Genomic DNA, 229,578 nt, shown 5'->3' on the forward strand with positions numbered 1-229,578 from the left:
GCACAGGAGGGGGGCAGAGGGTTTCCAGGGCAGGCTCACTCCTGCTCTCTGTGTAGCTCTTGCGTTAATTAAACCCCAGGGTACAGCCTGGCTTTGGGCCCCGAAGGGGGAAAATTCTCAAGTGGGCCCCGAAGGGGGAAAATTCTCAAGTGGGCCCCATGATGTGGGGTACCCAACCTGACGCAGATGGCACCCGCTGTTCAAAAGGGCTGAGCCTCCTACTGACTTCCACAGGAATTTGGGGTTCTCAGACCCTCTGAAAACCAGGCTCAAGCTGTCTCAAGTTGGGCAACCCAAAATCACGAGCGACTCACCCAAGGTCACACAGCATGATAGTAGCACAGCCAGGAGTCCTGACGCCTATCCGCCATCTCTAGCCCCTACACCCAGTCCCCTCTCCCCAGCCAACATGCAGACTTAGGATGTGACCGCGACTGCAGGAGGCTGGGGCTAGCACCGGTGAGTCGAGGGAAAACGGTCGATTTTATGAGCAATGTATGCAAAGTGGGTAACGATCACACACTGTACAAATCCCTTCAAAAGCACAGGCCTCCGTACAGCCGGAGAGCCAATGAGCCAGTCCTCAGCTGGCGTACATCCGCACAGCACCGCCGATTTCAAGGCACAACACCCAGTGCAATATACAGGATAGAGTGAGAGGGGCCGTGCATCACCAGGTCTAGCATCATTGCACACCATGGCACGTGCCAAAGACAAGCTGCCCAGGTCACTGCTTGGAAGAGTCCAGTACACCGGCCAGGCCAGTCTCTCTGGGCCCCTGCTTGCAGGGGTTAGCAGGAAGGGAAGGGAGGCATCCTGCACAGATCAGAGAAAAGGACATGGGGGTTGGGGATGGGCCCTTCCCTGGGAGAGGGAATGATTCTTGGCTGAGGCTTTAAAGGGAATTTGACACTTGGAAAAGTACTGATTCACGCTGAGAGGAATGTAGGATCTTTTCCCCAGATGGACTTAGGAGAATTAAGGATCTAAATGAGCTGTTACCACTCAAGAAAGATCTTGGAGCCATTGCGGATCATTGTCTGAAAACATCCGCTCAATGTACAATGGCAGTCCAAAAAGCTAAACAGTGTTAGGAACCATTAGGAAAGGGATAGATAATCAGAAAGAAAATATCATAATGCCACCATATAAATCCATGGTACAGCCACACCTTGAATACTGCTTGCAGTTCTGGTCGCCCCATCTCAAAAAAGATATATTGAAATTGGAAAAGGTACAGAGAAGGGCAACAAAAATGATTAGGGGCATGGAACAGCTTGCATAGGAGGAGAGATTGAAAAGACGGACTTTTCAGCTTGAAAAAGAGACAACTAAAGGATATGATAGAAGGAAGTGTTATTTACCTCTTCACATAACACAATAACCAGGGGTCACCCGATGAAATTAATAGGCATCTGGTTTAAAGCAAACAAAAGGAAGTATTTCTTCGCACAACATGCAGTCAACCTGTGGAACTCCTTGCCAGGGGATGTTAAAGTATAACTGGGTTCAAAAAGGAATTAGATCCATTCATGGAGAGCAGGCCCATCAATGGTGATTAGCCAAGATGGTCAAGGATGCAATGCCATAATCTGGGTGGCTGTAGCCTCTGACTGCCAGAGCTGGGACTGGATCACTCAATAACAACCCTGTTCTGTTCATTCCCTCTGAAGCATCAGGCACTGGCCCCTGTTGGCAGAGAGGACACTGGGCTAGATGGACCATTGGTCTGACCCAGTCTGGCTGTTCTGATTGATGAGTGTAGACATGGGGGAGGGACTGAGGAGCTCCCTGGATAGAGTCCTAGGTAGTGTTGGCAGGGGCCATGAGACCTTCCCGCACACCACCCTGCCAGCACACCCAGTTCCAAACTGGAGCTCTCTGCTGTACCAGCCCTGGGCCCCACTCCCAGCTCGGCCAGGGCCCTCAGATCCAGCCAAGGGGCTGTCCCGAGGCCCACCTCTGTCAATGCACCCCACTTCAGGACTGCCCTGGGCTCCCCCTACATACAGCTTTGCTGATGCCCCCCAACCCTAACCTGCAGCCCCCCTGCTATTCTAGCCCTGGGATGCCCCCTGGCCAGCCCTGCCACTGCCCCTCAATTCTAGCTTCCAGCCCCACTGGCATTCCAGGCACCGGTGTGCCCCTCAGCTCTGCCTTTGGTTTACCCCGCACTGTGAAACACCCCAAAGCAGACTGGGCATAGGAAGGCAACACCCATCTCCCCTGCCTCTTAAGCCTGATCCGCAGCAGGCAAAGGGCCTGGTCTAGGCAATCGAGTCCAAGAACAGCACACAACCCGAGGCTCCCTCCCTGCTCTGGTGTTACCCGCAGAGACCCCCTTGCTCTGCAGCAGGGCCAGTCGCAGCCTGCCGGGATCTGGATTAGCTTCCTCTCTGGTGGCAAGGACACACGGCTGCACCCAGATCCACCCATGGGGCATCGTTCCCTCCCTTTGGCACTTGCTGCTTGTCCAGGCATGTGGCACCCACAGATCACATCCCACTGGGCTTAGGGGCAGCCACTCTGAGCCACAGAAAGGGAACAGCCAGGGCCCAGCGCGAAGTGGCAGCCTTGCCCCTAGAAAAACCACTGAAGGGACCAGAGCTAAGGCTATCTCAGCCGGGGGGGGTGCTGCACTGGGTCAGGCAGCAGTTGGGCAAAGGGTGCTGGGAGCCCCACAAACCAGTGTCTCACAGTCCTGGGAAAGGGCCAGAGAAGAAGGGCCGGGCCCTGGGTACGTGATCAACGCTGCACAAGGGTCAGGAGAGGTTTGGGGCCAAGGTTTTGTTCCCCGAGAGGATTGGAACCCTGTGTTCCCAGCAGAACCCTCCTCGCCCGCCAGGCCATCCGTGCAGGGCAGCGGGTCAGTTCTCTAGGTTGGCTCTTCGTTCCCGTAGCTTCCGCGCCAGCTCCTCTGATATGTCTACGGGGAGAGAGAAGGTGGGTACAGAACCCTTCCAGAGCCGGGACTAGAACCCAGAGGTCCTGACTTGCCGTCATCAGCGCTAGCCACTAGTCCCCACCACCTACCAAAGCTGGGACCACAACCCAGGAGTCCTGGCTCCCAGACCCCCTGCTCTGGCCACACAATAACCAGTAGCGCTACAGTCAACTGAAAGCCAAGGGCAATGGCCACACGCAGCCCCGCCTTTCGTGCCAGGGGGGCCCCCCCCCTTACCTGCGGGGAGGTCTCCGACCCATGACGTAGCCTGGCAGGAGGAGCTGCCACCGTGTTGCCGTAGGATGAGGGCACTGTTGGATGTCTTCATACACTGGCCTTTAGCGGCTGGGTATGAAGAGTGCAGAGCTGGTCATCAGAGCACAGGAGCCCACGTCCTCTCCTCCTGCCCATCCCGCTCCACCTCCCAGGCCAGAGAGTCTTCCCATCACTCGGCCCAGAGGGTAGCCAGGGATCTGCTTGCATGGGTAGCCCTGGGGAAATCCTGCAGTGCATTGTGGGGGATGGGAGGGGGTGGCGAACCAGAGTGCTACGCCTGATGCCCTGGGCAAGTCACGTCCCTTTTCCGTGCCTCAGTTTCCCCCTCTGTACCACGTGGCTGTGTTTGTGGAGCTCTACAGATAGGAAGTGCCAGAGAAGCACTTGGGGTTATTACCCACACTGCTGGAGGTAAGGTCACAGTCCAGACAGCATTGCCCAACCTGCAGTTGTATGGGGCTCCTGGACGCTAGGGTCCCAACCCAACAGGGTCAAATGAAAACACCTTAGGGACTTGGGACAGCTCCCCCTTTATGTCCTTTCTGGCTGAGGCACATCCCCCCCACCCCCTCACTGGAGTCACACACCCTCTGCTGCGCCCACCCTGCTCCCCACGGGGCTGAGCTTCCCCAGCCCCACTGACCTGGCCAAGCAGGGCAGAGGGAGATGGTGGCAGAATGGGCTTTGCAATGGGGCCAGCGGGGCTCAGGGTTGCTTAGACCCTGAGGTGTAATAGCCAGCCCCACAGGCAGCCTGGGGGGGGGGGGGGTTTCTCTGCTCCTGCATGGGCCAGTGGGGCTGGGGGAGGGAGCAAGTCGAGTGGCTCCCGGGGCCTGAGCAGTGCCAGGTCAGGCCCCAAGTGACTGTGGGACAAACTGGGCTTATCCCATTGGAACCTGCACCCCTTACTGCCCCAGGGGCGTCCTCAGCGGCCAGCCGAGGGCTCGGGCACGAGCTCTGGCAATCGCGATGGGAAAGGGAGGCAGTTAGAGCAGAGAGCCCTGGGGGGAGAACGGGGACAGGCACCAAATCAGCCGGCAATGGCTGTACCTGGCTTGCCGGTTGGTACAGGCTGCGCCTTGGTCTGGCCGTCCCTTTCCCAAATCACCTTCACGGCACCCACTGTGGCTGAAAACAGAAGGGAAGACGCTCAGTCTGGCTCCTCCCAGCACATCCCCCCACCCTAACCCCCCACCCCAGGGCTTGTCCCTGCAGCCAGATGGGGAACCCACATCTGCCCCGTCACTTCTGAGCACTGGGAGCATTTGGAGCTGGAGTCAAACTCTGGGGTGGCCCTGGGCCGCTCAACGCCGGGCTACGGGGTCAGCATCCTTGGCAGGATGGGGGCCACCCACCCAGCTCCTCTCCCTCATCGGCCCATCCCAACCCAGCCACCCTCCCGATCTGTGCCCTCCCACTGTGACATCCACCGAACTCCCAGTCCAGCAACTGATTTCAGCGGGAATCAGGCACCTAAAGGCCTTTGTGGCTCTGGGCCTGGGCAGCTAGGATGCGGTTTCCAGCAGTCCTGGGTCATGAAGCATCGCTGCTCCCGTCCAGTCCCCAGCCAGGCTGGGGAGGGATCCAGAGGACTAGAACCCAGCTCAGCTGCCAGCCACGCTGAGCTGCATCCTCGCACTCTGAACCCTGGGGGACTGACCACCCCACCCAGGGGAGACCCGATTGGCAGGCCCCCCCAGAACCTCGGACTGGCCCAGGCATGCTAGGTCAGCATGGAGGACATTCCAGGAAGCGGCTTGTGCCAGCCGGCAGCACCCGGCCTGTCGCCGCCACCAACCCGCTCTCGTTCCCTGCTTCAGGCTCCGACTCGGATTTCTGGCTTTCCCCAGGCTCCGCCCCGAGGTCCGATTCCTGGTTTCCAGCTCTGGCTCCACTCTCTAGCCTGACCCTGGCTCCCGCACCAACCACCAGGCCCTGCTTCTGCTCCAACCACTAGGCCTGACTCCTGGTCCTACCCGCTAGGCCGAACCACCCACGCCCTGCTTGTGCCAGGCTGCCTCTGCTGGTCCTTTCACCTCTCCCTTTGTGCCCTGCAGGTTTCCCTCCTCCCTTTTCACTGGGATCCCTCCCCCTTCACCAATGACCGTCAGAGAGCCGCTCCTTCTCCTACACTAGCCCCCTGGGAGACTGGTCCCCAGGTGAAGTGATGGGAGCACTAGACATGACCCATCCCACTTTGGCAGCCATGGACTGGTGGGTCCAAAAGCCTTTTCTGTCCCTGATCTCTGGGAGGCCACTTAGATCCACTGCTCTGCCCCAACAGCCCCCAGCATCCCCCAGTGGGGCTGGCTCCTTTCACCCTCCTCTGGGCTCCCAGGAGTGCTGCATCTCCCAGTTGTATTGCTGGTCTGGGGTAGCAGATTCCGCATGTGGCCGGAGCATTTTCCTGCCCCAAGGGCAGCCGTGGGGAAAAGGGGAGCGCAAAACCCAGGCGTGGAGTGGGGGTGGGGCAGGGGATAGATCTTCTGTAGCAACATAGCCTCTTGTGTTCGACACACTATCTCCATTCTGAAAGGTCTGGCTATTGTGCGTTTACTCACAGCAGGCTGGCTTTGGCTTTGTTCCCGTGATGGCTGCCACATCTGAAAAAAAACCCACAATCGCATGAGAGAAGGGGAGGGAGGAGAGAGCCTGAGCTGGGATTGCAGTCTGGGGTTTCCCCCGGAGACTTTTCTCCAGTACCAGGTCCCATTCCCGCTCCCCGCAGCCAGCCTGTCCCTCCTCGGGCGGGATCGTGCCCTTCCACGCGGCACCAGAGATTGCCCTGAAGAACCGCGGCAGCCAGACTCAGCGATGAGGCCAGTGTTATTTTATTCACAGGTCAGGAGCGGGAGCAAGATTTTACCCAGCTGTGCCAGCACAAGGCTAGGACCCAATCTCCCCAGACTCCAGCTCACCTTCATCATTCACGTAGGTCTGTTCTTCATCCTCCTCGAACGCTGGGGGGGTGGGAAGGGGCTTCGACAGAGGACTTTGTCTGGAGGTGGGTGGAATCATTGCCTCCACTTTGGCACCGGCTGGGGAACCAGATGGGCACAGGGTAAGGTAAGGGGCACTGGCACACAGTGGGGAAATGCAGATCCTAAAATACAGGGCTCTGGGAGAGCAGGCCAGGCCGGAGCACTCCAATTCAGCCGGGGCGGGGGGCAGGGTATCGTGGGGGATGCGATCATGTGTGATGAGCACACCGGACATGTCAAATGCAACATCAAAATGGTGCCACTAAACATCAGGACACTGCTGTGGGAGGAAGCTCGCAGCGCTGGAGTCCCAGCTGGTAGGGGCAGGGCACTGCTGTGGGGGGAAGCTTGCAGCTGCCCTGTGCCAGCTCTCCAGAGCTGTGTTGGGGCCAGGCCATGGGAGATCTGTGGTGCCCGGCGTGCACATTCTTCACAATCCAACAGCCCCGAGTCCTGGAGGAACAAGCCAGGGCCCCTGAGCTGCAGCCAGTAGCAGGCGCCTGGAGCAGGCTGGGCACATTCACCTTTGGGGGGCTTTGGGCAGGGGGGCATGGATGCTTCCCAGACGCTCTCTCCATTCTCCTTATTGGTCTCCACAAACTCTGCAAAACACACCACAAAGAGAGGGGTCAGAGCTGGAGGGATTGGCAGGGGAGGGAGTCTGGCCATGGGGGAGCATGAGGCTGGTGGGGGACGCTGGGCAGCCCTGTAAGGGCAGGGGGCAGAAGGGACCGGGTGGAGAGGTGTCTGGGGGGGACAGGAAGGGAATCCCCAGGAGTGAGGTCCTCTCCCCCCTGCCCTACCACCCCATGTGCCCTCTCCCCACCCCCCCAAGTCCGGGCACCCTCTCCCAGACACACACTGTCAATGCATGTGCCCCCCTGGGCCCACCCTGCCCCGCCCCCTTCACCCAGGCCCCATTGCCCACCCCCACTTAGCCATCTAATGTAAATGCATCCTCCCCCATGTGCGCCCTGCCCCCCCACATGCACCAGGTGCCCCTCCCTAGAGGTATCTGCCACACACCCATACCTGTGCCCCCAGCATGCACTGGCGCCTGGCTCACCCACCCATGCAAACCCAGCCCCCCTGCCCAGAATTCACACCCAGAGCCCTTGAAACAGGGGAACCCACCTAACTTCTCTGCGTAATCCTCATCCAGGCTCAAGGGCACCAGGGTCTTCTTGGTGTTGGAGACAAAGTACTCCACCACGTCGGCCAGGGAGGAGCAGTGGTGCTGGGGGGGGGGGAAGGAAATCCTGTCAACCTCAGCCTTTGGCCACCCTCAGGCCCCTGCCACTGAGAGGCTGACCAGGCTTTGCACAATTTCCTCAGGGCTCCTGCTCCCAGCCTAGCAGCCTGCGGATGGCGCTCCCAGCCTGCAGGGCTCTCTGCTCCTAGCTGACACCCCCAGTCACTGCCGGGAGGGGGCAAAGGCCCCAGAAGAGCCCGTGAGCTGCAGACAGTCATGCCCTGCCGCAGAGAGCACCTAGCCCATTGGAGCAGATTGTGCATCCAAGCCAGAACGCCACCTCTGCCGGTGACAAGCACAAGCCCACCATAATGCACTTACCTGTGAATATCCCCATGGGGAGATATTCCTTCCTGACCCCCAGCTGGCAGTCAACATGTGCCCTGCAGCATGAGGGTTGCCAGCCCCTGGTACTGTTATCCCAGCTGGTGTAACAGTCGAGGTTATTCTTATTTCTACAGCTGTGGCTTTTTGGCCACATTATTGGTTCATATTACAGGGATGAATGGGAGAGCACAGCTGGGCACTGCTGCCTGGAACTGCTTAGCTCTCTCTCTCTGTGTGTGTGTGTGTGTGTGTGTGTGTGTGTGTGTGTCCTAGGCCCTATAGAGCTTACAAAGATTCTCCTGTAGCGTAAGTGATACAGGCCTGGCTTCTATGCCTGCTATCACCATGACGTTCCTTGGTGGCTGTGCTTCCAGGAGCCATTTGATCCCCCTGGGGCCCAGACCCAGGTCCCAGTCTCTGCATAAGGTGGGGATGCAGAACTGGCCCACTCACCGGCTGCTCAATGTCGATAACATATTGCTGTCCCACGCGGCTCACTCTGTAGTGCTTCACAACTGGGGTGCTGCAAGAGAAGGATGGGGAGATTGCACAACCCTACCCTCTCACTGCTTGTGATCACAGCCCGTGCACTGGGATTCCCCTCTCAACACTAGTGCCAGGATTCACACTCCCAATCCCACGTGCACTGGGATTCCCCCTCACACACACACACACACACTTGTGCCAGGATTTACATTCCGCCCAACGTGCAGGCTAGTGTCAGACCTGCCCCCTTCCAGCCCTGGGCCTGTCCCCCCAGCAGGAAGCCCCCAAACATCCCCCGCCTTCTCACCCGTTCAGCATCTGACGCGTGGTCACCGAGATGCTCTTCCCGTCGCCCCCCGGCCGTAGCAGCAGGTTGCCACAGTCCGGGTTCCTATCCAGCAGGACCTGGGCCTCTGTCCTGGAGACCTTGAAATAGCAGCTGGGAAATGCAGGAGCAAGGACAGGACCCAGTTACCGCGCCAGGCCCTCCCTGGGTGACCCAGGACTCTCCAACCCCCAGAGCCGCTGGCCTGTGGCCCAGAGTCTCTGGGCTATTGCAGCTCTGCGACCATCAGGACGGGGGAGACCGTGAGCTGCAAGCCCCCCCACACCCCACCCCCGCTCAGTTCCCCTCCGTGGGCTGGCACCAGCGTGGGCGGCTACGGTAACAGGGGCCAGGCGGCTCTCCTGCTCCAGAGCACAGACAGAGGGCGGGAGGCCCTGGGCACGGAGGCCGTCGGTTGGCATGGGCCGGGGCGAAGGGCTCGCTTCCGGGGCACGCGCCAGGGGCTGGCCACTTGCAAGGCAGGATGCTGAACCAGACTGACCATCAGCGGGATACCGGGTACGGATGGGTCAGTGATGCGGCAGGAGGGGAAGATGCCAGACAGGCTGGACTAGCGGCCTGAGCTGGCCCGACACGGGCGGGGGACGCCAGACAGGCTGGACCAGTGGCCTGGCCTGACACGGCAGGATGGAGAATGCCAGTGACACGCCCATGGCACCGGTCCACCACGCACTAGGCTCTCCCTCCGGCCCAGGCCCCACTCACGCCGGCATCTCCTCCTCCACCAACTCGTAGTGGAGGGAGCTCGTGGTGCGGCGCTGGCTCAGCTGGGCCCGTCGCTCCTGCTCTTTGGAGAGGGCTTCGGACATCATGTAGATGTGGCCGGGCAGCAACATCAGGTTGGAGGGGACTTGCATCTGCAGGGACAGGGATGACACACTGAGTCTCCCCTGCAACGGGCTACAGACCAGACAGGGGCTTCCACCGACGCCTCCCTCTCAGGACCTCAGTGCTGCTCCCATCTCTGGCCCGGGAGGCCTCACACCCACCCTCTGTGCGGCCCACGAATCAGCCAACAGGAGGCGCCAGCGCGGCTCCCCCCTCCCAGCCCTGGACTCTGACCAGCCAGGGGCAGGCTCCACACGAAGCGCCTCCCGGGGCTGAATCCAACATGGGACAACAGGGCTGGGAACCGCTGGAGGGGAGCCCAGGGTGGGCTCAGAGCACCTGAGGGAGACCTGCCCTGACAGGGTTGTCAAGAAACACGGACTCAAGCCTGGACAAGGGCTCTAGGGTCCCTCAAAGATGAGCTCTCGCCGCACTGGATACCTGGGGGAGTGACGGGGGGCAGGAGAGAGGGCAGGGCTGTGTCTGCACGCGCAGGGTTGGCGGGAGGCGGGCACAGGTGAGTGTATCTAGGGTGGGCAGGGGCGGACAGGAGCAAGCGTGGGGGGGTAGTACACAGTGAGCGGGGGTGTGGGGTGGGTTGTGTGGGGCGGGTTGTGTGGGGCGGGGGTGAGCACATGGGGGTGCAAGGGCCGGGTCGGGCAGGGGGGGCCAAGGGGAGGGCAGGCAAGGGGGGCAGATTTCTCATTCTAACATCAGCCAGGTGCGTTACCTCCACCATGGTGATGATGAAACCCTTCCACAACTCCCGAGCCTCCAGGCTCTCGGCCTGCAAGGGAAACACACGTTACTGGCGTAAAACCCAGAGCACGGGGGTGAGGGAGGCAGAGGCCATGCAGGGCAAACGTACCTTTAACTTCACTTCCTGCCCCCTCAGCTTCAGGCTGAGCCCCACCCCCTCGTCGCTGGCCTGGGGGAAGCTCCGAAGGTAGCTATCGGTCAGGGACACGAAGTTGTCCAGGTTGATCTTCTCCACGTACTGTGGAGGGCGAAGCACAGATCAGTGCGGGGGAAAAAATCAGCCAGCCCCACTCCTGCAACCCAGAGTAGGGCCCTAAGGAATCGGGGCAGAGAGGTGCCCACTAGGGAGCCCTGCCTGGCTGGCTGCCCCCCACCTCTTCTCTGGGATGTGGGTGTGTGAACACTTCTGGGTTGCTGGTTCAAATCCAGCCCTGCTCAGAAGCATGGCTGACAGGAGTCGGCTGGGTCTCAGTGGGCTGGTGCCCATGTCACCAAACCCACCCCTGCAGTGGGCACCAATTGGCTCCCCAGCCACCAGGCCCATGGCCTCTCACCCTTAATGGTGGCTCTAGGGAACGGCTGTCCCCATGGGTGGGTGGGGGAGGGAGGGAAGAGAAGGGACTCTTTCCCAGGTCAGAGGGATCGAGGCCCTTGCCACCCGGATGGGCATGGCAGACCCTAGCAAGCCGAGCCTCCCCAGGAGGGATGTCCCCCAGCCAGGGCTGGAGGCCACCAGGAGACTTGAGATAGGAGGGCCTGATCTAGAGAGGTGCTGAGCACCCTCAGCTCCCAGTGGCTGTGCACCTGCCAGGATCAGGCTTTGAGGAGACAGAGCCCCCCATGAGGCTTTCCCAGGTCTGGTCAGGGAGTGCCACAGAGCAGCTCCTCCGTGGGGCGGCTTTTGCGTACCTGCACATCTCGGCTGGTGTTGTAGAAATACAGCATGAGCCCCCGTAGGCCTGTCCAATACTTCTTATACCCCTACAAGGACAGAGCAAAGGGGCATTGGAGGCTGGGACCAGAGGGGACCAGCCCAGGGGAGGGAGGCGGGAGGAAGGCACCTAGTGAGCATGCACTATGCAGATACCTGCCCCCCAACAATGCCCTAGCCCTGTGCTAAACCTGGCATGGCCAGAAACCTGCCATGGAATGTTCCCGGGACGTTACGTAGGGGGGACGGCAAATCAGCTCTTGGGGGGGGGGGGTCTATGGAATGACAGTGCCCACCCCCTCTCCCTGCAGGCTGGTTCCATCTCTGCATGGTGGACCCTGCCCTGCCGGGGCAGTTAGTCCAGCCAGACCAGCATTCCTACGCCGGAGCAGAGGATTGGTCTCGGAGGGGGCTGCTTTGGCTTCCCTCAGCCTCCGGACGATGCGTTGTCATGTGTTTTCTCCAGCCATATGGGAGCCCCAGAACAGGGGCAGCCTGGTGGGGTCCCGTTGCCACCAGTGGGGGCAGAGCCTAGGAGAAAGGGCTGATTCTTGGCACAGGCTGATGCTGGCCTGGCCTGACGTGGCAGCCCCCCCCAGCCCCAAGTTGGAATCAGCTGCCAAAGGCCCGTGGGGGAGGGCAGAGCCCAGACATCATCATGCGTGGGCTGGTTGGGAGGGCTCAGGAATCAAAGGCCGTCACCGTTCACTGTTTGCCATCAACAGCGAAGTGTTGTGACCCAAAATAAAGGTTCTGCTACCTCTGCCCGCACTGCCCGCCACCGCCAACAGCGCTGCACTGGCCCCGACGGGCTCCAAGGTGCCAAATTCACCCATGGCTGTGGGCATGCACTTGCCAAGATCATGCCCCTTTGGGCCGTCAGTGTCACAGAAGGGTGCCAGCATCTCACACTCACCAGGTAGAGCAGCCCCACACATAGGTGGGTACATGTCAAGGCCACACATACATCAGCATCACACAAGTGCAGCCATGTCACGGTCACACGAATGGGGGATGGCACACTCACGTGTGGCTGTGCACAAGTGGAAGTTGTGCTTGACGTGAGTTTGAAGTCCGGTGTTTAAACAGCAAGAGGACAGGCCTGGGAGTCAGGCGATCTGGGTTCTGATCCTGGCTCTGCCACTGACTCACTGGTGACCTTGGGCAAGTCGGTGCCCTGCTCTGTGCCTCAGTTTCCCCATCTCTAATATGGAGCTGATGCTCCTCACCCACCTTTGTAAACCACCCTGAGATGTAGGGCTGGAAAGGAGCCGAGCGAATGCAGTGTATAGTTCGAAAGTTATTCCGATGGGTCGCCTATAGGATCACTACCCATCCCCAGACTAACGGGACAATGCCGCTCGTCGCATTTCACTCCCACACTCTGAGGGCCTAGAATTCTCCAGGCTTCTAAAGAGACCCCAGATCTTCTCAGCCATCCCGAGAGGATTACACTGCCTGCCGAGATGTCCTTATCCCATGCCAGCAAGCTGGTGAAAGTCGCCATCTGGGACAAACAGCCTGCATGTCACATGGCGTGGTGTCTGTCCCCTGCCTGGAGGAGCGCCTCCCTTCCCATTAGGTATAGGGTGCGAATGCGACAGCGTCTTATCTCCATGCCAGAAACAGCTGTGCTCAGAAATCCAGACGGCAGGAATGTTTAGGGGCCACAAATGCAACCAGGTTAACAAATGGAGCCCAGGCAAGTGTGTTTAAACGTCCAAGTGTGGTTCAGCGGCGGACTGTTTGCAGTGTTCAGAAAGAGAATTGCCACCTCTCGGGCTGTCAGACTGGTGCCCAGCACTAAGGGCCCGGTTACATCAATCAGCATCTCGAGGATCAGGCTCGTACTTCGTCCAACGACCGTCAGAAAGAATGACCCAGGCAAACCACGCGGTAGAAAGCGACAGGGGACTCAGCTTTGGCAAGAGGAGGGTTTGCGATGGAACAGACACCTGAGAGCACAGGAAACCTTCACCAGGCAGACCAGACAACGCACTTCCACAGAGCTGGAGGAAGTATCACCTGTCCAGCACCCCATTCCCCCGCCACTGGACCCTGCGCTCCCTTTTACGCACGTACTCCAGGATTTCCCAGCCATTGCCGCTTGGATTACCCTAACACTGGGGCTAGCTGCACCGCTCAGGGGCTGCTGTTTCTAAGAGCTGGTCTTCGTGAGAAAGCTGCATTGGTTTAACTCAAAGAGTGAATTTAAACTGGGGCCAGGGGCTGTGTGGATGCCCTGAGTGCCGGTTAAACCAAGCAGATTTCGGTTTAGCAAAAGCCGATTAGAAACCGGCTTGAGTTAAACTGAAATAAGTGGGTTCATGCTATGCAGTGCACTGGTTTAAAGCCACACCTTAGGTTAAAGCAGTGCAACTTTCTTGTCTAGACAAGTGAAACAGGCTCAAGTCCAATCAGGATTTCAAGTACCCCAAAGCCTGACACTGGGCCTTGTTAGGAAAATGGGGGCTGCCAGTAACATCTGGCTTTGCAAGTTTGCATTTGGATTCTGCCCATCTATCATTTACACCTGAAAGTGAATTCAGATTAAGGTAGGAAGTGGATTTAAAGTGTAATCCTTATGCTGAAACCACGGTGTGCCTAGGCAAACCCGATCCAGCCACGGCAGGCGATTCTAGGAGGCCCGTCCCCATGGTATCTGAGCACCCAGAGCTTGTGGGGAGGCACCTGGCAGATCCAGTCCGGCCTGCAAAGTTCAGCCCTGGCTTGAGGTTTAGAGTCTGACTCGCTGCAAAGTCCTGAAGAGCCTGATCCTGGGCTTTGGGATCGGGGCCACTTCTAGGAGGGGGGGGCTCTAGCTTCTTTCCCCCCGAGCTGGCTCCTTGCCCGGATCTCTCCGCGCCAGGGCGCTGGTGTGGCAGAGCGGGCCAGGGGTTGGGGTGGGGGGGGGGAAAGACGACACCAGAGGCTTCAGGGCCATGGCTCAGCCCTTGGCAACTCAGAGCCTGACCCTGCCCGGCCGACCACAGCCCCGGAGGGGGGGTGATGGGGCCCTACCTTGTCCTGGGGCCCCTTCTTCTCCAGGAAGCCCTCGTAGTAGTGGGGGGGCCGGCTGGGCTTGGCGCCCCGCAGCGGGGGCCGCAGGGCCATCTCGCCCCCGACTCGGGGCCCGGGCCGGGCAGAGGGCGCAGGGGCGGCTCCCGCACGGCGCCCGGAGTCCCGGAGCGGAAAACGAGCCAGGCGTCGTGGGGGTTTTGCAGCCCGGGCCGGGCCCTCCCATGCGCGCACCTGATTGGGCGCCCGGCTCCCGGCAGGTGAGCGGGCCAGGGAGCGCAGGCAACTCCCAGCCTCGGCCCCGGGAGGAGGCGCCGCGCCGCGCACCTGCCCGAGCGGGGCTATTACGGGCGGTGCTGCCCCCCCCCCGGCTTGGCCTGGGAAAGCAGAGTCGTCCCCCCCCACTGCTCCCCCTTCGCCCTGGCCTGGGAAAACAGAACCCCCCCTCACTATTTCCCCCCTGGCTTGGGAAAGCAGAGCCCCCCCCCACTGCTCCCCCCTGGCATGGGAAAGCAGAGCCCCCCCCCACTGCTCCCCCTTCGCCTTGGCCTGGGAAAGCAGAACCCCCCCACCGCTCCCCCCTGGCATGGGAAAGCAGAGCCCCCCCCACTGCTCCCCCTTCGCCCTGGCCTGGGAAAACAGAACCCCCTCACTATTGCCCCCCTGGCCTGGGAAAGCAGAGGCCCCCCCCACTGCTCCCCCCTGGCATGGGAAAGCAGAGCCCCCCCCCACTGCTCCCCCTTCGCCCTGGCCTGGGAAAACAGAACCCCCTCACTATTGCCCCCCTGGCCTGGGAAAGCAGAGCCCCCCTCACTATTGCCCCCCTGGCCTGGGAAAGCAGAGCCGGCCCCCCCCCACTGCTCCCCCTTCACCCTGGCCTGGGAAAGCAAACCCCCCCCACTGCTCCCCCTCGCCCCGGCCTGGGAAAACAGAATCCCCCCTCACTATTGCCCCCCTGGCCTGGGAAAGCAGAGCCCCCCCACTGCTCCCCCTTCGCCCTGGCCTGGGAAAGCAGAACCCCCCACTGCTCCCCCCGGCCTGGGAAAGCAAAGCCCCCCCCACTGCTCCCCCTCGCCCCGACCTGGGAAAACAGAACCCCCCCCACTACTGCCCCGCTGGCATGGGAAAGCAGAGCCCCCCCACTGCTGCCCTTTGCCCCGGCCTGGGAAAACAGAACCCCCCTCACTATTGCCCCCCTGGCCTGGGAAAGCAGAACCCCCCCACTGCTCCCTCGTCCTCCTTGAACTGGTTTGGCCCGAGACTCCCCTCCTTTAGTCTGCTTGAACCAACTGTCCAGCACAGCTCCCCGCGGCTCTGTGCACCGCTCCAGGCAGGGGGAATTCAGCCCCCTGATCCAATGTCCCCCGCACAAAAAGCCCGGGGGGCTGGAGTCAGGCCCCCTGCCACCAGGGAAGTGATTTGCTATGATCGGGTGATTTGGGTTTTCATGCAAGAGCCGTCAAGCCAGCATTGTTATGAGTAGGGTTATTATCTGTACTGCGGTCTCCTAGCGCCTCCCCCGCCCCCACACACACACAGAACAGAGAGAGTCCCTGCCCCAGAGAGCTTCCAGTGTCAGTAGAAGATCAGAGCCAAGAGGTGGACAAAGAGCTCAAGGGAACAGCGAGACAAGCCTGAGCACAGGCAGGTTACATTAGAACCAGTAGCTGCTGCTTCGACCCAATTGGAGCCGGAAGCCACAGGCTCTAGGATCGGCCTGCGGTTTAGGAGGGAGGGCGGACGGCTGCTAAACCCAGCCCTCTCTCCTCCACTAAACCAGGGCCTGTTTCGACATGTGGTCATGCTGGGGTTAGCTGGCAAGTTTCCTGTTCCCAACTATTGCCTGGGCCTGGAGGTTGCAGTTCGTCTGTACAGCCTGGTGCCCATCCCAGTCGGTGTCACAGCTGCTATTCTGAACAGTGGGGCAGCAGTCATGTTAACGTCCCATTCCTGGGAGAGGACCCCACCCCACAGATAAAGGGGGCTGAGGGAGAGCAGGAGTATAGTCCCCCACTTCCCCCCCCTCCAAGAAGCGAGAGTGCTAGGAGCCGACCCCAACAATCAGGAGGCTGGTGGGCTGGGCAGAGAGCGAGACGTGTTCTTCCAGCTAGAAAGTGCAGCCGGAGGGGTGCTGAGAGCTTCCAGGTACCCACCCGTAGTAGCCGGAGCCTGAGGCGATGGCATCACTCAGATACTGCCCTGCTCAATGCTGGCTGCCCTGAGATTCCCTGAACAGAGTCTAGGACTCACACAGCCCCAGCTACCTGGCCTGCAGATGGGGACTGTGAAAGTGCGGGTATTTGGGGATGCTCCCTGGACTCCTGACACTTCCTATTTCCCTGGCCCCATGCCACAGAGCCTGGACTTTCCCCCCTGCAGCCTCTGCCTCTTGCACAGAAGCTGCCAGCTCCCCCCAGCTCCCTAAGACAAGCTGCCAGCTTTTGAGCCACCCCACCATCTAACCCTGCTCAGAGCAGAGTGCTGGTTAAAAGGCCAGCAGCCTGTCCCCATTGGGAGAGATTTTAGGGGGGGATCTCAGCGTAAGCAAAGCCCAGCAAAGTTAACAGCGCAGGTTGGAACCCTGCAGGAGTAACTAAACAACTAAAGGAAATCCCCAGAAAAATACGGACTAAACTCGTCTGAACCTTGCAGCGGAATGAGGAACTTGGCAGAGCTGAAAACAGGAATTGTGGAATCCCCAACCATGAGAAGGTCAAAATTCAGATCCTCCCCAGCCTGTGTTACTGGGGGCTATGCCGTTAAGGGCTGAGCTTCCCAGAAGGAGAGGCTGGGCGGTGCATTGTGCCACTCTTGTTATGCACAGGCCCTTGGACAGACACCCGTAAAGTGATCTCTTGCAAGCACTGAGTGATGACCGAACACCATGCTCCCCAGTAAACACCAGGAGAACCCCAGTTCATAATAATGATCATAAATCGGCCAGGAAACATTAGATTGTTTCGTTTTTAATTAACTCGTTCACTGTCATTTCCAACTCTTTGTACATCTTATGAACTCCAGTTTCAATTTAGTCATTTCTTTTTGCACCAGCAGGATCATTTCTTTTTTTTAAAAAGCCTCAGATCCTATTTTGAATTTTCTCAGAAGAAAGGTCAGATTGGGGCTGCAAGGACGGTAAAAGGGGAGAGCCAGAAATAGAATAAAATACTATCATTGCATTTCCAATTAGTTTCTCAAATGACTGACAGAGCCTAATCTGGCAACAAAACGGGGCATTTGACATCTGCAAATTGTACACAGTTTGGGCCCAGTCCTGCAGTTGGATCCAGGCAGATGCAAGCCTGGCCAAATCCAGTTGTAGGAACGGATCCATATGATTCTAACCTGGCGAATTGCGAGTTTGTTTCCAGTGGCTTTTGGCTGCAAAAAGACAAAGAGGATAATGGACTATTACTGCTTACAGTCAAACCCTTCTGGCCTTAACTCCATATATCGATCCCTGGAATTCCTCCCAAACCCTTAAGGAAAACAAATCTTAGCAGAAAAATGGTTTAAAGGGTACTGGACTTAAGGAACCAAAAGATGAAGGCTGAAATCAATGGAAGTGTTATCAATTTATCCTGCTTGTCGTACCTGTGGGGCTTCAGCCTGTTTGATGTTCCCACTAAGCTAGGTGCTGCATAAACATATAATAAGTCTCTGCTCCAAAGCATTTGCAATAAGATTTGGATCTAATCCAAGATCAGTTAATTCTTGAGTTTTCAGGGGAGGGAAACATGAGCATTAGCCTGCTAAACCCAGGGTTGTGAGTTCAATCCTTGAGGGGGCCATTGAGGGATCTGGGGCAAAAATTGGAGATTGGTCCTGCTTTGTGCAGGGGGTTGGACTAGATGACCTCCTGAGGTCTCTTCTATGATCCTGCTTTTATTGCTTGTGTCCCTTGCCCCACATTTCATGCACCAGTGGGGTCAAAAATCAATTGGCTGCAAAATTGGCATGGGCCACTGGTCAGAGCTTCTTGCATTTCTTGGAACTGCCGCTGGTTGGCTTGTGCCAGTTAGATGAATAGTTTCAGAGATTAGAATGATTAGAACTGCAGAGGGGCCAATGTCCACTTGGAAATCAATCTTGCGCATCTCATCACCTGTTCGTTACCTCCTGGTGTGACTAGCAAGTGCCAAAGGTGGCATGGCCTGAAAGAGATGAAAGGAGAAAACCCGTTTTCTTGTCTGTTTTCCTCTCGCTTTGTGGTGTTGACAGGGCGCTGCCCGCAGCCAGTGTCGCCGCTGGCCCTGCTCCCTGTGTGGGTCTTTCACACACACCCGGGAGAGAGGAAAAATACATTAAAACCACAGCAAAGTGGCGGCTACACACTCCTGCTATGAAACTGAAACCATTTCAAGGTGGCGCCTGCCCTTTACGGCCCAGTCTTGGGTGGCTGGCTCCTGGAGAGTGAATTGTCTGCATTATCTGTGGCTGGGGTTGGATTTTACCCCCTTGAGCCCTGCGTGCACCTGACAGGAAGACAGCGCATCCGGATCCTGTTGCAAGAGAAAATATTTATTTATTTTCTTCTGCCCTTCTGAGGAACAATGCCCAAGACGCAAAGAGCAGGCGCCCTCTGGCGGCAGAATGGCGGTATCACGCTGTCAGCCGCCTTTCCATCGCAGCCCCACAGTGGGGGGGCCGCCCCCCTGGCTTATGCATAATTGAGGTTACAAATAAATATCGCTCCTTTCACCTTCAGAGGTTAACTTATCCGCACAGCGCGCTGGTGGGAGAGGTTAATAGTCTCCCCCACCCTGATGTACAAAGGGGGGGGAAACTGAGGCACGGAGTGAGTGAGCCAGAGTCAGGGACAGTGCTGGGAATAGAACCCAGGACCCTGACAATAGTAACTGCTGGTCAAATGAGTTGATTCTAACTGAATAAGGGAGGGGAGTGGGATCTAATGGTTACAACAGGGGGAGCCAGGACTCCTGGGTCCTATTCCCAGCTCTGGGAGGGGAGTGGGAGTTAGTGGCGAGAGTGGGGCAAATGGGAGCTAGGGACCTGCAGCTGATTGGCTCCGGTGTTTGCAAAGTGGGAGGGGGCTCCATGCACCGCTCCCCCAACTGCACCCCCCAGGAGCTCCGTACACCCCCACCTTCCCCATCTCTCCCTCCAGGCTCCATGCACCCCCCCACTGCCCCCCCCAAGGGCTCCACAGACCCCGCCACGCCCGATCTTCCCTCCATGCCCCCGCCCCACCTCCACCCGCCAGGAGCTCCCTGCCCCCCTCCATTCCCGGCCCCCGCGCGGGGCTCCCCGGGGCTGGGTGTCCCCGGCCGGCCGGCTGGGGAGCGGGAGGCGGAGACAAGCGGGGCCGCATCATCACGTGCTGGGAAGAAGCCGCCGCCGGAGCCCCAGTGTCTGATTCATCCTGCGCCGAGGGGAGGAACAACAGGAACCGGGGCTGAGCGGAGCCATGGCAGGTACCGGCCCGGGGGGCCCGATCTCCCCTCCTGCTCCCGCCCCTCTCCCTATCTGGGCTGGGTCCCCCCCCAGCTACCGGCCCCCTACCCTCGCAACCCGCCCTTGCTGCAGACCCCCGAGCGCGGCCGCCCCCCTCTCCCCCAGTCCTCTCTCTGCGTGCCCCGAGCTGCCCACTCCCCGCTGCCTGCCCCCCATCGCGCCCCCCAGTCCTTCCCCGGCATCCCTCGAGCTGCAGGTCCCTTTCCAAGGTCCTGTTCCTGCTTGGAAAGATCCTCCCGGCTTCATCCACCTGCCTCGGGTGTCCCCTAGCTCCGTTGGAGGGTGAGGGTGGCAGGGGGGTTGCCCCCCGCGTCTGACATCAATTCCTGGGAGAGGCTGGCCTGGACCGGCCCTTCCTGAGCCATGGGGGCTTCCTGGCCGGAGTGTGGGAATAGAGCCCCCAGTCCTGCGGGGGGGGGGGGGGGTTGCACAGAGCCCCCAGTCCTGGGAGAGATAGAGGGGGGACTTGGATCTCCCAGCCCCAGAATCACCACTTCTGTTTGGGAGGGGGGCAGCCACCTGCTCAGCAAGATGAGTGAGAGCTACATGAACTCTCCCCCCCGCCCCCCCCCCACACATACACTCATTCCAGCCCCATGTGCCTCATGGCAAGGGAGCTATAGAATAATGCCCCCCCCCCGCATCAGAGTTTAGGGGAGTGGCCTCTTCCCCCCCACCCGGTGGAACAGGGCTGGGAGTTAAGGCCCTGCTCAGATTGTTACAAAGCTTTTCTCTTGCTCTGGCCAAACTGGCAACCTGGGGGGAGCACCGGCCGTCAGCAGGGACTAGCGGGAGGTTTGTCCCTGTGGCTTGACGGCTCCTCTGGGCCGCAGCTGCTAGGTGGCCGGGGGGAGACGCGGGCACTGGGCAAGAGCAGGGACGGGCACAGAGTGCAGCAGGCCGGCCCGAGGAACACTCCATTTTGAATTGACACTAACATCCCCGGGCCGCCCCCCCCGGGGGCCTTTCACCTGACGTGTTAGGAATCTGCCCCACTGCTGTGGGGAGGCAGAGGGGGCCCTGCCTCCCCAGCTACCTCCCTTCCCCTTGCCCTGCAGCCCCAGGAGCAGCTGCTGTCCCATCCCTGTGGCAGCAGCTCGGTAGCACCCCCCAAAGGTAACCTGGGATAGTTTGGGCGGCTCTGTTGTCTGCCGGGATGGGGCAGCCCTAGCCAGGGTGGGAGCTCCACCCGCCTGGAGCCTCGGCAAATAGGTCAAATATTGACCATGGCCTCTGGACCACTTTGAGATAATGTGGCAAGGCTGGAGCGCCCCCCCCCCCGGGCTAGTGAAGAAGGCGGGCGGATCAGAGCCAGAAATTGGGGCTGAATGCTGACCCGAGCAGATGCTGCCCCCTTTCCCCAGCTTGCGAATTGTCTGTGAAATTCTCCGATTTGTTGCATATTGAAAATTCTTCGTGGATCTCCCCCTCCCTCGCCCAGCACGTGCCCGATAGCCCCCATTCATGCCCATTCATGCGCGATTAGCTGGGTCACATGGTAGCGTTGCTGGTCCTTGATTGGGCGGTTTAGGTGATGAGCGCCGGCTGGAAATTTTATTCTCGAACGGGCCATTTGGGATTTGGTCTTGGTGGACATCCAGGCTCCAAACTGGCTTCTGGAGGGATTGGCCCTGGGGACGCTCTGGCACTTGGCAGCCCTCGTGTGTGACCGGGAAAGGGACTGAAGGCGACGGCATCAGAACTCCCCTTCGAATTCAAACCAGGGTTCTCAGGCAGTTTGAACTCGCCTCTAAGAGGGAGGCTGGGCTGTTGGGCCAGGCAAACCCAGCGGGCAAGCGGTTCAAGCAAAGGGCTCTGCACAGCCACGAGCTGTGATGGTTTCTGTGCCGATCCCTGCCTTGCGTGAGTTGGACGACCAGGACACACCTGTCTGGCAGGGCCCTGCCCACACACGCACGCCTGCTCTCTGTGCTTGGGCATCTCTGGCTGGGAGCCAGGGGCCACGTAGCCAACTCCCTGGGGGGTGGGGGGAGGATTCTTCCTAGCTAACCCACACAATACACCTGCCAGCCATTCAGAAAAGCAGGTGGTAGGTGCCTTTGGCTGGTGAGTTATCCAGCTCCATCTCCTCCTCAAGGGATCTGAGCAGGGAGACTTGGGTAGGGTGTGGGAGGATGACAAGGGTTGGATTGGCATAAGCAGGACTCTGGGGTATGGGGTGGTGGGGGTTGCATGGCAGTCCGAACAGCGGGTACCTGGTTTTCTTTTTTCCTTCTAAAAGAGGCTTGTCCTGGTATGAGTGAAACTGTCCCAGGAAGTTTAGGAAGTAGCTGCAACCTGCCGCTAAAGTGCTGTATATTGACCAGCTGAAAATTTAGGCCTTTAAATTTCTTTTTTTTAAGCCTGGCTTTCCATCTCCTTGGGCTAGATGCTCCCAGAGAACTAAACTAGAGGGGACCAGATCCTTGGGGAGGAAAATCAGCAGCGCTCCATCCAAGTCACGGGAGGGTAGGAGCTAGCATCAAGCACTGGGCTGGGTCCTAGAAACCTAGGTTCAATTCCTGGCCCACCCACAAACTCCTTGAGCGAGTCACTTAAGGTGGCACTAAAATAGCCTGTTGGTTTTATGATAAAGATAATAATTATCATCCCTAGCTCCTCTCTGGGCCTTTCCATCTGTTGACCTTAAAAGCAATTTACAAAGGAGGGTAGCAGCATTATCCCTATTGTACAGATGGGGAAACTGAGACACGGGGGCAGTGTCTTACCCAAGGTCCCCCAGCAGGCGTTTGCAGAGCCAGGGGGCTGCCTAACCCCCTCCTCCTTTTTTGGGGGACTTAATAGTGAAGAGCAGTTTTAGGGGCCAAATTTTCAAAGGCAACAAGGGTTTTTGGGGACCTGATTTGAGACCCTTCAGAGGGGGCCGATTTCCAGGAGGTGCTGCATGCCCACCCCTCTACCCCTCAGCCCCCTGTAAGGTGCCTGAAGATGGGCACGCAAAATCACTAGTCCCTGCTGAAAATTTAGGCCTTAAAATTTCTTTTTTAGTTTTAAAAATCGCCCAGGTTGTTAAGATCTCGGGTAAAGCCATGATATGTTTGGGGTTTTTAACAGTTACCCTTTAATAGACTCATTGGTTTAGTCTCATGAGCTATTATACTGATCCTGTATCCTTCCATACCCTACCTATCTGAGGATCTCAAAGCACTTTGCAAGCTTGAGTGAGTTCAGACTCCACAGCCCCTTGTTAAGTAGATCAGCATTACTATCTTCAGTTTAGATGGGGAAACTGAGGCACAAAATGGGGAAACGGCTCATCCGACATCACACAAGTGGTGAACTCTGGAGTGAGACTAGGGCTCTGTGGCCCACAGGTCCTTGCTCTAACCACTAGATATGATACTTAGAGATGGGATGTTAGTGGATAGATCTCACGCCTTTCTCAGAGCCAGGAACAAAACTCAGGACTCCTGACTCCTCGTCACCAGCTCTGATCCATAGACCGTGCTCTTTTCTGGAGCTGAGGATGGAACCCAGGAGTCCTGACTCCCACTTCCCCAGGTCAGGCTGTGGTGTTTGTTTCCCAGCTCTGGATGCCGATTCTCCCGGGGCAGAAGAGTGTCTGGAAGAGGATGAGGAGGAGCTGGAGACGAGCTTGGAAGACCCTGAGAATGAAAGCGCCGGGAAGCCGGCCCCAGGGGGGCGTAGCTGCATCCTCACCCGGCGCGGCATCACCCTGCGCGTGCTGCTCAAGGACGGCCTGATCGAGCCGGGGGAGGGTGTGCTCTCCATCTACTACCTGGTGAGGGCAGAGTGCACCGGGCTGGTGCTCCTTCACCGCTGGTGGGTGCCGGTGCAGGCCTGGTGCTCCCTGGGGGTGCCCACGGCTCCAGAACTGCTGCCCTTTGTTCCAACAGCCTCTTTAATGGTGACTTAGATGCTGGGGCCCAGCCTCAGAGGTGGACTAGCCCCAGAGGTGGACTCGCCCCAAGCAGGAAGCACCACAACCTGGGGGGGGGCTCTCTGATCTGCCTCCTGCTTCTCGGAGAGACTCCTTGCCTCGCCATCCCTTCCCCGTCCCCTTGACTCCAGCTTCTTCCCCACATGCAGGCTCCTGGTTGCCCACCACTGCACTGAGCCCCCTTCACACCCCCAGGCCTGGGTCTTGCCTGGATCCGCTTCAGGGGCCAGAGTGGGTTTTTGGTGCTGGTGAATTTGGCCCGGGAGCCATTTGCTCCTGTACCAAGCCCGGTGAGTGGAGGGGAGGGGAGCACCTGCTGTTCTCCAAGTCGTGTCTGAGAGTCAGTGGAGAGCAGGGCTCCTTGGTTGGTGGCTGCACATCCTCTTGAGGGACAACCCTCGGGGCACCTCTAGTGACAGGTGAATCCCCTGCCCTCCTCCTTGCTCAGCCTTCCCCAGCGGGTTCCTCCCCGTGCCAGTGTGTTAACGGAGCCTGCTGCTTCCCTCCTGCTCTCCCAGGGGAAGAAGTTCCTAGGGGACTTGCTGCCTGATGGGAAGATCACCTGGCAGGAGACGGGGCAGGTGTTCAATTCACCCAGCGCCTGGGCCACGTACTGCAAGAAGCTGGTGAACCCGGCGAAGAAATCAGGCTGCGGCTGGGCCTCGGTGAGGTACAAGGGGCAGAAGCTGGACCAGTGCAAGGCGGCCTGGCTGAAGAAGCACCAGCCCAATGCCCCCACGGCCGAGGAGGTGAGCCCCCTGGGGAGCTGAGTCAGCAGGAACTCCTCGAATATGATGACCCCCCCCCGTGAGGCTGTTATACCCTGTTGCTGCAAAGAGGGGCACTCGCCTTAGCTTTTCAAGTGTATTGGAGACAAGGTGGGGGAGGTAACATCTGTCGTGGGACCAGCTCCTCATGGAGAAAGAGAGCCAGGCTTGGAGGAGAGCTCTGTGGGTCGAAAGCTGGTCTCTTTCACCCAGAGAAGTTGGGCCAATAAAAGATGTGACCTCCCCCCACCGTGTTTTTTAAAGGGGCTTCGGCAGTTAGTACCTATAGGAACTTACCTGGGGAACAAATATTTAATAACGGACTCTTCCATCTCACTGAGAAAGGGCTGACCCAGCGCCTGGCTGGAAGTTGAAGCTGGACACATTGAGACTGGAAATAAGGTGTACATTTTTGCCAGGGAGGGTGATTAACCCGTGGAAGGATTTTTGTGCGAGTAGCTGAGCTCTGAACCCCAGGAGAGCAGGAGGGAGGCTGGGAGTCTCCCAGCTGGACCTTAGTTGCCCAAGATGGGCCCTAGACTGGCAGGCATTTGGATGCCTGAGGGAATGGGCAGCGCAGCGGCCGTGGGGCACTGCCGGCTGAGATCAGACCCCATAGGGGTGCTGGGGGGAGTTGCTTCTTGGTGTCATTGTGCCAGCAGAGGGTGCCCAGGGGAGGCTCTGCCCCTGCAAAATGTCCGTTTGCAGGGGCAGAGAGTTGGACCCAGGAGCGTAGGCGTCCTTGGGGGTCTGGGATGGGTGGTGAGTAAGAAGCACCAGTTCCATGCTGAGGTTGGGGTGGGGGGAGGCTGTTTGTCCTGCCACGTCCCCTCCTCTCTCCCTCCCTGCCCTGCAGAGTTTGGTGAGCGAAGGGGAGGAGGAGGAACTGGCCGAGGAGGAGGACGACGAGACCAGGGAAGGTAAAATCGCCATCTCAGAGCCTGCGCTTGGCAAGAAACTGGAGGAGAAAAGCAGGAAGCACCAAAGCAAGAGCCTGGTGGAGCAACACAACGCTGGTAATGCTGGGTCAAAGGCTCAGAACAGTCTACTCCATGCTGGGGCTGGGGGGTTCTGGTCTGCTCCGATCCATGGCAGGAGTCTAAGGGGTGGGATTTGGACTGACCATGGTAATTCTTGGACCTTGCAGCTCGCGTCTCCCTTTCCCCGATTCCTCTGCCCATCTAGCCCCGCAGTCCCTGCCTCGGCATTGGGTGAGAGAGCCTTCCCCTCTGCAGTCCCTGCCTCCCGAAGCTGCCACCCTGCATTTCTCTGCCTCCTTGCTGCGGAAAACAGATGGTTCGAACATGGCCTTGGCGAGCTCCAAGTCTAGCAGAGATGAGGTGCAGGTGGTTTTTACCTCGCTGGCACTGGTCCGGGCCAACCCTAAGCCCCTCTCCCTGGGGTTGGCTTCCACCAGCTACATGGAGGTGAAAAACGGCGGAGTCTTGTCTCCAGGAGGATTTTCGGGTCTGTCTGTACTGCAGGCGGGAGGTCAGATTGCAGCCTGTGTAGACCCACCTGCCCTAGTGTTGGTGGAGCTAGCTCGAATAACAATAGCAATGAAACCCTGGCAGCTGCACGGGCTAGCCCCGCCCACCTAGGATCCTGGTTCTGAAATGGAGTGGCCCCGGTTGGTGCGGCTGCAGGTTTGCGGCAATTGTTAACGTGAACTAGCTTGGATCTAGCTAACGCAAAGCTAGTGGAGTACATCTACACCAGGGGTGGGCAAACTACGGCCCGCTGGCCGGATCCGGCCCCTCAGGGCTTTGGATTCGGCCCACAGGATTGCCACCCTTGTGGCGACGTGGGCCGCGGGCCCCACACCACTCCCAGAAGTGGCTGGCACCACATCCCTGTGGCCCCTGTGGGAGCAGGGGCAGATGGCTCCGTGTGCTGCTCGTGCCTGTGGGTACCTCCCCCAAAGCTCCCATGGGCCAGGAGCTCGAGGGCCGGCTTAAAACAGCTGGCGGGCCAGATCCAGCCCGCGGGCCATAGTTTGCCCACCCCTGCTCTAGGCGGAGAGAACTGCAGAAGATAAACAATCAGCACCAATAGCGAGGCGCCAACTGGATTTTTAAAGCTTCTTCAGGAGCGTAGGAATTGCTGTCCTGGGTCGGACTGGTGACTCCAAAAAGTCCGGTGTCCTGCCTCTTTTTCAACTGAATTGTCAGGAGTTACCAAGACCAGGGCTCCACTGTGCTACGCACCGCCCAGACACAGAGCAGTAGACAGTCCCTGCCTTGGACGGCTTGCAGTGTACACAGGCAGAAAAAGGGTAGGGGGGATAGGGAAACACGTTTGTACAGCACCTAGCACAGTAGTCCATGATTGGGGCACCTAGGCGCTACCACAATGCAAATCAAATAACACTGCACAAGCAGAGTAAACGTGCTGGCAGCAAATGGGACAGTGGCAGCACCAGATGCTTCAAAGGAAGAGGTGAGGAATGCTGCAAAGGGCAGTTATGGGAGAACCTGCCCTTAGGGGATGTTTCTTTCTGACCCCAGGCAGGCAGTGGTTCACTTATGCCCTGAAGCATGAAAGTTATATACAATTTTATCCTGTCTAATGGGCTGTTTGTCCTGTTGTAGCGATCTCAGGTGGTCACAGAGAGGAGGAAATGGGTTATTTGTTGTTAATAATAACCCCTAGCTCTTACCTATCATTTCTCATCGGTCAATCTCGAAGCACTTTAAAAAGGATCATAATTCCCATTTTACAGATGGAGAACCTGAGGCACAGAGAGGGGACGTGACATGTCCAAGGTCATGCACAGGCTAGTGGCAGAACCAGAATCAGACCCCAGGTCCCCTGAGTCCCAGTCCCCTGCTGTGTCTACTAGGCCACACTGCCTCTCTGGTTTGATTTTTAACCTGACAGCATCCCCTTCAGCTGGAGATCAGCAAATCAGGAAAGCAGATATAAAAGAACGGTTAATTTTGTCTGGAGATTTGCACAGGAAGTGAGATGAATCCCTGAGAACTTGTCTCCATAAACCCTCTCTCCCCGCCTTCCCTTCCCTCGGTGTGTCCTAAAGGGACCAGGGTGCGAATCAGACTGCATGGGGACTGGTCTCTTTGTCTCTGCAGATAACGGGCCCTATGGGAAGAGACCGGAGAGCAAGAACCGCACCCCCGTCCGTTACTGCACGTTGGGAAGCCGGGACTCTGCCAGGTAGCGCCCCACTGCAGCTCCCTTCCCAGCGTCCTCTGGCCAGTGTTGGCAAAGTTTTCGGGAGAGCGAGTTGTTCTGTCAATGCCAACGTGCCCCTCCCATCCTGACCTGCAGCGCCCCCTGCTGCTCCGCTCCTCAAGCTCTGCCCTTCCATGGTATCGCCCCCTGCCCTTCTGCTTCTGAGGTGGCTGCGCGGCTTCCCTCCGCCCTGTCCCGCAGCACCCCTGCTAGTCCAGTCCTGGGATTGCCCCCCCAGCATCAATGCTCCGTGGGAGAGGAAAGGGGCTATCTGCCCAAATCCAGCCTGGTCCCCACCTGTCACTCCCCTGACAATTCAGCTCCAGTATCGTCCCCTTCTCCCTGTCTGTCCCGGTGAGCCCAGCCCCGGGGAGGGAGCCTCACTCTCCCACAGCACAAAAGGCTACCCCCCCCACACTTTCCTGGATTCTTGGCCCATTATGCTGGGGTTCAGAAGAGACAGACCCTGGAGGGTGTCAGGTCAGCGCAGGCTGGGATTTGGGGATGCATGTTGGAGAATGGGGGGTCTTCTGTTCCAGGAACCCACACACCCTAGTGGAAGCGACGTCCTTCACGGCAATCAACAAGTTCCAGCCGTTCAACGTGGCCATCTCCAGTAATGTGCTGCTGCTCCTGGTACGTACCAGCCCCCCTCCCTTGCCCCCCATCCCTGGAGCACGCCCTCCAGCGTGGACCGGTTAGGCTAGGCGAGGCTCGTGCAATTGCCTGCATCCCTGTGTCTGGTGGCACCCACAGCGAGACGGGCCCCACCAGCTGACAAACTCCCCCTGGCCTCTGCCGAGAGCATCCCCACTGTTGCCCAGGGTGGAACAGCTGCTGCACATAGTCCAATCGCTAACAGTAGTAGGGGCAGTTTGAGGGAGGGGGCGGATGATGGGTGAATAATGGGCCCCGATGAAGGATTTGCTGGTTGCTAGGAGACATGGGGCAAAAAAATCTGAGCTAGGGTGGCGAAGGCAGGCAGCCCCGTGCCAGTGACCGAGAGACCTTGCAGACTGGGAACTTCGTCAGAGACTACAGAAAACGATCGCCCCTCAAAGGGGGCCAGCCTTTGTGCACCCCATCTCCTGCAGGCCACATCAACTTGTAGACTATTAGCAGGGGCCCAAGAGTCCTTCAGGATCAAAGCAAGATCCTGGGACTGCAACATGTTATATTAATGTTGCCTCAGCCGGAAGGGCAGCTCCCAAGGAACGTGTGTGTGGCGGAGGGGGTGGGAATCACGGATCCGCATGGCCCAGGGAGACGGGTTAAACTGAGGGTGACACCCACAGAATGCAGAAGACTCAGGGCGGGGATGTCACCCAGACACCTCCTAGTAGAGGCTCCCGGGAAAGAGGTGTGCAATGCCTTTGGCTGCAGGGTGGTGGGAACCGAGGGGAAGGGTGCGCGGGAGAGGGATACAGAGGGGTGATACTGGAGGGAGGGCAGGTAGGAACTGCCCTGGGTTTAAAAACTCTTCCCCCCCCCCGTTCCCTCTCTAGGACTTTCACAGCCACCTAACGAGGAGCGAGGTGGTTGGCTACCTAGGAGGCAGGTGGGACACCAGCAGCCAGGGTAGGTACAGGCAGAGGTTTGGAGTTCAGTTCCCGGCCGCACCAGGCCCTTCCGAGGCTGCCTCAGGCCTAAGGGGCGAGGCCCCAGGCTGGGCATGGGGTTCAGCCCCCCGAGGCTCCCAGGCTGGGGGCGTTGGCTCTAACCAGCTTTTCTCGGCTGGGCTGAGCTGACGCCTGGCGTTTCTTGCAGTGCTGACAGTGCTGCGAGCGTTCCCCTGCCGGACGCGCCTCGGAGACGCCGAATCGGCAGCCACCGTCGAGGAGGAGGTAACGGATGGGGGTGGGGGGCATTAGCTGACCGCGGCCTGCACCATCCTCCTGGTGCATGCTCCAGGCCCGAGCAGGGCTTGCCTTGGGCAGCTGATCCCAGAAGACCTCTAATGGCTCCTCCCTTGTCTCTGTGCCCGTGCCTCAGATCTGCCAGAACCTCTTCCTGCGGGGGCTGGCGCTGGTGGGCTGGTACCACAGCCACCCCTTCAGCCATGCCCTCCCCTCGCTGCAGGACATTGACGCCCAGATGGATTACCAGCTCAAGCTGCAGGGGAGCAACAACAGCTTCCAGCCCTGCCTGGCTCTCATCTGCGGTAAGGGCCGGGCTGTGCGGGGGGAGCCGGATGTGGGGCTGGGGACCCTGCCCTTCACCCCGGCCAGCTGGGAACCCAGCTCCCCACTCCGGGGCACCGTCCGGCACCTTGGGACCTGCTAGGGCTCAGCCGCTGGGCAGCCCCCAAACCTCAGTCTGGCGCCCCGTGGTACAGGGAGTCGGGATGCCCCCCACCATCATGTCAGGGTGGGGGATGGACTGCAATCCCATGCTCCTCGCTCTACTTCAAACCCCCTTCCGGGGCTCCGGGGAGCTGCAGTTCAGGCCCTGGGCAGGCAGGCTGGGCTGCGGAGGGTGGTAGCCCGGCCCTCAATCCAACTCCTGGTGCTCTCTCCCCACAGCACCATACTATCCCGGCAACCAAGGCATGGAGTCCAAAATCTCGCCCTTCTGGGTCATGCCACCTCCTGAGGTGAGTTCTACACGGTGCCATGGCCAGGCCTGGAGCCTCCGCCCCTGCTCCCCCGGCTCTCTGGACCATGCAGCCTGCTGCCGGCTCTCGGGGGTTGGGGGGGGTTCCTGGCGATAGCAGACATTGCCCTCTGCTGGTTCCCACGGCGCAGGGACGTTGGCCGAAGGGGCAACCCCTGGACTGCTGGGGGTATTGGAGCGGGGCCCCTGCTGGGGCGTGGGGGAGGACACAGTCTCTCCAGCTGGAGAAGCAGTCGGACCCCTCTCTGCCCTGGATAAACATCCTGGACACCTCAGGGAGCCGTGGCTAGGAAAAGGCCTTTTTCTGACACTTGGGCCGTGACTCAGCCCCAAACTGGCCCTTGCCCGAGGCTAGGCTGAGTTAACGCTAGTGCACCAGCCTGGCCTGGGAAGCTCCCGGCTCAGCCTGCGTAACCCAAGGCTGCGCCCGGCTGGAAACCACTGTGCTTCCTTTTCTCTCGCAGCAAAGGCCCAACGATTACGGCATCCCCATGGAAGTGGAGCTCACCTACGTGCAGGATGGGTTTCTCACCAATGACGTCCTCCACGAGATGGTGAGATCCCTACTTGGGGGGGAGGGGAACCTGAGCAGGGGCTGCGTGGAAGACCTCTCCCCCTGGCCCTGGGACTATCTAACAGCGCCGTACACATCTCCTCGCAGTCCTAGGCTGGTCTCCGTAACTTCATGCTGTGTGTGGATAGCGCCTCTCCACCATAGGACCTTCATGTCTCCTTCCCCATCACACCAGTGGGTGCGTTGCTTCACTGGCTCGTGAAATGCAGCCATCCTGGGTTTGAGAGTCGCCTCGGGTAGTGAACGAAGCCTCGTCTCCACAGATGGGTGTGGTGAGGGTGTCTCAGGAAAAGGGCTGTGATCATTAGCGTCAGTGCAGCTCAGATTGAACAGCTGCTAAAGGTCTAGGGTGACACACACATACCCATGGTGCTCTGTCTGTTGGCTTTAGCCAGACGAAGCAGCTCCACCAGGCTCTCCCCATACCTCTCAAACCTGTTGTTCGGAGTCCTTTCAGAGAACGAAAATCCCACAGCTTGGAGCGGGGCGAAACATGCAGACAAAGAGCCCGGCCAGAGGTGTGGGGTGTAGCCACCCTGTGGGTGAGCAGCGAGAATCAGATCCATTACCTGTCAACGGTTCCAAACAGCACCCTGGGCCCCAGCCCAAACCAAGTCCCATCTACTCCTGTTAGCAATAAGGAGGAGCTGGAGAGGGGGATAAGCAAAGACCATCACTAGAACCAGATGGTCAGAAGCCTAACGTCCCTCCAAGTATTTCTAGGTTCCAATCCTAGTCTTGACCAATCCCCTTCTACATGGGACAAGAAAGCTCGGGGTTTCTTGGGGCTGACAGACCGATCCTCTCCTCTGAGCTCTTCCCCCACTGCTGCAAAACTGCAGGGCGCAGGTCCCGCTTTCAGTGGGACTTGAGCAATTGTTTGGCTTCCACTGACTCCCCTTTCCCTTTGCGGCTCCAGATGCTGCTGGTTGAGTTTTACAAAGGGGCTCCGGACCTGGTGAAGTTTCAAGATATATGGAGCCAGGAGCAGACCTACTTGGATAAACTAAAGGTGAGAAAATGGGGTTGAAATGGGAAAAAAGCCGACCCATTATATGCCACCTGCAGAGAAGATGGTGGAGAGGATGCTGGGGTGGCTTTTTCTGCCTGTTTTCTAGGCTTGCTCTGAGGTGTTTTTACTACCTCCACATTAGCACTTCCATGGCTTCCATTGGATCAGTTTTCTCTCATTGTAGCCGTTCTCTCTGTGACTTGCACTGAGGTATTAAGCTGTACTGAAACAACTCAAGCAACGTGGATGGAGCATGGGGGGGGTCTAATAGCTTATACCAGCCCCACTTCTGCGGTCCTTACTCAAGCAGTCACTGTAGAACAGTTCTAGTGGCCGGGGGCAGATAACTGAGCTCGCTTGTCCATGGTGAAGATCCGCTGCATTGGGTAGAACTCTCTTCCCTTACCTTTTAGGGGTAGACCAGGTGCTTGGCCTAGGAGGATGGGTAGCTCTGTACTGCTAGGCCCCTCCCTGAGATGGAAAATAAACAAAGCTGTTTCCATTTCAGGGCTCCCTCGCCTCCAGGACTCCCAAAGATCAGGGCTTCGCCCACGTCCTGGATCAGATTTACAGCCTCCTCAAGCACAGCAGCTGAGGCAAGGCTGGAGCCTGAATTACAATGAACTCATACCCAGGTGCCTTTACACCAGGTGAGGCTCAGCCTGGCAGCCCCACCCTTGGGGAGACTTGAGTCTGAGCCCCGTTCGGAGTGGGCTTATCAATGCGCGTTAGCAGGGACATTGGATCTACAAGCCTTGAGCAGCTGTTATACAGCCCCGAAAGCCTGCGATCTTGAGTCATCCTGCAGACAGGATCAGCGCTGGAGCTCGGGTTCGTTTGCCGCTGGTGGAGACGGGGACTGGCTAGCCGAGTGCTACTCCTGCAATACAACTTGGTTGTGTAGCGCGTAGGTCCGAATGAGAGGGGATGGTGGCGGCCTCTCTCTGGGTGTAAGTTATTTGTGCAAGTGGTAGTTCTGATTAAAATATGTTGCTGACCCCCCTGTATCTGTGGGAGACTCCCAGAAGGGAATCTGTGCGTAGAACACTCCTACGGGGCTTGAGTGATGATAAATCCGCCCCCTCTAGGGGAAAAGGAGCAGCTGGAGTCAAAGCGAAGAGGCTTGACTGCTCTTTCCTGGAACAAGCCATCCCAGGTGGTTTTAAAGGCACAGCCTGCTGCGAGAGTGACTTCCCGTCCCCAGGAGAGGCTCTCTTAAACAGAAGAGTGAAGTCAGTGCTGGAAGCAGCAGCCTTGTTGAGCCAGAGGTGGCAAGTGCAAGATTTCCCTCCCGCACCACCCTTAAGGGGGTAGGTGGAAGGGTCAGCCTGGCTGGTCCACTCACTCTGTGGCTCCTTTGGGGGGGCGGATCTCCACCCCAGGGACCAAGCAGTGCCACCCACAAGAAGAAGTGGTGACACACTAACTCGTGAACAGATAACGTGGTCGTTAGCCAAGGGGGTTTGCCTGAGTGACTGAGAGGTTCTATTTCCATATTCCATTCCCAGCTGCCCTACCCCTTAGGCAGTTTGCTAATTCCACAGCGGTAGGGGAAGGAGCCCCCGCCTTACCCCCGAAAGAGAAGGCACACGCTTTAGAAAGAAAACATTTAATACTTTTATATAGAGAGATTACAAGTCAAGATTTGTGGGTGTTCCCCCCCTAAAACCAGGAGGAACCATAACAAAAGTTCTATTAAATTGTCCCAACTAAAAGACTTATTTCAATCCAACTGAATGTTCGCTAAACCATATCAAAGACACGACTCAGCCAGGCCACAGGTTTGAAAGGAGAAAGTTAGAAGCTACAACCTCAAAAAATACTAACCAGCTCTTATGGCAGGTCCGCCCTAACAGATAGGGGACCTGCGTCTGCCCAGCAGACTCAAGCCTGAGCCTGGTCCCTACTCCTGTTGGCTTCCTGGAAGCAGGATTGGGCCCCTGAAGGCTACCAGCTGCACAAACAGGGAGCCTCGGTGGCTGTATGAGCCAGCTCTGAACAAAGCGCCTGCAAGTCTTGGCCTCTGCTGGGAGTTGGGTCAGTGACAGTATTGATGAGAGTAATAAACGTATATCAACATGCATGGTTAAAAAAGTTAAAAAAGGTTCCGTGTGTATATGTAACAGGACACCGAATCTGGCGAGCGAAAAAGGTAGAGGAAAGCACTGCGACATGAGACGATTACATAGCGACAGGCCAAAACCCCCCACCTGCCGGCAGAGATGTGTTTGCTATTAAAAAAATACAGATACTGAAGCAATGCTGGGGCTGACGTCAGAAGAACCAAAGGGCCAGTGGTACAGGTGTGTTGTGCTGGGCCTTGCTGAGGGCAGGAAGACACCAAGCACTGGTTTGAGGGTGATGTGGTGGGCACAGCATGCCCTGGCTGCTACATGCTGGCTGTACCAGTGGCACTGTGGGAGCACCCGTCACCAGCTTCAGTCCCTTATGCTTCAGCTCCCTCTCAGCAAAGGTGGGGCTAAGGAAAGCAGGGGAGGTACGTTCTGCAACATGTGGCTGTAGATGCCCCCTGCGGGTTGCCCTTGAAAACAGCATTTCTCTTGTGCTGCGGTTCAGAGAAAGTGCAGTAAACCCCAGAGCAGCTCCACGGGTGAGATGGGCTCAAAGCCAAGAGAAGCTCTGCCTAGAGAGAACCATCTATGCTGGACACAGCTGGGAGAAGTAGGGCAAGTACAGGAGCCACTGATGCCCCTCAGGGGTTGCGCTTTGTCCCATTGCCAGCAACAGGATGGGTGCTGAGATGGAAGCATATTTACATATTATGGGGCAGAAGAGAGTTCCCGCGTGATTCCACCTAAACAGATGTCAGACCCCAGTAGATACCACCTCACGTTCTGCCTAAATACCAGGTCCCCCTGCCAAGCGGCTGCTTCTCGCCACCACAACACTGCTCAGGGAATGGAGTATCATCCCTGCTGGAACAGAGCTGCAGGGCATCAGGCAGGAAAGAAGTATTGCAAGGACCTGTCCTAATAAAAGGCATGAAAAGAGGCATGCCCACAGCTTCCCACTGGACCTCCTTTCTGGGTAAGGAAACAACAGGACCTGAGTTAGAAGGTCTATGAACACAGCAAGGCCTTCTCCCATCACACCAAGACAAGCAGCTCCTAAGGTTCCAAAGAGCCAAGGTGAAGGGAGCTGGGGAAGGCACATAAGGATTAGACGAGATCAAGCCAAGCAGTTTCACCTTGGACTCAGCCTTTCATGGGATGGGAAAAAACACTTGAACATGGAGCAGGAGCGGAGATAATGCATTATGGGCTAAGTAGCTGCCTTCCCATGATCTCTCTCATCTATAGGCAATAGCGCCTTAGCCGTAATTTGACTATGGCATTATCCCATGTCCAACGCCATACAAGAGCTGCAGGTACACTACCCCCTGGCCAAACCAGCCTCTTCCAAGGGGAAGCAGCAGAACCAATTGATCTCTCCCAGTTCAAACCACTCTTCTGTGGGCAGAGGGAGCGGTTGCAGCAGGTGGAGGAGGCTCAAGATCTGTGGCCATGAAACAGAGCAGAGGCCAGAGACACTATGGGCTGACACCGGCCCTGGAGGACAGGAGGCGGCAAACAATCCAGCACAAAGCTGAGTGCACAGAAAGCAGGAGGTGGAAGCTAGGGGTGACAACAAGGGGGCTATTTAGTGTTTTCAAGCTGTTTTGTAGTGTTACCCTGAAATACAATCCCCCAGCTAAGCCCTGTCCTTACACAGGAGCAGAATGGGTGAGTGGGAGAGGCCCATCAAGGCAGCAGGACAGGAAGCAGCCATGCTTCTGCCTCCCACAGCAGCAGAGAGAACTTTGATCCATCACGGTCCCCCTGGCCCCCAGCGTCAGTGTTAGAATAGGTCTGAACTGTGGACAAACAGGAAGGACGGGTCAGCGTCTGACCTTCACCCTCACCGCTTCGCCCTTATCCTACAAGGAGAGCACGGTTGCTGGTCGGGTTCAGTAGAAGCCAATCCACCTAAGCTAAGCTCTGGAGGTATTTTCCTTGCACAGTTTAATGTCTAGAGCCCCTCCTAGAACAGGCTGTGGGTCTTGTTTCTCTCCCCCTCCCAACACACACAGGTGGTTGTCACTGGACTTGCCCCGTGCTTGGCCCTGCATGTGCTCCCTTGAGCTTGCCCGCAGGTAGGACACATGCACTCTGCTCCCTAGGTGCACCCACGTTCCCAGGATCTCCAGCATGGCTGACCCGCTTTGCGTGCTTTCCCCAAAAAAGACACATGACAAACCAGAAGATGCTCGACTTGGCTTATTGTACAAAGTGGGAGGAGCCTGGTGGGGCTGAAAGTACCTAGTTCAAAGCCCAGAAGGGAAAACTTGAATGGGGCTGCCCAGCCCTTGCGGCTTGTTCCCTGCTGCCACCCTTACACCAACCCAGCAGACGTGCAGAGTGAACGCCATCACGTTCTCTCCGCCCTGCCCCACAGAAGAAGCCTAGTGTTGAGTTACAAAATGGAATGCAGAAGAGCACGGCTTGCCCCACCCTGAGTTTGTATCCGGTGGGGGAGGAGGAAGGGAAGGGCCGGGGGGGGAGGGGGAAGATGCAGTTTCACTGCGGTAGCGGGACCAGCACTTCCACGTAGTTGAGTGGGAAGAAGCCAGACTGGCCGTTGATCATGCCCTCGTACCAGTTTTCGTCAATCTGATTGGTCAGCGTGATGATGTCACCCTCTCTAAAGCCCAGCTCGCCGTCGTTTTCGGGTTCAAAGTCATAGAGCGCCTTGCAGCAGGGCTGGTCCAGGTGAGCTGGAAAGAGACAGGCAGAGCCAAGGTGAGCCCAGCCCGCAGACCAAGGGAGCGCAGACAAATCAGGCCTCACTGTGCAGCCTCACCCCCTGGGACTCCCTTACCCCAGGGCAATCCAGTCACCACAGATGGCCTTTGCGGGGTTTCCTATGCACTGCAGCACTGAACTTTTGGGCAGAAGTTAGATCCAAGAGCCATACTAGGCTCCCACCTCCCTGCCAGGGCCAACTGTTCGCTCCTGCATGTTTTTAGTTATAAGAATGCCAAGGGGGGGGGGCTCCCACCCTCCCCCTGGAGGCTAATTCACAGCATAGCAGGGAATTTCCAGCTCAAGCTTTTCTTTTCCTCCTGCTATCCCATGCACCACGCTAAGTTACTTCTCCCTCCTTGAAGGGAGTTAACAACAAGCTGTAGACTCATGAACCTCTCTTAGCCTTTCTGCCTTCCTAATCTATCCCTTCTTAGTCAGTCCCTCCAGCGCCCTGAGCCTGCTTGTTGCTTTTTTTCAACTATTTCCAGTTAGTCAATGAAGACGGTTAAACTCCAGCCAGAATGATCCCTGCTAGAAAAGTGAGAGAAGTACAGTATTTTCCTTAAAGTCAGAAGTGAGAGTGTTACTACTTTAATGATCACCGTGGGGAAACCAACGGTCAATTAATCTGTTAGTTGGTGACTGGGTTAGACTCAATACTGGATGGTAATGGAGAGAACATGGAGCCTATGGCCAAGATGGACTAGTGATTTTGGGTGCCTCTATGATTTTCCACCAAATGCATCCGATGAAGTGAGCTGTAGCTCACGAAAGCTTATGCTCTAATAAATTTGTTAGGCTCTAAGGTGCCACAAGTCCTCCTTTTCTTTCTATGATTCAGTGCTCATCTGGAAACATCGTCAAGAGGCCTGATCTGCAGAAAGGGCCAAGCACTTGCCCCTCTGAAAATCAGGCTCCTTTAAAGGTGTGTCAAGTGGGGCACCCAAACATCACTAGTGATTCTTCAAATCTTGGCCTGTGAAGCCAGATCATGGAGCAGCTTCGGTGCTAAACTAACCCCTTCCCCTTGTCCCACAGACCAATTTTCCACCCTAATTTTAAGGTGGACTGTGAATTTTAGTGCCCAAGTGGACAGCCCTTGGAGAGCACAATCCTCTGTTTAATTGAACAGCTCCAGTATGGATGACAGTTAAAGCATCCCCTATATCCTGCTCCACCCTATCTATATGCATCAATTCCGAGGCAGAGACCCTCCTCCAGGTGAGAGGGGAGTTTCGTCTCCGCAACCCTGTCAGTCCTTGGTGTCTGTGCTGAGGCTACAGACAGACAAGCAGAGGGCAGGGGAAGCTGCAGTTTCAAATACAGGTGAAATGTGTCCCCATTACCATCCTATTCAGTTCCCAGAGCCTTTTCCTTCCCACGCTTCGGCTAGAGTAAATACACAACCCAGGGCAGTTTGGGTTGGATGGACAAACCCCTCTGCTGCCCCCCAGAGGAGCAGCCTCTCCGAGAGGCTTCACGTTTGTGCAGCACTTCTTATCGGGTTTTCAAAAGCAGCAGATGGGAAGATTGAGGCATAAGGGACTTGCCCAAGGCCACAAAAGTTTCTTTGGCAGACTTGCGAGTAGAGCCCAGATCCCCTGATTTTCAGTCATGTGCTTCAGCCACAAGCCCATCCTTCCCCATACACAGGAAATGGGAATCTGGGGCATTTGGCAAAGGGGGATTTTGACCAAACTCACTAAGGCCAGGAGGAAAAACGAGAAGGCTTTCAGAATCCATGCCTCAAATGCATTTGCCTCATCACCTGGAGTCCAGCTTTTACCAGTGGGACCCTTTCCAGGAGCGGGCTGCGTGAGATGCATTGTTGTAGGATCCCATACACTGGCCCAGACTCCCACTGCACTACAAGAGGCCAAGTAACCCAGCAAGTGGAATCCAAGAGAGAAGAACACAACATCTCCGTAGCCCCACTTCCCACTCAATACTTGGGAACTTCCAGCTGTTCAACGGATTTTCTAAATGGATGGGGTGACCGAGGCCACCCCAGGTAGTTGGATATTAAAGCCAGGAACAACCAGACACTGGGAGAGGAGGCAGGAAACACCACAAGCTACAGCAGGTTAATTTTTCAGAAGAGACTTTCCAAATTAATTCGGCATTTCCCAGCTGCAAAGGTTTCCCACAGGCAAAACAGCTCAGCCCTATACTGAAGCAAATGGCATGGGTCAGGCCACGCAACACAATCCTTTCCCGAATGCTCAGTACCCTGTCCTCTCCTCCACAACACAGGGCTCTGAACTGACAATCAGCATGCAAGGCTACTCCCCATCAGCATTTCGATGCTGGCCCACTCTTTTTTCCCCAGTAACCCAGACCACCTCTTCCAAAAGCAGAGGCCCTCCATCCCCACTCTCCTGCATATCTGAACTGTGCGCCCAAGTTCAAGAACCACTCCAGCACCTCTCCAAACAGATCTGCTTTAACCTTCCCCTCCCCAAAAGGAAATGCAAGACCTGATTTTCTCCCCTTTCTCTCTCTTGCTCAATATCACCACTTCCTGCCTGGACCTCCCATCACCCAGGAAAGTAACTGCAGAAACATGTCAACAGAGCCATGCTGAGGCCCCCAGTTCTCCCTTACCCTACAAAACTTTCACAGCATGCCCAAGTGCTCCTTGCTTTCTAACTGGCCTCTGGCTGTGTTGGCGTGACCGCGACAGCTCCAGGAGGAGTGAAAGAAGGAGACAGAGTACTTGCTGGATGGGCCATATGTAACAGCAACTTGTTTTCAAACACATATGTAAGATTTCCTTTATGGCCAGAAACATTTCTATGGACAAAATGGGGTGGGTGCACTGGCAGAGGAAGAGAGGAAAGAGGCCACAAAATAAATGTTTCCTTCCAATGCATCGGGGGAGGAATGGGGGGGCAGACACTCCAGGCATTTTGTCCATAAAAATGAAATAGACAAGGGCCCAAATCTTTCCTTCAGTTACAACCCAAGTCACTTGGATGTGCAGGAGTCAGCAAGGGCAGAATTAGATCAACGATTTTTAGTGGACAGACTAAAATCAGAATGAGTTATTTGGCGGACAAAGTGTTAGTGGCGCCAAGTGGCAGCTTATGTGAGAGCAGAAGTGAGGAGAGAGGAAGAGCAAGGGAGGGCACACTTCATGCAGCATGGGGGAGGGGAACTCACAAATACTCCTGCTGGGGGTCCGGGATGGCTTGTCGGATCGAAAAGAGGAGGAAGCTGCTTCCAAATAAAGAGAGACATGCTTAAAACCAATATATAAAAAAAGAATCCCTTGGTACAGCCCAAAAGGGAGGGGTCTGTTAGTGGGGAGGGATATGGTATCCTACAGCCTGAGTTAGGTCAATTACAGGGGCTGGAGCGTGCAGGGGGCAGGAGGGAAGGATGACACTTGATTTCTCCTATCCACCACTCACAGACTGCGATAAGATGACACCCCAGGGCACTAAGTGAGGTGGGCCACTGCAAAGTCAGAACAAAGAGAGGCAGTCAGCCAGCACTGGCTGAAAATGGTCCCACTCGCACCAGAGCCAAAGCCAAGAATAGGGAGGAGGCCAGGATAGCAAAGGGCCCCTGCTTCTAAACATTTCTGCCACCTCCTGGGCCGTCTGTGGCACATCCAGCACAGGAACATTCTTGTCTCCTCCAAGAGGGCAAATCCCCTCCATTCCCAATGCTGCTTGCTATGCCAGTGCCTACAAAGCCTGTGACAACAGGCACCGCACACCGGTGACGTCTTTACCTGAGACTTTGGGGGTGGGGTTGCAAGAAAAGCCTCCGTTGGACTGGTCGGCATCTCCAAAGTCATACGTCTCTCTGGGCTTAGGTTTGTACTCCCGCTTGGGGCGTGAAGAGGCGTCCTTCATTCTGAAGAGGCAACAGAGACACGGTGAAGTCAGAGCAAAGCTGCATCTGCATTTACAGTGAGAGACTTGAGCAGCAACAGCCAACTCATCCCGCTCCCATGGCTGTGTTTCCATTGGTCAGTGGGAACTGGCTCAGGCCCCAACTATGGTAAGGGGCCTGGCCAGGGACTGTGATGCCCTCACCCTGATTTCAAAGGTAATACCACATTAGGACCCACCTTGTATGATAAACTCTTCAGAGCAGGAACCTTATCTCACCTAGAACACTGCTGAGGTTAACACACACACAACCATCTCTCCTGCCCAGTTCGCACATCATCCCCTGGAGAGGTGGGATGGAAGCTCAATATCCCCTACCACAGTTGTGCCCATGCAGATGGAAGAGTCAGACTGACGGTCACCATTTCAGACCCAGATCTGTCTACATCCTACACAGATCCTGGGAGGTTAGACAACATCGCTCACGCCACAGAAATTAACACATGAAACTCTGAAGGTTCTTCCCGTCACCCACACCTTAGCCACGGCAGTTCAAGGGGCAGGGCAATAGCTCAAGAAACAAGGCATTAGGAATCAACGTAACAGACGCCAATATCCTCGAGCATCTGATTCAGCAGTTCTGTAAGGGATAAAGGGTTTGAACTATGCTGCAGAATTTCATACCAAGAAGGAAAAGGTCCCATCCTGGGAGAGATTTATTGAAAGGGGTGGGGTAGAAGGAGGCATCAGTCATTTTGCACCGGGATAAAAGTTAAACTCACAAGTCTCCATATCCCCCCCACTTTTGGAGGCTGTGCCATGTGTGGGATCACTGTCCGAGAGAGAACGGTCCCTTCCTTCGGGAAGAGGTTACAGAGCTACCTTCTCCACCCAAGGGTTCAGAGAGGCTGAGGTTTGTGTGCAGGTCTCTACTAACCACAAAGATTCACAAAGAGTCTGTGTACTAGTTGGGGGAAGAGAGGGGTCATATCCTACACAACAAGGCCTTGCAACCCCTGAAGCATCTAGATGAGTTACACGTAATTCAGTTCTCTCCCATCTGCCTTGCTCCTACCTCAGCCTCACCTGGCCAGACCAGATTGGTTTTGGAATCCAGTTCCCTGGAGTGATCGGCATGAAATCTGCCAATTGAGTCCCACAGCATGACTGGCTGGTTTTATTTTCACCCTTCCCCCCATGCAGAGATCCGCTTTTGCCCTGGAAAAGGGTCCCCGGCTACCTCTCTCAGGCAGCGAGGGCAAATTCCCACCACTCTTGCTTTAAAGAGAATCTGCTTTCGGAGCATTATTTCTCTTTGGCCAGCAGAGGCCACTGTTCCAGTAATTTGCATTCTCTAACTTTCCAGGATACTCCCAACTCCTGCCAATATTAATTTAAACCAGAGACTACTTGGCGCGCATCAATTCTCATGCATGGAGGAGGAACTCAAACACAAGGTAGTAATAGATGGAGAATAGTCTAACTACTTTGCAGGATTTCTGGGGAACATGGCTTGGGGGAGATACCCTAGCAGGCAGCTCAACGCAAGCCCCCAGCTCTTATCTAGCGCGTTCCATCAACAGATCTCCAAGTGCTTTACAACGGAGGTAAGTATCATTACTGCCATTTTACAGATGGGAAAACTGAGGCACGGGGGAGTGACTTGCCCAAGACAATGCAGCACAGTGGCAGCAGAGCCAGGAACTGAACCCAGGTCTCCCGAGACTTTGTCCGGAGGCTCTAACCTCTAGACCACACTGCATCCCAGTGGGGCAAAACTACACATACTTAGTTCTTTCAGGCTCTTTTTGTGACTCGGCCCCTCCAGCAGAGCAGCCTAACCAGTATGCCGAGGAACCCAAACACATTTGACCACCACACCGGGACAGAACCTTTTAACACCTTGTTTGAAAAGAATGTGCATGTGACTGGAGTGTGAATAAAGTTACATGAGGGTTAAGGGAAAAAACGGGGAACAGCAGGGGGATTGCAGAATTAGCTCCCTGCACGAAGATCCTTATGGCTGGCTGATATTAATCCTAGAGCCTCTTGCTTTTAACAGCCACAGTAAAGGTTCCACAGCCCAGGCCAGGATTCCTCTGAGCTGCAGTGCAGAGTCACTTGGGGAATGCATTTCCTCCTGCTCCTCCACACCAGACACTAATCTGTATTCCATTCACAAGCGTGTGCTCCAGGATTCCATCTGCAATATTCCAGGGGGCACAAGGAAGTCATATGTTTGCAGCACAGGTTACTGAGACACACTAATGTATACTGAGGATAGAGCAAGACTTTGTTGAAAAACAAGGAGTCACCCAAGCAGGCACCGAGATCCATCATCTCTGCTTTGCGGAATTGTGCTTGATTTTAGTGGCTGTCACCAGCCTGTAACTACTGTTATCCTCCTTCTCTCCGCCTTTCCGCTGCCTGCTTGTGTCCCATCTTTAAATAGATCACAAAGTCTTTAGGGCAGTCTTGTCTTGTCAAAGTCTTGTCCAACCATGTGGGCCAGCACATAGGACAATGGGGCCCTGATCCAGATTAGAGCCTTTGGACACTACTGTAATAAATCAGACACAGAGCCAGACATTCAGATGACAAGGGAAGCCAGAGGGGGCTAATTCAAAGGTATTTGCATAATGCTAGTTCATCTTCTTGATAATGGAGGCGGCAGGGGCTACTGAGTTGAAACAGAATCAAAGCAGAAATGCCAACAGCGTTCTGGCCACAACTCCCACATCCAACACCAGTGGCCTGTTAAGGAGCTGCAATCGTTTTCATGAACACAGGATTTGGTGTGTGCTCTGCCCTGCTCCCCAGCCTTTCCCCCTACCCCACCCCCAGCTCAAGAAGGAATCAACTTGCATCTTCAATTTCCTTGGGAGCATTTATGTTTTGATCCAGAAATGGCCAAAAGCAGCAAGAAACTATTTAACCCAGGGAGTATGCAGAGAGGTTTCACACCAGATGCTAGAAAGCATCTTTTGTAGAAAACTGATCAGACAGACACAATCACTCACCATGAAAGCCTAAGAGATGCAGTGATAAAGCTACCCTCAAAGGTTCCTACAGCTTCTAATGCCAGGGAATAAACTGCAGAGGAAGGAACCAGATATTTTCTGGCCCCTAGCTCCCAAGTTACAGTGTCCACCATGCTTCTTTCCTCCCACAGGATCAACAGTGGCCCTAGGAAGCCTCACCTGCGTTTGAGTTTCTCTGCGAGGTCATCCAGGATCTGCACTGCTTGTCTGTGGTAATCTACCTGGGCATCCACCAGGGCTGAGAGTTGGCTCACTTGCTCAATCTGCAAGGGTCAAACTGCAATGAGTGGCTTTCACATGTTACTAAAGGAGACTTCCATTGCTCTACTGGGGGCTTACACACACACACACACACACACACACACACACACACACTGGGAAACGTACAAAAAGCAGCTTGAAATTTACATGCAGAGAGAAGTCTTAAGAGATAGGGACCTTAAAATTCAGTCATTCGTTAAGGTTCAGCGAGACAGTGGCCGACAGCTTGGCACCTCGGAGGACATGGGTTTAGCGGACATTTTGCATCATGACTGAATGAGCTGTGTCAGCCATGTCCTGACCAAACACATGTACACAGAAGAGTCTCCACACTGCCTCAGTCGTAGAATTATCAGTCTCAGCCCTGGACTGGGGAGCTACAGGGTCAGGACTGAAGGGCATTTGCAAAGGAAATATCAGGGGAAGGGGGTGCAGGATCACAATAGGGGCCCATTGGAAGGAGCATGACAGGAGATTCGGTGTCATTTTTTATGAGCATTAGAGCACCAGACACTCTCCCCAGCCCCCTGCTGCTCCAGACGCACGTACAGGAGTGCTGCCGCTCAGGTAGTGCCCCAGCAGTGCACAGACGAGCGAAGAGCGCAGTGATCTTTAGGGGATACTCACGTCAGTCTCCAGGAGGTTGTGCATACTAGTCTCAGCTATTTCCTTGGACTCTTGAAATTTCTCCAGGGCCTGGCGGAGCTCCTCGTCCGGGATCTTTCCCTGACGTTTTTTCTTGTAGTCAAAGTCCAGGCGCCTGCCCTCCAGCTTCTTAAGATGGTGCTTGGGAGAGACGGGTTATGAGCGGTTAAACTAAAACCACGGGCCAGGGCACCCAAACTTTTCCCAATGAACCCAGCCTCCCACCACCCAGAATAGGCAACTGCTGGCATCACTTTCAGACAGGCTCCCTGCAGGCTACAGATCTCAGTGCGCAATGCTCCACAGAGGATGCTGAAGGTCAGGAATGAAGAGCAGTGCAGGGGTGAGGGAACTACTTGGATCCAGTTCAGCAGAGGATTTATGATTGCTGTGACTATGGTTTCTCTTTTTCATTGTTTGGAAACAGCCATAAAGTTAGCAAGAAAGTACATTCCCCCTCCCCGCCCTTCTGTTCATAAACTAGAGGGGATCCAAACTGTCCCAGTTCAGCATGGGTCTGCTTGCCGTAAATCACTTTTAAAGGAGAATTGCACCGCTGGCCCTTTGCCTTCGGTTCTCCGCCGGGCAGTCAAGAGTCTTTAGATGCAACACTTCAGTTACAAGCCCTGGGCTAGTCACCTCTCTTCTGAGGCTGAAAGCAGACAGGGATCACGGTCTGTCTTAATTTGTCTGTATGGCACCTGACAAGTTTGCAGGAGCTCAGTAAATCTGTTATATAGCTAGTTTGAGAGTCAGTTCATATAGGTCACATTGTAAGCGAGAACCTGTTCTCAGGCGATTTTGACTGGTTTGATATAGGTTTCCACGGTTCCCACTGCAAAACCTTGTGTTGTTCAAGAGTCTTGTCTCTTGTGAATGCGAGGAAGGTGCGGGCTAGCTATGAGCAGACCTCATCAGCGGGGACAGGTGCTGTGATAAAGCATCCTTGTGGGGTTGTTTCTGGGCTTCTCATGATACGTATGTGAGCAAGAAAAAGACACATGCAGCCCTAGATCTATATTTCAGGATACTGGGACACTGGAACTGAAAGCTGATTAACGGCTTATAAAATGCACGCAAGGCAATGTCCCCGTTTGTCAATTTCAGGAATCCACAATGCAAACAATCCAAGTACCTGTAGCTACACAACGTAAGTCAGGAGATCTAAAGTATGTTATGAAGGTAGCTTACAGTGTGAGTGAATAAATCTGGAAACTGTTGCAAGAAACATCCCCTGTCATGGGCTGGTCAAGGAACAGCAGCGGCTATTAAACACACCAGAGGAAAATGCGAGTGGATCCAAGGAAAACACAGAGAAAGCATGCAAAATGCAGGGTAACAAAACCAGATGCTGTGCAAGTCTACTTTGGGTCCTGCAGCGATCCTGGACATTACAGCAGGTGCTAAAAACCTGAAGAGGCCAGAGTCTGAAAGGGGGGTGGGGGGAGAGAAAGGAGAAAAATCTTCCGAGTTACCTGGATCTCTTTCAGGTCTTTGTCGCACAGGTTTTGGAGAGGATCGATAAAGTTCTGTTTGACTTCAATATCCAGCGAGTCTTTCACTTCAGCCAATCGTTTCATAGCTTCACCAGCATCAAGAAGCGCGTCACCTTCACATGAGAGAAGAAAGGAAAGAGCGGGTGAGAGAGGGGAAAAAAAAAAAAAAAAATAGAGCCAGCCAGTTAAAACCGGAGTCTGTGGCAGCTGCATGCAGAGCCACTATGCCGAGACACTCAGCATGCATGAGCCCCAGTCACATATCAGACACCCACAAGTTCTCATTTGGATCAACTGGAGTAGCACAGGGAGGGAGCACGACCTAGTGGTTAGAGCGGGTGGCGTGGCATTGGGACTCCTAGCTTCTATTTCCAGTTCTGACACAGATTGTGTGATCTCTGGCAACTCATTTCACTTTTCTGTGCCCCACGGTTCTCACCTGTAAAATATGGAAAATGCCTATCTTTTTCCACAGGGGTCTGAGACATTCTGAAGGCGTCTCTATATAAAATGGTTGGAACTCTCTGATGCAAGGTGCTACAGGAAGGGCAAATGCTACAGTGGCCCCAGCTAAGTCTTTGGATTAGTCTCAAGGCATTTTGATCCATTTTTAAAATAAAATTTCCAGATGTTGGCAGCAACCCAAGATATTTTTCTTTTTTTCATTCATGCTTAGATAGTTAACTCAAATCTATTACTGTTAGGTTCAATTTACACCCAAAATTAAAGATCTTATAAAATATGTTGGTACAAAACCCTTCTATTTTCAGTTTTTCCTATGGTCCTTCCCCTGCCAGGGTGTCTAAAGTCTGACAAGCTAATAATGTCAGATGAACAGAAATATTTCTGTGATTTATTTTTTAAAATTCCAATGGAAACAATTATGTACTAATAAACTCTCTCCTGCAGTGTTTGCAACCCAAACATTTCAGCACTGGGTTAGGGCAAGATAATATGAAAGTGAAATTTACTGTAAATAAATTTAATCTATTTTCATCGCCCCAGCTAAAACAAAAATGTGCAAAAAGTCCATTTTTAAAAAGTTCTTTCAGTATTAATAACCCAAGATACCGCAACACAGGGAAGGCTGCATTATTAAAACATACATTTTTAAACCTGATGGTGTCCCTATAAAGGAGAGGCTGTTTAAGGTAGCCATGTTTTGTAGGGTCCTCTTAAAACTTACTTCCCCCTACTACTTTTCAGATCCTGTATTGCAGCAATGTTTTCTCCAGCCAAGGAAAAAACTAGCCAGGGAATCACTGGAGTACAGCCACTCCCCAAAAAAACCTAACTGTTTAATCTTCTAGATCAGGGAATGTTCCGCCCCATGCTATGAAGTGATCACACAGCTGTGAGCCGTCCTGAACCCAGCCACATGGAAAGGCTGCAATGTTTCAGTGGATTAATGCTGTTGTCATCAAATGGCTTCATTCCTCCGCCCCCACATCCCCACAAGTCACGCATGGTTTGTTTCATGGGAATGAGGCAATACCACACGGAAAGATTTTTGGCTGTGACTCCCTCGGAGTCCAGTTGCAGTTAAAATTGCATTGTAGGGCTCTTGTTCTCTTCCCTTGCTACTTTCCATGTCAAATTTGCTCAGTTTGAGTCAGCAGGAGAACTCTGCATCTTGAGGTTTTAAAAACCAAAGATGGTTCAGCAGATGAGGCAGTTGACTGGGACTTCAAAGTTCTGGGTTCTAGTCTCTGCTCTGCCAGATTCCCTGCCTGACCTTGGGCAAGTCAGTTAGATGCTCTGTGCCCCTCTTGTAAAATGGGGATGGCGCTTATAGGGGTGTGGAGAGGATTGTGACTGAATGCAAGGCACTCGTTACAATGGGGGGAGATGCAGAAGTGGCTACAGTGAGTTATATCAGTATTATTAAGGATTCTACACATTTCTGAGACATGCACCACCCATCGCACCAGGGAGCCCTAGAAATACAAACTTGGTCTGATCCTGCATGGTGCTGAGCATTTCCCAGGAGGTGTTGGGAGCAGAGGGTGCTCAGCATTTCCTAGAAGATGCTCAGCTCCGTGCAAGGTCAGGGCCAAACCTCAGATCATCCACAGAACTGTCGGCTGTGAGACAGTCTAGACTCCAGCTCATTTTTCTGTAGATGCATCCAACTCCACAGCACTGACCAATGGCTGGTTTGGGTCACTAGAGGCGGCAGTGGCTAGGACTTTAAAAGACACTTGAAAAGCAGATTAAAGCAGCAGAAAGATGGCTGGGGGCAGGGTTACGAGTCTAACAAGGCATATCAGGAGCTCGGTTTGCATACACTACTTCTTTAAGAGGTGTTTTTGCCATCCCCTAAATCCCACTCCTGAACCCAGTGAAATGTCATTTCCCTATCTGCATGGTCAATTTCCTTTTTTTCTCTCCACTTGACTCATGTGACCAGGTCAGTGATTTGCAGTAAGATTTAAGGAAACCCAGTGACAGGAATTTACTTCCTATCAGCCCACTTAGGGGCTGGCCGGCCCAACGGAGCACTTACCGAAATTGGATTCATCGCCCAACTCCTTCCCATACCGGATCATGCTCTCCCCCAGGAGCCCTTCTGACTGTGGATAGCCAGGGTTTTTCACCTGCCCGCGGATCTTTGACATCGTGTTGAGCATCGTTAGCTTGGCTCTGGAGGCTGGCACAAAGAGACAGCCACATCTGTGTTTGCAATTAGTGGACTTGGCCAGCAAGCAGTGACTGTTTGCCAGCTTTTTTTTTTTTTTTTTTTTTTTTTTAAAGTTACTCCACTGGCCAAGAAAGCTTATTGTTTTAGTCTCCCAGAAATATTGCTGGCTCTAAAAAACGGCCCCTTCCAAGACAGCAAGCAGAAAACAGTTCAGAGTGCTCCAACAAGGTCTAAAGAGAAGTTCACCGGCCCTCCTGTAGTTCTAGTTAATCCCTGGTGTGCTGGAGTCAATGACACTGACTGGACTGTAACAGGAAGGCAGTCAGGCTCCAGGAATGACTGACATACTCGCCTTCCACCTCATAGGAGACAACTCTGTTCCTAAACATCCCGGAGTCAGTAGCCAGTCTGCTGCATCTTGAACCCAGAGGACATGGGTGACTATTTGGACAGTCAATCCGATTTTCTGGGCTCAGAGAAAACATCACAAGGACGTAGGCTGCCCTTGAATGAGTGAAACAAAGCTGGACGGGGGTGTAATTTCCAAGCGCCAGCTGTAATAGTCTAGAGAGGTTACACGGGTGGCATCAATATTTAAATTCAGGTTCACATGGGCCCCAAAGCCTGAATGAGCTCTGCTAGAAGCAGAAACTCCACTTGCTCAGGGAAGGGGAGGACACGGCTGTCACACAAGCTGGGCCAGCATATTTCCAGTAGAAGGCAGCAATGCTTATAACCCAGTAGCCCACTGGGAAGGGGCCACCCCAAAGCCAAATAGGCCGGCGTTTCTGACCTTTCTCCACTCTGCGTGATAATGGCCTCTCTCCCCTTGTGCAATGGGAGGAGCACCTGAAGAATGCTGGCAGAGCAGGGCTGGCTATTGGCACTTACCTGGGTTGGGTTGCAGGTATTCTGTAGTTCTGGTTAATACTTCTGTGACTGCCTTGCTGGTAACGTCCACTTTCTGCAGGGAGAAGATGACCCAAACAGCAGTGCAATCCAATAAGTACTCGCCTCGGAAACACGCAGAGAGGCACACAGAGCCGTCTGTTACCCTACTCACCTTTTCCATTTCTTTGAAGTCATCATCGAGCTTGGTCCCTTCAGCTCCACCGACCTTCTCGCTGACCAGCTGTAGAGACACAGTGAACAAGGGAGGGACGTGTCAGTCACGATAGGGGCCATTTTGTTACAGCTCTGACTGTGCTATTCCACTCCAGAATGAGGCAGACCCCAAAAGCAGCCTACTCCAACTTTACAAGTTATAGGTCTGATCCTGCACTGCTTATTGCCACTGAACCTCAGTGGCAGTTAGTGGCCCAATAGCATCAGGCAGCTGTAAGGAAACACCACAAAGAGATGTGGTTCCTTGAAGCTGCAAAAGCTGGTGGTTAGAGTCAGTGCTTCCATGAGAATCTCTCATGGGTTTCTTTTCTTTTCTTTTTTAGCTGATCTTGTATGCAAAGCGATAGCTTTCGAACACTCCCAGAGAGTTGGAATTGATTGGCTGGAATGTCCCTGGCAATGGTCATGACCCCACTGATTTTGGTGAACATGCAGAACCCCTACCATCTGGTTAGTTGAGCCACATCTTCAAGACCCAATGGTCTTTAGATTAAGGAACTGGTTGGTGGCATTGTTAACACCTCTAATCCATCTCTGCCCCTTCGCCCAACAGAATTTAACCTGTCAACAATGCAAACATCTTATCTCCCTGACAGAAGAGAAACAATCAGGGTGGGGGAAGGAAGTAATGGAGCACAGGATTCTGGAGCGAAGGGAAGAGAAGCACAAACTCCTGGCATACGTGTGCAGAGTTCCTGGCATGGTGGGAGAATGAGAGGCACACAGAGCCCCTGAAAAGAGGGAAAGGGTCTGGGTAGCACCGAGCCTCTGAAATAGAAGGAAGCTCGTGGGGGAAGAATGGAGGCACCTTGTGTGTGCGATGAGGTTGGCCTAAATGAACAGCGTTGCCACCCCCTAGTAATGCTGCTTCAAGGTTCCATTACAGGGTGCATGACAGAACCTCAAGACAGACAGCTGCTAATGTGCCAGCAGCACCTTCAAATGCACCTTCAAAACTGCAGCCACACAGGAAAGTCAAGTCATTCAGATCAGCGGACAAACTGCATTTTCCTAGCCTTGGAGAAGCCACAATACAGCTTCCGAAATTACAACAATCAACCGTTTCAAGTCAGCTGTTTGGGAAGGGTGGGTGCAAGATTTAATCAAGTTTTGTTTAAACATTAAGCAGGATACAATGCTGCTGCCACCTCGCTTTGGAACATCAGTTCTCCTGATTACAGCAAAGGGGAACCTCAGCAGCAAACGGACCACACATAAGGAGAAGTGCAGAAGGATTCTCTCCTGGTGGTTAGGTGTAGGTTGCAGTTTATCCCTTCTCATGTTGTACAGATGCCAAACCTTAAAGGGTGTAGGTAGGGCATTTCATGGTGCATCTGCAAAGCAGTTACATACAGAGAAGAACTACAGCTGCGCAGTCACTGGCAGAGTCTAGTGCTGAGTATTTAAACAGTTATTTTGTGACAGTGAAATCTGTGCTAATGGTCACCTAATAGTCAGGAAAATTCCAGTCTCCCTATATTAAGCAGCACAGCATGGTAACCGGAGGTTGCATAACAGGAAAAAAAAAATAGTAGCCCTTTGATGGCCTCTAACAGGTTTCACTTTAGTAAATATTTAGAGCTGGGTAAGCATGCAGGGCACTGTACAAACACTGGGGCAGGACCCTTGGAGACGCACCGTACACAAAGAAATATTAAAATACAAAGGGTCACTGGCGATCAGAGTTTTTTTGAGCTTCAAAAGCAAAACAAAAACGTTTTCAAAAGACCTGCAACAAAGGGGAGAGGGTGACAAATTGAGCTTGTGCCTCTTTCTAATGTAAAGGGGGGCTGGAAGGTTTGTGTTTAAAAAACAAAAAAAAAACAAAAAACCCCACTTTTCTTTTGCATTTCTTATGTTAAAAAAAAGAAAAAAGCAAGTCTCCACAGGGCTCTGGCTTACCAGTAAACTAGGAAGGCAACGCCATGAGGAGTGAAGCCTGATTGAGAGGAAAGTGGTTTTGATTCAGATAATAAAATCAAGCAGCTTTTAAAACCAACATTCATGTAAAACTTAAACACTGAGGGAAGGTGAAGGGACAGGATCTTAGTCCCCTTCTTTCCTCAATGCAGGGCACTGGGAGCGCTCGCAATTCATGCCAGATCTCCAGTGAGTCCTCCAGCAAAATAAGGGGAAGACCAGATCTAGCATATGTATTTTTCTAGGCCTTCTTTAAATATCGGAAAGCAGAGAAAAAAAGTGCACAACCCCATTAAAAACTTACAGGGGTGGCAGTTCTGTAAATTGCTATGTTCACTGAGGGTTCCGCCATGTACCAGATTTGCAATTAAAATGAAAAACCTTCTGCATTCAGGTTAGAAAGGGCCTATGCTTGTGTGCTGTTCTTTCACTTCCTCAGAGGGGAAAAAATAATCCCCTGTGAAGGTTTCCCTAGCATACTTTTGCTTTAGAAGACACAGAAATAATATTTTGTGCTTCTATCAGTCTTTCATTCAAGAATCTCAGAGTTCTTAAGCTGCCCTGTTTTGCGGCAGGTATTATCCCCCTCTAACAGATGGGAAACTGAGGCACAGAGGAGTATGTAAATTACTAACTAAAGACTACACAGCAAATCAGAATAACTGGGCATAGAACAGAGGCCTCTTGATAGAGCCCTACTCTAATCCCGAGACCACAATCCCTTGCCACACTAATTGGAGGATTCACCAATAAGCGTTGCTGTAGGAAGTTAAAAAACCAAAAACCAAACCAACCCTAGTTTCTAAGCAAAGGACACCAAGATCTGTAAGAAGCTACAGCAAAACCTAAATCCATTTATCAAGGTGTCTTTGGAGCCCATGTCAAGATGGGTGACCAGGTGAGGTGTTTGAGTAAAAGAGAAAGCTCCCATTTGCTTGTCCAGACTAGGATGATCAGATGCCCTGATTTTATAGGGGCAGTCCCAACATTCAGGGCTTTGTCTTATATAGGCGCCTATTCTCCCCCCCCGCCCCCCCAACCCTACCCCATACATACTCCCCATCCTGATTTTTCACACTTGCCATCTGCTCACCCTAGTCCAGATAGAAAGACCTTGCAAAAAGTGTATTAAATCCACCTAAAATAATATTCTTCCCTGCAGTCCAAATATAAGGAACATTTTCCTCCCAATGCCATTTGGATTCTGAGCTGATGGCAGTGGAAAACACTAAGGAGACAATACACATTGCCTTAATAGCAAAGGGGGTCAAGTGATTTCTTTAGATCAATGGTTCTCAAACTATGAGGCAGGCCTCCCAAGGGAGGCACAGGAATGTGTCAAGGGAGGAGCAAGCTGTGGTTTGTCTGTCTGTGGGTTTTTTGTCTTTTTTTTCCGTTTTTTTTTTTTTTTTTTTTTTTTTTTAAAGAGCTCTGGCTGTCAGCCCCAAGTGGCCGGGGCTCCTGCAGAAGGGCCATGCACACCCATGAGGAGGAAATAAAGGGGACAGCCAGAGCCCCGCCATCCGGGCTGAGGCTCTCCTCCTCTCTGCCCCTAATCTCTCACCGGGAAGCAGTGGGGCTCTAGCCGTCAGCCCTGGGGCAGCAGAAGCAGCGCAGAAATAGGTGGCAATGGGGAGCTACGTCTGCTGTGAAAAGCAATATTGGCGAATATCACTTTTCACATTGCCACTCTTACTTCTGATCTGTGTTGGCACCACACCATCTTCACAGCTGGGCACCCAGCCAGCAGCTGCTGCTGCTCTCCGCTCTGCCTTCAGACATAAAAAAGGGGGCCCGATCAAATAATTTTGAGAACCACTGCTTCAGAAGATTTAGCAGTGCTAGGCTCCAGAGGGAATGGTGCCCCAGGGTGCTTAGCAAAAAGAGACTTGTAGGAGGAATGATTGTTATAGTAGCAAGGGGAAGGGACCTTCAGAGTTCCAAAGAACCCCCAGACCTCAGAACCAGGGCTAGCAGGAAGGAGAAAGGAAACTGGATACTGCACAGTTCAAATGGTTCTTAGTATCAGCCCGCAGGGGTATAGATAAGGAACCTGGATACTAAAGGTTTGTGATCAGAGGACAACCAGGATCAAGAGCAGCAAAGTACTAGAAGCAAGAGATGCATCTCCCTCTTTCCTTGATATTTACAATTTTGGAAGTGTCATCGGGCCATTCATAGCTGCAGAGGGCAGTACAGATCTCTCCAGGGAAGAAATGCTTGGAGACCAAACAGAACCTTTGTACCAAAAGGATACAATGCTGATCAACAGCAGCAGGATAAATCCTTACAAGGATACAACAGTTCAGTGACACTGACAAACAAGGGAACCTCACTTGGTTCCGTTACTGGAAGCTCGGGTTCTTTTTGGAGGAAGGGAAGCTGTGGTTCCGAAGAAGGCTGGAGACACTAGGAGGACAATAGTTGCTGCATTTAACCCACAGACATTCCAAACACTGGGGGAGTGGCTCAGGCTTCTGCTATCCAGTCCACCCAGTATGATTCTCAACTGGAAATTACACTTGCCAGGTGAGATTCCTGTGTACCTGTAAATCATGTTGGTCCAGATCGTGAAGGGAAATCTCACCAGACTATCCAGCCCCACAAAGTGTGTGCAGGCTATTTTGAGCAATTGTCATCTAATGCAATCAAGCTTTTCCCCGTTTACTTTGCTTCCATTCTCATAGAGGTTTCAGAGTAGCAGCCGTGTTAGTCTGTATTCGCAAAAAGAAAAGGAGGACTTGTGGCACCTTAGAGACTAACAAATTTATTTGAGCATAAGCTTTCGTGAGCTACAGTGGGTATTATCACTGTATAACAATGGGTATTACCATACACACTGTAATCACTCTGGTTACAGTGTGTATGGTAATACCCATTGTTTCATGTTCTCTGTGTATATAAATCTCCCCACTGTATTTTCCACTGAATGCATCTGATGAAGTGAGCCGTAGCTCACAAAAGCTTATGCTCAAATAAATTTGTTAATCTCTAAGGTGCCATAAGTCCTCCTTTTCTTTTTACTCTCAGAGAAAAGTCAAAAATAGCGAAGATGGTGGAATCAACTTGCCTGGGATATTGACAGGTGGTGAGAAGGTACACCTAGGAAGGGGCTCTGACCAAGCCCATCATACTCCAAACAGAGCCAAATCATTTACCTGGAAAACATTCTACCTGCCACCAACCCAGACTGGGGTGTCTGCATGGAGGTGTCCTCCCTGATCTACTTGCTAGCAGCAAACAAAGGGCGCTTGACTTTTTGCTGCCTTTTGAGGAGGGCTTTTTTGCACAGCCACAGCTCAGAACCCCAGCACACACTTCCACAGGGCAACTACTAAATCAGGAAAAAAGATGAAGACATTCCTTACTAGCAAGACTAAAGGTTTATCTCCGAAGCAGGGAAAACAAGAATCTCTGCCTTCCATTCCCCCACCACAAAGGGCAATCTAGGATGGGTCTCTGAACTGGCGGAGCCAAGATGTACATTTCCAGCAGCCAGGTTGCCTTTCCTGCACCTCTCACACTCGCCAAATTGGAATGGATAAGGCAATTATATTGTAATCATTACAGCCAAACAGCCCTCATAAGAAACCTGTAACAATGCACATGCAGGCTGCAGTTGTAGAAGTAGAAACACCTTTATTATTGTTTAATGCATTTGAGAAGGTGTGACTAGCTCTATGCAGTTCCATTCCCGAGTCTCCCCCCTACCCATCCACCCACTCAGACTTTCTGCCCAAGAAGCTGCAATAGCCCCAATGAGGTTAGCTCCTATTGTATTCAAGAAGGCAGTGCATGCCATACAAAATACACAGTTCACCACAGTGATTCTGGAGGTTTTAAAACCCTCCAAGAGCAGAGAGTTTTTTCCTCACTCACAGATTAAATTAATCCTCCTTTTAACATTCACAAAATCCTACTGGTGTTCCTGCTGGGTGGGAAGAATGAAATGGAGACTGCCTCCCTGATGACTCTAATTAAAATGGGGGGCTTCCTTAAGGGAGGGATGAGGGAACATACTGTAAAGAGCTATTTCTTCCCAAAAAGAAAAGGAGTACTTGTGGCATCTTAGAGACTAACAAATTTATTAGAGCATAAGCTTTCGTGAGCTACAGCTCACTTCATCGGAGCTCACAAAAGCTTATGCTCTAATAAATTTGTTAGTCTCTAAGATGCCACAAGTTCTCCTTTTCTTTTTGAGAATACAGACTAACACGGCTGCTACTCTGATTCCTTCCCAAGGAAGGAACAAGTCAGGCTGCATGCCTGGAAGCGAGACACTAACTCCCGTCCCCCCAAATGGAGCTGTGATAGACTCAAGAAGAAAACAAGCTTCTGAATCTGCAGCAGCCTTAACTCAGAGTCTAACTTGAAACCAAATTTATAAGCCCCACATTGTCTTTCCAGCCAGGCTACCTGGAGGGACTCTGCAAAGTCTAGCAGGGAGAAGGTTTCTCCCCCCCCTCGGAAGTGACAGGGAGAAGAGTAGCACAATCTTGGCCAGAGTATTCTCTCTTTGCTTGTGGAGGAGACAGAGGAAAGGGTCCACAAATGATCCTTTTACACTCTGGTTTGGCTGAGCTGAACTGCAAGGGTGGCGCTCACTGATGCTTGGAGGCATCTACATCAGATCAATTAATGTCTGATATGGAATGGGCATGACAGCAATCCTTGTTGAGAAAGAGAAGTCAAAGATGAAACAGGGAACTGCTAAGTCTCAAGATACTGACCAAAGATGTAATGGAAGTTGGCTCTCGTCTACCCTCTATGCCAGTGGTTCTCAACCTATTTACCATTGTGGGCCACACCGTGGCCCACAACGTGTTACCTGTGCCTCAGGTTGAGAGCCACAGCGCACCCCCAACTCCTCCCCACAGACCCACAGCAAGCCCTCTACAAAGTGGGGCCGACTGGCAGGGCAGCAGCCCAGACCCCGACCCCTGGGGCAGGCTGGCAGCCCCGATGCCAACTCCGCCACGTGGGACCAGCCAGGCAGGCAGCCCTGGACTTCGCCACGTGGGGCCTGCCAGACCCCGTGGCGCTAGACAGTCAGGCAGCTGGTAACCTGGACCTGCACAGCGCGTGGCCTTTAGCACACAGCTGGGCCGCAGCTGTGTACTAACTGGGCCACATGCAGCCCGCGGGTTGAAAACTGCTGCTCTATGCATTATGGGAGAGAGGCCAAATGAAATGCAGTACCCAAGACTTTATGCCTTCTCTGATGCCCAGAGATCTAGCTGTCCCAAGTGTATCCCTCGAGGGCTGGCTGAACAGAAGCCTTACAATCTGTTCGCATTTTCTATCCTTCCTATTTACTTCATAAAATTTTGAAATGGAACAAATGACAGCAAAATAGAGGTCAGACAGATTCTGAGCTGCAGAGAGAGAAGCCAACAGAGGTTGGAAGGTCCTGAAATTGCCCATTCTTTGTCAGTTGCTGGAACCTGATAGACACCATCATGAGGCAGGTGGATCCTTCTGTCTAGGAAGTGGTAGACTCAAGAGAGCAGATGCAGAAATCATCAGCATTGCTCAGGTCAGCAGATGGGAAAGAGGAGTGAGCAAGACCGTAAAATTCACACTTATGGCTGCTTTTCTTTACCCCATCCCAGGAGGGCTGGGAGACCTGCTAAAATGTTCCCCTGCTCCCAGGTCCCTGAAGCAAGTGCTGGACTATTACGGAGAGCAAGATCAAGGCAGGGCAGAAACACAAAGACAAAGCCCTCATCTGCCACCCAACCTTCCTGTAGCAGCAGCGGTGGAATGTTTCTTACAGCAAGTATTTACACAAGGCGATAAAGTTGCGTACCATGAACCAGCACAAGATAGGCAATTTCCCTGAAGGACTGTGAAACTCACATCAGGAAGAAGTGCAAATCAAAAGGAAGGGAGAAAAGAGACCAGACATGCTCAATTATAAAAGGTTGGAAATAAACCTCACACAGCATATCCTTTTAGATAAAGATTTAACAATTAAAAAATGACCGAGATAGCTACGAGCTTTGATTACAAATGACAGGTGGGTGTAGTGTAACACCCTGTCTAGCTCCTGCAGCTCCCCACCTCCAGAGAGGGACATGAGCACCACTGTTCAAAACCCATTTTCACCCCGGTCCCTAGGTATCAAAGATGGAAGAGACTCATTTGGTCACAACTAATCTATCCCCTACCAGTGATGGGCTGTTCCTGGCAGTATGTTTCCTATTGCTTTGTCCAGCCTTCTTTTAAATGCACCAAGTCATGGGGTCTTTCACTACTTTCCTTATGGAGCAGGGTGGGAATCAGAACGGTCAAGGTCTTCTTCTGCCATTTAAAAGGAATGGAAGGACTGTGTGTGGGGGAAGATGTTCAGAAATGGGCAGTCTACATCTGACACGGATTACTGCAATAGGATCTTGGACTAAGTCAAAGGAGTAAGAGGGGGTGGGTAGGCAGGTCTGGAGTTAAAGAATCATGGGAACATCTACAAATATATCTATGTGAGGTAAGACATTTTAAAGAATTCAGATCTCACACAACCCTCCACTCACTCACCAACCAGTCTATGCAACTGCTATTCAAGTGGAGAGCAACCAACTTGTAAGAGAAAGGATCAAAAGGAAAATACTTGGTACATTGTGCTGGATACATCCAATAAATTACAAAACTGGAGAAATGAGGAAACGTGTTAACTCTACAAAGCAGATGACGACACTTTGTCCTGCCCACTAATGCCAGGACAGTTTCTATAAACAACAACAACATTTTGAAACATACACACACCCTCCAAAATTCCCTGGATCATATTTAGTTCATGTCTCTGCTGCACCTGCTGTGTTCTCATCACCACCCAATCACACTGCAGTGACTAGAAAGGTGTGTTAGGACACATTCCACAACCTGGCACGTGTTCTCCCAAGACATGCTCAAATACATCCAGCAGCAGCAAACATTAGAAGAGATCATGAGTATATAGCCTCCACTTTTGGGGAATGGCCACCCCTCAGACAGCAACAGGATTTTCCTTACAGGACTAGGTCGTTAGTAAGAGTATCCAAGTACTGGCTGCCACCAGAGGAAGGATGCCAGAGCAGAAGGACTAAAGACCTTAAAAATGATTGTTTGAGCGTGATTTTTATATTAAGTCATTGGCCGAAATTTTCAAAACCGCTTAGTGATTTTGGGGGTGTGTTTTTGGTACCCAACTTGAGACGTTGTAAAGAGGGCCAGTCTCACAAAGGGCTGTGCACCTGCTATCTGAACTTAGAGGCCTTTAGAGGTGGCTAAGGTTTTTTAGGTGCCTAACTTCAGACTCCCCAAAATCACTAGTCAGTTCTGAAATTTAGGCCATTTTGATCTGCCTGCTACTGTACAACTTTTCCATGTAGTTTTATGCATTTGATTCTTCTGACGTTTTGCTCTCTTGTAAACTATTCATGGCAGTGATTTCACACTTTTCTAATTTAAAATTACCTTAAGATGTTGCAGGCCATCACTCTGCCTTCCCACCCCTCCTCCCCCACTCAGAAAGCCCCCTCCAATAACTATTTCTTTTGCTGGGACAAACACATGCAACCACTGAATTCAAAACAATGCCCCTACTATAATGGAAAGTTATCCTTCTGGATCCTGGATCAAAGCCTTCCTGGTCGCTAAGCAGCCTTCGGTGAATACTGATTCCCGACAGGAAATGAAAAAAATAGACCCACACCACTACCACAACCTGCTCTCGCCCAATAGAAAGGGAGGAAGTGCTCTGGGAAAAGCCAGCCCACAAGGTGCTACAATGTTTTGAGTCCAAGATCAATATGCTTAGAACAGGAAAGCCCAGTAGAGACACAGCAAGTGGTTAAGAAAAGATTCTCCTCTAACACATGCTTTTCTGTGGCCTGTTCACATGAATGCTCAAGAAAGCCACCTTACTTGCGTAGTTCAGCAGGGGAAAACTCCTTAGAACTACGTGTAATTCAGGTCTTCACTGGAAGCCGCACCATCGTTATTTTCAACAATGGCAGACTGGACAGTTTCAAGTTTCACTGATCCAAGCAACAATTTACTCTGGTGCTATGAGTAGATTTGGAGTAATGGGCACTGTCATTCACAACCACAACCTTAATGTACCCTTTATTATGGTATTGGACACCTGGAGCATTGGTGATCACCCCACAGGGTTCCCAACTGACCTTGTAGTGCATTGTATTTCTATAGCATGCTCTGAATGAGCCTTGCAGAGCACTACTGGAGTCAATTACACAGTGCAGCACCGGTGTGGCTCTTGGAAAACACGTGTGTGTTCCCAGACTTGCCAAGTTTCTGCCTCTTTAGTCTTTAGGCAGTGGAACCATGGATTGCAAGACTCCTAGCAAAACGAGCTCCCCAGGGTGATGTCCTGTGTAAGTATGCAGTGATAGCCTTATGGGTGTTTACAGAGAGACCAAGTCTGATTTTGAGATACCATGGCTTAGTCTTGGCACAGACAGTCCTTCCAACCTGGGGCAGTCCCTGGAAATAAAGCAAGAATCAAAAGGCATTCATCTAGGTTAGTCTAAATCTACTAGAACATTAGGTTGTGCGTATAGCTGAAGATGCAGAGACGCTTCAAAAATGTAAGCGTGACACTCTATCCCTTGGGGGAGGGCCCTGTAACTCCCATATTCATCATATGTATACAACTGTGATACTTTTTAGGTTTTCAAGGCCCGGCTTGACAAAGCCCTGGCTGGGATGATTTAGGGGGGATGGGGATTGGTCCTGCTTTGAGCAGGGGGTTGGACTAGATGACCTCCTGAGGTCCCTTCCAACCCTGATATTCTAGGATTCATATAAAGCATGCCATATAAGGTATCAGGGGAAAGAACAAGGGCTTTCAGCAGATCAGAGTCTATCTAAATATGTAGATTATTAGTGCACATGAAGTTACGGATATGGTTGTCACTAAAATATGCTGTGAATTGGGTTATCGCCCAGATATTAGATCCCCAGAGACAACAAGGGAGGTAATCAATGCCCAGGCAGGTGTGGAACCACCATCAATAGCCATTGTCCAGCAAGTGAGTTGCAATTCAGTGACTCACTTGGACAAGGCCACACCAGGGGAATTGCTCAACCTTGCCTGGTGACTCAGCAATGCCCACCAGATATGCCTGAACTTATGTTCTGCCCAGTCTATAGGTTGAAAATTTCAATTGTGTGTTTATCTTTTATTTTGGTAACTGCTCTGACTTTTTGCCTTTCTAGTGTTTATCCTTACCAGTGAGTTTGACTGAAATGGTTGGTAGATCTGCTCAGGTTACAATGGCTGGTGTATGTCCACTTTCCATTAATGAAGTGGTGAACCAATTAATAAACTTGCATTGCTCAAGAAAGGGTCTTGATCAGTGCAAGACAGTGTATTCTGGTGGTTCAAGGCTGGGAGCCGGAGAGGGGTGGTGGGGGAAAAGGGGGAAGGGATTTGGCTGGTGCCTTTCTCTGTGTGATTCATCAATGGCTCTGGGAGCATTCATGCAATCTAGCTGGGTGTGGGGATCCACATGCGTTTGTAGTGAGTGGTAACAACACCTGGAGGGGTTTACTGCTTGCCACCCCCAGTAGGGCATTGAGAGAAACAACCCAGAATGGTGAGTAAAGGGGGTGCAGCAATTCCACAGTCCCAAGTTGCACCCCGGGGATCCCGTCACAGTAAGTCTTTCAGGGGTAAGTCACCAAGAGAACATAGAACTGAAGGAAGTTAGTGGGTGGCACTGAGTGAAATGGTCTGATGAAAGATCAGCATATGTATGACAAAATTTCCACCAATCATTACCCACTTTTTTAAAATGCGCACAAAGTTATGAGCATTATTTGTGCACAATAAGAGATAAGTAACTATTACAAAACTTATGAGTAAGTGGAGAGGAAAGAGAAAAACTAATTCTAAGACTAGTTTTAGTGAGGAATTGTCCATGGGATCCCCTGTGCTTGGGGACTTTGCACAGCTAGAGCATCTTAGACCTGTCTGCAATTCACAGATCAAAAAAATTAATTTGTATAGCAGTAATGCCTAGAGGCGTCATTGTGCTGGCCATTGTACATAGACCTCATAAGAGAGTGCTCTTGCCCAGAAGAGCTTTCAATCTAAACAGACATATGGTTGAAGGAGAAATGTCTTGCCTATGATCACACAACTGGCTGGTGGTAAAGCTAAAAAACAGAACCCAAGTCTCCTGATGACCAATTTATGACAAACACTAAATCAGGGTTCTCAAGCTATACCACCAGTAGAGCACATACCACATGAGCTTGGCGGTCCATCCAGTCACTTAATTTTTTGAAGAGGTGGGTATGTAAACCTGTAAACTTTGGGGGTTGCTGTACTAGATCTCTCTACCTCCAAGACTTCACTTCAGAAGGAAGGAAACAATGAAGAGGAATTGAGGAGATAGCTAATAGTGCTAGAAAATCTAGCCTGATCTCTCCATAGTGTATTTGCAGCTTATTCATTACATCATTCCTGTTACTATCTTATTTAACCTGCCATTGAGTAACTATGGACCCTGCAACTTCACAATTTACCTTGGTTGTCTATTCCACTGCCAAACTGCTCATATTAGGAATTTTGCCCTATCATCAAGCCTAAACTTTTCCTTCCTTAGATTCATGCAATTGCTTTTTAAACTGCCTTCGTCTGAGAGTAGGAATAATTCCATTCATTTTTATCTATTTGAGCACTGGTAACGTTCTTGTGCAAACTCATGTGGAGACTAATATCATAAGTACCTTTGGACAAATGCATTACGGAAACATGTCTAGAAATCATAAAAATACTACTTTATTCCACACACTCCCTTCGCATTTCAAACACATGTGGCAGTTCTTAATGCCCCTCCTAACACTGGTTCACCAGAACTGGTGCTTTGGTTTACAGGGAGAGGAGCAGCAAACCAGACATCAATGAAGGGGTTTTTCAATGGACGTTAAGGTTACAGAAGAAATGTCTTAAAAGAGGGAAAGAGACTGGGTCCTGGTCTACACCTAAAGAGAAGATTGACCTAGCTACATCACTGTGGAAAATTCTGCACCCTGTGCAATGTAGTTAGATCGACCTAAGCCCAACTGTAGATGCAGCTACATCAACGGAAGAACTCTGCTGATCTAGCTACTACCTCTTGGAGAGGGGGATGAACGACACTGATTGGAAAACTCCTTTGTTGCTCTAGGAAGAGTCTACACCTCAGTGCTACAGGAGGTACAGTTGCAGCACCATAGTGGCGCTGCTGTAGCGTAGACATACCCCTAATGAAGTTGTCCAATCATAAAGGAACTTCCCAATGGAGGCGCTGTCAGTGTGCTAAAAGGACTTTCTACGATTCAGTTTTGTCCCACCGATCATGAATCCCTTACAAGCGAAACTGAATCCCAGCCAATTCATCCCCACCCAGCCGATGGGCTCAAAGTGATCAAGAACTAAGTCCTCACTATGAACTAAGGCTTGGTTTACACTATAGAGTTAGGCTGACGTACGCTGCCCTTCATTGACCTAACTATGGAAGCGTCTACACTAAAATTTCGCTCCCGCCAACACGACTGCCCCGCTACACCAACTTAATATCTCCACCTCCACGAGAGGCAGAGTCAATGTTGATGTAGTTAGGTCAACGGAGTGTGAGTGTAGACACTGCGCTGCTTACATCAACTGTTCTTGGCTTTCAGAAGCTGTACCTCAATGCCTCCACACTGGCAGTACAATCGGTACAAGCGCTCCTGGTGAGGATGCGCACCGTCGACACAAGGAGCAAAGTGTAGACATGTACAAGTGATGTAATAACTCTGGTAGCTATATGCAGGTATAAGTTAGGTTGCCTTAATTTTGTAGTGTAGACATGCAGCTAGTTAAGCAGCCATCAGGACACATACTTGTAGTGAAGCTAAAGCTGGGTACGAGAGGGTCTGTAAGCTATGGCCCTGCCACTGCAGCTTTCCCATTCTGTCAGAGGGTTAATAAATTTACTGTTTAAAACACAGTCAAACTATGAAAGCCGGGTTTTGACCCCTTCTTATGTAGCCGATATCCCCCTAAGAGATAACTGCCGAAAGCCTTGCTTCTGCAGAGATGTGGGCATTCAGCAAAAGCGGTCTGAGCTGATTAATTATGGATGCGCTATTATATTACAGAAATAAATAGCCACTCAGTCACTGAACAAGTCAGAAGACCCATCTCTGCCTCTCCCAAAACACACACAATCCTTTCCCTGCTCACTGGCTACCACTCTATGCACAAGAAGCCTTTCCAAGAATGTCTCATACTTGTCAATGTATCAATGTTTTCCAAGCTACCCTTTCAACAAGAAAAAAAAAAAACAAAACGATCCCCCCCTCTTTTTAGGGAAGGAAAAAAAAAAACCTGACAATTTGGCCTGGTCTTGGCTAAAGTCTAGTTAGGAATAAGTGCACTGTACTGTGTTAGGGGAAAAAGTGCAACTGTGCTTTAAAAACTGACTCATACTGGAGAAAAAAATAATTTCAACATTCATTTTCATTTCAAGTCTCTACCTATATTTTCTCTTGACATGTTAAGCCTCGGTTAGCAACAAAGATTTGCACAATACATATTTTTAACTATTTATCATCATCTCCCATGTGCTGCATATAATACAAGACAGCCCTTGCCTCAAATTTCTTATCTAATGTATAAAAATTAGGGCTGTCAAGTGACTAAAAAATTGTGATTAATCATGCTGTTAAACAATAGAATACTATTAATTTTTAATATTTTTGGATGTTTTCTACATTTTCACGTTAATTTCAGTTACAACACAGAATACAAAGTGTACAATGCTCACTTTATATTTATTTTTGATTACAAATATTTGCACTGTAAAAACCAAAAAACTTATTTTTCCAATTCATCTCATACAAGTACTGTAGTGCAATCTCTTTATCATGAAAGTTGAACTTACAAATGTAGAATTATGTACAAAAAAACTGCATTCAAAAAATAAAACAGTGTAAAACTTTAGAGTCTACAAGGCCACTCGGTCCTACTTCTTGGTCAGCCAATCACTCAGACAAACAAGGTTGGTTACAATTTGCAGGAGATAATGCTGCCTGCTTGTGGTTTACAGTGTCACCTGAAAGTGAGAACAGGCATTCACGTGGCACTGTTGTAGCTGGCGTTGCAAGATGTTTACAAGCCAGATGCACTAAAGATTCATATGTCCCTTCATGCTTCAACCACCATTTCAGAGGACATGCTTCCATGCTTGTGATGCGCTCTGCTTGATAACAATCCAAAGCAGTGGGGACTGACGCATGTTCACTTTCATTATTTGAGTCAGATGCCAGTAGCAGAAGGTGGATTTTCTTTTTTGGTAGTTTGGGTTCTGTAGTTTCCACGTTGCTCTTTTAAGACTTCTAAAAGCATGCTCCACACCTCATCCCTCTCAGATTTTGGACAGCACTTCAGATTCTTAAACCTTGGGTCGAGTGCTATAGCTATTTTTAGAAATCTCATATCGGTACCTTCTTTGCATTTTGTGAAATCTGCTGTGAAAGTGTTCTTAAAACGAACATGGGCTGGGTCATCATCCGAGACTGCTGTAACACGAAATATATACAGAATGAGGGTAAAACAGAGCAAGAGACATACAATTTGCCCCCCAAGGAGTACAGTCACAAATTTAATTGATGCATTTTTTTAAAAACAATCATCATCAGCATGGAAGCATGTCCTCTGGAATGGTGGCCGAAGCATGAAGGGGCATATGAATGTTTAGCGCATCTGGCATGTAAATACCTTGCAACAAAAGTGCCATGCGAATGCCTGTTCTCACTTTCAGATGACATTGTAAATAAGAAGCAGGCAGCAGTATCTCCCATCAATGTAAACAAACTTGTTTGTCTTAGCAACTGGCAGAATAAGAAATAGGACTGAGTGGACTTGTTGGCGCTAAAGTTTTACATGGGTTTTTTTGGTTACATAACTGCACTCCAAAACAAATCTGCATTTGTAAGTTACACTTTCACAATTAAGAGACTGCACTTCAGTACTTGTATCAGGTGAATTGAAAAATACTATTTGTTTTGTTTTATCATTTTTACAGTACATATATTTAATAAAAAATATAAAGTGGGCACTGTGCACTTTGTATTCTGTGTTGTAATTGAAATCAGTATAATGTATAAAAACATCCAAAAATATTAAATAAATGTCAATTGGTATTCTATTATTATAAGAGTGATTAATTGCTATTAATTTGTTTGAGTTAATCACGTGAGTTAACTGAGATTGATAGCCCTAGTAAAAATTACTGGTGAAGATAAGTGCATAAGAAAAGAGAAGTAACTGGTTTCCACTACTCACCCAACACAACCACTAGAACTTAAGTTATTGGGGCCCATTAACTTATGGTAAAAAATTTATTTAATGCAACTAATGTCAACTAAGTCACACTTGCTTACACTAGGAAAGTTTGGCCCCTAATGCTGAAATCTTCACATCCCATATATTAAAGGCAAGAGGCTGTGGAGTGGCAAACGTGACAACCTGGTTACTGCAGGATGAATCGGGAGAAGGAGCTGGACTCTGGGAGGGACGGAGGACTCAGATGAGCAACTGTGGTAAGAGCCAAGGGAACATACAGAACTTCTGGCAAAATGTAAATTCTATTGGATGTACACACACGTGCACGCACGCGCACGCACACACACACACACACACACACACACACACACTTTAGAGGCACATGTTAAACACTAGAGATCGAAAAGCACTAAGACTAAGAGGACAAAAAAAGCAAAAATTTTATTACAGTTGACACAACACCCAGCAGTGCATAAGTGCTGAGTTCAACACACATGAATTCATGGGATACAGAGATGGGCAGAAAAAGTTTAGACCCTATAAAGATTTCCCTCTGAAGAGAGAGAGATTGAGGTCAGCTCCACATCAGGAACACTGTGCAAGAGAAACAAGTGCAAAGTTTTCCTTTGCCATACTCTAATTCCTTCCGCAAGGCAGATGTATTTAGTCAGAAATGGCAAGTGAGACAGCTACGTAGATAAGGATCCTTATATGGATCAGCAGGACCTAGATCACAGAATAACAGAAGTGCAGGTCAGTTGGTCATCTAGCCCAATCCCTTGCACTCCAGGTAGATCTAATAGCTAACCATTCCTGACAGGTGTTTGTCTAACCTGTTCCTAAAAACCTTCATTGATGGAGATTCTACAACCTCCCTTAACAATTTGTTCCAGTGCTTAACTACCCTGGCAATTAGGAAGTTTTTCCTAATTCCAATCTAAACCTCTCTTGCTGCAATTTAAGCCCATTGCTTCTTGTCCTCTCCTTAGAGGTTAACAAGAACAATTTTTCAATGACCTTTTCACTTGAAGACTGTTATCATGTCCCTCTCGGTCTTCTCTTCTCCAGACTAAACAAACCCAATTTTTTCAATCTTTCCTCATAGGTCATGCTATCTAGACCTTTAATCATTTTTGTTTCTCCCCTCTGGACTTTCTCCTATTTGTCCACATCTTTCCTGAAATGTGGTGCCCAGAACTGGACACAATACTCCAGTTGAGGCCTTATCAGTGTGAAGCAGAGTAGAAGAATTACTCCTCGTGTCTTGCTTACAACATTCCTGCTAATACATCCCAGAATGATGTTGGTCAGCGATCACACCTCATCAAACCTCTGACCGACACAGTTCTGCTTGCAAAAGTTTGTAGTATGAATCTGGCCCAAGACTGCATTTTAGAGGAGACAAATAATAAGACTACCAAGATCACCTGTATTAAAAGTACAGAGAAAGTTGTGACTTCCTGTTTAATACCTCTTGCAATAAAAGGGCAGTCAAGGAAACTGAGGGTTGTTGTTTTTTAATTGGTAAGAATTTATGCAAACACATTTAACCTGTGGTTCTCATTTGCCACAAATATTGAGATCAAGTGTTTAACAGGATTCAAAACAGGAGTATACATTTATGTCTACAGTTGCATTAGGCAGAATATTACGTTTATAAGGCATATGAATCCTTATGCTTCATAGCATAAGTCAAACACTAAATGATGGAAGATAGGAAGAAACTTACCTAAGTTTTTCCATAATTGGACATGGGGTTTCTTGCAGCTTCCTTTGAAGCATTTGGTACTGGCCAGCGTTGCAGAGAGATCGACAGATGGACCACTGATTTAACCCAGAACAACAACTATATTCCTGTACCATTGAAACAGCAATTTCACCAGGATTTTTCCTAGCCAGTAAAAGTGGGCTACAAAAATAAGTGGAATAATATGGTAGGACAGCAAAATCCTGCAAGAGCAAAGCCAGTGCCCACTTTTCCTTTGCCATACTCTAATAACCTGCTAGGCAGATGTATTCAGTCAGATATGGCAAGTCAGACAGCCACACAGATGAAGATTCTTATATGGATCAGCAGAGCCTATATACACCTTTTGCCATAATGGCAATATCCCACATAAAGCAAATATTCTAAACGGAGGCAAATGCCTTCATATATACCAGAGCTCATGATACGATTTACCCTCCTTACAACGAGGAAGAGTTGGGGATCAATCAACTACGGCCTGATTTTTCAACGAAGCTGAGAATTCACAATTCCCAATGATTTTGGTAGAAGTTATGGGTGCTCAGAGCCACTAAAAAAACAAAATATCTGACCCCTAACATTTGTACAGCACTTTGTACTGCAATGGTATATTTCATCCAAGGACTTTAACGTTTCACTCCAATTCTTGAAGTGCTACAAACTAATTAAGATCACTGTTTTTCTCTTGCCCCTCATGCCAGATACTAATGAGATTTTAATGACAGACTGAGTACAGTGGCAGTTTCCAATGATTCACTAATTTCTGCGGCATAAAGCGACATTTGGAATTCCTTACCATGAATTGTAATAAATACTGAGGTACAAGCTATATCAGAGCATACTTGGCTAATACAGAAGAAATAAGTACTTCTAGAGACTGTGACTTCAACCAGTGTTATGGGGTGAGAGCCTGGAAATTAGGAATGTCAAGAGAAATTTAGAGTGGATAAGTAGGTAGGAGATTAAGCATGGATTTGCAACACTATATAGCCAGCTAAGGTTTGGGCTGTATATACAGAGGCTTCATGTTATACAGCAGGTAGGTTATAGATCCACTCTAATGCAACTAACTGAAATACTGCATTCAGTTCTGGACATCAACAGAAAAATTAAAAAAAAAAAAACAGTGGGGGAGAGCTCATGGAATAGCAAAAAAAAAAAAAAAATATATAACCAAAACAAGGTCTCTTCCTTTGCTAGTTTCTATTCTTCCAGGAGCATTCCAACATGCCGCAGCATCAGGGTATGGCACCTTGTGTCACACCTCTAGCCTTCACAGCAGGACATCCCGAGACTCATCTCAATGTTGTTTTGCCTAGATAAAGCTCATCTTTGCTAACCATCAAGAGAACTTTGCTAACATTATTTTCATAACAGTTTAAATGTGGACAAATGCTGCAGATACTCGGTAGATCATTTTTATTTTTAAGGACTATCTAGCTTTTAATGTACGCTCAAATGCGGTTCAATTGCCTTGCTGCTACAGTCACAGGTACATTCCAAATCCTGAGTCCAACAGATAACTGGTACTTAAATGCAACTGTCCCCTGCAGGCACAAACAAGAGTCATCCCTTAGCATTTTACTTTTCTCTGATACACAGAGGAGCTTTATAAGTGAGAATAATCCCAATATCTGATTCTCCAGGTTTGTGCCAGACCAATTTCTCAAAAATTCCCAACACCACATGTGCACAGATGTGTGTCTGGGACAAAAGAGGTTGTGGGTGTTTTGTTTTTAAATGCTTAACCACATTGAAACTGCTAAAGGGGAGAAGGTCAGAAACCGGTTTATGTGGAAAAAAGGCACCTTCTTACTAAAGAGATCTGTTCTGTGGGTATATATTCAGAGTGATATCTGCACACACTGATAAAGGTAACTTTTTTGTTTGTTTCGTTAAAGTACTGCTCGTCCTAGAGTCAACAGAACTTTGGAGGATGAGTTGGACTCTATTCTGACTTCATCAATTGAATGCTTAATAAGTTTTCATTGCTGGGGATGATGCCTGAGCTAGCAAGAAGCCTGCTTGACTTTCAAATCCAAGTGAGAATTCCAAAGGGTTGCTGTAGTTAGAAAAAGCGCTTTTAAAACTTGTTAACGGAGCAAACTTGACCTTGTAGCCACCGAACGATAAGACCGCATCCTGGGGGGTCCATGTTTAAGTCACTTTTCAGAACAGCACACTAAGTATTAGTGACAGGTGTTATTATCTGGTAGTTAGTATGCAATAAGAGGATTCTGAAATACCCAGTGGCTGCAAGTGACAAGTTTTATTAATAAGATATCAGTAGCAAAGCTAATTAAACAAGTTGCACAATAAAAGGCCTTCTTTGGAAGAAACAGTGGCATGGTTCTTAATGACAGTCTTGATTTTCATGCAGTATTACTGCAACAGGGTTGAGACATCTGGGCTACTGGGATTCATAACAATCAACATAAGCATTGCTACATCTGGCTGCCGAGTTCCAAATCTGTGCATATCAGCCTCAGAGGTACAGAACTTGTGTGCGCCCTCACTCTCTCTGGCAGGATGGTTACCATTTCTACAACCTGAGACACAATGATCAGTTAACACAATACTGAGATAAACACACACCGTGACTGGACTGGATCCAGGAACAACTTGTTGATCCTCTCTCTACCTTAGGAATCCGCCACTGCCCAATCCCTGCCCACAGAGCGCGTCCATTTCCTGTCAACAGCAATCCCTTTCTGAAAGTGATGGGGTTGCACTTTAACAGGATGGGAAAAGGAAATCAGACATGGAGAAAGGATGCTTTTTCTAACCACAAAGAGAGGCCATGACAGGGTCAAAACCTGTTGAAGTTACAGGCATGTCACACACAAGCCTGTTCGAGAGAGAAGCTGGAGGTGCCCTACAGGGAATTTCTAGGGCTTCCCAAGAGCTTACATCCTTCTCTGTCACAACTGAGCACAGATCTAACTCACCCCTGCCCAGCTGGAGCAGCCTGATTTTGAGACAAGATTTCTGCATATGCAGTGAGAAATGTGATTTGGCAGATAGCAGCCATGGAGGATAATATATTAAATTACCCACATTCACAGGGTAAAGGTGAAGTCACTCATCACGTTAGGCTCCGATCCCAGGACTTGCCTATGGCCCCACGTTAATGATTTACAGTAGATAGCAGGACAGACCATGTCAGAGCTAGAGCATGGAAGTCTTCTTGTGAAACAACTCAGCAGTGCCCTCAAAGCACTGCAGAACTTCTGCACAAGCAAACCTCAGTGGATGCTGTTAATCCTGGGGCTCATCAACTGCAGGTTGGTTTGGTTGCTGCTCTTTGCCAAAAATTTGGAAGCATATTTGGGACAGATAAGGAACCAGTAGAAGTGTCTGTGAGAGGCAGCAGCTCACTTCCCCAAGTTGGCCTGTAGCAGATTCTCACTCTGGATGGGCACCCTCTCCTGTCCTGTTTCACAGCAAATCCCCAATGAGTTTCATGGAGGCATAGATAATACTTTTTTGGAAATGCCACGCATCAAAGGAGTGCACTATTTTCATCGGTGCATGGCACTTCATGGGCCCCTACCGCAGAACCTCTGCACAGAAGTGCAGGATACATGGCCTCAACAAAGGGGTGAGATCACTGGAAAAGCTGGGGAGGGTGTTCGTTAAGGAGCAGGCTCCCCCACACAAAACATACCTGCAATATGAGCCCAGAACTCAAAGCCCCACATTTCTGCTACTTTGACACCAGAATGGGATTGATGGGGAACCTTTTCCTTTGGCCTAACGTGCACTTTCTCCCAAAAGAGCTTGCAGCCTCCCCAGGAAGGATATCAAGAAACAGCAAGCTGGTGAAATCCACAATTGTGCCTTGAATCTATAGAATTGCTGTAACACTTGCTCAGAGAGGGTTACCTAGTTGGCTCTAACCACTGCAGAAAGGCAGAAGACCTTTGGTGATGAGGTCGGCAGCTCCTCCAGAATTGCTACCTGTTTGATGGAGGTGTGATGGGGCAGCAAGCCCGCACAAAGGCATTAACGTATACAGAATAAGGGAGTGAATCGAGGACGTGCTATAGAAATGAATCTGTTTTTACAACCCAGCCTGCCTGATCTCATCCTTACTTTGCTCCCTCCCTGAGGGGAAGTGTTGGTGGGGAGAGATGGGAGGAAACATTTCCTTTCTCTGCATTCAGGAACCTATCCCCCACCACCTTCCTGTTTCCTGACACTTTCGATAATTCACCGACACTGGTTTCAGAGTAGCAGCCGTGTTAGTCTGTATTCGCAAAAAGAAAAGGAGTACTTGTGGCACCTTAGAGACTAACAAATTTATTAGAGCATAAGCTTTCATGAGCTACAGCTCACTTCATCGGATGCATTTGGTGGAAAAAACAGAGGAGAGATTTATATACACACACACAGAGAACATGAAACAATGGGTTTATCATACACACTGTAAGGAGAGTGATCACTTAAGATAAGCCATCACCAACAGCAGGGGGGGGAAAGGAGGAAAACCTTTCATGGTGACAAGCAGGTAGGCTAATTCCAGCAGTTAACAAGAATATCAGAGGAACAGTGGGGGGTGGGGTGGGAGGGAGAAATACCATGGGGAAATAGTTTTACTTTGTGTAATGACTCATCCATTCCCAGTCTCTATTCAAGCCTAAATTAATTGTATCCAGTTTGCAAATTAATTCCAATTCAGCAGTCTCTCGTTGGAGTCTGTTTTTGAAGCTTTTTTGTTGAAGTATAGCCACTCTTACGTCTGTGATCGAGTGACCAGAGAGATTGAAGTGTTCTCCGACTGGTTTTTGAATGTTATAATTCTTGACGTCTGATTTGTGTCCATTCATTCTTTTACGTAGAGACTGTCCAGTTTGGCCAATGTACATGGCAGAGGGGCATTGCTGGCACATGATGGCATATATCACATTGGTAGATGTGCAGGTGAACGAGCCTCTGATAGTGTGGCTGATGTGATTAGGCCCTATGATGGTATCCCCTGAATAGATATGTGGACAGAGTTGGCAACGGGCTTTGTTGCAAGGATAGGTTCACTGACACTCACTCATGACCTACTGATCTTTTATAAAAGGATCGTTTCCAACTTTAACACATTTAAATAGAAACAAATAGGGGAGAGTGGTGTGGCCCAGTCAGTGAAATTAGATCAGGACTAGGAGCCAGAAGTTCGATGCTTGGATCTGCCACTTTGGCTTTGAACAAGCTGTGTATCCTTCCTGCGCCCTGAATTCCCTCATATGTAGGGCCCTATCAAATTCACAGCCATGAAAAATGCATCACAGATCATGAAATCTGGCCTTCCCTGTGAAATCTGGCTACTGTAGTGTAGCTTATTTCTGCGCTGCCTTCAGAGATGGGCGGCTGTTGGCGGGGTGTCCAGCTCTGAAAGCAGCGCAGTACTAATGATGGAAATACTGCAACCCCCCCTACAAAAGCCTTGCAACCCTTCCCTTTTGGATCAGGACCCCAACGGTTACAACACCGTGAAATTTCTGATTTAAATACCTGAGACCATCAAATTTAAGATTTTAAAAGTCCTATGACCATGACATCTACCCAAAATGAACCATGAATTTGGTAGGGTCCTAATCATCTGTAAAATGAGGATAATACTTTCCTCACTCATAGGTGAGGGTGTTGAACTGGGTTGTGGGTAATGAACTTTTACTTCTCTCAACTGCCACCTTTGCGATCAAGAATCTCAACTTTCATTCAAAAGAAATCTACCAAGCCTTTATGGTTGCAAAGGAAACCTTTAAAACATGAAGAGATTGCAACCAATGCAGCAGCATCTGCCTGAGTTTGCAGACAGGCTGAAACCATAGCTCAGAGAGGTGGGGCTGTTAATGCTGATCTATGATAAAAGAAACAGTGTTATTTTAACTACTTCATTGCTGACAAAGGAATCAAGAAGGGAGAGGGCCAATTGCATGGGCAATAATATTAGGATACACTGTGAGTGACGTCTCTTTTTAGGTGGCTGCAATAGCACTTGTACAAACATTTGCCAAGTATTATTACCTAGGATAGAATGGTAAATTCACTGCCAACCAAATTCACTGTAGAAGAAATGGGTGTAATAGAACTGAACACTCCTATGCTTCCCAACTGTCCCACCTCCACAGATGCACACAGCTCGGCAAACACATTAATTGTTTAAACAATTATCTCCAGCGATAGCAACTGGCACCTCGCAGGAGCTCTGTGCCTCCCTGTGTCAGACTAGGATGACAGGACTGAAGTATAACAAAGGCTGATTAACTGAATAGGGGAGTCCCTCTCTAACGTCCTCTCAACAACATACCGGATTCCACGCTGTGTAATACATGATTGTCATGCTGTACATGGGACACCCATGCTTAAACAAGTCAGGTTTTCCCCAGGCTCTGTCCCTCAGGAGCACATGAATGCTGAAAGCCAGACCTGGAGGACTGCAGGGGATTCCTGGCTGGATTAATATTAATAGAACATGTACCACATGAGTCATGTTTATTGTGTTATGCTGGCAGCAATGTTTAACTTCATCAATTCAATCTCTACACACCTTTGGATGGGGCAACTGGGGCCCAATTCTGCATGGTGCTGAGCACTCCTGGCTCCAGCGGGAGTTGGGGTGTTCACTGCACCACAAATTTGGGCCTCTATTCTGCTTTCAGTCTTGATCATCAGAACATATAAACTCACACAGCTCTACTGATGTCAGATCTTACCCTGGGTTGTCTTGAAGTGACTTCTCCCAAGAACTGTTTTGAAGTAAAATCGAAGTATTTGAATTGATTGTTTCAAAACTGGAAACTACCACAACAGAAAAGTCCGCAAATAGTTACAAGCTTGAGCCAAGTTAGAACTGAGTGTTGTTTCTAAAAACCCTTCTGATGTGATGATTACAGAGAACGCCTTTTCCATGCAAGGTCGGACATAATGGAATGCTGTATCAGAAATAAGCAAATAGGAGAAAGAGTGTACTCTCATTCACAAGCTTTCGTGAGCTACAGCTTACTTCATCAGATGAAGTGAGCTGTAGCTCACGAAAGCTTATGTTCAAATAAATTTGTTAGTCTCTAAGGTGCCACAAGTATCCTTTTTTTTTTGCGAATACAAACTAACACAGCTGCTACTCTGGAATACTCTCATTCAGTGGCTTTCTAACCTTGACATTTAATATCATCTTCCTCCTTTCTGCTGCAGGTTCTAGTCTGCTTTGCAAAGTATTTTCATGTTTCCAACTTAGACTGTACATTGATTTTTGCTCATAATCATTTACTCTAGAATGAATCTGACACTGAAAATGAACAGTTTGAAAATATCTATTGAATCTGTCTCTCTCTTCAATTACTATATTGTAATTTCTTTTCCCAGGCAAGTATCACAACTGACCATGTTGCCTTTTTTAAATACACATTTTATATACATTTGTTTCCGGGTGGTTTAGTTTTGCTAGATTTTGTTTGCAACTAGAATACTTTGTGCATGACAATTTTTTAAAATTAATTGCTTGAGATCACTCACTCCACACTTCAAGTCCTAGGGGACAGGTTTCCATATCACAATACTGCCATCTATTCCACTAATTAGTTGGGGATTGGTCCTGCTTTGAGCAGGGGGTTGGACTAGATGACCTCCTGAGGTCTCTTCCAACCCTCATATTCTATGATCACCTGACTTAATGCAAGTGATTTTCCATGCATCAAATCATTATCCACTCATTTAGTGCAAATATGCTTGCTTAGCATCAATTGGCAATTTCCACTGAAATATTAACGAGACAAAGCACCAATTTCCTGTTCCAAAGACCCCTCATTGTCAACATTTGCAGGCAGTGAAAGTGGACTTTCAATAGAAAACTGAATTTTTAAACCAATGGCAGCTTAATGTTTTCCAGTCTCATTGGGGGCAGGATTGTACATGCTCCAGTGACACAAAAATCAAGACAGGAACCCCAATTTTATTTGAGCATCACATAGCTGGGGAAAAGCCGCCACATGCTTGGCGATTCTGTTTTTGGGTTGATGAAGGTCCCAGATCTCTTACAAAATCCTGATGAACTAAAAAAAACATTGAGGCAAAACGATGTTTCCATTAAACAACCTTGGCTATCTCCTTATTGGCAGTCTCAGCAGAAAGGCCAAACACTGAGCAAACCATAGAGATTGAATTCTCTTTTTACTCCCTGGACTCAATCCTGCAGAACAAGACTAAAGCACACCTGCAGGAGGTACCATGCTGGTCATTTGCCCCATGCTGTATTGTCTCTGGAGATCCTTCAATACACAAGAGCATCTGAAAAATGCGTCTCTGAAAATTATTACACAAGCTCAGGCCTGTCAAGAGAAATTTGGGGCCCAGATATATCATTTGCTGGGGCCCCACCTCCCTCCCATTTCGTTTTATTTACACAGATGTTTCTCCCCATCACTCTCCAAGCTCAGGGCCCCAGTACAGTTCTCCCCCTGACCTCTTTCCTCCCTTCTCTTCAGCCCTGGTTAAGTTGAAACTCAATGGACCTGATTCTCAGTTACTTGGTTCCGGCATTTGGTAGCTTTAAGATACCGATGCTTCTGGGGTGAATTCCTGGCCACATTGAAGTCAACAGGAGTTTTGCCAATGATCCTGTCCTCAGAGCCCTGCCTGGCATCCATTGCAGAGCTTTGGCAGCCTTTGGGATGCTTTCACTTACATTGATTCATCACAACTCACCCTAGGTGCAGTGGGGTTTTGAGCAAGGATAACACAAAGTCCTATGCCATTTCTACATAGCCAGGGAGGCCCCCTATGGCCCCAGAGCAGCACTTACATCCACTTTAATGCCCGTGTACTGCCAGAGTGATTTAAAGAGTCTGTAAGGTAACAGAGAGCTGTTTTGTTTTGGTTTTTAACATAAAGGTTATCCTGCACATTGCACAGCTAACAACCACTTTCCCTTCTACAAAAGGATCATATGCTGTGCAGCTAGTCCTGAAGTGACATGTTTCCCCTGCAGACATTCCAGAGGAACCCACCACCTGGCCTCTGTATGCAGAATGAAGGAAGTGAGCAGAAAGACAGATACTACTTTGACAGAAGTGCTAAAGGACAATGTAAGGAACTGAGCTGACGCAGCTCTGTAGTTTTTTTTTTTTTTTTTTTTTTTTTTTTAATACTTCTTATAAAGCAGCAATGAAGAAAAATGCATGAAGATGCAAGCGTAAAGTCACAAGAAGAAGAACATGCCTCGGGTATATAGATCAAGGAAACGCCAACCCAGCCTGCATGAGAATGGGAGAAATTCTACCCACCTCCTGTCAGCTGCATTCTCTCCCCCAGCCACAAAACTGTCCTTGTACTGCATGCCTGGGACCAGACCTCATCTCCTAGGCACTTCAGTGCATACCACCACATTGCTGAGCTGGTGTTGCCAAATTAAGTGGAAGGAAGTTCTGGAGACTCATTAGCAACTGGCTGGACAGGGGGCACGCATGCAAGTTGATCCTAGAGATCTCGACTGTTCCAGCTATAACAGCTATCATCAGGTTACGGACAATTGTTCTGGCTCTTGGACTGCACTGAAGGAAAAACTCTTGCTATCAAAGGAAGAGATCATGAAAGCAGTCACCATCCTCACGAAAGAGAGAATGGAGTTATTGACACCTGCCACTTTTCAGAATTGCCAATATCTGTCATAGGGTTGTGGGGATTGTTAGACCTACCTACTGCTCCCCATCCTTCACTTGGGCAATGGCTTTTGGGTTTCATACACAGGGGGAGGAGATTGCTGGGCTTTGCATTTCAGACCAGGAAAGGGGGAGCAGTTACTGAAAAGTGGCTTCCCCCTCTTCCATTATTTCCTGAGCCAGTTTATAAAGAAGGACAGGTTCAGCAAGGTTTGTGGGGTCAGCTTGATCAAGGCCAAAGCATGTCGGACCTGTTTTAGAAAGACATTTTGGCCTAGTCTCCAGTCTATTTTAGAAACTGGAAGACTCAGTCCAGGTAGATGTTAGGCTGAGTCCATTATAAAAAATGATGCTCTTGTTGTGTAGATGGGCCTACAGAAGAGGTCCCGATGCAGTAGGGATGAGCTAGAGAAGGGGTTCTCAAATTGGGGGTTGGGTCCCCTCAGGGAGTCACAAGGTTATTACATGGGGGACACGAGCTGTCAGCCTCCACTCCAAACCCTGCTTTACATCCAACATTTATAATGATGTTAAATATATAAAAAAGTGTTTTTAATTTATAAGATGGTGGGGGTCACACTCAGAGGCTTGCTATGTGAAAGGCGTCACCAGTACCAAAGTTTGAGAACCACTGAGTTGGAGAAAGGCCCCCAGTACATCAGCCCTGGCAGGATTGAGCATGTGCAAGGTCACAGCTTCAGTCAGTGCAGACTTCACGATTAAACAGAAGCGACCCAATTTACAGCCCTGCCCACACTCAGACAGGTTTCAGAGTAGCAGCCGTGTTAGTCTGTATTCGCAAAAAGAAAAGGAGTACTTGTGGCACCTTAGAGACTAACAAATTTATTAGAGCATAAGCTTTCGTGAGCTACAGCTCACTTCATCGGATGCATCCGATGAAGTGAGCTGTAGCTCACGAAAGCTTATGCTCTAATAAATTTGTTAGTCTCTAAGGTGCCACAAGTACTCCTTTTCTTTTCACACTCAGACAGAAATCAAGAAAGAAGCAAACAGCTATTGCTAGCAAGGTCTAGTACTGCTACCCCCAAACAGCGGGGACAAGGATTTTCCCCTAACCGAACCAAGTCTGCTATCACCACCACGGCCATGTCTACAAAAGGAAATTTTAATGAAAAATAAATAAATAAAATACGAGCCCTCACATTCACCTGAATCAGCATTAGCAGAAATGGGAGCTCTAGTATAGACAAGACTGGCAGTTTAAATCACTTTGTACTACTGTGTTAGACCTTGTCCACACTAGAAAGTTATACTGCTTTAACCATGCCACCCTCCGTCCCACAACTCAGTGCTATGGGTATAAAGGTGATTATACTAGTACAGCAGTCATCATACAGGAAGGGGGATAACTGTACCAGTATAAGAAGAGAATACCTAGCTCCTATGCAGTAGATCTCAAAGTAATTTACAAAAGGTCATCACAGTATCCTTATCGCCATTTTACATGTGGGGAAACTGGGGCAGAGGGCAGTGAAATGACTCGCCTATGGTCACCCAACAGGCCAGCGACTGAGGTGGGAATAAAACCCAGGGTCTTCCAAGTCCCATTCCAGTGCTCTAGCCACTAGGCCACCTTTATACCAACATAACTGCATCCATCCTAGGGCCTGTACCGATATAACACCACCAATTAATAAAAATAAATTAAAAAAAAAAGGCAGGAGAGGGAGGAATCACACCCCATCTGACATAATTATACCAGTACAACTTTCAAGGGTAGACTAGGTCTCAGTTAAAAACCTGCTATGGGGCAGGTCTGATTTACCTTAAGATCAATAAGGGTTAGAAATTTATATGGATAAAGAGTTATCCTAAGTAATGCCATCAGAAGTTTTGGAATGGATATTAAACTTTGGCTTAAACTGTGAAGCACAATCTCTCACTGTTAGAGAGCAGGATGAGACCTACATGGGAGGTGAATTATTCCCTTCCCCATCTACCTACTGCAGGGCTTTTACACCTTCCTGTGAAACATCTGGTACCTAGCCCCTGTCAGAGATAGGATACTGGCCTAGGAAGACCTTTGGAATTGCCAGACTGGATCAGACCCATGACTGACAGTGGCAAGAGTGCTACAATGATTTTTCCAAGCTTGCTCCCAAATCAAGATGCTGAAACTCAAAACCAAACAGAAATCTCAAGACTGTTTCTTCTCCTCGCTCTAGGGAGAAATATGCATCTTGTTTTAAAAGAGGGACATTTAACTATGAAGCAGCAGGACTTGTTCTGCATGCACACAGGATAACTTTTCACCACCTGCAACACTTTGCCAGTACGGGATGTTTTGGATTGGGTTTGCTTTTTTGTTTTTTCCTAAAAGCTCCATTGCTTGCTGCTGCGTGGGAGCCTGGCAGCTTCACTCAAGGAGAAGCCAAAGGCCTCTCTAAGGAACACAATGGGGCAGGATCAAGTCCTCTTCATGGCCACCAGCACCACCTTGCTCAGCTAGGAGAGGATTTGGCAACGTATCCTCAGTCATTGGTAGGGAGAGGATCACACACTCACTAGCACAACAATGCAGTTTTTTTGAAGGGAAGGAGGATTGCTAGATTCCTTTGTAGGCTTAAATTCTTCATACATCTTGCCCTGTTTAACAGCAGAAATTGAATTAAATACAGCTCTTTAAAAAAGACATTGCCAAATCCACATGTGTGGAAGATCCAATTCCTCCATGAGAGCCAAAAAATAACTAATCAGCCTGTGACGTCTTCTGCTGTGCTCCTGGGGTGAAGGGGGAGAATAGAAGTGGGTGGGATACTGAGAGTGCTTGCAAGGGGAGAAACAAGGAAAACAGAATGGGTGTGATTGGTTCCTAGCCCACAGAGAGAGAGACACTGTAGCTTGAGCAATTGTCAAAGCAACTCAAACACCTCAGAGCAGTTAGCCATGTCCATCCTCAGAAAGAGAAGTGCAGCAAGACAGATTCCTTTCCTTCCACCTCACTGTGAAACATGCAATTCACTTCTGCAACCATGCCACGAACATTGGCAGCAAGCCTCAAATTAAACTAGGTTTTGCCAGAATTAGATCAGTTACCAAAATCTTGGCGGCAGCAGCAGCAGGGAGATGTGAGAAAGGACTCCAGATGTAATTGTGCAGACTCCTTATCTCCAGGTTTTTAAAATGCCCAAGGACACAGTCCAAATGTTCAAATAAAGCGAAAAAGAGAGGGACAGGCCACCAACAAATTTCTGCACTGTGGCTATTGCTCACTTCAGTTCCGTGAGGCTTTAACATTCGCACAAGTGCACAGAACCTGGGATCAGTGCTTGTTTTACAAAATGAACTGAAAATATTAGAAACAATAAAAAACCCACTACCAATCAAAGAAGTGGGAATTCAATTCATTTTAGATATGTCCCACCTGAAGAAAGCTTTCATCACATGTTCCAAAGGGATGTATTTAGTCTTGAGAAACACCTTGCTTTTGACTCAGAGATGAACTTTCACATCTACTTGCTCTGCTTAAAACACCAGTGATCTATGACTGTGAAATCCTCCAACAAGGGATTCCCAGCCGACCTTTCCCCATGGACTATCTTAAAGCACATGATCCAGGAGTTTGTTTTAAGTAGCCAGGAGGAAGTGAAGGTCTTCAGCAATCTATTCATTTGTTTTTACTTTTAAGCAAAATTCTTTTTCATAAACGTAACCAAGAAAGGAGACAAAACCACTTAGCAAACATACTTGGATTAAACTGCTCTTCTCTAGAACTGTTTGTTTACACTTTGTGCCTGGAAAATATAACAGGTCTATTGGTAGTTGAACACTGTGTGCTTCCCTATCATTTTAAATAGGGGAGAATGCATACTGTTTAGGGATATCTCACGGGTGCTCTCCCCACAGAAAATTTTGTTGATACTTGGTGCATTCCAGTGATGATCTAAAAAAAAGGGTTCACTTCAGAAGTATTAATGAAAATCACAGGGATAAGTCCTCTCTGACTGGGATGGTTAGCAGAAGCCAAGAGGACAAGGGAGAACTAGTTTGTGAATTCCATGAGAAGCAGGAAAGTCATCCCAAGCCTCACTTAATTTATCTGAAGAATTTTGGATAGGATTCCTTTGTAATTAAAGCCTGAACACAGAATTTTTGAACTCAGTACCATGGTTTTTATCTGTCCTACTGAGAGAGCTTTTAAATAACTATTTGGTTAATAAGTCATTAATAATTTGCACATTGGACAGATTTTCTCACAGAATCTTAAGGTCGCCATTTCCTGTAAAACACCCCTCCCCCGAAATCCCTGATTTCATCACATTCACACGCCACAAAGTCTTTTCCAGTTCCCGATGCCAGCTACCATCAAGGAAGAGGGAATTTCCTGAGGTTACGCTGCAGCTTGTTGCTGCCCTTTACTAGACCCCAAGTACAACCAGGGCCTGTTATTCCTAGTTACAATCCCACCTTCTGGTCCAGAATTTCATTCCACTTGGTCCTTTCACAATCTTCCCAACTTCCTCCAACTTTTTTTTCTTCCCATTTTTTCAGATTTGTGACTTATTTTTTTAAATTTTAACTCAATGTTCAGAGGAGCGCAGCACATCTTATAGGTATGCCATTTAGAGTTTTCTACTCCAAAAACTAAGTTGTACTTGTGCCTACTGACCAGAGAACTACTGCAATTCACTCACAATAAACTGCCCCTTACAAAACAAGTTCAAGACATAAGAAAATTCTCACTCACTACTTGCAATGCCCCTTTGAAAGGTGCACATATAGCAATAAAATATACAGAAGCACTAGTAGACAATCACCCTGGAACACACCTCTCTCCGCTTACTGGCCCAAGAGGAAGACTCATTTCTCTGGGCGAGCATTTCCACTAAACACCACATGACATATTTAAGTTTTAGAAGTGTTTATACATGGAAGGAATTAAGATGACACCTCAGGTGACAGAATAGTTTCTTGATCATCTTCCTGAGTTCAGAACAAACAAGTAGTCATGGTGATGGTATATAAAGAGTAGCCTAAGAAATAGATCACTTTGGCATCTTATTGTTTCTCTTGTGGATTTGACATGCAATTTAAAGAGGACTTATATGCCACATCCAATATTTGGCAGGAAAAGAACTACACACATACAAATTTAGGAACTCTGAGTATTTCTCTTCTCTCTTTGCTGTGGGGGGAAACCCAAGTCACTAATATTGCAGAATGTGGCAGTGGTCAGCTCTTATCTACCATTCCTCCCTCTTCAAAACAAGGAAACACTACAGCATTCCTGCCACAATCGGGTCACAAACACAACTGCGTCCTTATTTCCACACACAGATCTCTACTACAATTTCACAACAATAGGATCACCAAGTCACTAATTTGATTGAGCTCATCTTTTTTTAAACCGAAAACATTTAACTTCTGAATTAGACTTCTGCATCCCACGATGATTTATTCCACACCTTCTCTGCACTTCCAGAAGGAATTCGTTCCCAGTGAAGAGACAAGACAGATGGAAGTCATGAAGAATGGTGGCTATAAAGCAAGTAGGAATTGAGGGGGGAGAAGAAATGGATGCAAGAATAATAAGCAGACATCTGTTTTACCTGCTGCCTCCCTGTGCACATCTTTGCTTATATCAGAGAGAACATTACAATGAGCCTACATCATTTTCACCAAAACGTACAACAAATCTCATTAACAAAAGGTAACTCAGTATGCACTAGAAAGGCTAAATCTGTTGTGAGAAAAGGTGGAGACACTCAGCACAGGCAGACTTAAGATATTAACCTAGATATTTTCCTGGAAGATGAAGCCATGTATAGTCAGTTGGCAGTGCCACAGCCAAACCCCTCCTCCGCGGCTGCAATTTTGAGCCATCTTCCTTTAAACATCAGCCCATCCTTGCCAGCCTCAAAAATAAACTGAGGTAAAGCAATGCAGTGTCAAACCATTCAGAGACTGGGTCAACACTCAAGAAGGATCTATTTTCAGGCAGGGATCAGCACTAGTACTGGACACACCTACATGGACAACAGCAGAGAAATCTGAACGGGGGGCAAATGGTGATGCCAGGAATTAAGGGGCACCACGTTAGCTGAACCCTGATGCTCCAGAATCAGTGTCAGTGCAAGTGTCCGAAGGTGCAATGGGGGAAGACTTTCTGAGGGTGCAACTGTAAGGGATCTGCGGAGGAACCCCTGTAGGCATGCAAGTGTCTGATAGAGTTGCTGCCCTGGCTCTGTTGAGTGTCAATATGAGTCTGGGAACACAGGCCCCTAAGGCTCCATGCACAAGACTTCCCAAACTTGGCCAACATTTGCCAAGCTTGCCACGCCAGTGAATCATATCTCAACTGGGGACAAGTATCGGAGGAGTAGCCGTGTTAGTCTGGATCTGCAAGAGTGGCAAAAAGTCCTGTGGCACCTTATAGATTAACAGATGTATTGGAGCATAAGCTTTTGTGGGGGACTACCCACTCTGTCGGATGCAACTGGGGACTTGCAAGAGAGGTGAGGCAACCTGCTGTAGATGTGTGCGGGAGGGGGATCTGTCATAAGGAGTGTGCGGGGTGGGGTGGGGTGGGGGGCAGGGTCAGTCTGTGGGTCTCTCACCTGGCTCGCTTTGTAGAACTGTTTCTTCAGCCCAGCCACAGACATGCTGCCTCCTCTCCCAGCCTCGGCGGGCCCAGGCACCGATCAGCCCTGCACCGACCAGCACCCAAGACACACGGACAGCCTGAGAACCAGGACAGACAGACAGACCGACCAGAGCCTGGTCGGGGAGAGCCTGACACAGGGACAGACGGACAGGCAAGACCCTGGACAGCCCCAAGCCTGAGACCCAGGACCGACCGAGCCGAGCCCGAGGGGAACACGAAGGCGAACAGACAGCGCCGGACACAGGGGCGGGCGGGCCGAGCCGAGCCGAGGGGAACACAAAGGCGGACAGACAGCGCCGGACACAGGGGCGGGCAGGCCGAGCCGAGCCGAGCCCGAGGGGAACACGAAGGCGAACAGACAGCGCCGGACACAGGGGCGGGCGGGCCGAGCCGAGGGGAACACGAAGGCGAACAGACAGCGCCGGACACGGGCGGGCGGGCCGAGCCGAGCCGAGGGGAACACGAAGGCGAACAGACAGCGCCGGACACGGGCGGGCGGGCCGAGCCGAGCCGAACACGAAGGCGGACAGACAGCGCCGGACACGGGCGGGCGGGCGGGCCGAGCCGAGCCGAGCCCGTGGGGAACACGAAGGCGGACAGACAGCGCCGGACACAGGGGCGGGCGGGCCGAGCCGAGCCGAGCCCGAGGGGAACACGAAGGCGGACAGACAGCGCCGGACACAGGGGCGGGCGGGCCGAGCCGAGCCGAGCCGAGCCCGAGGGGAACACGAAGGCGGACAGACAGCGCCGGACACAGGGGCGGGCGGACGCTCCAGCAGCCCCGGGGGAGCGCCACAGACGGACGGACAGACACAGCCGACTCCCCGCGCAGCGCCTCCTCCGCCCGCTCCTCTCCGGAAGTTACATGGCACCGCGCCGCACACTTCCGCCTCTAGCCAGACCGGAAGCGGGCCAGCCCCGCGGAGGGACTCACGCCACCCCCCCCCTTTGCTAGAGCGTCACACCAGGAATCATTCCGCCCCCTGCCGGCCCGGGGGAGCGAGAGCCACCCTTTGGCTAAGCCACTACCATAGATATGGGCGTATGAGAGAATGTAGCATCATAGAAAGTGAGGTCGCGGCTAGAGAGTCACCCTGCAGGCGATGTGCTGCTACAGCGCCCCCTGCAGGCAGCAGTACCATAGAGCGCGTGAGACCCACTAACAAACATAGGCCAGGCTGGGACAGCAGGTGTACTGCCTACACTTGTGATTAATAGCTATCACTATTATTCTCATTATTAAGCAACAGAATTATTATAATTTCCATTACTAATAGCTCTACTTTTGATCACTGTTATCACCACCACTTATCACTATTATCATTTTCACCATGACCAAGTAAAATGGCTATTACTTTCACTACTGTCATGATTCCAATGGTTTTCTCACTGCTAATTTTCTCATCACCATCATTGCAATGATTTACTATTAACTATCAAAACTGAGAAGCATTATTATTTATTCTTCTTTATCGTTTATAGATTGCCAACAGTGCCCTAAGCATATTATAGATGATATGAAGTCACAGTTCTTAAACAGAAGACCATTCACTCACAGAGCTCAGTCCTGCAAACACATAGCTCCCCCACCATCCTGCAAAGTCTTATGGAGTTGCTTATTGTGAGTAGGCCCACTGACTTCATAGTCATAGCCATTGATGGGACTAGTCACATTAGTAAAGTTAAGCACGTGTATAAGTGTTTCTAGGATTGCAACTACTTAAAGTGATTAGTTTTACCAGCACAATCCCATTATTCCATATTATTTCTTGGTGTCCCAGGAAATTCTTTTGGAACACCTGATATGTTCTGTTTTTTAATTTCATAAATCAGAACCTTAGGTTTGTTCAAGACTTGTTATACCGGGTAGAATTAGTTCTAACATCAGAACCAGTCCAGAATCAGAAACGAACAATCCAATAGAACAAGCAGTCAGTGTAATTAACTGTTTAGAGTGAAAAATCCAAGCTAGTCTTTTGATTGCAATGAATATTGATGATACATGTTCAGTGTTTCACAGTAAATGCATTCCTAACACTGAATTCCTGGAAAAAATCCTCCACTCCAAGAAATATGCCCACAGTTGAAAAAGAAACAAGCAATAATGATAGCAACAGTTTGTTAAGTGCCATGTTTGTCTCATTTGAAGATTTTGAAACCCTAAGAAAGGTTGCCACAAAATTGTCCCTATTAGGCACAACCACTTTTTCACCCCAAGCTCTGTTTCTTCTCCCTGGAGATGTGTTCCTACAACTCTACCTGTTCTATACCTGGAGAGACAAATATGAAAAGGTTTCCCCTATTCTCTTTTTCATGTGTTTAGCTGTTGGGGGTGGGGGTTTTCTTTGGGTTTTTTTGTTTTCTATGCATTTTTTAAATGTACTTTGGTGTAAATCTGAGATTAAATCCATTTGACTGCAGTGGAATTATTCCAAACTTACACCAATATCATGGAAAACAGAATTTGACCTTGTAGCTTGTGCTTTGTCTGGGTTTAATGTGACTGCCTGAAATCACAAATTGGCCAAGATTCAGCCACTGACACCTCACTACTTTCCGCTCCACATATAAAATTCACTTTCAACATATCTTTCCCCTTAAGCAACACATGGCAGATAGACCACTACAGCATTCCATCTGCAGCTATGTTACTACTTCACCTTCATCCTTAGCTGCTCACTAACAATACTAACTTTTGATATATCAATCCTGAAGCACCAGAGACAGCGTATCATAGATCATAGGACTGGAAGGGACCTTGAGAGGTCTTCTAGTCCAGTCCCCTGCACTCAAGGCATGACCAAGCATTAACTAGAACATCCCTGACATGTGTCTGTCCAATCTACTCTTAAAAATCTCCAATGAGGGAGATTCCGCAACCTCCCTAGGAAATTTATTCCAGTGCTTAACTATCCTGACAGTTAGGAAGTTTTGTGCAAGTGTCACAGAGAGAGGACAGAGACACCCCTCTGAGTGTAAAAGCTTGGGCACGTGTTCTATTTTTGTGCATGAGACTTTCCATATGTGGTCAACATGTGCAAAGCTTGTCACACCAATGAAATGTAACCGAACTGGAATGAGACCGGGCATGCAAGGAGTGTATGCAGTGACTGAGAGTGAGTCCGTAATCTGCTTCTTCCGCCCAGTCGCAGACAGGCTTCCACCTCTTCCAGCCTCTGGAGCTGAACACCATCTGGCCCAGAATAGATAGGCGAGAGCCAGGGAGACACAAGAATAGATAGAACAGACTGCGAGACACAGGGACAGACAGATGGACATACCAAATCGAGATTCAGACACAAGGCAAAGGACAGATGGACTCCCAAGTTACCTGGGGCGGAGCTTCCTAGACAGACAGACAGACACCACCCACTCCCGAATGTTACAGACCTAATAAAAAATCCACAGCTGAGCATCGTTCCATGAGTCTGCCCTGTCATCATCTCACTCCAGAAGTTTCTGGCCTTGGGGTTATGCTTCCTCAGAGGTCTGGGGCTTCTGGGGTACCTAATATGAATTGAGCCAACCTGACAGGGTGCACTGTGAGGCCTCTGAGGACCCCTGGGGGGCACAAGCCCATGGGCAACACAGGGTCCTGTCAGACACAGTTCCATCTAGAGAAGTGGTTCTTAACCTGGGATGCATGAAGCCCCTGGGGTGCAAGACATGCCAGATTTTTTTAGAAGGTAAATCATTGAAAACACAAATTAAGCACAGGCATGTAAGTACAACTACTTTGTTTCATCAAACATATGTGTTTATTAACATTACACATTTTTTAACAATTATTGTAAATATACAAACAGGTTTAAAGAACTGACCTATTTCAACAATTTTTGATAAGGTGTGCGAGAACATCTTTTGAGAACCAAAGGGATGCAGGCTGCAGTAAAGGTAAAGAACCACTGCTCTAGAGCTAGTCCGCGCCCTGTATGCCCTAATGGTTTTACCCCTATGGTCCCCTTCAGTTTGCCTTATGTGGGGCCAGCTGCCATGAGCAAGGAGGGACCATGCCACCCTGCTTCACGCCTATGGCTATTGGATCTCTGAGTTTTCTCCCACCTCCAGTGCATCGGGGCTGACGCCTCTGCAATGGGGGGAAGATTGTTGCCAGCACCCCAGCATGCTGGGTGAAAACAGAGGTTATAACTGGTTTATGCTATGATATGGATCCAAGTCACAGTTCTGATTGGATTTCCTGCTTTAAGTGCAAAATTTCAGGTCACTTTATAACTTTGTCAGACTTCTGGTTTTGGCAGAAATTTTGCAAATAAATAAATAAATAAATAAATAAATAAAATGATCAGCCTGAGGCAGACACCCAGTTTGGAAAATTTCAGCAGAAATTGTTAAAGTTTGGTAAACTTATAAGCAAAACAATAAGGTCTTATAATGGGAAGTGTGTGGCAAATTTAAGAATAGGCTTGCCTGCAAAACAGTCCTGCCTATAATATCAAAAATGACCATTTTCAAATATTTATTTTTTAAAATTAGATATTTTTTCAAAGAATAAATGTCCCAGGACGTCTGTTTCTACCCATGATTACCGTTATTCAAGCACTGAGGCAAAAACAGAAATTACACAAACTCCTGCTTCAAATCCCGATCTCCATAGAACCTCAACTGTGAGTTACTGATGATGTCTCCATGAAGCAGTCTTCCTACTTGGCTTTCTGAGTGCAGGCTTCAGGATTCTCTGTATATTGCTTCAGAAGCCCCATTAACAAAGATCTTTGCCTTCCCTTTGCAATGTGCCCACTTTTGTTAGTGGGCACGAAAGGGCAGACTGCATTTGGACCACAATCTGTCCTTACCTGGGAATTGAAGTCACTTGCTCTGCTCTTCAAAAACCTTCCCAAACTCGAAGGAGTTCAAAATAAGCTCTAAATTGTTGTGAATTCTTTACATTGTCTTGAATGCACTTTTCTCTGTGATTCTTGCTGCGTCTGCGTTATGCTAGAATTTTGGCTAAACCCTTTGCATGAATTCTTAAACAAATGCTCATTAAAGTCTGACTGGATGCCTTGATCGTTTCTATCTGACTCTAGTTCACCACTTTTTGATAATATGAGGGCTATAGGACTGGATTGGCAGAACTGACCTGAGAAATCAATACTTCTTTTCTATGGGCAATAAACATATGGTATAACAAGCCCTCTTCAGTGACTTCCAGATAAAGGAGTAAGTGATTAATTAGTAACACTCACAATTAAATTATTAGATTGATGTAAATAGGTCCAAATACTGCACCTGCAAAATTTGCCCCAGTGTTCGTGAGCAATCAGGTAATTTCACATTCACACATATAGAGTTACACACACCAGCCATTGCATGTTTTCCCCACACTAAATCATTTGTATGCATGCTGGGGCTAGGAGTCAGAACTACTGGACAGACAGAGCTGTCAGAAACTCAGCAAGTTTGGGTCACATTTGTTCAGCGTCTTTGCTTTGGTTCATATGGATACACACTGCATGGCCAAATTATTCTATTGTGCCAGTGTAAACCTGGGATCAATTCATTGATTTAATTGGATCATTCAGGATTTACACCAGCACGACTGAAAGCAGAATTTGGCTTTATGACTCCTGCTTTCAGAGGCAGATTACAGTTTGGTGGGGCCCTGGGCCAGAACAAGTGGGGGGCCCTCCTCCCTCCCTCCAGTGCTCCTGCCGGGGAGCTGGGTCAGTGCATGGGGGTTTGCCTTGCTTCACCCACCGAGCACTCCTGCCGGGGAGCAGGGTCAGGGCATGGGAACTTCCCCTGCCCACCCAGTGCTCCTGATGGGGAGTGGGGTCAGGGTGCGGAGGGCTTCCCCCGATCCGCAGCAAAAGCACATGGGGTGCCCATTTTTCAGGGCACCCCCAATCCACCACTGCCTGCTTTGAATATATCCACTGCACACCAAGGGAGGGCAGAGTTGATTGTACACTTGGGCATTCCACACAGGCAGAGCAGTGGTCCTTGCACACTTCTGGCACACTCAGGATCACACGTGATTGCATACTCAGTCATTGCATGCTAGGGGTCACACTTTAGGGAGCAGGCCCCCGTGCACAGGAAAGAGGGCAGGACGCACTGCACGCTGCGGGAGGAAGGCCCCTTGCACGCTCAGGGGAAGCAGGGCTGATTGCACACTCGGCGTCATTGCACGGGGGGGTCACACTCAGGGGGAGCAGGGCCCCTGGCAAGGGCACGCCCAGGGGAAGCGGGGCCTCACGCCGAGTCGCAGTCACACTCTGGCTAGGGCCCATCGCACAAGAAGGGCGCAGCAGAGCCGCGCAGCCCCCGGCGCCCACCTGCACAGCACGAGACCCTCACCTGTCCAACCTCTCAGCCACGGCCCATCCGCGAGGGCCACAGCCAATTATTACCCGGGCACGGCACGATGGCAGCTGTTTGCACCAATGGCACGCAGTCTCCGTCAGCCAATGGGCGGCAGCCCTGGGCCTCACCCCCGCCTCCTGGAGCCGGCTGCGCGGGTGGCTTCTCGCGAGGCTCCGCGGGGCCGAGGTCACATGGGGCTCTCTGGGCCTATCAGCGGGGCGAAGCGTGGAGCCGCCGAGGCTCCCGCCAAATACGAGCGGGAGAAGCTGGCGCGCCCCGGTCCTTGCGGCCGCCGGGGGGAGGAGCCAGGGCCGCGCTCCGCGGCCGGGGTATGGCAGGTACGGGCGAGGGGGGAGCGGGGGTGTGGAGGAAGCGGGGCCGCCGGGGTTTCCGTCCCCTTTGCGCGGGGGCTGCCGTACAGGGGCGGAGGGAAGGAGGCGGCGCCCCCGGGGATGGCGCCCAGCGCCCCTCACAAGGCCGGTGGGTGGGTGGGTCGGGCGCGGCCCGAGCCCGGGGTTCTGTTCCTGGCTCTGGGGCCCCCGGGCCCTGCCTGTAACTTGGGGGCGAGAGCCCCGCCCCACAGCGCCCGGAGATCCTCGGGCGCAAGGGGCATGATGCGCCCACCGAGGCGCAGCCTAGATGTTGGGGGGTCAACACGTCGAGCTCACAGCCCTGTCTGGCTCCCATCTGACGGGCTCCGGCCCTGACCAAGGGTGGTCGACCCACCCCACTTGCCCCTTTGCCGCACTCGTGCCGCTCCAGAGCCCACCTGCCCCATCTTGCTCAGGGTCTGGGGAGAAGGTTGAATTTCCAGTTGAACAGTCAGCAGGGTCTGGCCCTGTAAAACCTGCACACTCCAATATTCATCCTTTGGATTCTGGTCTGGTTGCCCTTCTCCACTTGGGATTAGGACAGGGAGATCTTATTCCTCTATCCAGCAGCAAATTCTTACCTCTAATGATAAGGAGTACTTGTGGCACCTTAGAGACTAACACATTTATTAGCGCATAAGCTTTCGTGAGCTACAGCATCCGATGAAGTGAGCTGTAGCTCACGAAAGCTTATGCTCTAATAAATTTGTTAGTCTCTAAGGTGCCACAAGTCCTTCTTTTCTTTTTGCGAATACAGACTAACACGGCTGCTACTCTGAAACCTATCTCTAATGATGTAGCTGCTGATAGACTGACATCAGAACACTAATATTTCCTGAATCTGTAAGAAATGTGAGCTAAACATAAATGTGTGTTTGTTTTCTACTTACAGCCATGGAGTGCAGAGACAAACCAGTTATTCCCACAAGGAAACTAGTACAAGGTAACTTTCTGGAGAGGGTTAGAGACTTGTTCCTGACCCAACTTGCTTTCTAAAATATTATACATCAAATGTTGCATAGACTTGTTAAACTAATCATGTTCAGTATATGTAGTAACTTCACTTATGAACCAATAAAGGATTTCTTGTACTCTTAAGAACCCATTAACTTTATTAATATGTTTAGTTTCTCCCCTGATGATTTGTATGATTTTACTAAAGTAATGAAATCTTACTATTTCAGCACGGTTGCCTTTCAAGCGTTTGAATCTTGTACCAAAGGAGAAATATGACACAGGCATGGAAGTCAAGAAAGCAAAGAGCTCACAAGATGATCTTGGTCAAAATAAAGATTCCAATCTAGATACATCACATGTATCCTTGGACAATATGGAGAATGATTGCCAGTTGGATTCTGAAATGCAGTTCACTCCCAAACTTGTTAACGGAAAGGGTCCGTTAGATAACTTTGTACAGAAAAACATGAAAAATAACTTGAGAGAAACGGTACTCATATTTGACTTGACAGAGGACTCTAACCACACACTAAGTGATGGCCTAGACCACGGTAAATTAAATTCAGAAGCATCTTCATCTGTAGATACAACTAATGGTATGGTAGAAGATACAAGCCAGTCGAGTCCATTAAAGCCCATTCAGAATGCCCAAATGGATATTTCAATGGATACCAATCCACCTTATGAAGCTACTGCAAATAAGGATGAAGACTCAATAGATGTAACCAAATCCTGTTCTAAATTATCAAATATACAGTGTAATAATCTGGAGAATGAGAGTGAACTCAAGGGTGTTATATTTGAGGGGAAGATGCCTGTAGTAGTTCTGGAGGATATTATGACTGCGAGATCTCCCCAGGTTGTCTCTTTGGAAGAAAGTATAACCTCGGAAAGTGAGACAATGGAATCTTCTCCTGAAGGAGACTCTATACTTACTAATTCCTCATTAAGCTCCCCCTCTTCTACCAGCTCACCTGAGGCACAGCCTGTCCCACAGAACAGGAGTGATACTAGTCCTTTAGCTGCTTCAATACCTGTTCGGAAGGTTGGTTTTTTTGTTTTTAAATGTTTTTCATTTGCATGTAGCTAGCATGGTCTCCCACCACAAAATCTATCCTAGGATTTTTAAATCACTTTGTTCTGCCATTTCAAGTTGTTAAAGGTCATGGAAAGAGTTCTGAAAAGTATTGTAAGTTGATATACTTTTGCAAAAAGCTCATCACTCTTATGGTGAGCAAGATTCTCAAATGTTGACTCTTTTAAGGTAAAGAGCTGGATTCTTAGCTATTTCTAAAATGACTAGTTAAAATAATGTGCATAATCAGTGCATCTTAAAATGTATATTTTAATGTTATCACAAGTATATTTTCATAACTTAGTCATGAAGCCCTGTGACTTTACACCTGGGTATAATATGTGGGTAAACAGCAGTGTCCAAAAATAATTCTCTTTTTGTAGGATGCTTTAAAATCTTACCTTTATGAAGCTGTTAGAATTGCAAGTCCTCCTATATATACAAGATTGAGTTTTTAGGCTGTGGAAAAAGCTGTCAAAGTGTGCAATATACTTTGCTTTTTTTAAAAAAAAGCAGTAATATTTATGAAAAATTGCTTGAAGGATAGAAAATGCTCAAACTGCAAGCCTTATTTCAGAACAACATAACTACAAATCCCTGTGCTCTGTGGGGGTGGGAAGAGGGCAACTCAAACTACTTTTCTGCATCTCTTAAAACTGGTGTGCATATCTTGTGCTGTCAGCCATCTTGTTAAAGTATACACCATCTGATCATGTGCAGTTATCCATTGCTTGACTTTTCCTAAAGAATTAGTACAAAACTATTTGAGGCACGTGGTGCTGACTGACCAACAGCATTGAGAGTGGAATATAATAGTAAATACACATCTACACTAATTAAGCTTCATGGTAGCTTGGTGTGTTAATTCTATGCACTTATTGAATTAGTTTCAACTAAGTCTTCTGTTCTAGTGATTGTTAGAACCTTTTCAGCACCATGATTTTTGGCAGTGCACTGAGAGGGAAGCTTGGGTTTTTGAAACTGCAATCTGCACCAATAGTGCTCAAACAATTAATCAAATGGCTTGAACAAAGTTGAGAAGTAAATAGGCTTTTCTGGAATCTATCAACTGAGATGTAAAGTGGGAGTTTCTCTTGTATGAAGCACAAAGACCTGATGCTTAATATTGTTGAACCAGAGCAGACCTTGTAACTATGCTTTGAGCACTGCAATCTCCTTCAGTGCAAAAGTGGGGTAGACTGTCTAGTCTATGTACTTGTTTAGTTCTAGCTACCACTTAATTTTGTAATTGTTTTTTCTAATAAAGAGGTTCAGGGCTAGGGTGTGGGTACTGCTCTATGAAGAAAGATTGAGAGCAAAATGTGTAGCTTGCCCAAATGATTGAGAGTGCGCGCGGTGGGGGGACACACGCAACTGAAAGGTGTAAACACTGAGAATGGAGAGAAATTTAGGGGGATACAAAGGAGTAATAAGAAAAGGAGTACTTGTGGTACCTTAGACAGATTTATTTTCTTTAGTCTCTAAAGTGCCACAAGTACTCCTTTTTTTTTTTTTTTTTTTTTTTTTTTTTTTTTTTTTGTGAATACAGACTAACAGGGCTGCTACTCTGAAACCTGTTAAAGGGCTCATAGCCTAATACCAGAAACTTACTGATGAATTAGATTGTGGAATAGCTTCCCAAGTGAGGTAGTGGAAGCTCAATTACTGGGGATATCATAACTGAACTGGAAAAAAGACTAAAGTGTACTGCAGAGTACTATTATGCACTGGCTTGGGTTTGGCCTTCATGATGTTGCATCTCTTCCATTTCTAATTTCTGTTACATCAGTGGCTGCTGTTTTTAGCAAGAAGGAGTTATTGAGTTAAGTTACAAGTAGGCTTGGCAGAATTGAAATTTTTTATAATTTTGATGGATATCAGTTGTTTAAGAACTTCTGATTTTTATCCATTTACATTTTCACAGTTGTGGGAAATCATGGGAGGATCTGACTAGACTTTAAGGTTCAAAAACTTAAAACTTTATAACCATTAAAACACAAATTGGCAACATTACATGTCAAAATATACAATGTAAATATCCTTAAATTTCAGAGGTAGTCAATAAGTGGACTGTGTGCCAAATTGCCAAATCTGGACTGCCAGATGCTTTTGAACGGCTTCTGAAATCTTCTTATTTACTTTTTAAAAATTTTCTCTGGAACCTGGACCTTAACTGTATCTTGACAAAGAAATTTAGACCTTGACAAAAATAACTGTTAAGTTCTCAAGCAGTATTTCTTTCTTTGCCTACCTGTAAATTTTGATTATAAATAGAAATATTTTGTGTGTACAGTGAAATTGACGCTTACCAAAAAAAGTAATCCTTCCAAGCCTAGTTACAATTTATGATCTTGATCCCTGAATTGACAGTATGCTCCTGTCTAGTACTATAAGCTTGTCTGTTACCATACTTGTAACAAGCATGAAGTACTGCAGTATGGCAGCAAAGGGTAAATGTGCTTGGCTTTTGGCATAATGAGGTGGTAAACCTCTGTTTTTAAACTAAAGCTCCACTTGGAAATCTTGCCACAAAACTGTCAGTGTAATGAAATAAAGGATTTTGGGAGGGGGGTAACCTGCATTCCACACACTTAAAAATAGTGTAAAATGTCATATCCTTGGTATTTGAATGTAATGGTTCTTTTGCCAGAAATGGGAAAAACAGCACATACTACAGTGTCTGTTCTTTGTGTCCTGGTATTGGCTTCTTTACAAAGTTGCATTACATAAAAAAAAAAGTTTATATGGCTTTATTGACCCAAAGGACCTTGTGGCAAGCACTGCATCCTTTCTTATACGAGGCTGAGTGCAGGACCATTGCTTGGTTATACTGCATAAGCATACATCTTTCGGAATAGGAAATTGTGTATTGAGTGATCTCCTCAGATGAGTAAAACATTGTACTACCTGATCTGTATTGAGAAGCCTAGAAAAGGAGAGAATAGAAGGATTTAGCAAAGCTAACAAAACTACATAAAATACTACAGACAAACTTAATCCATTTAACAATCATGAGAATTGAATTGTTTGGTATTCCACAGTTGCCCATACAGAAATTTATATGTCTAAAACAAACATAGATGTACTGTTTGGTGGAAGGGGAAGAACAAGAGGGGCCTTTCTTTCTTCTCTCTGATAACTCCTTGTCCCATGGTTGTTAAGGCCACTCCTTTTATTTGGGTAATGAGACTCCACCATCATGCCACAAATCAGTGGCATACTAGAGCAAAATATTGGCAGTCTGTAGGATCTAACTTTGCTATAGCTTTGGCTTCCCTTGTTATGTCTTAGTGGTTTTGTGATTGTTTTCTGCTCTTGTATATGTACAAAAATAAAAACATATTTTGGTTTTCTAAATATACCATGGTGATGGTACATTAGAGAAGAATATACTAATGCTAAAGTATGTAGTGTAGCACAAGCTTCGGTTTGTAATAAATTCTTATAAATACATGCTTGGTAAATCAGTCAGATTGGCTAGGAATAAAAAGAGCTGAAACTTGCTTCCTAATCTATAGGAATATTTAACCTATCAAACATGCTGTTGGATGTCTTAAAATTACAGCAAGTTTTGGTTGAGCTCTTCTGGAGAAAATGCTCTAGCAGCTGAGGTACTGAGAATGATGTAGGCAGTATTAATCTAAAAACATCTGTACCTTCTAATTTCAGGTGTATCAGAAATTCCTCAAAAGTTCTGCGGAGAAGGAGAAGCTGAGATTGCAAAGAGTAAGGCATTTTCACTGACATAGAAAGTTTACCTGCTGTGCTTTTTGCATTGAATAGTAAGCAAAGCCTTTTGCGTTTCCTTTTGGTCCACTTTAACACCTCTCTTCCTGCTTCTCCAGTTCTTCTAACTGAGGAATGTGGAATATTTATGCATGCAGTTAAAAGTTCTTGGCTTGTCCGGAAATTGCCTAATGCATTGGTAGTTTTGCTCATCTCGTGTGTGATATGCACTATGATATGAATTTAAAAAAAAAAAAAAGGGCGGGGGTATGTTTCCCACTGACTTCAGAAATGCTGAGAAGGATTCTTTATTTTCTTCAAACTTTTTAACTGACTATATCGATACCCTCTTGCCATGCATTTCTGCCAGACAGGTTGGAAATCCTGAAGAACCTTTGCTCTTGGGCCACTTCCTTCAACTTTCTTCCTCTTTTGACAGCTACAAATATGGTGTCCAGTTTCCATTTTAAAAATAAATAAATAAATCGGACAGTGGCCTGTTTGCCTGTGTGACTTGGTGGATGAGCTGGCAGGTGCCACTCTGGCAGCATTTGTGAGCTGCATCCTATATCCACTAGAAAGCCACAGGTCAGCCACTCCCTTGTAGTGTTATGGTGCTATCATGCAGTGTCACTTCCATACCACTCTTTCCTGTAATGAAGTGCTAATATAAAGCCTCTGATTAAACAGAATTTTATGCATAATCTGAAACAAGGATTTACTTTGTTGCATGATGGAACTAGACATTTGACCATCTGGCATTTTGCCAGAATTACTAAAACAAGCATTGCTTAAGAGCACCTACCATGTTCTCTCAGTAACTTGGTTACAAGATTTAATTATTGCCTGAATGTTTGATATAAGCTACATTAACATTGTAGTTTGGATGGAGTTTGGGACAGACTTAAAAATATTTGCTTTTTATATGTAACATACTTTGTGCCGACAATCTGTTGTACTCTCCCATTCCATATATACATACTCCTACTTTCAGACATTTGAGAGGGATGAGTGGAAGCCTCTTTAGTGCACTGCTCCTGCTGTTTGCTTACATATAAAGGTTTGCTGTTCTCTAGACAACTTACAAAGCCATGTCGGCCAATAAATCTTCATTGACTGCTAAAAAGACTCAATCCTCTGAAGTTCTTACTAACACATTCTTTACAGGATTGCTGCCATAGACATAATTTTGTATCAAATTTTCAGACTTCTGTTGCGGATATCTATGCAGCGCAAGCTTTGCTTGGTAAATACAGGCATCTGCTGGATGGCTTGAAATGTGAACTCAGTAGACAGAAGCTAGAAAATGACAGTATGGGGTATTTGGATGTCTGACTGCAGATTTCCTTAGCTCCCAGGTATAGCATGTGCATGTAGTGCCATCAAGACGGGGGCTATCTTGGGATCTATTGCTGTACTAAACATAACACAACACACCTCAGAATATTTCATTACACGCTGCAACTGAGAAAAATAGCTCAGGATTGCCTCAGGATATTATAATGTAAGTTCTAACATCACTTGTTTGTCTTTCCTACTCCTCCCATAATACTACTTAAATTATCATAGCAACCCAAGGTGTCAAATTACGTGAAATGAACGATGCACCAGTAAAAATGTCTCCTTGCTTTTAGAGATATATAGGAAATAAAATAGCTGCATAATGCAAATGGTGGTGTTCATCATGTTTTTAGGAAGTAAAGTGAGTCTCCTTCAGAAACTCCATCTGGATATGAAAGTGATTTCTAATTGGGTTTTCACATTAGGAATCTCTAATGGTCGGTAGCCATAAATGAAAATAAGAGCATGAAAATGCAGTACATAATAGGGTATGTATTTCCCCAAATATCTTTTAAAAACTACCATAATCAAATTTAGAAGTCTTTATAGAAATGTAAGTATAAAGCAGAAACAAATATGTATTCTCAGACTTAATTATTAAAACATACACAAAATAGAATACAAACTTCCTTCAGTATGCAGAACATGATTAAAACACTGTACAACTGAAAGGCCCATTGAGGAGGAGAGAGGGAGCCAAACCCATTAATCAACAGGTGTTTGAGGACCAGCTTCATATAATGGCTTAGCTTGCCCAGGCAACTAATGACAGTTTGTAAATCCTCTCTTCCTCCTCTCTGGTAACCTGAAACAAAACCAGGCCACAGGCTAAAGATTCAGTGCAAAAACTTACATCAGTAGCCCAACAACACAAACAGTTGTGCTCATCTATTCTTTTGATACACAGCTGCATAACATGCATGATAGGGACATTTATTGAACTGTTTGGCAACTAGGATCAAGAACGTGCAGATAAGCTGCAGAAGTTGCAAGCAAAAAAGGAGGAAAAAGGGAGGCTGAAAGAAGAGGCAAAAGCCGCAAAAGAACGGGCCAAGGAAGAGGCAAAGAAGAAGAAAGAGGAAGAGAAAGAATTGAAAGAAAAGGAAAGGAGAGAGAAAAAGGAAAAAGATGAAAAGGAAAAGGCTGAGAAGTTACGAATGAAGGAGGAAAAACGCAAGGAGAGACAGGAAGCTTTAGAGTAAGTGATTTGTGTCTAACTTATATTGGCATAGTTTATTTCTATAAGCACCTTTAAACCAGTATAACTGTATCAACATTAAGGGGTTGCCTTGATTTAACTGGTTTTTTTTAAATAGTTTTAGTACCAGTTTTAACTATGTGGACCTGCCCTTAGTCCTAAGAATTTTCTACTTGAATGCAGATGATAAACTGAGCTCCTACTTTGAATGGCTGAAAAGAGGTTTCCTGCTCCACCTGAGGTTTTTCCTCTTCATGTCATGGCTGGAGAACTTTTTTTTTTTTTTAAGTTTGTGTTACAAACACAAATCCCTCTTCTGGGTGTTGGAGGGAGTTGAAAATGGATAACTAGTCATGTAGACATGGTTGAAACATATAAACTTCCAGTGCAGAAGACACAAATAGTCTCTTTTGTTCCACATTTTTACTGGTTTTGATCAAATGGATGGATTGCCCTTTTGTTCCATTTGTACAGTGGGTCTTGGTCTATGACTGGAGCTCCTAGGCTTTACCACAATACAAATAATAAAGACTGTCACCTTAATGACTTGTATGGTAACTCCTTAAATTAACTTTATATTTTAAAGGGCAAAACTTGAAGAGAAAAGGAAGAAAGAGGAGGAGAAACGGTTAAAAGAGGAGGAAAAGGTAAAAATTTCTTGCTTTATTTTGGAGTCTTGCTGTCCCTTTGATGTTTTCTATCTAGGTTCTTTTACTGGAATTGGAGGCTGCTCGTGTTCTTGATCGCCCTGACACCCACATTACCCCTTGCTAGATCATCCAGAACATAGCTTCTAATATCCCCTTCTGTCCCCTTCTTTGAATCTCTCCATTTGCTCTCCCTTCTCCATTGCATCAAATTTAAACTTCTTGTGTTCTTATTCAAGGTGCTCCGTATTCAATCTAGTCTTATTGCACTACTCTACCAGTAATGCCTTGGTACCTCTCTATCCATTCCTCCCATGAGTGTTGTTGCCTTTCTTCATACTTGTCCATCTCCACCTTCCTCTCCCCCAAAAAACATAAAAGCTTCCTCTGTTCTGGTCTGTCAAGCTGTCCATAAATCCTTGCTGAACTTGCCTCTTTTGACAGAGCTCACAAATCATGCTGCGGCATGGAGGAGTTGGCCTTCTTGTTTTGTTTGTGAAGGAGTATCTGGACCAGTATGGAAATTCTCACCTTTCAGGACTCTGGGCTAGAAATGGGGAACAGTGGGAATATGGAAATCCTTCCAAAAGTCATTGGGGAGCAACTCAAGTACTTGCTCAGAAAGGATAATGTGATGGGCTTTTGACAGATCTTCCATCAAAAGCTGTCATAACCCATCCTCTGCACAGGATAACAGTACAAGCCCTCCACCAAAGCACCATCTTCCCACTCAAATTCTGACAGTCACTCAAGTGATTAATTTAAAGCAGGAGAAAACCGAGCTGGAGCAACCCCTTATCTGAACACCTAGCCTCCTTAGCCTGCACGCTTTTGTTGTGTTCAGTTATAGGATTCCAATGCAGGACAAGGCAATAGTTGTACATTCATTTGTTGTTGTTCGTTATTGGTGTCCAGATTCGTAGTAGGTGTTTCACAGAAAGCAACAACCTTTTTGTTAATGTTTCATTGTATTACAGGAGCTGAGCAAAAAGACCAAATCCCTCACTCCATACCTCATCTTGGACTTTAGTGAGCTAAAGAGTGTAACCCCTGTTAGAGACTGGGCCATATTAACATTCATTTAACAAGTTAACATGTATTTCAACCCTCTAATTCCAGCGCATTAATGCACAGAAGGCAGAAATCACCAGGTTCTTTCAGAAACCAAAGACTCCACAAGCCCCCAAGGTGGGTTATTGCGAATCATTTTCTTTATTTCTCTGCTTCATTGACTATCTTCTGAACCAACACACTTGTTCTGTTAATGACATGCATCCACACCTTTTTCTTTTCAAATGAATAAACTTGGGCTGACTTCTAATTTATTTTAAAAAGTGATGGCTGTACCTCTGTGGTTAGACAATTGAAAACTTTGTGACGGATGCTGTGAGGGACAGAACTGTAATCTCTTATGGTAGAGATCATGCTTCTTGCCAGTTGTACTGAAAATCCATGACACTCGATTAATAGCTGTTCCAAGAATAATTACAAGAATTTAATTCCCCACAAGGGGATCTGCTGACTTCACAAATAGGAAGTATGTAATCCAGGGGTAGTCAATAAGCGGACCATGGGCCAAATACTGATCACCAGACACTTTTTTGAGCAGACCCCAAAATGTTTTTATTTATTAATTATCATTATTTATTTGTAATTATTTTCTCTGGAGTCTGGACCTTGACTATATCTTGGCCAAGAAAGTTGGACCTTGACAAAAAATAGACTACCCCTGATTCTAAAGTCAGGACTTTAGATTTAACTCAAATGGGCTGGTGCTGTTTTTCAGATGCTGATGGATTCAGACTTTAACATTTCTAAACACACTTTTAATTTCAGACCCTTGCTGGCTCCTGTGGGAAATTTGCTCCCTTTGAAATTAAAGAGAACATGGTCCTGGCCCCACTCTGTCGTGTTGCCTTTGATCAGGACCTCTCAGATCAGTTAGATCAGTTCCTACAAGCACAGAATAATGACATTTCTTTCTTGGAAGAACTAAAGTGCCGCAAGCCACATAAATCTGGACCTACCATTGTTTATTACCGCAGTGCTGACATAGTCAACAGGTTAGTCTGGGGCTTGGGGTTGCTGTTCATTTACATACCAACTGTGAAACCAGTGTTGGAAAATGGTTTGCACCAACAGCAGTGATCACAAAAAAGTGGGGTTTTCCTTGTATGAGATTTTTCACCACAGGAAGCAATGTATTGTGATGCAGATTTCCTTGATTCCATACACAAGCTCACAAATCATTCTCCACAGGGAGTCTTGCACTTTAACAGCGTCCAATGCAGAAAGGGAGCTCTCTGTTTGCTTCATCTAGGGCTTTGTCTAACTGGCACTTTCATCACAACTCTTGTCGCTCGGGGGGTATGAAAAAACCACACCCGTGAACAACAGAAGTTTTAATGGCGAAAAGCATCGGTGTGGAGAGCTAAGCTACTGCCCCTCATTGGAGGTGGTTTTATTTTGTCACCAGGAGAGCTCTCTCCTGGTGATAAAGAATGGCTACACCGCAAATCTTACAGCGGCGTGGCTGCAGTGGCACAGCTGCCTTGTTATAAGATTTGAGGTGTAGACATAGCCTAAATAACATGGCTTTAAAAAAAAATAAAAAGATGCTGTCACAGTTAAAACAGAGCTGCTATTACACACAGTTATTGTAGTATAGTTATTTAGGAAGGGACCCTAGCCTGGATAGAAGCTTTGTCCTTGCAAGAAGATGGTGGTGATGTGTAGTGAATTCAAATACTCAAGAATTGTTTGAGACTGCTGAACTGAAAAGGGTCTCTCAGGCCTTTAAGTGATGTCTGTAAGTTCTATCTGAGCAGCAGTGGAGTATGAAACCACTGAGGGCTGTGTGTGTTTCAACAGTGATGTGGTGATAGTGGATAGCTGCAAAATGGACAATGTTCCTGAAAGGAAGAAATTTGGCAGGATGAAACTGCTACAGTTTTCTGAGAATCATCGACCTGCATACTGGGGCACATGGAATAAGAAAACTACTGTCATTCATCCCAGGAATCCCTGGTCAAAGGACAATGTAAGCATTTCACAATCAGTGTGGTATTACCCATGCCTTACTGATTGCTTTCTTTCAATTCTGAAGCAGGCTTTGTGTTCTTCTCTTGCATTTCACAGACAAGTTGTCATTTATTCCCTCTTGCTGCTGTTTGAATTGTTGCATAAACTCTTGCATTGCTCTCTGAGCTCATTGACTGAGTGGTGACATGGACATTTCTCATTACAGAAACTGCTCGACTATGAGATAGATAGTGATGAAGAGTGGGAAGAGGAAGAACCAGGAGAGTCTCTCTCTCACAGTGAAGGGGTGAGGATTTCCTGTGCTAGCTAGCCTTAAAGTTATGGAGATGATTCAAAAGAAATACAGCTGTCATAGTGGACTGAGGGCTTTGTTGTAGTTAGTCTCAAACCAGACAGATGACGTTTTTTTCTGAGACTGTTCATGTCTGGATTCTTGCTGCTTTTTGAAACTCTTGCTAGGTGACTTATAAAGTGCAGTTTCTAGTAAAGTTAACTTTATCTTCAGGATGATGAGGAGGAGGGAGGAGAAGATGAAGATGATGATGATGGCTTTTTTGTACCCCATGGGTACCTATCCGAGGATGAAGGAGTGACAGAAGTAAGTGAATTGAGTGACTGTGGGCCTTAATTTCCTCGTTTCCCAAATGTTCTGTGTAATAAGTTGCATACCTTTCAGGAAGGTGCTGCTGTGTTGGCTCAAACTTCTAAAGACTTGGGCACTGTTCTCATTGGTGCAAACTAGTATGCTACATGCTAGTTGGTAGAGGAGATGCAGCCTGCTCAGAATAGGACAGGTCTGCTTATCTGTTTAACAAATAAATGAAATGTATTAAAGTCTGAAGGATTCTAGCATACTGTACAGTCAGTGTATCAATGGGTTTGCACTTCCAGATAAGTATATACTGCAGCATTTTGATCCAAACAGGGGAGAACAACATTTGACAGAGGCAGTTTTATTTACTTACAACCTGCTGTTACAAACAGGGATGTATCAGAGTTTAATATGTTGTGTGGTCATATGAAAATCCAAGGAAGCTCTTCTATGGTGAGTGAAGTAGAGGAAGATTGAGCTAGGAGAAGGAGCTACCGATAGCATATAATGATGATTTCTCCCTAATCTCTATAATAGCACATTTGTATAGCGAGTGGTAATTAGAGGAGCATTTGAAATACGTGTAACACTGTAGTGAAAGACCATGCTGATTGTAAGGGCTAGCGACAGCGCTTTAACATGGCTTGTGTGGTCGCAGCAGAGCGCTGGGGGAGAGCTCTCCTAGTGCTCAAAAAAACCCACTTCCATGAGAGGCGCGGCTCCCAGCGCTGGGGCATTATCTACACTGGCGCTTTACAGCGCTGCAGCTTGCTGCACTCGGGGGTGTTTTTTCACACCTCTTGAGCGAGAAAGCTGCAGCACTGTAAATTGCCAGTGTAGACAAGCCCTAAGCTTATGTCCAGTATGAAGAGGGTGTGTTAGAAATTCCACCAGACCCAAAGGATGACAAACTTTGCTGTATGGGCAACTTAAAACAGAATGTGAGGATGTCCGCTCCTCAGAGTGAAAACCTACATCTAGGAATATTCCAGCCAAAAGAGGAAATAAGCAGCTGATAATGGCCACTTTAGTGCTTTAGCTTGCTGGTCTCAGGGAAAATGAGTGAAACATCCTGGGAAAACTTCTACAAGAGGGTGACCCTACACTTGGAAGCTTCACTTCTAAACAGTTTATAAAGCGATATTCATCAGGAATGGGCTGAAATCCCATTCCTGAGAGTAAGGATGACAGGGCTTCCCATCTAGTTTTTGAAATAGCGCTCTGTGTGTGTGTGTGTGTGTGTGTGTGTGTACACTTTTAGAAGAGTTGCAATTTTGAAAACTTTATGTTGAGACAATATGGGACTCAGGAAACCAGTGTTCTAGTCTCAGCTCTGCCACTGGCCTACTGCATAACTTTGATTTACATCACCTCCCTATGCCTCCATTCTCCATCTATAAATGGGGATATTTCCTGCCTATGAGATTCATGGATGACAAGCTCTGACAGCTAGATATTTAGTAAATCACCATCTGTTCATCAGAGATTGATAATAGGGGGTTTTCTGGCACACTTTTACTGTAAAGCTGTGACAATACTATTTCTCAGAATTGTATGGGTCCATTAATTTGACAGATTCTTCCCGAAGTATTTCCTTCAAACATTGTACCTCATACTTTTGATTTCTCATAACTCTGAACACTCTATGAAGCAGAAGTGAGAGAATTTCAATTTTTCTTGAATTAGTGAGTCAGAGGCTTTCCTTGACTTTCAGGAGCATGATCCAGAGAATCAAAAAGTTCGTCAGAAGCTGAAAGCAAAGGAGTGGGATGAACTGATAGCCAAGGGGAAGAGGTTCCATGTTCTTCAGGCTGTGAAGATTGGCTCCATCTGGGAAACAGAAGAAAGCAACAGCAGTGCAGATGCAGACCTAAAGGTGCTTCAGCAGTTTGCAGTTTGTATTCTGGATTCATCTGTTGCCGAGGAAGAGCAGATGCAGAAAACTAGCAAAAAAAGGACAAAAGACCAACAAAGTAAGACTGGGAAGGGCCAAACCTTTGTGCTTTCTCCTGTGTAGCACTAAATCGGATGCTGCCTGTGAGGAAACCCCTCATGTATCCAATCTAAGTTTGTTTAAAATTCAAAATAATGAATAGTGTTAAATGACTAGTGTGAAGTCGGAAATATTTGCAGGTGAATTTGATGGAAACTTTTCCATGCTGGGTAGTTCTAACAATGTTCCATCTGAAAACTGTTGCTTGCTATAAATGCTGGAGCCTTTTGCTGTGAAAAAGATTAGAAAATAAGACAATTTTGTGTTCGATTATATCCCTATATACTATTAATTGTCTCTACTGATGATTAATGCTAAAGAGGCAGAACTAGTTAACAGGATGCTAATACCATGAAAATAGAGGGAGGGCTAGAGCAGGAGATGGAGTTGGACTATTCCCAATTGATACTGATTTATTTGAGTTTAACAATATTTTCCCTCTCTGTAAAATGGTGGGTATAGAACCATACTGGGCTGTTGCACTGCTTGCATTCCAAAATTCTGTTAAGCAAAGTGCTCTCCCCATGTACTTTGAGTGACCACAACTCCTGTGTGAGGGGTTTTTTTTGTTTTTTTTGGTAACAACTGCTTAGTTTATATCAGTGAGTCAATAACTTATCCTAAGCTGTAGGCATATAACCGCTTGCCTTCAAAAACATACATGCAGTTGTCTTTTTCTCTCCAGTCCTGGGACAACTGCTTCCACTGCTCCATGGGAATGTCAATGGAAGTAAAGTGATCATCCATGAATTCCAGGAGTGTTGCCGCCAAGGATTGTTCAGTGAAACGGCCCTAGCCCCAGATATTAGTGATGGTAGTCCTACAAGTCCCAACACTTCCCGCCCGCAGACTCCAGTCAACGAGGACTCTGCTATCCCTTCCAAAGCCAGACTAAAGCGAATTATTTCAGAGAACTCTGTGTATGAGAAGAGACCTGAATATAGGATGTGTTGGTATGTCCACTCAGAGGTGCTGAAAAGCTTTGACCAAGAGCACCTTCCTGTTCCTTGTCAGTGGAACTACATCACACCAGTCCTTTCTGCAGCCAAGGAGGACAATAGCAATGTACCAGGAGCAATACAAACCACTCCAGTTTCAGTAAAGAGGAAGTCAACAGGAAGCATGTCTATCACCAAGTTCATGAAAAAACCTAGGGATCCAGAACAGGTGAGTTTCTTTAAGAACATTTTAACTTGATGTACTCAGAAGGGGCTGAGAACCTTTAACATAGAATAGTGATGAACTAACTAGCAAGCATCGATCTCCCTATAGATGACAAAATGTTGGTTTTGCAGAGGGAATAGTGTCATGAATTTCATTGTATTGAATCCCTTGTGATATGGGGTAGCGAGAGAGGGAAAGCTGATGCATTAATTTGAATAGGTAAGATGCTTCTTTGGAGTTCTAGTTTTCAAGTTGAATAGGAAGTCTGATTTAAAATATTGGCAACTTTTCTTTCTGTCCCTCCACTTTCCCCTATGTGGGTAATTATCACCTCCAAACCACAAATGCTTTCTGAACACCTAGCTAACCCTGTTCATACTGCAGCACTCATCCTGTATGCATGTGAAACAATGCATTCTATCGTTGTCCGATATCTTCCTTGCAGCCTAGCCTTGACTCACTACTCTCACCTCTTGCTCTCTGTTGCTTGTATGTATTGAACATAAGCTGTAAGTACCTGTGGACTAAATCCTTAACTGTTGCTTGTAAGGCCTCATAGCATGGTAGATCGGCAAAATATACCCACCAAGGTAACTGTCAAGACAACCTAGTACTCTTAGGCAGTCCTAGAGTACAACATGACAAGGCAAAACTGAGTGTTTATAATGTGCTCTAGTTTTAGGCTACGTGTTTCCTTCTGCTCTCTTCCCTGCTTCTGTGTAATTGCAGATTTTAATAAGAATTTCAGCTGTTACATTGCTCTTAAATTTCACTTTCAAGATCTGTGATCCTAAATGTGCCCATCATAACACATGGCGTACCTCATCTAGTGTAGTAAATGCCGCAATAGCAACTATGTGGGTGAAACTAGACCATCACTATGCTCTCGAATAAACTCTCAAGGAAAATAAGACAAATATCATATAACCTGTGGGTGAACATTTTTCACAAAGCGATCACTATATCTGACCTCTCAGTCCTCAAAGGAAACCCACACACTTTCAACAGACAAGCCTCGAAGCTTAAATTAATAAATGTACTAGATACTAAAAATCATGGACTGAAAAAACACTGGATTTATGGCTGCTGCTTATAATCTATACCCACTAAAAACCCCCTTTCCTTTCCTCCCTATGACTGGAGGGATATTAATGGGCCACTTCACTTTGAATGGTCCCTTGAAATGTATTAACTACTTAGGCTAAACAATCTGTTCCATTTTGTATTTAGCTGTGACACTTTGAGTAAGTTTCCCAGACCTGAAGAAGAGCTTGTGTAAACTTGAAAGCTTGTCTCTCTCCAACAGAAGTTGGTCTAATAAAAAATATTACCCACCTTTTGTCCCTCTCATATTCTGGGACCAACAGAACTACACCAACACTGCATACTTTTATTAAAGTTATTTCAAGAGATGTCTATTTGTAAGTCCAGTTAAAAGCTAGAAAAGATTGTGTTCATTAAAGCCACAACCAGGGCTTTAACTTCTTTGTATTTTAATTATTTTCCCAGCTGCCAGAATGTCTGCTCTGAGTCTGGGGCAATAAAGAGGGAGCTAAAGGTTGTTTTCCAATTCAGTGCAGTGAGAGGCTTGCCTACTAATGCAGTATGGAACAGAGGTAGAATTTTGCTCAGCAGACTGCATGCATTTCTTGTCCCAGCTGTGACTGAAGCTCCTTCCTCTACTGCTTACTTCATCTTACTCTTAGCATGTTGGGCCTTTTTCTCTTCCTCCTGCATGTGAAGCTGCTCTGAGTAACATCATTTTGGAGGCTTGCACTGAAGCTGTTCCTGCCCCCAGAGTTCCTGGCTATTGATTGGCCTAAACACCGAGTAAAGCAGAGCCTAAAACCTCTGCTTGGTATTCACTCAAGCAGTTAACTATGGGCCATGATTCTCCTGCAAGAGGAAGGGAAGAAGAGGGAGACTGAGGGTACTGGTAAACAGCATTATTATACAGACATTCTCAAGCTCTGCTCTGGATGTTGCTAAATGCAACTTCTTAAAGTAGAACTCAATGCTGGGGACACAGTGCAGTTTGGAACAATGTGCAGAAAACTTTCAGAAAGATTATTTGCATTAGTGCCTTCCAGTCAACTTGTAAGTGCTGCTATCTGTCGTCTTGTTCCTCCCCTCAGATAGGGTGGGTGCTTGTTGGAAAAATCAAAATTAGATTGTTCGGGTCCAGGCTGCCAGGTCTCAGTGAAAATACTTTTCAATAAGCTGTTTTCTTTTCCCTCTTGTTACCTAGTCATCCTTCTGCTATCCTGATACTCCATCATGCTTTCTGGTTCTGTCTTCTAAATTCTGGTGCTCTTAAATTGAAGAGCAGAAGCAAGTCACTACTATAACTGTTGAGAATCAGTGCATATGTGAATAAACTGAATCTTGATTAATGCATAGCTTTAAATTAAAACATGAAGGATATTATCAAATGCCTTAAAACAGTTAGTTTTAAGATAAGGCATATTTTAATCTGAGTGGTGTGGGAGAACCTAGCTGGGAATCTAGGTTTTTTTCTCTAATTTCAGGAAAAATAATAGAAGCAATTCACTGTGGAGTAAGCACAATGTCCCTCAATTCCTTTAATTCCACTCTTGTATTCCCTTTGGCTCAAAAGCAGCAGTCACCACTGTTCCCATTACTGTTCCATAAAAAAGGAAAAATTAGTTCCTTTTTAAACCCGGGGGTGGGGGAGAATCCTGAAGGGGAAATTTTGGTAAGAAAATGATGATTTTCCAGGTGTGATTTCCTATTGAAAACAAGAAGAAACTTTTTAAAAACGCTTTAATTTTTAAAGTGAAACTTCCCTTTCAGAACAAACCTAGAGATCATGTTTCAACTCCGGGTGAACAGTTTGTACCTTACACAAAAGGCAAATTAATAATAGCCCCTATATTTTAGCAAGCTGTTTTTTGATACAGCAACTTGTGTAGCAGGAAATCTGACATAGTAATATAGATGCTGACTTTTGACAAGGGGCCCAGGCTGTGTGTGAAGTCAGATTAGTTCATCCCTGGGGAACACTATGCCTAACTTTGTTCAGGAGATCCTGAAAGCACATACTATAAGAAATGCTCACTATAGAAAGGCTTGAATTCCTTTCTGTGCTGCTTAATCCACTGGAGAATGTGATCTGATCATTTTGCATGTTAAACAGTCAGTAGCAACTAAGTCTGCCAGTATCTGTTGCAGCTTTTTGATTTATTTAAAGGCTGAAGCTGTGGAAATGGATGGGTTCCAGGCAGACACTGAAGAAGAGGAGGAAGATGACTGCATGATTGTGGACATACAACCAGGGAAAGGTGAGAAATGATCTGACAAGTGGCTCTTGACAGATCTGCTCCCAGGGGCCACACACTGAAACACTGCTTAAATGGCTAGTAAATTCAGCAGAATGTGAACAGGACATACATCTAGCACCACTGCAGTTCTTCACACCATTATTTCCACCTGGGCTAGTTCATTCTGCATAACACCTACTATTGACACCTCATCTGTTAGTGCTGCGGTCACCCTCCCCAGTCCACATTTGCTATTCACTCCCAGATGCCAAGTTGTCCTAACCTTGGCTGCGTGTTTTGCTGCCTGCTCTTCTGACACTTCCCCATACTGCTTAATAGGTCCCAGACCAGCAGACCTTACTAGTGCTCCCTCTTCTAACCACTCCTGCCATTTCAGAGAAAAGGTGCGTGAGGTAATATCCTGTATTAGACCAACTTCTGTTGATGAAAGAGAAGCTACCCAGAGCTGTTGTCTGAAGAAGAGTTCTGTGTAGCTCGAAAGTGTGTGTTTTTTCTCTCAACAGAAGTTGGTCCAATAAAAGATATTTCCTCACCCACCTTGTGTCTCTAAGATCCTGCCATCACCATTGCTAGAACAATAGTGCAGATTTCCCATTCCAGTCAGTACTAAGCTGGACCTCCTCTTTCTTACCCTGCTCAGTGTTTTGGTCAGTCATCTGGATTATAATAGGACTCCTTGTGCCTGGAGGAACAGGTGACCTTGGGACACCAAAAAAAAGTCAGGGTTGGGTGAGGATATGACAAGAAGAGTTTGGAAACGCACACTTTGCATATATGCAAATTGCTTGAGTTGTTTTTGGCTGCCAGGCTAATTATCACTGATTTATACTGGTAGATAAAACATTGTTCTCCCCTCCTTTGGGTGAAGTAATCTTCAACAGAACAAATGAAACCCTGACAACACACCAGGTGCAGAAAGTGCTATGCTTGCCTAGCTTCCTGCATGTTGAGAAGTGCCAACTGTTACACAACCTTAGAGAGATTCTTGTGTTATGCTTTTGCTGTGGGACCCTTACCTACCTGGTTTTGTGAAGCATTACATGTACACATACACACCCTCGCTGTGGCGTTTCTCCTAATGGAAATGGGTCTAGGTAATGAGCAGGGCTCCTATTTAGCAGATGAGGAATCCAATCCTTGCTGCAGAATTCTGCTCCAGGATCTAAGTAATCATTTACAAGCATTTTTTTTAGATCTTGTTGTGAAAAGGACCGTAAGAGTATGAGTCAATGCAATATTTTCAGTTTGAAACAATAGTTGAGGGGGTGGAACTGCTTCTTTCCTCTCAATGGGCTTTTACCTGAACCCTGAAGTTAATTTCATTAAGTATTTCTCTGCTGGTCACTTTACTACAAAACAATATTACAGCTGTCCCTTACACAGTTGTCAGAGCCTTCAGTTCCCCTAACGACTTCTGCAATGGAGCTCATCTTTGTAAGACTGTCTCTGCAGAGCCGCACTGTAAAAGTTACCTGGCACAGATACGGGGTGAACAATGTTCCTTGATCCTACATTCCATAGACAGGGAGGGTATAAAATGTCCCACCCCTTTGAGCCATCTCTGTTCTCTGCACCAGCTGGAAATGTCATGGTACCATCCTCCCCTTTTTTCTGTTGCTTAATAGACAATATTTTTAAAAATTAGCTATCTTAAGATAAAATTGTGTGCATTATTTGAAATGCACAGCAAGAGTCTTTGAAGTCCCAAAAATGCAGAGCAACTTAAGACTCTAACCTCTTGTGCTGAGAAATAGGGCTCTCTGTTCAGGTTTTCCTCTAAGGACTTATCCAAACAAACTTGAACTAGTTTGATGAAGGGATTTAAAACAAACAAAAAAAAAAAGTAATTCAGTGCACAAGGCTGTGGATGACCATTTTAGGTGTAAACAATTTATTTTGGCTTAGTTTGTCCTTTAACTGTCTAATCTAAAATCAGCCACTGAAAAGTGTCTACACAGGGGCTTGCACCAGTAATGCATATTTTGAGTAGACAACCCTGAAGACTCAGAGCCTCTAACACGAATTACACTTTTTAATGAGGATATACTGCAGCTGCTGAGTTGCACTGTATTAGTTGTGACAGTGTAAAACATTTTTCTACTTCACAGATTCTACATCTGCAATTAGTGAAACTACTTCAGAATCAGATGGTGCAATGGAGATTGTCCCCATTCAGGCGGCTATTGCAGTTGGCCCATCTAACAGAGTTTGATGCTTAATATCTACTAACCCCTCTGTATGTATGTAGAATTTTTAGGATTTTTTTAAAACTTGTGTATCTTTGTACAAGATACTTGAAAGTATTCCATATTTCTTGTAAAGAGAAGACAGCACTTTGGTCTAAAGCAGAACAGATGAAAGCTTGAAAATTTTAGTTTTAATATTTTTAGCTAAAAATATTGCATATTAATCTGTCTTTAATAAAGCATTATTGAAATGGATATTTTGTATGAAAGTACTTAACTTGTGCTCTCTAAGCAAAGTTAGCTGTGTGATCTTGAATGTAAGCTGACTGCAATGCCCATGGGCAAGTCTTCTGTTCATAATTCTGTATACATGGCTTTTGGGGCATAAATGGTGACAGGGTAGCAAATTCAAATATAATTGTACATTATGTTGTCCTTTTTCTGGTCCCCCTTCCTAGAGGAGGAACACTACCAAGGATGAGTGTTCTGGGGGTGGGGGGGGAGAGAGAACGTATGAGGTGGTATAGGCCTGTGTTTCTCAACGACTGGTTGGTGGGCTGGCACTCATCTCTGAGATCTCCCTGACACAGTTGAAGGCAACAAGCTGGCCCCTGGTATCAAAAAGGTTGAGAAACACTGGTCAAGGCCAAAACCAACTGAATCTGGGTGAAGAGATTCAAGTGTCTGACAGATTTTTTTTGTTCTTAAAACCCTGATTATCTATATAAATAGGCTTGGCAGAATTTGATTTTGATGGATGTTTATTTAAGGTTTAAATCTTCAGTTGTGCAAAATTGTGGGGTTAAGCGTTTTTCAATATTTATCAATGTAAGTGTTCATAATTGTGGGAAATATTTAATGACAGATTCAAAATATTAAAGCTTTAATGGTTAAAACGCATTGTCAACATGTCAAAATATTCAAAGTAAATACCCTTAAATCAAACTCAAGTTCTCAAACCATTTTTCTTTTATCGATAAATTATCAATAGCAATTTTTGGTTTGTGTGTGACAGATTGTTTACTGATGATCGAATCCTTCCAAGCCTAGACATAATCAGTGATGTATGGATTTTTTGCATATACAACTTTAGTGGAAGCTGAGAGCAGATCTAATGGTTGAGGTAAGGGACTCTGCTAGCACATAGCTTATCTAAACTTTCAGGCTCTAGGCATCTCATGATCTGATTGCAATTTGAAAGACAGTGCTGTAATATGTTGACTGTCAGTATAAATTTACCCACAAACTTACAATCTCCAAAGCATCTGAGGGATAATCTGACTGTGCACACAGCTTTTTTTGCTCTATTTCTGCCAGACTGTATGTACTTGTCATTGACTAGACAGGTTTCATAGAATTTTTTTTAATGGCTAAAAGGGACCATTAGATCTTACTAGTCTAAGCTCCAAAAGAGACACTAGAACTTCCTGCATTGATTCCCTGTAACTTGAAGTTGAACTACAGCAGATCTGTGTTTAAAAAGACACTTGAAGGGAGAATGTTAAATGTGTATGTTCAGTTTGAATCTGTCTGCTAGATTAGTCCTTCTAGCACTGGTTCTTTGCCCTGTGTATGTATTTATAGACTGCCTCTTTCATAAGGAACCAACCCTTACTGGAAAGCATGGTCCAACATTCAGATAAACTTGCAGCTCTTTTCTGATTGGACTTCCACTTACACTACCTGTTTCCTAGAGAAGGGGGGGTGGAGAGAGCCTGTTGCTATCAGCTAGATCTGTTGGCTTCTAGTTACAGTTTAGAAACTTAACTTCCTGAAGACCTCCTCACATCCCCCCTGTAGCCTTCCTCTAAGCCCTCCCTATCAGGTTATGATCTTGAACTCAAGGGGCCAGCCTCATCTCTATCCACTTTAGACCCACTTCTGTCTAGTGGATCAGTTAACATGTACTCTCACTGAAGGTTAAAGTGAGAAGAGGAAGACCTTAAATTTTTTCCTTTTACCATTTTACTCCTAACTCTGCAGTTGGGAGAGGCATTGAACAGGCTGTACCCCATGCTGCACCCTTCTGCAATATATTTCCCCACTTACAGCAAGATGCTCAAGCTTTCTCCTAAAATAGGGCCTTTAAGTTAGAGGTGCATTATTTGCTCTCTAGTTGGTGCTGGGGTAGACCCATCCATTCAGCTGTAGGGGGGCAGTTTTGCCTCTCTCCATAGCCAAGTTCACTAGCTTGTGTTAAATTCCTCACTTGACCTCTACTTCAATCTGCAACTGGAGGCAGCAGTAGCGTGATATCAGATTACATAGACATACAGGCTTGGTATCTTCCCTCCTCCTCATTTAGAAATTAAGCCTGGAACCTGTCTCCCTCTACCCCACACGGACTATAAGTAAGGCTACATTTTAGTCAAGAGTATTTTTAGGAAAAACGTCATGGACAGATCATGGGCTAACATTCACAGGCCTGTGACCTGTTCATGACTTTTACTAAAAATATCTAGTGTGACCAAGACTTGGGCAGGATGCTGGGGGAGGTGGAGAAACTGGTAGGGGCTCCCTGTCCCTGCAGATCCTAGGCAGCAGAGGGGCCAGAGAAGGGGCTCTGCTGATCCCACTGGCTGGGAACTATAGCCCCTTGGTCCCTCCATGACCTAGGAGCTGCAGGGTCATGCTAGTAGGAGCCAGGAATCCCTAAGCCCCCTCCTGTACTGCTGCTGCTGGCCCTGAAACAGCACCAGCTGCTATGGAAAGTCAGAATCAGTGATCTCTGTGACAAACGCACAGCCTTAACTGTAAGGCAAGTTAACTCAACCTGACTCAAGGAAATTGCATTTCCAAATATTTCATTTAATCAATTTAACAAATTCGTTAACATAATTAGTGTTTTAAACAAAAGTCTCATTCAGCAGCAATTTTTGTACAATAGAAGCATAAGGAAAAGTGAACACTAGACCTGCCCACTATCAAAACTCAATGGGATAGTCTTGCAGCCATCCTCTTTTTGCTACAGTTGAGTATGGTGGATGTTTATTTTCTATAGCCAATCTAGAAAAGAGATTAAACAGTAACCAAAGTAACTTTTTACAATAAGTTATATAAAAGCAGCACATTTAAAGTTTTTCTGGGTAAGATTGTCTTCAGACTATTCAATCTGTTTAAACACAGTCTTCATGTCCCATTATATAGCCACTCCTCTCTGAACTGGAGGTGATAATGCATTGTGCATTAGCATACTAAAACCTGGCCTCCTAATGCTCTAGCTAAAATTGAAGTCTTCCCTCAAGTTTGTGACAAATAGTTCAGGCAGCTTCCATTTTCATGCTTGAGGAGTGCAGGGGAGGAGGCAACAGCACATAATAGAGCCAACTGCACTGAATCCAAACCTGTTTATTTCATGTCAATATTTGGACAGCAGAAAGGAGTTCTGGTTTCAAGGGGCTTCCTTTCTGCTCTTCTCCTGAAGCTTTTATGTCTGCCATGACAGCTGCATCCCATGCGAATGTCAGGAGAGCAGAGGGCACCTAGGACAAGCAGAAAGTGTGCTAGATGTTAACAGTAACTACATTGAAGCTGATCAATGAGTATTTTACGCATCTTTAACCCATTGAAAATGGTCTTCCAGGTGTACGAGAGTTGGAATGTTGGTTTTGGAAGACCTTTAGCAGGCAGGAAGACAGGACATACAGTGCAAAGTTCCTAACCCTGTGCCAAAAGCTGTCCCTAAGCTCTGAGGTAAGGGATGGTACATCTAGTGACCAGGCTGAAGTTTAACTGCACTGAGCTGAGGACAGAGCAGTTCAGTATCACAAGAGATTAGACCACCACTGGGACCAGAATTACTACAATCCCATTTCCTTTCACTGAACAGGTTTGTATCTGCTGTAAGTGGCTTCAACTAGATCACTTTACTCACCAGCCCACACTCATTGAATGCCAAGTTCTCTTCAGTCAGCTTGACACCTCCAGGTGCAAGTAGCTCAAAGGGCATCCAATCATCCCTCAGTGCTTCTCTCACAAACCTGTAGAGCATAGATATTGGCTCCCGGGCATAGAATGTCCCTATCAAGAAAAGACGACATTTTTCTGCTTATCAAGATATTAAAACTGGTTTATAGGCAGACTCGTTTGCCTGCTCTCACCAAGACCGCTTAGTTGCATATTTGGATGACATTAAGCTAGTTCATTAGGGAAGGAACCAAGGTTGATGTGATTTACTCAACGGGTAAACAATTCATAGCAACATGTTGGTTATCCCAAGAGTATCACAGCAGGGCCATAAAATACCATTGCACCTTTAACCTAAAAATAAAATCCACTGGAAAGCTTACTCAGTCTAGTAACTTAATTGCAAGATTCTAAAAAGTGTCTATTGCAAAATGCAACTGGTGTTCCTCAGGCTACAGAACCACTTTCAGCCTGTTACCCACCACATGGGCAACACACCCATTACCGTTTTAATGAACCGCTTACTGGAATCTGAGCCAGGAGATTGCTCATTTACCCTCAGCAGTATGGAAACTCTTGTACAGCTTTAGCACGAATCAAGGCATGATGCTGCCCAAGGATGTCCCAGATCTTTATACTCACCATTGGTTTAGATGGCAAGAGTGATGGATGCTTTAGAGAGAAATTTCTACAGAAGCTGCAAAAATATAGTTACCCATTGTCTCAGTCCCACGCAGTGTCTAGAAGCATCCTAGCTGGTTGAGTTATTCTATCCCCATGTTGCCAAGCAGATTCTGGCCAGCTTCTTTCCCCCTGGTCCTACCAGGTTTATGATTCTTACTCTCAAGCTACAAAGCTGAATTTCCAGAAGTTCTCTGGGGCATGTATGAAAGAGTAAGTTAAAAGACGCGGCCATTCTTTACCTTGCAGAATGTATCCATCTGGGAAACGGACTCGTAGCAGCGTGTAGTTATATTTCCGCATTTCCCTTTGTTCTTCTCTCTCCCGCATAGCCTTTGTCCTCAGCATAGAGGCCTTCTCCACTGCTTCTGTCCTTTATAGACAAGAGAGTTTTAACATGAAATAAAGCAAAGGGGTGTGTGAGATTTTCCAAACTAGAGCAACACACCGCACCAGTATGGTTAGCCCATCCTCCTCCCCACCCTCCCCAATTATGCAGCTCCCTCCTTTTACATGCAGCGCTTCCTGCTGCAGGCCACTCACCGGAGCCGCTGTTCTCGCTTTAGCTCCTCTGCTGTGAGGTTGTAGAAATCCTGGGGCAGCTCAAACTGGGCAGCTTGAGGGGAGGGTTTGAATACACTGAGCTGGCGATCCAGCTGGGCCTTCACTGGCTCACAGCTCAACAGCTGCTCCTTATAGTCCTTGAGATCCTCCAGCTTAGTCAACACTTCCTCCTTCAGCACATAGTACTCTTCTGTGGTCTCTACAAACACATGCACTAGGCTTAAGTGCCTTGTTTTCCCTTCAATCCTAATTGCTCTCCCCACAACCACGCATGGGGAGTGTATCCACTGCTATCTGTGACCTCATGGAAAAGCAGTCCTGAGAGCAAATTACCCTGAGGCAACAGGCAAGTGGCAGATTGGGGGTGGGGGGGTATAAAATGGTGATGTTACAACATACAGCAGACTTTAGAACACAGCTCTCAACCTTTCCAGACTACTGTCCGGACTACTGTCCCCCTTTCAGGAGTGATGTTTCACGTACCCCCACGTTGCACCTCACTTAAAAACTAGGTTTCAGAGTAGCAGCTGTGTTAGTCTGTATTCGCAAAAAGGAAAGGAGGACTGGTGGCACCTTAGAGACTAACAAATTTATTTGAGCATAAGCTTTCATGAGCTACAGCTCACTTCAACTTCAACAAAAGCTTATGCCCAAATAAATTTGTTAGTCTAAGGGGCCACAAGTCCTCCTCTTCTTTTTACTTAACTACTTGCTTACAAAAATCAGACAAAAAATATACGAGTGTCACAGCTCACTATTACTGAAAAATTGCTGACTCATTTTTACCATATAGTTATAAAATAAATCAACTGGAATATAAATATTGTACTTACATTTCAGTGTATAGTATACAGAGCAGTATAAAGTCATTGTCTGCATGAAATTTTCATTTGTACTGACTTCACTAGTGCTTTTTACACAGCCTGTTGTAGAACTAGGCAAATATGTAGATGAGTCGATGTACCCCCAGGAGACCTCTGCCTACGCCCACAGGTATGTGTACCCTGGTTGAGAACCACAGCTTTACAGGGCTCCAACAGTAATCAAAGCTGCCTCCCAGAGACGTACTGTTCCTCCTCACAAATAGCTGACCCCAATCTCAGGTCTAATACAGGTTGATTTCTTGCCTTGTCCTGGAACAGGCAGCATTTCCTTCTCAAACCCAATAGCCTGGAGAAACTCATGTGTCCCTTCTAGACAGTTTATCCTTTCCTAGAAGATAAGGAGAGGGTTAGATTTAATCAGCTACAGAGTGGGAATTCCTCCATGTGGCAACTGCAAGCGTCTGAACCTCACCTGAAACACTTTATTCTGCAGTTTGATCTTCCGGTACTTCTCCTCCTCTGGATGGAGGTGGATGTTATCCAGATATCTGCGGAAGACAGGACCATCACTCACTTCATTCACAACAGGCATGGATGCTCAGATCACTTGTGAATCTTAGGTCCCATTTAGTGCCAAGATCAAAGTTTAAAAACACATTACTTGGATCCAAAGAGCTCTCCAAGTGTCTCCTCTCCACTAGCACTTCCATCTTTCCCAGGCTTCTTTATCCCAAGAGAAAACTATTTCTGAAAACTCATGCAGGATACCCCACTACTTTACTACTGGGTCATGTGCATTGCACTAACTGCCTCGCCCATCTGTCTCCAGATAGGAATCTTTAGGAATCCCCACTGGACACAACTAGGAAACACAAAAGCCCTGTGACTATGATGGGATGGCAGGAGACTACGGGGTTCATTTGCATTCCAGCATCCAGACCGCTCTTTATGCACACTGCTATGGTGTTGCCAGTTTGAAACAAGCTGCAATTGGTGTGTCCCCCTCGACAGTCTGCTTTGCAGCCAAAGCCTCACGCTTCGGAGGCTAACCTGGCATCAGAGGGCACTCATTTCACTCAGAGGGACGATCCACCTGGGGTACTTAGTTCTAGGAGTACAGGAATCACTTTTAAGATCTAGTTAATCTCTCACAAGTTTTATTTCCTGGACTGCACATTATACAGTCTAACAGACTTCACCATTAGGAAATATTTCCAAATCTTCACTGTCAGTTTTCCTTTCGGCACCACCCAGAGCACAAGAAAATCCCCTCCCCATTAACCTTATGGGAAAGGGGCAATTGCTTTCACCCACGCCTTCTCGTCTGGAGAGGTGACAAATTTCATGCATCTGTGAGCTGGGCACCGCACAAGGCATTCAGACCACTTACTTGGCAACAGTCTCAACACCAAGTTTCACTTTCTCTCGGTCCCTGTTGAAGGTGTGAATCTCCATGATTGAGGCAGCCACTGGGTCTCTAGAGAAATGCTGAGGGAAAAGGACAGAAGCGTCAGCTGACTGTCAAAGCCAATTTCAGAACCAGAGGGGCAGACTGAACAGAGTTCTGGAGACTAGTGCTCCTGCCAAACTCAGAGGAAGGAGTCAGGGCAGGCATTTGTCAACTATCAACATCTGGATTTACAGTCCTTGAAGAGACGGAAGCTTTGGGGGGGAAAATGGAGACAGCAGAGGGCTGTCATTTTGTACGTTGGTGGTAGAGGAGAGAGCATGTTGTTCTGCATAAAGTATCAAGCCCAAGGATGCCTGAGAGTCTGGCTGAGCCCATCCCCCCCAGAGGGCATTTCCAATGGGTTACACTGCACTTAGGGACCATGTCAAGGATTTAATAAGATGGAAGGCAGGAAATGGTGAAAAGTCTGGTCTGCAAAGGACCTCACTTACCAAGAGGATGGCCTCTTTTATGTGTGCTTCCTTCTGGTCTTTCCTTACGGTGGCCCCAGTTAGTGGGCAAATGAAATAGACCCCTGACACTGACAGTCCAGCTGTTTCTTCCTCAACCGCAGGATCCTGAAGAAAGAGCTGAAATCAAACGTTGGCTCAAAGGGGGAGAACCTTTGACGCCTATCTCCCTCATGCACAGCTTTCTTGCTAGTGCAACTCAGGGAACACATGAGACTGACATCTCCCCTCTGAATATCTCAGCATACCTCATGGGCTGTCTGGATTATTCAGCCACATAGCAGCACTGAACAATGCTACCCAAAACTTGAATAAGATCGCTTCTAACATAATGGAAGGTACCTTCCAAGAAGCTACCTGAAGGCATTCTGAAGAGATACCAGTAACAACCCCTCCACATAAGAGCAGAGGAATGGAACGCTACCAGTCAAATCACCCAAGGTTTGCAAAGCACTTGTAACTAAAAAGGGTAAATGCTTGGCAGCCATGGAGTTCAGAAGCTGTCAGCACTTGTTATACCCCTAGTCTCTAGTTATGTTAAAAAGACTCAGCTATAGGAGATATGACTTATTTTCATCATGTGGCTTTGAGAGTAATACCACAACAGAGGGCCAGATTCCAATATCCTTGCTCACACCAAGGCAGTATCTTAATCCAGGCGTAGTCCTGCTGATTTCAACAGCCTGCGGTGCTACCCATTATGGGTATGCAAATTTGGCTCAGGGCCAATCAATAGGACTAACTCTCCTACACACAGAAACTCACAGGCTCAGCCCAGAGAAGTTTCCGACAAGGAGTTTTTAATAAGAAAGGGGTAAAAAGTGGGTGGTCTCTTGCATCAAATGCAAAACCACTACTCTGACTCCATAGCAACTGTTCTTAAATCCTAGTTTGTCTTGCTCACTCCCCACCAAATCAGCAGCTTTCAGAAGGGATGCCGTAGTACGAACTAAAGGGTTATTAAGCTCTCTGAACCATAAGCAGCTATTTGCTCATTTTGAAAGTCAGACTCAAATCCACAGTCCCACAGCACAGGGGCTGGTATCCCTTTCCCTAGGAGATGCTCGAGCTTCATAACTCAGGGATTCTCAATTGTCCAGAGATCATATGCCCTTGAATAGCAGCATCTCCTCATACCTTGTGATCTGTGGAGAGTCTTCTCTCACTTGCTGCTGCTTCAGCCATAAGCTCCTTTTTCACTATGAGACACAAATCCAGGTTACGGTGTCAGACATGGCACAACCCGATGAACTATATAAAACTGGGGCAGGGACGCAGCAGTTTGGATTTATAATCCCGAATCAGGCAGTTGGTTCATCTCGTTTGGTACCTTGCCTCTGGCAGTGGGTCAGAACACAAAGCTTCAGAAGACTGCAACCCCCACTTCCAAGAGTGCACCTAGCTGGTTGTGCAAAACTGGCCGTGGGGGTGTGAAACTACAGGAGATGGGCTCCTCAACCCTCCATTCTGACAGACAGAAATGCCATTGAGATGAGTGTAGGCTTTGCGGGGCTATTAAATAGACTGGTGAAAATACTCCCTGTAAATGGGCACTTTGTGGACTCACAAATATGCCTGTCATGCCCCTGGACAAGAAATGGGTGTTGGCTGTTCTTACCCTGACTCTTGATGGCATCTTGGGATGAAGGGAGCCAAGGCTTGGGCTTCTGCTCCAGCCGGGCCAAGGCTGCAGCTGCTGCCCTCTGGGCCTCATCTGTGAGCCCTTGACGAGACTTTGGGGTCGCCGCTTTTGGCTTTTCTTTGGGGGCCCTTTCCCTGGTGGATAAAAGAAAGGCACAAATAAATGAACAGCCCTAGCAGGAGAGCCAGAACCCTAGAAGAGGTCAGCTGAAAGCAGATAAACCAGTGATCAGAATGAGATTATAGTTATGTTCACCTCAGTTAAAGGAGCTAGTTAGGATTTGTATATTTCCCCTTAACTTAGGCACTCAAACTACAGATGATTAAAACTGGAAGGTTTATAAAATCCAGTTTATTTTTTCCAGCTGATGTTTACTTCATGAAACTGCCTCTATTTGATCAATAAAAGCCAGACTGATCAGTTTCATATTCTGGCTATCATGCTGTAGCACTGGCATACTGTATTTGGGTTGCAGACACAACAGGAGACAGTTTAAGTTCAAGCAACTCTTCCTTAAGGTTAATAAATTACATTTAATGCAACTTAAAGATCTGGGATCTGAATTTCAGAGTCATAAGCACCTACAACTCCAACTGATGAGGAGCTGCAGGTGCTCAGTGCCTCTGAAAATCTGGCTATGAAATGGTAGGTTAACTCTGATGGTGTCCTTTAAGTACACCGTGAGCTAGTCTACACTGGGAACTCACATCAGCACAGCTTCATCTCTCAGGGATGTGAAAAACCCACATTTCTGAGAGGTGCAGCTATGCTGACCTAACCCACGGTGTACTCCGTGCTAAGTCGAGGAAAGAATTCTTCCATCAACCTAGCTACTGCCTCTTGGGGAAGTGGATTAACTACAGCAAAGGGAAAACCCCTTCCATCGGTGTAATTAGTGTCTACACTGAAGCACTACAGTGGTGCAGTGCAGGGTCCCACTGTAGTGTTCAAGAGAGAGTTCTTGGAGTCATTGTGGATAATTCTCTGAAAACATCCACTCAACGTGCAGCAGCAGTCAAAAAGCAAAAGAATGTTGGGCATCATTAAGAAAGGGAGAGATAATAAGACAGAAAATATCATATTGCCTCTATATAAATCCGTGGTACACCCACATCTTGAATACTGCGTGTGGATGAGGTCACCCCATCTCAAAAAGATATATTGGAATTGAAAAAGGTTCAGAAAATGGCAACAAAAACGATTAGGGGGATGGAACGGCTGCCATATGAGGAGAGATTAATAAGACTGGGCCTTTTCAGCTTGGAAAAGAGACGGCGAAGGAGGGACATGATGGAGATCTATAAAATCATGACTGGTGTGGAGAAAGTAAATAAGGAAGTGTTATTTATTCCTTCTCATAATACAAGAACTGGGGTCACCAAATGAAATTAATAGGCAGCAGATTTAAAATAAACAACAGGAAGTATTTTTTCAAACAATGCACAATCAACCTGTGGAACTCTTTGCCAGAGGATATTATGAAGGCCAAGACTATAACAGGATTCAAAAAAGAACTAGATAAATTCATGGAGGATAGATCCATCAATGGCTATTAGCCAGGATAGACAGGGATGGTGCCCCTAGCCTCTATTTGCCAGAAGCTAGGAATGGGCGATGGGATGGATCACTTGATGATTACCTGTTCTGTTCATTCCCTCTGGGGCACCTGGCATTGGTCCTGTCGGAAGACAGGCTACTGGGCTAGTTGGACCGTTGGTCTGACCCGGTATGGCTGTTCTTATATAGACAAGCCCTAAGCCTTTGGTTACAGGTGATCTGCAGAGAGGCGAAAGAGGGGAAGGAGTACTATGCTTTTGTTACATAGAAAAGAAGCTCTTCAAGATGATGGAGGTGGCGTTTAAACAGACTTTTACATTAGAATTTCATATCTTGTTTACCCTGAAGACTACGGACACCTAGAAGGATACCATTTGGATGCTATGAAAGGAACCCAATTGCTAGAGAACGAGATTTTTTTTCCCCGGACTTAAATAATTAACCCGTTTCACTCAGACACTTGAGAGAGAAGAGCTTTTTGTCAAGCATTCAAACCCTAGTTGCTTTAATAAGTATTCATAAACATGTCAGTCATCTAAGACATCCTTCCTCAACACCAAAGAAGACAAGCAGAATTTAAAAAAAAAAAAAAAAAAAAAAAGATTCAGGCCTTTAAGGCACCTTCCCCTTGAAAAAAGATGGACCCATTTTTTCTGAGATACTCCTCCCTCCCCCACAAAAACATGGGGAGAGGGTTGCTGTGTATCAAATACTTGTACACAATATGCTCTGCAGGAAAGCCCTGAAGACTGCACCCATTACAAAGCATGGATACCATTAGAAATGGAGAATGTCTGTTGCTAGCAGGAAATAGAATTTAACACTTTCTGCTGCTCTGCTAAACTTCCACCCTCACCCATGTATAATCCCATACAGCACTACTCTGGGCAGCTCCAAGAACAGGCTTGAACTGGAAGCAACGGCAGAGGCTCAGTGACATAACAGCTTTATAAGGTCACAAAGGAACCTGATGCCCTTGCTAGGTAGCATTGCAACTCAGCTGCTATAGGGCAGTTGGTCAAGCCTACATGGCCCAAGTTTTGAGCAGTAAATAATACTGGACTACTCCCTGAAGGCCACAGGAAATTGGATTTAATCTATGAGCCGACAACTACAAAGCCCTTGCAACTTTTAAGAAATATTGTTATTGAAAGGTTCAGTTATTCAACTAATTATTAGTAATGTTCCTTCAGGATTTAGGATAGAACTGGGGACTCTAGCCCTCTCTGTGTGTGCATTTGAGCAGGGCTGAGATCAAGCATGTGAAAGTCACATGGAAACTAAACAAAATGACACAGAATAGCAAGAACAATACATAGTGCAGCACTGACTAGGTCAGATCACTCAGAAGTTAGATTCCAGCCTAGTGGCACTTTCACCATGACTGATCTGTGTATTGGCCTAATGTTTTAAACCTGCTTCAAAACATTTACTGATCCTGAAAATATGTGAACTAGTCCATCAATACTTTTTGCAGCTCAGATAGATCTTGGGACAGCAAGTCTACACAGTGCTTCATTCTGATTGTACCCTGGCTTTCTGCAGGCGAGGGGCTTGTATTCCAAGGCAATTGTACCAGCCACTCTCTCCTGAACCAGTGGAGTTTGGGATTCTCAGCATTTATATGACATAAAGCAATCATTTTAGTCTTTCAGAGTGGTAGCCTTATTAGTCTGTATCAGCAGAAAGAAGGAGGAGTACTTGTGGCACCTTGGAGACTAACAAATTTATTTGAGCGTATCTAAGGTGCCACAAGTACTTCTCGTTCATTTTAGTCTTTGCTTGTTCTCAAGATAGTAGACCTTACAAAACTGTCAATGGTCTATTCACCACACACTGGTCTGGGAGCAGATACTTACCTCATCTCACCAGGGTGATTTTAGTTCCCAGTGTGATTATGCCACATGCACCCAGCTGGCATATTTCATAAACAGCTGAAGTACAATGATATTCAGGAAAGAGACTAACCATAACATGGTGAGGTTCTGTATTTGTCTCAACTGCCTCTAGATCAATCCTGCTCCTTTACAAGTCAAGTGATTTTTCTATCATCATCGCTGCAAACTTAACTTGGGATCTGAAAATCAGCCCCAAGAATACCAATTCTGCGGTCAGGACTTGAACAAATGTGTCCCCCGGAGCTGCACTGGGTCCCATCAATTCTTTCTTTGCTGTACCAGCTCCTGCCGGGCTAACAGGAGTAAGAACCTGGTTGTGTCAGAAGAGTCAGCAGCTCTGACTCAGACACATGTGAACCAGCTAAACAAAAGCACTTCTTTTGGGCTACAGTAAATGTTTTTCCACCTGCTGGAATTGTCTTTTAGATTCTAAAGCCAAAAGTCCCACAAGGAAGATAAAAGTTGCTCCTCTGGTGATGTGTCCTGCATCCCACTGCGAGAGTCCTCACCCCACCCACCCAGCTCAGGGCTCTAATGCTATTCCCGGAGCTTGGCACCTTTTGAAGGAGTAGAGCAAAAGGGAACCATGGTAGCTCTTGCTGCATCAGAAACAGGGAGCTCCATAGCTTCTCCCACAGAAATTGATTAGTGACAGTGGGTTTGATCTCCAGGAGCTGAGTATCCTCACGGACCCCAGGAGGAGACAGAGTCCGGGACTGGCTACCTCGTGCCATCAATAGCATTTGGCTTTCAATGCATCACCCTGATCAACTTGCACCCCACTAACAGCCCCGATAGTCCGTCCTTCCTCCCCCCTGGCTGCCCCCAGCCCGTCCTTCCTCTCCCCCCCCAATTCCTCCCTTCCCCCGCCCCCCTGGCTGCCCCCAGCCCGTCCTTCCTCCCCGCCCCCAATTCCTCCCTTCCCCCGCCCCCCTGGCTGCCCCAGCCCGTCCTTCCTCTCCCCCCCCCAATTCCTCCCTTCCCCCGCCCCCCTGGCTGCCCCAGCCCGTCCTTCCTCTCCCCCCCCAATTCCTCCCTTCCCCCGCCCCCCTGGCTGCCCCCAGCCCGTCCTTCCTCTCCCCCCCCGAATTCCTCCCTTCCCCCGCCCCCCTGGCTGCCCCCAGCCCGTCCTTCCTCTCCCCCCCCGATTCCTCCCTTCCCCGCCCCCCTGGCTGCCCCAGCCCGTCCTTCCTCTCCCCCCCCGAATTCCTCCCTTCCCCCGCCCCCCTGGCTGCCCCAGCCCGTCCTTCCTCTCCCCCCCCAATTCCTCCCTTCCCTCGCCCCCCTGGCTGCCCCAGCCCGTCCTTCCGCTCCCCCCCCAATTCCTCCTTCCCCTCGCCCCCCTGGCTGCCCCCAGCCCGTCCGTCCTCTCCCCCCCGAAATTCCTCCCTTCCCCCGCCCCCTGGCTGCCCCAGCCCGTCCTTCCTCTCCCCCCCGAATTCCTCCCTTCCCCCGCCCCCCGCTGGCTGCCCCAGCCCGTCCTGCCCTCCCCCCCCCCCATTCCTCCCTTCCCCCGCCCCCCTGGCTGCCCCAGCCCGTCCTTCCTCTCCCCCCCCAATTCCTCCCTTCCCCCGCCCCCCTGGCTGCCCCCAGCCCTCCTTCCTCTCCCCCCCCAATTCCTCCCTTCCCCCGCCCCCCTGGCTGCCCCCAGCCCGTCCTTCCTCTCCCCCCCCCCAATTCCTCCCTTCCCCCGCCCCCCTGGCTGCCCCCAGCCCTCCTCCCTCCCCCCCCCCAATTCCTCCCTTCCCCCGCCCCCCTGGCTGCCCCCAGCCCGTCCTTCCTCTCCCCCCCCCCCAATTCCTCCTTCCCCCCCGCCCCCTGGCTGCCCCCAGCCCGTCCTTCCTCTCCCCCCCCCCAATTCCTCCCTTCCCCCGCCCCCCTGGCTGCCCCCAGCCCGTCCTTCCTCTCCCCCCCCCCAATTCCTCCCTTCCCCCGCCCCCCTGGCTGCCCCCAGCCCGTCCTTCCTCTCCCCCCCCCCCCAATTCCTCCCTTCCCCCGCCCCCCTGGCTGCCCCCAGCCCATCCTTCCTCTCCCCCCCCCCAATTCCTCCCTTCCCCCGCCCCCTGGCTGCCCCCAGCCCGTCCTTCCTCTCCCCCCCCCCAATTCCTCCCTTCCCCCCGCCCCCCTGGCTGCCCCCACCCGTCCTTCCTCTCCTCCCCCCCCCCTTCCTCCCTTCCCCCGCCCCCCTGGCTGCCCCCAGCCCGTCCTTCCTCTCCCCCCCCCCCCCAATTCCTCCCTTCCCCCGCCCCCCTGGCTGCCCCCAGCCCGTCCTTCCTCTCCCCCCCCCCCAATTCCTCCCTTCCCCCGCCCCCCTGGCTGCCCCCAGCCCGTCCTTCCTCTCCCCCCCCCCCCAATTCCTCCCTTCCCCCGCCCCCCTGGCTGCCCCCAGCCCATCCTTCCTCTCCCCCCCCCAATTCCTCCTTCTCCCGCCCCCCTGGCTGCCCCCAGCCCATCCTTCCTCTCCCCCCCCCCCATTCCTCCCTCCCCCGCCCCCCTGCTGCCCCCAGCCCATCCTTCCTCTCCCCCCCCCAATTCCTCCCCCCCCCCGCCCCCCTGGCTGCCCCAGCCCGTCCTTCCTCTCCCCCCCCCCCAATTCCTCCCTTCCCCCGCCCCCCGGGCGGCCCCCACAGCCGTCCTTCCTCTCCCCCCCCCCAATCCTCCCTTCCCCCGCCCCCCTGCTGCCCCCAGCCCATCCTTCCTCCTCCCCCCCCCCATTCCTCCTTCCCCCGCCCCCTCCGGGCTGCCCCCAGCCCATCCTCCTCTCCCCCCCCCCCATTCCTCCCTTCCCCCGCCCCCCTGGCTCCCCCCCAGCCCTCTCCTCTCCCCCCCCCCAATTCCCTCCCTTCCCCGCCCCCCTGGCTGCCCCCAGCCCGTCCTTCCCTCGCCCCCCCCCCCCAATTCCTCCCTTCCCCCGCCCCCCTGGCTGCCCCCAGCCCGTCCTTCCTCCCCGCCCCCATTCTCCCCAGTCACCTCCAGGCCCCCCCGCTCCCGGTACCTGGGCGGCTCCGCCAGCTTCTGGCCCGGCCCCGCTGTTTTGAATTTCATATCCGCTTTGATGTCTTGGAAGAATTTCCGCATGGCGCCGCCGGGGGGTGCGGGGCCGGCCGCGGCCGGGGGCAGGGCCAGGGGGGCGGGGGGCGGAGAGACGCTGGCGGCTCCCAGGCACCAAAACACCTGCGGATCCACCTCCCCCTCAGCCACCGGAAACAGGAAGTCCCGCCTCTCGCAGCGGGCGCGTGACTTACCGAGCAGCCATCGGCCCTTCGAACGGGCGGGAAGCTGAGGGGGCGGGGCCTGCGCCCTTCTGTCACCTCGCGCCGCCAGTGTGACGCGACCCGGCAAGGGCGCTCTAGGCCTCCCTTCGCCTCTCTATGGTGCGAGAGGTCCGCCAAGCGCTGGAGGCAGGGCAGGGTGGTCCCGGCCTCTCCGTACCTCCCCACCCTCCCCCACACACCCCGCCCCTCCCCCATTCCTCCCCCACACACCTCGTCACTCCCCCACACTGTCCCCATCCCTCCCCCACACACCCCGCCCCTCCCCCATTCCTCCCCCACACACCTCGTCACTCCCCCACCGTCCCCATCCCTCCCCCACACACTCCACCCCTCCCCCATCCCTCCCCCCCACATCCTGCCCCTCCCCCACCATCCCCCATCCCTCCCCCCACACTGTCCCCATCCCTCCCCCACACACCCCGCCCCTCCCCCATTCCTCCCCCACACATCTCGTCACTCCCCCACCGTCCCCATCCCTCCCCCACACACTCCACCCCTCCCCCATCCCTCCCCCCCCCACATCCTGCCCCTCCCCCACCCTCCCCCATCCCTCCCCCCCACACTGTCCCCATCCCTCCCCCATTCCTCCCCCACACACCCCATCCCTCCCCCACACACTCCACCCCTCCCCCATCCCTCCCCCCCACATCCTGCCCCTCCCCCACCATCCCCCATCCCTCCCCCACACTGTCCCCATCCCTCCCCCACACACCCCGCCCCTCCCCCATTCCTCCCCCACACACCTCGTCACTCCCCCACCGTCCCCATCCCTCCCCCACACACTCCACCCCTCCCCCCACACCGTCCCCATCCCTCCCCCAACACCGTCCCCATCCCTCCCCCACACACCCCGCCCCTCCCCCATTCCTCCCCCACACACCTCGTCACTCCCCCACCGTTCCCCATCCCTCCCCCACACACTCCACCCCTCCCCCCACACCGTCCCCATCCCTCCCCCAACACCGTCCCCATCCCTCCCCCCCACATCCTGCCCCTCCCCCACCATCCCCCATCCCTCCCCCCACACTGTCCCCATCCCTCCCCCACACACCCCGCCCCTCCCCCATTCCTCCCCACACACCTCGTCACTCCCCCACCGTCCCCATCCCTCCCCCACACACTCCACCCCCTCCCCCACACCGTCCCCATCCCTCCCCCAACACCGTCCCCCATCCCTCCCCCACACACCCCGCCCCTCCCCCATTCCTCCCCCACACACCTCATCACTCCCCCACCGTCCCCCATCCCTCCCCCACACACTCCACCCCTCCCCCCACACCGTCCCCATCCCTCCCCCAACACCGTCCCCATCCCTCCCCCCCACATCCTGCCCCTCCCCCACCATCCCCCATCCCTCCCCCCACACTGTCCCCATCCCTCCCCCACACACCCCACCCCTCCCCCATTCCTCCCCCACACACCTCGTCACTCCCCCACCGTCCCCCATCCCTCCCCCACACACTCCACCCCTCCCCCCACACCGTCCCCATCCCTCCCCCACACACCCCACCCCTCCCCCACGGTCCCCCATCCCTCCCCCACACACCCGGCCCCTCCCCCACCGTCCCCCATCCCTCCCCCCACACTGTCCCCATCCCTCCCCCACACACCCTGCCCCTCCCCCCACACCATCCCCCATACATCCTGCCCCTCCCCCACCATCCCCCATCCCTCACCCCACACTGTCCCCCACACACCCCACCCCTCCCCCATTCATCCCCCACACACCTCGCCACTCCCCCACCATCCCCCATCCCCCCCACACACCCCACCCCTCCCCCATCATCCCCATCCCTCTCCCACACACCCTGCCCCTCCCCCACCGTCCCCATCCCTTCCCCACACATCCTGCCCCTCCCCCACCGTCCCCCATCCCTCTCCCACACACCCCGCCCCTCCCCCCACACCGTCCCCCATCCCTCCCCCACACATCCTGCCCCTCCCCCCACACCATCCCCCATCCCTCCCCCACACACCCCGCCCCTCCCCCACAGTCCCTCATCCCTCCCCCACACACCCCGTCCCTCCCCCACTGTCCCCCATCCCTCCCCCACACACCCTGCCCCTCCCCCATCATCCCCATCCCTCCCCCCACACCGTCCCCATCCCTCCTCCACACACCCCGTCCCTCCCCCATCATCCCTGCCCCTCCCCCACAGTCCCCCACCCCTCCCCCCAACACCCCACCCCTCCCCCATCATCCCCATCCCTTCCCCCCACAGCCCGCCCCTCCCCCACACCGTCCCCATCCCTCCCCCACACACCCCGCCCCTGCCCCCACACCATCCCCCATCCCTCCCACACACACCCCGCCCCTCCCCCCACACCAACCCCCATCCCTCCCCCACTCTATCCCCGCCCCTCCCCCACTCTATCCCCATCCCTCCCACACACACCCCACCCCTCCCCCACCGTCCCCCATCCCTCCCACACACACCCTGCCCCTCCCACACCGTCCCTCATCCCTCCCCCACACACCCCGCCCCTCCCCCCATCCCCCATCCCTCCCCCCACCCCACATCCCTCCCCCCACCTTGCTTTTAGGTGCTATTTTATTCTACTCTACATAGGTTCTTAATTCCCCCTCATCACATCAGTATTTGAATGCCTTCCAGTCATGCATTAAGCAACATGATTAACATCTGTCATATGAGATTCTTTCTTTCACTCATCCTCTCCCCAGGGGGAGAATTGCTATGCAAAAGTTTTTTAAATACAGGGTGTGGATGTTTTCATTGTGTAAATCTATGCTCCTCACTGGCACGTCCAGCTAGTTTAGACAAGTTGTCACTAAGGCCCTGTCTACACTTACAAACTTACAGCGAGTGGCACAGCCGTATCCATACAGCCATGGAGATGGGAGAGAGCTCTCCCATCAACATCATAAAACCAAGCTCAACGAGCAGCGCCTATGCCAGCAAAACATATGTCACTCAGGACAGGGGGGTTTTTCACAGCCCTGAGCGACAAAAGTTTTGCCGACATAAATGTAGTTTAGACATGGCCTAAGTCATACACACACATGATTATTTTTGTTGACACCCCATGTCAACTTTCAACGGCTTTCAAATGGTTGCTGAATTTGGCTTGCTGTTTCTAAGAGCTTCGCATAGAAATTACACCAGTTTAACTAAAATGAGATTTAATATCAATTTACTTAAATTAGTGCAAACTCCTGCGTGGATTCTCTTGAAGCCACTTAATCCTGACCTGTATCAATTTAGCTGAAATCGACTTGGAATCAACTTTAGCTAAAGCAGTAGGTTTAAAAATGTTGCACTGGTTTAACTAAATAGGTTTCAAAATACAACACTGCGTGTATCATAGAATATCAGGGTTGTCATCTAGTCCAACCCCCTGCTCAAAGACCAGGCCCAATTCTTTTCAGTGCTCTCTGTTCCTTTCTTGGCATTACGCAATGAAGGACAGATTTACAAAGATATGTTCTATTGTGCTTTGGAATCAAAGAGATACTTTCAAGTATAAAATATATGGGACTAGATTCTACTCTTGGTTACATTTGTATACATTTAACTGCCTTCAGTGGAGTTACTCTGGGTTTACATCTGGGTTTATATAACTGTCCAGAATCTGGCCCCATATATAAAAGAAGGACATTCCCTTACCAGCATTTTAACCCCCTTACCTGGGGTTATTAAAACTTAGTTACACTTTTGCAAGTTCCTTTTCAAAGCCCTGTTGTCACTAAGGCCAGATCTACATTACAGACCTATATCAAAAAGAAAAGGAAAGGAAAAGGAGGACTTGTGGTACCTTAGAGACTAACAAATTTATTAGAGCATAAGCTTTCGTGAGCTACAGCTCACTTCATCGGATGCATTTGGTGGGGTGTTTTTTTTTTCCTTTTCTTTTTGCGAATACAGACTAACACGGCTGCTACTCTGAGACCTATATCAGTATAATTACATCACTCAGGGATATGAAAAAGCCTAATGCCTTATGCATACAGTGCTATGTTGGCAGGAGAGCTTCTTCTGCAGACATGACTACCACCTCTCCGTGAGGTGGAATAACTATGCTGATGGGAGAAGCTCTCCTGTTGGTGTAGGACCATCTTCACTAAAGCACTACAGTGGCATGGTTGCACTGGTGCAGCAGTAGCGCTGTATATGAAGACAAGCCCCGAGAGCCAGAATCTGTCCAAATCTATATTAAAACTCTAGTTTACAAATGCTTTTTGCACTTTACTCCATTTGGGCTTGGACAATACATGACTCTGTTTCATTTTCTGGTTCTCATGTACTAGCCCAATGCTGTTGCATCTGGGTTGCAGACATCACAGAGGAGTGTTCAAATCCAAACCTCTCCAAAACGATTTTAACTGAGTTTTTTAGCAGTCTGATTATACTGTATTTCTATAATTAAGTTTTGTACCTGCTTGTTGACAATGTTGTCACACTTGTAGAGCCTATGTTTCGTTTCTCTAGCTGTCTCTTTAAGTATTAGCTATTGTTATTCATATTATAGTATTTATTGAGTGTTGTCAGGATAATGAAATGTGGCCAGATGCACAGAGACTGGTCAAGAGGAGTCAAATTCAGCACTTTCATCATTCAGACCCTGAAGAGAGGCTTTCCTGCATTGGGGTCTGTGGGCCTAATCTTGAACCTACTGAAGTTGTTGTTGGCTTTCAATTGACTTCAGTGGGTGTAGGGTTAGGGTCTGAACACACAAGCTGATGCTGCCCCTTTTTCCTAGTGCTCATTCAAGAATCCCATTAACTCGAAAGGGCGTATTGGAGTCAGAACTAACCTGTTTAGTTATCAGTAGCAGGCTCTTTTGCTTGCTAGAGCCAGCCACGAGAGAGAGACAGGATTACCTGCACTAAACCAGTGTGTTACACTCAGCACCATAACAAGACGAGGGAACACATGGTCCTTGCCCCTAGTCTAGAGGCTTATCACTTAAACAGGACAAAGAAAACAATTCAGTTCCATAACACCTCTGGTGACGGGGATTGGAAGGTCCCTTCTCCCACTGCTGCAGGTTTCTGGATATATATAGGCGTCTTTAATTATAAATTAATAATTTTCAGGCCAGAAGGGATGTCCTAATTATTATTGTGTTTAATTTTGAGGGTCTTTGTGCAATTAATGTCAAACACTTTCAACAAAGAAGGTGAAGGATGCAATACTAATTCTGCCCCATTGTCACCTGTACAACCCCCTTGTCCTGTAATAAGAGCTATGTATTATTATCCCCCGGCAACCAGCCTGGGAAATGCCCCAGAATACAGTGATCAGTCTGTTTGGGTTCTTACACTGCACCCATCACAGTGCAAATCAGCCTCCCAAAAGAATCAGTGTTTCAGGGCAAACCAGAAAGCCTGGGGAAGACAAGGAAGTGGAGGGAACAAAATGGAGCAAAGCAGTAAGAAGGGGCATTAAAGGGATACAGCAATGAAGAATACATATACTAGGTCATCTCTCTTCTAACCTCTCTCATCTCCCTAGATAGCTCAGCCCTGCACTGTAAAACCCTCCATACTATCGTACTATCCCTTTTCCCTACAGCCCAGCAATTTTCAAACCTTTTGTTCTGGTGACCCCTTTCACACAGCAACACAGTGTGACCCCCTTTTATATATTAAAAACACTTTTTTATATTTAACACTATTATAAATGCTGCAAGCAAAGCGGGATTTGGGGTGGAGGCTGACAGCTCGCGACCCCCCATGTAATAATCTCACGACCCCCTGAGGGGTCCTGACCCCTAGTTTGATAACCCCTGCTCTAGCCCATCCCTCTATTCTCTCCTCTCCCTCCTTCCCCAATACACCTATATACCACCCTCTTTATTCCTGGCAACCTATACCCCTCACCCCATCTATACCCCTCATGCCTCCATACCCCTCACCCCATCTATACCCCTCATGCCTCCATACCCCTCACCCCATCTATACCCCTCATCCCTCCATACCCCTCATCCCTCCATACCCCCTACCCCATCTATACCCCTCATGCCTCCATACCCCTTACCCCATCTATACCCCTCACCCCATTTATACCCTTCATGCCTCCATACCCCTCACCCCATCTATACCCCTCATCCCTCCATACCCCTCATGCCTCCATACCCCTTACCCCATCTATACCCCTCACCCCATTTATACCCCTCATCCCTCCATACCCCCTACCCCATCTATACCCCTCATGCCTCCATACCCCTTACCCCATCTATACTCCTCACCCCATTTATACCCTTCATGCCTCCATACCCCTCACCCCATCTATACCCCTCATCCCTCCATACCCCTCACCCCATCTGTACCCCTCACCCCATTTATACCCCTCATCCCTCCATACCCCCTACCCCATCTATACCCCTCATGCCTCCATACCCCTCACCCCATCTATACCCCTCATGCCTCCATACCCCTTACCCCATCTATACCCCTCACCCCATTTATACCCCTCATGCCTCCATACCCCTCACCCCATCTATACCCCTCACCCCTCCATACCCCTTCACTTTATAGCCCCTGTAATCACCTCTTCCTCTCTATACCCACCATTCAATCCCCCATAGTCCCCTCTTCACCCGAGAAGTCCCTTCTATAACCCATGCCCTAGAGACCCTCACCGCCGCCCCGTTCTCTGTTGCCTCATCACCCCTCCTAGATCCCTTCCACGTCCACTATACTCACCCTCCCCCCCGCACCTCAGGCTCCCTACACCCCCCTTCACGCCCCCCCCGCCCCCTCTGCTCCTCCCCCCATATACCCACCTACCCCCCCCGCTCCTCCCCCCATACACCCACCTACCCCCCCCGCCCCGGCCCGTAGAGCCCCGAGACCCTCCCCTCACAGCTCCCCGGGGTCACACCCCTCCAATACCCCCCCAACCTCCGCCCCGCGTGCCCAGACAGCGGCCCAATCCCGTTACTTCCCAGGCCCCAGGCCGAGGCTCGATTGGAGGGGAGAGGTGAGTGGCAGGCCCGGGAGCCAGTGCACTGCGGGATTGCGGAGAGGAGGGGCGGGACATCCTGCGGGCCGAGGGCCAGTCTCCTGCCGGCCCCCACCCCCCCGTTTCCCTGGCGGTGCCAGCGGCCTAGGCCTCTGCTGCGGCCTGTCGCCCCTCCCCCCGCCCCCCGCCCCCGGAGCCCGGCCCGGCCCGGCCCGGCTCGGCTCGGCCCGGCCCCGCCATGCCGCACAGCTTCAAGCCCGGAGACCTGGTCTTCGCCAAGATGAAGGGGTACCCGCACTGGCCGGCCCGGGTGAGACCCCCTCTCCCCGGGGGGACCCCCCAGCCCCGAGGGAGAGCCCCCACCCCCGGGGGGAGCCCCCAGCCCCGCGGGGGACCCCCCCCAGCCCCAGCCTCGGGGGGAGCCCCCAGCCCCGAGGGAGAGCCCCCCCGGGGGGACCCCCCAGCCCCGCGGGGGACCCCCCAGCCCCGAGGGGGAGCCCTCAACTCTGGGGGGACCCCCCCATCCCCAGCCCCGGGGGGGAGCCCCCAGCCCCGCGGGGGACCCCCCCATCCCCAGCCCCGGGGGGGAGCCCTAAGTGCCTCTCATGAGGGTTCCTCCATCCCCAGGGGACCCCCCTCCGTCCCTTCCTTATGGAAGATCTTTAGCCCAGCTCATCCCTGTATGGGGAGATCCTTGGCGGGGAACCCCTAGTCCAGCCTGAGGTCTGGGCCTGTTCTGCACCGGGGAGTGGGGTGTGGGTGATGGTGTGCGGGGTGGGGATTGTGGGGAGCAGGGCATGCGGAGGTAGAGGCAATGGGGCTCAGGGGTAGCGGGGCAATGTGCCATGGGGTGCAGAGAAGGAGAGACCGAGAGGAGGAGATAATGGTGTGGTCACTGAGGAGGTGGAGAGCCAGGGGGCAAGGTGATAGATTGTGGGGTGCAGGGGTGGGTAGTGGGGAGATGAGGTGCAGGGGGTAATGCATCATGGGATGCAAGGGTGGGTGTTAAGGGGAGGTGGGGGTATAAGGAAAGATGCCGGGGTGGGTGTTGGGGGAGATGGGTGCAGAGGGGCAAGGTGATGGATTGTGGGGTTCAGGGGGTTGTGAAGAGATGGGGAAAGGGATATGGTAGTCAATTATTTTTGTCAAGGTCCAAATTTCTTGGTCAAGGACCAGAGAAAATAATTTAAAAAAATAACAGTAATGATGATAAATAAATAAATAAAAAGTTTTCGGGGTCTGTTCAGAAGCGTCTGGCGGTCTGGATTTGGCCTGCAGTCTGCCTATTGACTGGCCCTGGTCTGCAGCAGGATCAGGGAGGTTTCTAGAGACACTGCATCCAGAATGGGGGTGCTTGATCACAGGAGGTGGGGGTTGTCATGGGCAGGTGGGAGTTACTGGTCTGTTATTGAGTGTCAGGTGATGGTATTAAGAGCTGCAGTGTGATGAGGTTGTAGGGTGATAGCGCTGTGTGGCAACAATGCTTGGAAGGGGTATGGATGAGACTCAGAGAGTGGTGGCATGTGGTGGGGAAGGAGTCAAGTGATGGTTCCTGGAGAGGATGGGGGTATATTGGGTGTTGATGATCAGGAAGGGTCATCGTGTGTGAGGAACACATCTGGATGAGAATGCCTTGGGTCGTGGTCCTGAAAAGTAAAGATGATTGTAAGCTGAAGGCGGGGTAGGGTCACCACAGTGTGGGGGAGCATAGTGGCAAGAGGCTGCAAATGCATGGAAGTGGGATGTGGTGGATACTTGAGGATGGTTGTGGACGTTGGAGCTGGGAAGACAATGCATGATCTACAATGCACATTGTAGATCATGCACATCCTGCTCATGCACCACAGGATCCTCTAGTATATCTATCCTAATTCGCCTGTGCACTGTTTGTGCTTGGCTAGTGCTAGAATGTGGGGCTCCAGTAAAACTTGGTCAGAATCAGGAGGATGCTCCCGTTGCTGGAGTCCCAGTCTGCTCTGGTTTAGCTTCCCCCCTCCCCTGGGGGGCCCTTTCCTGTGAAGACTTCCCCAGTGTGGGAGATCACCCACTTGGATGTATGCTCCCACTTTTCTGTAATCACAGATCCCATAACATTCCTGGGCTCGTGCCTAGAAGCTGTGCCCTTGGCTATGCCATGTGCAAGTGACTGACTGGAGCCAGTGGGACATGCGGGAAGGCAGGGTTTCTGGTGTGTTAAGGGCCAATCGCCTCAGGCCTGATTGCCTCCCAGCAGCCTGGGCTTTTCCTATAGCCTTCTCCAGTCAGGAAGGACCATTCGGGGGTCCCTGCTGGAGCAATCTCCCTCCTTCTAAATACTTCTTCTGGGAGTCCTTCCATGTGCTCTTATGGTAGCCAAGCAAGACATTTGTGTGCCCCCCGCTTCCCCCTCCCTCCCCCCCGCATGCAGAGCCTATAACCTGTGCAGCATTCCCAGCCCTAAAGAGATTGAACCCAAGGCTTAGACTAAAGCTTTTGCAACACCACAGGTGGAGTTGGTTCCCTGCTGTAACTTGCCTACAGATCCTGCTTGGCCCTAAAAACGACCTTAGAATTCAGTGTGCAGAAGGCTCCCTTCCTCAGTGTGTTGTTGCAGTGTGTGTGTGAAACAGCCAATCTGAGCATTGCATCAGTTAGCTGCCTCCTGATGCTGCACCCTAATCTGCCATCTCTGACCACCTTCTGCTTTGTGCTTCGTTTCAGATTGATGACATAGCAGATGGCGCTGTGAAACCCCCGCCGAACAAGTACCCCATCTTCTTCTTTGGGACACACGAGACGTAAGCCTCACTGTCCACGTGATTTCCTTGCCATTGCCTACTTCCCGGCAACTTGGGACTGACCTCCGCTTTGTTCCCCCCCCCACAGAGCCTTCTTGGGACCTAAGGACCTGTTCCCTTACGACAAGTACAAGGACAAATATGGGAAGCCAAACAAGCGAAAAGGCTTCAATGAGGGATTGTGGGAAATCCAGAACAACCCCCATGCCAGTTACAGTGCCCCTCCGGTGAGTGTGCGAGCATCACTCATGTGTGATCAGCCGTGACTAGGGGCTCTGCGCACCTCTGTGCTTTGTGCCTTCAAATAGCCTTTCCTCCTTTTCCTGCTGCCTGTCACTGTGGTATTGGAAAGCTTCCATGTCAAATATCTCCTTTCTTGGGAGCAAAATAACTACCCTCCTCACACTTGCTCAACTCTGTGCCTCCGATTAGGCATCTGTATAAATGACTTGTCCAAAACCACAGGGGAAATCTGTGTCAGAGCAAGAATTAGAACTGCAGAGTTCCTGGCTCCCATTCGTGTGCTCAGGCTATCAGATGATGTCAGTCTCGTCATTGGCATCAGAGCACCTGAACCAAAGGCCACAGAAGTCACTAGCATGGTTCCCATTAACTTCTATGAGCTTTGGATCAGACTCGGAGAAAGCTGTTTACAGTCCAGTGTTTCAGTGTATGAGGGACACTATATGTAACCATAATTGAATGATGCAATTTATTACATAGTGATCTTCCTAAAGGTGTCCAGAGCTGCTTCATATATGCTGGTCTGAAGAGACAAAGTAAGGCTTTAAGGTGAGATAAAGAGGAGATGGCTTAGAGGAAGACAGTTTCAGACCGAAAGGGTACCCCAAATGAATGAGCAACAATCCACTACCCAAACTGTGGCAGTTTGAGAGAGAGCCTATAGATTGCAGTCAACAGGCAGAAGAGATGGCTGGATACAAGGGCATAGATATAGGGTGAGATGATTCTGTGGAGAGTTTTGAGAGCAGCTTAACATTGGCTACGGAGATGAGTGGGAAATCGTTGAATGTAAGAGAAGCTGGGGGGATAAAGTCCTGGTGTCTGGAGCTAGAGGCTCTTCCTGAAGTTCCCAGAGCAGGGTTTTAAGAAGCCATTAAAGAGAGACCTGCAGCAGTCAAGGCAGCAATTGATTAAGGCAAAAGAAAGGATTTCCGCAGAGATGGGCTCGAGGAAAAGATGAACTTTGGCATTGTAAAGGCGGAAAGAAAAATTTGGAGTCAAGAGTGACTTCAAGGTTTTTGGTCTTGGGAGCAAAGTTAAGGAGAATGCCGGGAGCATCAAGGACATAGGACAAAGAGGGCTTCTTACCCAGAGGGAAGAATTCCAGTAGTAGGAAACTGGAAGTGGCAGTCATGACAGAAATGGGAATCTGAGTAAAGGAAAATGGAGAGCTTGGTCATTGTCGCCATAGATGTGATGTGCATGCTTGAAGTGAGGCATGAGACCCCTAGGTGGGGCCTTTTGTGGTACTGCATAATAATGGAATGACAGGAAGTTGTGAAGTCTTCACTGCGGATGGTTAAAGGGGCAGTCCGAGAGGTGGGATTCAAACTAGGAGAGCAGAGTGTTGGTGAAATCCAACCCCTCATGTGAAACTTTCTGATGGGAAAGTATCTGCAGCTGCCCTTGGATAAAGTAGCTTGTGAAGAGGGATCTGTGATCAAAGGCTCATCAGCCCCCCTAAGAGGAGTCGCTCACTTATGAAGGGATTGAAAGCCAGAGTGAAACCGGTCGAGAATGTTACTTTCAAGGTGGTGAGAGCAGGTCACCTTCTCCAGTACCCTGTGGAGAAAAGGAAGGCTGGAGTTTGGCTCACCAGTGAGGAAGAGTCAAGTGGGCTTGTCAGAGGGGCCATATGATAGCAGCACCTTCAGCTCAGCACAGCACAGCACGGTGAAGGTGGGATCATGAGGGCAGACTGCAGCACTAGTTGACCCCAGAGATGGAAGGGGGTCCCTTGGGGAGTTGTCTTTGTTCATAAATGATCTGGATGGGATTGGCATAGAACAGGATTATAGAGGGGATTCTAGGGCGTTTGGCTGAGGGGAGCTTAGAGGGGCTGTGGAACAGTGGTTCTCAACCAGGAGTACGTGTAGCCTTGGGGGTGCTCCGAGGTCTTCTAGGGGTACATCAGCTCATCTAGAGATTTGCCTAGTTTTACAACAGGCTACATAAAAAGTACTAGCGAAGTCGGTACAAACTAAACTTTCACAGACAACGATTTGTTCATATTGCTCTGTATACTCTCCACTAAAATGTAAGTACAATATTTGTATTCCAGTTGATTTATTTTATAATTATACGGTAACAATGAGAAAGTCGGCCATTTTTCAGTAATAGTGGCAGTGACACTTCTGTATTTTTTTGTCTGATTTTGTAAGCAAGTCATTTTGAAGTGAGGTGAAATATGGGGGTACGCAAGACAAATCAGACTCCTGAAAGGGGTACAGTAGTCTAGAAAGCGGAAGAGCCGCTGCTGTAGAAGCAGTTTCATTAAAAGGTCAGCATGACACTGTCCCTTATCATGGATATCATCTCTGTCTAGCTTGCTGTCAGCAGGGGAGTTATCACAGCACTCTGACGGCAGCTGGTCATGTGGCAGTGTCTCAATCCTCCTCTCTATCGTGCTTAGCTCTCTTATTCCCTGGTTCCTGGCTGTGCTGACATGCATCGGGAGACCTGCTATTGATCAGTAACCCCTGACGTTTCCATTTCTTTGCTCTTTCAGCCAGTGAGCTCCTCAGACAGCGAGGTTCCCGAGAACGACCCGGTGGCAGGAAGCGATGGAGGAGAGGAGGAAGAAGAATCGGCTGCCATGGCAGTTGCTGCTGTTGCTGCAGCGGCCATGGAGAAGCTAGACAGCGATGAGGAGTCCGACAAAGGGAGCGACCACAGTGCGCTGAAACGAAAAGCGCTAGCTATGAAAGTAAGTTTGCCCCATTGTGATCTGGGTGGGGTATCGCCTGGCTAGGAACAGGAAGATGATTACATTTATATAATGGGTTTACACTTGGCTCACAAAGCACTTTAGAAATTGTACATAGGGTGGTCGCATCTCCCACCACTTAGCTGCTGCGATCCAATCCAGAGGTAGCTGCATTTATCTTGGGGCAGCCACATGGCACAGCAGGGTGTTTTTAGGATGAACGTGAAAACAGGTTCTCCTGTTGATACTCTAGAGGGAAATCAGAGAGAATCCGAAGTTCAGAGGTAGCCAAGACACCAGGATTAACCCACCAACTGACATAACTGGCTCCGTTTACATATACTTGCACTGGTATCGATCAGAAGACCCTGTCACAGTGTGTAGACGGTGCATGGGATCAGGCATGAGTTCTATGTATCTGTAGGCTGCATGCTGGCTGTTGTTCTGAGTTTATTATAGAAAACAGTAAGGAGAGTGGTGGTTAAAGCCCTGCTCCACTGGGTTTTGTTTGATCCTGTGGGCAGAGAGGCCCCAGTAGTGAGGAATATACCAGCCTGCAGCAGCTGTTACATTGATGTTTCTCTGATTTCAGATGCCAGTGGCTAAACGACCCCGGAAATCATCCAGCGACCTCGACCAGGGCAGTGCGTCTCCCTCGGAAGAGGAGAACTCGGAAAGTTCTTCTGAGTCAGAGAAAAATAGTGACCAGGTGAGCAAGTGGTTTACAGAGTCCCCCGTGCTGCAGTGCTTTGGATGGGGTGGGCAGATTCTGATTAACTAACGGGATCCTGGAGAGAATATAGGACAAGGCGCACTGTGCCCTCTCTCTTGCACTGTGCAGGACCGCATTTGCCAGCTCAATGGGCCACAGGAAGCACGAGGGATAGAATTTGGAATAGTCTGCTATATAAATATACACACACATATGCCTTTGCCTCCCCTGCTGGCTTAGTGCAGTCGCCAATTCCTTCCATGAGTGCTGAGTCCAGCCCAGGGCTTGGGCATCTCTGGGTGGTGACAGCAGGCAGCACAGGTTGGCATGGTGTGTGGAACGCCACCCTAGTCTTCAAGGCCTGCCTTCATGCCATTTGGTGCTGACTGGCTGGGCCCCCCTGTGCAATTCTTTCTCCCGCTGTTCTTCAGCTTTGTGAAAAGTCATGTCTTGCTGGGTCTCTGCTCTTTCTAAGGTGCCCAACGCATCTTTGCCAGGACATTATAAATATCTGTTCCTTGTCCCAATTAAGACTGGACAGCTTGTTTGTTCTTGGGTTGACAAGTCCCTGTGCTTTGGGGCAGCACCCGTGGTCTGCAGAGATCAAAGTCAAGGGCTGTTGGATAATGAAGAGGGGAAGGCATTTGAGTTGGACGGGCTGACCTGGAGCCATTCTTTACCCCCCTGATGCCACCCTAGGGTATATCCAGAAGGTGCCCTCACTTCTCGCTGTCAGGGTCTGGGCATGGGGGTTAGTGCTGAGAGTAGTGGGGTGAAGCTCCCGCAGCCAAAGTGAGGCCTTTCCTAATAGGAATATGTCCATCCCTTCCCAGGACTTTACTCCAGAGAAGAAGCCTGTGGCCAGAGCTCCCAGGAGGGTGTCCGCAGGCGGAAGGAAGAAAAAGGTAAGGGGCCCTTGAAGTGAGCAGCCCTGCCCCATTGGTAGGCCATTCTCCCTGCACTGCTGCAGTGGGTTAGCCCCTTGGCACTGAAAGCTTGGCTTTGCCAGTTGGCATCCAGAACAGATTGTGGCTAGCCAGTCAGACAGACCCCTTCTACCTGGCCGGAGGTGGAAAGGAAATACAAACACACAGGGCAGCTGGGAGGAATGGAAGAGACTAAATTTCTGATTCCATGTTGCCCACAGTGTAGGAATGAAGCAGGGAGGTGAGGCAAGAGGATTAGGAGGGGTGAGCAGGAATAACAGGCTTCCTGCACATGGATTTGATGAGTTGGGTGAGCATAGATTTTAGTGGTGTCTTCTGGCCTTGTGATCATCTAGTCTGACCTCCTGCATAACAAAGGCCTTGATACTAAACTGACCATTTCACTACATGATGTGTGCTGATAACAGAACTGTGTGTGTCAGGATTCGCCAGGGAATCCCCCCGCTAGCTTCCCTTAGACACTGATCCATTACCGACGGGAGCTGGAGGTAGATTTCCCCTTTCATCCCACGTATGGTTCCCATGGGAAGGCGGTACCGCTTCCCTCCTCTCGGACCCACGCACAGATCCCCCTCAACACTCTCTCCTTTGCTCACAGAAGGTGGATTCAGGGTCCGACTCGGACTCCAAACTGGATTCGGAAGAGGAAAATGAGACTGTGGACGTGACTAAGTCGGACTCCGACTCAGACTCCGACTCGGATGTGTCTGTGAAGAAGGTTCCCCGGGGCAGGAAGCCAGGTAGGGCTGAAGGGAAGCTATCCAGGCTTCTTCCAGCTCTTCCCAGGCAGTTATGGAAGGGAGCTGGGCTGGGTGAGCTCAGCAATCCATGTTCGTGTAGGAGCCTTCATTAATCCATGCCCCAACAGATAGACTGAAACCAGGCCCTCCTGTCCCCTGGACTGGGTTACCCTTCCTTCGCGCACGAAGCATATGGCTGTCGGAGGGGGTGGGGAGGAGACTGAGTTCTGCTGTGCTGAATCCCTGATCCCTTGTGTCTTGTAGCTGAGAAGCCGCCCCCAAAGCCTCGCGGCAGGAAACCAAAGCCTGAGAGAGCTCCGACCAGCTCCAGCAGCGACAGGTGAGAGCCGAAGCCCTGGTGAGGGGCACCGGGGCATGGCTGGGATGCCTGCTCTGGTATTCAGATGTTTTCATCTCCTTTGGCCCAGCAGCAAAGGAGTGTGGCCCGGGGCTTGGGTCGCTGGCCCCAGGCTCTGCCTGGGATTGGCTTCTCACAGGTGCTAGCCAAGGTATCACACTCTCCAGTCTGTTGTCGGCTGGGATGGGGATCTTTCGTGTTGGCGCAGGGGAGTCCCGACTCGTTGAGCAGAGTTTGGCCAGTGAGTATGATTCTTGACTCTGCCACCGACTTCCTAGTCACCTGGTCTCTCTCTGACTCGGTTTTCCCATCTGTGAAAATGGGGATAAAATTACAAACCTCAGCCCCAGGGGTGTTCCGAGGACAAATGCATGAATAAATGGGAGGCGCTCAGGCACCACGGAGAGGGAGAGCTCTCGCCTGAGCTCTTTAGTGCAGGGACTGTCAGGTACAAAATGTTTGTCCAGCACTCTGCACACCGGGGCCTCGAGGCGCTGCCACGATTTAAATGTTTAATAATAACAGGGCCCATGTCAGTGCCTAGATAGCTAGCAAGGAGGGGCAGTAGCCTTAGTTGCCACCAGAGGGGATGTCTCATGTGAGTTGCATGGCAATCGCTGCCAGACATTCACCACTCTGTGCAGCCCTTCTGACTATGGGCTAGTCTGTGCTAGAAAAGGTTTCCCGGGGTAGCTCTAGGAGCATCACTACATTGGCAAAGTCTCTTAGTGCAGACTTGGTGTATATGGCAAAGAGGAGCTTTTGCTGGTGTAGCTTGTACTGGTTCCCCAAGCAAAATAAGCTATCCTGGCAGAAGCTGGTCTAAGTGCATCTACACCAGGGCTTTAAGAAATCACACCCCTACCTGACATTGCAAACCAGCCAACGCTTCCAGTGTAGACCTGGTCTATCATCAAGGGGGAAGTGAAGGGGCTGGAACTGACAGGCTTAGTTATTCAAAAGGGCCCAGTGTGGAGCGTAGGGAGGAGAACGCAGGGTCCGGAGGGATTTGACCCATACATACCAATTGCAGCCCAAACTGAGGCTGGAAATGTGGATTTCGGCTGGCTCACCATTCTGCGGGAATCCCATCCCTGCAGCTGGCACTAATTGGCCTCCCGTCAGCAACCTGGGCAGAGGGACCAGGGATTGCATATGCTCTGGAGACTGAACTCCTAATGCAGAGATCCCTCCAGATCAGGGCTCAGGCACTGGCTGGGCGCTGAGCGGGAAGCATGCACCACTGGGGGTAACCAGAGGCCTTCAGTCTCCAGGGCTGTCAGGCTGGCCTCTCTTGCCAGCTCTCCTTTCGTTCAGAAAAGGGGCACGTCCTGGGAGCAGGTGAGGGCAGTGAGTGATGGTAACTGTGTGCAGCTGCTTGGTGGTCTCAGGCCTCTGCAGGGCAAGGGCATGTCTGATGGCCCATGCCCCATGGTCCACTGTAAATCTGACATTGCAAAAAGTTGGTGTACCAGGGAGCAAGGCTGGTGCTTCTCCGCAGTGTATGGGAGGCACAAAGCTCCGGGGCACCTACAGGACTCTGTGGAAGCAGCGCTCAGAGTTGGGGTGGAGGGTGCACGGGCCCTGTCTCTGCAGGGGCTTTTCTGATCCCCGTGATCCATCCCACTCTGTCCCCTACAGTGACAGCGACAGTGATGTGGACCGCATCAGCGAATGGAAGAGACGTGACGAGGAGCGCCGCCGGGAGCTGGAGGAGAAGAGGAAGAGGGAACAGGAGGAAGAGATCCGCAGGCTCCGGGAGCAGGAGAAAGAGGAGAAGGAAAAGAAGAAGGAGAAGGCAGAGAAGGGGGAGGAGGCGCACTCAGACAGTGACAGCAGCATGGATGACGAGGTGGCCAAGAAAGGCAAGAAGAACCGAGGCAAGGACCAGTTGTCATCAGACTCTGACTTGGAGCTGGAGAAAGAGGTGAGCACGTGGGACCGGAGGGACCCAGGCCTCCAGGCTGCCCATTCGCAGCCAGTGATCGCATGGGAAGTGAGTTTGGGGGCATCGCTGAACCCCTCCTGTGATTGGCACTAAACCTTTGCTGGCCTCAGAGAGGCCGAGGTGGCGGCATGCCCCTCTCGCCCCTGAGATGGTTCTCTCCCAGATCGCGGGGCGTTGGGAAGGGTTGCGGTCAGGGAAGCTCACCCTGCTGCTGCTGCCTGTGTGAAGTCACTCCTGCACTGCTCATGAAACTCTCAGGCCAGACCCAGGAGAAACCTGCCCTGCTGAATGTCCCAGGCGTGCCGCCCGCTGATGCCTTGCCCAGGGTAGCTGAGGGCTGTCACGGCGGCTCCAGTCAGCATGGCTTGCTTGGATGAGCAGCTTAGCCAGGGAATAAACTGCCAGAGTCACGAGAGGTGGGCAGGACGGAGCCGCCTTGATTTAGTTTTGTGAACGAACTCCTCCGCAGAGGCTCGTAGGTGAGATGTTGAACCAGGCTCTAGTTGCTTGTTGTCATGGAGGATCCCATGGCACCCTTTGGCGGGTGAAGCCGTTAGGTCAGCCCTGAATCCTCGCTTCATTCTAAAGAAGGCACATATATTCTGCCTCACTAAGCTTTGTTGGGAGTTTCAACTGGGTGCTGGATACTTCTTCACTTCCTGTCCTAGCCTGTTGTGTAGCATTGCTGGAAGCTGTGTAACAGCTTTCATGTTCCACCCCAGAGCTGGCTGCATTTTGTTGGTCGAAGTGATCTCTGTGCATCAGTTTGTGGAGGGCTTCAGGAATTTGGATTGGGAAAACTCTCTAAATGTGGTTCCTTTGCTGTATTTGGACCAGCCAGAGCAGTTCCTGAGTATAGCCAGTGCAGGGTACAGGCATGGCAGGAAATGGAGCAGGGCTTTGTAGCAGCAGTTACACTGGCACTCAACTGGAATTTCTGCGAGAATTCTGCCCGCTTGGCTCGTGAGGGCAGGAGGGCTGCCGTAAGCTGCTGGCATTTCATGCCAGCCTAGGGTGGATGCTCTTGTGTCTATGACTTCAGTTAAAGAGCCAGGCAAGGTCCCGGAGAGAGGCCTCTCCCCTGAAGACAGCAGTGATCTCCTCTGGTACCAGCTTGATGGCCCGAGAGACTGGAGTGCTGGCCCTTGGCCATGGCCAGCAGTGCCTACGTTGCCCCTCCACCCCACCAGAGTGCCTCGTCTCCAACCTTGGGGTAAAAGGGGATCACAGTCTGCACAGTCCATTCAGTCCTTGGTCTCTGCACTGAGGCTAGTTAGTGCTGTCGTAGTGGTGAGGGGGTGTATGTGACATAGACCTTTGGTTGCTAGGAGGGGACAGAGACCTATCAAAGTCATTTCACACAAGACAGCTGCTGTATGGGTCACAACTTCTGATCACTGCTGCCCCAGCCTAGATGTGAACTGCTGAGCTTGAGGTGGAAATCTCCATAACCCATCTCCCTAAGCCAGTTTTCTGAGCTGTCCAGGGGGGATAGGAGAGTCTGAAATGTGCAAATCTCCTTTCTTCTCTCCACTCCATCTCCACTGCCGGAGAGAAAAGCTGTAAAAGCAGTGTTGTCTCATGGCTGGAACTGGGGACTTTGTGATTCCCAGCTCTGCCACTGACTCTCTGAATAGTCTTGGGGACATTTCTGTGCTTCAGTTTCTCCAGCTGGAAAACGTGCGTCTCGGGGAGCTGTGATGTCTAATATTAGCAAAGAGCTTTGAGATCCTCTGGTAAAAGGCACTACAGTATACGTGTGCAAAGGGCAATGCTTGGATACCATGCCAATGGAGCCTGTATAAATACTATGATTGAAACCATCCCTCTGGGTATCGGAGCAGCACGTGGCCGTATTCTTGGCAGGGGGACAGCGTTCTGATAGGTCAGAGCCCAGTTCTAGGGGGTGCTGCGGAAGGCTGGGTGACCCTAAGCCAATCTAATTCAGTTGTCAGCTCTTTGGGGCAGAAACTTCCATGTAATTGTGCTAGGCACTGCACATGCCAACGGGCACTAGCTCTTGGTATCCCCACAACACAGATAATGCGCGCCGGGGGGGGGGGGCTGGAATAGGACATCACCATCCTCTCCCGTCCTGCAGCGAGAAGGGGCCTGCCACAGCTCTCAGCGTCTGCATTGTTCTCTTGTTGAAGGTAAAGAAGCCGCTGAAGAAGCAGCAGCCCTCAGAGTTGTCAAGGAAACCGAATCTAAAGGAGAAGAGGGGCCGATCAGAGGAGAAACCTCGCAACAAGTCAGCATCTTTCTGCCGCGCTCTCAATTCCTCGTGGCCCCTTCCCCCTGGAGGCATAGTTGCTGGGGGGGGAGGGGGAAGCTCTTCTTGTGCCTCCTGGCAGACACCCCCCCCCCCCCCGTGGGCAGGGGGAAGGTTCCCCTCCTGGAGCCCATGGCAGAGCTGTGCTGGGATTCTGGGCAGCTTTCCAGGGAGGTGGCGAGGTTCTTTTCCCATCCCGGGTTTCTGACAGTGTTAAGAAGGGAAGGGAGTGCTGCTGGAGCAAATCTTTAAGGCACCTCTGATTCCTCTCTAATGTCATGTGCCTTTAACCGAGCCCGCCTCAGCTGGATGGTCCAAGCAGCCTGCAGGGCCAGTACCATGTAGGGGAGTGACAGGATCACAGGCCTCTCTAAGCAAGGGAACATCTCTTGGTGCCTGCAGTCATTACTGGGACTGCTTTCTTCTCTGCTCCCGGGGACAGGGGGTTGCAAGGTGTCAAGAACCGCTGATAGTGCCCTTAGGAGCCTGTTCCCCAGGAGAGGGGAGGCCTGTGATTTCCAGGAATGAAATAGGAATGACTCTGGTCCAGCATGGGAGTGAGAGTCAAGACCCTGGGTTCTACCCCTGCCTCTGCCACTCACCTGCTGTGTGACTTAGGCAAATCACTTTGGGACACATCAGAAGTGGCCTGTAGGCTTTCGATCCCTGGAGCCCGATTCTCCAGGGGTTCGGAGTACCCCCAGCTCCCATTGACTTCCACAGGAGCCAAGGGCGCTCAGGACACGACTGAGAATGTGGGCCTTAGTCCCTCCTGTGCCTCGGGTTTCCTGTTTGTCAAATGAGGACAATGGCTCTCGCCCGCCTCGGTGATGTGCTTTGAGATCCAAGGCTGCAAGCGTGGTGGAAGTGCTCAGCAGCAGCGTTATTTCTGCCCAGAGAGCTGGTGCAGCCCTTCCCCTTATTTAATGCACCCGGAGTACGCCAACCCCTACAGCAGGAGGTGCCAGGGCCATGTGTGCTGCCATGTAAACCCGGTGGGTAAAACTCTGCCAGGAAGGCAGGGCGTCCCCCTGCCCTCTCCAGTGAGAAGTGTGAGACCATCATCCTCCCCTGTAAGCCAGGGCAGTGGGTATTTCTAACTTGCAGAGGTGCCGATGAGCAGCTTCTTACTTTTGTTTCCTTAACCCGCTGCAGACCCTTAAGAGTGGAACGAGGCCGGAGAAAGTCTGACGCGATCCCAGAGAGGAGGATGGAGAAGAAGAAGGGTGAGAGAGCAGGTTACTTCTGGGGAGCGGGGAGGGACTCTTTTGCTCAGTTATCCTGACCTAGGGGATGGGGTGCGGAGAATGTCTCCACAAAAGAGGTCCAGTGTGTTGCTCTGATTTGGCTCTTCAGTGCAGAGCTGTTGTGGGCCCTCCTTGCTGGCTGTAAGTGGTTTCTTTGGAAGGCGAACAAGGGGGTTCAAGCAATGTGCCCAGCTCAGGATAACCAAGCAATGATGGTTCTGATGTTAGCCCATTCCCGATTCTTCCAGCTTCTGGGGAGACTCTATGCATATTGCCTATTCCCAGGGGTCATATGGAATCAGAGCTGAAGGCCCTGGATGCCCAGTGCCCGTTCTCTGTGCTTTCAAACGCTCAGTGTCCTGCTGGACTAACGATGAGTTAAAAGCAACCAAGAGGGGGCTAATGCCTTGGCCTCTTTATTTTACATGATCGTAGAGCCCACAATTGAAGAGAAACTTCAGAAACTTCACAGCGAGATCAAGTTTGCCCTGAAAGTTGATAATCCGGTGAGTACCAGTGGCTGGGGCAGGGATCAAGGTCTAGTCCTTCATCTGAGAGTGCTCCTTCCTGCTTGGGTGTCCCTGGACGATCAGCGACTGGGGTCTGTTTCTCCCTGCTCCTTGTGTCACTGATGCCTATGCAAAGTGAGTGTCAAACTTTTCCTGATTAGAACCCCCCGTTCCTATTGGAGCACTGTAGGCCCACTGCACAGGCATCTGTGACCACGGACGATGCGAGGACCAGACCCTGTTGTCTTTGGGCATCTGTCAGCTTTTAATAGTCAGTGGATTGCTGAATGATCTTGTAGGCTTGAGGATCTGCTTCCACTCTTAGCTTTGTGGTGTACTCTCTAGCTTTCATGCTATTTGGGGGTGCCCAGCCTTAAATGTTGACATCTGTGGGGGGCTCCCCGGTCCACCTTATAACCTCCATCTGAGCCAGCTCCAAGATCTGTTAGCACGTTCTTCATGCTGCATATTAACCGTAGTGTCCTATTATTGTCTGAGATCTCTGCTGCCTGGGGATGGACTCGTTGATCAGATTGGTCTCTTCCATGTCGAACTCCTACAGTCCTATGTGATGCATTTGATTCCGCACGGTTTTAAAGGAGCAATACTTATTTTGCCACTAGATGGTGCCAAAGGTGATTTTTATTTCACCCTGGGCTCTCCTTACCTATCTCTGAGAATTCCCCGCTTTGCTGCCAGTGTCCCAGCTGCTAAACAGCTGTGCTCTCTGCTGATAGGCAGCTTCGCTACAGTGCCTACCTGATATGGATCCATGCCGGAGGCAGTAGCGGCACAGCTGAAGGTGGGGATGGGTTGCCTAGCGGGCGTCAGCTCCTGGTGAGGCTAGGTTGCCTCGTTTAGGAGAAAGATCAGGGTTTCGGGAAAGGGACAAAGATGAATCTGTGTGGCAAGTGCCATAGACTTTGGATCTAAGTCTAAGATGTTCTTCAGCCTCTTTATCAGTGTCTCTGCTCCCCAGCCTCCCCCAGGAGAGGGAGAGATCCTGGGGTTGCCCTGCGGCATGAAGCCTGAGAGGGGATGGAATAATCCACTAAGTACCTTCACAGAGCGCTCCTTGAGTCCCTGCCACCTCCTCTGCCTGGTGGAGATAAATCTCTGATCTCCTCTCTCCACCTGCAGGATATCAAGAGGTGCCTGAGTGCGCTGGAAGAGCTGGGAACCCTGCAGGTCACCTCTCACATCCTCCAGAAACACACTGATGTGGTGGCTACACTGAAAAAGGTATGATGGAGGTGGGCTAAGGGAGGCATGTGTGGGGATGAGAGCACCTTCCTCTGTGGCAGGGGGCCAGTCTGTGGCCAGCTCCGCCTCACGGTGTGTATGTGACAGATCCGTCGCTACAAAGCTAACAAGGACGTGATGGAGAAGGCTGCCGAGGTTTACACCCGCCTGAAGTCGCGCGTCCTGGGGCCAAAGATCGAGGTGAACCAGAAAGCCAACAAAACTGGGATGGAGAAAGACAAGGGGGACGTGGAGAAGGGCCAGGAGAAGCTGCCGGGAGGGGAGGCCCAGAACGAGAAAGGAGAGGAGGAGACGAATGCCGGTAACTATAATGCTGGGAGGGTCCCAACCTGCCTGGGCACACAGCAAACCTGGGGTGCCCTGTGGTGAGGGCTGGGGCTCTTCTTTAGAGATGACTGCTCTGAGTCAAACACGCAGACTGAAAGCAAAAGATGCTCCAGTGACTCATCCCGCCTCCCCCGGGAGAGACTGGTGAAGCGGGGTCACTGTCTACCCGTGTCTTACAGGGGCTTTCCTAGTGCAGCGGTTCTCCTGGGAGGGCAGAGAGGGCAGCAAGATCTTCCCTCATGGCTCTCCAGATTGGGCTCGTTGGGGTGGGGGCTGGGATGGGCAGGCTCCTGGAGGGTCACCCTCTGACGAAGCTCGGCACAGCATGGAAATGCTGGAGACACTTGTCCTAGCAGCGGTAGCAATGCAGGTATTTGCAAGAGACCTGCCTGAAGAAGGGGTATGTTAATTTTTTGCCTCCAGTTTCCCACTGCTGCAGGGTACACCCCAGACACCCATGATGCCACCGTTTGGTTCAGGGCTGTGCGGAGCATAGTCTACCTCCAAGATCTGCATGTAAACCTAAGGGAAGTGCCCTTCTGGCTAATTACAGCCCAGCTGTCAGAGCCCAGTGGCCACCAACTCATGCCTAATGCACAAATTAAATGCAAGATTCAAACCAGTGGGGAGCAAATGGGGGTAGCTTCACCTTTAGATGGCCGTTTCAAATCTTCCCCAGGTGGATAGCGACCAAAATCTGTTGGTGCCTATAGAGACCCCATCTGAGACCAGGGACCCATTGGGCTGCTCACTGTATAAGTACAAAGCAAGCAGTTTCCTGCCCTGAAGAGCTGACAATCCAATCATCATCTGGTGGCTGTGAATGCCCCATTGTGGTGGCCCTTGGCCATGTTCCAGAATCCACCCCCGTAACTGGGGCAGCGGGCTCAGCAGAGGGTAAGGACTGAACAGGTCCCAGAGCCGGACCGATCTCTTCCCCTCTTAGCGGTGCTGTATCCAGAGCGTTGGTGGGATGGCGCTGAGCTTTTCCCTGCTACCGCTGTGCTGCGGACAAATGGAGAATTTTAGTCTCCAGGGCGGTGGAGCTGCCATCTTGGCTAGATCACGAGGGAGTGAGAAAGACTCTCAGGAGGCAGGATGGCCTAATGATTAGATTAGCAGCCTGCAACTCAATTTCTTGCTCTGCCTCAGACTTCCCCTGTGACCTTGAGCAAGTCATTTAGCCCCTTCTCCCTCCAGACAGTGGGATAATAGCTCTCCCCTGCCTCACAGCTCCCTAAATATACTAAAGACTGCAAGGCGCTCAGATCCTCCCCTGACAGGGGCCAGGTAAGTACCAAAGAGAGCGGGAAAGAGAAAGCAACAGCTGCCGTTGCTTCCAACAGGGAGCCAAGTCTACGAACGCGTGCGCCCATCTCCTACTGTCCTCTCCCCACACTTTGTTCCCACTGTAGATCTGTCAGCCCCTGTAAACGGCGAATCCATGTCCCAGAAAGGGGAGAGCTTGGAGGATAAGGAGCGAGACAAAGCCCAGGGATCTGGCGACGGAGAGCGAGAGGCATCCCCGGAAGACACACATGAGTGAGCACCTGCTTCTGGCTTGGGGAGACTTGGTGGCAGGGGACCAGGGCCCTTCCTGGTTCATCTCGTACCTGCTGAGGGGTGGGAGGCCGCAGATCCACAGGGCCCCTGGGCCAAGGAGGCTGCAAGACCCAGTGATGCGTTGCTGTGTGGTCCTCCAGAGCAGAAACCTTTTACAAAGAGTGTCAAGGCCAAAGTCACTGGGTTTCCTAGCACCGAAGGAGTGAGATGGGAAAATCCCAATCCTTAGTTCTAGGCTTCTGCAGGGTTGTGCCCCTTTTGTATGTGATCAGGTGTTTCTGCAGACCCTCAGCCCCAAGCAGTGGGGCTTCCCCCAGCAACTGAGTGTAAACCCTGCCAACCCGCATGGCATGACATCCTCCAGCCATCCTTGTGGGCAAGTGCATGTTAGCAGAGAGGCACCTACCTGGGAGCGATTGCTCTCTTCTCGGGTCCATGGGCTGGCGGCGCCATGCCTGGGGCTAGGAAAATCTGTGTTATGGAGAGGAGGGGCAGTATACTCACGGGGATGTCCCATAACTGTACTGTTGGGGGCTGGGGAGGATGTTGCTCGGATAACATGGGGAAGATGGAGAGGAGTGTGGCTGGTTGGGAAGGGAGGGAGGGATAGATGGGTGTGAGGTGGGGAGAGTGGATGGCTAGAGGCGTGTGGCTGGGCAGGGAAGGGATACATAGAGGGGTATGAATGAGGAGAGGAGGAGGATACAGTAGCCCCAAGCACCTGCCCCCCCCCCCGTGAGTGACAGTCGCTTCCCAGCTGGGAACTGAGGCTACTCAGTGACTTTCCTGTGCTCTCCCTGACAGTGCGCAAGACTATCCTGAGATCAAAAGGCCCAGTATGGACAGGGAGAGGGTCCGCCTGGAGTCGGAATCCGTGGATGAGGAGGAGGACAGCTGAGGCTGTGGATCTCGCACGGAGGAGAACACTTGCAGGGTCTCTACACTGAAGGCAGTGAAGGAGACTGGCTCCGCCTTGCCCCCGTGTTTCAGAGTTACTTCACTAAGTTGCACCGTAGATGATGCATAGGTCTTGTTCCCCTGCCCCTCCTGCTCCTGTGAAAGGAAAGAACTTCTGGGGAGGCTCTGTGCTGTATGTTTGTATTTGTCTCCTTGGGGTTTTTTTTGTCCCCCCCCATCTAAATTCTTGTGATTTAAACCAACATGAACTGAATATAAAGGGTTTTTTAATGAAAAATATCACTTATTCGTCTATTTTGTTGAGCCCCTGATGATGGCCGTAACTCTAGGGTGAGAAGGGACGTCCTTTGTGTTTCCTTTTGAAGTGCGGTTAGACTTGGGAATGTGACTGTAAAAATAACGCCCAAGGGCTCCCATGTTTTGTCACCCTGGAGCACCAGATCCAGCCTGGCCCGTTTTGCAAGCCAGAGACGATGGGGTGGTGCTGCCCGCTCTAGCGGGGATATGACAATCACCTGGATTCTTTCTATCCTCCCCGGACCTGGAGAGTCTGCAGTTGGATTGCAGCTAATTCTGCATGACCCAGTTGACTCCAGCGCATGGTCTCATAGTTATGCTGGTTCTTCAGGGCCAAAACTTGGTGTGGGTGAAAAGCCAGCAGCGCTCTAGCTTGGAAACGTGGTGTGCCAGCACTGAGTACAGATCCTGTTTTATTTCCAGTGACTACCGTGGTGTAACCGCACTTTGCAGGGCTCATTTTTCATGGCCTTTTAACTAGAAATCTCCAGCCGATCAGCTCTCCTGGGTCCCTACTACTCTGAAACCCCAGAATCATGTGGGGACGTCCTCTCCTGCAGTCCCCAGAACACTTAAAGCCAGAGGCTGTATCATTCCACCAGTGAAGTGAAGGCTGAGAATGGAGCATTGCATTGTCATGCTTCTTTGAGGGATGTCCGTAATATCGGGGGCTGCCACTGGCTGCTTTTATTTAAAATCCACTTGAAAAAGACAGATGCTTATAAATAACGATAGCCTGAGGGCTTCATCTCGTCAACAGGAGTAGGAGAAATCTTTAGGGTTTGATGTGTTTCGGAAGGATCTCAAGCTTTTGTATATGTAAAATAAAGACTTGTCCATCTGAAAAGGAAGATGAGTGTTCTGACTATGTCTCCTTTTGCACTGCAGGCAGACGAATTGCAGAACAATGCAGCACTTAACAGGCCCCTAGGGTAGCTGGTTCCAAACCAAACCCCCCAGCCTCCAGAAGCTGCCGCTGAACTGTCAGGTTTTATATTCCTCGCTGGTGCTCCGCACTGTAAACTTTTAGAAACAGACTCTAAATAAACCAACATGACTCTTTTTACCCACTAAATTTATACACTGGCTGCAGCCGCAACGGGGCCTTCTTTACGGACCACTGTTTGCAGAGTGTGTTCTTCACAAACCCAGTAGATAGGGAGCACGGCTCGATAGTTGGGATTATGGGTGTCCCTACCGGCTCCACTAAAGAGCCAGGGCCCTGTTGTGCCAGGCGCTGCACAGACTAAGGCTTTGTCTACGCTGGCATTTTGTCGGCAAAACTTTGGTCGTTCAGGAGTGTTTAAAACAAACAAACAAACAATCCCCCCACACACACACACACACGAATGACAAAAGTTTTACTAATGGAAAACCACTGGTGTGAACCGTGCTATTTCAGCAGGAGCGCTCTCTGGCCAACAAAGCCACTGTTGCTCATGGAGGGTGGAAGTTTTTTGTCGGCAGGAGAACGTTCTTCTGCCTACAAACAGCAGCTGCACTGTGCGGCTTTTAGCAGCACGGCTGTAGTGGCGCAGCCGTGCCGTTCAAAGCCTTATAGTGTAGCCGTAGCCTCGGAGGCAGTGCTGTCTGCTCTGAAGAGCTTACAGTCTAAAAGCAGACAAGATGAAGGGCAGAAAAGCATCATCCCCCTTTTACAAGGGGGAGAGGCCCAGAGAAGTTAAGTGATGTGGCCAAGGGCACAGAAAATCTGTGGTCAAGCCAGGAATTGAACGCAGCCTTCCTGATCTCAGGCTAGTCCCTCGCCCATAACACCACTTTGTCTTGTAAGGCTTGAGATAGCTAATCAGAGGGGATGCCTAGTTCTAAGACTTACTGCCCTATTCTTTCCTTAGGGCCCATTGCAACCAGGCTGGTGCCATCATGGTAGTGTCAGTATGAATCAGGGCTAAGGGATGTGCTGGCCTGATGCATGTTACATTGGTGGGAAGCTGCTGCCGTTAGTATATCGCTCTTGAACGTGCTAACCTGGCCCCCTGTGTCAGTGCTGCACATACTCACCAGGAGCGTGTGTCAATGCACCGTGCGGTGTGCCACGGCTGGAGTCTTGCTTTGTTAATTCTCTCCCCTTTGGCTTTATAGGTGGGGGAGCCAACGAGTTATTGTGTAAGGGTTGGTGGCATTTGGCTGAGCACTAGACATCAGCTGCCGTGTTTTGCAAAGAATGGGCCAGATTCACTGGTGACCTACATGGGGGTGAGTTTCACCACTAGGGCCTGATTCTTAGTTACTCGGCTCCTGTGCTTGGGGTGGGGGTTAAAGGTGATATCAAGCCATCTTTGTACACCCTGTATTCTAGGACCAAGAAGAGGCCTGCCCGGGCCTGGTGTAGTTAGAGCAGCCCTCAGGCTTAGTGATCACCTTAGTTGAGCCTCCACGGCACTTTTTGGGATTCGTGAGACTCCATTGATCCACACCGCTCCTCCCTGGGAGGTGCTCCCTCAGCCTTCCCCTCCCTACAAACAGCTGCAAAGGTGTCCCCGCTCTAGGGCGAAAGGCTGGCCCAGTGGTTAGGGTGCCAGCCTCGGTCTTGAGAGACCAGGATCCAAGTCTCTGATCCGCCCCAGGCTCCTGCTGAGATTGGCTTCGTCTCTCGCTGCTCCGGTTCCCCATCTCCACCATGAGGGTAACAGCACTGCCCTGCCCGACAGGTGTGTGTGTGTGTGGGGGGGGGGGATTGTGAGGCACTCAGTTACTTTGGTGATGGGGGGGTTATCTATGCGCTCTGGACAGCGTGGGGTGTGGGGCAGAACAGGTGTGTGAAGTTGCTTTTACTCTCCCAGCCCTGCCCCCAACCCTGCTACCCCGTCTCTGCCTTCTGCAGGTGAGGGAGGTGGGGGATTGGATGAAGGGCATCGGTTGGAGCTGAGATGAAATTGGCGGGGGGCTGGGAACTCAGTTGGAAAGGGTGTGGCGGGGTGGGGGAGGGTGGAAATATCACCAGCTCCCCTGATGTTTGGGTGGCTTTTAAAGGGTCCTTGTTGGTTTCGGCCTCCTGCTGAAATTTTGCCCTTAGCCAAAATGACCACCATCATGCCTTCATGTCAACTGACCTGAAGCCAGAGGCTGCCCTCGTCACGACGGCCTCTGTAGCCCCTTAACTTTGGTAGGCAGAAGTGAGGCTGACCCGGTGGCTACCATCTCCCCGTAGTGCCGACGGGTGGGAAGTCAGGCCGCCCTCGGGCAAGATGGCGCCATCGTCCCTGTGCGAGGCTCTGGCAGAGGAAAGGCGGCTGCAGAGACTGGCCCTGCGGGCAGCAGGGAGGCCGGGGGTGTGGAGCTAGGTAGGAAACAGCATTTGAGGAATGTGGGGGGCACGAAGCTGACTAAGAGCATGTGGGGGAGGGAACATGGGAGATAACAGAGCAAAGGGGGAGGAACTTTGGGGCAGGAGATTGGTGTGGGCACAGGGGAAATGAGACTGGGGCAGCTGCCTGCCCTGTCCCAGCCCGAAGGAGACAAGAAGGGGGAATCCGAGACCCCTCATTCTTATGTGCGCATTTCAGGGTGATTAGGCCGTCCGGGCGGTTGAGCTTTGGTCCATCCTTAGCCTGATGAGTCTCCTGGACGTTCTGGGGAATCAACACCGGCTGGCTGAGCTCTCCGAGCTAAGCAGGAGCGAGCTAGAGGAGAATGTGAATGGGCCACCTCCCCTGGACACCCCTCTGCTGGAGGAAGTGCGGCTGCTGCTAATTCAGTGGGTGACGCCCTTCTCTGGAAGTCATGACCGTGTCCATGCCCCAGGTTCACATCAAGATGTCCATGGGTAGGGCTGCCACTCTGAGAGTTCATGGCCCACGGAAGCAGAGAAGGGAGGTCGTTAATCTTGCTGTCCTGGCCAAATTCCAGAACCTTCTAAAAAATAAATGCTCTCCGTGATCTTGCTTAGTTATGGCATTCGTCACTTCCGGTCCCAAACCGGTGGTGGGGAGTTGCTGGGTTCCAGGCCAGCGGTGGCTGCGGGTCTGAGATCACAGCACATCCACATTTGAAGTCAAGTTTAATGGTGAGACCAGGATGCTCGCTCTTAAAAGGCAGAGCTTCTCCGGTGAGAGCCAACTACTTATCCTTCCACCTTCTTTGGTGAAATAACCGACCCTAACTCATTCCAGGAGCATTACCGTTTAGGAATAGGACTGTGCCAAGTGCAAACATGTAAGGTAAGGGCACTGGAGAGAGAATTAGTTAGGTGTTCCGTTAATTGCAATGAACAGGAAGCCAACTAACTAGCACCAACTGTCTTAGCTTGGAAGAGATCTGGGATGTGTGGAAGACAAAGCCATCCGTTTATTGGATATTGCTATTTAACTTGGGGGGGGGTCACATTTGGGGTGTATCCACGAGGGCTAGAGTAAAACCGAAGATCCTAGTAGAGGTTTAGGGTTAGGTCTCTGTCTGCTCAAAGGGTTTGGTTGGTCTGACCATGGAAACTGACTAGCTAGTCATCTTTGCAGTCCTGTGGCTCGTAGTGTTTCAAGACTTTCAATATATCCTTCTCCTCTGTCTCCAGCAGCTCCCCTTCAAGGGAAACCAAGGATTCCACAAGCCACGTTACGGGAGGGTTCTGCAACAAAAAATCCATCACTTCATCCAAGGCCTCCCAAGCTTTGGCCACCTTCTCCCGGCTCTGGTTTAGGACGTTGCTGGGCAAGTCCTGGAAGGAGTTGGCAGAGTAGAAGTACCTATGCAGCTCTGCCATGTTCTGATGCACTTGCTGCATCTTTTCCTGGAGATGTGTGGGAAGGCCTCTGATGTTGGATAAGAGGTTCAGGTACGTAGCTTGCAGCTGCTGCGTCAGGCTACGGGTCATCGCCAAGGTCTTGGATTCCACCTGTCGTGACACAGCAAAGGAAGAGTTAGTGATGTGAGGTTTGCCTGGATGCTGCAGTCGCTGGCTTTCGACCCTGTTTCTAGTGAAGATACCTCTAGCTGCAGGGAGCCACTGCCCTTGCTACTGCTGGCTTGGGAGTTGTGATCTGTGCTGTTGCTGGCTTGGGAGCCGCAGTCCTTGCTGCCCCCTGGTTTGCTCCAGAGGTCTCTTTCCTGCTTCTGGCTCCATTGGTCCCACATACTGCGCAGCTTCTCCTGGCTGCTGCGAAGCTTCTTCTCCTGCTGGACGTGTTCAATCTGCACCGTGGAGAAAGCACCATGGAGTCGGCTGGGCATACTGGAGCTGACCAAGAGCAGAGAGGGAGGCTGGACAGGGAGGGGCAAGCGAGTGTCCCCGATAACCGCGATCTGGTGGAGTCTGAGGCCATGCGGCTGCCAGGCGGGAGGCCGAGGAGAGGGCCGGGCGTGTTCTTACCAGGTTGATAGTCTGGTGGAGATGAGCGAGGTTCTCATGGGTGTTCTGTCTGGTCTGTCTCAGCTTATTCAGGATCAGCATGAAGGCCCGGTTCCGCAGACTGGTGGACAGGGACCCCAGCCGCACAAAGCAGCCCTTCTTGCGGTGCTCTGCTGTGGAGACGTCCAGCTCCTCCATTGTGAGTGCAGCTGGAGAGAGAGAGAGGTGGACACCACATTAAGGAGGAGGCAGGAGCTATGGTCCGGAGCTTCACAGGTATTTATGTACCTAAGTGCCATTGATCTCAATGGAAGTTTGGAGCCCAAATACTGTCCCTTGGAGGATCTGGGCCTATACAACTTCCCGGGAGGTAAATAGGAAGCCTCGGGAAACTTGTTTTAATGAGTTCCTTGGGGAAGCGGGTCCAGAGACCACTTGCTGCAGGAGTGGCAGGTGCAAGGGGTGACACCTTATGCAGATGCAGGGAGACATGGGGGGTGGTGGTGCTGAGATCTGGGGGACTCAGTCCTTTTATAGCACCCCCAAGAAGAGCGGTGCTTCGGGCAGTTTCTCACCTAGCTCCTTCTCCGTCAGGGGCAGGTACCGATTCATCAGCTCTTCCGACTTATCCAGCGCTCTGTCCACGCTGCGGAGGAAGAGCTGACCCACTCTAGAGCTCATGAGGCTGCGTAAGCTGTTGGTCATGGCGGCTCGGGGGCCACCCCACACGTGGGGATGGCTCGAATCGCTGGCCCAGGCCGCCTTGGGGCCACTGCTGGGCCCTGCGCCCCTTGCTCTGCCCACCGTGCTGGCTGCTGCCAGCATAACATCTGTCTCTTTGAAAAAGTCCGGCTCTGTTGTCTCTGTCACCACCTGGAAGCAGGAGAAGCTGGGGTCAGGGAGAGACACCTGGAAGTGACTCAGAGGAGGGAGAAGGCAGCGGGTCAGGAGGGCAAGTTCCCCCTGCTAATCCTGGAGAGGCCTTCACACCAAGACACTAACAACCCTTCTGCCTAGGCAAGGGGGGCTCCCGCTGCTGCTTCCATGTCTCAGTTCCCCTGACTGACCAGTGTACGCTTCCTTCCAAGCAGATCCTGGGCCCACAAGGAAGGGTGATCCAGTGGTTAGGGCACCTACGTGTTGAATTCCTTGTTCTGCCACTGACTCCTTGGGTGACCTTGGGCAAGTCACTTAGCCTGCCTGTGCTTCCGTTCCCCATCTGTACAATGGGGTAACAGCCCTGCCTCGGGGCGGGGCTTGGATAAAGAGTGCGAGGTGCTCAGAGACTTGGGAAAAGGAGGCCACGTAAGTACCAGACGGGCAGCTCTTCCCAGCAGTCGGTGTTCTAGCATTACCATGGCAATCGGTGCTTGGCTGTCCCGACGGCAGGTCGCCCGACCGGTCCCCTGCACCTGGGCTGGGTTCGTCTCTCAGTGGGAGATGCCCTTCCCAGGAAGACTGCGGAGGCAGACATGGTTACCTGTGTGCATGGCTGCGGAGGGGCTGGCAGCTTCCCTTTATCCAGCCCGATGCTCCTGGTCTCCTTGGCTGGCCCAGCTGTTGGGACAGACAGCAGGGTGATTGGTTAACGAGCCATTGTGGAGCACTGGGCAGCCACCGAGGGAGCGGGCACAGGCTGCGGGGCAGCATCTGCGTGTGACACCTTCTGTGCTTTAAATGACGATCGAGCCACACGTAGCACTTGCCTAGAACTTTTCAGCCGCCCCCCCCCCCCGGCTCAGTGTAACCCCTGCAGATGGGCTAGCGTCACCCTCCCCTTCCCGGTTCCCCTTCTCTGGGGCTTGACTTGACTTCCTGGGGCAAGACAGCTGCGTTCCAGCCCTGCCTCCGATTCCCCAGCTTGTGATCTCTCTGCTGCATCACATGGGCGCTTCTAGGAAGCTCCCAAAGGGAGTATGAATACCCTGCAAGATCTGGAATTTCCACTGCCCAAACAGTTGTTCCCCAGGGAGTGGGGCTGAGCCCCTATCCATGACAGAGTGTGATAGGTGAACAGAGTGTGTCCCCATCAGACCCGGGCAGGAGACATACGCATGCTGGCTGTCCTCGAGCCAGCATGCTAATAACAGCTGTACGGCCGGACTAGCCATCCCAAGGTTGCTCCTAGGTTGCAACCGGGAATGTGCACAGGGCAGCTCGTCTGTCCTGCCGCCGGTGCAGCCCTGGCTCTGCTGATGTTTTTAGTGTGCTGGTTCCATCAGATCTACCCACGCTGGGAATGATGCTTCCACGCCCCGAGAGAGCAGAGACTGGTCTTCTACATGAAGACCAGCAACGGCCCTGATTCCTGGGAGCTCATGGTGCAAGAACACTTGAGGGAAAGGACCAAAACCAGTCTGGCTTCTCCCAGCAGCTGCAGGCTCCAGCTTCACTCTCAGGTTCCCCTCCTCCTCCCCAAGCTCTGGCCACTGACCCATGACTCACTCTGAGATCCCCGTCCAGCCAAAGTCAGCGCTGCAGCGGTGCCGGGCTCTGCTTCTTTCTCTGCTGCCTTGCAGGTGGATTCGGTGATGGAGCAGCTGTCTTGCATGGAGGTAGCAGGGGCCAGCTCATAAACTGAGGTGACCAAGGGCATGCTGACCATCCTGTTCACTGCAAACTAAACCAAGGAAAATAGCCACCGGGGTGGGAGTTAATGAAAAAGGATTGGCTTGCACCAGCTCCCATTCCCACCCAGGGGAACAGTCCTGGGCTTTCTGACCCTGCGACACTGCTGGAAGTCTGGACTTTCTGAATCAGGGCATTGCACGGGGAGAGCGAAAGGCCCTTCCCGCTGCACTGTGTCTGGGTGTGTGAATGGGCTCTCCCTTCTCTAAGCCAGCGGGGTGCCTTGGCAGCTGCCCATCCCCACGGTGGGCCATGCATTGGTGGAATCTCCTTCCTGAAGACAAAGAGCCTGGCGCCTTGTCTCTCAGGCACCAGGTCCCAGCCACTGCCCTGGGGCAGACAGTTAGCACTTGAACTGTGGGCACAGTGTGTTTCGTTAGGTACAAAGGATCTCACCCCTAAGTCCCCCCCACATTGATCTCCATTCACAGGCTCAGTGTGGCACTGTCAGGATGCCCAGGATCTACCTACCTGCTGTTCCCTGTTTTCTAGTGAAGCCGTCTTCAGTCCAGTGTCAGAGGAAGCTGCCTTCAGTCCATTTTCACTGGCTGGCAAAGTGACATCCACACTTCCTGATGGGACAGAATGGGGAAGATAAGGCAGGTCAGGGAAAAAGTTGCCCAGACTAGCTAGAAAGCAGAACAGGGTCCTGTTGCGCTAGGGGCTGTCCATCCACAGTGAGAGACAGTCCCTGCCCCCAGAGGGTTTACGGTTTAAATAGACCAGACAGGTGAAGGGGGAGGAGAAAGCAGGAGTATCATCATCCCAACTTTATGGATGAGCAAACTGAGGCAAGCCGAGAGCGACTTGCCCAAGGTTGGGCACCATCTCTGGCAGAGGCAGGAATAGAAGCCAGGTCTCTTGAGTCACACTTAACCACAAGACCAACCGTCCTTTTATGTGTAACAGCCGCCACAGGTGTTGTGCAATGAGAACTGTGGGGGGGAAAGGCTAGATTAAGGCCACGGCTACGGGATGAAGATATTGCTATAGTGGCATAACACCAACGTGTAAACGCAGCCTCTGCCCTGGCAGGGGTTTCTCCATACGCGTAGGAACGCCACCTCCCCACATGGAGTTAGCTATCTCAATGGATGCATTCTTTCATCAGCACAGCTACGTCTGCACTGGCAGGCAGCTGGGCCGGTCAGGGCTGTGGGGTTTTCACACCAACGTAGCCATGTCGGCCTGATTTCTAATATCAACCGAACCTAAGTGTCGTCCTCCCCACACTGCACGTACTGGGCAGTGTTTACAACGGAGACAAGGAACAGTGTTGCCTAGAGAAATGTCTGAACCTAAATCCCTCACTTCCCTGCCCTCCAGGGAGACCGGCGCTGGGAATATGTCAGCTGACGATGGTTCGGCTGCAGGTGTAGATGGGACAAGGGACGTTTCAGCACCATTCGAGGAAAGGTGACTGAGCCATGGTGGAATGGGGCAGGTGGGGGCTTTAAGGAGAATAGGGCGGGGGAGACTCTCACGGGTCTGCATGTACATCCATTTCCATGTGTGCTTGGATAGCAATCCGGACCCAATCAGCATCAGTAAAGTGGGGATGATACTCCCTGATTAGAGCAGAGTTACTCAGCCCTCTTCCAGCACAAATAGATCAGCGCTCATCCTTAAACCGTCCATAGCAAAATACTGAGGTAGCCAAGGCTGCTGCCCCATCCCCAGTTTGGGGCTGCTGGGAATATGGCAGAAATCATGAGCTCTCCAGACATGCTGGCAATGGCGCTTGATCCTGTGGCTTCGATCTCAGAGCAACGCCCCGGTAGCTGTCCTGCTCGACTGGCACGTAACCACCGCCCGGCCCCACAGCGTGGGCAGCTCAGAGATGTGAGTGAGACTGAATGCTGACTGCTGAGGGCTGGGTGGGGGAGCGACAGAGGCAGGGGCCTTGAAAAAGCTGCAGTCTTAGGATGTGCCTCAGGATTCTCCTCTCACTTATACTGGCGTTCTGCTACGGGAGCGCTAGTCACTTCACCATCGAATCCTGACCCACACCAGAATCAGGCCCCATAGGCGCTGCGTGTCCCTGTCACTTCTCTTTGCCTTTGCCTGAGAGCAGCCATCACCCCAGCCGAGCGGCAGGGAAGCTACGCCCCACTGCTTGTAGCTGCGAGGCAAGACCAGCTTCCCCGCAGTCAGCAGCACCAGTCCCCGTCCTGGGAGAATTCCCTTGGTGTGTTGAACACCACAGCGGTTCCTCAGCAGTGCAGGTCACCAAGCCTCTCAGTAGAGATTTAAAGGCAATGCTCTGCTTGGCAGACCAAGGAAGCGAGACCCTGCCAGGGTTGGAGGGGAGTTTCTGCAGGGGAATCCATGGGGCTCACTGGCTGGAGGGGGAGGTTACCCCCGGTCTGTGTGGGGGAGTGGATGGGGTGCTTCCTTTGGGTGGCAGGTTTCCTGGAAGGCTGGGTTCATTTTGCCAGCACGCATTAACAAAAGGAGTCAGGGTGGTTCGATACCTGGGAAGATGCTGGAACAAATGATTGAACAATCGATCAGTAAGTACCTGGAGGATAAGAGGGGTTAGCAGGAAGAACCAGCATGGATTTGTCAAGAATAAATCATGCCAAACCAACCTCATTTCCTCCTTTGACAGGGGTACTGGCCACGGGGCTGAGGGAGGAGTGGGAGGGGGGGCGTGTAGACATGATGTATCTTGATTTTAGTGTGGCTTTTGACACAGTCTAAGAGACATTCTCATAAGCAATTATGGTCTAGATGAAATTACGGTAAGATGGTTGCATAATTGGTTGAAAGACTAAACTCTAAGTAGCTATCAATGGTTTGCTGTCAAACTGGGAGGATGTATCTAGTGGTGTCACACAGGGGTCCGTCCTGGATCTGGTATTATTCAGTATCTTCATTAATGACTTGGACAACGGAGTGGAGAGTGTGCTTGTAACGTTTGCCGATGACACCAAGATGGGAGGGGTTGCTAGCACTTTGGAGGCAGGATTAGAATTCAAAATGACCGTGACAAATTAGAGAATTGGTTTGAATTCAACAATAAAGACCAGGGCAATGTACTTTAATTAGGAAGGAAAAATCAAATGCACAACTACGGAGAATAGCTGGCTAGGTGGTCGTACAGCTGAAAAGGATCTGGGGGTTACAGTGGCTCACAAATTGAATATGAATCAACCATGCAATGCAGTTGCAAAAAAGGCTAATATCATTCTGGGTGTATTAACAAAAGTTGTACATAAGAGAAGGGAGGTAATTGTCCCGTTCTACTCGGCCCAGGTGAGGCCTCAGCTGGAGCAGTGTGTCTGGTTCTGGGTGCCGCGCTTTAGGAAAGATTGGAGAGAGTCCAGAGGACAGCAACAAAAATTATAAAAGGTTTAGAAAACCCGATCTGTGAGGAAAGATTAAAAACCACTGGGCACGATTAGTTGTGAGAAAAGAAGACCGCGGGCCTGGGGGGGACAACCTGAAAACAGTCTGCAAATCTGTTAAGGGCTGTGTAAAGAGCACAGTGAACAATTGTTCTCTGTCTGCTGAAGGCAGGACAAGAAGCAACGGGCTTAAACTGCAGCAAGGGAGAGTTAGGTTGGATATTAGGAAACGCTTTCTAACTCTAAGCATAGTTACGCTCTGGAACAAGTGTTCGAGGGAGGTTGTGGAAGCCCCATCACTGGAGGTTTTTAAGAACAACCCCTATCAGGGCCGGTCCAGGTTTCCTTCCCTTTCAGCTCTATGTTTCTGTGTTTCTGTGGTGGTTAAAGCGTGAGACCGAGAGCGGGCTGTATCCTGTTCCCAGAACTGCTGCTGTGTAACCACGGGCCAGTCATGCCACCTCCCTGTGCCTCAGTTTCTCCACAATGGGGCTTCTACTTCAAAAGGGAAGAGGGCTCTGTGAGGCCATTGTTCATGCTTCAGGGTTTCAGCTGACCACCAGCAGGGCTCAGGAAGGGATTCCCCCCCACCCCGTATTCTCCTTCCTCTGAAGCATCAGGGATGGCCACGGCTGGAGATGGGATGGGCCAGAGCCCTGAGGTGGTGCAGAGCATTCTTCTTCTCAGGTGCTTGGGTGACTGGTGCTCGCTCACAGGCATGGGTGTAACTGATGGCTGTCTGGGGGGTCAGGAAGGAGTTTTTCCTCAGGACAATTTAGCAGGGGCCTTGGAGGGTTTTAACCTTCCTCTGCAACGTGGGGGTGCAGGATATGTGCCAGGATAAGGGCACAGGGGCACCTTGGTCGTGCCTGTTCTCTGCCTGTGGCACATCATAGTCTAGGCCAGGGTCTGGCAACCTATGGCATGCGTGCCACAGATGGCAGGCGAGCCAGTTTTTAATGGCACGCTGCTATCTGCTGGGGACCCCAGGCAGACAGCTGCGTGCCACTAAAAATCCTGCCTGGCCCAGCCTGATCTTCTCCGCCCCGCGCCCACCGCTCTCTCCTTGCAGGGCAGGCAAGCTTCTCCCTCACCCCTGCCTCTTCCCCCCGGGTGCTGGGGTCCTGCCCCTCCTCCTTTCCCTCCCTGCGGCTGATCAGCTGGCGGCTTTTGCTACGGAGGGAGAGAAGGAAAAGCGGGGGACCTTGGGGAAGGGGTGGATTTGGCATATCCCCTCCAGCCCCCTGCCATGAGCCGCTCAGGGCAGGAGGCTGGAAGCACCCCCATGACCCCAGCCCACAACCCCAGCTCTCTGCCCTGACCTCTGCACCCCCTCACACACCCTCAGCCCTCTGCCCTGACCCCTAACCCCCCCATTGCCTAGCCCTCTGCTCTGACCCCTGCACCCCCCTCACACACACCCAGCCCTCTGCCCTCACCCCGAACCCCCCACACTGCCCATCCCTCTGCCGTGACCCCTGCACCCCCACACCCCCTAGCCCTCTGCCCTCACCCCTGCACCCCCCATACCATCTAGCCCTCTGCCCTGACCTCTGCACCCCCTCAAGCACCTCCAACCCTTTGCCCTCATCCCTGAACCCCCCACCCCTCTGCCCTCACTGCATCCCCCACACACCCTAGCCCCGTGCCCTGACCCCTGCACTCCCCCACAACCCCATCCCTGACTCCTGCACCCTCCTCACACACCCCCAGCCCCCTGCCCTGACTCCTGCACCCCCAACACATACCTAGCCCTCCCCCACACCGCATGCCCTGATTCTTGCAGCCCCCACATCCCCGCTTCCACCCTGAGCACCAAACAGGAGCTCCTGCACACACACACACACACGCACATTCCCACCTGCATCCCTCGCACCAAATGGGAACTGCCCAGGTAAGCGCTCCACACCCAAACCTCTGCCCCAACCCTGAGCCCCCTCCCTCATTCTAGCTCCTGGCCAGACCCTGCACCCGAACCCCCAGCCTGCTCCTTCACCCCCAGCCCTGTACTCAGCGCACTCCCACCCTCAGCTCAGTGCAGAGAGAGAGGAAGAGAATGGGCTAGAACCACGGAGAAGGCAGGTACCCACTCTGTGTGGGCAGGGCCGGGATCCCAGACCGGCAGCAGGCTGAGCGGGGCTGGCAGCGGGCACCCTGGCTTGCAGGAGCCGGCAGACGGACCCCCCAGACCGGCAGTGGACTGAGCTGCTCAGCCTGCTGCCAGTCTGGGGTCCTGGCTGCCCGGCCCCTTGCCAGCTGGGGTCCCGGCCACTGGTCCCGCTCAGCCTGCTGCCAGTCTGGGGTCCCAGCTGCTGGCCCCGCTCAGCCTGCTGCCGGTCTGGGGCTCTGGGTGCCAGCCCCTTGCTAGCCGGGCTCCCACCTGCTGGCCCCGCTCAGCCTGCTGCCAGCCTAGGTGAATGGAACCCCAGGCCAAGATCAGCATTTTAATTTTAAATGAAGCTTCTTAAACATTTTGAAAACCTTGTTTATATACAATAGCAGAGTTATATAATAAATAGACTTATAGCGAGAGACCTTCTAAAAAACGTTAAAATGTATCACTGGCACACGAAACCTTAAATTAAAGTGAATAAATGAACACTCGGCACGCCACTTCTGAAAGGTTGCCGACCCCTGGGCTAGGCTCTGCTGGGCTGGACTGTTTTGGTCTCATGGTGGCTGGCGGGTTTAGAGTGCTGGGCGGGGTTGATGGCCTGTGATATACAGGAGGTCAGACAAAATGAGAGGGTGGCCCCTTGGGCTTTGAACTCTGCCAGATGGAAGGTGCTAGAGAAGTTGGCGCTGCAGAGGGCTCCTAGCTGGGTCTACCCACCCGCTCTCAAGAGACACTCCTCCCCACCGTCAAGCAGCCCAGGGAAAACACAGCTTCCTGGCTGTCAGCTCATGCTCACTCCTACTGCTAATTAGCGAACGTTAATTGATGGCAGAAAATTATATTGCACACGTGCATGAAATAATGAGAAGAGGCTGCGTCTGCTCAGTGTCTCCTAGGACATCGGCAGCAGGTGGGTGAGACCAGCTGGAGCTGAGAAGGCAAATCGTTAGGGGAAGTTTTAGGGCCAAGGACATTAACTTGCTCCCTAGAGCAGCGAGAAGGGGGGAAGTCAATGGAGATTCGGCAGCGGAAGGCAGTTCAGTTCAGGAGACCAGTTCATGCCAGACTCTTTGTAATCAGCTTGACTGAATGTCAACTTTGCCTTCGAAAAATCATTTCTACTCACCCTCAGCCATGGTCATCTGGCCAGGGGCTGGAAAGGCCTGTTCCAGCCCCGAGCCCAGTGGGGCCGCTGTCCAGCAGGTACCTGGGCCCTGATAGGAATCCACCCAGCTCCAAGGCAGTGGCTTGCATCATGCTATTGAGTCATTATGACATGTCATGACTCAACACAATGACATTGTGTCACTGCTACAGCCTCTCCTGGCCCTTTCAGGGGAGGGGAGGAAACCAGAGGTAGTGCCTTTGCTCCCCTCCCCAGAATGCAGAGGTCTGCACGCTCCTGCTTTGGGCAGACCTACAGTTGACACACATCCTGCTACTAAGCACACTGAGCCTCAAATGCAGTGGAAGGGGCGTGAGCAGCATCCAGGAGCTAGAAGGAGGGCTGCCTGGCAAACCACCCTCCCATTGACTGAAAACATGGAGCAGGAGTGTTGAAATTCACTTTCATTACAGTGCACATCACCACTGAAATTTTTCTGACAAATTACTACAAGAACTGCCCCCTGCCCCATGACAGCAGTAGCCCAGTGGCTGGAGCTCTCATATCGGGGCTAGGAGACCCAGCTTCCAGTCCTTGTTCCAGATTGGGCAGAGCAGGGTCTTGAACCTTGTTATCCCATATTTCCAGCTAGAAGAGTCAGCCTCGTGCTCTGGCCCTATGAACTCTTATGTGTGCCAAGTGAGAGAGCTCCACCAGGAGATGCTGAGTGGAAGGCTGCTCCCCCCCCCCCATGTTGGGATTCCCTCTGCACTCTCTCTTTCCAATTAGCTTCCCAAGAACTCAGGTATCTTTGGCATACAGCTGTGCTACACTGAGTTGATCAGACTCAAACACAGGGTCAAGGGATGGCAGCAGGGTACATCACAACTCCCAAGTTACAGCAAAACCTTCTCCCTTTATACACAGCTCATTGCATTTACTATACCTTGCATTACACATTTTTGGCTTGGTCACTTTGGAGGAAGCAAAGGTTTTCCACCACAGTTTGACTTCCCCATTACCTCCTCTCCACATTCCTAACTTCCTTTTTTATCTCATTCATAGTAAATAGTTCACTGTGTGTTCTCCCTCTTATCTTAGCTGGCTCAGACATTGTGTCATCTTAGCCTACTGACCCATTTACTTCTCTTATTTAGCACAAACATTCTGTTTTCAACTTGATGATTCATTTACATCCCCAATTCTAGCTTCCAAAGAATGAGACCTCCCTGGTTGTGATGTGTTGAATAGTGGCTGGTCCACTGCAGATGTGAGAGTCTAGCTGGAGGAACACAAAGGTATGTTACATTAGCTGCCTTAACCTCCGTTCCTTGCTTTTGTAGTAGCTATGCTGTGTGCAGAGTGATCTTTGCTCACTCACCCTAGCGATTTGGGTATTCCTTTCCCAGTTCTTGATTAAGAAAGTACCTTCAACCCAGCCAGGGGTTGCAGAAGGAGGCTGTTTGTGAAAACACCCAGATGCCTGGCAGAGCAGCTCGTTAAAGACATTTTTGCTTGGCTAACACCTAGCAGAACAGGCACCCGAGGTGTGGACCAAGACTCCAAGTATAACCGCAGTACAAATACTAAAGAGGAGCAGCTGCGGTGGTGGTAGACAGTGCTTTCACTCAACTAAGGCAGCTCTGGAGCAGCTAAAATCCTTTAACCAGCCACATGAGCTGTTTTGTCCAAGGTGGTGGTGACCCTAGAGATCGTTCAGGGCATCTGCTCTTCGATAAGCCAGCAGCTACTCCAGAAAGGACCCTAAGTCATCATAAACTCATGTAGTTGCTTCACAGTGCTGCAAACCAGCACCTATTGCCACCAAGGTAATCGTGGTAATTATTAAACATATGGCCCAGCCCCTGAGCCGCATTCTGCTCTTCCACAAAGCGCCAGCTATTGCAGTGAAAATCCTGGTCTTTATGGGTTGAGTTGTTCAGAGGCTCAGGCTAACTAGGCCATGTCAGACAGGGCTTCTGCTCTCCGACCAACCACTGCTTCATAGAAGAGCCTAGATAGCAGAAGCTGTGGTCTCCCTCAACTAAGCAGGCTGGAGAGCTCTAGTATGGAACAAAAACCAGAACTCAACCAAAATTATATAATGGAGATCAAACTCCCTGCAGGCACCATTAGGTGTTGTCCAGGTAGTTTTTAAGGCTAACAAGGGGTCTGGGAGATTGAGACTCCATGCGTCTTTGATTAAACTATGTCAAAGTGACTTTGAAAACCTGCCAAAAAAAATTCAGGCTAGATTCACATCTTATAGAGATTTTAGGGTTAGATATATGCTTTCATTTAGAGAACAAGAGCTTGAACTCTTAAATGCAACCTCGAATGAGTCATACATTAAAATTTCAACAATAGAGAGAATGTGGTTGCCCATGTAACCTTAGTTTGGCCAGGATACTTTCTAGGTGCTGGCTGTTTTTACACCAGAGGATGTGCTCAAGCTTGTGAGAGGAAGATGAGCCATGTGTGTGGACCATGAGGAAATCTTATTTTAATTTTTAAACCTTATTTTAAGGCTCCAGCCCCCACCCAAAATAGTTACTTGTAATACCCACTGAATCTATCAGAGTGGTGTTAATGTTGGTTGCCAGACAACAATGCCAGCAGCTATGCTAAGGGACAGACCTCAGCAAGCTACAGCTGGCCACCACTGGTTCCATGCCTCCTAACACCAGGGCAGTCTTTGCTACATCAGCAGTGACCCCCCTCACACCCTCTGGCTTTTTCTGATAGATGTCCTCCCTCTCTAGAGGTCCTTTCCCCACGTGGTTGTGTGCCCACCTCTTGTCAAATGGGTGGTTCCATTAAATCTCAGATTTAAATGCCTCCAGTTCAATAAAGATGTGGTCTATGTGCCACTGCAGTCCCACTTGAGGGACTAAGGGAGGCCTAAGATTTATGCTGCCATCTGCACTGCAGACAAAGTGCTCCAGAGATGGAGCAAGTCAGGAGAGTGCAGTAGTAAGGACAGAAGGCTGAATTTCAGGCTGCATCTAGCAACCTAAATGCCTTTCCAGAGTTAGTTGCTGGATTAGTTAGTGATTGTTGGTAGGAGGGGAGAATCCACACCCCACATCCTTGGAGGAAGGCCCTCACGTGCACCAGCAATGCTGAGGACAGCTTCCTCCAGCAAGCTAGACATGCCAGGGAGGGAGTATGGTCATGGACCTTCATACCTGACTATCTCATGCAGAACAAAACAAGCAGAGGCCTCTTTCAATGCATGTACAGCTTTATTGTGAGCAAAATGTTCTTACCCAATACAGGAGTCGGGGCCAGAGCACTTTGCATTGGGCAGGAAAGGAATCCTACATGAGCCATTAGAAGTAGTCCTAAAAGAACACTGATCTCTTAACAAGAAAGTTTCCTTGATTGAGTGGAGAGACCCCAAACCAGTCAGCCCAACTTGGGTCAGTGGTTTGTTGTTGTGGCACTTAGTGACCACTTCCTCCCCACGGCTGGAGCAGCTTGTATAATGTTTACCTGGGCTAAGCCACATTTGCTTGTGATCTAAAGTTAGTGATGTTTCATATGAAACACCCAGTTGGGTCATAAGATGACAGCTCCCATGCCAAGGATTTATTTGGCTCTTTACTAGGATTCTGGAGGATTTGCAGGCCACTAAAGTAACACAAACATGCTAAACTGACTGCCCAGTGCTACCCACCTGAGTGAAGGGTCTGTTTTAAAAGTCTCAAAGACAAGGCTAGGGTTTGGCTCTGGGGGCTAAATAGAAGTGGTTTAGGCTTCAGAGGTGCTGGGCACCCACAAATCACTGATGGGGTGGTGAGAAATCAGATGCTCTGAAGTCTCTAGGCAACAGCCTGAGTTGGCAAATGAGACACCCCTGCTTGAAAGCTGGGGCCTTAGATCCCATTCTGGGGTCACTTGACTAATCAGAGGGAGTCAATTTTGCTGGCAAGCCCCTAACTCAGTCCACAGGCAGGTTTGGGAGACTAAGCCCCCCCCCCCGTGAGATGCAGAATAGTTTCTCCTCCCCAAGTGTTTAGTGCAATAAGAACAGACCTAAGCAAGGCATGAGGGATGCCAGGATTGAGGCACTTATCAGAACAGCAAGTGCTGCTATCTAGCTAGAGAGCCAGGCTAGAGGTGTGACAAGTGGCATGAGTTACCATCCCAGATTGAGGACTCAGAGGGGCACTCCTAAGCCTAGAGCTTCATGGGGGTTTGGGTATCTGTAGGACACTACTCCATCTCCACTTCCTCCTGCTGCTTGCCTGATGGGGCAAAGGGTCCCACTAGCCAAGAAAGGGGGACATTATGCAATACATGATCCATCAGCTCATCCACCAGCTTGCGGGCCTTGGTCACTCGTTCATGGCTCTGGGCCAAGACACTTCCAGTCAAGTCGTGGAAGGAAGTGGCAGTGGAGAATGAAGCATGTAGTTCTTTGACATGGTGACCAACCAGTTGCACCTTGTCCTGGAGGTCAGCAGGGAGGCCTTGCAGGCTGGACACCAGAGTCAGGCAGGTGGTCTGCAGTTGCTGGGTGAGGCTGCGGGACATGGCCAATGCCTGCTCCTCTACCTGCTGCAAACAGGGATCAAGTCAGAAGTCAGTTTAGACACTAGACTTCCCCTATGCCAAGTGGTTACTTGTAGGCTGGAGTCAGCCTCTCATGACCTACCTCTAGCTGCATAGAGCCCATCTCCTTTCTCTGACTTGGCTGCTTTTGGCTCCACTCCAACCACATCTGATGCAGCTTCTCCTGGCCATCATGGATCTTCTGATCAACACCCTGCTTGGCATGCTCAATCTGGAAGGGGAGACATCTGTCATCAGCACCAGGAAGGGACCTTGCCATGTTGGCCACTTCAATGGCTTGGCACAAGCCAGGTTATAGGAGTGGCAGGAGGAGCTTGAGGAGTACGGGGGTGTGTGTGCGCACGTGTGCACGCATGTGTGGCCCACAGCTGCATTCTTACCAGTTCTATGGTTTGGTGGAGCTGGGACAGAGCCTCTTGGGTGCTCTGCTGGGCATTCCTCAGCTTGCCCAGGGAGTGCTGGTAGGCTCGGTGGCGGAGCTTGGTGGACAGGGACCCCAGGCGCACAAAGTAACTCTGCTGCTGCTTCTGCTGCTCCACGGATGCCATTTCGAAGCCTTCCACAGATGTGGCCAGCTTAGCTGGAAGCAGAGAGTGGAGGGTTAGTGGTGCCAGGTGGAGGAGCTGGCAAGGGAGGTATGGGATATGCCCTTACTGCCTCTATAGAGTTGGCAATGCCTCTAGCTTGGTAACATGCTTAAAGTATACCAAGTGGATGTAGCACTTCATTTCTATGGGGGTGGGACACCCTGTACCCCACATTCATATTTCTATAGTTGAATTATTTTGTCTGAAGTGTGCCTGAGGCACCATTTGAAAATGGCCATCTGTGGAATAGCAGCATCCTGTTGAATTGGGTCCTTTCCACCATAGGTTTGTTCCAGAACTGCTGTAATTCTAGGCAACGTTTATGAACCAGTTTCTCAGAGACTGAGACCAGCAAGGTGTTTATAACTCACATATCCAGCCTTCTCCCCTGTTGGGAAAAGCTGTACCAAGACATACCTCTTGTCATGGTTTGAGCCTCCCATACCCAGGAGGCTTTAAGCCCCTTGTAGTGCAAATCCTCAGAGAGGGGAGAAAGGTAGAACAGGAGACAGTGACCTCCAGACCACTGCTCCACCTCCCATCTCTTCTGCTTAGGGCCTTCAGGAACTGGCTGATGACACTGAACTAAGGGGGGGGGCCAGGCTGGAAGGCATTAGCTGGAGTGTCCTCTCCCCAATTTTGGGTCTCTTTTGTAATGAATTCTGACTTGTGCCTTGTCACTGGTCATCACTTGATCTATTGTATTGTTTCATCTTTGCTATGGACAGCAGGCAGAGCCCCACTGAGGGGAGGCCAGCCCCTCCCCCTGGCACTGCCCCTTCCATCCATCCCTGCAGCTAGAGTCCCTGAAGTCCCCTGCCCCTCCCCCATAGCCAATTGAGGGGGGGCTCAGCTCTCCAGGCCAGAGACAGCTGCACCTCCCCTCTCCACACCAAGCCATTGTGGGGGGAAAAGCAGCTTTGTTATGCTTCATGTGGGTCCCACGATGGCTGAGGCAGTGGTATTTGCTACTCAGTTTCCTGGGTTCATTTGTAATCCCCCTGGAGTCCAGGGAGTTTATGGATGAACCCAGGAAACTGAACAAATACCATGGCCTCAGCCACCCCAGAACCTGCATGGGGAATACAGCCAAAACTCCCCCCCCAGTTGCAGGGTTTGTGGGGGTCTGGTGGCAGGGGAGACTGAGCCTCCCCTGGCCTATTATCCTGGGCAGGGAGTCTTAGGGTGTTTGGACTAGAGTGGGGCAGGGAGTGTTTTTTTTGAGACAAGGATGGTGCATCATTTCCCAGTGTTGGCATGATGGATGATCTAGGAGCTTGCATGATCCAGGAGAATATGGACCAGTGCAAGGTGCACATCTGGGGAACAAGGCTGGGCTGAGAACTTGCAGGAGTTGCCCTGTCTGTAGTTCAGAAGGAGCCAGGAGAGCACTCCCATGTGTAGCTGGGGTGAATTTACAAGCTGAAGGCTGTGTGAGCAGACCAGGAGTGGCTGTTTTACACTGACTGCCAAAGGCACCACAGGCTAGAGGATTCAGGAGACAGCTGTTGAACAAGCCAGATTGGCCATCCCAGGGTACAAAGGAGAACAATGCATTAGAGGCAGCAAGTATCATCCTTGTTTCAGAGGCCGTGGGGGGGGGGGTGCAGAGGCTCTGCTCTGAAGGAATTTGCTGAAGGGCACCTGGCAGGCCTGGGGCAAAGTTTGGAAGAGATTGGATAGCCAAAGTCTACTCCAGTGCTCTAGCCCTTAGGCAACACTGCCCCAGCTGTATCTATTTGGGTTAGACCTCTATACAAGGAGGAGATGCCAAGAGATCCAGCAATTCACTCATCTCCCTGCCCCATTCTATTAGGGTCTGCAAGCCTCAGGCAGAGATGGTCTAGCTACCTGCTTAGATTGGCTTGTGGCCAAGCAATCTTCTCCTTTAGTGGTCTTCATGTTCAGAGCACCCTGTATGGAACAGGACTCCTGAGGCTTACAGGTATTGAGGGAGAGGCTGCTCCCCCAGCTATGCTTCCCACCTCACAGCAAACACCATATTCCAGGGAAGCTAGCAGAGGTTGTATTCATTCTATTATGGAGAGACTGCAGTAGTTTCTCCCAGGGCTTAACAAGGAGCCTTGAGGTCCCCACAGTTATCAGGAAACTAAATCCAATCTTGTAGGCTGGATGGCTTCAACTGAAGCCATGAACCCAGCTGCAGCTGGCATTGGGTAGACAGACCCAACTTTTCTCTTCACACCCCCTCATCCCACTACCTCCTTCTATAGTGCACAGGAAAAGAGCAGCTGCTGCTTTCTTACCTAGTTCCTCATCTGTCATAGGAAGGTAGTGATCCACCAGCTCTTCTGACTTGCCCAGCACAGCACCCATGCTGCTCACCACCATCTGGCCCACTGCTGAGCCCATGACTGTGTTCACACCACTGGTCACTGCTGATCTGGTCAGCTCAACACTCCCCTGGACAGCCCCTTTGGTCATATCCACCATCCCGGTCATGGTGTTGCTCACTGCATCTTTGGCACCAGTCACTGTGGCAGTCACCAGGTCTTTGGTATTGGAGATGATCTAGAGAGGTCAGGTTAGATCAGATGATACCTCAAGCCAGGGTTGCAATATTGCAGAGCAGGGGGGTTTGCTTCCCCCTTGGACAATGGGGAGGAAGACCCTAGGTTTGATCTCTATCCAAGTTTTTAAAGTCTTCCTTTAGGGCCCATCTAGATTAGACACATTTGCATTGTCCAGAACTGCATCAGAGCAAGTTTACAGCAGGCATACTGTGCCGATGGAACACTGCAAGGTTTGCACTAGGGTGTTACACTGTTGCAGAAATCCAACAGCCGGGGCATTAATTCAGAGTGGCCACAATACATCCCATGAGCAAATGGATCGCTTCTGCCCCACACTGAGCTGCTGCCACAGGCACTAGTCAGCAAATCAAGCCATGCCCCCATGTAGCTCTGCTCCTTGTTCAGTCTTAGAGCTCATTGCTAAACTCTCCTGCTTGAGTGGATGAGCAGAAGTCACTGCTCCCCCTGCATTTACAAAGGCTTTGAAGCAGAGAGGTGGTTACCTGGTCTGTTGGCTGTTGAAGGATTGGCAGCTTCTCCTCCAGCTTGTCTAGTCCCCTGCATGCATACTCATTTGCTGTGGAAACTTAAGAAAAAAAACAAACCAGTTTAGCTTCTCACATGAAGAGCCCCAGCCGTTACAACAAGTTCTGGGAAGACACAAGTTTATGAAGCTAGAGACCTGGATGCATGGGGCCTCTGAAGGGGTAGCAGAAGTCAGAGGCAAGACTTTGCTCAGTAGGTACAAGGGCAAGCTGATTTGCAACAGCTTGGAATGGGTTGAGAACTGGACCAGCTCCATTGGATGCTGGATGCTGTTGCTGCAAAGACCTGGCTCTGAGCTTAGGCCACCCAGACAGGTCAAGGTTGTCCCACACTATACTCCAAGCAACTGACACTGTCACCCAAGGGTTTTGTGGACACTTCCACCTCCATAAACCCTCCAGCTGGAGCTTTCTGTGGCCTGGGGAGTAGGTTATGTTCCTCAACCAGCCAACAGCTCTGGATGTGAAAAGCCCAACTCCTCCCTCTGGCAGGGCCTAAGGCTCTTTGCCTGACACCCTGGGAAGGAGAGCAGACCATGGTGCCCTTCACACCTCACTTGGGGCCATGCCACCCGACCCCCTGCCAAGTTGCTCACTCTGCGGCTCGAGTTTGGTCAGGATTGGCTGGGCGCCGCTGACCGCGGCCGCAGTGATGGTCTTCATGCCTTTCTCTGCCACATCGCAGACAGATTTGATGTACGGGTGGTTCTCTTTGGTGGAGGCATAAGCTGTGGAGACCATGTCGTAGGCAGAGCTGACCAAGGGCAGGTTGGCCACCCGGTTTGCTATGTTCTAAGGGAGAGAAGGTAGTAAGGTAAACAGGGTGAGGGCTACCATGCAGTCTCCCCTTCCAAGCAGAGTCATGGGCTCTGCCATCAATAGCTGGTGGGGGGGCTCTCAGCTGATCTGGCCTAGAGGGTCATCTACTCCCACCACTTCCAGCTTGCCAAGTGCTTCCCTCTCTACTGCCAGAGCATTTAGATAGATTCAGTGTCCTATTACCAGGATTTGCCATATGCGAGACCAGGCCTAGTAAAGAACAAGCCCAAAAAGGAAGAAAAAGATCTCTTCATGAGAGCTCCAGGGCAGGTCTACACTTAATTAGTGCAGCAAGCAGCTGTGCCACCAAAGGAAAGACACTACTATGGGGACACAAGAGCTTCTGCTGTCAGCATAGTTAGTCCACCTCTGCAAGAGGTGGTAGCTGTGTCAACAGAAGGTAGACATAGCATTGTGCACACATGGCATTAGATAGGTAGAATGGCAGGGCTCAGGCCTGTGGATTTTCCCCCTCCCCCTTGAGCGACAGTTATAGTAAAGTAAATTTATAGTGTAGATCTGGCCTCATTGTACCCCTCTCAGCTTCCGAATCCCCACCCAGAGAGGTTAGTGCTGCCAAAGTGGCAAGCAGACTAGCCCTAGATCAACAGGAGAAAGTAGCACCAATAAAACTGAAGTTGCTCTATCCTTAAGCCAGTGCAAAATGTTGTGTGGGGACATTTTCAGAGAGGGATACTTTGGTTTACATGAAGTCAGTAAAGAATAATTTATATTAGATGAAGGCACTCTTAGACCAAGGGAGGAGCCATATGGCTTTGTGCTAGTTTAGCTACATTAGGTGTAAATGTAAACCAAAGTTATACCAATGCAATACTGTTTGGAGAAGCCCCTTGCCTCCTGGTTTGTTCAGGTGAAGGGTTGAGAAGCTGCACTTAGCCTTCTTATTGTAGTCACCACTAAGACTTCCTGGCTAAGGGGCCCAGCTTCAGTTTCCTAGCAGAGGCCAGTAGCCCACCACAAAGAGACCCTAGAGCCCAAGCATGTACCTACCTCCTGCTCCTCATCCTTTGGGGAAGCAGCACTGGGGTCATTAGAAGCCATGGCGGAATCTGGTGAAACTGATTAGAAGGGATATAGAAACTCACTAGTTAAGCTGCCAACATTGAAGATAAGGCTTGAGTAAATGCTAGGGCCATAAAGGCGGCTCAGAGGCCAACAGCAAGAGCCTAGTTGCAGCCTCCTCTGGGGGTCATTCCATTGTGTTGGACCCTGGGAGGTTCAACAGCACAATGCATTGAGTAACATCACTGCAGATCCCCTGGACTGGAGGCAGCAGGCACTGGGAGGACATGATTGCACTTACATGCCCCAGACCTTCCAGTCTGGATTGCAAAACAAGCTGCCGCCAAGGCCCCAGCTGCTAACAGCGGCCTTCGCCCCAGAGAAGCTCATTGCTGTTTTGACACCTCCTGCTTTGCTAGGATTGTGTCACCATTTTCCATTTTCAGTTGCCAGCCACTAACTGGAGTCAGGGTCACTGCTCAGACCAGCACCAGGGGTAGTCAGTGGTGGATTGTTAGATGAATTCTCAGCTCACACCATAACCCTCCATTCCCCCATAAGGTGGGGGGGGAAGCCAGCCCCCCCACCTCACAGCCATTTGATTGTGTTAGAGCAGTGTTCACAACAGCTGAGCAAGGAAGCCTAGCTCTGATTGGAAGAGCTAAGCACCTTCCCCACTCCCATCTTCAGAGTGGGGCTGGAGAGAGCCATGAAGGGGCTCAATGCAGCCACTGGGGGAAGAAAGCCACAAGGCCAGTCATAGTAGCATTACCAGCCTCCAATCATTTAAACAAGCTATGAGTCAGACACTGATCATGAGACAATTGGCTCCAAACACTGCTGGCAAATGAATAGGAACCGCAGGGGAGTCTAGAGTCAAGTTTTCCCTCCCCTGGCTGGGACTCAAGAGGGTTAAAAGCTGAAGGTCTCAAAGCTGAGACCCCAGAGCTGGAACACCACAAAAACCCCACATCAACTATTGAGTGGGTCATGAGTTCACACTATTGAGGCAGCAAAGTTTCTGTTACTTGAGTCGTTTGCTTTGAACCCTCCTGGCAGGACATGCCTGTTACAGGGTGACCTTGTTTAAAATGAAAAGGAGGACTTGTGGCACCTTAAAGACTAACAAGTTTATTTGAGCACAAGCTTTCGTGAGCTACAGCTCACTTCATCGGATGCATTTGGTGGAAAATACAGAGGGGAGATTGATATATCAATCAAATAAACTTGTTAGTCTCTAAGGTGCCACAAGTCCTCCTTTTCATTTTGCAAATAAGTCTCTTCTGTACTAGACAGATCAATACAAGTCAGCTGCACAACCCAGCCAGTTACAGGCTAATCTGTGAGTTCCCAGACAGCAAATTAGTCCCTTAGTATCATTGAATTGCCAGGCAGTTTGCCTGGCGCTACAAGAAAAGAAGAAAGCTAAAGCAGTCAGAGTCCATTTGCCAAGCTCTTATCAGAGAGCAAACAAGCCTAGAGTTTGACAGACTCAAATTATATTTAATTATAACTCGGAAAGCCACCCCCATAGACAGGCTAAGAACATTACAAGCCCTTACCTGTCTCTTCCACAACTCCAGACCAGATGCAGCATAACCCCTGCTCCCTGCCCAGCCTTTATATACCAGTGCTGAGCCCCACCCAGCACAGGAGGGGTAGCTCAGGGAGACAACCAGAACCACCCACCTTGATTGAGGAAGGGCTGGCCTGGCATGTGGGTGGGGATCCCTAGCAAGTTGCATTGGAATTGGATCCTCCTCAGTCACATATGAGTCCACTCAAGCCCAGAGTTGGAGACTTAAGTCTCGCCCTCCTTGGTTGCTGTGAGGGGCGAGGAAGGATCAGACCTGGGTCTTTGGTGTAGAAAGTGAGCGTGTCATAACAGCTCCTGGGGCTGGTCTATTTTAGAGGGTGATGGTTATCTAGGATTTATGGTAGCTTTGGTATGGTCATAGGAGGAGTAGACAATACAGAGGCCTGTTCCCCACCCCGCAGGCCTCCTGGGTGCTGCTAAATAGCTCTAGAAACAATTGTATGTGCTGTGGTAGCCTTGTGGGTCCCATCTTGTCTCTATAGTAATAATCAGTGTGTCTAGTGTCTTTCATCTCACAGTGCTTTACAAATACACATTAACCCTCCTGGGAGATAGTTGCCATGATCATATTACGTGGGGGGAAACCGAGGCAGAGAGGGGGTGTGACTTGCCTTGAGGTCAGAGGGTAAGTCAGTGGCAGAGGGTGGAAAATAAGGGAGAAGTCCTGAATGTCTGGGTTCCTTGCTCTAACCACTAGGGCCACATCGGGGTGCAAAACTGTATGGAGGGCCGGGTAGGGAAGGCTGTGCCCCCCAAACAGCCTGGCCCCCGCCACCTATTTGCCCCCTCCCACTTCCCACCTCCTGACTGCCCCCCTCAGAACCCCTGCTCCTTGTCCCCTGACTGCCTCCCTGGGACCCCCACCCCCTATCCAGCCCCCCTGGCTCCCTGTCCCGACTGCCCCAACCCCTATCCACCCCCCTGCCCCCTGACAGGCCCCCCGGGACTCCCACGCTCTATCCAACCCCCCTGTTCCCCAACCTCTGACCACCCCAGAACCTCCTCCCCATTCAACCTCCACTGCTCCCTGTCCCTGACTGCCCCCCAGGACCCCCCCACCCCAACCGCCCCCTGTTCCCTGTCCCCTGACTGCCCCCCAACTCCCAACCCAATGCCCCCAGTGCCACGCGTGCCCCCTTGCCATGCTGCTCAGAGAGGCAGGAGCTTGCAGCTGCTGCCCACCCAGTGGTGAGGCTGCTGGGGAGGGGGGACAGTGGGGGAGGGGCCAGGGACTAGCCTCCCGGGCCAGGAGCTCAGGGATCGGGCAGGACGGTCCCACGGGTCGTAGTTTGTCCACCTCTGCACTAGAGCCTAGCGCTTTGACGGCTCCCTAGGCCAGTGTTTCTCAGCGAGCGGTCTGTGGGCCGGCGCTCGTCCCGGAGATCGCCCTGACACGGTTTAGAAAGGCAGCAAGCTGGTCCCATGGAAAAGGTTATCGAATGGGGCACCTCTGACTCCTTGGCTACTTCCTGGGCCAGCAGCATCCCTGAGCTAGGAGAGATCCTAGATTTCTAGGGGGGGGGCCAAACCTTCCCAGGTTGCTGACTAGGAGGGGACATGTCCTGGCTAGGGGCCCCAGGGTGAGAACTGCTGCTCCAGGCTGGTGGGCAGGGATGGGGGGGGTGACTAGGCTGGCACCTGAGGCCAGCAGGGGCTGTTCTGTCTCCTGCTGGGCTGGCTGCAGCCTGGAGCCATAACCCCCTGCCCCTCCGCCAGCCTGGCACTGAGGGCTGATGGGGGAGGTCTGCTGGGTGTGCGGCCTTGGGGAGGGGAGCTGTGGGGGAACCAAAATTCAGGGGGAGGGGAGCTGGCTGAGACAGCCTTGGGGAGGCGAGATGGAGGATGTAGGGTGGGAGGAGGAGAATCTGGCGGGGAGCTGGGGGGGAAGGTGTCTAGAGCCTGGGGGGGGGGTGTAGGAGGGAATGATGCTGCGGGGGGTCTCTGGGGGGAGGGAGGGAAGCGGGCTGCTGGTATTATGTGGGTCTGGGTCTTCCTCAGCTTCACTCTGGTGCACAGGAGGCTGGCAAACTGTCTGCTCTGCTCCTGGAGGCTGGGGCCGGGGGCAGTGGGGGTTCATCACAGGTCCAGCTCTCCCTCTGCGACCCTGCCCCAGGGTCTCGCTCAGTCATTTGGGATGGGCCACAGCTGCCATGGGGGGGGTCGCTGTTTGGTGCGGGCTGATCCCTACTGTAGATTCCATTAATACTGTGAGGGCCCCAGTTCCTCGCTCAGCGGCTCAGCTGCATTGATCCCTTTCATACCCCCCCCACCCCCCCACCCAGCCCTTTTTGGTTCAGAAATGTGTGAGCCCACGGCTCCCCGGGAGAGGCAGGCTCGTGAGCAGAGAGCTCAGAGCATGAGGGCTGATGGGTGCTGGCATTGCTGACGGTCATGCAATGAGATGCGACGTCCACCAGCTGCAGCCGGGAACTGCCCCCCCGGTTTGGCTCCAGAGCCTGGCAGCTTCAGGTGGGGTCTCTTGACAGGGAAGGATCCTCTGGCTCAGCTGCCATGTGGCAGGGAGGGCTCTGTACTGAGGGGGTCACTTGCTGCGTGCGCCTCCAGAATGCAGGGAGGCTGAGCCAGCTGCGGGCATTTAGAGCAACAGGTCGCATGCAGCGTGGCAGAGCTGCTGTTAATGCCTGTCACAGTGACAGGCCACGTATCGGCCTCCTGCCGTGTCGCCCCCTTTAAGGGGAGCGGAGGCAGAATCAGAGCAGACACGAAAGTAAAACTGCCGGGGATCCGAGTGGCTCCCACTGAAGCCAATGGAAGTTCCTTGGTTCCTGCAATCAAGCCCCTGAATTAGCTGTTCGGGGAGTGTTTTGTGACTGCATCATTCCCCCTCCTCCGTTCGAAGGGTCCGATCTGCAGAGGGACCAAGCACCTTGGACTGCTAATGATAACGCTGGGGTGCTCGGCCCCTCTGCAGATCGGGCTGTGAGCCTCAGGCCCAGGGTGGTGGCGGAGTGCGAGCTGGTGAAGAGTTCAAAGCTTGAGGGGCAGGGCCGAATTAACCCAGGGCCCAGGGGTTCTCTCTGGCTGCGGAGTGACTCGGAATCCATTTAAAGAGTGAGCTGAGCTGAGACAGTTCTCTGATGCCAGCCGGCTATTTAGCCAAAGCCATCCTTCCAGCAACTCTGGCTGTAAAGAATCTCCTCTCTTATGGCCTAGAGGAGAGGGCACCGGGCTGGAACTCAGGAGACCTTCCTGGTTGTGTCACAGGCCTGCTGAGTCACCTGGGGCAAGTCAGTTCCCTGCTCAGTGCCTCAATTTCCCCATCTGTAAAATGGGAATAATGATACTGACCTCCCTGGTTGGCGATCTGTGGATGAAAAGCGCTCTCAGAGGTCAGGCTTGTTGTTATAATTGCTACTCCACTGATTAGGCAGCAGCATCAGGTCTGGGTTTGGAAAGCTGCATTGAGCCTTGATCCCCGTTGTCCTGAGCTGTGATGTCAGGCCGAGATTGAAGGTGCATCCCCATTCTCTTGTGGGAAACCAGCTAAATGTTAATCTGATCAGTCACTTCCCTGCTGGTGGGAACTAGACTGGCTCCTATGGACATGGGTGTGCTGAGCTCCCAGGGAAGGGAGATACTAAATTAGGTGCCAAAGAGCAAGTCACAGCAAGACCCACTGCCCTACTTCTTGATTTAGCTGCCTGTTGCTCTCCTTCCCTGCCCTCGGGGAGTGCATTAGGTTTAGCTTATCTCCAAAGCTGCACACAGGGGACTTGGCTCAGAAAATCAAAGTTCCCCTGAGCCAATGGTTCATTGGGCTGATGCCAGTTTTGCAGCCAGTGGGACACTAGAGAGGTCACATCCAACCACCTTTGTCCACCTGCCATAATCCAATGGATCAGGCACCCATTTTACAGCTGAGGTGGGGAGATCAAACCAAACTCAAATCCACAACTTTAGAAGTGTAGCCAGGGGCTTTAACCACTGCACCTGGCCCTGAAGGACCTAGGGCTAAATCTGCAAAGATGTGGATAAACTGGACTGAGTCCATAGGAGATCAACTAAAAGGAGAAAAGAGTCAGAAAACCTGCCCCATGAGGAAAGGTTAAAAAAACTGGCCATGTTTAGTCTTGAGAAAAGAAGACTGAAGGGGGACCTGATAACAGTCTGCACATATGTTAAGGGCTGTTCTAAAGAGAATGGGGATCAGTTGTTGTCCATGTTTAGTGAAGGTAGGACAAGAAGCAATGGACTTAATCTGCAGCAAGGGAGACTTAGGTTAGATGTTAGGAAAAACTTTCTACCTACACTGGAATAGGATTCCAAGGGAGGTTGTGGAATCCTCGTTGTGATGTTGCACTCCATATGCTTTATAAAAATATGCTTATGAATGTGAATATAATGTAACTGGAATATGCTTTCTGCAAAAGGTCTCTTGTAAGGTATCATTACAAAGTTTATAATCCACAGAGTGTGGTCATCCTATTTGTATGAATGTGGCATTCTTGTATCGGAAACTAGGTATATGAAGTATAACTCGGAGGTCCTATTGTAATTATGCAAAATGGGGGCCATTAATGGTGGTTTAGAATCTTGATGGCTCCCATTGACTAGGACAATTGATTGTAAATGGTTTATTTATCTGCAAGGCTTCTTGTGTATGTGTGGGCCAGCCCGTGGGTAATGAAGAATGAGGTCTCACAGGGACATGTGACCATGTCACCTGATACTGAAATCCATCTTAAATCTTGTACTTTTCCATTTAGAAGGAAGGGTGGGGGCCAAGCACAGACAAAAGATTCCTGCCTTGTGCCAAAGCTATAAAAGGGGGTGGTGCAGAACTAAGAGGGTACCAGTCATGAGAATACCCCTGTTTACCACCTATGATGTCTGGTGGAACTAACAAGGACTGTATTGGGGAAAGGATTGGGCCCAGACTAGGAAGCAGTCTAGTCTGTGAAAGAAGCCTACTGGAACATCTCTGAAGGTGAGATATTATCTGTAATCAGTTTCTTAATGTATTAGGCTTAGACTTGAATGTTTTGTTTTAATTTGCTTGGAGACTTACTTTGTTATTATTTGAAACCACTTAAATCCTACTTTTTATACTTAATAAAATCATTTTTGTTTATTAATAAACCCAGAATAAGTGATTAACACCTGGGGGAGCAAACAGCTGTGCATATCTCTTTATCAGTGTTATAGAGGGCAGACAATTCATGAGTTTACTCTGTATAAGCTTTATACAGAGTAAAATGGATTTATTTGGAGTTCGGATCCCATTGGGAACTGGGTGTCTGGGTGCTGGAGATAGGTAACCTGCCGAGTGGTTTTCTGTTAAAGCCTGCAGCTTTGGGGACGTGGTTCAGACTCTGGGTCTGTGTTGCAAAAGGCTAGTGTGTCTGGCTCAACAAGGCAGAGTTCTGGAAGTCCCAGGCTGGCAGGGAAAATGGGCTCAGACGTAATTTCAGCACATCAGGAGACAGTCCCAAGGGGATCTCTGTGACCAAACCCATCACACCCACCACTGGGGATTTTAAAGAACAGGTTGAACAAACCCCTGTCAGGGATGGTCTTGGTTTACTTGGTCCTGCTTCAGTGCAGGGGGCTGGACTAGAAGACCTCTCGAGGTCCCTTTCAGCCCTACACTTCTATGAAATTCCCTGCACTTCCTCAACCTACATTCTTATCACAAGCTGGGACTGAGGCTGATGTAATGCAACAGATGGAGAAAGTTTAGAAAAAGTTGCACACCCCAAGGCATTCACCACGTGATGGGGCAGATAAAGGATTGGGTAAAGTTCAGTGCCACAGGCCTTGTTCACAGTCTAACAGGCCTAGTAAAGCCAGATAGCCTCTTCCTTGAAGTCTCCCCTCCTCTGCTACAGCATCAGCAGAACTTGGAGTATTTTCCACTAGGAGAATGAAAGTAAAGCATGTATCACTTCTACAGCACCTTTCACTCTAAGTTGCTTTACAAAGATTCACCTCGACCACTAATGCAATGCAGCTATCTCTGAGGTGGAACACAGCAGCTGTTTAACAGCTCGCAGCAACACTATAAGGCAGTTTAGGATAGTGAAGTCCAGAGCTTCATAGGTTCTGCGGTATTGAAATCAATGGGAGCTAGGTGCCAAAGTACCTTTGATGATCTGGGTCTAAGTGGATATTCTAGCTAGTGGAAATGACAGCAGCCAATAGAAATGGGAACCGCAGTTGTGGAGATGCCGCTTGTAAAATGATGCCGGCTGCAGCTCCTTCACTGGGCTGTAACTCTAAAGAGGAATCTAGCTGTCCTCTAGCTAGAGCCCTTGACTGAGCCTGCAATCCTTGCCAGGAGCAGTGATGGCACTGCCAAGCTTGGAACTCCAGCGAGCGTGGGGTGGAGATAAATTCTGTGCAAGCTAAAGAAGGGTTAGTTCCCCAGTACTAAAGTGATGCCCGTGCAGCTCCGAACACTCATCCCAGATGACAAATCGACAGTGATTCTATTGTTTGCTGTGACTGATCAGAACAATTCCCTGGCCCCTTGGCTAAAACGACCCCTAGTTCAGAAGATAGGACCCTTGCTTTTAGGGCCTGAAAGGATCTTCCTCTTTCTGTGGCTGCTTTCAATCCTGAGTCACTGGAAGGCTGCTTTAGGCAGCGAGCCGATCATGCCGTCAAGCGCCAGTTGGGTGGGGACTGTGTTTGAAGCAGAAGTACAACTGGGCTATTATTACCCATTATTCTGATCATGTTGCTAAGGCCCACCCTAGCTCTGGGGAGAAGAAAGGGCTCTGACAGTCCTTGGATGCTCCTCTCCATTCTCCCAGGTGCATGCGGCATTAGGCAACCACTGTTGAGGTGCCCTGCTCAATAGCAAGCACGTCCCACCGATCCGAGAGGCCATGACTCATAGTGTTTGGGCTGGTTAACCAGTTGCTGTCTGGGTGGTAGAAGAGTATTCACTGTTAGTGCTTGAGGCAGTAGTAATGGGAATTTGTATGTTACGGTGCAGTGACCTGCACCTGAGTTACCAAGCTCAGTTTTTACAGGTGCTTAAAACCTTTAGTTTGCAAAAAATCTCATGGAAATGGCAAAAAGCCAAATCACCAAAAGCATACATGCATTCTGAGCACTATCAGTGGTTCATGGTGCTTTGATGAAATGGTACAGAGGCAGTGTGGCCAGTGGCTACACCACCAGACTGGGACTTGAGTTCTCATCCTAACTCTGCCGCTTGGGTGACCGTAGGCAAGTCCCTTCCCTGCTCTGTGCCTTGGTTTCCCTATCTGTAAAACAGGGATAATGAGGCTGAGTGCCTTTGTCAAGCACTTTGAGATCTGATGAAAAGCGCTAGGTTAGTACGATTACAGAGAAAACGATCACATTTTTAAATCACTCCTCTTAGCAAGGTTTTCTGCTGGCTTTTCTCCCTTTTTCTTTGTCCCCATTTTGCAAGAAATGTGCAACACTCTGGGCCCTGTCACTTGGCCACTCCTTGCCTGCCAATTCCTGGAATATCAGACAGACACCAAGAGGGTTTGTCTGTACAGCATTTCTTAACCTCTCCAGACAGAACAGAAAATATGTGCGCCAAACTGAGCCTGCTGAATTTTAATGTGATGATGAAGCTGGAGGGGCCAGGTGATCTTTGGGAATGTGTTGTTTCAGAGTGGCAGCCGTGTTAGCGTGTATTCGCAAAAAGAAAAGGAGTACTTGTGGCACCTTAGAGACTAACAAATTTATTTGAGCATAAGCTTTCGTGAGCTACAGCTCACTTCATCGGAAAGCTTATGCTCTAATAAATTTGTTAGTCTCTAAGGTGCCACAAGTACTCCTTTTCTTTTTGGGAATGTGTGTGGAGGTTCTTTTCTGATGTTTAATAGGTTTTCTCTGGAATGTTTCACCATAAGAATACATGTGCTTGCTTAGCAAGGGCTGGGGGTAACTCTGGTCCAGGAGCGATCAGACTCGTTGTGGCCTCTGAGGAGAAAGCAAAACAAAGAAACGGGCCTGCTCATGCAAGCTGGCTTGCTGGGGCACTCACAGCGGAGGTAGGAAACTGTGCAGCCTGGAAAAAACCCTGGTTAGGTTACTCATTACAAATGTCTGCAGGCCAGAGCCTGCAGACTCCACCAGGATCCAGATATGCACACTGTGGTAAGGTGTGGTGATCCCTGCCAAGGAACTGCGATTATGCAAGAGGTGACGACTGCAGTATCTGACCATGAACTGGGGCTGTGAAGAATGTCTTGTCACATCACCTCTGGTTCCAGCTTGCCTCAGGGGGCTACTGCAGAAAGTCACAGCACAGGAGATGACAGATGCTGGAGTATCAAAACAGCAACAAATTAAGTATTACACAGTAACTAGAGGGGGAGAAAGATGGGAGTGAACAGGTGAATCCAGTCTGTCTAGATAATGCCACTCACCCTTTGAAAGACACTTCCCCCTGTAAAGACAGCAACTCCTACTTCTACACAACCTAACCCAAAAACAGTAAATTAAAAACTGAGTTTTTGACCCCAAAAATGAAGAGCCACAGCCTCTGAAGATCACTGGGCCACTGCTAGCAGTTTTACACAGGCATTCAGATCCTCCATTTGCTTGTGCTAACTAATCCCACATGGTGAGTTCAAGACTAAAGAAGTTGAGCACTGGCCAGAGACTGCAGTAAGGGACTTCGCGTAAGCCCTAGGAGAGGGCTTGAAAGCCAGGATGGAATCTGAGGGGCTGAAGGTGGCTATGGGTCTTACCATGGGTACATTCTGGTACCTCTGCCTGAGGAGAGATGGAGGGGCACAGAGTTACTTGAACGTCAGCGTTTGCTATAGAAGTCCTGAACGCAACATTAAGGTGAGACTTGGGCCAGAGGCAGTGGTAAGGAGGCCACTACACAAGCTCAACAGGAAGTGAAGTTTCTGGCCTTTTCAAGAAAGATTGAGGCTGATAAGAGAACAGCTAGAGCAGTTTAGGTACTGGCAGGAGGGTAGGACTACTCTTTGTGGCTATGGTGTAGTTTGGAGGCTTGTAATGGGATTCCTCAAGGAGACCTGCCGCTCTTTGGGCAGGGACCATATAGCCTAGCACAGTGGGGTCTTGGGCTATGGCTCCTAGGAAGGCTGGACAGAGTCAAAGCTCCCACGAGGAGGCACAATTACAAGTAGGATTTGAGGGAGGAGAGCTATTGCCTTGAGAGTGGCTTAGGCTACTCTCCTGGTGGATAGGAGAAGTCCAGCGTCACCACCCCTTGTCATTTAAAAGGTCATGGGATGGACTCCGAAAAGGCAGGAGTTAGGTTTAAGGCAGGAGATTTTAAACACAAATTGTAGGGATTGTGTGGGTAGTCACCTCTCTAGTGAAGGATGGTGAGAAGAGGAGTGAAGGTGCTTACAGAAACACCAGAGCATTAGGTGAATGCTAATAATTTTATTGGGGGGGGAGGAAACAAAACCAAACCAAAAAAAACAAACAGTTTATTCTACAAGATACAAACTGTTAGTGGCACTTACAGAAGGGAATAATTAGCCTCTCCCGGCTCTGTTCTGAGCGAGCACCTAGTTAAGGGCACTTTACAGCCTCCAGAGAGAGTTCCCATTGAGACACCTTGGCTTTGCTTTGAGGTGATGCTTCTGCCATGGGCTTGAGTTCCTGTGTAAGGAGCCACCCAGAGGAGCTAGAAAAGGCACAAAAGATTGGCAAGGAAGAGAGCAGAGTCTCAGAAGTGAGGCCAACAGGGAGCTCCAGCCACAGCCAGCTTATCTACATTAACCCCCCCACCCCTTTCCCCAGATGCAGATGACCACAGAGTTTACATTATTCCCACCCCCACCCTCTTGTCAACACACGCAAGCTCTCCCGTGCCACACAAGTGAATTGCATACAAGTTTTCCCTCACAAGAAACCAACTGCAGGTGTCTGGAGCCTTCTAAGGGTCCTCCTTTGGCACAGAGGCTTGCTGAGCAGTGCTGTCCACCTTCTCATCTTCACCTTGCTGAGCCGTGCAGTCAGCAGCTGCCTCCTCCCCATCCTTTCCAGCAGTTGGAATAGCTGGTAGCTCTACCAGCCTGGGAGCAAAAGGTCCCACAACCCAAGGCAGGGGAGCATTCTGCACCACGTAGTCCAGCAGCTCATCCATAGACTCCCGGGCCTTGGCCACCCTCTCCCGGCTCTGGGTCAGGATGGCGCTGGACAGGTCTTGGAAGGAATGGGCCATGGAGAAGGAGGCCTGGAGTTCTTCGACATTGTGACGGAGCTGCCACACCTTGTCCTGGATGCTGGCAGGGAGGCCTTGGACATTGGGCATTAAGTTCAGGCAGGTGGTTTGCAGCTGTTGGGTGATGCCACGGAACATGACCAGTGTCTGAGATTCCACCTGCCAGGGAAGCAAGTACACCCATGAAGGGAAGCTGCTTCCCAGGGCACGTGACGTTCACCCCATCTAAGAGGTCACTTTAGAGTAGCCCAGGACTCCTCCCCCTGCCTCCCTCCATGGCAAGATACCTCTGGCTGTGCAGCATCAGCATCCTTGTTCCCCTCAGGCTGCCTCCTGCTCCACTCCAGCCACATCTGGTGCAGTTTCTCCTGGCCATCATGGAGCTTCTGGTCCACACCCTGCTTGACATATTCAATCTGGCCAAGGGATAGAGGGAACCGAGAATCAGAAGTCAAGATATTTGTGGTCAGCAGCAAAGGAGGAGTCCCTAGGCCAGATCCTCAGCTGGAAGAGGTCACTGGCTCTCCTGAAGTCAGAGGCACTGTGCTGACCTACACCAGCCGAGGACAGTCCTCAGTCACCTGTGCACGGGCCATGGATTGTGACTCAAGACCTCTGACCAGGGAGAAGTATGAACCCATTAGGATTTGCCTTAAGCTCCAGGACAAGGCAACCTGGGAGGTGGTGTGGGGAGATCTGCATTCCTACCAGTTCTATGGTTTGGTGGAGCTGGGACAGAGCCTCTTGGGTGCTCTGCTGGGCATTCCTCAGCTTGCCCAGGGAGTGCTGGTAGGCTCGGTGGCGGAGCTTGGTGGACAGGGACCCCAGGCGCACAAAGTAACTCTGCTGCTGTTTCTGCTGCTCCACGGATGCCATTTCGAAGCCTTCCACAGATGTGGCCAGCTTAGCTGGAGAGAACAAAAGAAGAAGGGTCAAACCAGCCTGCTGGGCAAAGTCCCATCAGCAGAACAGGAGATTTCTGCCCAGGGACTGCTCTCCCTTCAGTAGCAAGGGGGGCTGCTCCTCCAGTCATTGACTGGACTCAGGCCAGCATTCTCTCCAGCTCTGACTTGCAGGAGAGCTATGGTCACCAACCCTGGGTTGGTGTTGCAGTGGATTTGACTGTCAGTGGGTCCACGTGATAGAAAGGAGTCTGAGGCCACCCTCCTACCCTCATCCCTCTGGGCAGCTACAGCAAGTGCTCTCATTTTCAGCTCTTCAGTGCTGCCAAGCAGCCGACAGTCCAGCTCTGCACTGTCACCAGGATGCTCTGGGCCAATACTGATCAATTGGCTACAGGGATCAAGAACTTCTGTGGTACTGGCACCTGAAAGCAGCCAAGAAGGGCAGTTTCCACATTGACCATTCTGGTCTCCACTTGTTTGGTAGGACAGACATCGATCACCAGCAGTGTGTAGGTGAGCTGTGTTCACTGATGGTATCCCCTAGTCCTTGGGCATGGCAGGTGAACTGATCTCTTCCCAAACAGAGAGAATCAACACGCCCAGTTAGAGGCTAAGAAAGCTCAGACCACACCCAAGGCCTTCTGCAGAGGCAGACAGGACCCAACATTCAGTTCTTTGGGTCATGTGATATCCCAGGTGAGTCACGGGGTAGAGGGACAGGACCTGGGACCCCTGGATCGAGAAGCTGAGCCTCTACTGCCCATGCTGCAAGAGCCAGAGGTCTGTTAGACCAAAAGTTGGTGCAGGCTCAGATCTAGTGGGATACAGAAGCCACCCTAAGCCTGGGTGACAGAAGGTCAGAGTTGAAGCAGATGGTGCTGCTCTTGCAGACAGTTTACAAGCAGCACACCCCTACTCCCCCCTCCCTTTGCAAGTCACCTTGAAGATGAGCATTCAGCTATGCCTGATTCCCTCCTGCATGGTGAGCAGAGTACCTGAGCAGAGGCATCCAGGCCTGCAGCTGGGCTCTATCCCACTGAGCAGATGTTACCTACTGACCATACTAGCTTGCGGCCTAAACACAGTGGAACGAGAAGGGCTCTTCACAGACCCAGTGTCCTTTACAATCCCTACCTCCTGCCAACCCCAGGGTCCCTTAGTTTCCCTGGGAGCACAGTGTGTGCTCAAGCCTGGAGTGACACAGTTAGGCCTCTCCAAATAGCTCCTTGACAGCAGTTCGGCCACTCAGGTCCAAGCTGGGCATAGCTCTGGCTCCTGTTGGGCCCAGTTAGTGCCAACGTGCACAACACTGAACAGATTTTTAGCAATCTGACCATGCATTGCATGAAAAAGCTGCATTGCTGCTGCCCTTGGATCTGCTTTCCAGCCGAGCTTAGACTCCTGCTATTAAGAGCAAGTCTGTGTTTCACAGCCTGCCAGTGCAATTCCACTTGGAGCAACCCCATCTTACTCAGCATGTGTAACCAAGTCAGAAAACTGGAGACAAGTGTTCTCTGTTCCTCTGGTTCATGCTTCAAAGCCCATCCAGCTCTGTGGCAAGGAACTGGATTCTCTTCCAAGCCAGGCATCAGAATTGTTAAGTCCCAACCCAGACAGTCTTCTATTCACTGAACTTTTTGAATCTTTGCACTTTTAGAGGCAAGGGATTGACTGTATACAAATTTGCAGAGGGACAATAGGGTTGAGGTCTGTTATTTCTCACCTCTATTTAAAAACATTTTTTGCTGTTAACAAGTATGTTATCTCTGGAGAGACAAATCCAGAGGTTTTGTGAACTGCAAAACTAAGCATCTTTGATGGTATCTTCTAGACTGAGCCCCATTGGGTAGATAGAAATATTAACCTAAATAATCTCTACAGAAGCTTTTCAAACCCTATAAGATCGGATTCCTAATCCATGAACTATTGGAACTCATTTACAAAGTGTTTCTTAAACATTACATGAATATATTGTCTCATATTATAGAATTATGAAATCCCTATTGCATGAGGAGATATTTGAGCTATAATGTGTCTTTAGATTTCCTCAAAAAGCAAAAAAAAAGAAAAAAAATAAGTCTTTATCAAAGAAATCCATTTTGATTTCCCCCCCTCCCCATTCACTGTGCATTTGTCCATCATTCCATGCCGGGGGCAGAGAGTCAGACCTTAGCTTTGGTTACAGTGTGGATAATGGCCTTGTTCCAATCAAGTCATGCTAGGCTAGTGGCCTGCACAAGAGACAGGCCCCTTTACTAGCCCTCTCCCCCAAGGTCACAGGAAGAGTGGTGGTGTTGAAGGGGAGACTGCCAAAATGGGCCCCACCTAGACCAGCACAAGGCCAATAGCCACCTTAGCTTACAGCACCTTCTTGGCATCTCTCTGCTGCAGCCACAGAGTCAGCGTAAGAATTAAGGACACCTACTCCTAGAGGAGAAATACATGTGGTAATCCTAGGAGTAGAGTCAGCTCTTGTTTTTCAGCTGATCAGTTTTTCTGATCATTAGAGCTGGTAAGTTACTGATTTTTGCTAGGTTCATGGCAGTTCTGAACAATTGAAGTATCTGTCTGTGCCAAACCAAACCTGAAATTTTTTGGTGACTAAAGTTTGAGTGGAGATTTGAACTTGGGATTCCCACATACCAAATGAGTGCCCTATCCACCAGGCTCAGGGGGCAGCAACACAAAAATCCTCCAGCCATTTTGTGATGGGCCAAAATTACTCTGGTTACATTCACCGCTGGTTTTGGGTTGACCAAAACTGCATTTAGGTCAAACCATTAGGCTAGACGTTTTCAGCCAGCCCTATTCAGCATACACTGACCTAGTTCTTGATCTGTCATGGGGAGGTAATGATCCACCAGCTCTTCCGATTTCCCCAACATGGCATCCACTCCAGTCACCACCATCTGGCCCACTCTGGACCCCATGACTGTGTTCACGCTGCTGGTCACCACTGATCTGGTCATCTCCACGCTATCCTGGACAGCTCCTTTGGCCCTGTCCACCACCCCCGTCACAGCACCCTTTGCTCCGCTGACAGTGCTGGAGATGGCATCTCTAGCACCAGTCACCGTAGAAGACACCAGCTCCTTGGTGTCAGCCACAACCTAGGATTGAGTGAAGTGTTCAGTGGCAAAGGTTAGTATTAAGCCAACAGAGGCGAGGCAGAACTGGTTAATCTTAGGACTACTTTGCCTTCTCCAAATAAATAGGCACCTTTCACCCAGATAAGAGCCTGGAGCCTACTGAGGTATCAGTCACTAGGCTTTCATCTCCATCTGGGATGAGTTTTGCTGGTTATTAGCTACCTCACTGCCCAGCCAACTGGCCTGCCCAAAGAAGCAACTAGATCCAGGGAGGAGAAGTCAAGCCTTTTCCCGGCTGGCCCCCACCCCTTATCCCCCAGCTGTCATAGCTCTGGACTGGTCTGTCCAGGGAGTGAAGACCCCTTATTTCACATCCCTAGTTCTCCAAGCAAAGGTGCTCACCTTTTCAGTTGGCTGTTGAAGAATTGGCAGCTTCTCCTCTAGTTTATCCAGCCCCTTGCATGCGTACTCATTCACAGTCGCAACTAGACAGAGAGAGTTTGGTTACCTTATCCCCTCAGCTGCCTGGGGCAGCAGTAGGCTGCTGAGGGGATAAGGTTTCAAGGGGCACCACCAAGCAGTGCCAGGTTTGAGGAGGGGAGGCTGCAGGGCTGCCAAGGAAAGCCCTAGCAAGTGCAAGTTTGGAAAGAGTTCTAGAGCACGGCCACTCAGAACAGGCCCCAAGATCAGAGCTGGGTCAGCCATAGCTCTGCAGAGGGGTGATTTCTTGCCAGCTGCACTCTTGAGGCAGCCATTTGGAGAGTATTAGGACCCTCCATTTCTCAGGACACCCAAAGCCTGACAGTTACCCCAAAAGCCAAGAGATGCGATCAGCCTCTGGTAGGAAGCCAACACTGCTGCCATGGCCCTCGCTCACCAGTATTCTTTTGTCCTCTCCCCAAGGAGAATTCAGCATGTGGGACTAGGGACACCACCGTCTTCACACTGAGATGGCCTATTGTGGTCAGGGTGTCTGCAGCAGCTCCTAAGAGCTACCGCTGGAGGAGGGCAGGGGTGGAGCCCCTTTGCTGAGCTTAGCAGCAGCAAGCTGGTATGGATTGGACACTGGTGTGTTCCATGGATAATTAGCAGCTGCTGTTGTAGCTGGTACATGAGGGACCAGCCTACAGCTGACCTGATCAGCACCATGAGCCCCTGTCTCTGGCATGGTATCACCAAGTAACAACTGCTGCCTTGGAACATAAGAATGGTCTGACACAATATGGCCAGAGGGCCATCTAGCCCAGTATCTGGTCTTCTGACAGTAGCCAATGCCAGGTGCCCCCGAGGGAATGAACAGAACAGAGAATCAAGTGATCCATCCCCTGTTGCCCATTCCCAGCTAGGGACACCATCCCTGCCCAATAGCCACAGATGGACCTATCCTCTGTGAACTTATCTAGTTCTTTTTTGAACCCTGCTATAGTCTTGGCTTTTACAGCATTCCCCTGGCAAGAAGTTCCACAGGTTGACGGTGCATTGTGTGAAAACAATACTTCCTTTTGTTTGTTTTAAACATGCTGTCTATTAAATGTCCTTTGGTGACCCCTGGTTCTTGTATTATGAGATGGAGTAAACAATTTACTTTTTCCACACCAGTCATGATTGTGTAGACCTCGATCATATCTCCCCCCGTAGTCATTTCTTTTCCAAGCTGAAAAGTCAATCTTATTAATCTCTTCACGTATTTAACTGAAGAGTTAGTTTGCTAAGGCTGCTCAGCACAGCCCAGTCTCTCGAGTTGGCTGGAGTCCCGGCACACTGGATTAGTTACACTGGATACAGTTTGAAAGCAGAAACCCAGCCAGGGGGAACGTTTCACGGTAACTCTGCCAGAGCAACCGTTAAGTGATCGCCAGCAAGTCCAGCCCTCTCCTCTGTAGCTAGAAGAGGAAGAGGGACACCCCCACCCCCAGCAAGTGAGTGTGGGTTATCAACAGCCCCCTTTCAGTTATAGGCTTCCACTGAAGGAAGTCAAGCCTTCCCCCAGCAAGTTAGGCAAGAGTCGAACGACATGCTCCGATACACAGCATGTCAGGCCAAGCTCGGAACGAACAAACCCAAGAGTGACTCCCAGGGTCCTGTTCCATTTCCTCTAATGGGCTCCAGCAACTCCCTCCCCTGGAGGAACAAAGCCTTCCTTGGCCTGATCTTCCAAGGTGAAACCAATTCCCTCCCCCACCACCTCAAGACTGCTCAGAGCTAGCATCAATACCAGCTCTCTTTGCAATATCTAGGCTAAAGGCCACATGTGCAGGCTGCCAGAGCTATTCAAGGTCAGAGATTTTAGCACTGCTATGAACATGGTGCAGGGGGAGGGCATGTGCTCCAGCTTTGGGATGCTTTTACTCCTTCCAGAGCCTTGAATCTCTGCAAGGCCATTCGATAAGAAACCCTGCACCTGGCCAGCTCAGCTTGGCTTCAGGAACCACTGAAAAACTTTGCTAGTTTCTGGTTGCCACACTGGCCAGTCGGTTCTGGGCCACCTCCGCCCCACACACCCGTAATTAGTAAAGGAGGCCGCAACAAGGCTGTTTTTAAATTCAGGTTACCCTTGACAAAGGGCACTGGCTGTATGCCAGGGTATTTGACTCAACAGCAGCACCATCCGTGTTCCACTGTTAGACAGGCAGCTACAGCCTAGTGACTTGTAATGAAGCTTCAGACTGTAGCGTCTCTAGGGTCAAGATGCACAGCTGTCACGCTGTACACGATGTCTGGAACTCTGTGGCAGAACATCTAAGGCTTCTTTGTAAAGGGAGAGACAGACAGGCTGGGCACCTCACCTGCTTGGTAGGACTGCAATAGACCTTCTGAGGAGTTCAGGGTAGATAAGCCCCTTCTACAACAGGAGTGACGTTTCAGCTGAAAGGTTAGGCGTCCCAACACTCCCTCAGCTACCAGACCCATGAACCAGCAGGAGTCTCCCACCCAGCTGCAGTTCACTAGCTATTCCAGCTTCCCTGGGTCCCACAGCCTGACCCATCTGCATGCTGCCATCTCACTGCTCACTCACTCTGTGGCTCCAGTTTGGCCAGGATTGGCTGGGCGCTGCCGACAGCCACGGCGGTGATGGTCTTCACGCCTTTCTCTGCCACGTCGCAGACAGATTTGATATACGGGTGATTCTCTTTGGTGGAGATGTAGGCCGTGGAAACCATGTCATAGGTGGAGCTGACCAAGGGCAGGTTGGCCACCCTGCTCACGACATTCTAGTAGAGGACAAAAGAAAAAAGTTAGTAACAGCCAGTTGGAGGGGCTGGCACCATGGCTTCCCTGATGCTGAATTCTAAGAGTGGCTAGACCTCCTAACAGCACCATGAGCGGGAGTAGCCCTGTAGGCACTTCTATGCTCTAGGCACCAGTGACATCTTCAGCCCTAGAGCATGGCCCGATTTTCCAAGACTGCCAAGCTCCTGGACCTCCCATTGACTTCAGTGGGTGCTGAGGACACCTGAAGATCACAGGTCTCCTGAGCAAAGGCCTGGAGTAAAGCAGCTGAGGTTAGGTTTTGCTTAGAGGTCTTGACTGAAGAGACTAGGTGCAGGATACATCCAGACACTGACTCCAAATTAACCCAGATTATATTAGCAAATACAGTAGCATCAGATCTGATCTTGCCACCATAGCAAGTGTCTCTAGGTTGCTTGATGGCTAGGGGACATCCAGGTGCCTTCGTTAGTAAGTTCTGGTTCTCCCCACACTCCTCCCTCTGTTGCATGGATACAGGGGATTCAGTCTTGAACACACAATTATAGCATCACCTCCCCAATACCATTGCTAGCCTGGTTAGCAAGAGGTGGGTCTGAGCACGCCAGGGATATACCAAGAGTTCCATTAGTGCAGTGATGTTGCCTGCAATCATCTGGGCATACCTACCCGCTGATGCTGCTCTGGCTCCTCGCTCTGAGGGGAAGTGTGGGTTGCAGTGTTTTCCTCAGAAGACATGATAAAGCAACTGAAAGATGAAAACATTGTTGCCACATAGAACTGTAACTATTACATAAAAAAAAGGTTTGTGAACCTTTGTCTTCTGCAGTCCCTGTGCATAAACTTAATAGTGAATATGCTCAGAAGCATGGCTCAGCATTGCCCCCTCCCACCTGATGGTGTTGTTTTAGTCTGTCCTCCCCACCAGTTGCACAGCAATGTTTGTATTGGTTGCCCAGGCTTTCCCAGAATGCCCTCTCCCATGATGCCTCAGAAGCTGCTACAAGGAGATGAGGATTTGCAGGTGTTTCATTTGCATGTTACATAAGGAAACAGGAGACTTGCTAACTAGTCAGACCCGTCTCCACAGCTGAATATCAGAGTTAAAACCCAGCTACAGCTGGTTCTGGCTTGGATCACCAGCAGGGTTAGAACAAACATGGCTTGGGAGCAGCATATCAAGTGACCCATGTGACAAGCTTGATAAAAACGTCTACAGGAGCAACAACTTACGAGGAGAGGCCGAGGGAACTGGGCTTGTTTAGTCTACAGAAGAGAAGAATGAGGGGGGATTTGATAGCAGCCTTCAACTGCCTGAAGGGGGGTTCCAAAGAGGATGGATCTAGACTGTTCTCAGTGGTAGCAGATGACAGAACAAGGAATAATGGTCTCAAGTTGCAGTTGGGGAGGTTTAGGAAAAACTTTCACTAGGAGGGTGGTGAAACAGTGGAATGCGTTACCTAGGGAGGTGGTGGAATCTCCATCCTTAGAGGTTTTTAAGGTGCAGCTTGACAAAGCCCTGGCTGGGATGATTTAGTTGAGGTTTGTCCTGCTTTGAGCAGGGGATTGGAAGAGATGATCTCCCAAGGTCTCTTCCAACTCTAATGTTCAATGATTCTATAGCTCATTTGGAGGAGATGCCCCATCAGTGAGGTAGCAATGGAGTACAACAGTTCCTGATTTGAGCACCAGGACTATGGAGGGGGGAGATCCATGAGCTGGGAAGAGGTCCCCCCCCCCCCCTTTTGATATTTCAAGTTCTGGCTTTGGTTTGAAACAAAGCAAGGTGCTCATGGCACATTGGCAGCCCTTCTCTAGAAGGCCCTCAGATACTTCTGTGATGGGCTGCCATACGAGACCAGAAGCAAGCAGCCCTGTTGCCTGGAGAAGGTTGTTCTGTTTCAACACTGCTCTCCTTATGGAGCTACTCAGGAGTCTGCTTGTTTAAAGCAGGCAAGTGACTGCATTTGAGCCACAGCTGAGCTAACGCCAGGCTACATCTTAAATAAAGACAACCTGAAAATATAAATGGAAGCAGGATTTGTCCTTACTCCTCTGGTGGCCCCAAGATACTTCCTGAGCCTAAGCAAATACCCCTTCCTGGCATGAGGCACTTACACACCATTCAACCAAGGTCCCAGCCATTTTTGTTGTTTCATTGCTGAGCAGCTGTCATGAACTATCACAATCCATTTTGCTTGCATTACAAGCCTTCCCAAACTCTCAGAAGTGGTTAAGTTGTGACAAGGCTTCGACCTGCCCCCTGCATTAAATTCGGTTTAGGACAGAACTTTATGGCCTCCATTTCTCAGTGTCATTTAGTCCCGCATAGCATGGACATCGGTTTGAGGTTTCCAACCCCATCCATGAACAGGAAGAGGCGGGTGCTTTGATTTATTGGTTGTCTCAACCAAACCTGCCCCACTCAGATGTGCTGCCCCCTAGAGACAACTAGAACTCAGAGTTGTTTCTGAAATGCCCCTAGCTGTTGCTGGCTTCAAAAGTCCAACCCTTCTCACCCAAGCTGATCAATGCACCCTGTGAAGCTGGTCATATTGGCTTCATACTTTCTTCTTCCTATAAGTCACATGGCAACTTACTGTCTCAGTGACCCACTATCTGGCACAGGGCACAATACCATGGATACTTGGACAGTGTCCCTTTAACAAGTCTATTTAAAAGTTCCATTAACACATCCATTCACCTATTGTTACACTTGAATGTTACTATATCTGGAAGTTTCTAGAACCCATCAGCTCTTTTGAGAGTCTAATGCAGTGGTTCTCAAACTAGCTGTGCGACCGGGATCACCAGTACAAATTTATGAGTGCGACCCCTCTTCTAAATTAAAAACTTTTATAGTGAACACTATTATAAATGCTGGAGGCAAAGAGGGGTTTGGGGTAGAGGCTGAGAGCTCACAACCCCCCCCCACAGAATCACCATGTGACCCCCTGAGGGGTCATGACCCCCAGCTCAAGGTCTAGTCGGAATGGCACTGGTGGAGGAAACAAACTGGCCCCCAGTTTTAGTTTATTTTGCAACTTTGACAGTGCTTTATGTCTAGTCAGTTTCACCGAGTCTCCCTTGTGGTCTATCAAGAAAAGGAGGACTTGTGGCACCTTAGAGACTAACAAATTTATTAGAGCATAAGCTTTCATGAGCTACAGCTCACTTCATCGGATGCATCACGAAAGCTTATACTCTAATAAATTTGTTAGTCTCTAAGGTGCCACAAGTACTCCTTTTCTTTTTGCGAATACAGACTAACACGGCTGCTACTCTGAAACCTGTGGTCTATCAGTTTCCCCTTCTGTCTGGGTAGGGCCAGACCAGTTTCCCCTTCTGTTTGGATAGGGCCCTCGCCCAACATGGAGGAGAGAAACATTTAAGAGTAGGAAAGTGCAACACCATAAAACTAGCTGGGGGGGGGGGCCTCAGAAGCTGGCACAGCCCCTCCGCACCCCCCAGCTACTTAAAAAAGTTAACTAGATTTTGGTTCTGTCTCTTTAAGAATTCCAAGCAGGCTCAGCTCAAGCCTAAAGTTAAGGCCCTTTTCAGCAGAGGGGTTGGGATGGCAGCAAAGCCTCACCAACTTCTTATTTTTAAAACCATTCAGCAGAAAGTTGGTTTGGAGCAGCTCACTCCCTGGCCACGTTTGCCACAATGTGCTTGTCCCCAGGAAACGCAGCGAAACAGACTCGTTATTTCCCCACAGACACTGAAATCACTCCAGAGGGGGAAAGAAAGTTACTGTTGATCCTGAATAGCAGCCGTGTTAGTCTGTATTCGCAAAAAGAAAAGGAGTACTTGTGTACTCGTAATGCATCCGATGAAGTGAGCTGTAGCTCACGAAAGCTTATACTCCAATAAATTTGTTAGTCTCTAAGGTGCCACAAGTCCTCCTTTTCTTTTTGTTGATCCTGAAGTTTCAGTGACCCAGGACGGGAAGCGGTTTTTTTGTTTCGTTTCGTTTTGTTTTGTTTAAAAAGGGGGCCTGGTTTCTAGCCCCCTCTTGTTTAGGAAGCGGGGAAAAGGAGGGGAATTGAAGCATTTGCCACAGCAAGGGAGCGAGAGCAGACAGACACTCCCGCCTTCGCCCAGCTGCTTCCCTCCCCAGGCCCACGGCCCAGCGGCGGCACTAGCAGATGCCAGTGGAAGGGCGCTGGAGCTTTGGGCGACGGTCGGGGGTTGAAGGGAAAGATGGCCCCAGGCACGAGTCCCCTGCTTTGAGACGGGGACTTCTTAGAGTCTAGCAACACACGGCTGCAACAGCCCCGGACCCCCATTTAAACAGGCCGGCAGCCAGCTCCCGTTTACAGGGATTGCCTCCCTCCCCGCGAAAGAGAAGCGGTTCCCCGACGGGCAGCGCCAAGCCAGGCGGGGGGTCTCTGCACACGCCCTCCCGGACACGGAGCGCTCCTCGCTCCAGCTAGCCAGAGCCAGGCCCCCTAGGGAAAGCCGCCCCAGGGCTGGGCCGGGGGGATCCCCCCCCCATCTAGCTCAGACCCCGGGGGGAGCCCCAGCTCGCCCTCAGCCCTGCCTGAGCGGCAGCGCGACCAGATCCGCCCCGCCCCAGCGGGAGCCGCCCCTGCAAGTTTGCTGCCAAGCCCCCAGCACGTCCCCCCCGCTCCGGGACCCCCGGGGACCCCACTCACGCCAAGACCCCGCCTCGGATCCAATCGCGTCCCCCTGGCCCGAGGGCTCAGCTGATATATAAGGGGTGGGACGGGGGGCGGACTTGGTGGCTACACGGCAGGGAGCGGGAGCCAATCAGCCAAGGGGAGGCCTCCGCCCAGACCAATCAGGAAGGGCGGAACGCAGAGGACTGGAATGTTGCGGGCTCGTAGCGGGCGCGGGGTCGCACACGTGTGTTGGGGGCGCTTGCCAGCTGGGGGGGGGCGTGCGACTCACACTCCCTGGCATGCCTGGCTCACGGGGGGGGTCTCTCTGTTGCGCGAGGGGAGGAGCACACCAGGGACATTGAGGGGGGGTTGGAGGAGAAAAGTGTTGGGGAGGGGGGCAGCACCGGAAGAATAGGCAGCATGGGGGGTGGGCGGCAGGGAGGAAGGTCTCTACATAATGGGGCGGGGGGGCGCAGTGAGTGAACCATGGAGTGGCAGGTTCCCTTGTTTTTCTGATGCAGCTTTCCTAGCTGGAGGCTGGGATCGTGCAGCTCATACCAGTGCAAATCAGAGGTAACCCCACTGGGGTCACCCTGCTGTACCGGGGAGCAGCGTTTGGCCCTGAGACCTCCCCACGCTGCTGTTCAGTTCCCTGCACTCTGATCTGCCCTGGAGTCTGGCCCACCCCAAAGTTTGCTCTGGGCCTTGCACGCGGCATCCAGGCCCCTTGCTGACTCCGGCCTTCCTGTTTGAATGGGAGGTGGGCCGCAGTGGGGGCTGGTACCGAGGAGGTATGGGAATTGAGTGTTGGTCACATACCAGAATAGCCGAGCACGGCCATGGTCAGGAACTGGGGCTATCGGGGGCCTTTATGCAGCTCTGGCTACATTCGTGGCCCCAGTAAAACTAATGCGCTGGCTGTATAAAAGTGATCAGGATTTCCAGTTACAAGGGATTTGCCTGACTCTTCCAAGCCCCAGGATATAATATCAGGGAGACCAATGATGAATGGCCACCGCCAATCCTTCCCTGAGACAGGACTGCCTTCCTGCCCAAGCCACCTGGAGATGATGGGGCGTGTCGGACGAGGAGAGAGCTTCTAGCCACCCTGCTTCAGCGGGTCAGCCCCACAAAGCCACATGACTCGAGGGGTCTGATCTGCAGAAGTGCTGAGTGCCTTAGCTCTCATTGACTTCAGCTGCAGTTCGGAGGACTCGGCGCCTTTGAAAATCAGACCCTTAGAAATCAGCATGAGCCCCTGAAAAGAAGGGAAGCTCAGAACAGTGAGGCTAATGGAATAAGGGGGGTGAGATTAAACAGCTGAAAGCCCATTTTATGTTCAGAATGGCCCAGCCCAGCCCAGTGCCCCAACATCCTGAGTGATCCACAGGAACCTGAGCTAATTTTTCTGCTGCAGATATCTTGTGATTCCCCCACAGCCAGCCCTCAGGGTGGGGATGGGCGGAGACACAACCACCCCGCGAGGTGCACCACAGTGTGTGCCCTGAAAATCGGGCTGTGCTGGTAACATCTTCTCAGAGCCCAAGAGGAGGGTGATGTAATGGACATGGCAAATACAGGAGGTTTTTGTACGGCTGTTTCCTCTTATTCAGAGCTAAGTTGCCATAGCAACTCCGAGAGCATGTTGCATCTCAGCCACTTGAATACACACACAATGTCTTCTGGAAAGAGACCAAGGGGTTCCGATCCACCGGCTGAGCACCCTCAGCTCTCACTGACTTCAAGGGGATTGAGGGCTCTCAGCACCTGACAGGATTGGGTCAGCGTCTGCTGTCCTGTCTGCGGAGAATGGGACTGCTGTGGTAACTGACTTGTTGAGCCAAATACAGCCCTGGTGTAAAGTGGGCCCAATCCATTGACTTCGGGATGTTGTTTCTGCTTATTCCAGGCTGAATGGGCAAAGCTGAGTCATTTTACAACCCTCTCTCTGACAAAATTGGAGTATAACAAAGTGAGTAAACTTCCCTAAAGTTTGGAAGGGGTCAGATTCAGGGTGCCTCATCGTGTACAAATAAACCCACACCATGAAGTTCAGATCTGAGCTTCCCCATCTGAGATGGTTTGGGTTCAGTGGTTTGCTTTGGCTTCAGTGGTTTGCTTTGGGCACATCTCGGGTATGGAAGTATATTGACACTGATGGGTGCAACAGGGTGTGAGGGGAGGGGTTTGTTGGTGACACATCAGAGGAACTGCACATAGCACATGCATGGCCCTCCAGCCAGTCACATGAAACTGAGTGACTACAGAAAAGTGAAAAGAAAAGGAGTACTTGTGGCACCTTAGAGACTAACAAATTTATTTGAGCATAAGCTTTCGTGAGCTACAGCTCACTTCATCGGATGCATCCGATGAAGTGAGCTGTAGCTCACGAAAACTTATGCTCAAATAAATTTGTTAGTCTCTAAGGTGCCACAAGTACTCCTGTTCTTTTTGCGAATACAGACTAACACGGCTGCTGCTCTGAAACCTACAGAAAAGTGAGGATTTCCTGTTTCACTACTCTCTGTGTGTGTGTGTGTGTGTGTGTGTGTGTGAGAGAGAGAGAGAGAGAGAGAGAGAGAGAGTTTTTCTGAATTTGATGAAATGCCAGTTAGATTTTAAAGCTGAAATCTAACAAGCTAGATTTGCCAATTTGATAAGTGCTATAACCAATATTGGGATGGAATTTAATTGGAATAATCCCTTTTATTGAGTCCAGGGATTGCTAGCTGACTGATTTTAAGGCTGGGTTCTTTTCAGATCTTACCTTGGGGACCGTATTTCTCAGATCAGGACAGTTAGTTTTTCTTAACCAACCAAGAGTGTATTAATTCACCCAGCACCACATCAGTATATAAACCACAGTTCATTGATCAAGTGCAGGTACAACAAATGTTCTAGGCATGTACTAAGCATAAACGACACATGAAGTCTGTAAGCAGTTACTGTAGGCCAGTGTGGGGGACGTGCAGTGATATCAAGGAACTATGCAAACACCAGGATTTCATATTGCAGTTACTCATCATCAATTACCATTTCTTTAGTATCTCTAGCACGTTTATGACACTTCCAGTAATTCTCCGAGGAGTAAAGTTGCACTTTGACTTTCAATCGCTCTTATGTACGTGTCGTTTGTAGAGTTTGGTTTGAAAGGGGCTAGTTTGAAACGTCAAAGGCAATTGCTTGAAGTTCGAAGTACTCTTAGGCCAATGTACTTGGACTGACAAAGGAGAAACATTCACATAATCATAAATATATAGCATGGCTTTGTTCAGTGTTTCTCAAAGTGGGGTCCCCGAAAGTGGTCCACAGGCCCTACTGATCAGCTCCTCCTCCTCCCTCCCTCAACTCCTCCCCCTCTTTCCCAGTGCCTCCTGCACGCTAAAAGGCCGGTGGCACAGTGGGGCTAAGGCAGGCTTCCTACCTGCCCTGGCTCTGCGTTGCTCCAGGAAGCGTCCAGCATGTCCCTGCAGCCCCTGGGGGGGTGTCTCTGTGTGCTGCCTGTGCCCCGCACCCTGAGTGCCAGCATTGGCTGGGAACTCCCCCTCGCCTAGGAGCCATGGCCAGAGGGATGTCGGTCACTTTTGGGAGTCGCCAGACGTAAGCACTGCCTGGCTGGAACCCGCACCCCCTCCTGCACCCCAATCTGCTGCCCGAGCCTGGTGAAAGTGAGTGAAGATGGAGGAGAGCGAGCAATGGGAGGGGAGGGGAGTGAGCGGAGGCGGGGTCTTGGAGAAGGTGCAGGGCAGGGGCATGACCTTGGGGAAGGGCAAGGGCTGAGTAGGGGAACTTGGGAGTCCCTGAAAAATTATATATCAAAATGGGAGTCCTTGCATTGCTAAAGTTTGAGAACCACTGGCCTAGTTCAAAATTAAAATCCAAAATATGGTTACTGGTATGTCAGTGGGGAGAATGCAGACTGAAGGAGGGAACCATCAGGTACTGATTTTAAAGAACACAAAAAGAAATACAGTCTGTGAAATAAGAAAAGGAGTACTTGTGGCACCTTAGAGACTAACAAATTTATTAGAGCATAAGCTTTCGTGAGCTACAGCTCACTTCATCGGCATCCGATGAAGTGAGCTGTAGCTCACGAAAGCTTATGCTCTAATAAATTTGTTAGTCTCTAAGGTGCCACAAGTACTCCTTTTCTTTTTCCAAATATACACTAACACGGCTGCTACTCTGAAGTCTGTGAAATGAAATCACACTGCTTCTGTCCTGGTAACCCAGATAGGGGAGAGCTGTCTAGGAGGGTGGCCCAAGTGTCTGATAGCACTTCTGGACTCTGCAGCTTATTTGTGGATTCAGTCAACTCAGGGGTCCCAGACGGTGTCCTCTTGGTTTATATGCTGGTTTCAGAATTGATTTGTATTAGACTCTTGCCAAATAGCTTCTCTGCTGCTTCCATCGCTAGCCAATAGACGGCATTGTTGTATAACTCATGACTTTGATCCTTTTCCTGAGGGTTCATATGTTCTATCCATTTGTTTCTCTTTTAGCCCCACTACTAATTGGAATTTCCCCTCTTTAAGCAAATTCTTTTAATATTTCAAAGATACACCCTGGTTAGTGCTTGTGTCCTTCAGTGTTGTGTTTCCTTCTTGTGCCAGACCATTCATATTGCTTCTGCAGTTCTACAAACAAAAATCCTTCTAGTTCCTCTAAATTCGCTAGGCATAGTTTGCCCGTTCTTTGATTGTATCTAAGCATTTCATTCTTTAGGGCTTACAGTACAAGAGACCTTATTTGGAAGGATATTCACATATGGAAAGACTGTCCCTTGGATTTTGGTCAAAGCAGAGGCATGTATAGCTTCACAGTCGGGGTGAAAGCTGGTGGCTTTGGGTTCTTCTGGGGTATCAGGAAGTTTGGTCTCTGGAGCCTTTGATTTTTCTGGGTCCTGCAGTAAATTATTCCTTAAACAGCTTATGCGATTTATAATGCCTCCACTCCCCTGTGAAACTTAACGTAATTTCCAGGGACACCATGGCCATTTTGCATAGGAAAACAGGCAGTTTTTCTTGTCTGTCACCTGATAGCAGTTCTCTTTAGCTAGACCAAGAGCAATGGGAGTTTCGTCCACAGATCAGTTATGGAGTCTTAGCTGGGAAAAAGAAAAGGAGGACTTGTGGCACCTTAGAGACTAACAAATTTATTAGAGCATAAGCTTTCGTGAGCTACAGCTCACTTCAGCGGATGCATTTGGTGGAAAAAACAGAGGGGAGATTGATATACACACACAGAGAACATGAAACAATGGGTTTATCATAACACTGTAAGGAGAGTGATCACTTAAGATAAGCCATCACCAGCAGCAGGGGGGTGGAAAGGAGGAAAAGCTGGGAAAAACTTCTTGGGCAAGGGTTGAAGTTTTCCTTTCGCCTAGTCAAGTTCAGCTTCATTCTGCTCTCCAGACAAGACGTCTCCCATGCTGAGTTGGGCGTATAGATCCCATTGTCTGTAGCTGTCAGAGGAAGCTAACAGTTTGGAATATGCATGGGGGTGATTAGTTGCCTGGAGAGGGGACAGTCTGCTGATTAAAAGGAGCAGAGAAGTAACTTATAACCAAGATATATCCAAGGCATATTTGACATCTAGACATTAAGTCTGCATCCCAGGGCCCCATGGTGCTGCTGCTGACACTGGTGGGCACTCGGTCAATCACTTCCACTACAAGGCCCTGAAATGCAGCTTCCCAGATGCAGCAGGGAGGGTGCATAGGGCCGATATCAGCTGGGGACAGGAGATGGAGGAGACGAAGGAGGAGTTGGACCCACCGCAGGATAGTTTGAAGCTCTGCTGGTGTCCCAGCACCCTCCTGGAGCAGGGAGCTCTGTGCTGGCGATAGAAGCCCCCCTACTTGAGCCACTCAAAACTGGACTGGCCCAAAGCTCGGAAAAGCAAGGTCAGTCCTGCCCTCCTACCCCACAGGTGGATGATCTAATAGTCCCCCGTCCACGCCTCATTCCTCATTGTGCTGACGGGCTTGTGGGTGTAACCGACCTGGGACAGCTTCAACGCGAGGCCTAAGGTCTGAGCAGCACCACCCTCTAGTGGGGACGTGCTGCTCCCGGGGCAGAGATGGGGCAGTCACCCGCTGCTCTAGGAGACTGTGTATGGCCTGATGAGAGGCCTGATCCAAGACCCACTGAATCAACCCGAGTCTTTCCATTGATTTCAGTGGGCTTTGGGTCAGGCCCCCGGGGCATCCCCTTCAATGGAGCTAGGAGGGTCTGCTCCTGTGTGCTTTGGGCTGTTTCGCTGTAGCCCCAGACACCCGCTCCAGTTCTGAGAGGCTCCTGCGGCCGCTCTGGCTGATGGCTGCTCTGTTCCCAACAGAAGCCAGGTGGAGGTGGAAAGAACAACAAAAGGCCAGCTCCCTGTGTGCTAGCCCCTGCCAGACCCTGCAGGCATGTCACCCGGATGCACTGACAATCCAGGGACAGAGTAAACCAGCACCTGGGGCTAGTGGGGGGCGGCTGCCTGACGCTGGGACTTCAGTTTCTCTTACGTGCAGTGGAAATGGTGTGGACATTTCTGGGCCCGGGGGCATTGCTGGCGACTCCGTGAGCGTATGTTTCACTGGCCAGCTGGGTTAGGAAAAGGGCTGGTTTGCCACTAATAATAACAGCGCTAGTGTTTCTGGGGCCTGATCCTGCGAGGGACTGAATGCCCTCAACTCCCATTAGCTTCCCTGTGATGCTAGGGTGCTCGGCACCAGCATCTCTTTCCGTGGACGAGCTCAAGCAGGGATGGAGCTCAGTCCAGTCACTGGCCCTGACTTGCCTTTTGCTGGCACCGGTGTAAATCAGAAGCAACCACCCTGAAGCCGGTGGAGTCACTGGGGTGTAAAAGTGGTGTAAGTGAGAGAGAACCAGGCCCCACGATCTCTACCCTCCTCCACTCCCCAGTGGCACAGGGGCCCAGCTAAGGGCCCATTGGAATGTGCCACCGGCTTTGAAGTCCCTTGCGGGCTGGCTGCTGCACAGCTGGTGGCTTCTGCATGGATGCTGCACTGTGAATTGTAGGTGGGACTGGGCCAACGGCAAACGCTTTTCACTGTCATTTGCTCCCCCTTTTTCTCTGCCCCCACAGCACCTATTACCGATCTCTAGCTTGTAAAGGGGGCCACGCACTGTGAGATCGTGGGAGGAAACCTGCCCCAAAGCCTGTCACTCGTGGCAATAAGAAGAGATATCTACTTGGCATTATGAAAGGAGGACTTGTGGCACCTTAGAGACTAACAAATTTATTAGAACATAAGCTTTCGTGAGCTACAGCTCACTTCATTCCACTAAATGTATCCAATGAAGTGAGCTGTAGCTCACGAAAGCTTATGCTCTAATAAATTTGTTAGTCTCTAAGGTGCCACAAGTACTCCTTTTCTTTTTGCGAATACAGACTAACACGGCTGCTACTCTGATACTTGGCATTATGCAGCTGTAGATTTCCGAGTGTTTATACACATGCACAGACATTATCGCCCCTCAACTTACAGCAAGCCAGCCACCGGCCCTGGACCTGGAGTCTGGGGCAGAGAACCAGGAATAGAACCCAGGAGTTCTGACTCCCTATTGGCAAGTAAGTGGAGATCTGGAGCTGACCTTGGCCACTGGGTCCATCTCTTTGGAAAGGGCTAAACTGATCCCCTTGAGTCAAGACCCCTGAACTCTGGGGAAGCTGGGGGTCCAGATGCAGGTGCTGAAGTTGCAGCTCAGGATCATCTGTAGAACAAATCAGCTCCTAGGCGGCCCCCAGCCTGAGTTTGCAGACGGTTAAAGTTCTGAGAAGGGTCCAAACTTTTGCAGGGCTTTCCAAGGCCACCAGTTGAACTTCACTCACATCAGCCCTTGGCCTCCTCTCCCTTCCCCCATCGAATCAGGGACCCCTTAGTGTCCCCCATGTTCACCTTGATTATTTTCAAGTTACGCCAACAACCAGCAGCCTCTCTTTATAAAACAAAAGCCCAGCCACCCACTCTGGGGTCCAGAGGCACCACTCACTCCCGGTTTTTATTGGCGTGATAAATCAGGACAAATTTTGCAGCAGCTTTAAACAATTCAGTTTAATTTAAACCTTCCTTAGGACCCTAGTTCCGCCATAAATTTGCCGGCGAGACGTTAACGTGTAACATTCAGTGTTTTGTTTCCAATTAAAAAAACACAACGGCTGCAATCAACATATCACGAGGGCCAGAACATTCACAGGGACGGGGTGACATTGACCAGAGCAGCTGGATTTAGTCATGGCTTACGTTTCTCTCTCTAGAGAGCTATGCTTTCCTTTCAATGCCCAACTTCTCTGATCTTTGGGACCAGGATGGGATGCCCGGTCCTAAGACCTTTTAGGGGATAACAGAGGCCTGGGATGGGGGACCCATGTTCTTGGACCTTGTAGGGGGAGCATCTATCCAGCCTGCAACTGCTTGCCATTGCTTCTACAAGGAGATGCACCAAAGGCATGTGGCTGGGCTGAGCTGAGCTGACTCCCCTTGGTAGCCAGATCAGGTCAGTCCTATTAGATTGCACTCGGCGGAAAGGATCTCTTTCTGAAGAGGCCGGCCAAGGGGAAGGGCAGGAAAGGGAAACCCTGGCCATAGCCAGCTCAGAAGGGACCTATGCGTATGTGTTGCTGATTGCAGAACGGTGCGATGTTTGGGATGGGGTGAGGACCTTACCCAAGGACAGGGACCCTGATCCAAGCCAACCCCTTGCAGAGCTAAACTCCAGCCCATGCATCCGATGAAGTGAGCTGTAGCTCACGAAAGCTTATGCTCTAATAAATTTGTTAGTCTCTAAGGTGCCACAAGTACTCCTTTTCTTTTTGCGAATACAGACTAACACGGCTGCTACTCTGAAGCCCATGCTGTTTCCTATAAAACCAACTTCCCAGAGCCCCCCCCCCAACCCCCACAATTTAGGCTCCTGGGTGCCTCCAAGGATACTCAGTGCCAGATTGCAGAGCTGGGTGTGGGATTTGGGTGCCAGGCTCGGAAGCTGGGGCCTGAATAAGGACAAATTCCAGGTGGATGACAGTATCCTAAGAGACATCTGGGCTTTTTGCTGGGGAGGGGTTTCCTGGCGGGGGAAGAGGGGATCTGTTGGGTGCTGAGTGGAGACCATCCCACCCGAACATGTGGCTGCGTGAGAGAACTGGCTGGGGGGAGGCGCGTGGTAGCCCCTGTGAGGCATTGTAGGGGTGAGGGGCTGAAGGGGTCAGGCAGGAGGGCACGGAGGAGTGTGTGTGGGGAGGGTGGGAGGGTTCTCCTTCTGCGGCCATGGTCCTTCCTGCTGCAGCTGGGCAGGTCTTTGATCAGTGGCCTGGGGGGTGAGCTGGCAGCGGCAAATGGGGAAAGGCCTGATCTGGAAAGGCCAGTCCTATGGGAAAGGTGGTAGGCACTGCTGGGATTCCCTGGTAAGGAAGGCACCAACATCATCATCATCATGCCATGGGGGCACAGTGGCTGGTGGTGGGACGGGAGTTGAAGCTGGGAGTGCCCGCAGCTTTCACCATGTCTAGCTGGCATGCTGCCCACTTGGCGCTGGGCGTTGCCACCTGGGCCAGCCACGCTACGCTGAGGAAGCGTGGCCCTGAGGGAGGCTGCAGGGGCTCAGGCGCTCTGCTGGTGCAGCTGAGCAAGAAGCAATGAACTCGCCCTTGGTTGCGGCTGCCACCGTCTGGCCCTTGAGGTTCTCGGGGGTCCCGCAGAGGGTGTGCTGTAGGGTGTACAGGCCGACCGAGCGGCCCGCCGCCCACTGCATGAAGGAGAGCATGGCGCAGTCACATGCCCACGGATTCCCGGACAGATCCAGCTCCAGCGTCAGGTTCTGCTCCGAGAAGCAGGGGGCCAGCGAGGTCAGGCTGTTGTTGGCGAGATCCAGGAGGGCCAGCTGGCCCAGCTTTCCGAAGAGCTGTGCAGGCAGCGAGCTCAGGTTGTTGTGCTGGAGGAAGAGGTACTGGAGGTGCGGCACCAGGTCGAAGGTGTGCTCGACAATGGAGTGGAGCTGGTTGCCTTCCAGGTTTAACCTCTCCAGGCTGGGCAGGCCGGCCAACAGCTCTGGGGCCAGCCTGTCCAGGTGGTTATGGGACAGGTCAAGGCTTTTCAGGCTGCTCAGATTCTGGAAGCAATTTGGAGGCAGAGCCTGCAGCTGGTTATTGGACACATCTAACCACTCCAGCCCCCCCAGCGTCTGGAACCACGCTGGCTCCAAGGCCCCCAGCCTGTTCCCATTCAGAACCAGGTGCTGCAGAGGGCTATAGGAGTCCACAATCTCTGGGGGCAGGTCTTGCAGGAGGTTGTTGGTGAGATCCAAGACTCGCAGCGCTGGCAGATCCCGGAAGAGGCTGCCGGGGAGGCTCCTCAGCTGATTGCTGGAGAGATGCAGCTCTTGGAGGTTGGGGAGCTTCTGCAGGGTGTCTGGGCTGATGCTGGAGAGGTTGGTGAACTCCACAGAGATCATCAGCGTCTCCTCGGGGAAGCCAGTTGGGAAGCTGCTGAGGGATGGGGAGGTGCAGACAAATTGTGTGATGTTACTGGGGGTGGGCACAGGTGGGCAGGGGGCTCCCAGCCAGCAGGGAAGGGAGGACATGAGTGCAGCCAGCAGGGCGATCCCCAAGCGGCCCATCCTGCAAGGAAAAACACACACTGGGCCATCACGGCTAGTTGGCGGTAAAGGTACCTGGGAAGTGGAGAGGCTGAGCGGGGAGGCTGGAGTCAGGCAGGTGCTGAGCAAACTCCCTACTCCCTCTGTCTGCACAGGGCTCCTCAATCGTGCCCCACTGCCCTAGGATCCCCCCCCCCACAATCCTGCTGATGCTTCTCCATCCCCACCCTCTGCCACCTGCCGTTCCAGCTCTGGGCTCCCAACTATATTCAGAGTCTCACCTTTTTAATCTCTGCCCAAGGCCCACTGGTGAGGTTCCCCTCCTCCCCCAGCCAGGAGGACGCTTCGCTGGAGGGGAGAGGGGAGATCCTTGCTGGCAGATCCCTCATGGGGCCAGATTTGGGCTCTGCTCTGGCACGTCAAAGCAGCTGCGAAGCTCCCTTGGTTGGCCACCTGGGGTTTCCCTTAGAGTAAGGGAACCCTGGGGGACACACAGGCTCTAGACCACCCCTTCCCAGCCCCAGAACCTGGGGACATTACCTGGGGAAAGGGGGCATGGCCAGGGCACCTCTTTGCTTGGCCTATTCCAGAATGGCCCCTGGGGGCAGTGGGCAACTGGTCCCCCGCCCCGGCATGCTGCATAGCTGCATTGATCTGCAATTAAAACTCTCCCAGCTGGAATCAATAGCTATGTACTTAGCGCTATCCTGGGGCCAGGCCTGGGGAAAGCCCCGAGTCCGTATCTACCTTTCCCTGATTGCGATTCCGCCTCGCTGAGCCTTGTCTCTGGCCGTTCCTCACTGCCGGGAAACACTGTCCTGTGTGTGCCAGGGGCTGGCTCTTTATAGTGGTCCTGTTAGCCAGCCCATCAGCCCTGCGGCTGGGAGAGCAGGGAAGGGGCGGGAGCAGGGCGGCCGTGGGTCTCCTTCTGGGAACTGCCCCTTCGCTCTGCCTGGTTGAGAAATCACCTCTTTGTGAAACTCGCAGGAGCAACGGGCCCGCTCCTGAGCTGCTGGACAATGGCATCACTGAATTCGATGGAGCTGGGACAATTTACACCCACCGGGGCCAATTTACACCCACTGAGGATTTGGCCTAACGCCTATGATTGCTTTTAGACCTCCCTCCCCCCCCACCTAATTTTGTTCCCCTGATGGGTAAGGGCTCCCCAGAGGGGCTGGGGTTTGTGCTGCTCCTTGCTCTGGTTCCCTGGGCCCAATTTCGCATGGCCCTGGAGTCACCAACCCCAGGCAAAGCAGGGGCTGGGCATGCCCATCCTGAGCTGGCAGCATGTCATGCCCACTGTGCCCTGGGGCAAATGACTGCCCCGGCAGTAGGGCAGCGATGGAGAAGACCCTGTATTGCCAGGCATTCTTCCCCCACCTGGCAATGGCAGAGTTAAACCAGTGAGCAAAGTGCAACTTGACAAACACATTCCCGAGCCCCCCCCCCCCCCGCCCCATGCCCTCCCCAGTGTTTACCATGGCAGGGATTTTTGAATATGTTTATCTCTGATTGATGCAATTGCCAGGACAATGACAGCAGCTGTGCGGATTGAAAGGGCTTTTGTGGTTTATTTCCCTGTGGTTTATTTAGCCAGCTCAGCTCCGCGCCTGGCTCTGGGTCTGGATTTGCTCAGGTTGGAACCCGGGGAGGGGGGAAGAGAGGAGGTTTTTCTGGGGTTTGCATGATTGTTTGCTCGCCCATATCCCCACGTAGGATTCATCTGCAAACACAGCTCTGGACCCCTTGTCCTCCAACTCTGGGGATCGGGCAGTTAAATCATTGAGCAAAGGGCAGTGAACGTCTGTTTTCCCAATCCCTCCCCCCCCACCCCAGCCCAATCCCACATTGTAGCTACTGGCCACGTTTGCCAGGCGGCAGTCCCGGAATCTGAACTGTGGGCACAGACTGGCACCATTAACCTGCTGTGTGGCTGGTGGTGCAAAGAGTCAGGTTTGATGCCTGCAACTTATATGAGGGGAGCAGACATGTGGGTGCTGTTTGCACCCACAAAATGGGAAACTGGGCATCAAGACTATCCCCCCTAAAGGCCCGGAGGCAGGTGGGTCCAAGGACAGGGGAAGGGCCCTTCTTGCTGTGATAGCAGCACCGTGAGCCAGTGAGGTTCCAAGCAGGGGGCCGCCGGTTGGGATCGGCCAGTGTTTGCGGGCTGGGGTGGGAGGGCTACGTCCACTCTTGTGGGGAGACCCATGGGGTGAGTGAACTCTGTCCCTGGGCGTGACAGCAGCTGGCCTCAAGCATAGCCCAGGGCCCAGTGCATGGGCTGCTCGGTACCCGGCCGTGCTCCCCATCCCATCCGAGCGCCAGTGTCAAATACGTTCTTGGCCATGGAGTTCTTCTCTATTCTGAGGTTGAGTCAGCTGGGCCCCTGTTTCTCTCTCGCTCTTTGCTGTCTGGTTTCCTCCCTTCCCCTCTCTCCAGGGGATCATTTCTCAGCTAGTCCCTCCCCTAATGGGATATCTGGGCCAGTCACTCCCACGCCCCAAACCTGGGCCGCTTCCAACCGGGCCACAGGTGGCAGAAAGAGAAAAACATCCTGCCCAGCGACTTTCTGGCAGGTGCCACCTTTGCCGCGACCAGCTGGTGGCAGCCTTGCTGCTCCGTTAAATCCCAGGTCTCTCCCAGCTACAATAAATATGAAGAACCAGAATTCCTCACCCCGCTTCTTCTGTTCTCCGGGCCCTGCTGGGAGTCTGCGGTCCATAACCCTTCCCATATGGCTCGCAGGCAGGGTGGCTAAAGGGACCCCTCCCTTCGCCCCCCCTCGTCCCGCCAAGGGTGCGGGGAAAATGCAAGTTGAAAAACAATCCGTCCTGTTTCTCGTTAATATCAATAATTCACGGCTCCCCCAGAGCCCTGTGCCGACGTGGACAGATGGATCCGACTCCTCGGTGGGCAGGGCAGGCGCACCATCCTGCGTGGCGGGCCGGAGGGTATTGCGGGTGACCCCCTAGCCACAGAGCTATATGGGCAGTGCCCCGCCAGCCACTTCCCTTCTGGCCTTGGATGGCAGGGTCTGGCCACTGCTTGCGTTGTGCTGGAAAGGGGAAGCCCGCAGCGGGGACCATGGCTGGCAGGCGGGAGTGGGCGGCTGGTCTCTGCTCTAGGCCAAACCCCCTGGAGCCAGAGGGATTTCGAGGAGTCTCTGAAGGGGCTTATACAGGGGTTGGCCTGTGATCACTGGGGAAGGGGCTTGAGCCAGAAAGCCCATCCTGTGGGGTGCATGGGCCCCTTCCCATGTGCAGTAGGCTGCTGATCCTCCCAGCGCTAGCCGCGGGCAGGAAATGGCTGGGACGCCAGGCTCTGCCCAGCCTGGCTCGGAGTGAGAGGGGCCATACAGCCTCCGCCACCATCGCCGTCTGTGCCAGTGAGTGCCAGCCCTTTGTGACGTGGGTGCCTCTCTAGTGGGCACTAGGCTGAGACCCAGCAAACTCATTTCTTCCAGGCCACCACCAAAGCGCTGGCAGCTAGTTGGAGCCCGTGGTCCCAACCAGCCCAAGATGGGCTTTGTACCAGTGGCGGGTACAGGTGGCTGGATACCACAGCAATGGTCTCCTTAAAGGAGACCATCTAGGGAAGGGCCAGTGCCAGCAGGTCTTCCCCTCGTCTCCTTCTGATTGCCCAGCAGGGACCCCGCGTGCTTTGCGTGCCAGTCTCCTCCTGCCTGCTGGTGCCCCGCTGCAGCTCTTACACAGGTGCCCTCAGGCAAAGCTTGGGCCAGGACAGACCAGGGAGGAGGGAGAGGAAAGAACCAGTTCTGCCCCTCTCGAATGTGTATCAATATCTCCATGCCACAGAGGGGGAAACTGAGGCACGGGGCCGTGTGGGCCTGATCTTCAGCCGCCCTGAGCGCCCCTCGCTCCCACTGACTTCAGTGAGGGTTGTGGATGTCCCTGGAAACCAGGCCTGACTGAGACACACCCCCCACTTGCCTAGCGGGTCGGCAGCACAGCTGGGAAGAGAACTCAGGGGTCCTGATTCCCAGTCCTGGGCTCTGACCGAGTGGACCCCACTGCCCGTATCCCTGGAGGTCCTCAGTCCTCCGAAATCAGGGCGCTGAGCTGATTTGTGCCCGTTTCCAGCATCACTGGCATGTGAGCAGCACTAAGGGGGTGCGGGTGGCTGGCAAAGGGGGGCATCATGTGCTGACAGCATCAGTGAGCCCTGGCCAAAGGCAGCATTGGTAGACAAGGCAGCCCCAGCAAGGCAAGCGGCTCTCCCAGGTCCATCCCCCTCCCCCAAATGTCTGTGCCGTGCGGCTCCTCTGTGAAGTTTTTCATCGTGTTACCAATATTGTTTTCCCTTTTATTACCTCCTGGGGAGCAATTGGCCTGTGGATTTACAGCAGAGCTAAAATCACCTTCCCGACTAAGTGAGCCATCCATACTCCCCGCTCGGCGGGGCCCGGCTCAGCTACGCACAGTCAATCTCATGCCGTGGGGAGAGAAGCCATGAATAGAGTCAGGTCTCGGCCCCGAGAGCCCCCGAGCTCTGCCCTGGGGCGGGGGCCCTGGCTGGGCTACAGGAGGCTTGATTAGCAAGAGCACAAGATACTTGGCATCTGTGTAGCACCTTCCCTTGTGTGCTATCCAGGCAGCCACCCTCCACCCCCACTGCCTGCCCCTCCCCAGGGCTCAGGTCCCAATCCCCTGCCTCCCCTCTGCTCCCAATCCCCGATTCCTCCCCTCTGCCCCCCACGGACCCCTCCAACCCCTGCCACCTCCCCTCCCAACCCCCCACCTATCCCCCAACCACTGACCCCTCCCCTCCCAACTCCCACTATCCCCCAATCCCTGACACCTCCCCTCCCAACCTCCCACCTATCCCCCAACTCCTGACACCTCCCCTCCCAACCCGCTAACTCTCTCCAGCTCCCCTTCCCATCCTCCAACCTCCCTTATCGTCCGGTCTCCACCATCTCCTCTCCCAGCCCCCCCAACAAGATCCCAGTCCCCCACCTTCCTGTGCTCCCCCCACTTCCCCCAACCTGCTCTCAGTCTGTCTGCGTGAGACCCCTCTGAACATCTCCGGCCCAGCCGAAGCCCCAGAGCTGTTTGAGTGGTGGGTGCCCTGATCTCTCTCGTACTGAACTCCAAAGGCCTGAAATGTCCGTTAGCCAAGCTCCTGGAGACTCTCCTCTCCTGGGACCCCCCCTGGCAAAGGGGTGCCCTTCGTGTTGGCTAGAAGGGGTGAGAGGCAGGCGGTGTGGGCAGGAGATGCCAGCCTGCTCCAGAGAGGGGGCCGGAGAACCAGGCAGAGGGGCTCGGCCAGCCTGCCGTAAGCCTGCCTGGGCCGGATCCCCAGTGTTGTCCAGGCTGCACCACTGACTCTGCTCCTGTGCTCGGCTGAGAGGGTGCAGAGCCACCTTGGCAATTCCCAGCTTCTGCAGCTGCGCAGAGGCTCTGGGAAGCAGCAAACAGCTCAGAGCACTTGGCCACCCCGGGGACCCCGGGAGAGGCGACTGGAGTCCAGCCAGGCCCCTGGCCTCTGGATGAGCGGCAGCTGGGGCTGTTCAACCATCCCACGCTTCAGATTCCCTAGGTCAGAGTCAGCTTGGCTTCGTGTCCATGCCGTGGCTGGCTTCCCGGGGAGCAATAGCCATCTCCTAGCCAGTGCATCCCCTTCGAATCCTCCTCTGCCCCAGCTCCTTGCACCCATTCTCTGCCTACGCGCACGGGAGTCATGGACTGGTTGGGGAACTGCAATTGGCGCACGTACAAAAGGTCGAGCCCGGCATGAATTCCATTAGTGCAAAACCAAGGAGGAAGCAGATTCAAATGACATGCCGACCCCTGCTGGTTGGCTTTGTTTGCACACAGTGGGTGTGCGAGTGCGAGAAGGTGTGTAAGTGTGTCTGGCGATGAGGGTGTGTTTGTATATCTCTGCCTATGGCTAGCCACATATGTGTGTGAGTGGTGAGCATATCAGTGTGCATGCATGGGTTTGCTAGTGTAAGCAAGTGTGCATACTTGTGTGGGGCTGTATCTGAGTATGTATGCGAATGTCAGTATAAGTCTGGGCACAGGGGTGGGTGTTTATCAGCATACTGATGCGTGTGAGTGTGCACAACTGGGTGTGTCGACGAGTGTGCCTATGCACCTAGGTGTGCATGTCGGTGTGTCCGCATGTGCTTGTGTATGTGAGCGAGTATCTGAGTGAGCAGGGCTGCCTGTTAGCATTTGTGAGTGTGTTCGCGAGTGTGTCTGCATGCAATTGTACGTTAGTGTGTCTGTGCGTGCTAGCGAGTGCCTGTGCGTGCAATTATGCTGTTAGCCATGGGGTCTGTGTGTACATTGTGTGTGCGCAGCCCTGCTCTGCTCACACATCCCCCGAGCTGCTGCTTCACTTTAGGGTTTTATTCTGGGTTATTTATATCCCACGTGCCCAAAGAATCCCAAGCACGTGGGTTGCATTATCCCCACCGCAGCGACGCAGGGGGCGTTACCGCTGTTGCAGTGGCATGGAGGGAGGGATATTGGCATGGCGGGGCCGGGAGGTGGGCGCAGGGGCTTTGCTCTGCCGCAGGACCATGGGGGAGGCTCAGTCCCCAGCCGGGGTTCGCTGCTGTGCCAGCTCAGCACTGCCCTGAACAGTGCCTGTCTCTGTGCCCCGAGGGGCTGGGCTCAACCCAGGCGCTGGGATTGGCCTTGCAGCCCCGGCGCTGGCTAAGAGGGTGACATCACCTGGAGCATCTGTTTGCCCGGAAGGTGGCGGGGGAAGCCCGAGAGTGGCTGGCTGGCTCATCCTGCAAGGTGGGGCCATCCAGCTGGGGCCCATGCAACCCGGGAGGTGCGTGTGGAGGTGGCTGGGCTCCTGGAGGGGCCAAGGCAGCGCCTGGCTGGGAAGTAGCTGGCTACATGCACGGAGAGCAGGCCCAGAGGGTGCTTGGGGGTCAGGCCCAAATCCTGACAGGGGGAACAAGGACCCTCCGTTTGCTGGACTCAGGCCATTACAGAGAAACAGGATCAGATCCCCAGGTAGCGTATGTTGCTCCAGTGACGGCAGGGGACTACCGCAAGCTAGCCAAGTTCTGCTTCCAGCCTGAGCTTTTCCATCATGGGTTAGACCATGTGCGCCGACTCCATGGGTGCTCCGGGGCTGGAGCACCCATGGGGAAAAAACGAGCACCCACCGGCAGCTCCCCTATCAGCTTCTCCCCCTCCTCCCAGCGCCTCCTGCCCACTGCAATCAGCTGTTTTGCAATGTGCAGGAGGCTCTGGGGAGGAGTGAGGACATGGTGTGCTTGTGGGGGGGGCGGAACGGGGTGGAAAGAGGCGGAGCGGGGATGGGAAGAAGTGGGGCGGGGTGGGGCATTGGGGGAAGGGGTGGAGGGCGTGGGGCCTGGGACAGAGCTGGGGGTCGAGTACCCCCCCCAGCACATTGGAAAGTCAGCGCCTGTGGGTTAGCCCCATCGCTCCCCACTGCTGGGAGAAACCTGAGGGGTGCAGCCCAGTCTTGCTTATTGTTATTGCAGTTGGAGCCTCCAGTCGAGATCAGAGCCAGGAGCTGCACAGACCCATAGCGAGATGGCCCCTGCCCCTAAGGGCTTGCCCTCTGAGCAACCACCGGGGTGGAGGAATAGGAAGCTGTATTACTGGGTAAATCACTGAGCGAGCTTCAGTGATTTACCCAAGGGCATCTGAGGCAGAGGTGGGAATTGAACCGACATCTCCTGTCAAGAGCCTTGGCCACCAGACCAACCTTCTGCTCTGTCACTGTCCTATCGACCGTGTGCGAAACCCTGCCCTGTGTGTTCACCCCCCCCCAGCAGCTGGTGGAAGGCCTCAAGCCTGGCCCCTTTGCCCGGGGCTCGGCTACAGTAGCTGGGCTGCTGGGCCACCCCCCCCCCCCCCGCGGGCCCCTCAGCAGGGCCGTCAGGAGCTCCCAGGGCCCCTTTCCCGGAGCAGCGCAAACCCCCAAGCGCAGACAAGCCGGGGCAGCGGGGCGGGCTGGGCACGCTATAAACCCGAGCCGCGTGGAACTGGCTGCTTTCATGGAGTCCGTTACACGCGAGTGGCCGGGGCGAGTGACCTGATGCAGACGTCAGGTTCTTCCGGGAAGCCTTGGCTAACGCACTCACAACAAGCAGCGGGGGCTAGTCCAGCTGCTTAGGAACAGGTCATTACGCAGGCGCCCTGTGCACGTAGCATCGCAGGCTCTGTGCAGCAGCCAGTGCCAGGCGGGGCTCCCGGGGGACGTGGGGAAGCCGCAGCCGAGACGTACGGCCGCACCGTGTGGCTGCCGGGGGAGATCTGGGGAGTGGCGGGTTAGACAAGGGACCTGGTCTGGGCTGCCAAGTGCCTGCTGGGTCAGTGGCTGGCCCGGCTGCCGCCCAAGGGCAGCGATGCTAGGGCAGCGCAGGGCCCGATCCGGTGCAACGTGCATGGTCATCGCCCGGCGTGGCCGAGTGTAACAGCGCCCCCTTGTGGGGAGCAGGAAAGCCAGCCCCAATCCCAGCACCGTCCCCGTAGCTCAGACTCCCACGTCCCCTTCCCTGGGCGCCAGAAGTGGCTTAGGAAGGACTTTCCCGGCAGGGCCTGGCCCTGTCCACTGCTTCTGTCCGAGGTGGAGAGGAACCCAAGGCTGGGTTGCTTGTGGCCTGGAGGCAGGGATGAGCTGCCAAAATCTTAACAACCGGTTCCCTCCTCACCCCACGAGGGGGTCATGGCCCACCCCCGCCCTCCGGGACTCCTGCCCCATTCAACCCCCAGCGTTCCTTGACTGCCCCTGGAACCGGGCAGGAGGGTCTTGTAGGCCACTGTAGTGGGTGCCCACCACGCCCCGCCCCTAAGAGCCAGAGGGACCTGCCGGGGGGTGAGGTGGGGAGTCCCGGAGGGGCTTACCTGGGGCAGCTCCCTGGAAGCATCCAGCAGGTCCCTCTGGCTCCTAGGGGCAGGGGAGCGAAGCTAGGAGGAGAGCAACCGACTCCGTGGGTGTGCCGGGGCTGGAGCACCCATGGGGAAAATTTGGTGGGTGCAGAGCCCCCCAGCTCCCCGCCCCGCCCCAGCTCACCTCCGCTCCGCTTCTGCCTCCTCCCCTGAACGCGCTGCCCCGCTCTGCTTCTCCGCCCCCCAGCTTCCCGCGAATCCGCTGTTCACGCGGGAAGCTGCGGCGGGCTGGGAATCAGGCCACAGCTTTCCGCTCCGGTCCAGGGAGGCGGAGGCGAGCTGGGGCGGGGAGCGGTTCCCCTGCGCCCCCCCCGGGTTACCTGCTGCGGTGCGGGCGGCCCTCCTCGTGCCAGCTCCCCTCCGCTCCGCCTCCGCGAGGGACAACTGGTGCTGAGCAACCGGCTCCAGCTCACCACTGCCTGGAGGTGGCGACAGCGCCACTGGGCAGCCTGGAGGTTGTGTGTGTGTGTGTGTGTGTGCCGGGGGCTGGCTCCAGGGCCGTAAGGGTCACGGACAGGCCTCATTGGAGGGGGCAAGGTGGCAGGCCTGGCGCGGGGGCGGGAGCGGGTGGTCTCTGAGATGCACTGGCATGGGCAGCAGCTCCCTCAGGGGTAGCTGACCCGGGGGAAGAACTTACAGGCCCTGGGAACAGGACCACAAAATACCTGCCCCGGGCCTGCTGGGAAGCTGGCTCAGGCTCACCCCAAATTTATTGTCAGGCAGCTGCTGCCGCAGGCCTGGCTGGAGCCTGGGGCTCCAGGTGTCTTCCGGGTGGATTCATGCGGCTCCTGCACGACCCCCAGTACTGAGCCCTGGTTAAAAGAAGCCCAGAGGGTCCGTCCTTAGCACCCCCCGGCTTCAGAGCCTGTGGTGCATGTTTCTAGGCTGCACGTACATTTCACTAACGTCAAGCCTTGCCCCGGCTTGCTTGCGCCCTCAAAGCCTCTTTCCCAGGAGGGGGCCGTGGCCTGTTTGCCAGCATCTAGACGCGTCCTTCTCCCGGGAAACGATCAGCAGGCAGGGCCAGGGCCAATGGTGTGGCAACCGCTACCCCCGTGCCCAGTGGAGCATCAGACCAGCCCAGACAGGGGCGGGCCAAGCGCCTTCCTGCTCCCGCCTGGGTTCTGCAGGTGAAGCCGGCTGCTTCCGGGGCTGCTGCTGTTGTAGGCACTAAAACCCGGGCTAGCGTCTCTGTTTTCTAATGAGTCGTGGCAGGCGGCGGCTGCAAATTGGACACTGAAGGAATTCATTACGCGAGCAAGAGGCAGGGAGCAGGCAGATTCCGAGAAGGTTTTTATTAAACCCCAGCCTGCCGCGATGCATATATTAGATTGTATTATTTCTCACCATCTGTTAGTGCAAGCTCAAAGCTGCCCCACTGGGTCATTTAGTGTCCTCCCTCCCGCTCCCCGTTAAAGGAGCATGTGCGTGTGCGCGAGGGGGGCTGTATCTTTCTCCTTGTGCCTTGTTCCGTCTGCAAGCCGTTAATTTGTTGCCTAAAAAACTCGAGACGCTTTTCTGGTTCGGCCGTGCTGCTAATGCAATCTGATAGGCTCGCGCTCGCTCCTGCGCTTGCCCTCCATCTATCGTCTCCCGCTCTTGCTAGCTGGTACGCATTCTCTGTATCCAGTTTCAGAGTAGCAGCCGTGTTAGTCTGTATTGGCAAAAAGAAAAGGAGGACTTGTGGCACCTTAGAGACTAACAAATTTATTTGAGCATAAGCTTTCGTGAGCTACAGCTCACTTCATCGGATGCATTCAGTGTATCCAATGTCTCTCGCTCCTTTCGGCTCACTCTCAGATCTCTTTCCTATCTGTCTGTCTAGCTATCGCTTTTCTGTAGCGCTCATTGCCAGCATGGCAAGTACAAAAATGAAGAGCTGATTACATTTGTCTCTAGAGTACATTGCTGGCCACCGTTCCGCGATTCAGGTGCCGTTAATCCACCCTCTCCCCAAACACCCTAATCTCTTTTCATCTCCCGCCTGGCATTGTCTGGCCATGCAAAATGGTTACAAGTAATCCTGTCACCTTCATTGTTGTGGGAAGGGTGCCCCCCCCCCCCGGTCTCTTGCTGTCTCCCTTCCCACATGCGTATGACCTTCCCTGTGCGTGCCCTTATGTGCGATGCCACGGGGCGTGCTGCCATCAGCACAGATGCTAGCCCAGACACACTCGCACCCACCTACTCTCCTGGTGCTGCCCTGATCTATCTTCACCAGCAAGCACCCACTAAAACAAACACACCCCACTGCCGTCAGAACAAAGGCAGCCCACTGCGCACGGCAGGCTCCCCCAGGCAGAGTGCCCCACGCATTAGCATGGCCCTCACATCGCTCAAGGGAATTAGAAATGCAAAGGAAGCTCAGCTTTTACTGGCATTCACAAAGGCCAATGGCTTTCAAATGAGCCTGGAGTCTGGCCCTTTCATCCAGTTTTAAGCACCTAAGTGTGCCTGTGAAAGTACCCAACTATGGAGCCAAAGGCCTAGTTTTAAATCTCCAAGCTTGGAAAGTTTAGTCTAAGTTCCCAGCCATTTTCCTTGGGAAGGTAGCCCTGAAAATGTAAACTGATCACTAGGAACGCAGGAGTTGTCAGACCACCAGTGAGTTGAGTCCCTGGGTGTGAGGTGCCTCAGAGTCCCCACAAGGAATAATTACAGAGTAACCTACCTACCAGGGAAGTTCCTTCCTGACCCCTATCAGTGAGAGGTTGGGTTTTGCCCTGAAGCATGAGGGCTTATATCCCTTAATACACCTTTTTAATCTTCCCTGCTATGACTGTGGATGCTCTCATTGCCCAGAAATGCCTAATCCTTGATTGTATCATAATAAGCTCTTGGCCTTAGTGCGCTCTTGTGGCATGGAGTTCCAAAGGTTATCTATGATTTATGTAAAATAAATTGTATTCCCTTCTATCACCTATAAATGAATTGTGGTTCAGTTTCATACTGTGAATGGATGTGAATGCACATGTGCATGCATGTACACACACACACACACACACACACACACACATCCCAATACAGCCAAACGTAGCAAGGTGAGGGTATGCAGGTTTGCAGTATCATAGTCAATTTCATGTCAATTACATTCAATAAACTTTACTGGCATGACAGGGGGCTACTAAAGCTCAATCATGTCTGTTTGCAGGCGAGGCCTTTGTGCTTGCCGCGCTTTCCAGGCTATGTCCGTGTGGTATGATTGTTCACTTCTAATCCGTTGGCTGGCTGCCCCGTCTCAGGAAGCTAATTCCGCCTCCACTTGCACATCTCCCAGACCCATGCTGCCTCTGTCTTTCCAACTTTGGCATGGGAGAGCCCTTGGTTTGACAAATCATTCCTTACTGGGTTTCTGGTGGATCTTACATCTCCCAGGCTGACTTCCCAGCTTGCCTTGGTTGCCTCTAGGCTGGCTTCTGCCTTGCCCAGTTCACATCAGCAAGCCAATCTGCTAGAGCAAAGTGTCGGTGCAAGGATCTATAGCAATCTAGCCCCTCCCTGGGTTTAATCTGCTCTTCCCAGAGGCCGTGTTCTGGTTGCTGTTTTTAGGGCTCAAGTGGCACCTTTGAACATTCTCTGTTTCTCCCTGGGACTGTTCGGGTCCTAGTGTCAGTGTTATTTAAGACGGGGAGCTACGTCGCATGCGAGCAAAGTGTGTTTTTCATGAATTTCCGCTTTTGATCTCCTCCCGCTTTGTGGTGGAAGGAGCATGTAGCGCTTATAAGATGAGTCTAGCAGCTCAGCGTCGCTTTGATTATATTGATTAGTAGAGAGAAATGCCCTAGTTCTGCTAGGCAGCCATGGACAAGAAAGAATTTCTAGCTACTGTATGTATTGTGCTGCATCTGGGGCTTTGTCCCCTGTCTGCATTTAGGGCCTAATCCAGAGTACCTACTTTTCCACTAATGGATCTCAAAGCACTTCACAAAGGAAGTCAGGGGCATTATACCCTTTTACAGATGGGGAAACTGAGGCACTAAGCAGTGAAATGACTTGCTCGCGGTCACCCACAGGCCAGCCACAGAGCCAGGACTAGAACCTAGGTCTTCTGAGTACTAGGCTAGTGCTGTCTCCACTAGGCAATGCTGCCAATTGACTTAGCTCAGGGGCCTTTTAATTGTGCCTAGAGTTTGCTCCTGTAAAATAGACTGGCAGAGAACGTGCCACTAGCACCGCTGTTCAATTCCCTCTGCCACAGGCTCCCTGTGTGACCTTGGTGAGTCACTTACCTTTGTGAGGGTCAATACAGCCTGAGCTGCCCAGATGCTTCAATGATGGGCTTCATATAAGTACCCAAGATAGGCAGGTGAACTTGAAGGAGGAGGCTAATATAGATCTTACGGGGTCTGGGGGAGAGTGATCTAGACCACGTTCCCTTTAATTGGGCCTGATTCTGATCTCATTTACACCCCTTTCACCCTAGAGTCCATCCTTAGCCTGTCCTGAGTTACTCCTGGCTCCCAGCTGGAGCAATGGGAGCCAGATCATACCCATTGGCTCTACAATACCAAGGTGGGCTTGATGGCTTTGCTGAAAAAGCCCCAGTTTTGTCTTTTCCCTGCTGATCCCCACGCGTGGCAGGAGGCTTCTGGCATGTGAGTCTCTTTGTAAGGCTGCCTCGCATGGTCAATCAGGGCATCAGCCTAGAGAAGGTATTTGATCATGGAGCCAGCCAGTGGCAAAGCTGACATCTGCCCCCATGCAGGTGCTGGCGATGCCGGAAAGGCTGGGGCTGTGGTCACATCCCTACAAGCCCAGGTCTCCATTTGCATGTGGCTGGACTGCCCAGGCATGCAGGCTGAAGGGGCACATATGTTTTCCCACCAGTTCTGTTTTCAGACTCACCCTGGCTGCCAGATTGACTCAGACGCTTCACATCTCATGCAGGCAAATCACTTCCCCTGCTCTGTGCGTTTTACATATTTGTTCAGAAGGCAGGTCTTGGGGGGGAAGATGTGGCCGGAAGGTGGAAGCTTATGTGGCTTGTGGGTTATGTCGGCACCGGTCAGGTACAGGCTTGTTCTGTGGAGGTGAAATGAACCCTGTGGGGCACAAGTACCATCTGCCACGCTGAGCCTTATTGTGTGGGACTGGTTCCTAGACCCTGCCCCAGAGTCACCCTTACAGAGTATGCTACAGATCTGTTTGCTGCTGCTAGTGCAGATACAGCCAGCGTTGGATTGAGCCACAGGGATCTGTACATAGCCACGTAAACACACATGCATTCACACACATGTATGCCCCCAACCAAACACAAACACACATGCAAGTCACACATATGCATGCACCCACGTAAACACACATGGACACACACATGTATGTACACACACACACACACAGAGGCATTTGTACCCAAATATGCACACCCACAAACACCTACACCCACAGACACACCCCTACACAAACACACAGCCTCTTTGTCTAAGCTTAGGCTTCTTTCAGGGACTACCTGCTTACCTTCAAATGAGTCATAACCCCTCCGGCTCCGTGCTCATCAGTTTTTCCCATACTAAGTAGGGTCAGGCCTGGCCAGCATTTAGCAGGCAGACCTCCGAGCATGCTACAGGAGACGGTGGTGGAAATCTGGTAAGTAGTGTTGTACTCTGTGTTAGCACTGAGCTAATGAGGCCAGGAGGCACTCTGCAGCTGGAAATGTTGTCTCAGGGATGAGTCTGGCAAACCCAAGGTCCTGAACACCTGTGGTCATTAAAGATCCTCCAGCACCTTTTGTAAAAGCAGGCACGTTAACCCCAATGTCTTGGACAAATTCCAGTGTCAGTAATTACAGCTTGCCTGCTGGTCCAGTTTGATCTCTCCTGCCTAGGCTTGGAAGGCTGATGTTTTTATCGGTAAATGGCAGTAAACATGGATTTCACAGGACACACACGCAATGACAAAAAAATAGCTCCATGGATGATAATTGAAATGGAGAGCTGGGAAAATGGAGTTTGACACCTTACTGGGGTCCCACCTTTATGTGTATGAACCGTGTTGTAATGCTGGCCATAGGGGTTGCTATTAAGGTAGCTTTAACTTTCTGGATCTGAATATCTACTGGCCTTAAAACAATTATTGTCCAACTCCCTCGCCCCTGATTTCCCACAATTATGGACGTTTAAAGCGATGGAAAAAAAATGCTTAAAACTCATAATTTTGCACAGCTGTGACCATTTAAATGGATAAAAACCCGCTTAAAAAGAAACGTCAATATTATCTGTCGCAATTAGAAAAAATCAACCGCAAATTCTGCCAAGCCTACACATACCACGTCGTCTCCTGGGCTGTGGCACTGCTGGGAGCTGCGCCAGGGCTGTTGTGCTCCACCGCAGAGGTGGCTGCATTCCAGAGGCAAGGAAAGCAAGGCCGGTGGGCTTAGATGATGAGAAAGCGACAGACAATGCATTTGTTTTATGTCATGCCTTAACAAATGCAGCATGAGGCCCATAGTAGGCAAGAAGGGCCAGCTAGGGTGTGTGTTCACCAGCCATTATGTGCACACCTCAGGTGTGCTGGCCACTAGCCACGTACTGGAGGCTAGTGTTTGCTATGCATTATATGACAGGAGTTCAGAGCAGCCCCAGATGAGCTCAAGCCCCTGCTGTGCTAGGCACTGTACAGATCATAGTGAGAGCTGGTTCCCACTCTGAAGAGCTCCGCAGTCTAACCAGCCAAGAGAGCCCGAGGGTGAGAAGCAAATGCACATAGCGAGGAAGGGCCAGGGACAGCAGGTCAATGGCAGAGCCCGGCGCCGGTGACAAGGCTGCTAGCCTGGTGCTCTATCCACTAGCCCTCGCTGCCTCCTAGCAGCACCGCGTAAGTGACCTCATGGCCAGAGCGCCTCCCTGTGCTTATAAAACGGGCTAGCTCTTTTTCAAATGAAAGGTTTCGAGGGGAAGGGCGAAATAATCAATCTGCAGCCAGGTCTTCAGGTGAGTTAGGCCTGATAAAAAGGGGCTGTCCTTTCATTTGTGTGCAGTGCTGGCCTGAAAAATAACAGCCAAACGCCGCACTAGCCCTCTCCTCTGCCTGTAGCTTAGCCGGTGCCCTTCCATTAGCAGGTTCTTGGAAAAGGCCGGCTTACCTGACCCGCTGGCCAGAAGGGGTGTGCGCTCCAGGCCGGGCAGCAGGTGGCAAGACTCAGCATTGGAAGCGACAGTAGCATCCCCCTTGTCAAAACTGCCCGGGTGTCACCACAACGGCATTCAAAACAAGCAGCCAAATGTGAGAGCTCAACCCCAAGCTACGGGCTGAATGCAGGGCTCACTAGGGAAGGTGCTCTGGCTTGTGCTGTGCAGGGGATCAGACGGGAGGCTTGTAATGGTCCCACTGGGCCTGACCGCACTGGCATTAGTTGGCAGCAGTTGGTGCTTGCAGACGTGGCTCCTTAGCCGTTGGCTTTACCTGCTGCGCTCGTCTCCTGCCCTGCTTACCAACAGCACCAGGCAGGAGCACACAGGGTCTCAAAGCAACCAGCTCGTTCACACGGCACCATGAGCTGGGCTGAGATTGTCCGTGCAGCCTAAGGGAGTTAGGTGGCACCTTAAAGACCAACAGATTTATTTGGGCATAAGCTTTCGTGGATAAAAAAACCCACTTCTTCAGATGTTGCATAGGAAGAAGTGGGTTTTTTACCCATGAAAGCTTATGCCCAAATAAATCTGTTAGTCTTTAAGGTGCCACCGGACTCCTCGTTGTTTTTGTGGACACAGACTAACATGGCTACCCCCTGATACTTAAGGGAGTTAGGCACCCAACTCCCACTGAGCTCAGTAAAGCAGGAGTCTTTGTGTCTAGGCTGTGCAGCGCTCAGGCAGCTGGTGAGCGGACACACACAGACCCCGCTGAACGCCATGGGGCTGGGAACGCTGCAGCAAGCGAGGGTTGCAGGATCTAGGCCATAGTTTTCAAGCTTGCTCAGCTGATACGATCATCTGCCCCGAGGGGAGATGACTATGGTCATTCCTACCACTCAGCTCCGACCCAGACACTTGCCAGTCAGCCACTGCCAAGCCCTTGTGAGAGTCTCTATCCCTCTTTCACAGGCTCAGGGCCGGGATGGCCCTGATCCCCAAAGGGCTTACGCTGCCTAACTTCCTTTGGAGTTCTGGGCAGAAGTGACTT

The 229,578-nt window shown here is 50.8% G+C and overlaps 9 protein-coding genes and 1 long non-coding RNA gene across 23 annotated transcripts; 4 read left to right on the plus strand and 6 right to left on the minus strand.

Annotated features, from left to right (window-relative positions):
• Nucleotides 1–1,442: 1,442 nt before the first annotated feature.
• Nucleotides 1,443–14,346, minus strand: STAP2 (signal transducing adaptor family member 2). Of its 2 annotated transcripts, none has more exons than XM_038384122.2 (14): nucleotides 14,152–14,346; nucleotides 11,109–11,180; nucleotides 10,309–10,437; nucleotides 10,171–10,227; nucleotides 9,318–9,469; nucleotides 8,574–8,705; nucleotides 8,234–8,303; nucleotides 7,336–7,438; nucleotides 6,726–6,803; nucleotides 6,139–6,258; nucleotides 5,782–5,823; nucleotides 4,271–4,342; nucleotides 3,182–3,289; nucleotides 1,443–2,926 (listed from the first exon to the last, which is right to left on the minus strand). In XM_038384122.2, exons 1-14 carry the CDS (start codon nucleotides 14,242–14,244, stop codon nucleotides 2,868–2,870), a joined length of 1,287 nt encoding a protein of 428 aa, XP_038240050.1. In that variant the 5' UTR covers nucleotides 14,245–14,346; the 3' UTR covers nucleotides 1,443–2,867. The 2 variants fall into 2 exon arrangements, with proteins under 2 accessions (XP_038240050.1, XP_038240049.1); XM_038384121.2 differs by having other exon boundaries at nucleotides 1,446–2,926; nucleotides 4,271–4,348.
• Nucleotides 14,347–19,368: 5,022 nt separating this feature from the next.
• MPND (MPN domain containing) lies at nucleotides 19,369–33,786 on the plus strand. Its single transcript, XM_038383803.2, has 13 exons — nucleotides 19,369–19,583; nucleotides 23,172–23,386; nucleotides 24,064–24,294; nucleotides 25,169–25,328; nucleotides 27,402–27,486; nucleotides 28,044–28,140; nucleotides 29,010–29,082; nucleotides 29,272–29,348; nucleotides 29,497–29,665; nucleotides 30,027–30,097; nucleotides 30,582–30,671; nucleotides 31,611–31,703; nucleotides 32,212–33,786. The coding sequence occupies exons 1-13, from the start codon at nucleotides 19,577–19,579 to the stop codon at nucleotides 32,296–32,298; spliced, it is 1,455 nt and encodes a 484-aa protein (XP_038239731.1). The 5' UTR covers nucleotides 19,369–19,576; the 3' UTR covers nucleotides 32,299–33,786.
• On the minus strand, nucleotides 33,297–84,365 carry SH3GL1 (SH3 domain containing GRB2 like 1, endophilin A2). 7 transcript variants are annotated; one of them, XM_038383804.2, is made up of 10 exons: nucleotides 83,772–84,365; nucleotides 49,498–49,566; nucleotides 49,326–49,398; nucleotides 48,300–48,443; nucleotides 45,773–45,906; nucleotides 44,280–44,438; nucleotides 43,551–43,654; nucleotides 40,248–40,372; nucleotides 39,671–39,727; nucleotides 33,297–36,477 (listed from the first exon to the last, which is right to left on the minus strand). In XM_038383804.2, exons 1-10 carry the CDS (start codon nucleotides 83,814–83,816, stop codon nucleotides 36,281–36,283), a joined length of 1,107 nt encoding a protein of 368 aa, XP_038239732.1. In that variant the 5' UTR covers nucleotides 83,817–84,365; the 3' UTR covers nucleotides 33,297–36,280. The 7 variants fall into 7 exon arrangements, with proteins under 7 accessions (XP_038239732.1, XP_038239734.1, XP_043358415.1 ...); XM_038383806.2 differs by having other exon boundaries at nucleotides 39,671–39,724; nucleotides 83,772–84,362; XM_043502480.1 differs by lacking the exon at nucleotides 83,772–84,365 and adding an exon at nucleotides 50,769–50,855 and having other exon boundaries at nucleotides 39,671–39,724.
• A 5,943-nt stretch (nucleotides 84,366–90,308) lies between these two features.
• CHAF1A (chromatin assembly factor 1 subunit A) lies at nucleotides 90,309–113,216 on the plus strand. 5 transcript variants are annotated; one of them, XM_043502485.1, is made up of 15 exons: nucleotides 90,309–90,483; nucleotides 91,409–91,459; nucleotides 91,701–92,518; nucleotides 96,218–96,274; nucleotides 98,572–98,813; nucleotides 99,400–99,460; nucleotides 100,580–100,648; nucleotides 101,297–101,523; nucleotides 102,332–102,500; nucleotides 102,708–102,788; nucleotides 103,008–103,100; nucleotides 104,809–105,067; nucleotides 105,773–106,254; nucleotides 109,463–109,553; nucleotides 110,389–111,635. In XM_043502485.1, exons 1-15 carry the CDS (start codon nucleotides 90,477–90,479, stop codon nucleotides 110,583–110,585), a joined length of 2,904 nt encoding a protein of 967 aa, XP_043358420.1. In that variant the 5' UTR covers nucleotides 90,309–90,476; the 3' UTR covers nucleotides 110,586–111,635. The 5 variants fall into 5 exon arrangements, with proteins under 5 accessions (XP_043358420.1, XP_038239794.1, XP_043358419.1 ...); XM_038383866.2 differs by lacking the exon at nucleotides 110,389–111,635 and adding an exon at nucleotides 111,662–113,216 and having other exon boundaries at nucleotides 90,319–90,483; XM_043502484.1 differs by lacking the exon at nucleotides 90,309–90,483 and adding an exon at nucleotides 90,968–91,095 and having other exon boundaries at nucleotides 91,300–91,459; nucleotides 110,389–111,636.
• A 1,310-nt stretch (nucleotides 113,217–114,526) lies between these two features.
• UBXN6 (UBX domain protein 6) lies at nucleotides 114,527–127,818 on the minus strand. The gene is made up of 11 exons (XM_038383867.2): nucleotides 127,727–127,818; nucleotides 121,253–121,410; nucleotides 120,772–120,833; nucleotides 119,617–119,742; nucleotides 119,105–119,202; nucleotides 118,187–118,262; nucleotides 118,018–118,102; nucleotides 116,870–117,089; nucleotides 116,569–116,699; nucleotides 115,614–115,759; nucleotides 114,527–115,221 (listed from the first exon to the last, which is right to left on the minus strand). The coding sequence occupies exons 1-11, from the start codon at nucleotides 127,807–127,809 to the stop codon at nucleotides 115,093–115,095; spliced, it is 1,314 nt and encodes a 437-aa protein (XP_038239795.1). The 5' UTR covers nucleotides 127,810–127,818; the 3' UTR covers nucleotides 114,527–115,092.
• A 7,204-nt stretch (nucleotides 127,819–135,022) lies between these two features.
• Nucleotides 135,023–154,608, plus strand: HDGFL2 (HDGF like 2). Its single transcript, XM_038384326.2, has 16 exons — nucleotides 135,023–135,242; nucleotides 137,633–137,709; nucleotides 137,798–137,936; nucleotides 140,462–140,659; nucleotides 141,252–141,368; nucleotides 142,205–142,276; nucleotides 142,917–143,058; nucleotides 143,323–143,398; nucleotides 145,058–145,343; nucleotides 147,518–147,615; nucleotides 148,792–148,862; nucleotides 149,319–149,389; nucleotides 150,533–150,634; nucleotides 150,743–150,956; nucleotides 152,398–152,524; nucleotides 153,350–154,608. Exons 1-16 carry the CDS (start codon nucleotides 135,171–135,173, stop codon nucleotides 153,441–153,443), a joined length of 1,956 nt encoding a protein of 651 aa, XP_038240254.1. The 5' UTR covers nucleotides 135,023–135,170; the 3' UTR covers nucleotides 153,444–154,608.
• A 703-nt stretch (nucleotides 154,609–155,311) lies between these two features.
• Nucleotides 155,312–162,740, plus strand: LOC122457453. The gene is made up of 3 exons (XR_006276975.1): nucleotides 155,312–155,977; nucleotides 158,292–159,341; nucleotides 162,125–162,740. It is a non-coding gene; the product is annotated as an uncharacterized LOC122457453 (long non-coding RNA).
• Nucleotides 162,741–171,490: 8,750 nt separating this feature from the next.
• On the minus strand, nucleotides 171,491–180,122 carry LOC119848470 (perilipin-3-like). The gene is made up of 8 exons (XM_038384376.2): nucleotides 179,913–180,122; nucleotides 178,339–178,406; nucleotides 177,105–177,300; nucleotides 176,467–176,549; nucleotides 175,697–175,961; nucleotides 173,223–173,422; nucleotides 172,925–173,053; nucleotides 171,491–172,827 (listed from the first exon to the last, which is right to left on the minus strand). The coding sequence occupies exons 2-8, from the start codon at nucleotides 178,387–178,389 to the stop codon at nucleotides 172,483–172,485; spliced, it is 1,269 nt and encodes a 422-aa protein (XP_038240304.1). The 5' UTR covers nucleotides 178,390–178,406; nucleotides 179,913–180,122; the 3' UTR covers nucleotides 171,491–172,482.
• Nucleotides 180,123–189,307: 9,185 nt separating this feature from the next.
• LOC119848469 (perilipin-3-like) lies at nucleotides 189,308–202,035 on the minus strand. 3 transcript variants are annotated; one of them, XM_038384375.2, is made up of 8 exons: nucleotides 201,972–202,035; nucleotides 197,983–198,061; nucleotides 197,120–197,315; nucleotides 194,506–194,588; nucleotides 193,839–194,124; nucleotides 190,818–191,017; nucleotides 190,397–190,525; nucleotides 189,308–190,268 (listed from the first exon to the last, which is right to left on the minus strand). In XM_038384375.2, exons 2-8 carry the CDS (start codon nucleotides 198,049–198,051, stop codon nucleotides 189,822–189,824), a joined length of 1,410 nt encoding a protein of 469 aa, XP_038240303.1. In that variant the 5' UTR covers nucleotides 198,052–198,061; nucleotides 201,972–202,035; the 3' UTR covers nucleotides 189,308–189,821. The 3 variants fall into 3 exon arrangements, with proteins under 3 accessions (XP_038240303.1, XP_043358423.1, XP_043358424.1); XM_043502488.1 differs by having other exon boundaries at nucleotides 189,308–190,271; XM_043502489.1 differs by lacking the exon at nucleotides 190,397–190,525 and having other exon boundaries at nucleotides 189,308–190,271.
• An 8,772-nt stretch (nucleotides 202,036–210,807) lies between these two features.
• LRG1 (leucine rich alpha-2-glycoprotein 1) lies at nucleotides 210,808–213,563 on the minus strand. The gene is made up of 2 exons (XM_038384379.2): nucleotides 213,293–213,563; nucleotides 210,808–212,567 (listed from the first exon to the last, which is right to left on the minus strand). The coding sequence occupies exon 2, from the start codon at nucleotides 212,564–212,566 to the stop codon at nucleotides 211,511–211,513; it is 1,056 nt and encodes a 351-aa protein (XP_038240307.1). The 5' UTR covers nucleotide 212,567; nucleotides 213,293–213,563; the 3' UTR covers nucleotides 210,808–211,510.
• Nucleotides 213,564–229,578: the final 16,015 nt, after the last annotated feature.

The sequence above is a fragment of the Dermochelys coriacea genome, chromosome 25 (assembly GCF_009764565.3).
Source record: "Dermochelys coriacea isolate rDerCor1 chromosome 25, rDerCor1.pri.v4, whole genome shotgun sequence".
NCBI classification, from domain to species: Eukaryota; Metazoa; Chordata; order Testudines; family Dermochelyidae; genus Dermochelys; species Dermochelys coriacea.

What these genes read in the sequence shown, in the direction of transcription:
- STAP2 (XM_038384121.2), bottom strand. Translation starts at nt 14,244, where the DNA reads ATGGCCCTGCGGCCCCCGCTGCGGGGCGCCAAGCCCAGCCGGCCCCCC. An exon ending in ACACCAGCCGAGATGTGCAG is followed by an intron (nt 10,438 to 11,108) that starts GTACGCAAAAGC and finishes CGCCCTCCACAG; the next exon opens with TACGTGGAGAAGATCAACCT. An exon ending in GGATTACGCAGAGAAGTTAG is followed by an intron (nt 6,804 to 7,335) that starts GTGGGTTCCCCT and finishes TGTGTTTTGCAG; the next exon opens with AGTTTGTGGAGACCAATAAG.
- MPND (XM_038383803.2), top strand. An exon ending in GGTGGAGCAACACAACGCTG is followed by an intron (nt 25,329 to 27,401) that starts GTAATGCTGGGT and finishes TTGTCTCTGCAG; the next exon opens with ATAACGGGCCCTATGGGAAG. An exon ending in GTGGGACACCAGCAGCCAGG is followed by an intron (nt 29,083 to 29,271) that starts GTAGGTACAGGC and finishes CGTTTCTTGCAG; the next exon opens with TGCTGACAGTGCTGCGAGCG.
- SH3GL1 (XM_043502479.1), bottom strand. Translation starts at nt 50,840, where the DNA reads ATGAGAAGGGATAAACTGCAACCTACACCTAACCACCAGGAGAGAATC. An exon ending in ACAACCTCCTGGAGACTGAC is followed by an intron (nt 43,655 to 44,279) that starts GTGAGTATCCCC and finishes TGACCCTTGCAG; the next exon opens with ATTGAGCAAGTGAGCCAACT. An exon ending in GACCCCCAGCAGGAGTATTT is followed by an intron (nt 36,478 to 39,670) that starts GTGAGTTCCCCT and finishes GTCTCTTTCCAG; the next exon opens with CTCACCTGGACCAGCCCTGC.
- CHAF1A (XM_043502484.1), top strand. Translation starts at nt 91,384, where the DNA reads ATGTGTGTTTGTTTTCTACTTACAGCCATGGAGTGCAGAGACAAACCA. An exon ending in CTCTCTCTCACAGTGAAGGG is followed by an intron (nt 102,789 to 103,007) that starts GTGAGGATTTCC and finishes CTTTATCTTCAG; the next exon opens with GATGATGAGGAGGAGGGAGG. An exon ending in AGGATGAAGGAGTGACAGAA is followed by an intron (nt 103,101 to 104,808) that starts GTAAGTGAATTG and finishes CTTGACTTTCAG; the next exon opens with GAGCATGATCCAGAGAATCA.
- UBXN6 (XM_038383867.2), bottom strand. Translation starts at nt 127,809, where the DNA reads ATGCGGAAATTCTTCCAAGACATCAAAGCGGATATGAAATTCAAAACA. An exon ending in AAGCTGGCGGAGCCGCCCAG is followed by an intron (nt 121,411 to 127,726) that starts GTACCGGGAGCG and finishes TTTATCCACCAG; the next exon opens with GGAAAGGGCCCCCAAAGAAA. An exon ending in AGATGGATACATTCTGCAAG is followed by an intron (nt 115,760 to 116,568) that starts GTAAAGAATGGC and finishes TTTTCTTGATAG; the next exon opens with GGACATTCTATGCCCGGGAG.
- HDGFL2 (XM_038384326.2), top strand. Translation starts at nt 135,171, where the DNA reads ATGCCGCACAGCTTCAAGCCCGGAGACCTGGTCTTCGCCAAGATGAAG. An exon ending in CCAGTTACAGTGCCCCTCCG is followed by an intron (nt 137,937 to 140,461) that starts GTGAGTGTGCGA and finishes TTGCTCTTTCAG; the next exon opens with CCAGTGAGCTCCTCAGACAG. An exon ending in CCCTGAAAGTTGATAATCCG is followed by an intron (nt 149,390 to 150,532) that starts GTGAGTACCAGT and finishes CTCCACCTGCAG; the next exon opens with GATATCAAGAGGTGCCTGAG.
- LOC119848470 (XM_038384376.2), bottom strand. Translation starts at nt 178,389, where the DNA reads ATGGCTTCTAATGACCCCAGTGCTGCTTCCCCAAAGGATGAGGAGCAG. An exon ending in GACCAAACTCGAGCCGCAGA is followed by an intron (nt 176,550 to 177,104) that starts GTGAGCAACTTG and finishes TTTTTTCTTAAG; the next exon opens with TTTCCACAGCAAATGAGTAT. An exon ending in TCCACCAAACCATAGAACTG is followed by an intron (nt 173,054 to 173,222) that starts GTAAGAATGCAG and finishes CTCCCCTTCCAG; the next exon opens with ATTGAGCATGCCAAGCAGGG.
- LOC119848469 (XM_043502488.1), bottom strand. Translation starts at nt 198,051, where the DNA reads ATGTCTTCTGAGGAAAACACTGCAACCCACACTTCCCCTCAGAGCGAG. An exon ending in CATGACAGATCAAGAACTAG is followed by an intron (nt 191,018 to 193,838) that starts GTCAGTGTATGC and finishes TGTTCTCTCCAG; the next exon opens with CTAAGCTGGCCACATCTGTG. An exon ending in TCCACCAAACCATAGAACTG is followed by an intron (nt 190,526 to 190,817) that starts GTAGGAATGCAG and finishes TCCCTTGGCCAG; the next exon opens with ATTGAATATGTCAAGCAGGG.
- LRG1 (XM_038384379.2), bottom strand. Translation starts at nt 212,566, where the DNA reads ATGGGCCGCTTGGGGATCGCCCTGCTGGCTGCACTCATGTCCTCCCTT.